Genomic DNA, 246225 nt, shown 5'->3' on the forward strand with positions numbered 1-246225 from the left:
TCTTCTGACTCGGGCCTAAGACAGTAAGGAAAGGGAGCTCTTCTTTAGAAACAGAGCTCTAACCAAAGAACTGGCCCAGATGAAGTTAGTAGTAAACATCTTTGAGATGAGATCTGTGAATATGAAGTTCATAAGTGATGAAGTGTGATGAAGTCCTGGGACTGCTGAATCCCCAATGACCCTCCTCATAGGCATGGTCATCCCTGTCAGCCCTGATGAAACCTAATCACATGAATTTTTCTAGGAAGAAGAACTGTCCTCATATGAACTGGCTGTTGTTCCCAGCACTTGGTCTTCTCCTTGGGCTCTCAAAATAGTAACTGTTTGGCTGTATTCTCAAGCAATAAAAGCAAAATCTTTCATGTTTAAGAGATAACAACAGAGGAGGGAAAACAGAGGGAAAATATTGCATAAGCCCTAAATGTACAGGATCAGCACATGACAAAGGGAGAAGGAAGTGAAGGAGTGCAGTGATGCAGAGGTGCTGTGATGCTGCTGTGGCGTGACACTCACTCCCCGTTCCTGGCAGGGAGATACCCTCCCAGCCTAATGAAACTCGGTGCAGACCCAGGCAGGCCTCCAGTGTGGGAGGCACAGCCTCACACTCTGATCCATGTGACTGACTAGACAGGGCTAGGTCTCTCCTCAAGAAGATGAGACAAAGAGAAATTTTCAAGCAGCTCCAACAAGCTTATCTTGCCAAGCTGAATGTGCCCTTCCTATTTTTCAACTCACTGCAGTAGGCAAATGAACAAGGAATGAGAATTGTGTTGGCAGCTATGAAATGTGGAGAGGATTCCCAGAAAAGCAGAGATGGGACAGTGTGGGGCTGCTGTAGGTCCTTTTGTATTCCAGTTACAGGTCTCTTTCCTCTGCCCTGGGATAGGACCTGCCACCCGTCCCTGACCATCCCAGGACCAGGGCTGCTGGGAAGTAGCCTGGCTGTAATCCAGAGCAGTATTCAGATGCCCTCTCTTCGGAAAGAGGCGTGGAAGCAAGACATGTAGCCATGGCCACTGTCACTAAAGAACAAGGCCGCACACCAGGCCCAGCTTTCCTAAGCAGCCATAGCTGCTGCAGGGCATTAAGCGGAGTGTCAGCAGCAAAGTAAAAATCCAGCTCTTGTTTATTTTTGCTGTACTGCTCAGACACAGCACTGATCATCCTTCTTTTTCGCTTAGGAAGAGGAGAATGGCCCTGGAAAATATTCCAGCCCTCAGGCAACACCTAGCACTTCACATAAGCAAACATGCTCTTTACCTCGCTTCTATCTTAAGTAAATATTTCCCAAGAATGTTGTCAACTCTACTCTGATGCCATTAATCGATTTCCATTAAATGAGAGGACTGTTTATGTTCCAGAGAAAACATTGCAGATTAGCTCCTCAAGCCCTAATCATTATTAATAAATACAACATGGATCAGCGCAGTGCCTCGTCCAACTGGTACAACGTGCGCAGGCCACGTGGGTCTCACAGTAAAGACAGAGAGAAACAGTGCAGGGTGTTTCTTGCTGGTTAATTAGTGTCTCCAAGCAGATCCAGCCAGAAGTGCAGAGCTTAATTTGGTGATGGAAAAATGGGAAGACAGATGTCAGTGATTTGACCATTCTCCAAAGCACTGAAAGGCCATATCATCACTACCAATTCAAGGTGAATATCACATCACTACTCTCTGCACATAGGGCTATGTGGCCAAGTTAGTGCACATGGATGCAGTGTCCCAGCATTTACGTTTCTCATGAAAAAGGCAAGTTAGATGAAAAATTAAGGCCTGGGGCAGCAGCCTGTGTAATCAGCTTAGCCTTTGCACAGGTCAAGAGAGCACACTTCAAAACCAAGCTCCCCACTTGTGTGAAAAGGGCACATTGCAGAATTTGCATGTGTCCTTCTGCTCTACTCACCAGGCTGCCATGGATCTTTTTCTGTTTCCATGACTCGCCGGCCCCTCCTCTGGCTCCAAGCATTTGAAGCTGAGCTCTTTGGCCAAACAGTCCTTGCTGAAATGTCAATATACTACCGGGACACTGGCTCACAGGGTACATCATGGTGTTCAGGCAGTGCGTGGCTTGCTTTCTGCATTCTGCATTCTTCATTCTGCTACTGATTCCTCTTTCTCTGGATGCAGGTATGTCATAGGATATGGCTGTAATTATGTTTGCTGGCAATGGATCTCACTCCTGTTACTCAGAAGTAATTTTCGTTGCAAGTTTTGAGCTCTGTGGCATGTTTGTCCTCCCTCTGGTTGTGCCTGTGAGTTACTCTATGGCTCTTGTTTGTTCTCAGTGATGGCGTCCACACGTTTGTTTTGCCAACTAAGGGAAAGCACCTCTAGACTGCTAAATGAATCTGTTATCTCGCTGCACAGACAGCAGGCAAACCATCAGCTGTCTGCCCAATACGTGAAAGAAAGAACTTGGATTTATTGTTATTTCCCAATGAACTGTGGTGTTTTTCAAAGCGAAGTATCAATAGTCTGTCATTCAGCTAATGAGAAACTGAAGAGGTGAGGATCCACCCTGTGTCAGCAGCAGTAGAAGGCAGCGAGGTGGTAGCACTTTGGTGGCTCCTGTGTCTGAAAATCAGCTCCCAAATTAATAAGGCAGACCCAGTGCTGCCAGATTCCCAGTTAGCCATTGACTGTGCCTCCTGCACTGCAGTGAACAAAGCTGGAAAACTATGTAGCAAAGTCAAAAGCGTTCCAATGTAAATGAGTGGAGAAGGCTGAACTGAAAGAGGGAGGTTATCCCCAGGCACGCTCATTTGTCAGACTGTGCCACTGATTCATGTGCCACAAATCTGCCGAGTAAGGTTAATTAAAAGCCTTTAAAGAAAGCCATATTAAAGGCATGTAGCCTAACTTTGAAATCACAGCAGAGAGACCCAGTTGATATTTCTATAATGAGCAAATTATGTTTATGAGGCACTCTGGGATAAATTCGATGCATACCACAGAACATTTTTTTCTTCAAGTAACTTTGAAATACAGGAGGAAATTGACATTATTTTCATGTAATACAGCAAATGTTCTGATTAGACACAAATGTTTAGTGATACCTCACCAGAGTGGAAAAACCCTCTCAGTGTTTACATTTGTGTGTAGGTTGGTGAGGACACACATGAGTCTTGTCCTTCAGCAACCACTTCAAGGCTTCAGCAGGTAGGAGATAACTCCCACTCTCTCAGGGGACAAGTAGTGGAGAATGTCCTGTGGGGAAAGGCAGGTGATACACATCAGCCTCAATCCCCACATCTACACATAATTCCAGGTGAAACAGCTAAAAGTGATGAAATGTCATTGTCATGAACTTCCAGAATCCCTTACTGACATGGAAGGGGAAAAAAATGCAAAATGACTTATTTCAAGACTTGCTCTGTGGGACTTCTTGTTCCTTTGTCCTGAATTACACTGAGGGGGGCATAGTTGTGTGATATGCCTGTATCTTGAAGCTGAGGAGCAGGTCAGCATGGTGACAACAATATCAGCTTTTTCAATGTGCACTCCTGCCACTTTCAAGTTGACGTAGCTCTATGGAAGCAAGTTCTGCTGACGTCTACTATCAAACCTGTGTAGTCAGTGTCTCTTCAAAGTGCAGCAGAAATGTGCAGGGAGACCTTTGTGGCTGTGGTCTATGATCCTGGCAGCAATTAGGAGCCATGCACAGGCTTCACTAGGAAATGCAAACAGCACGGTGCAGCCTTCCTACATACCATAACATAGCCTTTTTTACAGAAGAAAACTAAAGATAAATATATTAAAGCAGCGGGGTGTAAATTGTGGTCCTACTAGTGGTGGGCTAAGTCCTTCCAAAGATCCAAAGAGTGCAGGGGTGTGAGATAACTTGTCTGTGGGTGAAGGGGTGACTGTCGTCCACCTACTGAATGACTTAGTGTAGCAGGTACAGAAAAATCAGGTGTCACCATATATGTTGTTGCTAGATAAAGTGATACAGGCTTCTCAGCTGATAGAAACTGTGCTGTGCATGTTGAGGCCCACTATGTGACATGTGTTGGTGCCTCAGGATGTACAGTGCTGTGTAATGTGCCATCTTCTCTGAAGCTCTGAGCTCTGTAAAATTAATCATAGAATCGTAGAATGGTAGGGGTTGGAAGGGACCTCCAAAGATCATCTAGTCCAACCCCCCTGCAGAAACAGGTTCACCTAGATCAGGTCACATAGGAACATGTCCAGGCGGGTCTTGAAGACCTCCAAGGAAGGAGACTCCACACCCTCCCTGGGCAGCCTGTGCCAGGGCTCCCTCACCTGAACAGTGAAATAGTTTTTTTTCTTATGTTTAAGTGGAACTTTTTGTGTTCCAGCTTCATTCCATTACCCCTTGTCCTGTTGCTAGCTACTATGTGCTGCCACTTGGGAAGCAAGGCAGAGAAAGGAGGCTGTTTCACATTTGCCCATTTCTTTTCTAAAGTGTCTCAGAAGCAGCTTGGGAAGCAGAAAAGCTTTCAGGGGATATGGTCCCCCCATCCCCTCTGGAGAGCACAGCTGTATGACAAACAGAATGTGCTGCTGTTTTTCAGTCTTTCTAAAGCAGGAAGAGGCAAACAACATTTTGCAAAGGCAAAGACGAGCCAACAGCTTCTTCGAAGAAATAAAACTGGGGTCACTAGAGCGAGAATGTATGGAAGAAACGTGTTCCTTCGAGGAAGCGAGAGAGGTTTACCGTGATGACGAAAGGACAGTAAGTAACATGGGCTTGGGTGAGCACTCACTGCCAGTTGGATTCCTCCTACTCAAGAGCCTGCTTTGACACACTAAACTGTGAGAGAAAAAAAAAAGCAACACTTTATGTCCTGCTGTTTGCATCTTTCCCTTATATTTATAGGGGGACTCACAGCAGCCATGATTTGCAGAAAGATACATTGCGTGGGCCACACCAGACAGTGACGATATAGGGGGAAGTGGATACTCTCTAAGTCATCTACCTGACCCCCCCAGTAATTCCTGGCCTGACAATACCTTCAATTATTGTATTGTGCAACATCTGTTTCAGTCAATCCCATTTCAGCTATACAGAGATTTTTGATGGATAATATATTTGTACATGCTGCACAGTGCTCTCCTCTCTTGGTATATGAAAATAGTGTGGAAAGTAGAAAATAATGTGGAATATTTCATGGACATCAACTGTCATAAATTATAAAGGCAAAAGGGGCAACACTATGTCTGTCTGTAAACTTTTCTGTGCTACAAGGGCCATGGGACTTAACCTGCATTAATTTTCCTTTAATTAAATCTCACATCTTTTTCTTCCAGAGAGAGTTCTGGAACATCTATTCTGGTATGATCGTTTGGGATGTTCGAACAGCTCTGAACACACTTGCACCTCTGCAGCTCTTCATGTGAGCCAGGCTGACACTGCATGTTTTTACAGACCCCAACCAGTGCAACCCTAACCCCTGTCAGAATGGTGGCAGCTGTGACGACCAGTTTCAGGATTATGTTTGCCGCTGTCCCGTTGAATATGAGGGAAAAAGCTGTGAAAAAGGTCAGCGCTGGCATAGCTCAGCGAAACAAAAATGCCATTATTAATTCAAATGCAAGACATTGAGAAAAGCAGTAGCAAACATTATCGTTCTGCATCATTCCAGTCATGACAGCTACTGCTCATACTGACTGCAGTGTTGTGTGATCACAGAATCATAGAATGGTAGGGGTTGGAAAGGAGCCCTGCTAAAGCAGGTTCACCTCAATTAGGTCACACGGGAATGTGTCCAGGTGGGTTTGGACACCTCCAGAGAAGGAGACTCCACAACCTTTCTGGGCAGCCTGTAAGGGGGCTCCCTCACCCTCACAGGAAATAAGTTTCTCCTCATGTTCAAGTGGAAATCCCTGTGTTCCAGCTTGTGCCCATTACCCCTTGTCCTAGTGATGGAACTAACAGCTGGCAGTCAGGCACTGCAAGGCAGCAAGATAATTATTATCAGCTTTTTGATGACAAACTGAGGGAGCTGGGGATCTTTAGCTTGGAAAAGAAGAGACTGAGGGTTGATCTCATTAATGTCTACAAATATGTAAAGGGTGGGTGTCAGGAGGATGGAGCCAGGCTGTTCTCAGTGATGCCCAATGACAGGACAAGAGGCAATGGGTATAACCTGGAACATAACAGGTTCCAAAGAAACATAAGGAAAAACCTCTTCACTATGAGAGTGAAGAAGCACTGGAACAGGCTGCCCAGATGGGTTGTGGAGTCTCCTTTCACCATCTCTCTGGATAACCTGGATTTCTGGACATCCAGGCCTACCTAGCTTTTGCCAAACAGAAGGTACTTTCAATGCAGTCGCTGTAGGCAAATCACAGAACTCTGCTCCTCTGCTTTGCTTCCCTGTCAATATTTCAAGTGGCAATGGACTCATGTTAAGCACCAAAATCCACCACTGGAAAACTAAATAGCCTTTTTCTGGCTTTAGCTGTAGCTGACAAGCTGAAGTGTATCTATGACAATGGCGGCTGTGAGCAGTACTGTCATGACGAGCGGTCTCGGGAACGACTGTGCTTCTGTGCGGACGACTACACTTTGGCGAGTGATGGCGTGTCCTGCATTCCCCAAGGTAAGATACTACCAGTCTGAGCCGAAGTCTAAGCCAGTTCTGGAAGAAAAGTGTGCACACATCATTTTCAATGTGTACACATCAGGAGATGCAAAGTGTAACCCTTAGCCACTAGCTCCCTACCTCTTCTTCAAGGGCAGAGCCTGGAGCAGTACATTTGGGCTTCTAGTGGAAGTTTAGATACCCCAGAAAAGTGAGCAGGGAGCCCTTTGGACCTCTCCTTCCTGGGCCCAGAAGTCTACTCCTTCAGGATGCTGGAAATTGGAGTTTTGGACATTCCATATGCTAGGAGCGAGGAGGGAGATGAGCCCCTGTCTCCTCCTTGAGGAGTGCTCCTGCAGTGGAGACAAGCTCAGGGCCAGATGGCCTAAATAAAGCAGAGCAGCAGGTACCCAGGGATTTGGGGTCAGGCTGATGAGTTTTTGGTGAGTGGAAGAGCTGTGGGCTTCACAAGACCTTTTTGGTTTTAACTTACACCCATGGTGGGAAAATATTTTGGGAGCAGCGTTGTTTTACTGTTAAACCTTCAATGTGAAATTGTGACTATGGATTTTATTACCATGTTTATTTGAGCACAGAAGCTGAGAGGAAGAGGTCTATTTAAACCAAAGAAAAACAGGTTTTATCTCTTTTTTCCTATTTGGTAGGACTAATATACCTTTGATATTCTTCTAGACACTCTGCCTAGATATTTCTCTTGCTCATCTGACGAGGTAAATGTCAATTGGGACTAGGGTAGCACAAGTTAATTGTTTTTCCAACATAATCTGGCACCTGACTCTATTGCAGATGCCTATTCAAATTACTTGCTTAGAGGGGAAAACGAGACCCCTGGGGATATGAACATAACAGACAGAACTGCGGGAAGCATGCAAAATAATTCTGAGGGGTGATGCCCCCTACACACACCTCAATAGAGCACTCATGCAGAGAACTGATAATGACAACCCAGCTCTCAACAACAGCAATTTCATTAGGAAAAGGAAAAAAAAAAGTCCACTAATGTGCTTATCCCTTATTAACAGATTCTGCAATATCACGTGATGGGGAAGCTGCTTTTGTTAAAAGCTGAGAACAAAGAACTCAATATCCCCCACAGGCTTTGCAGCGAGTCTTCCCCTGTGAGGAAGATGCAGTTGTTGCTCTTTGCTTCTTGGGGACCAAAACAGCCGTAGGGATGACCATGTACTGCAAGGGGACAAAACTGTAACTGCCAGACTGATGGTCCCTTCACCCTCCTTCTGTCACCTCTCACCATGGCCCTTTCCAATGCCCAAATTCATGTTGCCCTGCATGCAGTTTTAGAGAGAAGGGGTTTGTGTTCCATCTGCCCTGATCTTTCAGCAGCTGCCACCAAAGAGCCAGTCTCCTTTCACCTTAACTTGCCCATGCCTGTAAAAGCTTGATGCTGTTTTCATATCAGCTGAAGTAACATTCAGGCTATTCCAGATCCATGGAGATATCGGCTTCAACTCAGCATGGACTGTAGGGCCTTGGTTCCCAAAGTGGTAGAAAGAGAGTATTCCTCCTCACAGCATTACCACAGTGTGTCTGCTGGATGGAAAAGACAGTATGTTCAGTTACAGCAAGGCCATGTGGCGCACAAAAGCCCCAAAAGGCAGACCTTCTTCTTCTCTCAAGGAAAACTGTTGGATGAAGAATGTACTGAAAACAACCAAGGCTCAGTCCTCAAGGTTTGATTCAAGTGATTGTCCCCCTGTACTCAACACTGGTGAGGCTGCACCTCGAGTACTATGTTCAGTTTTAGACTCCTCCCTACAAGAAAGAAATAGAGGTGCTCAAGTGTGTCCAGAGATGGGCAACAAAGCTGGTGAAGGGTCTGGAGAACAAGTCTTATAGGGAACAGATGAGGGAACTGGGAGTGTTTAGTCTGTAGAATAGGAGGCTGAGGGGAGATATGATCACTACAACTGCCTGAAAAGAAGTTGAAGTGAGGTGGGGGTTGGGCTCTTCTCCCCAGTAATGAATGATGGGACGAGGGGAAATGGGCTCAAGTTGTGCCAGGAGAAATTTAGATTGGAGATGAGGAAGAACTTTTTCACTGAGAGGGTTGTTAGACATTGGAACAGGCCACTCAGGAAGGTAGTGGAGTCCTCATCCCTAGAAATATTTAAAAGACACGTAGATGAGGTGCTGAGAGAAATGATTTAGTGGTTGACTTGGCACTGTGAGATTAGTGGTTGGACTCAGTGATCTTAAATGTCTTTTCCAACTGAAATGATTCTGATTCTCTTCTTGCCAATCTTCGCATGATTGCTCAGGCTAAAAACACACCTTAGACTGCTCTGGACTCCAGCAAACTAGGCACAGTCTGCCAGGAGGCCTACCAGAAGATATAGCATCTGCTCCTAAGAGATCTTCATGTCCACCCAAACAAGGGATAGCAAGCTGCTCACCCCATGCTTGAGCCTGTGTCATGCCATGGATGCTGTGCACTTGGTGCAACTGAGTTAAAGTCAGCAGAGTTACTGAAAATATGTAGACTACAAAGCTTGACAGAGTCAATTCTGGTCTCCAGCCTGCAGCTTACAGCGTTGTGTTGGTGTGTCTCTTAAGCAGGTATATTGTTTGCAAATTTCTGTGGTAGGTGAATATATGCCAATGACAAGGTACAGGCCTGAACTCTGTTTGTAAAAACATTCTGACTGTTTCCAAACAAAGACTACTTACCCGATGAGCTGTTTCCAGACTAGAAATCAGTTTTCCAGATAACACAGCTTCACTGAAGACCTTACACATTTCACTGTGAATTCAGTGCAATGAAATCACACTTGCTGCATTTTGTTGGGTTTTTTTCTTTTTTTTTTTTTCTTTCTTTTCCTTTTCTTGTTCTTTTTCAGTAAAATACCCATGTGGAAAAATACCAGTGCTGGCCAAAAAAAATGCAACTGCACGAGGGAGAATAGTGGGTGGCTTAATCTGTCCTCCTGGTGAATGTCCATGGCAAGTGAGTCTTCAGAAACCTTTCATTGCCCTTTTGGGTTTTTTCCTTACAAAACCACTATCCTAAACTCTTATGTTAAAAATCCACAATCTCTGATGTTAAAAAAACCCATTAAAAGTGCCGGGTCTGGATAACCAAATTCCCTCTTCGTCCATAGTCATTCACCTGTTTCAGTCATGCATCTCAGCCTTGTTCTGGAATGCCTGCTTTCACAGGCATAGTAATACCACCTGACTTCTATCTTTCTCTGTCTCCTGACTCTTAACCTTACTGCCAGAAAGGATTTTAGTTGCAGCTTGCGGGGATAGCTTCTTAGCCATCATAGGCAGTGTCCATATTACAGGATGGAGACAACATCAGGGGGAAGACTTCTCCTAAAATCTCCACGCAGTTGGCGCAGTGCTCTCAAATCAAGTGACAGAAAGAAACCACATGAACCTGATGCTGCTGAGGTTCAGGCCAAGCACCTTTGACATGAGACATAAATGTTCTTTATGTTGGCAGGCCCTCATAATACAGAACAGGAAAGAAAAGTGTGGTGGGTCCTTGCTCTCCCCAGAATGGGTGGTCACCGCAGCGCACTGCTTGGAGTATACTCATCGGAAAGAGCTTCGGGTGAGACTAGGTAGGTATCTTCCCCTCCTGATGTTACTGAGCTGTGGTTGTGGTGGCAGCTTCTCATCCTGCCAAACCAGAGTGAAAGACAAAATATGTAGGCTTTGGTGCTATAAGGGAGCTGTCCTTGAGAGGTGTCACTCTAGAAACCCTCAGACTTCTGAGGAATCAAGGAGCTGCCTGACATGACCTGTGATTAAAAACTTTTCCAGGGGAACACAGGATACACTACGACGACAAAACTGAGCAGGAAAGTGGAGTTGCCAGGATAATCATCCATGAAGGATACACGAATGGACAAGTCAATAACGACATTGCCCTCCTGTACCTGGAAACACCCGTGAATCTCACTGACTACGTGGTGCCAATATGTTTGCCTGAAAAACGGTTTGCAGTGTATGAACTATCCTCCATCAAGTTCTCCACAGTGAGCGGATGGGGACGCCTGCTAGATGGAGGTGCCACCTCTTCCGTCCTGATGAGAGTTGATTTGCCGCGTGTAAAGACACAAGAATGTGAAAAGGAGACCGATTTAAATATTACGGAAAATATGTTTTGTGCAGGGGATCTGGCCGGCGTTAAAGACTCCTGCAAGGGAGACAGTGGGGGACCTCATGCTACAAAGTACAAGAACACTTGGTTTCTGACCGGGATTGTCAGCTGGGGAAAGCGCTGTGCCACTAAAGGCAGCTATGGGGTTTACACAAGGGTATCCAAATACATCGACTGGTTGAAGAAGCACATGGATTAAGGTCATTGAACCAGAGAGTTTCCAGATTGTGTTATTGCCCCCTTCACCACCACCCCCCCCCACCATCCCTCTATCCTATTTTCCTGTTGAAGCATTCCTTACCTTAGATATGTGATACATGTGATACCCACACCAATACCAATGATTTGAAACGAGCCCAATGCCTATTTGAATACATAAAATAACTTCCCATCCATACTGTTTGTAAACTTGCATGTCTTGTCAAGAGAGCACAGAATGGGCCAGAACAAATTTGACTCCGAGTCCCTCTCGTTCTGCATCTGCTTCTGCTAAGGGGCAGAGCTAGATGCTGAGAGAAAGACTGTCAGCAACACATCAAGCATACCATAATCCTTCTTCCAGCAAACTTCTGGTAATCAGTGATGTACAGACTTCCTGAGCCAGAAGTTGCATTACACTAAATAGTCATGAATGAACCTGTTGTCCATAACTGTGTGCAATCTCTTCTGTACACATTTATGCTTCTGGCTTTCACAACTTCCTATGCTGATGAGACCTATAATATAATGATGCAAGAGCAGAAGAAATAGAAAAAGTGTTTTGTTTGGCTTAAGTTAAAGTAACTTCCTCTAACAGTTGCAGTGGCAGCGAATAGATTTGAGGGGGAGAAACTGTTTAGAGAGTCTCCAGGACAAGAAAGCTGAGAAAAGGTTAATTCCACATTTACAGATCTACTACAAAAAGTTCACATTAGTCTTCTTGCATCAATCATTATTGCAGTAAGGCAATAGCAATATTTAAGTGCAAGATTTAACCCTATATTTATGAGTGGTGAAGGATACCACTGATTTAATCTTATCTTGGCCTTGGTATTATGCTCATTGATACAGAGGAGGGCGAATGAAAGGGAACATTGGTTTCATTTCTTATCTAGTATAATGTAAATTACACTCTCTGTCCTGAGATCTAAAACCAGACTGGGATCATTATCTGTCCATCTGCAAAACACTGGCCAAAGACCATTCTCTAAAGTTTTAATGCATAAATGGTAGAGCCTGAAGCACTCCAAAAACACCATCGACTACACCATTAAAAATTTTACCTTCTAGTCTATGCATGAAAACAGTGAAAAGATGAGGGAGATAAAACTAACCAGATTAGAAAACAGTTTAAGTATCTTATGCAAAGCTTAGACTTTGGATTCATTCAAATCATACTGACCATCAGCTCAATCAGCAAGTAGGACACTTACAATTGACCATAATCTATTATTAGGGGGAAATATTGACATTATATGGTATCTACACCATGCAATACCTGATATCCTATAACCTGCTTTACTGACAGAAGAATGGTACACTGTTCATTTAAGTAGTGACTTGAATTTGGAAAGCAGCAAGTTCCAGAGACCTGAGAAACAAGAGGTATTACAGTATGAAAACATCCCCCAGATGTTCTCATCACTCCTAAAAGGAAAGCACATAGGCCAGTAGAATATATTAGCAGGGAGAGAAGTGACTAGGAGGACCAACCAACAAATAAAGCCTCATTTTCTCGGGGATGAGGCACTCAGCATTGCAAGATCAGACCCCTCAAACTGGAACAGTTTGGGGTTTTCCATGGTCCATAGGATGATTTCTTCTCTGGAATGATTTGGTGTAAACGATGACTTTTACAAACAACTTTGTAAAATGGGTAAAGAAAAAGGGTAAAATGCTCAAATCAAACAGCCAACACAGTGCCCTTCTGAAAACAAAGCTGGGTTTGAAGTATAATTTTAATAGAATGTCCCTTTTAAGCAAGCCAAGAAGATGAAGGAGACATGATGGCAGGCTGTGGATGCCCCAGACATGGCGCACAGAGACCTCAGCAGGCACAACCAAGGAAAACTCCCCAAAAAGGGGAGATGGCGGTGAGCTCCAGGCAGAGGTCACGCAGCCCTGGCCGTCAAAAGGCGGGCAGGAGCTGCCAAGGGTAGTGAGTATTTTGGAGTGGGAACTCAGCTCTGCCCCTGCCCGGTCCGGCACTGAGCCCCACGCACCTGCCAGCCTCAGCTGGTCCTTGGTAGTGATTCGTTTTCCCTCCCCCTCAGATAAAAGGTATAATTAAATGGGGGGAAAAAAAAAAAAGGTCTTCCTTCGGTTTTTAAAATAAACAAATAAAGTAGAGATAAATTAGAAGAGCCTTATAATCAGGCCGTCCCTTCGGCTGAGAAATCCCGCGGCTGCTTTCCCCCTTCCCCGGCGCTTCCGCTATTTCTGGGCAGGGTGAAGCAACGCCGCTTCAGTCTCTTCCCGCCCGGGGGGGTGGTGAAGGTCTCGTCTCTCGTCCTGTCTCGTCCCGTCCGGTCCGTGCCATCCCGTGCGGAGCGGTGCGGTGCGGTGGGCAGCGGCGCAGCCCCTCAGGGCGGGCAGCAGCGGGGACTCCGCGCCACCATGGCCGGCCGCCTGCTCCTCTTCGTGCTCTGCGCGGCGCGGGTCGGCGAGCTCCGCGCTGAACGAGGGGGTAAGGCACCTTCTTTGTTTTGGGAAGGCGGGGGGGGGGGGGGGGTCACTCTCCTCACAGCTTTTGCGGGGCAGGCGGGAAGCGGTGGGGGCTCGCATCCCTCGGGGGTGTGAGGAGAAGAGCCCTCCCGTTCCCGCCGGCGCGGGAGGGGGCAACCGCGGCCGGTGGGAGGTGGCGAGGGACGGCAGCGGCCACCCAGGGGCTCGTCTGCCCCGAGGGACTCGGTTTCCAAAACGGCTGAAGGGCTTTTATGCCCCTGTGCAACCCCCAGCCCCCACCCCGGCGACCGACCGACGGGCGAGCACCGCCTTGGGGCAGGGAGTTGCCGAGGGGCACCTCGGTGTGCCTGAGCCCCTCGTCCCGCTGCCGCCCCACGAGGCTCTTCCCAGGCTGCAGCGCCTTCGCGTTTGCCCCCGATAAAACGGGATCGCTGGCCCTCCCACGCCGTTCGCACCGGGAGGACCTGAGGTGCTCTCGTCTGTGAGGGGAAGCCTAGCTAAGGCTTGATTGGGTGTCCTTAGTCGTGGAGGGGAACACGTCCCACCACCCCCAGTTTGTGTTGCTAGGGTCAATGCCCGAGTTCAGAGCAGCATCGGCAAGTGGCTCTCAAAAGTTAACTCTTCCTTCAGTGAGTCAAACCACTTAAGCTTTAAAACAAGGTCCTCCACACATTTCTGGAATGTCCTACTTCAAGTTGACCAATGCTTGTTGCTCCTTGATGTCTCCGAAGAAGGAAGCATGACAGAAAGCTTGGGAAAGGGAACAACCAGCCTCAGAAGACTAATTGGCTAGTTCAAGTCTGCAAAAACATCCGCTGAGGCCGGTGATGCAGAGGCGAAGCAGTATAGAGGCGATAACCCCACCGGCTGCGTCCTGTCACTTGCCTGTCACAGCAGAGAGGGATTTAAGGGCAAATAAGACAGTGGGTGAATGAACTAACAGTTACTGAGCTACAAGTTACAAGCATTTTCTGTAAGCCTTTCTTGAAAGGAGCCTTTTTTGGAATAAGCAGGGCTTCAAATGATGTGTGGGCTCTATGGGATTGCTCAGTGTAAACAGCACCAGCAGAATTTGGTTCCCTGTGGCTGATCAGTTTCAGTGAAAGCAGAATAAGTGCCTTCTGTTTTTGCTCAGAGGATATTAGGGTATGTTATTAGTATCACCAAGTTTATTTGTTGATGAATTGGGCTTCATCAAGAACGCTCCAAAAGGTACGTGCAGACTGTCTGCTGAGCGTAAGCAATTGGCCTTGAAGTCCTTCCTACCTGCAGCACTGTCTTCCACATTCCAGTCTGTGATTGGAAAGTGTTTTTTCCTTTTTAAATTCTGTGTGTTTAGAATATAATTAAATGCCAGCATGCAAACTGCAAGCCTTCCTAAAATATGTGATTTTTACAGAGTAATTGGCAATTTATTTACCTAATGTTGTTTCTGTTTTTCCTTTCTGGTAATGTGTGCACGAGTCACCGGTGAGTAGCTCTATTGTTCACACAGCCAAGTGGCTGAGCTGGGTTTAATGCCTCTGATCCTTCAGTTTAAATCAACAGCTTGAACTTGAAGGCAGCAAGTCTTATGCTTCTGTGACACCAAGCTTTTAAAAAATACAGTCACTCAGCAAACTGACCTCAGGCTGCAGTTCCCTGCTAAAGCTGACATATGTTTACTTCTGCTCTCTGTTAAATCCTAAAATGCAACTGCCTTAGCTCTACTTGCACACGTATCAGTAAGGCAGGAACATTTCTACAGGCATTCGTAGGTGCTGTTAAGAGGGAAGGAAGACCCTCAGGCAATGTGGTGGGATTCAGGGCGCTGAAGGACAGTAGAACTTGTACATGGGCTTTTCCGAGGTAGGTTACTCAAGTTTACATGACATAGTTTCTGCACCACGAGCCCCTGGAGCAGGCAGTGGTGGTGTCTGGTGATCAGCTTTAAAAAGAAGTCAAGGAATGCAGTCTCCCTGGCCTTCAAGGAAAGACTGGAGTTTTGAGCAGGAGCCACAGAAATATAAGCCCTTAGCTGAAATCTGTATGTCCTTATTTTCAAGATTAAAGATAATAGAGAATTTCAGGGGCCTACAGCTTGTCCTGGGGTTGCTGATTCTCAGAGAGAGACTGAGATGAATCACTCTGTGTGAGAACTAACCTCAGAGGCAATGTTTTTTACGGGTAGAGTGGTGAAAGGGTCTGTTGTGATTTTGTTTCACTTATTTCTAATGACTCTTTTACCACCACTAAATATTACCTGCCCCCTGTGTCATTTTCTCCATTGGCTAGTGTTCATCGAGAAAGAAAGTGCAGACAAGTTCTTGCAAAGAACAAAACGTGCTAACTCTTTTTGGGAGGAAGTCAAGAAAGGGAATATTGAAAGAGAATGCATTGAGGAGCGCTGCTCGAAAGAAGAAGCAAGAGAAGCCTTTGAAGACCGAGAGAAAACTGTAAGAATGAACTAATATGAAACATAGATCTCTATATTTCATGTTTACAAAAGAGTACTAAGGTCTTTTGAGATGGTCATCAAAACTCACAAGTTACTCCCAATCTCTTAACACAAAGAATAATTGGTGGTTTTGACTGTGGCTGGGATTGCTAAGCGACTTGATCTAGGTTGAACTGCTTCTTCAGGGGGGTTGGACCAGGTGATCTCTAAAGGTCCCTTCCAACCCTACCATTCTATGATTCTATGATAAACACACAATAACAGTCTTCATTTAGCTCTTGCAAGGCCAGCCCCTGTTAAAGCCTCCATTCTTTTACCTGTCCTGATCTGTTTAATTGCCATCAAACCCTTAAATGCTTTAATACTGCCTATGTTGGAAATATGTTCACCCTGAGTGGCATAGCTGAGAGTGATACCTTTGGTCAAGAGTTCTTAGGTGGAGAGTCCATGGGAAGGTTGGAAAGGCAAATGCTGACACGAGACTTCATGAGAGAGTCTTGACAAACTTTACCTCAAGCAGCTTTGCAGTGCTTATAATTTTGTGTCTCTCTTTTTCAGTGTCTGAATTGACAGAATATGTACAGGAGACAGTTCTTATATGCCTTAATGTTAAATTGATTGCCCACATTGGAATGAAGCTTGTACATGTGACTCTTGTGTCACCTGCCCTACCCTGATGGCTGCTGAGCTTTAGACAGAAATGAGGTCTGCTCCCAAAATCAAGACAGAGTTAAAGCCATGGAGCAGTTAAATACATGGGGCAGCTATGGGGATTGGGACCACTAGAAAAGGTGATACATGAAGTGACTGGGTGGTGGAGGGGAATCTGGGACATGGGCTATAGCTTTGTGTCACTGAAACTGAAGTTAAGACTGGGTTCATTTCACTTCAGCATTACTGGGCAGCCAGAAAGTTCTTGAAGTGGCCGTGAGATGACCCGAATGAGAAATCACAGGTGCATCGCCAGCGTATTTCAGAGTGTAAAGATTGGTCGGTCATAGCAGAACCAGCACAGCCTGTTCTGCCAGGTGACCAGATGTCACTGAAAAAGGACTGTCCTGTACAGACAGCATACCTGTTGTCCTCAGTGCAAGAGCAAAGAAGGACACAAATGGGACAAAATGTTTTTAAATCTCTGGATTTCTGAGGTCCTGATTGAGGGAGTAGAGGGATGAGGATGGAGACTGAGAATTTGGCATTACAGGAATGTAAATAAATTCAGTCAAAACTGATGGAAAGATAGTTGTGCAAGAAATTAAGTGCCTGGTGCTGAGTCAGTCACACTGGGAGATCTCTAAGGAGTTTTAGATGTTCCTGAAAAAATGCAGGAGACTTGTTTCTGTGGAGCTGGGCCAAATAGATGGATCATATGGTCTTAATCTATTAAATGGTAATAGCTCTAATCTTTTTTTCTGCAGAATTCAGTAATTTTCATCTAACTGTCTCCTTTTATTCCCCTGTTCCCATACCTACCTGCAGGAGGAGTTCTGGAACGTCTACGTAGGTAAGAACCACTCCGTGTTTGTTTAGAGAATTAAGCTTCCTTACTGCAAGGTTAAAAGGATGCACCTCTTAAGTAACCACTTCCTTCTCCTTTGCTTCCTCTCTTCACCGTGGGGCACCCTCAGCTTATGTTTCCTCTGAAGGAGTAATCTGATTTACTGCCTTGCTGTTGCCTGAACCCAGTCACTTCATTCAAAGGCAAGGTTCAGCTGTCTCCAGTTGCTGGGATGACTTTTGTCTTCTTTAAAAAGGGATAGCAGCCCTTTGCATGCAAAGGACAGGGAGAAGCAGAAACTAGGTGTTTGGTTAGGTGTCCTCCAGAGGGACAGCCCCCAAGTAGGGGAATTCAAGATTCAAAGAGTCCTAGATGAGATGAGGGTGTAATTGAAATACCGTAGCCAACACAAAGCTGTTAAACAGTATCGCATGCTTATTTGCCACTTCGTGTCACTTTCCATTTCAGACTGTTGATAAGAGATGTATTACAGAGCATTTTGTGGGGTGTGTTTTCTACAGAACCATTTGGCATTCAAGGGAGACATGCCTGTAGATTAGCAGACACTACCCATCAGTCTTTTCTAGTCTCTCTCTAAAGGTCTGAGTCATATTTATTTGGATTTTAGTGTCCATATGTGGGGGCATATTTGTGATGTATTAGTGCTTGGTAATGTGTTCCTCTGAAAGTACGTGTCCAGCTTGCATGTTAGGAAGAATGCCTCAAAAATGTTGAACAAAGACAGCTCAGCTCTGTCTTTTGAAGTCTGCAGAGAATTGAAGACATGCCACGAAGAAGATGCAGACTTTCACAATCCTCTAAGCAGGGGATGAACTTTGCAAGCTATGGGCTGAAATTTCAAGCAAAAGCCTGTGCCAGTGTTGCAGCAAACAGGAGCGGAAAATTTCAACCCCTTTTCTCATGAGGATACATGCAGCAGAACATCAGTTCCAGTGCTCTTAGTGGAAATGCCAGTTTCATCCCTTTTAAACCACAGTCCATGAATGCTTTATCGATGTTCAGAAGTACTGAAAACCACAGCTTCTCTCAGCCATGTTGCTAGGACAATTTGTTCATGCTTCCTTTTTGAGCAGGGAATTCTGCGATGCTTTTGTGCAATATTGGTATAAAACTCATTACCACAGCGACAACTGTAGTGTAGGGGAAAAACTAAACAAGCACAGTTTCCAGTGGTAGGATGCTGCTCAGCTAAGACCAGTAGAGAATGGAGTACTCTGGCACTGCAGGGGAGGCAGGAACCAGGAGCTGTGCTGCAAAGCCTCGAGTTTGTGTTTTGGAAAAATGGTGATCTTGCCTTCCTTCTGTTGAGGATTGACATCAGTCTTCAACGCTTCTGTGGGTGATCACACAGATGCAGCATTTGGAGTGCTCTTGGTTTTTGCCATGTGCATGTACAGAAGGGATATTGAATTGTAGGGGCAGTACACAAAGCCCAGCAGAAGTTCCCCATGGCAGATAAAGCTGCAGCAGATGAGGTCACAGACCAGAGCCACCATGCAGATGACAAACTGGATCCTTAGGATGAGAAGCTTCTTGTATCTTGTCTCCTCTGTGGGCATTGCTGTTCTTCCAGCTGCTGCAAAAAGGGGCAGAGCAGGTGGTAAAATACAGACATTTGAAGACCATGTCATCTAAAGCAGCAGCTTATTATGCAAGAGTCACTTCTCTGGATATCCTGTTTCTCTTATCAAACAGTGCAGAAGAGCCCAGCAAGGTCACGTGATGGGGATACATTTGTTACAGTGGGTCACTAGTTGGGAGAGATAGTGGCAGTGAGCGTCAGTGCAGGGATGAGACACCTTTGTGGAGGTGGAAGAAAGGGCTGCTACGTGGAACATGTCTCCAAACACAGTGCAGCCTCGCTGACCTATGCGTATCTGAGTTGATGAGATAACTTGTGGCTGGAGCCCTCCAGTCAGGTCAGCCAGTTGTGTCCAGGACACAAAAAGGAAGAAAGACTGCAGAAGTGTAGGAGATCCTGGCATAGGTGTGGAGACTATGAGGTAAGAGCTAATTTTTTGAAGCTCAAACTCATACCTCATTTTGGTACTGTCAGCGGTGCAAACCAGGAATTCGACCTGCACACATGAGTTTATCAAAGCACTGTAAAGCATTTTGGTTTGTTTTTCTTCTGATTAATATGCCACTGTGTGTTTCTTTAAATGAACAGCACTGCAGACAAAAGTCATGCATAGGAGATGACATGGCCTTTAAAGAAGTAAAAGTTTTGTCATCGTTATTATGCAGAAATTGTAAGGAAATGCAAGAGGACAAAATGTTACCATCTTTAGACAGTAGTTGCAGTGTAGAAATGTCCTGTCTGCTTTTACAGCCCACACATAAATGATGACACTCTAACCATGATATACTACTTTATCTTCCTACAAAAAAAAAGCTTTGTGTATGTGATATCATACAGTAGCCATCAAAACCAGATTGCAAAACAGAGGATATGTGTATGAATCATTGCTCATTTGGAAAGATTGCATTTCTACTCTTTGTTCCACCTGGAATGTGGTAACTCACAGGATATGCTTTGAAAAGGAAGGATGAAAGAAAATATTGCTCATTGGCACTAGCACCTCTTCAGAGTTCATTGAAAAGACTTGCACTCTTTCTTACAGCAATTTGGTTTTTGGGTTTGTTTCTGTAGATGGGAACCAGTGCGTCTCAAATCCTTGTCATTATGGTGGACATTGTAAAGATGGAATTGGTTCCTACACTTGCTCATGCTTGGATGGTTATCAAGGCAAGAACTGTGAATTTGGTAAGTTTCTGCTTTAGAGAACTGTGGCAGTGAACTTCCCATGCACTTGAGACATAGAGAGTTAACTCTTTCTGAATCAGCGCTATTTGCCTCCTGGAAAAATGCATGGAATAGGAGATTGAGGGAAGATCTTATTAACATCTATAAATATCTAAAGGGTGGGTGTCAGGAGGTTGGGACATTCCTCTTTTCTCTAGTAGCTAGTAACAGGACAAGGGATAATGGGATGAAGCTGGAACACAAAGAGTTCCACTTAAATGTAAGAAAAAACTATTTCCCTGTTCAGGTGAGGGAGCCCTGGCACAGGCTGCCCAGGGAGAGTGTGGAGTCTCCTTCCTTGGAGGCCTTCAAGACCCACCTGGACATGTTCCTATGTGACCTGATCTAGGTGACCCTGCCTCTACAGGGAGGTTGGACTAGGTGATCTCTAAAGGTCCCTTCCAACCTCTACCATTCTATGATTCTATGAATAGGATGCCAGTCAATAATGAGTTGGAGGATGGTGCCAGAAAGACAAAGCTCTGGTGTCACTATAGTTGGATAGTGTTAGTAAATGCTCCAGAGTTCCATCAGCTAAAAAAAATAAAGCCCTCTTATTTGCCTCTCTACATGAGTTTGAATCCTCAAAATGTGGTGATAAAACTAAAAAGCTTACGATTCTTATCACTGATATCAAAGAGCCTTTATTCCAAGCTCAGAAGTACAGCCTCCCTGGTCAGCTCAGAGCAGTGAAAAACTGAAGAAGGTGAATTTCAGTACACAATGCAGAGAGTTTTCAGCTTTGCCAGGAATCTTTTCTTGCATAGAAATCCTTCCTGGGTTTCACTTCTGTGGCCTATAGCTACTACCCTAATGATGTTAGTGGAGTGATGTATTGATAGCCCAGAGGGAAGCTATGAGGAGCTGAGTTTTCAAAGACAGGAAGGAGGATATTGTGAGGATTTACCAATATCTGGACTTCTCTGTCAGTATTTTATTCATTTGCCCACCGTCATTTTGTCTCTGCTTTTTTTAAGCTCACCAAGACATGGTCACGGGGCTCACTCAGACTTGGCAAGTATGTTCCATGCATAGATGTGATGGCTTTGTAAGGCATTAACTAATGTTAGCCACTCAGGTTGTTACTAAGATGTGCTTCAGCTGTTTTACAGGTGGAGATACAGATCCCGTTTGATTTGGTGAAAGCTGAGATCTTCTCTGAAGCCACTGTTTAGTTACAGTTCTTCTCTAAAATCTCTTTTATAGTCATACCAAAGTACTGCAAAATAAACAATGGTGACTGTGAGCAGTTCTGCAGCATCAAAAAGAGTGCACAGAAGGATGTTGTGTGTTCCTGTGCAAAAGGGTATGTTCTAGCAGAGGATGGCAAACACTGTGTTTCATCAGGTAGGAAACCGCTTAAGAAATGAACAGCAATGGTAGGAAGAGTTGTTTCACTGTTCAAGAATGTCTTTTCAGCTGTCAGTATTCCACTATATATATAGTGGAATTCTACTATATAGTACATTTAACACTGAGGCCAACTGAGCTGTATTTCCAAATCCTTCCATTTGTGAGGTGATGCAATGGGCTTATCAAAATCTAGCTGATTCAAAACCCTTTGCAAGGCACCTCTCACTGAATTACTGGCGCAAACTCTGCTGTTGACAGGAAAAACCTGGTTGCAATTTTATCTGTCTTGTTACTTAAACACTTAGACACCTTCTAAAAGAGCAGCTCACAAAAACTTTTCTGCTTTAGGTTTAAGTGAACCAAACTGATGGCATTAAATAATGATGATTAATGCTATTTACATTTGTGTATTATTGTTGTATTTCAGCGAACTGGAGGGGAGGGATAAGTCAACCACATATTCATAGTGACTGTTTTTATACCCTTTATGACTAATAATGTTGCTGTTGTGATCCACAGTGTTCCTACAACACTTCACTCAGCTTCCTTATTAAGATGGTTTTAGGAAGAGCAAATACATGACACAGATGTAAACAACTGAAGATGATGTTTTAAGTTTTAAGTACTTTGAAAACACTGTCCAGAGTCCAAACTTATGGACATATTTCAGGACTATAAAATGGTTTTCCTTTTTCAAACCATCTAGTCCTCCTCCTTTGTTGGATCTGGCATATTTTTGCTAGTGTTTTGAAAAGAGGATGGCTGCATTAACAGATTTATTGTGAGATGGTGTTGCTGAGGAGTTTCTGTCCGTCTCTAACTGTGCCATTCTCACCTTTGCAGTAAAATATCCTTGTGGAAAAGTTCTTGTGAAAAGAAAAAAAAGGTCTGTTATTTTACCTGCTGATAATGGCAATGTGACTAGTGACCAAGATGTGCCTCCCACAAATGGAACAAGTTTGGAGGAGGACTTTTTGGCTACCACAGAAAGCCCAACCGTCCGTCCTGGCAATGAAACTGGTGGCAAGACTCCATATGTCGATACCAGGATAGTAGGTGGTGATGAGTGTCATCTTGGTGAATGTCCATGGCAGGTAAATCTAGTGTTAGTGCTCTGCATGTGAGCAGAACGTGTTTCTGAGGGCAGATGTGCATTTGTTCAATTTAACCTACTTGTCTTCTGAACATTACCCGTGTATTACACCATGTGTAGCTGGAGGGAGCTGAACTCTGGGAACATGAGCACTTAGAAGTGCTGTTCTGCAAACTGCAGCCTTAAAATGAAAGGCTATGTGCCATTTTTTAACCTGTCACCAGAGAGGGCTGGCCTACTAGTAGCATTTTTGCAGGTTGTGCTCTTCTGTCTGATAGCAGTCTGTTCAGGTGATATACCTGAGAGCCTGTCAGATAAAGTATGCATTTGCTTCAGAAATACACTTTCATATCTAAGTTTTCCTCTTGAGTTTGTACCAGCCAATATGAGTTTCTTTATTTGGAACACTAAGAATAGGAGCAGAAATTGGACAGGGATTCTTTGGGGTGGTATGTGCAAGGGATGGGGTGAGCCAGTCACTGTCTTCTTCCTAAAATACGTTACGAAACACCGTGAGGGAGGTGACATCTACAAACATCTACATCGTGTAAAGATGTTTGAGACTCTCTAGCAGTGCATGCCAGTCTGTGGTATCTGCATGTGTGGATGCAAAGTACCATGTATTGCAGTAATAAGCACATATGTGGTGTGCAGAGAAACCAATTACCTCTCTATAGCTCACTGAAGTTAAACTGCTTTTCATAGTTCTGCACTTTTTACTCTTGCAGGCTGTTCTGCTAAACGAGTTAGGGGAAGAGTTTTGTGGTGGGACCATTCTGAGTGAAAATTTTATACTTACTGCAGCTCACTGCATGAACCAATCTAAAGAAATCAAAGTTGTTGTTGGTAAGTGGTTACTTATTTTACTCCTGTGATGCTTGGGCACATGTTGCAGACTGATCCTCTGTGAGTCTTCTGAGTCTTTTGTGGGAGGTACTTTATTTGTTGTTACTTTTTTTGTTGTTGTTTTGCTCTTTATAGTTTATTGTTAATTGTGGGAATCCTACTTTGTAATAACAGATGGCTGATGTGGAAAGTGATAATGGTGCATCCTTTTCTTCTTTGCCAGCTAGTTGGATGTAAATTAAGTTCCAGAAGTGTTGGTTAGCATTGTGATCATTAGAGTAGCACTTCTTCAAAAAGCTTATAGTTCCTGGCACTTCTGAAACACAGTCTTCTTTCTGCATGAACATTCAGGAAAGCTAGGACACATTGATGAGAGGAAAAGGAGACCAACTCATGACTGCTTCACTTCTGAGGCGTGATACTAGATGAACATAATTTTGTATTTACATTGTTTTAGTCTTGACCCGGAGCAGTTTCTCTTTCCTGATATAAACCGGGTTCAAGCTCCTGCAGGAGCTCCCACTCAAAAGCTGCCTTAGTTTAGGAAAAGTGTTTTCTACCCTTACATAAACAGGTACAAAAATCTCCCCAGACACAAACTCAGAACTGAAGCTGATATGGGTGCTGTTAACACATTGCAACTCATTTTTACAGTTTACTTGTATGGTAACCCACCGACACGGTTGTTAAACACTGGCACAGGCTGCTCAGGGAGATGGTGGAGTAACCATCCCTAGAGTTATTTAAAAGACGTGTAGATGAGTTGCTGAGGGACATGATTTAGTGGTGGGCTTAGCAGTGTGAGGGTAGTGGTTGGACTCGATGATCTTAAAGGTCTTTTCCAACCAAAATGATTCTGTGATTCTCTGATAAAGGCATAGGCAAAGTGTTAGGAATGGGTATGCTACTCTCCTTCTTCATCAAGGTTGTTCCTAGTTTCTCCATCATAATGACCCTTTTAATAATCTTGTACAGGTGAAGTGGACAGAGAACAGGAGGAACAATCTGAAACTATGCATACGGTGGACAAAATACTTGTTCACTCTAAATACATTGCAGAGACTTACGATAATGACATCGCCTTAATCAAGCTGAAGGAACCCATCTCATTTTCCAAGTACGTTATCGCAGCGTGCCTCCCCGAGGCCGACTTTGCCAATGAGGTCTTGATGAACCAAAGGTCTGGGATGGTCAGTGGCTTTGGGCGTGAGTTTGAAGGTGGACGACTATCCAAAAAACTGAAAGTGCTTGAAGTCCCCTATGTTGATAGGACCACTTGCAAACAGTCCACTAACTTTGCGATAACAGAAAACATGTTCTGCGCCGGTTATGAAACGGAGCAAAAAGATGCTTGTCAAGGAGACAGTGGAGGTCCCCATGTAACCAGGTATAAGGAGACTTACTTTGTTACTGGAATTGTCAGCTGGGGAGAAGGATGTGCAAAGAAAGGCAAATACGGTGTCTATACCAAACTGTCCAGGTTCTTACGCTGGGTAAGAGGGGCCATGAGATATAATTTGTAGCGGGGTAGCTCTTGATCTTTCCATTACCTAACAAGGTGCAGTTTCTGCAATGGAAACTTCATTCTCTTTCTTTTAGCCACACTTGTTTTGAGAGCTGGTCCCTTAAAGTTATGGTGCTCCTTCTTATTGTTCTATTCCTGGCTTTCAGCATGTGTATGCCAACTGCTGGTGGTGTTTTGAATTTGTACAATGAGGGGCTTTCCCCTAACAAAATGGCTGTTCAGTGGGGTCCTTTGTTTGCTTGTTTGGTCATTTTTATATTGCCTTTTTGATTCCTGTCTGTTTGCCCAAGTGCTTCCACCAGAACCTCCTGGGACACAGTATGAGTCTGCAGTAATCATGATGAAAGTGGGAGGGACGGGACCTCAGTTAATCCTCATGTTACAGCCAACTGGCTCAGTGGGGAGCTTGTTATTACTAGAGCTGTTCAGCTTCTACCTGCAGATGTATTTAGAGGATTAAGGGAGAAGGGAAGCCTGCTTGGTAAAAGCTGAGACACAAGTAACTATTTGACACGTGATGCTTGGGCCACAGAAGCTAATTAAAGTGAGGTTTTGCTTTGTATGGTTTGCACTTCACTTTAGTTTCGTTTGAACACCTACATTTACATCAGGAAAAATAAAATATGCATGTTCACTGTTTTCTATATCATGTTCTGGAGTGTGTATGGCTGAGGATCGAAAAGCTCCTCGCATCGTATGTACTGGTTGTGGGTGTTTCTCTAGGGGGCAATATTGGTGTACACCAACATTTGAAATAAAACATTATTTCTCTTTTGTTCTTTAAAAAAATAATTATTTATTCCCTCCAGTCAGCTTACAGATAAATAAAGGCAAAATCTCACTTGCCAGTGAAAAAAGAATGAATATCCCTAACTAAACAAATACATGTGATGTATTTCACCTGCCTTGTGACAAGGCTGATAAGGAGGAATCATCAGAATGAAAGGTAGGAATGAAAAGACTTTCACTGGCCTGCAAGTTCATAAATGATAAGATACTAATTTTCTTAGAGGCAGGCAAACTCAACCAGTAAGTTCCCATATTGAGTCTGTTCAGGTACTGTGATCTGATCTATGCTGTAAAGTTTCCAGCTGGAAGCTCCACACTCTGTTGGGCTTTTTGTGTATGAAGTAGTGTTCCTCTGTATATCTTTAAACCTTCTCAGTTTCAGTCCTAGTTACAGAATAATATACAGTGGAAAGGAGAGCTGAAAGTGATCTAGTCCAACCCTGTGCTCAAAGCAGCGGTAACATCAAAGTTAGAGCAGGTTGTACAGGGTCTGGTCTAGTCAAGTTTTGAAAGCCTCAAGAGGCAGAGATTTTGTTACCCTCTGGACAAACTGTTCCTGTGCTCTAGCACTCTCATGGCTGAAGTTTCTCGTGTCCAGTTGGAAATTTCCTTGTTGCAACTTCTGACTGCTGCCTCATCTTCTTTCTGTGGGCACATCTGGGAAATAGTTGGCCATCTTCACTGTTATCCCTATTTAAGGCATTGAAGTCTGCAGTTACATTCCCTAACTTTCTCTGTCTCAACAAATGCAGACCACTCAGCCTGTTACAGTACATCACGTGCTGTAGAACCTCAGCCAGGCCGATGGCCTTTCCAAGGCTCCTCCAATCTGTTACACTCCCTCGTTTGAGATACACTGAATTTCACCAGACACCAGACCTCTTCCAGGGTTTGAAGTGGTACTGGCTAGTTTTTTACAGTGAGTGCTGTTGACAAACCCAAAATATAACTCAGCACAGCCATAAAGTATTTCTGCAGTCAGCAGTAAATGTGGGTAGGAAGGACTGGAGGACAGTTATCTCAGCTTGATGGTCTCCACTTGTATAAACCCTCAGCAGCCTTACTTCAGCATTTGTTCAGCAGCATTTGTTCCCTGAGTGCTCCTGTCTACTGAGTTCCTGTTCAAATCTGTCAGCCCTCTGGCAGCCTGACTTGTGCTCCATCAGGGTGAAAAATCCATTTTCAAAGGGACAACCTCAGATACAGGTACTACTCAAAGCCTATGTAAGTATTCATGCATTCTTCTCCTTCAGTGAGGCTTGAGGAACAAAGTGGGCCTCAGACTACACTGTGTAAGGTATTGAGGCGGCTAAGGGGGGACCTCTCTCTGGCAACAGTCACAGTAACTGGGGTTTGCAAGCAGGTATATGTATTGGTCCTTGTCAAGCCAAATAGCATCTGCAGAGCAGGCACAGAGCTGGTTTAACAGATGGACGTGCAAGAGGGTGATGAAAGTCCATGTTTGTGTATGTACAACATGACCGTGCTTAGAAGTATCATTTTTCTGCCGAGTGTGAGAGACTTTGTCCTTGCACTTTGCAGTCACAGCTTATTTGTCTTTTACAAGTGAAACTGGTTCCTAGACAGCCTTTCATCCTGTGCCATGGTGCTGGTAGTGTCTGAGGTTCAGGGGCTTCATATTCAGTCCTCGTCTTATAATAGCATCTCTGTCACACTGAGAGGACATGAGTGAAACTTGTGGCTTGGCTTTCTTTCAAAACCCATAGCCAGTTCTGCTGCCTACAAAAAAAGAAGGAATTAGAACACGGCTTTTTATGTAGATCAGTTTTTGCATTGCTAAATTTGAATAAATTGTAAAATCCAGGCAAGAAGTACAGCACATAGCTACTGAGTAAACTGGTGGATTTCAAAGTACTGGAACAAAATACCAACAAACACTGCTGGTTTAGGTAACAGCTGACATTTAGCAAGAATGGTGGGAGGAGATGCTCAGGCTTCCTCAGCCTTCAGGGAAAATCCATTGCTGAGAAGAAAGAGAAGAAGGGAAGAATGGTAAGTAAAGAGTGCTGACCTTCCTTGTGGTATTCTACGGTATGTAAGGAAAACACACTTTTGCAGGCACAGTGTCCAATGGGAAGCAATTTCCCAGAAGGTTCCTTCACTAAAGCCTCAGCCAACATGCCAAGAATAACAGAGGTAGACTTGATCCCTTGTCGGCTCAGTAAGCTGGTCTGAGTGATCCTGGAGGTCTTGCTAGCTGCTGTTTTCTGTGCTTCCAGGTGAGCAACACAAGCAAAGACTCACTGTTATGATCACACATTGTTGAGCTACACTGCCACAGTACTAACAAGCAAGGTTTTCCTTCCTCTTACTGCTCCCTGACACGAGTGACCTGCCTGACAGGATTCTTTTCTATAGACAAGGCCCAGGCCACAGGGTCCTGTCAATATCTACCCTTATGGTATAGAGCCAAACAAAACAAGCTAAAAGACCCCCAACCCCAACATCCAGAATAAAGTGAAAATTGATGTACTTGGGAAAGTATGGTCTGGCCTGGTGCCTGTGATGGAGACTGGATTCTGTCTGCTTCATCTATAGAGGATACCTGCTTACCAGCTCCACTGCATTCAAAGGCTTCACCTATGAGCATGACCATCAATTTCATCCTACTCAAAGAACTTCAAACTACAGTCTTTTGGAATAAAAGAGACAAAACCTTGTGCAATACCTTATAGGCCTAACCCAGAAAAAGCCTGACTTTTCCTTCTTATTTTTCGTTCTTGTGATTAGCCCCATGCTTTACTTGCTTCCTAAAGCACTAGCAGAGCTGTGAGACAAGATCTCTGCTATACACTTAACAAGCTCTGAATTTGGTGCCCTGAGCTACTTATTTCTGAGCCACTTTCCTGCTTCTGCCCAGCTTGCAGGAGGCACAAAGCTCTGGCTCTGGTTGTTTTGCCTTTCTTGAGGCATGGGCAACAGCTAGATCACTTTAGCTCCTTGATGCCTTTCTAGTAAAGCTCTTTTAGGGAGGTTTTGTGTGTATTTCCTGAAGATGTAGAATCAACCAAAGCAGAGAGGGAGAAAGGGAACAGCCATAGACCATGGTCCTGCAGAGGAAATCACTGAGTAGCAGCCTGGTATCGGGAGTTTCGGCAGCATAACCAAGTCTAACCATGCAACCGCATTTTATCCTGCTGAGGCAAAACCTGCCCTGGTTTATGGACTCCCCTCTTCCCAAGGAGCCTGATGTAACACAGGTGTCACAGCCTTGGTGGCAAACAGCTCCATGCTGCCCACGCAGGAGAGAGGGTCTTTGCTGACATAAGATGCCCGCAGGCTCTCAGGGTGGCGTCACTTCAGCACAGTGCCTTTTTTCCTCTTTTAACATTGTCTCATGCTGACACTGAGCCCAGGCTTTGCTTTTAGAGGTTTTGCTTTCTCATGCCTTGATGACCTTTGCACTGTAGTGTTTCTTATTTAGCAACTGCCCCAGAGCCCTGCAGAGAAACTGGTGGGAGACACACACTGAGCTCGGAGGGTGGCAGTGGCAGGTCATCACAAGACAATGTGTCTTCTTCTCATTGTTCTCTTTTTCCTTCAGATGGTGCAGACAGGTACAGTCTTTGCTTTAACATGACTTTGTGCTGCTTTGTCTAAACTGCAGAGGTAATTATTTGCCATTATTTGAGCTTTGTGGACCAGAGTGACGTGAGTGAAAACCTGGTAGCTTTGCTTTCTCACCTGCCTTGCTCCCATTTGTCTGCTGCAGTGCTGAGCACTAGGGCAGCTACGTTTTGAACTGAAGCACTTGTGTCAGTATAAAATACGGAGTTAATGTGTCAATATGGAGAGCTTTCAAACTGACAGCACAAACAATGTGCTGCTCTTCACATCCTCAAAGATGTGCTGTTTAAATAAGCCTTACATACTACCCATTCCTATGGATATTGGGTAGCAAAATGAGCCCCACAAGGTTTTAACAGTGCAGAGGGGAACAAGAACGCTACACTGTCACCCACTGTGCTTGTCTAGGTTGTCAAGCATCACATCTCCACCTGTCTCGAAGACTGGACCCTAAGATACTCCTCTACAGTGTGTGAATCATGCTACAGGAATGCTGCACGCCTTGTTGTTTAGTTTGGCTGTACAAATCATTTGGTGATTATAGAGGGCTGTTTGGAAACAAGCAGACAAACACCTGAATCATCCACACTATGAGAGCTGGAAGTTGGAAATTTTGAAATCCCAGAGATGAGGTGAGAAAGGTACTTAGTTGAACACAAGCTGCCCTGTTGGTCTTCAGGATGTCTCAGGGAATATTTTCTCAGGCAAACACACAGAAAGCAACGTTGAGTGCACTCAGCTACATTTGATTTTAATCAACAGACTCGGAGTGACTGAAAAAACAAAGATGGAAGGTGACTTTTACGAAAGTAACTGTAAAATGTCAGAACTCATGAAGGGGTAGTTTAGTCTGGAGAAGAGGAGATTGAGGGGTGATCTTATTAACATTTATAAATATCTAAAGGGTGGGTGTCAGGAGGTTGGGACATCCCTTTTTCTATAGTAGCTAGCAACAGGACAAGGGGTAATGGGATGAAGCTGGAACACAAAAAGTTCCACTTGAACATAAGAAAAAACTATTTCACTGTTGAGGTGAGGGAGCCCTGGCACAGGCTGCCCAGAGGGGTTGTGGAGTCTCCTTCCTTGGAGGTCTTCAAGACCCACCTGGACATGTTCCTATGTGACCTGATCTAGGTGACCCTGCTTCTGCAGGGGGGTTGGACTAGATGATCTCTAAAGGTCCCTTCCAACCCCTACCATTCTATGATTCTAAGGAAAGGAAAAGATAATAAAATTAAGATTTCTTTTAAAAGAGTGAAAGATTGGGCTACTTTCAAAAAAACCCACAACCCCCCCAACTGTTTAAGGCACATATCCAAACTATCCCAGGGTCAAGAAAGGATAGGAGGATTAATTAAAATCAGGAGCTCCTTCCTGAACTGCACTTCGGAAGGAACTGTAGGAAAACCTAGATTTTTATAAAAGAACTGCCAACATCCTGGCATAAATCCAGAAAAGGCAAAGAATAAATACAGGAAGACAAATATGGTGTTAAAAAATCACGAGCTGATCAAAGTATATGAATACTGGAAGAGAGACCAAGAATGATGTTAGTCTGTTCCCCATACAGAAGAAAATCTTTGTTTCTTAAGGTACCAGATTACTGGTGTCTAACAAGGAGAAAAGACACTGTTGAGTTGCACTAGTCAGGAAGAAATCACATCAAGCTCTTCCAAGGCTGGGTGGTTGCTAAAGATGCACTACATGTCAGGTCTCTCTGTTAAGGGAGGCTTCTAACATCACTTGATAGAACGCTTTTATTGTAACAGGGAGAGTAACACTGGTTTGAATGAAACTTCTGTAAGTTTGGTGCACCTCTGTTTGAGAAACTGTGTTTATTGCTTAAAAGATTCTATGGAGTGCAGGGCTCCACACAGGTGAGCCTGAGGACCTCTGATACTTGGTATTTTCCACGGTGACATACAAGACAGTAAAGAATGTTTACTCATGGCATTTGTAGCTCATGCCAGACAGGAAGGGCTACTATAAGTTGAGTGAAAGTTCAAGACAATCTTGTGAAACTGGAACAGTGGTCCAACGTAAATAGGAGGCAATTCAGTAAAAACAAACCCAAAATTTCACCCTCGGTCCCACAGCAAGTGACCAAGGAAGTCTGTAAAATCTGTAAAAAAAAAATAGCCAAAAGTCTTCTCCATTTTCATGAGGATGAACAGGTAGGACAGAAAGTAATGGGATCTCCTCCCTCTGAGGGACACTAAGGCTAGATACTCAGAAAACACATTATAGACAATAGGCTGCCCAGAGGGGTTGTGGAGTCTCCTTCCTTGGAGGTCTTCAAGACCCGCCTGAACACGTTCCTATGCGACTTGATCTAGGTGAACCTGCTTCTGCAGGGGGGTTGGACTCGATGATCTTTGGAGGTCCCTTCCAACCCCTACCATTCTATGATTCTATGATTATAAAGCTGATTATTGAGCAGATTAAGCTGACTGGGTGCGCTGTGGAATTTCTCTGTAAATCTATAGCACCAGGTTAGACAGCATCTCTGAAGACTAATTTGCCTCTTCTTGCTCTGACACTATTGGTGCCAGGAAGAGCTCTCCTATTCTGCCTGTGATCTTCCAATACCAGGGACTGAGCTAAGGTGAGCTGTATGACCTATATACAGATGGAAAAGGAACATTGCAAGGGTCTTCCAAGAGTCCAATACATCATTTATTGCTGATACTTTAGGTGCTGCTAATTTTAGCTTCTTATGCACATCCATGTTCCTCGAATCATAGAATCATAGAATGGTAGGGGTTGGAAGGGACTTTTAGAGATCATCTAGTCCAACCCCCCTGCAGAAGCAGGTTCACCTAGATCAGGTCACATAGGAACATGTTCAGGCAGGTCTTGAAGACCTCCAAGGAAGGAGACTCCACACCCTCCCTGGGCAGCCTGTGCCAGGGCTCCCTCACCTGAACAGTGAAATAGTGTTTTCTTATGTTCAAATGGAACTTTTGTGTTCCAGCTTCATTCCATTACCCCTTGTCCTGTTGCTAGGTACAACAGAAAAAAGGGATGTCCCAACCTCTTGACATCCAGCGTTTAGATATGTGTAAATACAAATCATCTTTGCTTTAGTACGATGACTATTCTGGCAAGTACAGATTGCTCCTCACTTTGCCCTCAAATTGCTGCCAGGTATAGCTGGCAAACACAGCACAAGATAAAATAATAGTGCCTTACCTAATGTTGACAGCTTACCATTTTTATAATACAGATAGTTACAGCTACTGTTATAACTCAGGCCTTTGGCAGGAATTGCAAGGAATTTCCCAAGGTGCTGGAGTGTTTGACTAATGAGGTTTTATGAGCTTCTCATGCTTTTATGAAATGGCCATGAATTTGTAACCTGCCTATACATTTGTCTCCTTTGCAGTTGTACCAAATGCATGCAAGGTTAACAATGGGAACTGTGAGCAGTTCTGCAAAACTGAAGGGGAAGGAGTCGTACGTTCCTGTGCTGCTGGCTAGACCCTGGGCAATGACAACAAAACCTACCTTCCTGTAGGTATGAAGCCACACTTGGAAGTTCATTCTATCGTACACACATCCTATCTTCACCACGTTTGGGACATACTTGTGTGTTTCAGTGCCATTGTAGCATAAAGAATCATGTTAACTGTTCTTGCCTTTCACGGGGCTTGCTTGAGGTGTCACCAAGAAGTACAGTAAGATCTTAGCTAAAGGTCATAATTCAAGCAGCATCAAGTCCTGCAGCTATGAGTGCTGTATAATAGCAAAAATAGCTCAGGGAAGTGTTCCATGCAAGTGCATTCTTAGAGTGGACTGCAAAGCCCATGTCCCAGCAGGTATGAAGCCAAATGAGAAACTGGTGATTGCAAAGGAGATTCCTCTTCTCTCACAGGCTGAAGCAAGCCTTAATACTTCAAGAGATTTTCACTGTTGAAAATTGGTGTCTGTTTTCAAAGGCCTCCAGGGTATGCTGAACACCTAAAGACCCAAAAGAGCAGGAACTCGAGAAACTTTGCTCTTTACCATACAGTTCACAAAGTCTCATTATCAGTTCAGAAGTAGTGACATCATGTAATTGCAGTTTTATTACACCTGTTACATCACCTAATCCATTTAAAAAGGGATGCAACCTGCCTTTCTATTTTCTTTTAAAAGCAAGTTTTCTGCAGTTACCACACAGTGACCTAAATACTTGCATAGCTACTGACATTGAAATGGAATCCATCAGTTTTTCCTGCATCCAAAGTGAACATTAACAATCTTAATTCTTCTGTCAGGCTGATGATATTTGTTAGAATACCCTTTGTAATTTAATACCAAATTGCTGTCATGAACTCATAACTCCTAATACAGAATACATTGCTCTGTTTCATAATTCAGCAAGAAAGGTAGCTTTGTGTTAAGGTGAAGATTGGTACCAGTAGCTGAGCCTTCACAGCCGTTTGCTCAGTGTTATGGACAGGAACACCCTGCTCTCATCATGCTACGTGTGCCTCGAAGTCTCACCATCCAGGCATCAAATATTAGCATTTTTCTTTTTTGCCTTTGCAGACAAGTTCCCATGTGGTAAGCTTCAGAGAGATCAGGGAGCTGGTCAGGAGAAAGTCATGGAAACTGTAACAAGTCCAGATGTTCATCCTGAAAATGAGGAAATGACCAAGGCCCCGAGCAGCCACCCAGAGGTCACCAGGGATACTGACTATCCAGTGCAGCCCCAGGGCAGGTAAGTCCTCCACAAACTGCTCCAGTATGGGCTTCCCACAGGATCACAGCCTCCTTCAGACATCCTCCCTCTCCAGGATGGGATCTTCCCCGGGCTACAGGTGGATCTCTGCTCCACGATGGTCTCCATGGCTGCAGGGCACAGCTGCTTCACCATAGGTTGCACCACAGGCTGCAGCAGAACCTCTCCTCTGGTGCCCAGGTACCCCCCCGCTGCTCCTCCACTGACCTTGGTATCTGTGGAGATGTTGTCTTCACATTCTCACTCCCCTCTGCTGCTGCAGTTTAGCAACTGCATGGCAACTTGTTCCCCTTCTGAACTATGTTCATCACAGAGGAGTTACCTCCATCACTAATTGGCTCGGCCTTGGCCAGTGGTGAGTCCATCCCAGAGCCAACTGGCACTGGCCCAATCAGCTACAGGCGAAGCTTCTGGTGGCTCTTTTTTAAAAAAAGAAGCCATCCCTGTAGCCCCCCACTATTAAATCTGGCCACACACACCCACTGTAATTGTACTTGTCCCTGCTTGCCAAGGGAACCCAAGTTGAGACAGAACTCTCTGGTCTCAACAATTTGGGTGCTCGATCCTACTCTCCTGAGTACCGTGTTTCTCCATGAGTGATGCTGGGTATCTGTTTCACTGACATCAAGCAAATGCTGAGAGGAGGAGGCTAGGAGAGAAGCAGGGCTGTAGATACAAGGCATATTGCTGGGTGAGCCAGAGGGTCTCTTCCCTGCCAGACACCCTATTATTTGGGTTGCAGCATGATTTCAGAAGAATAGCCTGAGTTCCTGTTGTGGCCAAGACTAAAGTGAAACAAAAAAAACCCCCAACCTATTACCACATTAGCAAAATTTTGTTTAAAAAGCATCAGCCAAATGCTGATGGTAAAATAACTGAATGTACAAACTCGGCTTTGAGCCGGGAAAAAGGTCTGTCTTGACAAATTTCCCTCTGTGGTGGCTACACCTCGGTATAACTCTCATCATCTCTGAATGAAAGATGCCTTTGATAGAAAATATATATGAAAATGTCTACTTTGAGAAAACTGGTTGAACCTCAGCTAGCTGTTCATGAATTCTCTGCACATATGTTTTTGTGCTTTATCTTCTTTCTCTCTCCACAGGCTGTTCTGCAAGTAAATGGGTATGACCAAGCTCTTTGTGGGGAGACAATTTTGAATGAGTATTTTATACTTTCTGCAGCTCATTGTGTTGCTAGGCCTGAAGACTTATGGGCTATTGTTGGTAAGTCCTTCTCATTTTGCCCTTTACTACAAAAATAAGAAGCTCTCCTGTGTTCTAGTCTCCGTACGTAAAATGCTGAACTTTGACAAAGGTTTTCTTACCCTCTCGTTATTTCTAACTGCTTCATCTTGTCTCTTGATTAACAGTGAAATACACATTCGACTTTATTGAATGGACAGTTTCTTAAGCTCAGTTTGGCCTAGTGTAGGATGGTTCACAGAGAAACCTAAACAGAGGATTGGTATATGACAGAAGACAAGTATAAACTGGGAAGGTATGCAGGCAAGTATGTAGTTAAATTGATCTACCATTACACCTTTATACAATTTCCTGTCTTGACCAAACATTGCCAAATTCCAGATGCCTTGTTTTCAGACGTTAGCACTAACTCTTTTGATAGCATATCTAGTCTAGTCTAAGGCTGATCCACACTTGAAACATTACATTTGTTATTTATTGCTATCATTTATGAAAAAGAAGTTTATCACAAGTTCTAGGCACCAAAAAAATGGTGTCCTGTGTCATAAAAATAGTACTCAGCTGTAGGCATAAATGTGGTTTGGACCAGCCAGCTTGAATAAAGATGGTATGGACAAGTTAATGCAGCTGGCAAGCTACTTCCAATTATCAGAAACAGGTGCTGCAAGTTAATCAGTTGGGCCCTGGGTGATCACATGGGCAGAAGCAGCATATAAGGAGGTAGCTAGCAAAGGAAGGGTGGCTTTGAGTCAACTCTGTTGGTTGTACTATGTTGCCTGTGTATGTCTCTGCACATGCATTATCTAGATTCTCTGTGTCTTTGAATGAATATTGCTTGCACCACTACAACACATTACAATGGCATTTATTTTATTACTGGTATCGTCAGCTGGGGACAAGGGTGTGCAAGATGAGGGAAATATGGCGCAACATATTTCCAGCAACATATACACCAACTTGTCAGAGTTCCTACCCTGGGTAAAGAGTGTTTTGATAGAAGAATCTTATTAACCAGTTTGACATTTATTTATCCTAACTGTCTTAGCCATTAGATGGTCATCCCTAAGTAATATTTTCTTCTTTCAAATGTACTTGCTAAAATCCTGATTGTGCTTCCCTTCTATTCCTTCATGAGCTAACATCTTGTTTTCAGAAGGTTGTCTCAGACTTCAGACTTACTGGTTTGGAATGATTTTCTTTTTCTTTTCAGTCAGCTGAGGAACTCCTTCTGTTTGTGCTGTGATAACCTACATTTTTCTATTGGAGGCTTTACCTGTGCTGATAATCTCTCTCCCATTGCAACGAAAGTTTGAACTAATTCAATATTTCTGTGGCAGTATGTGCTCTACAGAAACAAACCTGATTAGGATAACATTAAAGACAGCATCAGAGTAGGACAACATTTTAAAAGGCTCTGGAAAAGCTACCTAATTGTCTAGATTTCTGGACATATGCACAGAAAAGGCCAGAACATGCAAAAACCACTCATGCATCCACACAAGTCTAAATATCTGGGCATGTCAATGAACCAAATGAGTTGTTAGATGAGGCTCATTGGATTGGAAAGGCTTACTCATCATAACCAAAATCACTGGTGTTCTGATAGTTTCTTGCTTTCTTTCTGAGATACAGCATTATTGATGTCAGGATTTTGCCTATAACAAAGTGAATGCATTGGATACCCTACAGATTAAAGTATCATCATTTGCCATCATTTATATAAAGCTTTATTTCAATTATTCACATCGAAGAGCTTTTAAATCTACAAATATAAATCATGTTTCAAGACTAAGGAAAAACCCAACTCTAATCAGCTGAACCTGACATCCTTTGTCTGCCTTGTTTCAGTCCAGAGGGGAAAAAATAGATCTGTTTTTCATCCAGCTCAGTGGTACATAAAAATGGTGAACTAGATACTAAGATGTTTTAGTCTCTACAGAAAGATCAAGTACTCAGTGATGTACTTTTAAAACTGTGTCAGTACATATTTTGAAAGAGATTGGAAAAGAGAGATGTTGTAAATTATATTATAGCATAAAGTATGCAATATTTTTCTCATTCCCTGACTTCACAATATCTAGTTTGCAAGTCACTATTTTGGGGTCATTTTTAATGTGGATTGCACTGATCAATTTGAAAGGAAGAGGGATGTTAAATATGTCCTGTGATGACCACTGTCCTGTTCCCCTATGAAAAACTCAGACTAGTCATGCTGGGATCTGTTCCATTTGTATAATTTCCCCATTTCTGTCTGACTCATCTCCTGAACTTGAGGACTGCTTAATGAGCTCAAGCCCAGAGTGACAGCACATCACGGAAAGAAGTTCATATATGACTTCCTGACGTCACTGCTCCGAAGAGTTTATCCCTGCTTGACTTCCAATAGGACCTTTGTTGAAACTTCTGACTATAATTCAGCCCTAAACTGTACATTGAGAGAGCCAAACATGATGTATGGGACTGTGGGCTGTGCTCAGATGTGTCCTGGAGGCTATGTACAGAGCTTATGGGTCCCAGCTACCCAGACCCACATTACCCCTTGCCCTGGCCCTGCAGGGCTCCTAGTTTCTTCATAGCTGATTACTAAAGGCACAGAAACCTTCTGTGGGCTTCCATCACCATCTTTAGCTCAATGTGCATTCAGAGGAATCAGTCATCTGAGCTTCTCCTTTCCTCACCTCCCAGTATGCCTTGCCAAGCGTGAGACACCATCATCCTCCTACTCAGATGTTCAGTACCAGATAATAACAAACTCTATGTGCAGGGACACTTATCCCAGCTGCTTAATTGCACAGAGAATTGCAATTCTCAGTCAGGACACATACCAAGGCACACATCATGTCATCTGTACTCTGCCTAAATGCAATTCGAATCCCCACAGAAAGGGTAGAGTTTTAACTCAAGTCATCCTGGAAGATTCACTTTGAAACCTGAATGCAATTTTTTTCCATCTTTTTTTTCAATATGGACAAGGTTTTTTTTCCCCTGTCATAAATACAGAAGTTTCCTTCCAAAACCTATCAAGCAGAATAGCAGTTGCACAAGTCCATGGAGTCCGTGTTACCCACAACCTGGGAGTCCAATTTATGGCAGGAGCCACTTCCACTATCCAATTACATCTGTCCGGGCTGTGGAGGGGAGCTCTCGAGTGCCAGCTTTGCTCTGGTGATGGCGAGGTCAGCTCAGGGCTTCCCTCCTTCTCAATCTGTTGCAGAGGAAGTGCCTGGATGATCACAGGAATAGCTTCAATCACAACATCTGGGAACAGCTGCAAGGCTGCTGCCCCACAACCTCAGAGGAGAGAATCTGCCAAAAAGACAGAACAAGAAACAGCATTAAAAAAAATCTGAATACCAGGTAAACTCCAAACACTTTCTTGCCCTCTCATTGTTCTAGGAGTCTGCCTGAAAAATCATCTGTTTAGGTTTCTCTGTGAACCATCCTATAAGGAGATGTTATCAGATAAAACTGGAGAAAAAAAAACCTGTAAATCCTCATCCAAATGGCATAGTGATTTTTTCTGTATTTTTCACAGAGGATCAGCATATTAGTTATCTCAGGGCAAAAATAACCACCTTAATAAACTCCCTTATTCACCACTGAAAGTGTATCTAGAAGCTTAAGTGTTACAGTATTTTCTGTGTATGTGCTCTACCATCCCCTGACTGTTTCACACCCAATTCTGTTGGGTGCAATTTTGGTAAGGAAAAGAATATTACTATAAAAGTGGGGGGAGAAATACCTACAGAAGCACAAAGTTGGAAATAAATAATGTATTTTAATACATGAAATATTAACAACAATTGCTCTTTTTAGGAATATGTGCACAGAAATAGAAAATGTCAGAGCTTGCATCTACAGACATCACAGAATCATAGCAGGGTTTGAATTAGAACGGACCTTCAAAGACCATTTTGAACTCCTCTGCCATGGGCAGGGAGACTTTCCACAAGACCAGGTTGCTCAAAGCCCCATTCAGGGCTGTGTGGTTCAGCAGCATTTTGTCTGCTGCCCTGTGTCACAGTGGGGGTGACAAGAGTTACCCAGGACAGCTGCCCTTGACCATCTGTGCTGCAGCAGGTCTGACAGTCAGCCAGGGCCAATAGCACAACTCAGGTGGCACTGACATGTCCCCATCACTGTGCCATGACTGCTCCATCACTGCCACTGCTGTGGCATGGAGGCACTTCCATAGGAACCAGTTGCTAAAGCAAAAGCAACTGACTCAGTGACTCCATCCCAAGGAACTGCAGATGTTATATCTGACACCATGTGCAGCCTTCACTCTGGAAAGAGGAAGCTTTCAAGCAGGAGGCAATCCTTAAGTGGAGCTGCAGGAAATTGGGGGGTGAGACTCCTTAATGAAACTCATCTCCATGTGCTCAATGTGGTAATTAAAGGAAAGGTAAAAAAGAGAATGTGGTAACTCTTCATAAAGAAAGATGTGAGGAAAGAACTGCTCTTTGAAAAGCCTGACTTTATGCAGTAAAGTGAAAATTATAATGTAAAGGCCATTGCATTTATATCAATACAGAAAAAGCAAAGTCAGTGCCACAACATACTGGGTACACTGTGGCCCATTCCCAAGGGCACAGCTGCTTGCTCAAGGAATGCTTTAATTTACAAAGACACATGGTAAGAAAAAACAAAAAGACCAGGTAAACTAAGACCTGGTGAGAATACAGCTTTTGAAGCTCTGTGTTGCTAATTTAACCTAACTGAATAGTTACCTTATCCTTACAAGATTTCTTTAATTGACATAGGTTTGCAAAACTTAAACAGCTTGTTTAAAATTTATATCAATCTGCAGATCCTCATTTTTGTGCTGGCTTCAGCAAAGTCCTGTGCTGACATCAAGTGGTGACATGTTTCCCATGCTGAAGGGGAGCCAGATTTGCCCTGCTGCATGTGCATAGGGTGATGCTCATTACCACGAGAAGGTAAAGGCAGGGAGAAGCAGGGGCACTGCAGCAGCTATCTTACTGGCAGCTGTTCATGTAGGAGTGGTCAGCCAGAGATACGAAAAAGCAACACAGCTGTTGCCATACAAGGTCAGGAGGGTCACATAGGCTCCTAGGCATATGAGGTACTTGCTGAGCCCCACCCCAGCACCCATCAGATGTAACTGCTGGCAAGAGACCCCTGCTTTCTCCAGCCAAGCAACTCCCAAGTTGGAACAGGTATGATGGGGTCTGGTGGCTTCAGGGGACTAGGGAGAGTCCAGAGAGCTCATTTACTAAAGAAAGCCTAATATAGTTAACAGAAGAGGATGGGAGGCTGTATTAATTAGTTCTGCAGAAATACCAAGGGAGGAAAAACAAATGCAGAAGGTTATGAACTGGCTGTGAATAAAAATGAAGATTGATATTAGAAGAGTTTTAAGTGAGTGAACTTTGGGAACAACATCCATGTGGAGCCCACGCAGCAAAACCCTCCCACAATGCACTTTTAATGACAAGGTTAATTATTTGCTGGAGGCATTAAGGTCCATGATCTGGACTGTAAAATCAGCCTTGGGTTGGCAGGGACTGGCCTTGGTGAGATATGTGGTCTTTCACTCATCTGCCTTGGTACTCACTGAAGCTGCTTTTAAAAACTACAGTTGATGGGAAGTGGAGTTTTATTTGAGGTTCTATTCATGAATGCTCAGATCAATTATACTTTGTTAAAAGAACTCCAACTAACAGCTGGGAATTTATTACATGAATACACAGAACCATGTCTATGTCTCTAACTCAGGTTAATAAACACTTTTCCTCTTGTCAGTCATTGCTCTGACTGTAGAAAAGATTTCCTGCTCTTTCCAGGATCCTGCCTATGCTTGGAGCCAAGAACTCTTGGCAGCACCACTGCCATTGCACACCAAGAGGTTTATTCTCCCTCCTGTCCTGTGCCAGGCAGGAGGGCTGCCCTAGCTGCTGGGTGCATGGCACAGCAGCCTGGAGAGGAGGTGCTCAGGTCCTCTGTATCCTTACATCTCCTTTCACAGACACTGTGTGTGACCAGGATCCTGAAATCAGGAAGAGTTTCCCAGTCAGTGCATTGAGAGAAGGGGAACCTTTGCACTGCTAAGCAGGGCTTTTTTGAGGGTTTTTTTCTCATGTGTTGACACTGAGGATAGGCTTTGCCCTTAGAGGTTTTGTTTTCTCAGGAGCAGCTGGACTTTAAACTTCAACATCCCTCATGTTGCCAATTCCCTGAAGAGCTGCAGGAATGCAGGCAGGTGGCCATTAATTTCAGAAGGTAACAATGACAAAGCACTCTTGGACAGTATTATTTCTTCTTTCTGCCCTTCTTCTTCAGACAGAGCAGACAGGTACGGCCTTTGTTTTGTTGCAGCTTTAATTCTAACGTGTGCTCTACTCCTCTAAAAACATGGGTAATTGTGTGCCTCGTGTCATGTTTACTTTGCAGCGCAGGGTGACGTCACTAAACTGTCTGTTCCTTATTTTCCTTACCTTCCTTTCCTTCTCCTGTTAATTCATTTAGCTAGGTAAAAACTGCAGGAAGTTACTGAGGCAGTGTAATTTTGAGGAATCATTTACACCAGGGTAATATTTTGTCTTTTCTTACAATTGTTGAAAAATGCCCCAGATATTAAAGAGAATTTTGGTTTATATTTCTGGTTGCTGCTGAAATAAAAATTAGAGTCATAGAGTCATCTAGAAACAGGACAAGGGGTAATGGGATGAAGTTTTTGAACACAAAAAGTTCCATTTAAACATAAGAAAACACTATTTCACTATGAGAGTGAGGGAGCCCTGGCACAGGCTGCCCAAGGAGAGTGTGGAGTCTCCTTCCTTGGAGGTCTTCAAGACCCACCTGGACGCATTCCTGTGTGACCTGATCTAGGTGACCCTGCTTCTGCAGGGGGTTTGGACTAAGTGATCTCTAAAGGTCCCTTCCAAGAGGCTGATATGCATGCTTGCTATAGCTTGAAGAAAGCTATGTTTCTGTTTTAATCACCTATGGTTTGTTAAAAATAAGGAGGAGCAGGGCAAGGAAGAAACATATTGTGACCACTTCAGAAGGTTGAAATCCCCCTGGCAGCAGCAGGCACACTCTGTCAGTTGCTGGATGCATCAGAAAGAATGCATGGAAGAGAGATGCACTGGGGTATCTGATAACACTTTAAAATGCAAAACACAATCACAAAGCTTTTACCTTTTTTCTTTTTTTTTAATATCAAATATAAAGCTGCTGCTTATCAGATATCCTTTAAAAGCATAACTAAGCATTTGAATGCAGTGTTGGGGAGAAAAAATGTTACTTTTTTACCATGTTACTCTTTCCAGTTCCAGTATTATTGATTTTTGACCTTTGTGCCTGGTGGTTCTGGGCCCTCAAACACTGCATAAAATATTAAAAAGACCCTGTTCCTATCCCAATAGGTTTACTTTCCAAGCATAGAAGAACCGACACACAAACACAACCACACAGTGCTTAATCTCAAAGGCGACGATTTTGCTTCTCAGCAAAACAAAAACCCAACCCCAAATCTCTGCAAACTAAGGCTGAAGCGCATCAGTTTGGATCTGTCATCATACCCTAATCCAGATAATTTTCACTTCTACCAAAGTCTTTCACTTAAAGGCTCTTGCAATGTTACAAAATAACCTCTGCCATTTATGAGAATACTTCTCCTCTTTCCCTGGCCATGCCATAGCAACACTACTCTATGTCTCATAGAGGAAAAAAAATGTGCTAGGAAGGGCTTCAAACTCTTCTTGCTTGGGAGCAAGCCAAGCACTCCCCAAAAGTAAAAGATGACAACTCAGCTGAGTTTGGTCTAAGAACGTAGGACTCTTTGAGTATGTAAGTTTAATGTGGCTGAAGCCCTGAATCAGCCAAAAGGACTGATCTTTTTTAAAAATGAGGTGCAAGTACATGGGAAAAGGAATCAGTTTATGTCAGCATTTTGTCATACAATGTTCTAGTGTTTATATCAGCTGATGATGCAAACAATGTTATCAAGAGACAGAGGCGTGCCAATTCCCTACTTTTTGAGGAGATCCTGCAAGGAAGCTTGGAAAGGGAATGCCTTGAAGAGAGGTGCACACATGAAGAAGCAAGAGAAGTGTTTGAAAATGATGAAATGCTTGTAAGTATTTTGTTTTCCTGTATGCACATGGAAAGTTACTGCCTTGGTCCTTTACTGTAAAATACATCTCCACAGCCTGCTTCGTTTGTTTGGGTTTCTTTCTTTGCACTTTCCACCTCAGTAGGTGTCTTCAGTGGTGAAAATGGAAATGCAGAGGTCAACACTGATGCTTGGGGCCAGTAGAAATACAACTTGAGCCAAGAGGGTATTGGGGTTGGAGGAAATTAATGCACCAACCAGTAGTGAGACCTATAGAAGGAGGCTCGCTTAGTCAGTAGCTGTGAGTCTCCCCCCTGTATGAGAGGCCCTCCTGACACCTCTAGAGGATGCTGTGCTCTTTAAGGGCAATCTGGCCAGAGACTGTAGGGAATGCAGAGGCAACAGCCATCGGGCTGCCTATGAACAGCCCTAGTGCTTCAGGGAAGGTTGACAGAGGGAACGTACATGAAGTGGGTAGAGGTGTCCCTTTGGGGGGAGCAGCGTCAGAGCAGGCTGTGGCACTCAGAAAGCAGAGTGGCACATGGTGCTGGTGACCAGTGTCAGTGACTTTCAGCTCCTCACTGTGTTGTCCCATCTGTCTCCAGCAGCACCTGCTCAGGGCCAAGTGGGATGGGAGGGGATGGGATGGGACGGGGTCACTTCCCAGGCCGCTGCATGCCAGAGAGACAATGGCCTGCCAGGAAGCTGTATTGCTAAAGGATTCAGCTGTTCCACTCTTGCCTGAGCAGTGTTTCTTTTCCTTTAGGACTTCTTAAGAAACAATAACAAAAGCAGGATGCAAACTCCCCTCCCCTTCCCACTTTGCATTTGCAGTGGTGCAGCTGTGTAAACCTTGAACTGCATTATATATTCTATCATAGAATGCTTTTGTTTTATCAAAATGTTTATGGAAAATGATATGCTTTGAGAATTAAAAATCTAACTTCTGATTTTTCTTTATGGGGTTTTATTTTTTCCAGAAGATGTTTTGGGATGCCTACTATGGTAAGTTTGCATCTTGATTTTTCTCTTTCACAGCACTATCACACTAAGAACATCATGATTCAGTCCAGTGTTGGTTTTCAGAGAGTTTTTAGCACTTTATTCCTCAAAGAACATCCAGTTGCTATTTGTCATGTCTGTAGTGAAGCAGGAGGAAAAACGCTGATGTGAAAGGATTAAAAAAGTAATAAACAGGAAAAACCATTTAAGACTGTGAAGTAAATAGAAGTCAGAGGCAAGTGGATGTTATCACAGTAAAGAGATGGTATTTTTTCCTGAACTTAAAGCTGTTCTAAAACCACCTGGGACCTGAGAAAGTCCGCTTTACTGACACAATAGAGCAGCACAGCTCTACCAACAAAGCCTGCCAAAGTACAAACTTAGCATTTAAATCTGAAACAAACAGGTGTTAAAATCTACTGGTCCATCTGCAAACTCTGGATGCTGGAACTGCACCATCCCTGGGCAGCTGTCAAGGCAAGAAATGCATCTTTAAAAGCTGAGGGGTTGGTATAACTAGATGTCTCCTAAGCAAGGAACCTAGGGCACCAGCTTATGGTTACTATTCCCTATTCCCTCCCTCTTTTCTGCTTGATTAAGTTTTTCTCTTGTTTTTAACTTAGCTTTTCTAAATTTCTAATCTTAGGTTTAGACAGTGGATAAGGAGCTGACAAAACCAGCAATTAGTATTTTCTTCAGAAGTCACTAAAACACTGAGTCCAGGGAAATGTTATACAGAAGAATCCTGTCAGTGTTATAAATGTTCTGAAGAATGCTGCTAGATATCTGGCCTTTCATGACTTCTGTGAGGGTGGGATTAACTTCCCCTGTTTTCAGCCATTGGATGTTTGTCCTAAGCACGTCATTAAGGCTTCCTTTCTAGCCTCTAAAGAGAGAATAATCAATCCAAACAAGCTTTTCCACAATTGGATGCATTACTGCCTTTGGCTTCAGGGTGATTTCCTTGCTGTAATTACAAGCCAGTGTCCTGTCTTCTTTCTACAGTGTCTGTTTCCTGCTTAGTGATGTAATTTCTAACATTTTGAAGAGTGTTGCATGCATCTCCCTGGCTTCTTTTCTCCTCACTATAACTCCTGTCTTCCAAAAATCTCATTTTCTAGATGTCTGATATCCTGCTTTCTCCTCCCTATAGTGCAAGGTACAGTGACTAAACCTGCATTGTGGATAAAGGAGGACTGAGGAGAAAGGCTGCTTGCCCACCTAACTGCTGGCTCACCCTTTCTCTGTTTTGTACTGCTCCACCCTGGTCTAATGTCAATGTATACAGCCAGGGCACTTAGCCTGAGGCCACACTTGTCCCCAACATACTTTTATTAACAGTATAAACTTAGCTATTGACAACCTTTCTTTAAACATCATTTTCCAAACAGTTTTGTGCCTGCTTTATGGCAGTCTGTGTTTTCCTAGCTCACTTAACAACAATGTGATCTGAGACCTTTCTGTCCTGCGCTGTTCATTGATTCCCACCACGGTCCCTTATCCTGTAATACAGTTAGGTGTAATTGGTTTGGAATATTTGAGCTTGAAAAATGTGTGTTGGTTGTCATTTATTCCCACCTTATTTTGCTACATGCTTACAAACAATCATTTCAGTAGCTTTCCTGTGACAAGAAATGTGCTGATGTCTCTATAATTCATTGAATCTTCTCTTTCCTGCTTTAATAAAGCTAGGCACTAGGTTTACTTTTTTGCCCAGTCTTACAGAACCTCACCTGACCCCAGACACTTTCGGAGACTTCCTTACTTATATTTGAGCAAGCACTTCAGAGGCTTTAAACAGTCTAACTTGCTTCAGGCTGTAGGTATAGCCCTTCCCTACCTCCAGCTACTTACCACTGCTGCTGGAAATCCTCACTCCTCAACCCTGCCTGCTCAGTTGTGCTGATGAAACACCTCTAACTCACACAAAAATTCTCCCAGGAGACACAAGTTGTGCTGGGGTATGCTGGTGGCATTTGACTGCGAGTGAGATGAAGCTGGTAACCACTTTAAGTCACTAACACTCAAAGATACCTGTGCCTGTAGCCTGAGCAAATGGTTGTTGGTGTTTTTTCCCAGTACCAGGCAGAGTTTTCACCGTTCCATTCCTGTTACCAATTCTGGCAGCCCTATGACTGAAGTTAACCTCTCTAATGAAGTTTTAAACTTTAGAAAAGTTGAGAAGCATGTCCCAGGTTAGACTTTTCTGGCTTGCTCCCCAATTGCTCATCTACAATAAACAGTTGTTATTTGGAGAACTCTTTTGGAATATTTCCAATGGGCAGATTGAAGAGAAATTGGCAGCTCTGCCTGGAGCTTTGCCTCTAATGAGGGCATCATCTGGCTTGCATGTTCAGTTGTCAGAAAGGCTAGCTTCCTAGTGTCTGAGCTGCTGTGTAACAATTACACAGATGTTTAAAAGTCAGATTTCCTCCTATTTTGTTGTTGCTTGCTGTAAAATTTTGATGCCAGCTTTTTTTATACTGTGCATATCAACTTAACACAGGAGACCTAAAACACCAGCTTCATGTTACATGTGCAATAAGCACATGAACTGTAACTCAGTGCTTTTCCCTGAGGCAGAGCATCCATAGTCTAGAAGCAGGCTCTGCCTCTGGGCACCTCCTGGCCTCTCTGCCAGCAGCTGTGGGAGCACCTCTGGAAGCAGAGACTCGGTCTAAAAATACTCCTGAGGACTAGATTGGTGAGACATAGCCCAAGAAGGCTAATGGTATCCTGGCTTGTATCAGAAATAGTGTGACCAGCAGGAGCAGGGAAGAGATTGTCTCCCTGTACTCAGTGCTGGTGAGACTGCATCTTGAATACTGTGTTCAGTTCTGATCCTCCCACTACAAGCAGGACATTGAGGTGCTGGAAAGTGTCCAGAGATGGGCAACGAAGCTGGTGAAGGATCTGGAGAACAAGTCTGATGAGGAACAGCTGAGGGAACTGGGGGTGTTTAGTCTGGAGGAGGCCCTGGGGGGGAATCATGGTCACCCTCTACAACTACCTGACAGGAGGCTGTAGTGAGATGGAGGTCAATCTCTTCTTCCAAGTAACGAGTGACAAGACAAGAGGAAATGGGCTCAAGTTGTGCCAGAGGAGGTTTAGATTGGAGATTTAAAATTTTTTTCACTGAGAGAGTTGTTAGACACTGGCACAAGCTGCCCAGGGAAGTGGTGGAGTCACCATCCCTGGAAGTATTTAGGATGCACAGATAAGGTGCTGAGGGATGTGGTTTAGTGATGGGCTTGGCAGTGTGAGGTTAGTAGTTAGACTTGACGATCTTCAAGGTCTGTTTCAACCAAAATGATTCTATGATATCCTTCCAAATTGCTTTTCCCAATGCTTCTCCATGCTGCTCGTGTGCCAGGAAGGGGACTATGTAATTTGGGTCAGCAGTGTTGGTGACTTGTCCTCTCCTGTGACGTTTCTTCAGGTGGCAGGAGGTGCTCATCAAGTCCCTGCCAGCACAATGGCGTATGTGAGGACAGCATTCGTGGCTACACCTGCACCTGTGCTGAGGGCTATGAGGGAGAGAACTGTGCTTTTGGTAAGGCATCACCCCTCTCTCCTGAGGAGTCCCATCTCCTCCTGTTCTAAGGAGGATCTGGGAAACCATATGCAGCTCTCCCGTTATGGCCAGTTATCATATTTTAGGTTAAAAAACACAGTCCTTGGCAGCACAGGGGTGACTTGTGTGGTCTGTCTACTGAAATGTTGTGGCATGTTGAGGTTATGCAGTCTGCCTGTTCCCCTTGAGCCTCCCTCCCCTGGGGATGTACCAAAAGGGCTGAAGCAAGACTCCCTCATGTGTGGACTCAAAAGGCAGCCCTGCCACTGGCACCTCACATCCTGGTTGTTCATTCTGGCATGGGTCCCAGAAGCAGGTGGCCTAAATTGCCAGGGATTTCCACACACACCCACAAGATGGTACCTCAGAACAGAGGGACTCCAGAAAGCAAGCAGTTGTCAGTGGAAATGCAAAAGGCAGAAAGCAAAACAGACACTTTCTGGCATGTAAAGCACTATGGGCCAGATCCGGCTTTTTTACATCTGTCAGGTTCTGCTTTCCAGCCCTTATATCAACATTTCTGCTGGCTGGGAGATCCCTTGGGGTGGGAGACACCCTGGCTGCCGCAAGGCAGGGCCATTTTCTGTGTAAGGGGTGTGACTGCAACCAGCTTCTGCAGGAGCACAAAAGAGGACACAGCTTAGATCAATGCTGGGAACTGGATCTGCTCAGCTCGAGCCTTAGAGTGTCACATTATGTGAGGTTTTTTGCTACTTTGCCATCTGTGAGCTAGATCCACCATCAAGCAGCTGCTCCTCCTGTTGCTGTGTGCTGAAGCCTGTTTGCTGTGCTTGGCACTATTAGGTTAGTGGCTGGACTTGACGATCTTTAAGGTCTTTTCTAACTGTAAGACTTCTATAATCATACTCACTTTTTTCCTTATCTATGGCAGATGCTAATTTTAAGTTGCTTCACACAAGCGTGAGAAACAAGAGCCCTGCACTTATTTTGCTGAAAACTAGAAAGCTTTAGCCACCTTCTTCCTCAAGCAGTATCTGCCTTCTTAATACATGCAAGTGTTCCACCCCCCACTGCAGATACTTGGTGTTTTGTTTAAGAGAGCACAAGAAAACCCACGGCATCCTTCCATAGATTCACAAGGAAGGCCTAGTCTGATCCTTGGCTAACATTTCCCAAAACTCAGAGATGCAGACAGTCTGGTGCTGGGAGAGCAGAGTTTGCAAAAAGTCTGTGGATGCTGCAGAGACTCAATGTCTCCAATTTCTGCTTAACAAGGGGAAAAAAAACCTATGTGGTGGGAAATATTAGCAAGCCAGAGTCGCAACTCTCCTTCACACAAAGCAAGTAGAAATAAAATGCTTAGTAAAGAGTACTCAATCTATGTAACAGTATTCTGGCTGAACCATTTCCAATGCTTTTCCTCCACTTGTTTTGTTTAGCTAAAAATGAATGTCACCACGAGGCAAAGGAAGGATGTCACCACTTCTGCTACCCGGGAAGTGATTCCTACCGTTGTTCCTGTGCTGATGGCTACGAGCTCGGGAAGGACAAAAAGCAGTGCATTGCGTTAGGTAGGTGTCAGCATGGAAGTGTAGGGGGCACACACTCAGTACTGGGGTGGGCAGGCCACCACCTGATCTCCAGATTCAATTGACCTCCTTGGAGACACAAGTGATGAGAATATTACTGACCTTCCAAACTGGGTAGTAAAAGGAAGAATCAAAAGACCACCACCCAAGATACCAGAGCAGTGGTGAAAGAAGTAATACTTGATCTGAACTTTTAAACGTAGGGCTGCAGAGAGGGTTTGCACCATCCTATACATCACTCACAGGGCCAGGTTTTCTACTCCTATGCTCAGTAAAAAGTAACTCTGCTGAAGACCTGCATGTTTGGGGAAGAGGTTCAGTGGATTCTGATCAGCATCCCATGGTCTGATAAATGAAGGGCAACATTTTCTGTCATGTTTAGTTTGAAACAGTAGCCTTCTTTTCAGTCTCATACTAGGTATCTCATTCAATCTCACCCCTTTAGCTCTTAAGTCTACTAAGAACACGGTACTATAGGCTCTGGTCTAGGATAGCAAGTAGAGCAGCCAAATCAGAGTTGATCTTTAGAGACACATCTGTGATGTCCACACTCTGCCTGTTTCAGGTGGTCTTTACTTCAGACTAGCTATAGGTTTGGTCTTGTGGACTAAGCACCCATTAGCTGTGAGAGTAGGTTATGTCTGTGTGACTGGAGAGTGACTTTTGGTTTAGCTTCACCTGAACAGAATCCAGTTTGTGTGACCTGAGAGCACACCACAAGGTGAACTTAAAGTGTGATAAATGCAGATAATTGTGAGATCCACTTGAAAAGCCATTTGATTCAGAAAAGAAAGGCATGTACAGCCCTAGAATAACAGCTGTAACAAGGAAAACCCAGGATTCACCTTTTTGGGCCACAACTATCAGGTATATAGCACAATTTGGACACAGGATACAAAGATGAGGAAGCAAGCTGTGCTGATGGCTGACTGGAGAAGAAGCCTGACTTCATGAGTTATGGTGAAATCTGGTCACCACATGCTTAACTCCACAGCCCAAAATGTTCAATGCTAAGCTGTTAACAGTTACCAAGCAGATTACTCCAATTTTCACCAACTCCTTCTTTTCCAGAACAAATAAACCCCTCCAAAGTCAAGATGGAAGCAATAAAGTAGCTGCAGATATTGGTTGTCTTGAAATGATACGGCATGAGCTTTTGATTTTTTTTCTCCCAATATATTTGCTAGATCAATGTGCATGTGGCAGACTTCAGGACAGCAATAATCTGCTAAGTGAAACCAGGAAGAAACATGATGAGCAATTTCCTTGGCAGGTATATCTAGTAATTTTTAAAACCCATCACTCAGCCTCCAATGGATAGTGTTAGTCCTCATATTTTTGCATGTTTTTAGGTCCTGCTGCTAAACTCTGAAGGGAAGGGCTTCTGTGGAGGAGTGCTGCTAAGAAGTAACTTTGTGTTGACTACAGCAGAGTGTGCCCTTCTCCACAGTCATTTTGAAATCAGGGTTGGTACGTATCAAACACATTTTCTCTTGCTGCAGCAAATTTTACTTTTTAAAAGAGCTTACTGAAACTTTTGCTGTATGAAAATACTGTTAAAAGAAACAAATTTGCTGTCATGTCATTTAAACATTTAAGTTATCTTGAGCAAGAAACACAGCTCCCTCACACCCCTCTGCAAGCCAAGCAGAGACAATTGCCTCTTGAAAGCATTTCAGAACTCAGCACCTATAGATAAGCTAAACCAGGTGGATTTAGAGGTGGTTTTTGTTCCATGCCAAAATCTTCTCTTGCTATTTGTCCTTCCCTCTGAAATGATGCATAGAATCATAGAATGGTAGGGGTTGCAAGGGACCTTTAGAGATCATCTAGTCCAACCCCACTGCAGAAGCAGGTTCACCTAGATCAGGTCACATAGGAACATGTCCAGGTGGGTCTTGAAGGAGCCTCCACAACCCCTCTGGGCAGCCTGTGCCAGGGCTCCCTCACCTGAACAATGAAATAGTTTTTTCTTATGTTCAAATGGAACTTTTGTGTTCCAGCTTCATCCCATTACCCCTTGTCCTTTTGCTCAATACAACAGAAAAAGAGGGATGTCCCAACCTCCTGACACCCACTCTTTAGATATTTATAAATGTTAATAAGATCTCCCCTCAGTCTCCTCTTCTCCAGACTAAACAGCCCCAGTTCCTGCAGCCTTTCCTCGTATGAAAGATGTTCCAGTCCCCTGATCATCTTGGTGGCCCTGTGCTGGACTCTCTCCCGCACTTCCCTGTCCCTCTTGAGCTGAGGAGCCCAGAACTGGACACAGGACTCCAGATGAGGCCTCAACAGGGCAGAGGAGAGGGGGAGAAGAACTTCCCTTGACCTGCTGGCCACACTCTTCTTGATGCATCCCAGGATGCCATTGGCCAAATACATACTTCTAGATAACATCAAAAAGCTGCCAATGTGTAATTCTCCAGTTAACTCTAGTTGCAGAACTTTACAGAAAGAGCGCCTTTATAGTTTCTCTACTGCATGTACTTCTGAGCAGGACTGACTGGGCAGGTGTCAGTCAGTGTGCAGTTTTCAGGTCCCTCATAAATTATTTCTAAAAGCAGTGTAATGTCATTGCTTCACAGGGCCCAGTGGAACGAGTGGAACCGAGAAGATAATGCAAGTGACTGAGAAACACATCCACATCCGTTATGATGAAGACACTGGCGAGAACAATGTTGCAGTGCTACAACTCCAGGAGCATGTTGAGTGCAACAGCCACCAGCTTCCTGTCTGTACCCCTGAAAGAGACTTTGCAGAACACATTTTAATTCCAAAATTGCCAGGTACAGTCAGCGCCTGGAGAACGAAAGGTGAGGAACTTTTAAGTGAGGAGTTTCAGGTTTCATACCTTCCTGCTGAGGACTGCAAACAAATACTCAACACAAGCCTCACAAACAGACAGTTTTGTGGACACCTCCAGGAGGCTGTGGACAAACGACTGGCTGGAGGAAGTTTTCTAGCTACTGAGTATAAGGGCACTTGGTTTCTCACTGGCATCCTGGGACCTTGGCCACTAGAAGACACAGAGTGGGAAACACTCCTATTCACTAATACTGCGAGGTATATGATTTGGTTTAAACAAAAGATGAAGTAAAACACAAGCACAACCCACTTTCCAGCACCAAACCCCTGCAAGGCACTGCAAGGAAACGTTTGGATGCAGCAGGTTTGACTCTATCAGGATTTGCAGCAATGGAAGTTGCAACAATGACACGTGTATAACTCCAACTCATACAGAAAAGCCTATTTCTTTCCTTCTTCTGTTGACACACAGTACTGTGAGAGTCATGAAGTGGCAAACCTAGTTACTTTACTAAAAACTGACTGAAGTTTCCTAGAACTATTCATCCTAAAATTCAAAAAGCATTGGTTGTTTTTCTGGGATTTCAAATGTTGCTAGAAGGAAATGAGTCTGTAAGTTTGATTCACCAAATTCATATCCTCATTTCAGCATCCATACAGGTCAAAATTATGCAGGGCAGGAGAACTCCAAGCCTTTAAATGCCTATGTTGATGTAGGCCTTGACACTCTCATCACACTGAAAAAAAGACCTTATCTTTGCCCTCATACATGGTACCTGTGTGTTCCCATACCAGTCATGTCCCTGTCAGTTAGTGGGTAAAATAAAACCCAACTGTCAAAGAGGGAGAAAATGTTTATTTCCTTTAAAAATAATTTTTAAAACCCAAACCTGTCATTCCATTACTATGGACACCCCCAAACAAACAAACAAAACCCTTAAGGTAGTAACACTTCAAATAATGGATCCAGTGTCAGCGTTTTCCCCGTGAGCAGAATAAATCAGAGTATGGATAAGTTTAATAGCTTAATAAGATTAAGCTTTAGTTTAATAAGATTAATAGCTAAGCTTTTGTTCATCATAACAAAATTGAAACAAAATATCTCTACAATTAAAAAAAAAAACCAACAAACCCATTTGTGAGCACCTATAGACAAAAATCCCATATTTACTTGAACCTTCAAGTATCAATGGCACAGTAAAGCTTTTGGCATCAAGCACTTCTCTAGTTTTTAGATAAAGCTTGAACATAGTATTTAATATAAGCCAGATTTTTGAAAAGACTTTAAAAAAAGAGAAAAAGGAAACTAAGAAAGAAAACAATTACCATTCTGAAGAATGGATTAACATAAGTAACAAAGTACCTCTCCTCTCTGAAAGATAAATGCACAAATATTAACACAAAGTAACTTGTAAAAGCTTTTAAGTAGTTTGGAAGGAATTTGGAATGCTTTATTTCCTTGTGAAATACTTTGACTGATCTGGAGAGCCTGCAGAAACTATCACATTTCATTCCAACACACTCTGTAGCACTGGCAGCCTTGGTCACTCTGGGGAAGGAGCCACAAACAGTTCTTGTTATTCCAGTCCTGGACATGAACCAGGTCATTTACACCATTCTCAGGGTGTTTAGGAGCAGCTCCACTGGACAAGAGGAGTATCAGAAAAGTACTTGCATGGCTGAGCCACAATACTCAAGACACTGTTGAGAGCAGAGGAAATGGGTTCTGCTTGCTGACCACAAGCTTTTGATGCTGATGAGATATATAGCCTTTAATGTGACCCTGGCAGAAGGAGAAAAAAAGACAGTGTTAGTACTGGAAGCTGGTAACACAGTGCCTATAACTTCAGCAGTCTTCAGACAGCATCAAGCAAAGCTCTGTGTGTATACTCAGTCACCACTGAGCTGCTGAACTAAGGATCAAGTTTATGGGCCAACTCAGAGTAAGCAGAAAGCTGGAATCATAATCCTGTCTGCATGCTAATGGTGCTGTCAAGACTGAGAGCCTGTGGCCAGGGGCCCCTCCTGCTCTGCTTACAGTGCCCTGAAGAGACAGAGCTCTACAAAAGGATGGACCCAGGTTGTTCTCAATGATGTCTAATGGTAGAACACGGGGCAATGGGTACAAGCTGGAACATAACAGGTTCCAAAGAAAGACAAGAAAAAACTTATTCACTGTGAGAGTGACAAAGCACTGTACCAGGCTGCCCAGATGGGCTGTGGAGTCTCCTTCTCTAGAGACATTAAAAACCCACCTGGACAAATTCCTGTGTGACCTACTCTAGGTGGTCCTGCTCTGGCAGGGGGATGGGACTAGATGTTTCAAGGTCCCTTCCAGCCCTTGAGATTCTGTGATTTAAAATCAGGATTTTAATCCATCCTAACAAACTAATAGACATAGTACATCCTTTCCAGACATAGTGTTGTAACACTGAAAGTAATCTTCCAATCACCTGATCCCACCCTCTGTTACTACACCAAAGAACCTGTTTCACAAAACAGAGAAGTGGTTCATTTTCTTGCTGATACTGCAATGGTGCTCCAAAGGCTCTGATTTATCAGAAATCTCCGGATTTCAAGCCTTTATCTGCCTATTCATGAGCAGTCAAGATACATTCTGTCTCTAAGTGTGAAATAAACCCAAAAATATCTGGTTTCAACTTTTTAATGAATGTCCAGTCTCCTACTTCAAATGCAGAAGAACAAATCCTTTTTGATCCCAGATACATTTTTTCTATAGCTGCATAAATACTGACTGAAAAATATGAATGTGAGTACTGGATTTGTAATGTAAAAACTTCAGTTTTAACTGATTGCTGCAAAACAAGCAGGAACTAAAGGAAGCCATCAAGGCAAATGAAAACCTTTCACTTTGGGCAAAAGTCAGTCAACTGCTTTTAACACAAGAAAACTTGGGATTACTGAGATATATATATATATATATATATATATTTTTAAACAAACTTTTATTCTCTACCTAATATTTTTTACTGTCTGAAGTCTGGAAGGAGTGGAGAACAAGTGGTGAGTACATACCATATATATCAGGTTAGCTAAAATGCACTGGACCTCATCAATATCAACATCCTCTACTTGCATGAACTTCAAGGCAAACAGAAAGGCATCCAGAGACAGTTGATGGGTTTTGAGGAGTAAATATCTGAAAGAAACAATGGTGAAAAAAAAACCCCTGTTACTGAAAATAACAGAACCAATCACTTAAAACAATCACTGTAAAAATTCTGCTGCTTTGAAAAATGGCCTTGCTACAATAAATTCACTTTAACAGGAATTCAGCTCTCTGACAGAACTAAGGAGCACATATGTTTCCATTTCAGTCCTAGGTGAAACTATATTAAATCTGCTTTTGCAAAAGTTTGTAATGCTTACACTTTCTTAAAGAGATTTCTGTACGTGATGATTTTCAGCTTCTCAAGGATAAGAAAGATTCCACATCGAATGAAGAAGGTCTCTTGCTTTGTCAGAGCGTCATTCAGCAGGAGAAGATTGCCTTCACTACAAGGATGAAGAAACGAAAACATGAGAAGATCTCACCTAAACAAGAAAAGGAGTTGCCTGAACATCCCTCCCCTGCCTTCCTCAATCATCCCAAATAAATATCTTTTAGTTAACACTTTCTGAAGTAACTCACAAAGCAATGAAACGACCACCATACCTCACAGCTTTTGTTACTTCAGCAAACTGCATCAGGTCGTACTTTTTTAAGAGCTGAATTGTTGGCATATGGCCCTGAAAAATAAATGGTTTCCAAGTTTTCCAGGGTAAAGGTAAAAAAGCATTTTAAATGTCATCTAGCAAGCTATAAAAACATTTGTTAGAGAGAAATGTTTAACCATCTTTTGTGCTAAACAAGAAGAGGTGAATAAAAGTATTTGTAAGTCAACCCCTTTGACCCTGCCAAACGTCCCGGAATTCAACTCACAGTAAGTACCTATTTATCATGGTTTAGGAAGTCTTAATATTTTTTATTGTTGTGGAACAGTTCTCAAACTTGTAAAATCAAGACTCTGTGACATAAGGTCTAGGCAGATCCAAATTTGATGTCATGGCTGTATGATCTAATCTGCCAATGGAAGAATCATGGGAATCCCAAGCATTATTAATAACACAAGCAGTGCTTCAGCTCTGTCAAGTGCTAACTCAGCCTGTAACACAATTTTTTCTTCACTAAGCCTCTGTGTGGAAATAAAAATGCCCTCTCAAAAAAGAATACATAAAAAAAGGAAAGAAACTTTAAATTTAAAGAAACAAAATTAATTTTCATTGCTAGATCAGACTGAAACAACTACACTATCAAAAAGAAACTTTGAGGGTTTTTTTCCCCTCTCTGCACAGCAGAGATCAGATTGCACATAGACTTGGGTCAGACTTTAATTTTAGTTACCATCACGCTATGCTGTTGGTAACTCCTGGTTGGACGATTAGCTGAGAGCAGAGCTCAGCTGTATGTTTACTGAGAGCTGCTAGGAATACAAAAAAACAAAAAGCCAAACATCCAAGCTATTTGAGTACAGTTTAAAGTCAGTGTGAACATTTGAGCTCTGATTCAAAAAAAATAGGAATTGTAGCAACAAGGAACTTTATCTAGTTTCTTCAGTGGATCTTGTACACTTGAGTTGCTCCACTAATTCTAGGCACCACTTTGAGGCAGTTGGGGCTGGGACAAAGTTTTTAGGAAGACTGTTAGTTTTTATCAACCCTACCTTTGATTGATCTGAAAACAACAATAAATAAATGGAAATGAAAACCAGAAGCCAATTATATACCTACTACACTTCCCCTTTAACCACTTGACACTGCAAAGAGCGAGAAAGGCAGCACTAAATACAAAAGGGAAGATGGTCATAAAAAAAGCTGGGGCAAAGGTGGAAAATGGCAGCTCTCAGAAGAAGGTGATGGCAACATTGCCCATGGGTTACTTTGGTAACAGGGCCAGGAACAGAAAACTCTAAAATCTAGTTCTTGTTCTTTCACTCACACTGAACTAAGCATTAGCATAACCCCACTACCACGGGGATACACAAATGCTAGCACAGCACATGGCAAAGGACGGGAACAAAAAGCAGAGATGTGCTTAATTCATTTAACAGAATGATGAAATCATCAAATAGTAATCAGACTTCATTGCTTTGTTCAAAACCAAAATGCTCTACTTCATGACCCTTCTGACATGCCTCTCAGAGGGCAACTGTACAAGGCACAAATTAAAAAGTCAAAGGTAAGAATCTCTTCTCTCCTGTGGCAAATTCCCTCTCAACGATCTTCAGACACCTGTTTGCACAATTCCCTTCCCTTCACCAGGTGAAAGGAGATTTCTGCTAGTGAAACATTCCCTGGTCCATCACCAGACAGGCACTCTGCCACATGACAGAAGTTAAACTGTTGAGTGCTTCTGCAAAGAACTCAAAAATTATCTTTATCACAAGAACACACCTCAGGTTGCACCTTGAAGAGGAGTGGGAAGAAGGCAGTGGGAAAGGAGGGTGGGATTTTTGTTTGGCTTTTTTCCCCCCCTCTTGCCTTTCTCCTTTCCTGTGTTGTTCTAAGTGACAACTCAACATTTTTTGATCTTACATAAAGTGTGTATATGCTTGCTCTTAGGGGTAAGGCCCAGGTAGCCTCTGAATTCCAATCAGGGAAAACCAAGGCCAATACAAGCTTGGTAATCTGTCCCAAAAAAATGTATTTAGAAGAGTAACATCTACTCACCAACAACATTTTTACTGGCAGCAGGTAGATCAAAATCATTCTTTTGTTCTTCTGGCTTGAGCGGTGACAGTGCTCAAAGGCAAACGACAGATACTCTTCAGCTGCAGACACAAATAAAAGTGACAGTAAATGAGTACAAACCAAACAGATTAAAACTGTAACAGATTAAAACTGTAACCCAAATTCTGTGCTCAACGTCCATCTCTACCTTGAACACATGACATTTGAAATGCTACAAAAAAGAACCACACCAATCAAAATGTATTATGAAAAATGCTTTAAGAACTACTGGAGATTCACACAAAATACAAACTATTAGCAGAAAAAGAAGTCCTCCTTCCAGAAACTCAAAGGGAAAGTAAGTCAAAGAAAACCCATCAGTGTTGAGACATCAGAGGTAACAGCTACAATCAATATTGGATTTTTCAGCTCACTTTGTAGTACTCATATTGTAGTACTATTACAGGATATGAGAATCTCAAGAAGTGATGATGAAACACAACTCTATTTTTTAACAGATAAAGTTCCTCTGTGGATGTATATTGCACATGGTGCACACATCTGCTGAGCTGCACAAATGAGCCAGTGACATCACACAGCACAAAAAAATCTCATCAGTTTTCACTGGGAGAGAAAAGCAAGAAGCCTGATAGGCAAAAGACACTGTTCAGAGCAACAAAACGAGCTCCAGAAGAGATCTGGGTCAGGGGCTTCAGTCGGTAATGAAAGTTGTGCACCTCTAGGAGCATGTCTATAGTGAACCTACTAGAAACACGAGAAACGTAGTTTATGCATCTTCCAAAAATCAATATGCTGAGAAAGTAACTCTACAGTACAACTTGTTGAAGACTTCCTACATGGCACAAAGCCACTTGAAGAGTACAAGAGAGTCACAAAGTCTCCTTTGTGAAAAGTTCTGCAAACTGGAGGCTCACACCATTTACTATGCATGCAAGTAATGCATAAGACTACAGTTTCAGAACTTCACTGACATACATATTTTAAGACTGTGCACATACTACAATAAGAAGTGTCATGAATCACAGAATGGTAGGGGTTGGAAGGGACCTTTAGAGATCATCTAGTCCAATCCCCCTGCAGACACAGGGTCACCTAGACCAGGTCACATAGGAACATGTCCAGGTGGGTCTTGAAAACCTCCAAGGAAGGAGACTCCACAACCCCTCTGTTTTTCTTATGTTTAAATGGAACTTTTTGTGTTCCAGCTTCATCCCATTACCCCTTGTCCTGTTGCTAGCTACTATGGAAAAAAGGGATGTCCCAACCTCCTGACACCCATCATTTAGATATTTGTAAATGTTAATAAGATCTCCCCTCAGTCTCCTCCAGACTAAACAGCCCCAGTTCCCACAGCCTTTCCTCATACGAAAGATGTTCCATTCCCCTGATCACCTTGGTGGCCCTGTGCTGAACTATCTCCAGCCCTCTTGAGCTGAGGAGCCCAGAACTGGACACAGGGCTCCAGATGTTCAGTGATAACATTCAGGATGAGTTGTTCCATCACTTTTCCAGGAATGGAGGTGAGGATGACTGGCCTGTAGTTTCCCAGGTCGTCCTTCCTGCCCTTTTTGAAGACTGGCGTGACATTGGCCTTTCTCCAGTCCTCAGGCACCTCACCTGTCCTCCATGATTGTTCAAAAATGATGGAGAGAGGAGGAGAGATCATCCAGTCCAATCCACTGCTAAAGCAGGTTCACACAGGAAGGCATCCAGGTGCGTTTGGAAAACCTCCAGAGGAGGAGACTCCACACCCTCCCTGGGCAGCCTGTGCCAGGGCTCCCTCACCTGAACAGTAAAATAGTTTTTTCTTGTGTTCAAATGGAACTTTTTGTGTTCCAGCTTGTGCCCATTATCTCTTATCCTGTTACTTGAGACAACAGAAAAAAGTGTTGCCCCATCTTCTTGACACACACCTTTCAAATACTTGTGTTAATGTAATCCCCCCCTCAGTCTCCTCTTCTCCAGACTAAACAGCCTCAGTTCCCACAGCCTTTCCTCATCTCTGATCTGACCCAGCCTGTGGACCTCGAGGCTTTTAGCATGATCAACACAGAGACACACTGCACCTTCTAAGCACGTTTTGAGCACACACACACAACAGTCAGATTTCACACCAAGCAGACAGACTTTAAATCTGCCTCATTGACACACAGTACCTTGCTTAAAGTCACTGTCAAACATGGCTTTGCGCCCGACATAGTACTTGTATGTAACCCGCTGTGCCATACTATATTCATCCTTCAGGTTGGAGCTGTCAATTGCTCTAATTAAGGGCTTACACAGATGGAGCTTGTTGATCTGTTAAAAAGAAAATCGAATTGCTTTTTCCTTAGAGTGTACATGAGATAGTATGATACAAGAAAGGGTGGATTTGACTTAGAATATGAAATATAAAGCACAGCTTAGCAGTCTTGAACCTTACCTTAAAATAGATTTTAAACAGCTGATTCACGAGAAACAGCATGCCCCACTTCTTGGAATCTTCAATGCCTGCTCGACTGTCATAAGAAAAGAAAAAAGAAAAAAACTCCCTACTAGTACTGAACACTGTAACAAAATATTGACTTTGTCCTTATGGGAAATTACCTCCACAAACATTTCACAGATTTTAAAGGTAAAAATAGGTGTCTGGGAATAAAAGTCAAGGCCAAACTCCTTGCCTCAATCCATACCAGCAGTATTAAAACAGAACATGTGTCCTCATCTTAGACTTAAACAGTTCTGTTTCTTTTCTTCTCAATGTAATTCAAAGATATATGCAAAATATTACTCATCTGCATCAGGGTCCTCACTCCAGTCCGCAGATAAGGCACTCAATAGCATAGCAGTTGTTTGCAAGGTGAAAAATCAGATGGAAGGAAGTGCATTCTCTCCCCCTTGGAAGTGTTAAAATTGCTAAGAGTGGAAGTGAAAGAGTCACCTCTTTTCTACCTAATCATAATAAAGCAAACTGCACAATGTGGCACAAAAGTGTTACTCTTTCCTGAGAAACAGGGATATCATCAGGACTTCCCAACCACATCTGCTAGCAACGCCAAACCTGAAGGAAAGCCTCTCCAGCTGTACTTAAAGGACAGCAGACTATAACAAGATGAAACAAGGCTCAAAAGTGTTTCTTCTTACCCAGATATGGTCTTGGTAAGCAGGAAAATCTTAGGAAGAGTACATTAAATAATTAACAATTTAATAGTGCAAGTTTTATAGAGGATCCTTCACTTACGTGTCACTGGCACAGACCCGAAAACAGCTCATCAGCAGCTCTGCTGCTTTTTCCAACATGTCGCCAACTTTGCTTTTCCCTTTCTTCACTAGCTGTTGATCTGCCTATCATGACACAGAAAGAAACAATATGTAATTCTGCAAACTGGTTCACTAATTGTGAACAGTTTAATCCCTTAATACAGCATTTTATAAAGTGTTACACTAAAATATTTGTTGTATCTGTGATCTCACAAATCTAGAAGGCAGTCACAGAATCTCAAGGGCTGGAAGGGACCTCAAAAGATCATCCAGTCCAACCCCCCCATGCCAGAGCAGGACCACTTAGAGTGGGTCACACAGGAACTCATCCAAGTGGGTTTTGAATGTCCCCAGTGAAGGAGACCATAACCATCTGGGCAGCCTGTTCCAGTGCTCTGTCACCCTCACAGTGAAGAAATTCTTCCTTGTATTTCTTTGTTTCTCTTTTGCTCCAGCTTGTACCCATTGCCCCTTGTCCTATCATTGAACATCACTGAGAAGAGCCTGGCTCCATCCTCCTGACATCTGCCCTTTATGTATTTGTAAACATTAATGAGATCACTCCTCAGTCTCCTCTTCTCCAAGCGGAAGAGCCCCAGCTCACTCAGCCTTTCATCATAAGGGAGAAGCTCCGCTTCCTTCATCATCTTTGTGGCCCTGCACTAAACTCTCTCCAGCAGCTCCCTGTCCTTCTTGAACTGAGGGGCCCAGAACTGGACATAATATTCCAGATGTGGTCTCACAAGGAAAGAGTAGAGGGAGAGGAGAACCTCTCTGCATCAACTACCCACAGCCCTTGTAATATACCCCAGGATGCCATTGACCTTCTTGGCCACAGACACATTGTTGGCTCATGCTCATCCTGCTGTCCACCAGGACTCGCAGGTCCCTTTCCTCTATACTACCCTCTAGGAGTTCGTTAGTTGGAGAAGCTCCTGAACATGCACCTAATGCACAGGAGGACAGTCTTTTGAAAGTAACCCTAAATGCTGGTTTTTTTTATCACCACTAAGCAGCTCTCAAACTAAATTCAGAGTCATGTGATAGCTGAAATGGAGTATTTACAAGTCAACTCAAGTTTTCAAAGACCAAGGGTGTGGCAAAAACCAAAATCTAACTCAAGAGAGTCTTTTGAACAAAACCAAACTAAAAGGATTCCCCAGTTATGGAGTTTGAGGTTTAGAAATTATACTTAAGTTTCTCTCCACAGCCACAAGGTTAGATTTTATTTCTAAGTCATATTCAACATTTTCTAGTAGTAACACACACTGCTAAAACCTGGGACTTTCAGAAGAAATGAAAGGCATACGTTACAGCAGCAAGATAAAAAACAATGAGTTGCCAAGACATAGGAAAGGTCCACATGAGGGTGACAAAGCAGTGGAACAGGCTGCCCAGAGGGGTTGTGGAGTCTCGTTCCTTGGATGTCTTCAAGACCTACCTGGACATGTCCTTCACAACCTGATCTAGGTTGACCTGCTTCTGCAGGGGGGTTGGACTAGATGATCTCTAAAGGTCCCTTCCAACCCCTACCATTCTATGATTAATGAAGAACTTAAACATTAAAGATGAGGAGGGCGTGGAACTAGCAAGTAGATTATTTGTGCTCCAATTCACTGGCCTTAGAAAAATAACCTAAACTTGGGGGTTTTTTGCTTGTCAGCAGTTCTATGGGCTCAGCAAGAGCTTCAATGAGCATCAAAAGCAGAACACACAGATGGAAGAGGGAAAAGGAGGCAGAAACCAGATCTACTCACATTATTAGCAAAAATTCGAAGATCGAGGGCAACAGCATACATAATAGGTAAGGCCCTGGAAAAGTAAAAGACAGTGTACTTAGCATGTGCAAATTATATAAGTAAGATGTGAGGAGTAAGAGTTAATAATATATGAGTTTGAGGGTTTTTTGCTAGATGGTCATAAAACTAGAAAAGTACACATTAATCTCTAGAAATAAAGAAGGATGAACTTTTTAAAAGGAAAAGTCTCCAAGATCTCAGAATTTCAGAAATCCTACACTGGAGGAAGAATTAATTCTGAAATCCTTTTTTATTGTGGCTTTAATAAAATTCCATCTCACCTTAAATGAGTTCTTCATGTGTTTACTTATGGATCATTCCACATAATTAAGCTCAGATATTTAGTTTTCATACTTTTGGACCTAAAAACTCAAACAGGCAGCAAAAGCAATTAGGCTGCATTTAAGTATCACTGGAGATAAACTATAGGCATAATTTTACCTTGACTACTATGGTATTACATCAGGGAGATAGAAGAGTCTAGTTTCTAGCAGCTCAGTACATAAATATTATGTACTCACCAGTTTTCTTCTTTATGTGCTTGAAATGCTCGCAGGAAAGATGTATTGTATTGAGGAGAATTTAAAACACAGTGACATGAAGTACAGATTTCAAAACCAGCAGTTGAATGGTACCATATATTACTACATGAAAGGGCAGAAACCAGAAAAGCAGCAAGAAGATACAGAGACAGGATGCAAAGATGCACTAGGGAAGAACACAAGCACAGGCACACACTCCTCAGTGTGGCAGAAGTAAGAAACACTGGCCATCCAGAGATCAAACAGCAGCTTTCTTTATCAGTATCTTTCCCTACAGCCCAGTACAAGCTGAGAGGTTTATCAATTATTTGAAGGCCCTCCTGTACTTAGCCTGACATTAGTGTTCTATTTTAGAGCCAAGAAACAGATTCTTTCTTAGTCCTACAGAAAGCTGAAAGGAGGAAAGTGCATCCAGATTTCCTTGCTTAGGAACCTAAACAGCTGAAGTTTACTTGGAAGCAGACCACATTCTATTAGATTTTAAAAGGAGTAAAGACAGCTTACTCTACAAGAAGACAGACAGTTACTCTGAAAAGAATAGAAAAGATTTATGGAAAAGGATATTGCACAATAACTGTTTGACATTTGTATGCTTCTACAAAGTCATGGTTTCCAACAGCATAAGTACACCTGTCAAGGAAAAGGCGCATTAGTGCATCAGAAAATATCATATACCTAGGACAAACATTTCTTTTTGCCACTTAATGGGCAGAGAGCTTTCTAGTTTATTTAAGAGACACAGAAATTTGATTAGAAATGTTCCTAACAAAACAGTGTATTTTAACACAGTACTAAGCTGGATAATTGGCAAAAATTTATCTGAGATGAACAGGGATTTGTTTATATAATATGTATAGTATCAACTGTATGCCAATGCTTATGGAAACTGTCACTAAGATTAGCATAGATTAAAAATATTCCAAGACTGCTGAGAGTGAACTAAAGACTGTCTTAATGCAGAATTTAAAAAAATAAATACTTCATGGAATTACTTAGATCTTAAATTTGTCCTAAAAGTATTTTCATGACTAAAATTCTCTTTAAAAAATATTTATTTCCCTTACTTATTTCACTCTAAATTCTTGTGCAGGTATTAAACACAGAGGAAAGGAAACAGCAAGCACCAAAACCAAAGCTGTGTAAATGGCTATACACACACAACTGCCAGGTACAGAAAGAAAAACTTTATTCGGAAAGAGAATGTATTCCTTCCAACCCTCCCATTCTATGATTCTATGATTTATTTCCTGCAGTTCTAGTATTATTTATAAGGTTAATATTAATACTAAGTCTTCAGATAGTAAATAACTTTAAAATAACTAAGTAAACTTAAGGATATCCTTCCCCACCCCTGCTGGATGCCTCACAATTGACTTGACATTCCTAGTCCATCTTTACCTTAGGTGGGCTGCAAACATTTCATCATATGGTGGTTCCAAAACTTGTTGACACTTCTCCTCTGGAGATGGAAGCTAAGTATAGAATAAATCAATGAAACATTAAAGAAACAATGCATCAGAAACAGAATATCATATTAATATTTTGTCATGGCAGTTTTATGCATGCATGTCTTTGCTAGCTATGAGAACCTTACATTATACTCATAATCACATCCAATGTATTGAATTCCTAGTGTGCAATTCTGTCTCCAGAACCTGATTAGAGATGAAATTAAACAGCCTTAAATAAAAGCATCCAAAATGCACACAGCACAAACACTGGACCCTTGCTACCCACCAGTTTTCTCTTTATAGTCACTTTCACTTTGACATGTTATTAACTAACATAGACCTGGCCAGAAGGGACTTGCAAGACTGTATCTATCCAGAAAACAATTCAAGGTGGTACACAAAAAGTCATTCAGGACAAAAAATGGAAATAGTATCATAGAATGGTAGGGGTTGGAAGAGACCTTTAGAGATCATCTAGTCCAACCCCCCTGTCGAAGCTGGTTCACCTATATATCCTTTCTCCTACTTTCAGCTGGGGAAGGATGAATTTCCTTCCCAGTAGCTGGTACAGGGCTGTGTTTTGGATTTAACGTGAGAACAATGTTGGTAACTCAGCAATGTTTTAGTTGTTGCTAAGTAGTGCTTATCCTAAGTTATGGACTTCTCAGTTTCCCATGCTCTGACAGTAAGGAGGTGCATAAGAAGCTGGGAGGGACATTCCACACTGCAGGACATCACATCCCGTATATAAACTGGGGGGAATTAGTGGGGAGGGGCACATCACTGCTTGGGTATCGGTCAGCGGATGCTGAGCAAGTGCATCACTTGTCTCTTCTTCAGATTTATTTCTCTCTTTTTGTTATATTTTCATTACAATAATAATTATTTTTGTTGTTATCATGATATATTTTATATTAGTTACTAAGCTGTTCTTATCTCAACACACAAATTTCACTTTTGCCCCCACCCTGATGCTTCTCCCCATCACACTGGCTGTGTGATGCTCAGTTGCTGGCTGGGATTAAACCACGACGTCCTTGTAAGAACAAGAGAAACAAAGCTACAAAGGGATCTGGCTCCAGCCTGTGAAACAGATTTCTGAGGTTTATCTCCAGTAGAAATTAATCCACATTGAGAGCTAGGAAAACTGGAAACAAAAAAGGTCAAAATCAGGCTCTCACCTGTAGCCTTGGGTTTGCAACGTGTGGATGTTTAAACGATACCAATTCTGCACAAAATTGTCCATCTCTGCTGTCAATGGCTTCTTGTACCTACTCAAGAAAACAGCCACATTACAGAATGAAATCCAGCCACAGTTACACATTCATACAACTACAGAAGACACTTTCTCATTACCACTGTTTGCCCACATCAATACCAACTAAAATTCAAGTTTTTAAAGGTTTAAACCTGAACTAATCAATGTTGTACTTTCAAAACACCTGTTTTTTCAAAGAGGCGTCAGGGAGAAGCAAGGATGAACGCTATGATGACTTTTTTACTTATTTGTAGGATGCAAGCAAACCAGAGAATCCTCAAACAACCTACGTGGGTTCAGCACTGTAAAACAGCAGTTGTGAGGCAGATATGGCTAAGCTCTTTCAGTTCCACTTGGCATCAAACATATATGTGAAGGCATAAACAATCTCTGAGTAACACTTAAAGATGAAGACAGGTAGATTCAACACGTAGCCATCACTCCAAAGGCTGTTCTGATATTAGAATAGCAGCTGTACAGAATACTTTTGAAAGCTGTCAAGACCATAAATGTTATACTCTGTGGGAAAATAGCTGAATTCAACTTCCTGCTAAAGATAACTCTTTGCAAAAAACAGTCTGAGCAGCTTATTCTAACATCAAGCTGGAAATTTCTTCAGTTGTGCAAGTAGTTTTAGAAATTACTTAAGAGTTTCTTTCTCACTGCTCATGCTTTATTTCTCATATTTCTGTGTCCTAATAGGACAAAAAAATTGAAACATTTTTGCTGTACAGAAAGCTCCCATCAAATGAGAAAAATCACAGACTAAAATAGCAAGGGAAGCGGCAAAATCAACTGCAATCTGTCTTTCAGAGATTGGTGGAAGGTTTTATCAAGTAAAGGAGAGACAATTTTGTGTTTTGGAAGTAGTTTTTCATACTAAATGTTAAATGGACTGTCAGCTGGATAAAATGCTGACTTTTCAAGAGCGGATCACTATCCTAAGAGATCAAGAGCGGATCACTATCCTAAGAGATCTCAGACACTCCACCTTTGAGATTAAAACCCAAACAATTACTCTTTGTGACCTTCACTTAATTGACTTGGCTGAAGGCAGTAAGATGGTAATGATGAAAACACAATGGTTCAGAAAGAAGCAGTAAGATTGGTCAGGCTAAAAGACTGACACTAAGAGTGCAGTCCAGCTGGCATCTGGTCCTTTCTCTCTACCCTCCATGCCGTATATGTTGCATCTCTGCACACTCTGCATCCTTGTACTCCTTGACTTCCCAAGCTGAGCTCATTATTGCATGTACACACAATCTCACCACTTCAATTCTTATGGAAAAACGACTTCACCACCACAACATCAATTAGCAACAGACGTTTCCAGGTGTACATCTTTGGTACACAGACCATACACTTAATACTGGCTTAAGATGTACATTCCTCTATCGCATGGCACATTCTAGGTTGATTTATTCCTTAAACAAGCCAACATATTTACACCGAAGCAAAACACATCTACATACTTTAACCGTGCCCATAAGCAAACCAACTTGCTTACCTGCTGCAAATATTGATTTATGGTGATGTGTGCCATTGAAATATAAACAGGCGAGGCAGGAATCCCGAATAAAACGCAGTTGTCTCACATCCTGCGAAACGGAGCTGATGAGAAAGAATGGTAAAGCGGGAGAGTCTCGCACGGATCCCCTCTACATCCCGAGCAAACGCGGGGGAAACTCTATCGACCCTAAACCGCGGGCAGAGCAACACGGCGGCGGGGAGGGCTGAGCACAGACACATGCTGTTTGCCGGGAGGGTGGGGGGTGGGAAACCTTGGCACAAAGGAAGAGAGGAGGAGGAAAATGAGGATGAGGAGGAGGCCGGAGCGCCCTGGAAGCCCACAGATACTGAAAGCGGAGGGTTGACGCTAGAGGCGGAAGGAGCGGGGTAGCGGGCGGAGAGCGGCATGCCCCAGCCCCGCACCCTCGGCATACCCCTGGCATGCCCCTGGCAGTCCCTACCCCATCCCAAACCCACCCGCAAGTCACAGTGCAGCGCTTCCAGCAGTCGGCGCGGCGCAGCACGGCACGGAACGACGCAGCCCGACCCGATACGGTCCGGTCCGCTACTTCCGGTAACTGGCGCCGCGTATCCGGCCTCAGCAAGGCACGGTTGCCCCACCTCCAAGTGGGCGAGAGGAACGGCGGGGGGGGGGGGGGGGGCGGCACGTGACACGGCCCACCCACTGGCTTACCACGCCTCTTCTCCGCCCGCAGCGGCGCCCGGGGCGGTACGGCTTTGCCCCCCCCCCCCCCCCCCCCACGATAGCCAATGGAAAAGCCCGACGGGCGGGGCCGTGGGCGCGCGTCACCAGGGAACCTCGTGCGCCCGGGTGTGCCGCAAGCTCGCGGGCAGCGGGGGTCGCGCTCCCCGGGGGTGGCGTGGGAGCGGCCGCGCCTGCTCGCACCCGTCAGCTCACCCCATAAAGGAGGCGAGGGGTAGCCCCCGGGAGCCCCGTGTCAGTTTAACTCGGGAGAGCGCTGCGGCTTGGCCCCTTGCCTCCCATCCCTGCTGGCTGTGCTATGGGGAGCCTCGCTGCCTGCCAGGAGCGCTGGGGCTTCTCTCACGCTTTGCGTCCAAAAAGTTGAAATCAAGCATTTAACTCTTGAAGCCATTGCTTTTAATGGCACTAACGGGATGTGTGTAAAACAAGGGTCCTGGCAGGCTGTGGCCGTGAGGTCCAACCCGGGTGTACCCGGGTTGGGCTGGGGCCTGCCGGTGTCAAGGATGTAGGCGAGCTCTCGGGGCTGCTGGCTCTTCTGGGGGACAAACTGAGGTCAGAGGGGAATCGCGGCCGTTCCTTGGCGTGGTTCCGCTTCGCGGCCCGGGGCGCGAACAACAAATAGAACCAGACGAAGTAAGGAGGAACACCCTGGCTATAAGGCGATGGCGCGGAGCTGCTGCTGCCGCCGCCGCCCGCCCGGCCCCGCGGGCTCTGCCCCGACCGCCAGCGGGCGCGGGAGCCATCTTGAGAGCGGGGCTGGCTCTACGGGAGCGCCGGGGCGCGGACGGCGAGCCGGCCGCCACGGCGCCTCGGGGAGGGCGGCGGGAGGCGGGTGGCTGCCAGTGACTCCCGGTCCGGCGGCACTTGGCAGCTACCCGCGGGCAGGGCTGGGAGGCCGGCGCGGTGGGGGAGGGCAGCTGGGTGGCGGAGGAGGAGGGGAGCGGAGGCGGGGACCAACCAGCCCCGGCCCAGCCCAGCGCCTTGCCCCGGCCGGCCGGACACGGCGCCCGGGGCGGAGATGGCGGACGAGCCCCAGAAGAAGCCGCACTTGTCGGCCTTGGTGGGGCACACCAACGGGCTCACTAAGCCCGCCTCGCTGGCCGCCGCCACCCGCGCCGGGGGAGGAGGAGGAGGCGCGACCGCCTCCTCCAAGAAACTCGTGATCAAGAACTTCAGAGGTGGGTGCGGGCCAGGCCAGGCCCTATGCCCCGGCAGGTGCGCCCAGCTCCGCCGCCCGGCTCGCTCCCGAGCTTTGTTTACAGCGGGCCCGGCCGTTCCCCGCCCCTTCTCAGCGGCAGGCAAGCAGCGGGCCGGGCCGGGCCGGCGACAGGGGCGCCCCGCCGCTGTCACCCGCCCCGCCGCCTTATCGAGGCGAGAGGAGGCTGCCGCTGGGCTGATAACTCTCCGCTGCTATCACCCTCCCGCGTTAAGAGCTTACGGGGACACGCGCGGGGCTCCGTGCGTGGGGGCAGCGGGAGGAGCAGCGCGGCGACGACATTGCGCCCTGTAGGAAGCGGGCTGAAAGCCACCTTAGTGTCAAAACTAATTAAAGCAAGGCGAGGGTTACCTTGCTAAAAGTAACGCGGCGGTAAAACACAACCACCCGGTCGTGGGAGCGGCCTCAGGTCGCCGGCGAGGTCGCGGTGCCGGCGCTGCCCGTGCCGGGCAGGGTCCGCGCCTCGGCCCCGGGCGCCCCGGCGTGTGTGAAGGGGTCAAAGGCACCGTGCAAAGGTTTCGTCGCATGAGAGGCGGGGAGGGGTGGGTGGGTTCGTAACCAAACATCTTGTGCCAAACGTAAACGATCGCGCACGGCATGGCCGTGCAGGACATAACGAAGCGGAGTGAGAGGGGTTGGTTAGAGACTCCTCTTGGGCTGCTAGTGTTCGACTACCTGTATCTTCCTTCACAGAAAGACCCAAATTACCGGATAATTATACTCAGGACACATGGCAGAAACTTCATGAAGCAGTGGGAGCAATACAGAGTAGCATTTCTATTAAGTACAACCTTGAAGAGCTCTACCAGGTAAGATGCCTAGGTTTGGGTGTTGGTTTTTTTTTCAGTTTAACAGAAGGAAAATAAACTGCTTTGGGGCTTTCACAGAGCTACATGTCTAACAGAATGCCTTTTGATTTGTTAAAATGTTCTGAACTCTTCACTCCATACTCTATTTCTAGTCAGTGTGCAGTTTTATATATTAATTCCTTGGAGAGCTACCAGGCCTATAAAAAAAGCAGTTTATGCTGGGTGACACAGAAAGCTGTGCCTGGCCAGGACTGAGGTTTAAGTCTCGATATGTTCAATACAGTGCCTACCCAAGATGAAAAAGGGATGTTACACTTGCTGAGTTATGCAAATACTTGTTTCATGATAATTTGTCTTTTGTACATGGTATGGTCTCTTGTGAATAGTGCTGTCGAAATATTCGTTATTATTAGGTACGAACAACTGGACTTCAGCATCAATACCCTTTGGGGAATTAAAAAAGAATCTCGGTTAAGCAGGCAACAAGCTGTTAGTTTACCTGTGTTTTTGAGTACTATTTACATTTTCATAACAATCAGGATCTTAGCTTTTTTATTTAAATGGTGAAAAAGCATTTCTGGAACATCTGAACTACTAGAGCAGGGGCTAGGGATTGTAAAAGAGAGAAATGCTCATTAATCATTTATTCCTTCCTACTTCCACAATTTAAATGATTTTGTATTATTTAAAATGTATGTGCTTTAAGATATATAACTGAATTAATTTTTACAGCGATGATGTTATAAAAATTACTGATGTGCTAAATTGTACATAGCTTAGATTAGTGATGAATTTTCTGTGGATGTAGGTATTTGATCTGCAGATGGGGATCTCGTTGTTGTGTGCTGAATACTTAAGTAATTATTGTGCTCACTTAAAGTTTTCTATATGTTTAGTTGAAGTAGGTTTGATGTTGGCTGCAAAGTGCAGACTGGTGGAAGAGAAAGCCAGCAGTCCATATTGGGTCCACACTTAAAAAAAAAATCAGGATGGTGTTTAGAGCTGACTGTACTTTCTCTGTGATTCATTAGGGTATGTAATATATGGGTGTGAAAGGGCTGATTATGTAAAGGCAGGTGGACTTAATAAAATGTATCCCCTTTAAATAGAGAACTTGACCACGATACATTCATCTGTTAACACTTGCAGGTTTGCAAAGTTTGAGTTACATAATACATTTTTTGCTTTTAAACTCAGCTCTTGATTAAATCATACTTTTTCATGTCTACCTGAAAAAAACCAACAAACCCACGAATGCTTTGTGGTACTTAACTCATTTTTGGAGGCTCAGAAATGAGATTATAATTCTGTGACTGAAAAATCTCTGGGGTACAGACTTAAGTTTTGGCAGAAAAGAGCGAGAGAGATTTCAGATAAACCATAGAGAAAGAACTGTACTTCTTGCTTTTTCCATTTGTCTGCGTATTTGTAAAAACTGCACAAGGCCAGTCCAATATTCTGCAAGGCAGCAGTGCGAATCAGCAAGATTTCTGCACGGTGAGTGGTGGCAGTCAAAGTTGCCTGTGCATAGATGGTACTTATTCTCCTGCCAAAGGAATAAAAGATGAAGCTCAGCATCTATCAGAAACCTGATCTGTACTTACAGGTCATTTTAACTGCCTGTTGGTGTGCACCGAGTTGTCCACAGGGGAAAATTTCTCTATGTGCATCAGTTCTTAATATCAGGGGTGGGTTTTTTTGTGTTTATGTGTGTCTTTATCTGACATTATGGGAGGAAATGAGCAGCCTGATGGAGTTCAGTGTGGTGAGCGGGCTGATATACCAGCCTGCCTTTCAGCTTTCTGATTTATTTATTTATTTTAGCACAGTGGCTGAAGAAAAGCTGAAGATCAATGACAAGGCTTTGTGACAAGCCTGAAGGATACTCCTTTCCAGGCATTAGAGGCAGCATGGGATCAGGCATGAAGGTGCTTGGCAGGGACATAGTCAGTGAGCAGTGGGAAGGGTGGCAGCCAATTTTTTGTGACTAAAATAGAAATAATGTCTGTGATTCGTGGTAGATTGGACAGATTTTGATAGAAGTAGCTTATACTTGATGGGACAGAGAAAGTGGGGCAGGGCAAAGAATTGCTGAGTGAGGAGTGAGTGATTAAAAATAATGGAAAAAAGAAAATTCCATTTGCAGCAAGGTCCTAAATAACCTGAAATGGGGCAGCACCACCATTCTGGAGGACACGGAGGAGGACAGAGTAGTAGCGAAGGAGAAAAACCCAACATGATGAGAGTCTTGACCAGACTTTTATTTGGATGGATGGATGAATAGGAAGAGCTATATTTTAGGAAGCATAATGTGTGAATACCTACCTACAAAATGATTATGTGCGAATACTGTTTGTTGCAGATGTCAGTTTATTTATCTGTTTTAGGACCAGATGAAAAACATAACATAGGCACCTTCTGATAGTTTTGTTTGTTTGCTTTAATATTGTATAAAAATTGAGGAAGCTGTAGTTGATGTGCATTTAACTACAATGGCACCAGCTAGGTTAGAATTACCCCATGGAGAGATCTCTGGGAATAAGATAGCTTTGTGTTTTGGAAGACAAACTCTTCAGGATATTAGATCATATAGAAGAGATAATACAAAAAGTAGCAATAACTTGCATGCAGAGTGTTAAAGGAGAAGACTCTGTTCAAAACAAACTATTAAAAGGCTGATTTGAAACAGAACTTTTACTAGATTTGTGTAGATGAAGAGTCTGAAAGTTATATCCTCGTAGATGTGATAATTACTGTAGCTTTTTTTCCAAGCTAATTATGGGCAAGACAAATAAAAGTCATATTTCTTCAGAAAGGCAGCAAAAACTTGAAAGGTGAAGGAGGAGGAAATTACTGGGTTTCATGCCTCCCTCCATCAAAAAAAGAGAAGAAACAGCTAGTAGATGCTGCTATCAGATGATACAGCTGCTTTTGAAATTATACTTTAACCCAATACTGTTGCCCAGAGAAGCAGCCCCGCTGTCCCCCAACTTCTCTCTTGGCCCATGCATTTCGATAGCCCATGTGTTTGGATTACCTTAAACTGAAAGAGAGTGAACCCTTCATCAAAGGGTTACACGCTGACATTAGGCACCAGAGTGTTTGGCATTGCAAAGAAATAAGACACCAAAAAATGATACAATTTAGGTAAAACTGAGTAAAGGCCAAACAGTGGGAAAATATTGAACATTACCAAAGTTCGTTGATGTTATCAGAAGACTTGTCAACAAAATGATACTATATATCCTCTGGAGCAAAGGAAAACTTTGTTGTGTCAGTTTTAGTTGCCCAGGTGAAATAGTGCTCTAAGTCTTAGGCAGTGTTCTCTGCAGCATAAAAGCATAAGGGCAGTTGACGTGAAGTTAAAGACAGCTGCATTTTCAGTTCTGAAAATCGTATCCAACTACTTTGGATAATTTTCTATGAAGGACCAAACGGCCAAAAGTATTTACTGTAAACTTTACTGTTCTCACAGGACATTTATCTGTCTTCACAGGACGTTTAGCTGTCTTCAGTTGTGATTCATTTCAGATGCTGTGGTCTATTAATAAAATAATTTATTGTAATAGAGCACACAAGTTAAAATAAAGTGTGCCTGGAACAAAGTCTAAATATAGGCAGTGGTATCAAGCAAGGCTATGTTTTCTCTTTGGCATTCTCATTGAGTTTCTTGTGAGGAGAAAACATCAGCGTAGGACACAGTAGCTACTGAATAGCCGACCAGCAGTGTTCTGCAAACAGCCAGAGCTCTCTCAGCGTAGTCTGAGTCAGCTGTGTAACGATTTATGCCAGTGTAGTGACCACAAGAACGTTGGGTTTTGGGTAGAATCAATCTTCTTGGTCAACTACGGATAAATAAACTAAGTCCCGTGAGGTCCCAGTAGATCAATTCAGGTCTTTATTTAACAGTTAATATGAGGGGGATTTGTTTGGGTTTTGTGATATGTGTGAATCAGGGGAAATTATCAGAAAGAAGCAGGTTAATAAAATAACAGGAGGGCGGCTGTATTCATTTAAAGAGGTTGAAATGTCTACCTTAAAGTTATTAAGATATGAAGATATTTGGAATTACGGTGTTTCCATTCCTCCCTCCCCCCCAAAAAAGAGTGCTGGAGGATGCACCAAATGGACCTACAGGAAGAGTTCTGCTGAGAAGTATTCTGGCAGGGAAATTATAGTAATGTTGAACAGCACATCTGAAATCTGACCCAGGTAGTGATGGTAGGCCTTGATTGTACACAGGATCTAGCAGTATAAGAAGGGATAAAAATCAGAAAGGAATCCTGAAGTGTTAATTTTTCTACATAGTTTAGGTAATTTCATTTCAGTGTTTTGTTTTTGTGCACAGCTGGGACAGATAACAGTGATCCTTTTTTTCCCCTTTGTTGTTGGTCTTGATTACACAGGCCTGAAAATTTGAGTTCTTTTTGTTTGTCTCATTCACAATCTTTTTTTTTTTTTAGGCTGTTGAAAATCTCTGCTCTTACAAAGTCTCTGCTACTCTGTACAAACAGCTGCGCCAAGTCTGTGAAGATCATGTGAAAGCACAAATCCTTCAGTTTAGAGAATATCCTTTTGTCATGCAAAGAAATGGTTAGAATTATTAGTTTAAAGCATTATTTTTTTAAAACAACGCTTTGTACAAATTACACCAGAGTTTGCTAATGTGTTCAAGAGCTTCTTTGACCATTTATGTATTTACAAATCAAGCATAAGCAACTTCAGCCATCTAGGAGAATAATTTTTGTGTACCCATAAGGAGCATGCTAATTATGATTTATTCATTATTTTAGTAGGAATGCAGGTTTTACACCTGATCTAAAAAAATGTCAACAGCACTATGAGATTTAATGGCAGATATGGATTTTTATGGCAAGTGAGTAGTGGAGAGGCTTACAGTAGCAGTGGGTTCATTACCATGGTAATTTTCAGCAACAATGCCCCCCATAATATAATTCTCAAACCTAAAGTGCAACTGTTTGGCTAAAGATAACTATGGAGCAACGTATCACAGGGGCATTCAACAAGCCCTTTAGATATCTTCTGTGTACTTTGGCAGGTTCTTGGGAGAAAGCTTTAGGATTAGGAGATCACTTGGCTGTCTTGGGATGCACAGAGAAGTTTCATAGTAAATTTCCCCCTAGTTTTCTGAAGTTACATTGCTGGGCTTTCCTTTTGGATAACTGATCAAAGAAGTACCTGTAGATGTTCTCTGGACACCTGGGTGCAGCCAGCCCTGTTTCCTAAATCCCATCATGCTTTGCATGCTGAGACCGTGTGATAGTTGTGTTTTGTGTAGTAGCCTAGGGGTTGTGCTTGCTCAGGCAGCAGGATAAAGAAAGTCTGTGTCTACCTGGCTGATCCTGGACAGTGCCTTAGCAAGCAGATACTGGAGAGTGCCGTAGTGAACTGATACTATAGTACTTTGAGTGCTAGCAGTGTTTTCCAGGTCTCTCTGTGTATTTTATGAACAGAAAATGATAGGTTAAAATGGAAAGAATCAAGGGACTGAGGCCCAGAAAGAATCTTCTTTCCAGGTGAATGCCTTAAATGTGCTTTGGGTTGTGACTCATTTTCTCAGTTCACTGCATTTTGCAGGTAGGTGTCTACACTCATAAAGAAGACATATTCTTTTCTTTCCTTTTTTTTTTTTTCAACCTATTATTTAGCTAAGTCCCTACATGGGTTTGAGTTGTGTGTTTTGGGTTGGTTTTTTTTTTTTTGAGTCTCAGTCAAGTGACTGATTCCCACATAGTGTATAAGAAACATAGGTACGTATATCAGCGTTATTATTCACCTCTTACATGGCAGCTGATTTTTTTCATTACATTTACTTTGATGCATTTAAAATCATATCTAAATAAAAACTACAGTAGTCTCTTAAATATAGCTCATAGTTTTTTGCATCCTTACCCTTTCAGACCTCAGATGATCTCTCAAGAGATATCTTAAAAATGGTGTTTTAAAGTTTTGCCTTTTTCCCACCCTCTGACAGAAGTGATGATTTGGAGAGTTGAGAGTTTTATATTTTACAGGTATACCACTTTATATCCCAATGAAATGAGGTCAGATTAACCACATTTGGTCAGAGGGAGTTGGAGATGATACTATTCAGGACAGGAAGGTAAAGCCACATTTGGATTTACTCATATGGCACATGAGAATTCCTTTACTTGTAAATAACAGTCGTCTCTGTTGTGTAATGAAGAAAACTCAGTAGCTTACTTGGGGAGACCTGGAGATGTATATGAAAAGAGAGGTATTTGGATTTGTTGAGGATTATTTAGAACTGTAATTGCTTTTAAGAGATTAGGGTCACTCCTGTTGTGCACAGCGTGAACTCATTAAACAAACAAAATAAACCTTTCTATCCCTCTCACCTCGGTTGGTGACGAGGTTGTTTATGACACTGTTGTTGTTAAAATCTATATCGAAGTTATCCAGCGCAGCCACTAGATGGTATTACTGAAGAGCAGTGAGTGTTATTCCTTGAAAACATAGGGAGGCCTTTTGGAGAACTGCCAGCCCCAGTGCTGGACAGAGGCTCTGCAATTAACAATTTATCCCTGGGCTGTCACAGTAACATCAGAATATCCATGGAGCAGCTTTGCTTAATGGCTGACAAAGATCATCTATAGAATCTGGCCTCAAAAGAGACTCAGCAAGCTAGTTTTCCTTAATAGGTTCTGTACAGATTCTCTGGATAGCGTTTTATTTTTAAAGAAGATAAATAAATGCTGGCAAGATCATTGCAGACAAATGGTAAGTTGAATGTTTGTTCAGAATACATATCCTTGAGGTGTGAAATCTGGCCAAAAGGAGTTTGTCATGGTTTTAACTTGGGACTGCTTTGCACCTCCTCCACAAAGCTTCTTCAGCATTGCTTTTCACTTTCTCTAGCTGGGTGCAGTTTTGTTGTTGAAAACTTATGTTCTGTTGTGTTAACTCTGACTTCCATGGGTTTCATAAAAGTTGGAAAAATACAGAGAAATATACTAACATCTGTTTTCTATGGTTGGAAAGAAAAACTAACCAGGCTATGCTGAAATTGTTTGCTGTTTATAATTTTAAGGGATTGGGGAATGCACAATCCTTGTTTTTAGGTGGCTTCAAGAGCAAGGTTAATTTGGGGCCTTTTTTTTTTTTTGCAAAGCAGAATTGATTATCCTGACTGTAGGGCTAAGAAACAGGAAGATGAAAGAACTGAAACTCCTTCTGCCTTTGTCCTCTACCCCTACAATCAGTTATGTTACCAAACAAAATAGTCTCTAAGATGCTGTATTCTCCCTTTAAAGATGAATTACTATAATTATAAACCATCCTTTTACAATGACTTTTCATTACATTGTCACTTAGCTTGTGGTACAGGTACATTGTCACTTGGCTTGTGGTACAAACATTCACTCATGTTTGAATTTCTCTTTTGGTTCCTTGAATCCACCCTTCTCCCCACTCCTGTGGGGGATGGGCAGAGGTGTGTGAATTTTATCTGAAATTAAAATGGAAAGAACTATAAAAACTATTTAAAATAAATTCAACAGCCTTATGAAAACAGAGTTGAAGTTTATTGTCTTGAAAATGTAGTTAATCTGGGCCTCTGTTTTTATAAAAAAGGCTTTTTTTATGAGCTCTGTTCACTTTAATTACTTTTCCTCCTCAAAGCACGAACTTGTAGCAAGTGACTTTCTCGCCTGCGTGCTTAGCTAGCATTTGTGGTATTTAAACAAAAAAGTCAGCCTTGCTGATGTTTTACTGTAATATGCTCGGCCAGAAAGTCTGTCAGCTTGGGAATTGCTTCAGAAGCAGTGAAATCTTTTAGGAGAGGAGTAGGTGGACAGCTAAGGATAGAAATCACTCTATCTGGCCTGGGGGTTAGTTACTGACATCCTGAGTTATGCTAATACTAACTTGGAAGCTGGGCAGCCTTTTAATGAGCAAAGTTAAAGATGGATTTTGAATGTGAAAGTAATAAGCTAAAAAAATCTCCTCCTACTTTAAAAATATCTATATTTTTATACTTTCTTTCCTTTGTTAGAATGAATACATCTCTATTTTTCTTATGAATTTTGGCAGCTAACTTTAAAGCTCTTTTGCAGAGCTTATTATTGCCTCTGCTTAAAGCTTAAAAAAAAGAGAGAAGGCAAAAGCCATGCTATTTTAGCATGCTATTTTAGGATGTTTACTGAATGTCTTGGTGGTAGTGCTTGAATGGCTTATGTATCTCAGTAGCAGTAAAACTCCTAACAGGCTGATAAAACTATCTAGTTAATGGTTATGAATTTGAAAACTGTCTTGGATGTACTTGGCAATAGCACTTAGTATTAACATCAATAAATTACATACCAGTAGCTGTATAAGCCACCATAAAAGTTGAAAATAAATACATCAGTAATTAAAGTGCATGTCTGTGTGATGTAGTTTTTCAGAAGTTGCTTTATAGTTTAAAATGTCACATGATGGTGAAGAGAAAAGCATTTTCTTTACATTTTTTCAGATCATGATCAGAAGCATTTTCTTATTTTTGGATCGTACGTATGTGCTTCAGAATTCAATGCTTCCTTCTATATGGTAGGTATCCATGTAAGTATTCCTCGAATCTTACAGAGTTCGAACATGTTATTATATTTGCAAAGGTTGAAAATGAGTTTTTCATGTTGTATTTCATCATGTGTAATTGGTCTTTAAAATTTAGTGTTAATTTATGAAAATACACACCTCAGCATATGCACATGTCATTTCCTGCTTTCCTTGGAATATTCATTGTAAAGTGAGGGTAAAAGAAGGAAAAGGTCTGTCAACATATGGTAACAGTTGAGGCACCTATACATAGCTGTAGTTGTTACAACCTGGGTGAGGCTGGCTGTATGAGGAACCTCCTTGAGCTGCTGCCTTTGCACCTCATTGCTGGCCTAGCATTACTGTGACTGCTCCTGGTTTTGTCAAAGTTCAGCAGTTCTTGTTCTATTTTTGTTATTTCTTTTAGTTTAATTAAGTCAGATACACTGGCAAGGTGCAGATCATTTTTCAAGCATTGGCCTCTTGAGAGTTGAGACCTTGTGGCTCAGAGCATTGAAGTAATGCTGCTGTACATTCAGCACACAACAGTCATGCCTTTGAGTGTTCTTGTCTTTTAGCATACCTCCTGGTTGGCATTTTACATCGTTGCCCAAGCAAACAAAGCCAGACTTTGCCAAAAATTGATGGTATTGTTACTCTGTCTAAAGCAAAAACATATGTAGGTGAAGTACTGAAGTAAGAGCACACCTTTTCCCTGTTTGGCTGGCTTCTTTGCTCTCAGGAGTTCCTCAGGCTGCCCGAGGAACCTGGCGTCCTTCTCCCACCTGTCACTTGTCCCGTGGACATCTTTCTTCCTGGCTTCTGTAGTAGCTTTCCTCCAACTCTTTGTGTTGGGCTTCCTTATACTAAATGTTGTTCAAGAGATTTGTTCATGCTTTGTGTCTCCTTTTCCCTCATATTTGGAAAAAACCCCTATATTTAAGTCCTGATGTGAAAAATTTGGAGGTTACAAGTTTTATCTAAGATTCCTCAGTTTTCATTGTCCAAGAGAGTGTTTAATAATTGACTGCATCATGACATAGAGGCACCATTCCTCATCCTCTCCAAATGAAACAAGAATCTGATACAAGTGATCAGAAGGTCCTAAACATACAGAGAAGTTGTGCCTTTGAGCAAAACTTATAAATGACACATAGATTGATTCAGGCAATCTAAGGTAATAAGTTACACAAAGATTGACTGATCCAGGGAATCTTCCATTAAGGCATATGTTCAGGTTTTTTTATAGTAATACATTTTTTAATAAACGGAGAGTGTCGTGGTTTAGGCCCATCAGGGAACAAAAGACCACAATTAGCTTCAGGTACCAAAGACCTGAGGATTGCCAAAGAGCAGGGAGAGCTTAACTGCTGCTTAAGGTTCAGGACAGAACAGACCAGGCTCCTCGGCTTGGGGAAGAAAACAAAAAATAATTTAATGCAACATCAACTAAAACATAACCTTAAAACCCCACAACATAACCAAAATAAAACAACACAGAATAGTACAACTATGAAGAGTCTGACCAGCCCTTTAAGAACACCTTCTTCCCACACCTCCCCTCTTCCTGGGCCCAGAGCCCTGATCCTGGTGTTTTTACCTCCTCCCCCCTGAACGGTCCAAGGGGGCAGGCAGTGGGTGTTTCAGTCAGTCTATTCCTGATAGCTTCTGCCGTTTGTCCCTCCTCAGGGCAGGTGGGCTCCACACCCGTCCTCCCTGCAAGTCCCTGGGGTACCTCACACACGGTAGCCCTGCACGGGTTGCTCCAATGTGCATTTGTCCCAAAGGCTGCAGCTCCTCTCTGCCTCTCATGTGGATCTGCTCTGCGGCTCGCAGGCTCTCCAGCACGGCCTGGGCCATGGCCATCTCCCCATACAGTCCCCCGCCCGTCCAGGTGCACTCACACGGAGCTGCTGATGGCTCTCAGTCCTGCCATGGCCCTGCATGGGTTGCAGGGGTACAGCCTGCATTCTCACCACAGCTTGTAGAGGGGTCTCTGGTCTATTGCTTCTCCTTCCTTCCTCCTTCTCTGACTGTGGGGTCCGTGTGGTTGCTTCCGTCTTATATCACTCTTACACCTCCTGCCAGCACTTTAAATTCCCGTCCCTAAATAGTGATGGCAGAGGTGCCAGATTGGCCCAGCTGGGCTGGAGGTGGGTGTGAACCCAGGAGCCGGAGGAGAGTCCAAAAACTTTTTACCGGGTCTTCACTGCAACCCCTTCCCCCTGTTACCAAGCAAAAGCTGCTCCTTGCTATACCATGACAGAGAGTGATATTGTCTATTAATGTTAAATACAGACAGGCTGGTCCCAGTTCTCAGCTGAAGTGGTAACATGTGACCTGGCATTTTTATGATAATTCTTATTATAGTTTTCTTAGAGGACAGTGTCAAAAAGAATATACAGACCATTAATATATTTTCTTTCTGGGTAATCTGTATCCATATATATTTTATATGTGTTTATTTTTCTCAAACCGAGATACAGATTTTGAGAAGAACCAGCAGCGTGACTTAACTGATTTCCAATATTCACACAGGGATATGGGGCTAGAGTTATTTAGAAATCATGTCATTAGTGATAAGCAAGTCCAAAACAAGACTATTGATGGGATCCTCCTGCTGATCGAACGAGAACGAAATGGTGAAGCTGTGGACAGAAGTTTGCTGCGGAGTTTGTTGAGCATGCTGTCTGATCTGCAGGTGAGTACAGCAAACTTTACTGACAACAGCTATTTTGAGAAACAGAGTTTGGACTATTCTGAATTGTGTGATACACACAAATAATTTTACTCTTTTATAAATGTGCTTCAAAATCTTATCTACTAGATTAAGAAGTACCTCTTCTTTACCCCATGTACAAACTTCTATACTTTTTCATTAAATGAGAAATCTGTGTTTGTTTTCCTTAGCAGAACTAGTGGCCTATAGACTCTGGTATTCTCTGACTGAATCACTCATTTTCTAATCCTAGTGCTGTTTAAATGTAGGAACAACAACAACAAAAAAAGCCACCTTTCACTGTAAAACAGGCATCGCTTTTTGGAGGACAAATCTTGGGTCTGTATAACAAAAAATATCACTGTATTGGTAACTTCTTAGCAGAGATGCCAAGGATAGAATGGGATGCAAAGTTAAGGTCAAGGTTTTTTAATAGATAAGGTCAATCTGTAATTTACTGGAACTTTCTGTTAGTGTGAGTGCTAAGTAACCTAATAGACTAAAAAAGTGCTGTGTTTCTGACTTAAGCTTAGATTGTCCTCTAGCTGACATCGCAGCCTTGTGTGATGTGCAGTAAAACTTAGGAGCTACTTTTCATTCTTAAAAACTGTTAAGATTGCTCCATTCTCAAGTGACGTACAGTGTTACAAAACTGGCTGAAGGTTTAGAGAAGAGTTTGAAGGGAAAGACTGCATAAAGTAGGCCTTTTTGATCAGACAGCTTACCTGCTTTTCCTGCTTTTCTGCCTTTCACGTTAACCCTCCTGACTTTTATCCATAACTTTCTCTAGTGTACCAGAAAAATTAATAACTAATTATTCTAGTCAAGAAAGGAGGCAAACTTCTGTCAAGGATTTTTTCAGATCACATAACCTCGAGGTGCAAATCTGATTTGTGTGCTTTTTGTCACCTTTTTTCCCCATTGTTATTTGCCAGGTTTCTCTAACTTCAGTCAGCTTTTCCTAGGTGTTGGCTTTTTACTTTGTTGAAAAAATAATAAATAACTAAAGATAAGTGTTACCCTTTATTGGATCCTTCATCCAGAATTTGATCTAAGTCTGTGTTCCTCTTCATTGTCCTGAAAGTGTAGTTTTCTTTTTTTTCACTAGGGAAACTAACCTAGTCTAATATGTTCTTTTATATCTGATGCTTCACTGAGGTAGAGATCTCAGGATCTCTGCTGCTTCCTTTTTCAACAGAGGTTAGGTTCTGGAGTAAAATTAATTAATGAAGCAAATATTGTATTTCATTTGAAAACACTCTCCTACTCATTCCTGATTTTTAGGCAGTTATTTTTAGGCCATTACAGCCCAGCTGCTGAAAACCGATTCCTCCTTGCATAAATCCTATTCTATATCAGTTTCCTATTGTAGAGTTTTAAATGATTTGTGCAGAAGAGGGTTCCATGTAGTGTTAGGTTAATGCTTTTTCAGTTATCCTGAAAGAAAGGAAGGTAAGAAATGAAATCTAGTGTTTGATTCTGTTGAACATGTGTAAAGAGAAGGCTTAAAACAGTGAGTTGATGTCTGCTTCTGATGCTAAGAGAACTTCTGTGTTAATGTAAAGTTACTCTGACACGTTTCAGAACTGTGTTTTGTTCTTGAGATTTTACTTTCCTCTATGCCCGACAGCCAAAATATGCTACCCTTACTGGCAGCTTAATGTAGGTAACTAAATTAATTTCTTGACCAGGTTTACAAGGAATCATTTGAACAGAGGTTTCTGGAAGAGACAAATTGCTTATATGCTGCAGAAGGCCAGAGATTAATGCAAGAAAGAGAGGTAGGTGCATGCTGTGGATGATTGCTTTCATGTTAGCATTATTTGCTATGGGATTCATGAGAGCTTCTGGTAGTGCTATGGTGTGTTAGTGTTCAATGAAATTCAGTGACACTCAGGTACAGATGCATACGTTCACATGTTTTGGTGTGGACCTCAGTATTGTATCAAAGGGAAGAGCAGATTGCCTTGGTGCTTGAAATACAAAATTAAGGATGGAGAAGCCCAGCAACATTTTATGTAGCTAAAGTCACACTACCAGAAAGTCATTTCTGCAAATATTATTTTTGCCCAAGAGCTGTAAAATATCCCCCTTCATTGTTTTACTATGCAGTTAACACCTAAGTAAACCATTTACTTTTTTACTACTATTCTGTTGCATTTATTTTCTGTTTAATTTCTTTTCCGTATTAGTTAAATAGACTTAAGACTGTTTTGTGTTCAGCCCTCTGAAGATTAAATTATGCTTTGTAGCAGGGAGCAGTTAACTCTTGATAGACACATACTGCACAGGAGAAACTGACATTGAAATAATAGAATATATGGTTCACACAAATTGAAGATCTGCTCTGTGATGTCTTAAGGGCTGTCTTAATTCAGAAGGGTTTTGAGAAGTTCTCAGATTTCTTTTTTCTCTTCTGTCAGGTATGATGGTTATAATACTTTTAATACTTTTAATACAAAGTAACATTTGGTTAATAAAATACAGATTATGTAATACATAACAACATTGACTAGATGATCTCTAAAGGTCCCTTCCAACCCCTACCATTCTATGATTCTATGATTCTGGTGGAATAGTCCTTTCTAATTCGTGTTCTCTTTAAATCTGTATTTTAAAATAATTGTCATGCAATGAGATTATCTCTCTCTCATACCTTTGTAGTTGAGCTTGACATTCTCTTGTCTTGGTAGGTCCCAGAATATCTTCACCACGTTAATAAACGTTTGGAAGAAGAAGGAGACAGGGTAATTACATATTTAGACCACAGCACACAGTGAGTACAAATTTTGTCATTCCCAGCATCAAACGTCCTTCACAAAACAGTGTGATTATCCATGGTTGTAGAGACACAGAGATTATTTCTATGTTATCTTCCAGATATTATCTTGTTGCCAACACTTGTGATACAGCTTGGGTTTTTTAAGACTTTATTTTTATCAAAACTGTTTTCTTTAATATCAAAATAACTTTGAGTACAAGGGAAACATTTGTCCAGGAAGATTTATCAGTGCATACTGAAGTTAACCAAACATTATGTAAGAACTCAAATTTACATTGCCAAAGAAGCAACTGATTTTAGCCAATTTGTGTACTGATAACAACATTAACCACAAATCCCTTGAGGGAAAGAAAGACTCATTAGTAAAAAAAACCCAAAAAGGGTACATTATAGTGTAGGATAGAGGATGTGGAAGTACTGGAAGCATTCAGGAAGAGTCACTGACACACTATAACATCCGTGTGTAATTTGTCCTGCAGTGAGCTAGTGCACTGTTTTAATAAAGAACATAGCAGATAATAAAGAACATTTTATTGCTCCAGGGTGAGCTTCCCATGGAGTTACAGCCTCCTTCAGGCATCCACCCGCTCTGGCGTGGGGTCCTCCACAGGCTGTGAGTGGATCTGTGCTCTCTCAAGGTCCTCCATGGACTGCAGGGGCACAGTTGCCTCACCGTGGGCTGCACCACAGGTCACAGGAGAATCTCTCTTCCAGTACCTGCACGCCTCCTCCCCCTCCTTCTCCATTGACCTTGCTGTTTGCAGAAATGCTTTTACATTCTCACTCCCTGTTGCTGCTGCAGTTTTACGACTTCTCCTTCTCAAATATGTTACTCACAGAGGCGTTACCTCAGTCACTAATTGGCCAGACCTGGGTCAGCTGTGGGATCCATCTTGGAATTGACTGACCCTGGCCCTGTCAGCTACAGGGGAAGCTTCCAGCAACTCTTTGTTTAAAGAAGCCACCCCTGTAGCCCTCCCACTACCAAAGTGTGGCCCAGACAAAACCGCTACAAGTAGGGAAAAATTAAGGACAAATTTGAAATGTTTTGCAAATTTGAGCTGAATTTGTGCTTATGTAGGTACATAACACAGTTAAATGTAAAATTTGAGTTTCAAATGTCACCAGCATGTATTTATGTCACTTTGGAGTTCAAGCCTTTGGATTTTTTGTTTTGTTTTGTTATTTTATTTGTTTGCTTGGTTGTTTCCAAGGAAATGTAAATTGCCTTTTTTCCAGGAATGTTTTTATATCTAAGCTTTTCTCTTCTCCTGTGTAAGAACTTGCTTTTTAGTATTCAAACCTGAGTTTATTTTTAAATTACATTTAAATTATGTTTTCAATTACATAGATGATTTATTATTTTCTTTCTTGACTTATATCACGTGACTTTTTTTGGCCTTAATTTGTAGCCTCTCTTTTTTTTATTAGAATGCAAGTTATTCATAAATATACTGTGACAGGAGGCCATTCTCATATAATCTAATGCTTCTAATGTACTTTTCTTGCCATATTTAGGAAACCATTGATTGCTTGTGTGGAGAAACAGCTACTAGGAGAACATTTATCAGCTATTTTGCAAAAAGGTAAAAAGTTAATGTAGGTAAAAAAATGAAGGTAAAAAGGTAAAAAAAAATGTAATCTCTGATAAGCTGCAGATTCTCATACTCTGCAATAACTGTAAGCTCCACAGCTTTCGTTTAAGGAGATCTATTAGCCATAGAAAAAACTTCTATAAATACATAAATGCAACCCTATGACTTTTACACCTACTGTGACAAGTAAATTGTGTATGTGGGAACAAATACCTGAAGTATAGTTTTGTATTTGTAAAAGTTGCTAAACCCTGTACATCTCCTTTGGTGTGCAGAGGTGACCTTAGGGAATTAAGTCTTTGGAGCTGCTTATTTCTTAGAATTATATAAACTTCTAAATGAAAGCTGCAGTTACTGTCATAGCTTCTTTTATGTGATAATTAATAAACAGTATTTTTCAAATGACCGTTTCTTTGTTTGCCTTAACTTTTAATATCTTATTTTTCACTGAATCACTGGGTTTGGCCAACATTCCTTGATCTTTTAGTACTTTAAATGGTCCTTTCCTTTTCTTGCAGTAGCCATATTGTATGCTTTAAATCTTCTAGCAAATAGTCCTTACGTCTTTGTTCACTTTGCTGCTGCAAAACAAATGTCCCTAGTATTCTGATGTTTTCAAGCTCCATCACATCCATGTTTGTTAATAGTTTTAGGTTGTTACATATACCCCTTTCACTTCTTTCTTCCTCCCCTTTAAAGACAGAAATATACTCACAGCTTTCTCTGAACTACCCTGGGAATAGGTTTTTTTCACTGTTTTCAATACATTTGTAAAATATGTGTGATCATCTTAGCTATTCTTAAGTTTATCATAACCAGAAGGTAAGAATAATTAGGGGTTTCATTCATATATGTCAACTTTGCTTGCTCTTTAATTCAGGTACTGTTTTTAAGTTACTTTTCCAGTGCCACATTTCTTTATCGGTTGGCTCAACCAGAAAGTATGTGATCTGGTTTTAACCTGAATTTTTTCTTAGTTTATAATGCATATGTACCATCCATGTAAATATGGAGAGATTTGCATCTTTTTCTCCTTACTGTGTTTTAGGACTGTAGTATTGTTAGATCAGCTTCTGCATTCTATGTCTGCACTTATAAAAAAATTAAGCCTCATGTCACTTGACCCACAAAACTTTCTGCATTCATTTGATCCGAGGCACATTGTAATTTGTTTCTAACCCCCTGGTATTCTGTGCAAATGGAAGATAACTTTTGTAGGTTTTAGTCTATAGGAGAAAGCATGTGAAATAATCAGTTCGATACCGTGTGTCTTTTTCATTTGTCAAATATGTGACAATAGTTTTTCCAGTCACACAGCTTGTATGTACATCAGTGGAAGAAAAAAGGTTGAGCTTTATTATCTAGTTATAATAAAGCAGTGTATTGGTGTCTTTAAATGAATAGGAGGTGATGCTTGGACGTGATGGAATGGGCATTTCTTAATTCCCTGTTCAGTGCCACCAATCACGTGTATTCAAGACTTTGTAACCTTACATCTTATGCTTAGAGTGATGTCCATTCTTCTGATATCTCAAAAGTTTAGGAGATCTCAAAATACAAGTCAGAAGTTTATCTAACATCATTCTTGAATATTGGTTGCCTTTCTAAACACGTAAGTTACAACATACCACGAAAGGATTTTTCAGGTGAAGAATACTGTAGAAAACAGGATAATTCAGCAGTGCTTGAAAATACTTTGTAATCTAATACCTCTTAAAAATTTGAATTTCTGGAGTATATTTAGTGAAGTAGGATAGTTTTACAGTGTCAGCTACACTGGTGGTGTGAATTGTCAACCTGTTCATTTAATAAAATGTCTTTAATCTTTGGTGCTACCCTCCCATACTACTAAAGTCTGTGATATACCAATGTGTCTCTGATTACACTGGAATTACATTCATCATATTCTCAAATGTATAAATATGTGTGTAGATGTCACGTGCTTCACTTCTCCATTTGTTAATGGAAAGCCGAGTCTCACGTAGGGTAAATCGATAAAGGGGAAAGTTGCTTGAAATGAATTTTTAGTTTTGTGTTATTCCATCAGTATGAGCATGGACAATTCATAGCACATTCTTAATCTAAAAACATGGTTCACCACACTCCAAAGGGAAAAAAAAAACCCTCAGAAAGTATTTGTCTTTACTTTAAATTTGGGACAGTTTACTTAGCTTATTGATTTCTGACATTCTTTAGAGGTTTTTGGTAAAACTGTGCCCTTCAGATCAAGCCCTGTTCATAAACATTGTGCAAAAGGCTTCCAGTCAGCACCTTGTTGGGAAAGTACTTGAGTTGAAATAGTTTTAAAATATTGTACCATAAATCATTTCAGCCAGTTTAAACAAAGGGACCTGTTAACTCTGAATATACCATTTGCTTTCAGAAATTAAGTCTTAAAAGTTCATACTTTTTAAGCACACGGGAGGGTTTTGTCTTTTGATGTGTTTCATCGAGACCTGTCTAATATAGTCCTAACTTTATTTATGCAACTGTATCCAAATTTGCTCCTTCTTCTAATTGAATGTCTTTAGGACTTGATAACCTGCTCGATGAAAACAGAATATCAGATTTGACCCAGACATACCAGCTGTTCAGCCGGGTAAAAGGTGGGCAGCAGATCCTTTTGCAACATTGGAGTGAATACATCAAGGTATTTCAGAGATCTCTTACTAATGGCAAAATGTGTGCTGTTAGCATAGATTTCTTCTGTCGAAACCAAGAATAATATATAGATGTATGTATAAAAATTCCATTTTAAGCAAGTATGGGGAGGGATGTTAGTGCCTTCCCCCCAGTAGCAGTCATGTGATGAGAAACAGCAACACCTAAGTTTTTGTTTTGGATTCCTACTTGGAAATTGCTTTCCTTATAGGTTTGAATGTTACACAAGAGGTTATTTTGTTTTGGTTTGCTTTTAAGTAGAGCCACATGGACATGTGTTTAGAGTATGCTGGACTATACTATGTGTTGTGTTTTGTTACAAATATAGTCAACTGTTTACATATCTGCAAAACTGGTGAAAGATCAGAATGTAGCTCTTCTACTGCTGGTTAGGAGTGCAAAATGTAACCATCATACAGCACTGCTGATGATTGTTCAAGCTGTTTGTAACAGAATACCCCTCTCGAAAGTGATTTGTCATCAAAGTCATATTTAGATGCTTCAGGTTGGTTTTACTAGACATAATATGCATATAGTGTGCTGTCCCAGAGAGCTTGCACTCTGGTGCTTTTGCAAGATGAAAGCAGGAAAGCTTCATGGAAGGTATTTCAGTCTGTAGTTGAGAATTCTTGATGTGGTGGTTCTCCCCTAAAATCACCTGTGTATTCATCAACCTTTGGGACTAAATGCACATTGATTCATTTCAGAGGTGCCTTTCCTGCATGCTCATGTTGAGTTGGGCATAGTCCACCAGGGAACAGCCCATGGGAGTGGGACATAGTGACCCGTCTGCACCCCAGAACCGAGGTGGAGTTTGCTCTGCAGGTTTCATCCAGTTTCAGCTCCTGGATCCATAAGCAGCTGGGCCAGTTGAACAGCCTGCTGTGACTGAGGAGAAACATGTTTCTTTTTCTTTGCTCCCAGATCATTCTCCTGACTTAAGTTGTGCTGCCTGCCAGTCCATAGGCTCCTTTGTAATCTGTTTTAACAAAGGATCTGGGCAAGGTCAGTTTTATGCCAGGTTTAGTGAGCTAAAGAGGCTCACAGAAAAGTCCACGTGCTTACCCAGGGAAAGTATCAGGAATTCGGGAGAGGTAGGAAGATAAAGAGGAGCAGAACCTCTCCTTTTACAGCGGCAAGTTCATTTTGCTTCTCATACCTCAGTGACTCAGAGAATCAGACCTTTTATGGTTTTGTTTTTAAGACTTTTTTTTTCCAGACTCAAAAAAGCTAGAAACCATTTTCTATAGTGTTAGTAAATCTCCTTTCAAGCATTTTATGTGAAAGAATGCATTCAAGTGAGGCTTCAGGAACTTTTACATTTTTCTCTTGTTGAGCCAGTGTAAGAGAAAGCACAAGAGAATGTACAAAGTTACTGGGGCAAAGGTCTGTTTCAAAGGTGCCACTTAACTTTCTGAATCTCAATTTGCCCTTTTGAGAATGTGGATGCTCTGGCAAGGGGATTGGACTAGATTATCTTTTCATGTCCCTTCCAGCCCTTGAGATTCTGTGATTCTGTGGAGGAATGCCCTGCAATTTATGGATGTAACTGACAGAGACTGAGGAAGTCCAAAGGCTGTGTTAATGAAGGGGAAATTGTGCTAAATGTAAGATATGATGGAGCAGATCATCTTCAGAGGTTCTGTCCAACACAAAATGATTCTGTGATTCTATGATATATTGAATCCAAGGACCTTGGGAAGCCTTGTGTTTGGCTTCGTTTTTAAGTTTTGCTTGAGAAAGATCTTGGGTCACAGTAGATAATTAGATATTGAAGAGGAAATTCTGAGATTTGGGAGGGATTTCCCCATCTCTCTTTGCCTGTTGCTATGGCTAACATACTGCAGTAGAAGGAAGTATAACGATTGAGTACTGTTTTGCTTATACTGTGCAGATGTTCCTCTTTCCCACCTTGGAAAACTGATCATTCTTTCCAGGGCATTGATGGTTTTAAATTGTCCAATAGGTTAAAATCCTCTCTTACAGGATATTTTGGTTCACTAGACAACTGGTATTGTGTCTCTAACTAAGATAATAAATGTAGGAACTCCGTGGCTGCTTCTTGTGAATGGGAAAGTGTTGTTTCATTCCAAGTCAGACAGATGTTTTGGCTTTTAAGCCCTTGCTGAAAGAGAAATACAGGAGTGTTGCGCAGTGGTTGAGTTTTTGGCACCTGTTAATCAATTGAGGTTTTAGTGGATTTAAGAAAAATAATGTAAGGTTTTCCCTGACAGTTAACATTTCAGAGGCAGTTTCATTATGACTTCTTTTATATGAGTTATGTAGTTCTGTATCTAACTGTAAACTTGCACATCATGCAGTCATGTATATTGTGTATTTCTTTTCATTATTTTTATTTTAGCTTTTGTCTTCAATGTATATAATCTTTAAATCAAACACTGCTTTGAAATCCATTGATGTGTGTCTGGGTGTTTATTTTAAATTTTAGTGCATCTCATTTTTTTTTTTTTTAAACTTGAAGTCACATAAGTAGCTCTGTTAAATAAATTCTAATGATACATTTTATAAGGGTGAATGTGTCTGTTTTGGGGAAAAAGGTAGCACTCTAAAGTATTTTATCATCAAAAGTGTTTGTTTTACAGAACTTTGGGACAACAATAGTGGTTAATCCTGAAAAAGACAAGGATATGGTGCAAGAGCTACTAGATTTTAAGGATAAAGTGGACCATATCATAGAAGTGTGCTTTCAGAAAAATGAAAAATTTATAAACTTGATGAAGGAGTCCTTTGAAACATTTATCAACAAGAGACCAAATAAGCCTGCAGAATTGATAGGTACACGAATATTTTTCTGTAAAATATTTCTGAGATCTCTTAGAAGGCATGATAAGATAATGCTGCTGAGTGTGCTTAGTGCAATAGTGACGCTTGTGGAGGCTGGGTTTTGGGATCTCAGGCAAGAGGCAAGGTGGGGAGCGTTGGCAGGTGGGAAAAGCTTGGGCTGCTGTTGGGCGTGGGCACGGCATCCTGCCAGAGCATCCCAGCTGCTGCTCGCAGGGGGCCTCCTGCTGACAGCTGCTCAGAGCCTGCTGCTGCTGTAAGTGAGGTCAGTGGTTAGGGGTGCCAAACAAAAAAAAAAAAAGGGAGCTGTTTTTAATCATGGTGCTAGAGGAGTTCTTTGGATGTTAGGGATCTCTCAGAAAGGACTAAGTACAGTCCATTTGTCTGTGTCAAAGGCTGAGGTTTGTAGAACAATTTTAAAGCCTTCAGATACAGGAGTTTTAATAAAGTATTGTATTGCCTTGAAGGGGGAACTAGTGCCCACAAAGGGTAAAAATTATAAAACCATCATCAAAGTATTATTATTAGGTTTATCCTCAATTAGGCAAAAGCTGTTTGGGCTGTTTTGCCTGCAGCAGAACTAGAATATTTTACACCAGGAGGTGATCCCACTGTCCTTGGTCATTTCTCCTCTGTAGTTCTTTGGCCTTTATTCAACTTGTGGCTTCCTTCTAAAACCAGCTTTTTGTAGGACAGATTGCACAGCCTAGTGAGACAAGGTTAAAGCCATGATACAGGCTGCTGTCATTCCTGGATTCTGGTATTCTAGCTCATGCAAAGGCTTCCTTCTTATGCAGGAGGCTGTATAAAGATACTAATGTGTCTTGATAAATATTTAACTAAACTGATGGCTTAACCTTATTTCTGGCTTTCTGAAGCTACTAACCTGAAAGCACTGCTTGTGGTTAAATTTTGGTGTATGCCTACCAGGAAGCATGAGAGACAGAAAGATAGTCTTCTTTGTGTTGTTTGTTTGTTTCTCATAAAATTCATTCATACACATTGTACACTTCCAAAACATTGTCTTTCAACAAGTTAATGTGCTTGCTGTGACTGTAACAGAAAATGTGAGAATTTCTAATGCATTAATTTTAATAATTATACTGTATTCATTTTTTTTAATTGGACCATGCCTTTTTGTGTTATTTTTCTATTATGGCAGCAGTACAGTAGGGCTGTATCATTCCACTGAACATAGGGGTGGGAAAAGAGAAAACAGAAAATTTAACACATCCTGTAATTTAACACATAGTAATATTTAACATACAGAAATATTCCTAGTGAGAGATGCTTAAGTTAGTTGTTTTAGATTTTTGTTTAAAGCTGTTAAACTTTTGTATTTATTTGTAGCAAAATATGTGGATTCCAAGTTAAGAGCTGGTAATAAAGAAGCAACAGATGAAGAGCTGGAAAGAATCCTTGACAAAATCATGATCATATTTAGATTCATTCATGGTAAGAAATGGTGGTTTACCTTTAATGCAATTAAAATTGTTTTCCTCGCTACCAGCAGAACTGCATTCCTCAGTGTAAGACTTTCTGCTGGACTTGGTGTTAAGTTCATGTTGCTTTACACCTGAAGGAGGACAATAAATATATCAGGGAAGACAAACTTGTTCTATGGAGATTGGCAAGTTGCAGACCTACAATTTGTGAGTGGAGACATAAGAGTTAGAGCTGTTGGTGGAAGTTTTTTCACATAAATTAACCGTATCCATAACCACATCCTCTCCTCTAATGACAAAGAACAAAAAGGTTGGTTCAGATTTTCTCTTCCTTGCCTGCCTCAGTATGTCGTAGGTGTAATTACATGAAAACCTGGTAAGTAATGACTTGGCTTTTCTCACCATGGCTGAGAATGAGCACAGATTGCTCAGAATGATAGTAGAAAATGTTACTGTTGCGTTTTACTGCCTTTGAAATGCACTTCCCTGAGGTATGTCCCCATCTGAGCAAAATACTTGAGTATATTAAGAGATTATTTTTTTTGCTAGATTGGCTGTCAGAGGAATAAAAACATGGTTGAGGCCAATAGAGATGCGTGGACACTGCTTGGGGGAAATGAGAGATGTATCCTGGACTGGGGTGGAATAAACAGGAGCTACTCAATGCTGTATCAGTTTGTTTTGAGATCTGTGCAGTTCTTTCCTTATAAAATCCCAAATAAGGGCAATATAATGGGAAAGCAGGCAAGAACACAGAAAGTGTTATAATTTGCATCGTGATTTTGGTAAAGTGCAAAGGATATTGGTTGGAGGTGGTGAATGAAAACAGTATCACTGCCAGCTTGCTAGCCACAGAGTCGTTTCTATGAATCTGAAACTTTGACCAACTCTTCTTCTCTTAATATTTTTGTAGTACTAAGCTAAAATTGCAAATTTCCTTTGAGCTATCTGGTGTGTAAGAGTCCTTTTAAGAGGAAATGATACTTAGTAGCTAGTTTCAGTGCATAGGACTCTGATAGTGGCTTGATGCTGCATCATGAAACAGCACTTCACCAGAAGGCAGGATGGAGAAGGATGAAAAGTATTGTAGGAATCACTACATTGGAAGGTGTTTGCAAGGAACTGTAAGAGGCTACTGCAGGCAGCACAAATAGTGCCTGCCTTGAGTTGTTATGAATTTCTTCCTCTTAAAAGTGAAAAACTTTCTGATATCTTTGCACTATCAATAGAAAAGATTTGTGGAAGCTCTGCTTTAAGGCGTGAAAGTTTGTGGGTGGCTGAACTACTTCTTTATTTGAAAAGGTTATTGGCAAGCCAAGTGAGAAGAGTTCTGATAATTATTCTTCATCTTAGGCTTTTAAAAGATACTTCTTTAATACACAGGAACTCTCTCGTTTTTTAATTCTAATAAATCAGACTGTTGAAGGGAGAGTGTTCTTCTGGACCCTAGAATAATTTCATGTGGTTTGCAGCTGATCTAATGGGAAATACAAGGCAGCTAATGTCCCTGGGGGAGAGAAAAGAAATAAGTAAAAATTTTGCCAAATGTGTTAAGGAAATACTTAAAATAATAAAATAACAAGTTGCCTACATATTTCTCTTCACTGCTGTGTAGTGAATATTGTTCTGCTGATGAACATGTCGTGAGAAGGGCTTTCATCACAAACCTGAAGTGCAACAATACAAGTAGAATGTATGATTTTGGTTGTATTTTGTTTTTGTTTCCATTTCCATACAGGTAAAGATGTGTTTGAGGCATTTTATAAGAAGGACTTGGCCAAAAGGTTGCTGGTTGGAAAAAGTGCATCAGTAGATGCTGAGAAGTCTATGTTATCAAAGCTTAAACATGGTAGGTGTCTTCAGATGTGTTAATTTTTTATTACTTTTCGGTATCTAAATTGGAATCCTTATTTTCTCATGCTTTAATTAAGTACTAGCTGGGCATATCACGTTGTGCTCAGCAGGAACTAGTGGGCTGACCTCTTAGATATGTGACTGTTGACATTTAATATCCCTGCAGAGAAGCAAAATCCTTAAAACGTGTGCCTATTAGCGAGTTCTCTGTAACCTGGCAAATCTGTTTCAGCTGTCTCAGGATAAATCTTTATTGCTCATCCTGTGCTTCTTTGTAATTGTGGGATGTTTGCTTTAATTCCTGTGACAGAATGTGGCGCTGCTTTTACCAGCAAACTGGAGGGCATGTTCAAGGACATGGAACTGTCAAAAGATGTCATGGTTCAGTTCAAACAGGTACATTTAGCTTCTGTTTGTGTACTAAGTTTTCGGTAGTGATGGGGAAGCACTTAATGGTGTTATACCTTGGGTTAAGCTAAAATTAAACAAAACTGCTTTTGAGCAGGTCCTGGTCATAGTAACAGAGTCTGCTCACAGTTCTGTTTATAGAATAGAATTTATTTATTGTACACCAATTCAGACATAGTCTTATTTTAGTTTTGATCCCTTCTTAAGTAAATGACAGTTTAAATACCACATGGTTATTTAGTTGTCTGACATCCTTTAAAGTCCATACCCTTTCATTTTGTAAACTGTTGCTGTTCTGATGAATTCTTTGTGAATTACCTACACCAGAGAAACTCCCTGGAGGTTGCTAAGGGCAAAGAAACCATGTATGTCTCAGCCCCAAAGCTTCCAACCTGTTGGTGGCTGAGGGACTGCTTGGAGGAAATACGGTATGTGCACACCTTGTTGTTGCACATCTCCTGGGTACCTGGTTCAGGGCATCGTTTGAAGACAGGATACTGGGGCAGAAGTATGACCCAGGATACCTGTAATAAAATACTGTAGTGACTTTTCTGTCCCACACTTTGCAACCTGGCTTGAACCTGGCTTCAAATTACATGAAAATGTTTTGTCTAACAGACATGGAAGTCCCAGGAGATCTTTTTGATCTCATAGTTTCTGCCCTGGCTTTTGAACAAAAGCTCTTCTTTTTCTTTATTTGCTCATCATTAGAGTTCCTTTGACCTTAATACCCTGTAAAGACAGTGGTATAGGATACTTCAATGCATGTTATTAATTTCTTTTTACTTCCAGCCACTTGCTGTGTTTTGAAATTAGGGAGTGAGGCATTAAATAGTCATTCAAAATCCTGTTAGAGAATCTCTGACTAAGGGTGTGGCCTGTAGAAATTTTTCATTGTTATACTGATTTTACATTTCTACTTTACATTTCTAGTATCTTTTGTAATTGAGCATGCAGACACTAAAACGATTTTTGTCTCTTGTATTTTAGTATATGCAGAACCAAAGTGACCCAGGAAACATAGACCTGACAGTAAATATATTAACAATGGGATATTGGCCAACTTATACTCCTATGGAAGTTCACTTAAATTCAGAGGTTAGTATTTGAATTCTTCTTTTAAATGCACTTTACAGAGTGAAATGATATTTTTTATCATAGGGTGAACTAGAGCCCTTCACATGATGTTTTTCATGTAGGGATTTATCTAATACTAAAAACCCTTTTTTTTCCCAGATGATTATTTCATTTAATCTGAGGTTTTTACCTTTCTAATAATACTATAAGATTAATATTAAACTAAAACCAGTGTCCCACTTAACATTGCAGTCAAGCACTTAAAAGTTTCAAACAGGACAGTTCACCTTAATGTAGTCAATCTTTAACTATGTTGGTTAGGCATTTTGATCTAGCCAATAGTTATGTTACTGCACTGTCTTTTTTTCTGAAAGATCCTTCCAAGTTGAGAGATTTTTGCAAAGCCCAGATTAGTATCAGTTTAATTTGAAATATGCGTTTGGAGTCCTGATTCCTGCAATACTTTGTTTGATCCGAAATATGAGAAGCGCTTCAGAGGCCAAAGGTGATAGCAGGATTCCCATTCAATTCAGAAGATGTGGAAGCTTTTGTGCTCTTCCTCCTGTGGCATGTTTTCCTTTGTAAAATTACTTCAGAAGGGTCAAACCTTAGTGACATCATCAAAATGGAGGGGTAAAAAGCCCTTCCTTTGGAAGTAAAAGGATACAAAGTACTAGAAGCAGACTAGAATCTGTATAGGACAAACTACATGAAGAACTTGGTAGTTAATGGTAATAGCATATAGGTGTGAGATGTATGCATTTTGTCTGGTGACTTCTTAGTCAGATTCAAAGTCCAGGACAAAAGCAGACTTATTTTTGAGGTTACAAACCCTTTACAGGAGGTTTATTTTACTAGTATTTAAATCAAACAAACAAAACAAAGGGGGGAAAAAATGGGAAATTAAGAGCTGGTTTTGAATAGAGACTTGATTTTGTGCATGCTACTACTAGTGTGCTTGAGAGCAGAATTTTGCTCTTTGGGTTTAGTTTTTAATACAGACTCCCATATTATGAATGGTAGGGTTGGAAGGGACCTTTAGAGATCATCTAGCCCAAGCCCCCTGCAGAAGCAGGTTGAGGTGAATAAAGAAATTATATGTGTGAAATAATCTGGTGTCGCTGCACCTGGTATAATGTTAATAAATGTTTTTTTTCTCTTTGCTTTACAGATGATAAAGCTTCAAGAGGTGTTCAAGTCCTTTTACCTGGGTAAACACAGCGGTCGAAAGCTTCAGTGGCAGACCACTTTAGGGCACGCTGTCCTAAAGGCGGAATTTAAGGATGTAAGTTTGCTTGTTTAATGTTTAGCCTGTTGGGATAAAATTTTTGTCAATTATTTGGAATCTAGTCGTGTATTTTCCTTTTTATAAAGGTAGTAACATTTTTGTGGAAGAACAGTCATAATCTCAATAGTGTCACTTTGTGTACAAAGTAGGCTCTTTATAATTAAGCTGAAACTGGGAAGGAACAACCCCACGCACCAGTGCAGGCTGGGGGTCGAACTGCTGAAGAGCAGCTCTGCAGAGAGAGACCTGGGAGTCCTGATTGATAATAAGCTAAATATGAGCCAGCAATGTGCCCTCATGGCCAAGAAGGCCAATGGCATCCTGGGGTGCATCAAGAAGAGTGTGGCCAGCAGGTCGAGGGAGGTTCTTCTCCCCCTCTCCTCTGCCCTGGTGAGGCCTCAGCTGGAGTCCTGTGTCTGGTTCTGGGCTCCTCAGCTCAAGAGGGACAGAGAACTTCTGGAGAGAGTCCAGCACAGGGCCACCAAGATGATCAGGGGACTGGAACATCTTTCATATGAGGAAAGGCTGTGGGAACTGGGGCTGTTTAGTCTAGAGGAGACTGAGGGGAGATCTTATTAACATCTATAAATATCTAAAGGGTGGGTGTCAAGAGGCTGGGACATCCCTTTTTTCTATAGTAGCTAGCAACAGGACAAGGGGTAATGGGATGAAGCTGGAACACAAAAAGTTCCACTTAAATATAAGAAAAAGCTATTTCACTGTTCAGGTGAGGGAGCCCTGGCACAGGCTGCCCAGGGAGAGTGTGGAGTCTCCTTCCTTGGAGGTCTTCAAGACCCGCCTGGACATGTTCCTATGCGACCTGATCTAGGTGAGCCTGCGTCTGCAGGAGGATTGGACTAGATGATCTCTAAAGGTCCCTTCCAACTCCTACCATTCATAATATGGGAGTCTGTATTAAAAACTAAACCCAAAGAGCAAAATTCTGCTCTCAAGCACACTAGTAGTAGAATGCACAAAATCAAGTCTCTATTCAAAACCATTCCATGAAATATTACCAAAAGGTAATAGAAGACAACAGTGTGATTTTGGTAACATCTGTATTCATTTGATAGAAATTGTTCCTCGTTTGCATAAAGACAGTTGTAATAAAGCAGTAAATTGTGAAAGAAAACTAATGCAGCTTTTTATTTTTTATATGGAATTGTTTTGATCATAGAAATACCGGTATTTCACTGATAGAAGAAGAAACTGAAGGGTATTAGTCATGTAATGACTGTCTGGTTATAATTTAAGTGCTTGTTGAATTATTTAAGTCTTAAATAACCACATTGTTTCTTAATGTGGTTTTGTTTCGTCTCACGGAACATCTTGCCTTGCTAATAACACAGCTTTATTGGACCATAGAAAAGACAAAAACCCCTAGTGTTCTTTTACTAACCTGTTGTGATTATGAAACTCAAGAGGTTTAGGTGTTACATAACAGTGAGATGAATAGATTTGTAGCTGTCTATTGACAGAAGTGTTTACCAGTGTCTGAAGAGTTCATTCCTTTCCATTGCCTCTTTGTACAAATGTGCTACTGATAATGCTTTTACTCTGTCATAGTAAACCAGCATTATCATAGAATCATAGAATGGTAGGGGTTAGAAGGGACCTTTAGAGATCATCTAGTCCACCTGCCCTGCAGAAGCAGGTCTATCTGGATCAGGTCACATAGGAACATGTCCAGGTGGGTCTTGAAGACCTCCAAGGAAGGAGACTCCACAATCCTCCCTGGGCAGCCTGTGTCAGGGCTCCCTCACCTGAACAGTGAAATAGTTTTTTCTTATATTTAAGTGGAACTTTTTTGTGTTCCAGCTTCATCCCATTACCCCTTGTCCTGTTGCTAGATACCATTGAAAAAAGGGATTTCCCAACCCCGTGACACCCATCATTTAGATATTTGTAAGTCCCCCCCTCAGTCTCCTCTTTTCTAGACTAAACAATCCCAGTTCCTGCAGCCTTTCCTCATCTGAAAGATGTTCCGGTCCCCTGATCATCTTTTGTTTCCTTGATATTTGACCGAATGCCATATTTGTTTTGTATTAGTTTGCTCATCTCTATAAAATGAAACTTGGTTAAAGTATGAAGAAGTTTCTATAGGTAATGGCCAAGCCAGAATGTCATATATTGTGATTAAAATGAAGTAAATAGTGTGAAGTAAGTACAAGGCTGTTATAATGAGTTTCTGCTGTGTGCTGTGTTGCTATTGTTAGAGAAGCAAAAAAAAAAGATGTTTGAAAAATATCCTGTTTCCTTGATACTGCATTCAAGCCGATTATTCTGTATGCGAGGCATTCTAAAATGCACACCTCTTCTTCTACAAATAATAAAGACTGTATAGCTTCTGTACTTGTCATATTTGGGGGATACAGTAGAAAAATGCTCTGAATGTTACTTTTGACATTTCTTTTTTAGGGAAAGAAAGAATTTCAAGTATCGCTCTTTCAGACATTAGTGTTGCTTATGTTTAACGAAGGAGATGAATTCAGTTTTGAAGAAATTAAAATGGCCACTGGTGTAGGTAGGAAGAATACTTTTTGATTCTTTAATTTATTCCTTGAGTGATTGCCAGTTATGATTTCATATGTAAAGGCCTAATTTTAAGAAATTTGCCATGGTTGTTGGGACAAACTTTAGGAGCCAATGGTATATAGACACTGAAAGGATGGAGGAAAATTCACTGCTGGTACTTCCTAGTGCAGATAAAAGAGATGCTTCACAAAATCAATTGTAAGAGATGTGTAGCAATGTATCGCTGCAATTCTTAAAATTCAAGTGGTGATAAAGACTGTTTTGTGTACAGATTATTTGTGTTCCTTTACAGATTCAAATATTATATTTTGAAAATGATCTGTTTTAGAATGCTGCCATTTTGGAGTGATTCTCAAGAGAGTATTTTCATTTGAACTGTTCTAAGAGCTTGTGCACCTGTTTTCGGTTACTGTTGCCAGAGTGCCCCATTACAAGAGGTCTGATTTGTTAAGTAAAGCAGTTACTGCAGGGTGTATGCTTTATAGTTATCTCCCTCTGCACTTGAAACACCAAGGCAGAAAGTACAAAGAAAGCTGAGGAAAAGTACTGTTTTCTTTTTAACCATCTGCAGTGTCTGCTTTCTGTGTTCTTATGCTCTTAGGTGACTTGTTTTCAATTTCATTTTTACACTTCTTGGAAATAGTTACAGGCATTGGTGTTCAATAACACTCTACTCTCTGGAACTTCATATATTGAATCTTAAGATCAACCCAATACAGCAACTGCTGAATGAGTACTTGAACCCATAAAACTACTAAAATACTGTAACTATATTTACTAAAATACTGTAAAATTATGATATCAAGAATCCTTGTAGTTCCGAATGATGCCTTGCAGAAGGCAGTACAGTCTTGGTGCTGTAGCTTCTCAGTACAGTCTGGGTGCTGTAGCTTCTCAGCATCAGTGCTTAAGGTTGCTTAGTCATCCACTAATTCTAAAGGAGCTGAAGAAAACACTTGGCAGTGTGAATGAGAAACATCAGGGTAGTCCAGAGAAGCTGGTTAGGTCAGAGTACAATGGTTACAGAACAAACGTAAGTCCACACAAGCCTGATCCAGATCCTGCTTTCTCAGCTTGTATTGCTGTACCTCAGAACTTGCATTCTAGCAAGTAACAGATAAAATTCTCTCACAGCAACAGAAAAAATGTGCTGCATGGAAATGCATTCCATTATGTCACAATAGAAAAGATTTCAATCCGCTCTTTTAAGGCTAGAACTGATAATAGGGAGCTTCTTATGTTATGTCATTGCACTAAGTGCCATGTCTGTGTTTCCCACCTTTGTAGGGAAATGGCATAGGAACGTGGGTAATGAGTTGAGTTCATGGTCCATAGGGTTCCTGCAAGGCCAGGATGGGTGACAGAAAATCTGTCTTCTCAGGTTCAACATCCACGGGGTGTTCAGAGCTGCTTTAAAGAGGTCCCATTCCCACCTAACAAGTCTCCTTACTTCCAAAGAAGGGGCAACTCTTATGGGTAGAAATGATGTCAGAAATAGATTTTATGCTGTGCCCATCCTGCCTTCTGCTGCTTGGATGATCGTTTCGCTCAGTGGTTCCCTGCCAAGGGTGGTGGTGTGGCTAGTCAGAAAAGAACAAGGATTCAGTTATTAGAAAAAGTGGATGAATTTGTGATGCAGCTGCTTGGTGAAATGACCTCTAAGGGCAGAGGTGCTGACAGCCAGAATCTGAAAGACCACTCTGGATGAACTAGAGGTCCTAGCTCATGGGTACAAATTAACAGGATGTGATAGAAATCCTGGAGGGCAAAACTGAAGTATTAGAGTTGCCATAGAAACTGTTTCTAAATGTTCTAAACACCATGTGCAGAGAGAGACAAGAAGAAGTGCTATGTATGCTTGAAAAATTGATGTATGAAAGAGAGTCTAGATTTACTAATAAGCAGGAAAACCTTTTAAACAGGGAGGACCTAACCTGTAGAAGAAGGGTGGTCTCTGTCAAAGAGAGTGAAGTTGCTGGCACATTTTAATGTTTTAGAAAGTGTGTAGGGTTTGTCAGACTTCTCTCTCCACTGTCTAAAAAAATAACACAGTAGGCAGAGGGTAAAACCCCCAAAAGTAGCACATGGTGGTGAAAACAAAACAGTATGTTATAGAAGCTGGAAGTTTACAGAATTCAAGGGGGATGGGTTAAGGGAAAAGCAAAGCACTGAAGGCTTCCTAATGCACGGAAACCACCTCCAGTGTGTTTTAGACTTCATTTTACCTACTTGTCCAAATGCTTGTAGCTTTAAATCTAACTTGATAACATTTCCTTCACCCACTTGTTTCCACGACTTTCCTGTTGTGGGGGAAGTTTGTGACTGTAATAGCTGTCAGTTTTACCTTCTCACAAAGCATCGTCCTATCAATGGAGACTTCTGATTTTTTGATTTCACTATATAATTTCTGGTGTGTATTAAAAATAGTGGTGAAACCATAAAATGAACGGCTTGAGTTTCTCGTCATCAACTGAGGGTTTATTTTTCTTCTAAAGTCCTGTAACTACCAAACAAAAGGAAAGCAATCAAACTAGGCTCGTGTTAATGGGAAATCTTTTCTGAAACTACTTTTGGATGGAAAGCTCACCGAGATGAGCTTGGGTCTATCTTCCTACGCATGTACAATTCTGTGCATGCTCGCAGCACTTACCTGTGAAAGATGGGAGACCCAGCTGGAAGAAGCTTTTTGTTTTTATTTCCAGAGTAAGCACATAAAACTCTTCATGTTAACATTTTGCTCTGCTTTCTCCCATACTTTGAACTTCCTCAGAGGAGAATGAATTAAGAAGAACCTTGCAGTCTTTAGCTTGTGGGAAAGCACGAGTGTTGATTAAAAATCCAAAGGGCAAGGATGTAGAAGATGGAGATAAATTCCTCTTTAATGGTGATTTCAAGCACAAATTGTTTAGAATAAAGATCAACCAAATCCAAATGAAGGAAACGGTACGTGTTGATTTTTTTTGCATTCATTCTGTTTCTGATAACTGTTTATCCACATCCCATGTGGAGAGATGGAATCTCTGCATTTCCTCTCGCAGCTTGTGCGTATGGAGAAGGGAAACACACTCAGTGGTTTTGGTAGTCAGGATGACTCGCAGAGGCAATAGAGATTTTAAAAGTCACTTGATTTAAAAATAAAAAGGGTTCCTTCCTGGGTTTGCAAATGTAAATGCCTGTATATTAAACTAATAGGATCATAGAATCATAGAATGGTAGGGGTTGGAAGGGACCTTTAGAGATCATCTAGTCCAACCCCCCTGCAGAAGCAGGGTCACCTAGATCAGGTCACACAGGAACATGTCCAGGCCGGTCTTGAAGACCTCCAAGGAAGGAGACGCCACACTCTCCCTGGGCAGCCTGTGCCAGGGCTCCCTCACCTGAACAGTGAAATAGTTTTTTCTTATATTTAAGTGGAACTTTTTGTGTTCCAGCTTCATCCCATTACCCCTTGTCCTGTTGCTAGCTACAATAGAAAAAAGGGATGTCCCAACCTCCTGACACCCACCCTTTAGATATTTATAAATGTTAATAAGATCTCCCCTCAATTTCAAATGATCTTGTAGATGTTTCAGACCATCTTAGAAGTTTCCATGGTATGGCTGAAGTGTTGGCACTGTATTAAATTAATGAATCAAATGTCACCATATCACTTCTTTATCTAGAGGGTAAGAGAGTTATTCAAGTCAAGGTTGCCCCTGGTTTTGCAGTGGATGTGTTTGTTGTACTTCAATCTCAGTTCTTGACACAAGGAGACACGTTTTAATCAACATGGACTCGTTTCCTTTTTTTTGCCTTTTCACACTAAAATCCCTAAAAGTCAAATAACATTTTGATACAAAAACTACTGTATTTGGTCTGTCCAAACTTTTATGTGTTCTTTCACAAATCTGAAGTGAATTTTTAAGATTTAGTTTATCAAATGGATTTAAAATAAGATGTATGTTACTTTGTTTCTTTATCTTATCCTTAATTTTCTCTCTGGCTTACTTTAGCAGTACACTTCAGAATCACTTACGTAGCTCTTGGCATGCAATAATGCACACATCTGTCTCCAAGATGAATAAGGATGCATGAGTTTCTTTTTGTTGTAAAGGTTAACTATAGAAATCAATATAGTTGATTAAAAATAGCAATAAAATATTATGAGATTTGTGGTGTTGTATTGTTCTTTAGGTTGAGGAACAAGTCAGCACAACTGAAAGAGTATTTCAAGACAGGCAATATCAGATTGATGCTGCTATTGTACGAATAATGAAGATGAGAAAGACTCTCGGCCATAATCTTCTCGTTTCTGAATTGTATAATCAACTGAAATTCCCTGTAAAGGTAACTGATTTTGGGTTTCAAACAGTCTTAGGATTATCTAAAACTATTTCTTTTTCCATTCATCTTGTCTGTAAGAGTAAGAAGTGTGAAATATGTCTGAATCAAAACCAAAGGTATGAAAATGAGTGCCTGAACAGAAATAAGTCACAGTATGAGTAGGGAATTACATTTGGATATTTACTGTGGTGCATTTTCTTATGTAGCTGTTAGCAGTCCAATTTATGTTTTAAATAAAAATACATTTGCATTTATATTACTAACTGTTACACTGATCTCATCTTTTTTTTTTTGTAGCCTGGAGACTTGAAAAAGAGGATTGAATCTCTTATTGACAGAGACTATATGGAAAGAGACAAAGACAACCCAAATCAGTACCACTATGTTGCATAATGGAGAAGAAATACTTTTATTTAAAAAACAAAAACCAAACCCAAAATATAAACCCCCAAAATCATCCATATGTATCTTCAGGACACCAAATACCTATGCTGTTCCAGACTTTCCTTCTAGCAGGTTTCGGGTTGATGTATATTATTCAACCAGCTGCATGCACTGCTGTGGAAAAGAAGCAAAATGACATGTTAATTGATCATCCTCGTCAAGACTCCTTACTAATTTTAAACGTCATGTTTTCTTTTGAGTTACTCTTTTGTTCTTTTAAGTTCTTCAGAGGTTAGTTTTACAGTTTTGTTTAACAGTGTCATTGAAGTTGGATGGAAAGGTAAAATTACGTGTGTGAGAAATACTTCTGAGATGGATGCAAGTCTGGTTTCTTCATTTATGTGTTCCTAACAGCATCCATAAAGACCCTATATGCTGCATTCTTTAACTACAGTGACAACTTGGGTAACTTTTTAAAAACCCTTAACTGATGAACACTTATTTGCAAGCAGTGTTGTTGAAATACACTGAATTTTTGAAATCGTGCACCATGAAAACCCTTAAACTTGTGTTCAGTTGATTTTCTTTCAAATAACGATAAACTTCAGTCTGGTTTGGATAAATCAGGTTTTGAAGTGAGATCTTTGAAGTGCCAAGAGGACAGCTGCGTTCGTGCGTGTGGTGAGTTGTTGGGTTATTTAGCTAAGATACAGATTGTTGTTTTTATTACTACTTCTGCTGGCTTGGGTGGCAAAGATTAGAGCTGAGTCCAAGAGGCCCTACCTCATTTTAGGGCAACTGGTGTTTTATCACTGTTCATGTAATTGCCGTGACATTTAGTTTTGCCTTGAAAATAACATACAGGGAACCTACTGTACAGTGTGCTCTACTTTAAAACAAAACAAAACACAAACCTGTTTTTCTAAAAAAGAAAAAAGCTTTTACAGTCTCGATATTGTGAAAGCATAGTTTTTTGTCTCGAAAGACTAAGGATTTTGAGGACTTTGTTACATATTGTATATATGTAAGTTGTTTTGAATTAAAAGAACGAAAGACACTGTAGATCTCTTAAATCTCTTAACTATAAGGAAGACACCTTTTTGTCCTAATACTTAACAAGACTCTGTTTCTTTTCTGGATTTGCATACTGGTATGTTTCATTCTGAAAAAGAGCTACCAAAGGAGTTTATTTCAATCGTGGCATAAATGAGAATCTTAACTGAGCAGTATTTTCTGGAGAGATACCTTACTAAGTTTATGGAACATGGGGCTTGTGCACCAATTAAAAAGCCACAGGCTCTTCTTAAAGTAAACATTGCTGAGAGTTGACATCTTCCAGATTTACAAATTGGAGTCCTTATGCTGTCATCTGGTGTCGTTAATTGTATTGCATCCTTCTGAATTGTTTTGTTCCCTTTGTGTTTAGAAACTAAACACGTTTAGTTTATTGTATTTAAAGCATATTTAATATTGTAATTTAATGTAGACTTATTTTAATATTTGAATCTTCAGTTAATGCAAATAAAATCTTTGATGCATATTGAATATGAACTTCTTGACCTTCAGTTTTTCTGTGAGGTTTGTTCTTCAGTGTTAATGATACTGTTCTCCTTGTAATTCACTTTCTATGCCCATCAGATCCATCTTACTAGACTTTGAAACCAAAAAGCAGTGTGTGGCTGATGGGACTGTAGTGGCCAGAGGCTTTGTCCCCCTGGAACACTGGCAGTAGCACGCGGTCATTGACACCAATCAGCACATGGGCACCACCTTCCCTTTCTGAAGCCCAGTTTCCTGGGTCAAGGGTTTTAAACACCAGATTAAGAGCAATGATGTCCTGGAGATGGTTGAAATGGTTCTGCCTTACGTAGCAGTGTGAATTGGTTAAAAGTGCTGAGACGTGCAATTTGTCTGAATTGCCACAGACTAGAACTCTGGCCGGATTACTCTGGTATGGCAATTAAAAATGAGTTGTTTCACAAGCAGTGGAAGTAATGAAGCTTCTCTTTCTGTCATGTGTGCCTTTGGTGCCCCTGTACTGTATTGACCCCCTCAAATAACCTCAAGCAGCAGTACTGCAGAAGGGTTTTCTGCTTAGCCTTTGTGCTTCTGGGAGCTTTGGTTTCGTCCACCTTTATCCAGCTGCTGATCTCTACCCATCCCCTTACCCCAAAAACCTATGGAAAACATAGGTTCCCTAATGATTTTTTCTCTTCCAGTCCAAAAGTGGCTTCAGAGGTTTGAAAGCTATGGGAGAGACTTGACAGGCCAGGTGATGGTGACTCTTTTTCTGAGGTCCTCATTTTTAATGTTCTTTCCTCAAATTATACTTTCTGGGATTTTATATGTGCTGAACCAAACAGGTAAGCAGTTAGTTTATTAGTCAGCATGGTAATCACTTCTGCATAGCAAAACAGCTGTATTTGATTGTTTCTTGATAACTAGTGAGAGAATTTGGCTGAGCACTCAACCTCAACCAGCTGTTGATGACGGTTATTTGGGTTCACACCCACACAACCCATCCAGGTCTATTTGTGCCTACAGAGTAGAAGTTAATAAACATTCCTGCTTGGATGATCATCCAGTGTTGAAGACATCAGGCTGTAGCAAAGTAATAGATCTCCTCTGCAGTGCATCTGTGTTGAGAAGATGTCTTGGAAATTTGCACCTTGGCAATTCAGCATCCTTGGAACAAACTATAGCAGCTTTTATGGAATGACAGAAATAGTGGCAGGAATCCAGGATACAGGCTCTCCAACCTTACCAAAACCTTCCAATTTAACTTGAAACTTAAAAATCTAACTCAGTTTAAATTAAACACTCGGAGGACTCATCCAGACCTATGTGACATGTATTTAAAAAGCAACTTTCCTAAATGTGACACCTTGTCATTTAGCCCAGTGTTTCCTGAGGGAAAATGAGTGCGAGAATGCAGGTTGATGGCCGACATGCAGATGCTTCCTAAATCTGGTAATTGCAGCTTTCTGTATCAACCATCTTCCTGCCTGTGCCTTGTCTCCTGTTCATTAGTTCAGTATTTTAGCCTCCCTTGTACTCCTTTATCGAAACCTATTTAAAATTATAAACCCTTGGTCTGCTTCTTCATTTCTTTGTGCTATGCATCTTTGAAAAAAAATTACACAGCTTCCAAGCAACTTTAGTGCCTCAATTTGTTACGCAGATATAACTATTTGTAGGTTTACGATCAGGTGTGTCAGGGAGAGCGGACTCTGTACTATAACCTTAGTTTATCTATTCATAGCATGTCTCTTCAGAAAGAAAGTAACCCTGTGAAGTCATGCAATACACAGCAAAAGACTAGAGGAAAAACAGAGACGTGTTTCACAAAAATTCCTCCTAGGTAAAAATGCCCAAACTGTGCTCTTCCATTGAATCACAGAATCATTTCCTTTGGAAAAGGCCTTTAAGATCATCGAGTCCAACCACTAACCTCACACTGCCAAACCCATCACTAAACCACGTCCCTCAGCACCTCATCTGTGTGTCTCTTAAATATCTCTAGGGATGGTCACTCCACCACCTCCCTGGGCAACTCATTCCAATGCTTAACAATCCCCCTCAGTGAAAAAGTTCTTCCTAATGTCCAATCTAAACCTCCCCTGGCACAACTTGAGCCCATTTCCTCTTTTGGGGATGAGTGCGGCTGGAAAGCTGTCTGGCAGAATAGGACCTTGGGAGGCTGAACAACAGACAGCTGAACATGAGCCAGCACTGTGCCAGGTGGCCAAGAATGCCAATGGCATCCTGGCCTGTATCAGCAATAATGTGACCAGCAGGACCAGGGAAGTGGTTGTCACTCTGTACTCAGCGCTGGCGAGGCTGCACCTCAGATACTGTTCAGTTCAGGGCCCCTCACTACAAGAAGGACACTGAGGTGCTGGAATGTGTCCAGAGATGGGCAATGAAGCTGGGGAAGGGTCTGGAGAACAAGTGTGATGAGGAGTGGCTGAGGGAGCTGGGGACTTTTAGCCTGGAGGAGGCTGAGAGCAGACATGATCACTCTCCACAACTACCTGAGAGGAAGTTGTAGTTAGGTGGGCATTGATCTCTCTACTGATGAATGATAGGACAAGAGGTAATGGCCTCAAGTTGTGCCAGGGGAGGTTTAGATTGGACATTAGGAAAACCTTTTTCACCAAGAAGGTTGTTAAGCATTGGAACGGGCTGCCCAGGGAGGCAGTGAAGTCACAATCCCTGTAGATATTTAAAAGTCACATAGATGAGTTGCTGAGGGATACGGTTTAGCAATGAGCTTGGCAGCGTGAGGTTAGTGGTTGGACTCGATCTTTAAGATCTCTTCCAACCAAAATGATTGTGTGATTCTCCTCTCATGGAATACACTTTGCTCAGTGACAGCACTAATTTGGATCTCTGAGGTATCTCTACACCAGCTTTTACAGAAGACGTAATTTCATGTCTTACCCTATCAAGTTTGACTGATGTCAGCCAACAAGTTGACAAGCAGTGAGGCTGATGGCCAATGTGGTTGCATAAGACTTATTCCATCAGAAAAAGAGCTTAACAAACCCCTTGGTAATACCTCTCCTGACAATGCCAGGGGAATCAGTTATTGGGCAGTCTCCATTCACACTGCTATAAAAGGCTTAATAAGCTGGGAGCCTTATGTTCTTTATTTACCAATTTCATGACAAAGTATTGTTGTTTGATGCAACATATAGATTAACTGGTAGTAATCCAAGCCTCTCTCATTGTTCACTTCCTAGATGCCTACCAATTTTCTGCCCTAGAGGGGCAAACTACTGCTCAGCAAGTTTAAACCTGCTATCGGGCCTCCCTGTTTTGTTTTGTATCAGGCTTCAAGTAATCTGCAGACCTTCCTCTACTCCCAGCACAGGTTCCAAAAACAGTGATCAAAAAATGAGAACAGCCTCCACTAGCTTCAACTTTTCTGCAGATGAGTCAGCCAAACACTTGACCAGAGCTGTTCCTTATGCCCTTTCTCAACTTCTGCTTTTGGCAATACTTCACAAGAACAAAGATGGCTGCAAGTGCTGCAGGGAAAAGCAAACTAAAATAAACCAAAACATTACTGTCTCTAAAAATGCAGCATTAAGAAATGTCTGTTTATAGCCACAGCACTTAAAAAGGAAAGCAGACCCTTAAGCTACCCTTAAGAGCAAATTGACTTCTCTAGGATGTTTTGGGGAAAAAGGAAGTGTAAGTGAACCAAGACAAACCTCAGGGAAAAATCATCACATTTGTAGTAGCTAGACTCAACTTTAGCAGCTGGTAATAGCTAAATTGCATTTCAGAATGGTTCTAAGTAAAAACCATGTATGAAGGCAGCTTGGGAGCATAAACGATTGTGTCAGTTGATTAATCTGGATTACACTGTAATGAGGAGACAGATTACATAGCAGTCACTTTCAGAACACAAAAGCACCCTGCTTTTAGCAAACTTCGTAATAGTACTAGAAACTGGACTTCAGTAGCAAAATAAGTCATGTTTCAGATGAAGAAAGCACATCCTTAACAACTTAGGTAAAAGCATTGAATTACAAAGTGATCAAATGGCCTGGGCTCCCTATCTCCATTACAATTCTAACCCCTGAGAATGCTTTTAGGCTAACTTCACCTTTTTTAGTTCTCAAAATAACTAAAATTCGTGTTTATAAAGTATCGGAAACAATGTGAAAGTGTAATTAATTTTACTTATGCAACCACAAGTCATTAGTTTTGGCTTGGAAACGTGTATGTGGATTGTCTGTATACACAGGTATACATAGATGCATCAGTTCAGAGGTAATTGACTTTCTGCACCTTGACACAGCTGGGACTGAATTCTTTCCACTCTAGATGACTGCACTCACCGTAGATTGCCTTTAAACTCAGGGGCAAGAAATATTCCGGAGGCAATACAGAACTTCGGTGGGCTAATTGCGTTTCTCACCCTCACCTACTGCATCTCCCTTCATAACACAGCGACAGCCTCTGGTGCACTCCCCCACTGGGAACCACAGCTAACTGCCTAGAGCTCGTATGGCTGACCTGGGCTCTGATGGTCCCTCACAGCTTTCTATCTGACACGAACCACGGGGCTACGGCGTACGGCAGCTGGCTGAAAGACACCAAACCGACGGATGCTCGTTGCCAAACCTCTGTGCAGCATCTGAGGGCTGCGCAGAGCCCAAAGCGAAGCTCTGACGGCGGGCGGCTCGGGCTCTGGGCTGAGCCGCTGCAGCCGCCGCTGTGAACGGGTGCCCGGCCGCCGCGCGCCTGAGGGACACCGGGCGCGATGCGCACCCATAGTGCGGGCCCGCTCCCTCCGGCCCCGCCGCCGTCGCACAGGCCCATTCCCACGCGCAAACCCGCCCGGCCCTCCGCGCGTCCCCGCTCGCACCCGCCCTCCGTGGAGCCCCGCCCCCTGCTCTCGCGAGACCCTCCCCTCGCACGGACGCCGGCGGGTCACATGACGGCGGCCGGGCGGGCCGGGTGACGTCAGGGGTCACATGAGCGGCCGGGGCCATCGCCAGGCTCCCGAGCGCGGTGCGCCCCCGCCCCCCCCGCGCCTTCCTCGCGCTCCCGCTGCCGCCGCCGCCTCACGCCCGCTCCCCTGCCCCCGCCATGGCTCGCGCCCAGGGCGCGCGGGGGCTGCTTGCGGCGGCCGCCCTGCTCGGTAAGGGGAGAGAGGGGGGCGGCGGTGAGGTGGTCGCGGGCGGTCTGCGGCGCCCGGAGGGATTGCGAGGGGCGGAGGGCGCCGCGGCCTGGGACGGTCCCAGGACCCGCGGCGGCGTTGGACGCGGCACCTGCAGGCCGGCGGTAACGGGAAACCCGCCCGCGGGCTCCCACCTGCTGTTGTCATTGTGGGGCGGTACCTCCGACCTGGGGGGGGTCCCAGGCCTCGGCGGCGCGCCGCCCAGCTGGGCCGCGGCCGGGACGGATCGGGGCGGGAGGCGGGGGTAGGTCCGTTCCTAGGGGCGCCCGGCCACAGCTCCTGGCGGGTCCTTTGGGGTGATTCTGTGATCTATTCCCTCGCTGCACCGGGCCTCTGCGGTGGCCGGGACCCTCTGACAGTTGCGGGAGGTGCGAGGGGAAGGGTGGAGGGAGGGGAGTGAAGGCGGCTGCTCCTGCCGCCGCGTTGGAGGAGCGAGAGGGAGAACCGTGCGGCGCCCGGGAACGCTCGTCTGAGTCTGAGCATCTGCGCTGGATCCGAGGACGGCATTCCGGGGAGAACCTGAACGTCCGCCTGCACCTCCCGCGCATGGAGGCATGGAGACGCAGAGAGTGCTGATGGCGTTGCTAGGAAGTGGTTCAGTTGGCCATGTAATGTTCCCATGCTTTAATGACTTTCGTCCTGCCATGTTTGGGGTGAATGTCACTGGAATAGGTTTTAGCGCCGTGGTGGGAAGTGCAGCAGGACTGGTTTGTGAGGAAGTGTGCCGTGCTTGTTTACTGGTAAATACCGTGCTTTAGGTTTCTCGCCTGGAAAGCCACATCACGCGACACTCTCGAGTTTCTGAAATGTGGCTTTGGTGGCAAAGTAAACTTCTCCAGTAGCTAACAGAAATGTTTCAAGGATAACAGCAGTAGTGGAGAACTGTTACCTGCCATCATTTTGGGGGTTATGACAGCCTTTGAAACTCTCTAACTTTTCTTTAGTAGTAAATACCGTTATTGTTGTTGATGGCACTTCAGTTTCCCTGAGCCTGACAGATGTCACTCACAAGGGGCACAGAGCAGGTCAAATATCCAGCTCTTGCCAGACAGAGTAACGACCACAGTGGCTTGCAGAGCTACCAGACTTGCTTTTTAAGATTGTCAGCTTAAGTGATGTTGAAGTGATGTTCTAGGGGGAATTCTTTGTCTAGCTTGTTTAATGGAGTTATGGCTTAAAAGAAGAATTGCTTTTGTTTGCTTTCTAATCAGCCTGTGTAGTTTCTAAGTGGTACCCCAGATAACAGTTTCTGGGACTGTAGTAGGCTTCCCTTGCCATTTAGCAGTTACAAATATGATTCGGTGGGTTAGCTTTGACACTTTCTGGCACTTAAAATGCGTTAGGTTTCTGCAGCTGAGACAACAGATTAGCTTGTGTTGTTACAACAGTGGGACCTTGTACCAGTGTCTAAGTAGATGGATGTTTCTACATAACTTTATCTTGCAGTCTCAGGTGAAAACTTTGTGGTACAAATAGACACTCCTTCTTGGGAGTACAGTTAGCCTTCACCATCTTCTGCCAGAGTGTGAGGCTTGGGGTGAGGAGGAGAAGAATATGAGATAATGAGAAGACACAAGCTGAATTCTTTAGACACTTTTACCTTGTTTGTAGCTGAGTGAGCACAGACGAGGATAAAGTGCAATGATCACAGGAGGCTGAAGGATTAGCATGGGTGGGTCAGATGTGAAAGCTTGTTTGGCAGTGCCTTCTCTTTGGGACAATAGATGTCCAGAATACCTCACCACACCTAACTTACTGTTTCAGTTTTCCATTCACATTGAGCAGGAAGTGCTAAGCTGAGTATTCAATCTGCCAGCCTTAAGTTTTTCGTGTTGAATTTCCTCGCTAATAACAGGCATGTGGAAAGGAAAACAGATTTATGTGGTGCAGTGATAAATACAGGAAAATGGAACTCTGGGAAGTGAAATAGCTCCCCTCAAAATTAGCTGCAACTTTCTGAAATGTGGAGGAAGATGGTGAGATGATCGTTGTTGAGGATGATGGGTCAGCCAAGCCCAGCAGAGCTGCTTGTGCTCTTTGAGTCTTAAAGCACTGTTAGGGGTGGTTTGTTTTTTTTTTTTTTACCTTACTGAAACACAAAATCATTTCTGAAAATCCAGATGTGGATTTAGTGTTAGTGAGCAAATAATGAAGTATCTGAGACTCGGGGAAGGAAAAATGAGTTAGTCCAGGTATCATGATGCCATTTCAGGGTTGTTGACGCATAAGCCATGTGTTTCTGTTGCACAACTCTAGTCCAAAGGGGAATTTCAAGCCTTGCTACCAATGTAGGGGCAGTTGAGAGAAACTTAGATAATGAATTCCAGTCAGTGAGTAATTTGCTGTTGTATTGTTTCCCTGAATTTTGGCATTGTTAACTGTATGAAGCTGAGGCTGAGTGACTGCTTTAATGATGTGTGACTTTGGAAATGTTGTTTTACCAAAGGCTCCCCTTAGCATAGTGTTTGTTTGATAGGTTCTTCAAGTGTGTTGACACAGCCTCTAAGGATCTCAATCTGTATGCTCGTCCCAGGCCTGTCATCGTGTGCTAGGTTACTCAGCTTTGACTTTGGCAGCTTTTCTGACTTGTAGAGTAACTCCAAGCAGTAATTCCACAGGCTCCCTGACACTCCGCTTTTGGGAAATACTCCCAGGGTATTCCTGTTCAGGCTGACTGAGAAGTTTCCTTTTTGGTGTAACCTACTTCTAGATTGTTCTGTAGTGAATAGGTTCGCTTTCTAATCAGTAGCAGACAATAAACTGAAGAACTGCCTCTGGGTACAGAGGAACCCTGATGAAAGAAAAGGTTGACTACTGTTATCTCTGTTAAGATTTTGTATGTCTTAAAGATAACTTATTTCTAGCACTTAAAAAGGCACACCTTGTCTTCACTTGTTGCAGCTTTACAGCTTAGCTGGAACAGTTTTTCTTCTCTCTCAACTGAGACACAATTATTTGGAAATTCCTCGAGAAAGCTTGGTGCCACAATGGATTTTTTAATATATATATATATATTTATTCTCTTAAACTTGGCAGGAGACTCTTGAGTATGTGAGTGGCAGTAGTTACAACAGCTATCTGAACACTTAATTGTATTATTTTAATACTAAATTACATTTTTTTTAATATATCTTGTTTTGGAAAATCAAGCTTCTGTGTTTTTCATGCATCTAGTTTCCAAATGGACTGGTGTCCTCTTCAAACGGTAACAGTTTCTTCACCCTTCCTGTCACTTGACAGCACCACTGACTGCCAGTACTACTTTTTCTATTGTCATTCAAAGTGTGAGGCTGTTAGTTGAACCCTGTCCATAGAGTACAGAGTTTCAGCGTGGTACAGCTCTGTGGTGGGCTCTTTTCTAGCTGTTTCTCCTCCAATGTTCAGGCTTAAGCACTGTAGTCACTGTAGTGTACACTTTTAGTACATTTAGTTTTCTTGTATTAAACTTCAGTGGCTCCTGATTTCTTAACAAGGCAGAATTGAGGGTAATACAGGAAAACCAATATGGTTTTACTTTCCTTGGCAGGAGTGAACATTTACTATCTTCTTGATAGGTCTGGGAGAGTGTTTTTACCCAGGCAGTTGCTTTTGTATCTTTTTTTCCAATATCCTCTCGCCTGGGGAGGCTTTCTCTTTAAATTGTCAGCACAGTGTTCTTTCCTGCAAAGTGTAGTTCGTGGCTGCCAGCTGCCTTGAAGGATGCGTGTTAGTTGTGTGATGTGATGCAGCAGCACTAACCAGAGCACATGCAGAATGGCCTTGTGTGAATGCTGAAAGGGATGTAGCCATGGAAGGTCAGACCTCCTGGTAGACTCATGTAATCAGCTGCTGTGGAGCTACCCCGAGACTTCCTTCCTCTAGATAAGAAACCATAAAGAAGCTTCATGTGACTAATCTTGGTGCAGTTGTGCAATTCTCTGGCCAAATGGCAAGTGTACAGCAGCAAGTGTACATAGCCTTTCCTTTATACTGCTTTTGTACTTTTATGAATTTGTTTATAAAGACAGAGGTAATTCACCTGCAAACTTAAATTGAGAAACAAAATGCTTCCTGCCTCAATGGAAATCAACATCAAAAATGTAATCTGGGACTGCATGAATCTGTTAGTAGGCAAGGATGCGTCTACTGGGGCGGAATCAAGAACTTGATATAACCAGGTGCTACACCTGCACAAGTGCAGCTGATTCTCTTCTCCCCTGAAGTTCTCTCCTCTGTCCTTAAGTTCCATTCCCCCTTTGCACCACTGTGTTTATGTTCAAGCATGTCTAACAGTAGTCGAAGGGAGTCCAGCCTTGTCTTTTCCTGCTGTGCTTTCCAGATAGCCAGTATTCAGTCTTCCGAGTCTGTTGGTAACAGGTGTATGTGATGGTATGAAGAGAATCTTGTGTCTTGCAAAGGGGTTCATACATCAAGTCTGTCAAGGGGTGTCTCTGCTTTCATTTCTGCTCCCCAGGAATGTTAAGGTTAGTCAGTAGTGTGATCTTTCAAAGAAATTATGGGGTTTTAAAATTTCTTTGAGGTTTTTTTTTTTTGCTGTACCATCCCAAAGTGGCATAGATCCTGGATCCTAAGCAAGTGATCTTGACCCTGTCTTCCGAGAAAGGACTTGTAGCAGGTGTCTCTCTGGCAGTGGTGCTTATATTAGAAGACAGGTGATTAGAGGAGAGCATAACTCCCCAGGGATTTTTTCCATCCTCATCTCTGGCACAGATTTAGGAGTCTAAATTGGTGACTAAGGTCACCACTTTGTTCACAAAATGGTGCTGAGAGAACAAGGTCCTTCTGAACCATCAGAATGAGTAAATTATCTGGCACTTCTGATCACATGTACAATGGAAAATAAGCCTTCCATAGAAAATAAACCTTCCACAGAAGATAAACCTTCTTCAGATAAGAACCAGCATTTCTTATCTCCTTGGGTTAATGCCCCACGGATAGTGATGTTCACCATGCCTATGCATCTGGGCAAAGGTGCAGGGCAGCACAGCAGTGCTATAGCTTGGGTACAGAATGATTGTGTAGTGCCTGAGTCAGTCAGGTAGCATCCCTTCCCCTCAAGAGTCCTGCCCTACGGTAATTACAGGCCGAGGAGAGGCTTTGATGTGCCTGAGCAGGCTGTGGGTGTGATACGCTGAGGCAGTGTGACTGGCGCTTGTGGGGAGCGGTTAGCTGCCCCCTACGCCACAGCCGTGGTTTGCCTTCCCGATGCCGTCGGCACTCGGTGAAACTGCAAACAGCCCCATCCATTGGGTATCCATGTCCCTTCAAATAACAATGACGTGGAATATATGCCCAGGTGGATTTGGAGGGCTTGCTGCCCTTTCTTCCCAGAGAGGGGGAAGAAAAGTACAGAAGGCATCATTACTCACGTAGGAACTGTGACTGTAGTAACAAACCCCAAATTATATAAAAGTAGCTTTCGTGTTTGAGGTCCTCATTGTCAATGTTCCATGTTCCTAACAAAAAATAGGAGACAAAGTAAATCATTAACTATAGTGACTGAAGCAAGCAGACAGTGTAAACAACTGGCATTAACATATGCTTGCTTTTTTTAGAGCACGACAACCATTTATCTTTCTCCCTTGGTAGATTTCAGTTATACAGGAGAATGACCCAAGCGTTTCTGTGCTTGGCTAAGGGGATTTCAGTTATCAAAAGGTTGAAACCTAAAACCACATTTGTGTGGTCAAGACGCTGGGAAGATACTTTTTAAGAGCCATATTCAAAAGGGCTCAGATTTAGGTCGTTCAAATGTGCTGGCTTGTTTTGTTAGCTTTGTAGTTTTCAATTTTAAAAAGCCAAACTTTTTTGAGGAGGAGATACATCCACAAGTCTTTGTCTTGTTTAACTCGTTTACTGTATCCCAGAGTGTTAATACATTCTGCTTGTTTTTTTGGTGTAGGTATGTTAGATAAGGAGCCATACTGGATTTGATTCAAGTGACGTTATCTAGCTGTTGCCTGAACAGTTGTATCTTCAATCTTTTCTTGCCTGAGTCTGTAATTTCAGAAATGAGTTCTAAAGGGTGAGATTATCTCATGATTTTTTCAATTGAAAACATGCAGCTAGAATAAATATGTAAGCAGCCCTTTTTTTGAAACCTATTGGAATACAAAGGAAGCATCTGGACTAAGTGAAATTTCTTTCCAAGTACATTTTTGATGATTCCTCTACTAGATACACATAATGTGGTATTTCCAGCCAAGTGAATCATGAACTTCACAAAACTTTTTTTGCTGTTGAAAAAGTCTAGGAGCTTTTCAGCTGTGTACATCTACCCCTGTTGTAGCACAAATAGTTGTCAAACAGGGTGCTATGGTTTATTAAGAAGAGCACTTAAAGTCTGAAGTTAAGAAACTGGAGGTTGTATGTCTGTTAAATAGCATGGAATGATAGTGTTATGAGAAGTACAAGCAGTATTCTTGACTTGTAGGTGTGAGATGATAAAATTGAACTATACTTGATGTAACTTAATTAGAAATACTTCTTGGACAGATTGATTCAACATCAGTTTGTTTTTCTGTATTCCTGACATTTTGACTGTAGGCTCTTACTGTTTGTGGGCTGGTGGTGATTCATGCATTAATCACTAGTCGACACTGAAACTGCCTTCACAAACTCAACAGCTGCTTTCCTGCAAAAAGCCAGCAAGCCGTTCCTCTGCCTTAAACTTGGTTGGAGCGAAGCGTGGGCATAAGCCTACTTTCCTTCAGCGCCTTCATTTGTTCTCCAGCGGGTTTTTTGGTGAATTTTTAGGTGCCCCTATGTCTCTTGCAGGAGCAGATGCAGCTATAGCACAGTGATGGTCATCCTTGCGCACATCATGGGCTTGCTCATAGAGAAATGGCTCTCTGGCCACCTCATTGAGGACAGCTCAGTGCCTCGTGCTGGGCGCAGTCTGTCTCCTCACTGACGCTGCAAATCCAGCAGCTGCTGACACGTTCCTTAAGAAGGAAAGGGGTTTCCGCAGCGTTTGTTCCACACCAATGAAATCGGGATTCATACTGTGGCACGAACTTCACCTTGCAAAGATCTAGCAGTTATGCAGGTGGTAATTTTTACTGTTTGTTCACAGCCCTTATTCTTTATGACTTAAACTTGTGGAGGATAATTTGTCAGCTCTTTATTCCCAGACTCCGTCTTGCATTTAGTGCTTTCTGGTACCTCTTCATTGCCTTTTGTTGTTCTCGGAATCATCTATAATGGGCAGGTCTGTCACATTTTCCTTTAGGTCAGCAACATTTTTCTCAGTTGTTTTCCTGTATTTTCTTTTCCTCTGCATTTCATTTTAAAACTCCTTTCTTTTCATCGTCTTCTGTCATTCTTCTTCTGTCTATTTTTTAGCTCTAAAATTGCCAGTATTTTCAATAGCTATCAAACAAGGACATCAGCATGCACACTGAAAGTTTTCTTCTAGCACATTTCCCATAGGTGGTGTTAGTTCAAGTAGCCACGGACTCTTACTCCCTGCCTCTACACTGTTTTGTGCAATGGGCTAGGAATCTTAAAGTGTAAGCAGCTTGCTCTTGAGAAAACAAGTGCTTAGGTAAAATGTAATCAAGTTGTAGGTGTAAATTCAAGTTGAAGGAGACTTTGCAAATTTAAACTTCCATGTAGTATATTTCTAGTAGTGTTCTGAACTGCACAAATAACATATTCTTTGTGGGAATGTGTTTCTTAATGAACACTGAGCTGGACGTAAAAGCAAAGGTAGGACAGTTTTGCTTTGAAATACTGATGTCCTACAGCATCCACTCTTAAGCAATTTCTCTCTTCTGTCAAGCTCATGTTTCAAGCCTAGGCTCTTTAAACAACAAAGTGATTGAATTCCAGCTTAAGTGCTGGCGCCCATTGGTTCTGAGGGAGGATATGTTGTTGCTAAGGGCAAGGTAGCAAGGGAAAATGCTTGCTGAGAGGCAGGAATTTTCCCACGTGTTCCTACAACTGAAGGGTTTTCTTTTCTGTCTGAAGCTGACAGAAGTCCATTTTTTCCTAGTAAGTATCCTAATACAGTTTTCTGCACCATAGTTTTGTAGTGAAATGTTTTAAAATTGGGATTTGCTTTTTGACAACTTCTTGGGGAAGGAAGGTACCTAATGGATAATCCCTCAGCTGGATCTTTTTGCTATATTAGCAGCTGAATGGATTAACATGTTTGACTCTTTAAAGTTTATTTGCTTGAGATAGGGCTTTATGTCCTGCAACTGCCTTTTTATCAGGTTTTGTGCAAGACTGAAGTTGTCACAAGTGTGAGCTGATAAAGTGCTATCATGAGAACAGTGTGGGCTTTTTGCAGTGAGGTTTGTGCAGCTTTGGGTGTGGGGTGGTGACAAGTTGAGAATCAGGAAAACACAATGCTCTGCCATGAAGAACTCTGAACACCTTGTTATGATTTCAGATGCAGGAGCACTGTGCTCTTCCTACAGATGAAATACAAGATCAGCAGCTTCCCGGCTGTACCCAACCTGCCCCAGCACATCCCCTTGGTTGAGGTTTGGTTGGCAGTGGACCAGCATGGGTCAAAGCCTGTGCTGCTGTCAGAAGGTCCTGTGCTGTCCTCGCTGTGTGTTCTTCCCCTCTTAAAGTCAGTACCAGCATAGTCAGTTATACAAGTGCTCTGAGCACTGGGGCTGGAGCAGGCAGTGAGGTGGGGGGAAGCTGGGCTCTTGTCAGCAGCTCAGTCTGAGCTTAAACCAGTCAGGAAAACTTAACCTCAGGCTGTGGCAAGGTCTTGGCCCCCATCCTCCTCTCAAGCACAGAGAGCCTGATGACATTAAGGAGAAGTTCTCCTGGCAAGGATGGCACGCTCCATCACGCTATTTTTGGCAGTCCCTCCAAAACATCTGCAGTCAACCCAGGCTTTCTAAATGCAGCCTTCAGTGCGTGTGCAGCTGAGCGTCCTGGTACCGCGGGAATGAAGGCTGCGTGCTGTGCTGTGCTGCGGGGGCAAGGCTCTGCACTACAGGCGTGCGGGAGCAAGTGCGACAAGTCAGTTCTGGCTGAAGCTGGCAAAGTAGTTGCTGTGTAGGGTGAACGCTGAGTAGCTGCCTTTAACAGTAGGACTGGTGTTTGTTGCAAGTTTTCCTTACCCTCTGAGGACCCAGCTCATCAACAGTTTCCATCTGAATGGCTTTATGTTTTGTAAATGGGGTGTTAAATTTGTCCTCTGTGCATTAATGCCCAGACTTCAATGACTTTCAACTGCCATTTAGGGCATGCCTCCAAAGTGTACAGTTGTAGATGTTTGTCTGTTTGGGTTCAAAAATAAAAATTGATGTGACACAAAGTTAACCACTTGTAATTCTTCACAGGCTTTTTACAGGCTTCCTCATCATTTGAGGTTAAAGATTCGAGTGGTAAGGTCTGCATAATTGCTAATCTGACAGTCGCCTTCTCAGTGGAATACAAAAGCAATGGTCAGAAAGAGGTAAGGGTGGGGGATATCTCACTGCTTGTCTCTAACTTGTGTTTATAGAATGTGTGATACTACTGTATGTGCGCAGTAATTAAACCTCAAACAAATAGTTATGCATGAAAAACTATTTTTGCAAAGATTTCCTTCCAGTCACGTTGCATCAACTTTTCTTCATTATTAGTGCTTATTCTAATTAAATAATGGAGTTAAGGCTGCCTCAAACCACCACAAACAGGACAGTGTGAAATTGCTTGTGGGACTGAAGTCCCACATCAGCCCTATTGGTAGCTAAAATGGCTTTTACTGGAACTGTAAAGGCAAAAGTGCTAACAGTCATCTTTTGGTGAACTTGATCATACCTATGTGGGCTAAATCTGAACTGAAATGGCTGTTGGTTTGTAGCTTTTAAACTTCCCTGGAATCTGTCATCTTCTCACACTGAAATCTGGAGATTGACTATCTGCAGACCCAGTGCACTGCTTACAAGTTGTTCCATATTGACAGCAAAAGCCTGTTAATGGCAAGTTAAGAATTTTTGGGTTTTTGTTGTCTTCACTACTGAATAGGAATTGTAGATGATTTATAGCCTCCTTACAGTTGCATATTTTGAGACACTTGTTGAAGTTATTTGTTGTTTTACTAGCAGTGTAATGTGGAATTTTTTTAAAGATAAAAAAGTCCTACTGCTTTGCCAGTGTTGCACTTGCTATGTGTGATTTGAGATGAGCTGTATTGTACAGACCACCTTTTCAGCAGTGCTGGTGGTCTGAAATCCTGCTGATGCTGATATTCAGAGGTACCTACTTCTATAACAGGCTTTTGCTGTTCCTTGGTGCAAGCAGTAAGCTCAAAACTCCAGTAAATACTGTGCTGGTCTTTGGGTACCACGTTGCTCCTTAATGTATAATGAAGTATTATAGCCAAACTATGTAGGCTGCACTGTTTGCTTTTGTTCTTGCTCAGTTGTACTGCAAGAAGCAAAGCTTAAATCCTCCCATTTTTCACATCTCCAGAGTTTGTCAGATTTGGTTTGCCTACTATAGAATTACCTGCAAATTCATAGTGCTAATTTAGGGAGGAAAAGAGACCAAGAGGTTCTGTGTCTACTGTTGTCCTCAGATTTCATAGAGCGATAATCTTAGAAATCCAAGTGCCAGTTACATGCTACTTGCTACATGCAGGTATGTAAGTAGACATCTTGTAGTATGTATGACTGTCAACTGTGTGTTTGATAACAGTTTCATAGGCTATTTAAAAGGCAGTAAGGAAAAACTGTTAACATCATCCCACTTACATGTGTTTTGTTTTCTACCCTGCAGTTTGCACACTTTTTTCTTCCACCAAATGCTACAGTAGAGCCACAGAGCACATGTGGTAATGATAACACGTCTCATCCGCTTCTGGTGTTGGGTTTTGGAGCAGGACATTCATTAAGCCTGAATTTCTCAGAAAATGCAGACAAGTACCAAGTTGAAGAGCTAGTTCTCCACTACAACCTGTCAGATGCAACTTTATTCCATAATTCAACCGCAGGTAAAATGAAAACTTCCTTTTGGCATTGTGAAACCCTTCCAGATCTACTCCTGATTGTATTTCTGTAAATACTGTTACATACTAATGCAGTGTAATTCTTTTACAGGAGGAGTGAAGAAAGTATCACATAAAAATATTATTCAGGCATTTATGGGCACAAGGTACAGATGCATCAGCTCCAAGCACATCAATATGAAGAATGTGAATGTTACTTTTAGCAACGTTACTTTGGAAGCCTATCTCACAAATGGCACTTTCAGTTTGAACAGTAGGTATCTTGTAGCAGAAAATGTACTCAATAGGCTAATGTTTTCAGTAACATTATTTAAGTCCTGACTGATCATGTTTAGGCAGGTAGAAACTAGATCTGAAGCTCTTGACAGCAGCATCTTTTGGAATCATAGCATCATAGAATGGTAGGGGTTGGAAGGGACCTTTAGAGATCATCTAGTCCAACCCCCCTGCAGAAGCAGGGTCGCATAGAAACATGTCCAGGCGGGCCTTGAAGACCTCCAAGGAAGGAGACTCCACAACCCCTCTGGGCAGCCTGTGCCAGGGCTGCCTCACCTGAACAGTGAAATAGTTTTTTCTTATGTTTAAGTGGAACTTTTTGTGTTCCAGCTTCATCCCATTACCCCTTGTCCTGTTGCTAGCTACTATAGAAAAAAGGGATGTCCCAGCCTCCTGACACCCACCCTTTAGATATTTATAAATGTTAATAAGTGAATGAATGAATGAACCTGGAATGAATGATTTTCTCTGTAGAGGTGTTGGCATCCATGCTTAGAGGGTATGCTCTCATTGACCCACCATGTCTCTGTGGATCTCCTACAGGGATTAGGGAATGCTCCTTCTGTTAGTGAGTATTTATGGATGTAAACACCTGCTGCAGTAGGTTGACTGTGCACATGGCCAAAATCCTAACCCGCCTGGACATGTTCCTGTGTGACCTGATGTAGGTGAACCTGCTTCTTCAGGGGAGTTGGACTAGGTGATCTCTAGAGGTCCCTTCCAACCCTACCATTCTATGATTCTATGAAGTATCTGATAACTCCCAGATACTATATATCCCAGGTATTATACCTCCACCAAGGTGGTTCAAACTTACTACTGTGTGCCGGAGGGAACACTTAATGATATAATGGCAAATGATAGAGAACTGGTCTGTAGGGAGCAGGTACATTCATCATCCTACAGAAGGGTTCATGTTGGCTGTTAACAGTGAGATTCTTTCTCTGTCAGGCCCAATCACAAGGCAGCTTTTTGTCCTGATTGCTTACATTGAAAAGAGTTTCAGAATCTCACTGCTGTAATGATTAGAGGACAAAACTACTTCATGGTGTGTTTGTGTCTTTTGCTTTTGTGGCAACGCTCTCTAAATGTGAAGGGCCATATAAACCGATCACCCATAATATCTTAAGGAATGAACAATCTTTGCCTTACTTTTGGGGCAAGTAAGAACTCTTCATCTTCTCTGAGAGAAGTAGAACTTAACACTGTTAATCAATTTATGCACCTGTGAAGTTGAAAGGTATCTTAAAAATTAGGGTAGTCAGTGCTGGCATGGGATGGATACATTGCATGAGTGCCTTCTACAAGAGTATCTCTACCTTGTCCATATCTGAAAAATACTGTGTCTGATGCATGACAATACTGGCATTGACTGCTCTGTGGCTCCATCACGTGACTGGCTCAGATTTCAGTGTGTATCATTCTCTTGCTCAGCCTTTTCAGTGAACTATTTTGCAGCAAAGATGTGGACCTACACTTGTCATTTAAAAAAAACCAAACCAAACTGATTTTTATTACTCCAGTCTTTAGAACTGTCTCATTTTTAAATGGTATCTTGATGCAGTTATCCTGCTGGCTAAATATGGTAAGGGATCAGTTACCACCAGGCTTGAACATAAGCCATCAAATTGGGGTTTTTACCGTCTACAAAACTTCAGTATAATGTGCCTGCTGTGCAATGCTTTTCCTTTTAAGATCACCTATTACCAGTTCTTAGATAGTCCTATGATTAAAAAAAAAAATCAATATTGCATTATTTCTGGAGAGTGTTCCTCATGTAACACAACTTTGTCAGTATTTGCTTTATTTTCTCTTCCTATACTTCTTTCTCTTCTTTTTAATATAAATGCTTGAATTTGCTGTGATTGCTTCCCCAAAGTTGCTTTTCTCCATCCTGTGGTGTTGCTTCTCTTGATGAAACTATTGATCCTCAGGAAAAAAATGCATGATTTCCTATACTCCTGGCACAGATGCTGTTCTGAGGTCAAGCTTTTTCTTTTGATGGTTTTGTTTTGTTTGTTTCCACATTCTTGTTATCTGTACTACCATGTGCAGTTTTTTCTTGAAATTACCATTTTTATTACTGTTTTTATTAGTTTTTATTACTGTCTTGTGTCTGTACCCAGATACTTGGTTTCCATTCCTGTGACACAATGAGCTGTTTCTTTCTCTTGTTTGTTTGTTGGGGTTTTTTTTAAATTTGGATGGTTCAAGAAGTCTCACTCAATATTCTTCTTGTTGTTATCTTGACCCTGAAATCACATTGCTTTTACCAGATCAGTTCCTTCTTTTCATTCTTGTATACTTGAGACTTCCCCCATCTGTTTGGCTGCTAGTTATTGATAACCTTTAGATCTAGAATTCTCCCTTCACTCCCCCCCCCGCCCCCGCAACTCTTTCATTAGGTGATATTTCTGCTGCTAGTCCGGGCAAGGCTCACTGAAGGGAAGAAGTCAATATTCAGTGCAGCTGCACATCACTAGTAATGGCAAGTTGTGTTAGGGGACCTAGAAGTTAGTGACTGAGGTTACAGTAGTGTTTACCTGCAGCTCTGAAGAAGAGGAGGCTTTCATTTTACTTGTGTTGGTAGCTTTGTCAGCTGCTTTCCTTTAACTGTCAGGAAAAGGCTTAAGAATTTGTCTCATCTTCAGATCAGTTTTGAAGAATTTCTGGGAGCTCTGCTGTAAATCAGTTCCCTAAAAATACTGTATCATGACACCACCTGAGATAAACTTCCACTTGCAGTGATTTAGTTGTTTCCATCTCTGCCAGCTTGAGTAAGATGCTGTATGTGTCCAGGTCTTGCACATGAAGGGAAATCCTCCTTTGAGGTGCCAAGCAAAGCTCCTATTTGGTTTCTTTGTTAGAAAACTATTGCATTTTGTGACGTTACCAAAAGATACAGTTGCTTCCCCATCCATCCACCCACTCACCCACCCACCTTCCCTCTGCTCTTTGACTCTCCAGAAATGGAGTAGGAATGGAAGAAGAATTAGAAATGGAAGAGTAGGAATAGAGAGAGTGCTATGTTGGACTCCAAGTATGATTAAAATTGTTCTGTCTGAGCCATAATAAAAAGTTAAGTTGCTGTTTAAGTTCAGAGGCTATGTATCTAGATGAATGGAAGATAAATGGTAGGTATCTAGTATCTACCAGATATGTATGGATTAAATGCTAGAAGTAGTCCCTTTGAGTCAGAACTGACTACTGCTGCAGTTGCTGTTGTCCTTACAAAGTTGCAGGCTGATATCCCAGACACGTGGAGATGACCTTGGCTTGGAACATGGCAGCCTCTGCCACAGGAATGTCTTTGCTCTGACCTTTGGTTTTGGCTTAGATGTTCAATCCATGAACCTTCTTGGCTCCCAGCTCAAAGTCTTGCTGCCAGGTGTTCGTAAGTACTCTGGCAAGTAAATCAGAGTCACTGCTCTCTCTTCTTTTGCCTTGGAAGTCAGTGCTGAACTAAATGGAAAAGGCAGGCAGTCTTAGACATCCTCACTCGGCCTTGTGCCCCCGGTGGTGGGAGGCTGCTAATGCAGGACAAAAGGGAGCGTGGACCTGAGCCGATGTAGAACGTTTGCCATCAGCAGCAGTGTCTTAGAATCCCCTTATTAAGGATGAAGGACCCACAGCACTGCAGTGAGGACTTGAGAGGTGCAGTGGTATTTTAATGTCGCTGTAATTATTGCCAAAGTAATGACATAGGGTCCTCATAACCTGGTAATGTAACTGGGGGAAGCAGAACACCACTTCTCCTGAGAGACTGTTTTTAACAGTGGGCAGGAGAACTGTTCCTCTGCCTGTAGCACACGAGTGCCCAGAGTGCCTGAGGGGCTGACATCTCGGCCTTGCCAAGAACACTGGCTCTGTCAACACAGCAGCCTCTGATGGATCCTGAGGTGATGCCAGAGTGCAATGACAGACATGAATGGAAGCAGATGGTGGTCACCATGAGCTCCTGTAAATAACAGCAGAGGTCTCATTTGCACATGCCAGGCTTTAAAAGTGTCTCAGACTTTACATCAAGAGTTTAGATAATGCTTTATCATTGCTTCTCAGCTTTTATTCTATTAGGAAAAGCTACTTGAAATCATGTCCCTCCTTCCTTTGAGGATCAAAAAGGTAGATCATCCCAGAGCTGCATTTTATTTGGTAATGACTGTTTTCCTTTCTCTCCAGAGACAGAATGTGCTGAAGATATGGTCTCTACTACTGCTGTAGTGCCTACAACTCCTAAACAGACTACTAGCCAGGTTCCAACAGCTAGCCCAGCACCAACTGCAACCCCCTCAAATCCTGCAGTTGGTAAATACAACGTGACTGGTCCAAATGGAACCTGTGTACTTGCCTCCATGGGGTTACAGCTTAATATCTCCTATCTAAAAAAAGATGAAAAGGTACTTTTTTTCATTCCTCAAAGCCTTCAGTGTCTTTTTCTGGGGAAGACTTGGTAAATTATTATTGGCTAACTTTTTATTCTTTAAAAATCCTGGTTCTTTGTGGTGTTTGTTGGTGATTGTCCTCTATTTGAGTTGCTTAACTTGGGCTGGACTAGTGATGATTCCAACAGCTCTCATCTTCTGAAAAAGGTCCTTAAAGATTTGTCCATTTGGTCAGAGTACTAAACTTGTCCGTCAAATCCAGCAAGTGTACACAGTCATTCCACAGAAGCAATGAAAACTAACAAGACAGGACATGGGGGAATCTGGTTATCAAAGATACCACCTACATGAGATTTTGGAATTGTTAAATAAGATGCAGGAGTTTGACCTGAGGCACCTGAGTGAAAACAGTGAATGACTATTAGAAGGGAAAATTACAAGTACTGTAAAACCAGACAGGCTTGTGACCTGGTTAACGTCCTGCCAGCACTGAGGAGGCTTGGGTTTGACTTTGATGCTTTGGAGCCTCTTAATGACTGGTTTTAACAGCAAAAAATGCTACGTGGTTGATGGCTAGGAAGCAGTGACCAAGGGACCACAAACCTTTACGTTTAGTAAAGCCTTGTTATAAGGATCTTTGATCACAATCTGCTGTTTCCTATCCTGTGGCTTAGTCTGAGGTAGGGAGGACGAGTGCAGGCCAACAAACTGTGGCTGTGTTGTAGTTTCCACTGGATCTGGGTGAAAAGGTGTGAGGAGGACAGTGTCAGTATGGGGTTTAGCTGCTTAGTGCTCTGGGGAGGGGTGCAAAGGGATCTATGGGCTGCATGCATTGATGGTGTTGCCCAGGAGGTAAGGTCCTGAGCACTGACAGCTGGTGTGTGGCTGTTCTGTAGCTGGTTAGGATGGCAACTGTGTTTGAGCCACCTGAATTGCGTGGCATTCCCTAAGCTGAGTTACGAAGCATCCCCTTCTGCCTGAGCCAGAGCAGCTCATCTCCAGCATCATGACCAGCAAGGAGATGGCAAATAGCTGCTCCAAAGTCACAGTGAGGATCAGCTAAGAGCTACGGGAACATTTCTCTTTGAATGGGCTGCCCAGATGGGTTATGGAGTCTCCTCTAGAGACATTCAAAACCCACCTGGATGAGTTCCTGTGTGACCTACTCTAGGTGGTCCTGCTCTGGCAAGGGGGTTGGACTAGATGATCTTTCAAGGTCCTTTCCAACCCTTGAGATTCTGTGATTGTTTGCCAAATGCACTTAACCCACAGCCTTCTGCAGGTACAGGTCAGTGACAAGTCATGTACTGTGGGCAAAGCTAAAGCATTTTGAACTGAAGTGACTTGCAAGATGATCGTGTTGACAGGCAGTTCCCTCAATTGCTTCTCCCACTGTGTCAAAGCAGTGTGTTATAGCCTGTTGCCCACTGTGTGTAGTGGGTGGCTAGTGGTGTTTTTCCTTGTGCTGTTAGGACCAAAGAACTTAAGTGTGGAGAAAGCAGGAGGTTATTGGCCACAGACAGTCAGGGCTTCGTTAGGCGTGCAAAGACGCCCCTTGTTCTCTGTACCAGCCTGGGAAGGCAGCTCACAGCAGCCTGTAACTTACCCCGTTGTCTGTAACGCTTGGGCACATACAGCACTGTACACATGCGAGGGCGAGTGAGCTGGAGGCTGCCTGAATGGACGGTGATGTTAGTCTCCTCAGTTGTTATAACTGATCCTCTTCTCTCACAGATGGGTTTGGATTTGCTGAATTTCATCCCACTTAATACAACTTCTTCTGGGAAATGCGACGACACGTCTGCCTTCTTGAATTTGAGTTTTGAGAAAACGAGGGTTGTCTTCCACTTTGCACTGGTAAGAATCTGTGGACAAAGCGTGTAGGGTCTGCGGGACTGCTCATGTGGGAAAACTCATCAGGGCAAGTACAAGAGAAAACAAGTGCTACTACAGGAAGGCCGAGTAAATAATTCCTTTGGTTTTAGTACTGGGATTTAGGGGGCTTAATACTTGGTAACTGTTGTGAGGAAAGGATGTGTATGTGTGTGTATATATGGACACACATATATGTATACAGAGAAACTTGTTTTGTTTGGAATGGGAATTTAAGATGGTATTAGGTACTCTCTAAAGCTTCTTGGCAAAACTGGGAATAGCCTGTAACAACTAGGCATCTCATCTAATCAGAGAAGTCTGGAACTGGATGTAAGTTCTTATCAATGTTCTGTTGTCTTGATTTCATCTGGGATAGAGCTAATTTTCTTCCCAGTAGCTGCTACAGGGCTGTATTTTGGGTTTATGTTGAAGACAATGTTGATAACATAGGGATGGTTTGGCTACTGCTGAACAGTGCTTGCAACAGTGTCAAGGTGGCTTCTGCTTCTCCCCCTGCCCTGCCAGTAAATGGGAGGGAGCATGGCCAGATAGCTGACCTGAATTAGCCAAAGGGCTGTTCCATACCATAGGATGTCATGCCCAGTATAGAAACTGGGGGGAGCTGGCCAGGAGGGGTGGATGGCTCCTCAGGCATTGGTCAGTGGGTGCTGAGCAACTGCATGGTGCAGCATTTTTTCTTGGATTTTATTCCTCTTAATTACTATTATTATATTTTATTCTTCTTACTGTTACTACATTTTATTTTAGTTATTAGGCTTGCTCTTATCTTAATCCCCAGCTTCTGATTTTCTTCCCCAATTCCCTTCCCTATCCTGTGGGAGATGCAGGGAGGGCAGTGCAGGAGTGGCTGTGTGGGGCTTCATGTCTGGCTCAGCTGGAGCCACAAGAGCTGTGTCCAGCCCAAGGGCCATTCGTGCTTGTCTTGGGGTCTCCTGTGATGGTTGGGAATCCCACAGAGTGCTGTATTAGAGGTGCATACCCCCGAGGACTGAATCCACTGTGTTTGTCAGAGGGCTTCACGCTCCTTTTTTATACATGTGGGATTGATCAAATGTGATCACCTTGAGCTGAAATGAGTCTCCACACCTCTTTGGGTACCGAGCTGCTTTAAAACTGTATGTGTAGCACAGGTGAGATGGTTGCAGTAGCCTGGTTAAGACATGGGGGGAGGACTATGCCAGTAGCATGGAAGCTAAGTCAGCTGTCTGGGGGCTGCCAGTCCTCTTTTTCTCTGCTGCCCTTCCCTCTCCCAAAGTAATCTTCCCTCAGGTACATGCATCCTGTAGCGTTTCCTCTCCTGAAGTGCAACTAAGCTCTTCCTTCGGATCCCAACTGTGGAGTCTCCTTTGCAAACTTTTCCCAAAATTCATGTGGAATTGAACTTGAATGGTGACAGCTTTTGTACATCATCAGCTCAAATGATAACCACTGGTTTGGTTTGTTGTTTTGTTTCTTTAAAGAATGCAAGTACCGAGAAATTCTTCCTGCAAGGTGTGAATGTAAGCACGACTCTGCCTTCTGAAGCAAAAGGTAGGCACTTGTAGCAAGTCTACTTTCAGCAACTACTTCTAGAAATATTCAGGGTTGCCTGCGTTAAATAACACTGGAGATGAGTGCATAGAGTGCAGCTCTGTGCATTTACAGCTCCTGCTCTTATGGGTCCTGTAACGAGACTTTCTCTTCCCCAGTTCCAAAGTTTGAGGCATGGAACAACAGCATGAGCGAGCTGAGAGCCACAGTTGGGAACTCCTATAAGTGCAGCGCAGAGGAGAATCTCCAGGTCACAGACAAAGCCCTTCTCAATGTATTTAATGTTCAGATCCAGGTTTTCAAGATTGATGGAGACAAATTTGGGGCAGGTAAGAGGTTTACATTTGGGGCAAGGGAGGGGGATTACAGTTTGATGTAAACGTGATGTTCTGTAGCCAAATGTCAGCTTGTGGGTGCTAGGCTTAGTCTCTGCCCGCCCTACCACAGATAAGTGGTGGGGGCTGATAGGATGCCTGTGTTCAGGCTCGTGCCTGAAGTGTGTAAGAAGCTTGGAAGCAAGAGGTCCGAAGAAGAGTTAAGGGAGAATGTTAACTTTCCTTCTGCACCGTGTGGGGACAATTGTATGGAAATGGCAAAGTCGGGGGCAGTTCCTGCCTCTCTTGGGTAACGCTTTAACCTCAGTCTCAAAGGACAGCGAGACTCCTGGGGAGGAGTTGCCTGGGTAGATCTCTGATGGGTCAGGCTCGTGCATGGCTCTGACAGCTCTTGAGAAGGAAACTACTATTCCAACTCTCTATATTGTGCATACAACTAGTGCTGAAAGACCCCTTTCCCTAATGGCCACAGTTGGTGGAATTGGTTTGCCGTGGGCTGCTGGTGAGCTAAGCTACGAGTTGACTAGAGCCAGTTCTACCTGTGTGCTGAGAACAGAAGCCTGAGGTTCTGAATGCAGCAATCTGTCAGTGCACTGGTGCCTAATGTGGATCCTTTTCTTTCTCTCTCTCTCCAGTGGAAGAATGTCAACTGGATGAAAACAACATGCTGATCCCCATAATAGTCGGTGCAGCCCTTGCTGGTCTTGTTCTAATTGTCTTGATCGCTTATTTGATTGGCAGAAAGAGGAGCCATGCTGGATATCAAACAATTTAATGACTTGCACTAAAATCCAGTGTAGATGAAAAGCAATTGCAAGAGGCTGGGGGGAAAAAAAACCAAACCCCACCCACTTCCCCTGAGCTAAGATTGATATTGTAAGGGAACACCTTCTCTTGCAAATTGCTGCTTCTTTCAAGTCTGCTTTATTAAATGTGAAATCATCCTGCAGCATTTAACTATGCACAGAAATAACTTCTGAAAATTCTGGTGTTTAATTTTTGCTAACTAGTTGAAAAATATTTACCCACTTAGAAACAAGCTGAAAGTTTTTAAGGGTGTTTTTTGTGGAATTGGCCTAAGATCACGTCAGCTAAAGATTCCAGAGAGGGATGTTGCTAATTCACACTGACCCAATTTCAGAACTGGTAACAAAGGGAAAAGGTTGGTTCTTCGTACCGCTGCCATCCGGCGGCCGCGTTTAACGACACCGATCGTGCGTTGAGAAAAAACCCCACCCCACCTCCATCGGTAACGACTGACAAAACTGAAATCTCCAACCTAAACTCCACCTCGTGTCTTAGGTGTGTGTGTTTTTTTTACTAAGCTTTAAACCCGCTGCCTGGCGTGCGCAGGGTGTGAAGGACGCAACAGTCAGACCTTACGGGAGCTCTTTATGCCTGGACGGCTGCCCTGGTTGAAGCTCGTGAGGCCGCGCCAGCTCGGCAGGAGCTGGGACTTTTTAAAAATGGGTGTTATTTTTATTTACTTAGGGTTTTTTTTTTGTAAAGTGATTTCAGTCTATTCTGTTGGAAGGTCCAGAGAGATCCTGTTACTGCACACGTGTACAATATAGATCTCACTCTGCTGATTCTCTTGCTTTAAACTTGGCTGGGGGGTTGTACACTTTAAGGATCAGTTCTTATGTATGCATTGCCTGTAACAATGCTAATAAAGACACTTTTTTCTGTATACCTCAGCCTGGTTGATCACTCTTCAAAACACTGGACCATCTGGTGAGTGCTAAAGCCTCTGTTTCACTCTACTTGGGAAAGCTTTAAACGCTCTTTAGTATGAAGCTACATTAACAAGTGTCTAGGGGCTTTTTTCTCAGGCAGAAAGGTGAGGCTTAGCTGTGTAGGTATCTTCATAGCAGTCCCTTGGTTTGGACTTTGTGCTTGGAAACAGGTAAAGCTCCTGCATGTCTGTAACCTGAGAGCTGGAGACCTTAAATCTTCCCTGAGAAACGCCAGTATTTTGGTGTGTCCTGCTAAGCATCGCTTCCTGCCAGTGCTGCTGCGATACTCGGTATAAGGACTGTGAAAATGACATTTCATGTTTTGTTTTGGAGTTGGATTCTCACTCCAGAGTAGGAAACACGTCTACTGAGGTCTGTGTGTGTTGTAAGGTTCTGGAACTGCTCCTTGGTGTTTAAAGCTTCCCTGACCTGCTCCTGCAGTAACATTTTTGGCATTAACATTGCCCCATCCCTGGCAGTGTTCAAGGCCAGGTGGGAGGGGGCTTTCAGCAGCCTGGTGTAGAGAAGGATGTCCCTGCCCCTGGCACAGGGCTTGAACTAGATGATCTTGAAGGTTCCTTCCAACCCAAACTACTCTGATTCTGTGATTGCACACAACACTATTCTTCTGGCAAGCAGAAGTGGATGTGTGGCAGAAAGGCTGCTACGCTTCGGACCATCTGCCCTGCTACCTGGAAGGTACGTGGAAATTATGGGTGTTGCCAGTGCTGAATAAGCTACTATAAACTACTAGAAGTGTGGTACTGCTCATCTCCTTGTATTCCACTACTCAAGGAAAATGGTGTCTGCCTGGTACCAATGAAGGAGAGGGTAGCTTAGAATCATACTCTTGTGTGGCTGCCTTCACTTGTCTAGAGAAGAACTTGTCTACTTCCTATCAACATTTTGTGGGTTTGTTTTTTTGGTTTTCCCCCCTGCTGAGGAATGCAAGAAACTCAGTCTCCAGTGGGCACAAAAAAAGCCTTCCCTGACAAGGAATGAAGATCACTCGAAGCAGCGTCTGAAGAGGAGTGTGGTACTCAAAGGTGAGGCTTTCCCCAGTAACTGTTCAACAAGAACGAGCAGGATGAAGGGTGAGGGGAAGGGTTTGCCCACGAGAGGGCTCTGCGGGGCCGAGGACTTGGCCCTGGCCAGGCAAGTGGCTTTGGAACTGCCCTGGGGCTCACCCTCTCACCTCTGCTTCGGGCTGTATCAAGTGTTTCTCCCGAAGTTTTGAGGAGGACAGCTCTCTGAGGATACAGCAGCTCTGTAGTACAACCTCGGTACAGAAGCACAAAGTGGAAGTACAGAATGTACTTTCAACATTGTTTCCAACCAAGTGAGAAATGCTGCTGCCAGATTTGAGTCAAATTACTACTTAATGGTGCTGGAGCTAGGAAGCCCTGAATAAGTCTATGCAATATTAAGAATTGTTTGAATAAGCCTGTACAATATTACCAGTAGTTACAGAGGAACTTTTGCTGCACCTTTCCCTGTCTTGGACTTGCACGTGTTCCCTGGTGCCTGTACCTAAGAAGTGTGACACACTGCAGACAGTAACTGCAGAGAAAGATGAAGATCGACTTCCTCATTGCTGTTGTGCCCTGTATTTTGCCCTGTTTACCGAGTTTCTGAAGTGGTAGCAGTGAGGGGGAAAAAGGGATATGCTTGCATTCTAACCACACATAATAGCAGTCAGGAAAGAGATCAGATTATTTTACTCTCTTCACACCAAGAAACGGGTTCTGACAAATTAAATTAATTTATTTTGTACAAATGATGGTGCTGTCACAGTTAATACAGGAGGAAGGATATGTCATTTTATACACCTGCTTCAACATTACAAAATGCCCTGAAAAGACAAGGAGGGAAACTGGTATATATGTTTTTTTTAAAAAAAAGGAGTGTCCTGACACTGATCACATTCTACAATCTGAAAACACTTTAATCCAAAAAATACCAACTCCCCAACAAACACCACCCACGGAACCACCAGTTCCAGTTACAAAGTCAGACATACAGTACAAAGTATTAACAACACTTACTTGAAAAGGCAGGAAAAATTGGTCAAGTGTCAGTTAACTCACGGAAAGCTTAAAGTGTGCTTTAGTCAGTGCAAATAGAGGAATGTGTCATGGGCTGGAGTATCTGAACCCCTGCTGCAGGCGCGTGGGTTATCCCTGAGAAAGCACCTTCTCCCTGCAGCTCTCACGGAGTTTGTTGATTGTTGCCATGGACAAGCTTCCAGGGTCTGTGAATATTTTCTAGGGGCAAAAGGAGAAAATCCATAGTTAAAAATCCACAGCTCAAGAGGGACAGGGAAGTGCTGGAGAGAGTCCAGTGCAGGGCCACCAAGATGCTCAGGGGACTGGAACATCTTTCATATGAGGAAAGGCTGCGGGAACTGGGGCTGTTTAGTCTGGAGAAGAGGAGACTGAGAGGAGATCTTATTAACATTTACAAATATCTAAAGGGTGAGTGTCAGGAGGTTGGGACATCCCTTTTTTCTATAGTAGCTAGCAACAGGACAAGGGGTAATGGGATGAAGCTGGAACACAAAAAGTTCCACTTAATCATAAGAAAAAACTATTTCACTGTTCAGGTGAGGGAGCCCTGGCACAGGCTGCCCAGAGGGGCTGTGGAGTCTCCTTCCTTGGAGGTCTTCAAGACCCGCCTGGACATGTTCCTATGCGACCTGATCTAGGTGACCCTGCTTCTGCAGGGGGGTTGGACTAGATGATCTCTAAAGGTCCCTTTGAACCCCTACCATTCTATGATTCTATGATGAGGTGCAAGCTGCTCAGTTGGCTGCAGTTGTAACTAACTCAGAAAGCTGGAGCTGAGACTATAAATGAGGCAGTTCCAAACACCACTCAGGGTCAAGCAGCCTGCATTGCATTTAAACTACTAAATTTTTGTTCAGGGGCAGAGAGGCATAAAATACTCAAGTCCTTACCTCTGTTGGTACTAGTAGCTGTACTGCTGGGAGAAAAAAACCAAACCACACAAACAATCCCAAACAAACAAATCCAAACCCAAAAGTACGTGTTTCAAAGTTAGGTAAGAACCTCACCTCACTTGTTTGCTTAAATGCCTCCAAGGCTCCCTCACTACAGTAGCCCATGCAGTTCAATTTTTGTTCAGAGTAACTGCAAAAAGTAGGGGGGAAGTGTCCTGCGAGGGCAAGTGTTTGGATCAGCCTCCTAACTGGTCTTGTGGCAGTTAACATTTACACAAAACTCCTGCTCTAAGGCCTTTATGGGAAGCGAAAACCCCTCAAACATCTGCCTTCTAAATTAAAGCTGTACCTACGATTTTGTTTTCTTTTGCTGCTTCAATTCAAAGACTCAGAGAGACAAACGAGTTAAGCTTATTCTCCTCCTGTTTGACCAAAAAAGAAACGTAACAGGAGTGACATCCTACAGTGACAGACCTAAGGACAGGAACATGAAGCTCAGGGGAGTGCAAGTCACCTACTGGGATGTAGTTGTGTGCACACTTGGCAAACAGCAATAGGGGAGTTGGCCAAGTGATTTAGGGCAGATGTGTTCTTGGGGGGTTTTTTTTGTGTGTGTGTGTCTGAAGTCTTACATTTTCATTGTCCAAGTTAAGTTCTGAAACTAATGTTCTATACAGATTTGGCTTCCAATCTCTTAATAATTGACAGGAATACTTAGTTTGCAGGTTGTCATAAGACCTGAACGCTCGACTTCATGGGTTTTTATCTGGAAATAAGAACTTGGTGCTACCTTTTGTGTTCCAAACAGAATGCTTTATGTTCTAGCACGATAAAGATTTACCAATGCAAGTTCTGTGTCTATTCCACAATACTATCTTACAGCTCATCTGAACAAAAAGAGCATGGGAACACAATCCACAGTTCAAGAATGCACTGAAGCTATTTTCTCATCAGACTTCCCAGCTTGAACTGATAAAAATGGGAAAAAGAGGTCTTTTTCCTGTACAACAGATAATGTCAATGGATTGCTATATATAGACTTAGATGACATGTAGGAAAATAACAGGTTGGGGTTTATGTAGAAACATTCTTTGTCCTTAGGCAGTTCCCAGAGATACATTTCTCCTAACGGTATCTGTCTTTTCGACCCAACAAAACATTTCTAACGACCAAAAGCTGCAGAGCGGTTACCTGCATGAAGCTGTGACACTCCGTTACAAACGTTCCTTTGGTGATCTGCTTAAATTTGTCACAAATGTCAGGGAAATTCGTGGCTTCCAAAATAAAAGCTTGGTGCTGCTTGATTAAGGTTAAGGCCACGCGGAAGATGATCTTTGACCCTTCGTAGAACAAACAATCCCATATTCGGAGCACAGTCTGCAGGAAAGGAGAGAATTCAGATGACAGCTTCCTGATTTCCAGGAGGTAACAATGGCTCCAACAGCGCAAGTGAAATAACCATTGTGAGCGTGTATTAAGAGAACTTCACATTGCCACTTACCTCTACTGGAAGAATGTCAATGAACAAGCAGATAAACCAGCGAGACACCACGAGGGTCCACATGACTCCGTGTCTTTCCATCAGCTCTGCCACAGCTGGAACTTTCATTTTCACAAGTTCTCCGAGGACTTCTTGATCGGTTTTCAGGCCCAACATTGCAGGGCTGTAATAATCTTGGAGAAAAGAAACAACAGACAGTTCAGGAAGGCGTAGACATAATCTTTCCTTAGAACTACAGCGAGTGTCCCATGCAGCTGAGTATACAAAGGCAGGTGAAGCCTATGAATCCCAAGCTGAGGTAAGTGAAGCCGTGCGAGGAAGATGACTGCAGCGTGGTCATCCAGCACATCTCTTCTGGCCAGGGATGATCCCTCTGCACCAAACCCTTCATTCACGTCCACCAAACTATCTTCTTTCCCTCTCATGGGTTTTGGCAATTAGGTAGTTTTTAACTGCCAGCTTCAACTGCAGAAGCCTTACTAATATTTAAACAGTTCAGTAAAACAACTGCCTCCATCCTGTCTGGGTCTCTGCAGACCTCCCAGCCTACACAATACCCAGACAGGTAACAAAAAACCCCTGTAGCATGTAAGACTAGGTCCAGTCACAAAGTGGCAATGTGAGTTTCTGAGAGGGTCGGCTGTGCAGGGCTGCTGGAAGACAGATCTCACTTCTATCTATCGTGTAACCTAGCCCTTCACAGAAGCACTGAATCTTAAGGGTTGGAAGGGACCTCGAAAGATCATCTAGTCCAACCCAGTCCAGAGCTTTTCTCTGACTTCTCTGAACCAAGAAATCCTATGTTTCAAAGAGCAATTCGAAAAGGAAGTGAAATGACAGAGGCCTCAGGCTACATCTCTTCCTAACTCAATTTATTTGCAAGACAGGGGTTGAAACAAGAGCTCCCTCTTCTGCACTGCTGGTCACTGCACTAAAGCATGAAGTCCAGAACGAAGACCATAACAAAGAACAAGTGGCACTCCACAGGGTCAGTGTTTTCATTACCAATGTGCAGGCTGAATCATAAGCATCCCAGATCTATAAAACAAGCAGTTCTGGGCATACTTAAGGAGAGAAAAAGATTCTCTTCGTTCATGAGAATTCAAATGGCCCAGCAAGGGACAAGAATTACAGAGATATTTTAAGGAATTCTTGTTTTGGATTTAGATGACAGAAATATTTAAGCTGGTCTTGATGGCTCCAGCCCTGGGAAGCAATCCTTGGGGGCTGACTGGTGCTTTGCTGACAAGACCTATGTTAGTAACATTACTTACTGAAAGAAAAAACTGGTAACAAAAGCACCTTTGTATATGTTTTCTTTCCTTCTAGAAAGCTGCAGTTTGGGTTTCTCTGCTGGTTTCTCCTAAGGCTGCCAGACACACAGAGTGACAGTTCACGTGAAGATGAAGGAATTGGAAAGGCAAAGTCCCTTTGTCTGAAATAATTTTAGTAAAACCTCCCCATGCCAGGATTAAGAAGCCATCCAAGTTTGTACATTTATAACTACTTTAATTTCTCTAATGAAAGAGCAGTTTAATATTCCTCCCTTTTCCGTCTCAGTGGTTTTCTTGAGCATACTTTCCCTCAGGAACTATTTGCTCTATGTTTGTGCTGTCCAAACTGCAGAACATCTCCAAGAGTTTTTATGGTACTAAGGAGCTTTGCGTTCAACCATTAGGAATGTAGCTTTTTGCCCTGATCCTTATTTTGTTTCTTCATGCTGAAGAATGATAGGTAAAACCCCTCTACAGACATACGTATCGCAGCCACTATATACACTCCTCCAACAGCTGGCCTTTTAGTTGCTTGTAGGGAAAGCTCCGAGAGTTACAGCACAAGTAATCCCATGAAAAAGCCTACTAAAAACAAACTGAGTCACACTACGACCTCAAAGCCAACACAAAAACCTCTCTATTTTGTGTTAGTGTTGTGCTCATTACAAACATCTAAAGGGTGGGTGTCAGGAGGTTGGGACATCCCTTTTTTCTATAGTAGCTAGCAACAGGACAAAGGGTAATGGGATGAAGCTGGAACACAAAAAGTTCCATTTAAACATAAGAAAAAGCTATTTCAGTGTGAGGGTGAGGGAGCCCTGACACAGGCTGCCCAGAGGGGTTGTGGAGTCTCCTTCCTTGGAGGTCTTCAAGACCCACCTGGACATGCTCCTATGTGACCTGGTCTAGGTGAACCTGCTTCTGCAGGGCGGGTTGGACTAGATGATCTCTAAAGGTCCCTTCCAACCCCTACCATTCTATGATTTGTGAGCAGGAACGAAGGTAAAATCTATCTGAGGATGCTACTTTAAAGTGAGAAACAAACACCATTTCAAGTAACAGAACAGTTTCCCCTTTCTTACCCTTCTTCCTTCTCTCATACATTCACAAATCATTTTTCCTATTTTGTGCTCCTGAGACATGCAAGTACTTAAAAACTTCAATTTACCCCCAGCGAGTGTCCTCAGGAGGAAGGACAGCAGCCCACGTGCTCTCAGCTCTGCTGCAACCATCCAATAGGCTGAAATCAACAGCAGCTGCTATTTTTAATGTGTACAAGCAGAGTAAATGCCAGGATCTTGGTGAGGACGCAACCGGACACCCACCCTGGACACCAACCCGGCTGCTTGAGAGCTGGCAAGTAAAAAGTTAACATCACTCCTTGAGTGACTGAAGGAGTGAGCAGCTGGGGAGCCTGGCTGTCAACGACAGTTTCCGCCAAGCTTCTTGGTAGTGCTGGACAGAAAGGAAAAAGGAACTATTCATCTATCTGGGGCAGACTCCTGCTGTTCCTGGGAGATCCCACATGCCCCGTAGGCAGCTCTAGGAAGAGCTATTAAGGAGTTTATGCAAATGCCACTAAGGGAGTAGCAGGGGGTTTCCAGGATATTAGCTGCCAGTTCACAACAGAAAGAAGTGACATGAATAGCACCTGCATGCAAAGCATTTTAATATGTAATTAGCGTATATTAATTACAGTGACTGGGGGTATTAATTACAGTCATTACACTATTAATATGTAATCACTGTGTAATGTACAATTTTACTACATATGCTCTGAAACATAAATCTATATGACATAAGTCTATATGATCAGCTCTTCACGTGAGGAGAGCTGCATTTCCAGTCCTCCAGGAGTGTTCCTGCAGGGCCCCCCTGTTTGCACAGAACCACTGCACAGGTGCAGCAGCCCCAGGGGAACGGCACAGACCAAATGTCTGGGCCCTCTCCTGCTGGCTCCCCACAGGTGCTAGGCCACGTTGGGGCTGCACAGGGGCTGAGTCACACGAGGCTCCAGCGTCATGCTTGAGCCACCTTTCATGCTCCACATCCTGTCTCAGTAGTGGAAAAGCTTTTGTCACTTGTTTCAGTACATTTAACCCACGTGGCTCTTCTGATTTGCGAGGGACGCCCCATCCCTGAGCCTTCTGGAAATGTCCCCTCAGCAAAACCCTTGCTGCAAACATTTTGCTGTGTGCCCTATTTTCCTCTCTTTGATAACTGGCTGCTCTGCCCAGAATCCCTCCCTAAAGTCAAGATGCCCCTGTTTATCAACAAGTCTATGCAAGCCTAACCCTCCCCCACGCTACAAAGCTGTTTGTCCCCAAGATACTGTGCAGTAGGTTATTTTTACTCATCAAAATACATTGGCTTTATGTTCTTTCCATATCTTACCTCAGAAATTATCTGCAGTTTCTATATTGGCACAGTCCACATTTAATTAGTGTATTAATTATTATCCCTTCCCAATAATCTGGCAAAAATACTGAGCATCTATCTGATGACTCAAAACAGATGTAAGTCAGTAACTGCTCCCAATCTGCCACATACTAATTAAAACAAAATCAAATCAAATGGACACTAATTATACTCTGTATCTATTGATCTAGGTTGGTTTACAGGGATGTCCTCTGACAATACATCATCCTCCTGGAAAAAACACATCGCCAGATTGCTTCCTTTTATGCCTCAAATTGTCAAACAGAAGCGATAAAGTTAACCTGCAGGTGATCACACACTACATTACTTTTCATTGCATCCTCTTCTGGAAGGCAGCAAAAGAAAATACTGTATTATAAGTTATTGTGTTACAAAATTATTATTAAGTTCCATTTAAATGACTAGATGAAAATTAAGTTTCCCAACATGAAACTCCACATTCCCAAGCTCTTTTATAAGCTGCCCCTTGGCTTTCCTTACTTTTTTCTCAGCTTTCCTTTGTCTGTTGCTTACACACATGTACCTGCTTTGCCCGATCTGGCATTCCGGGTGCTGGCCAATGGATTTTGGATGCTTTACTAAGTACTCTGCTTTACTAAGAGTGCCTGAGAGCATAGCAGAGAACAATGCAGGCAGCACCCCACGTGGAATTCACTCCACTGCATGCCCCTTCCTCATCAAAGTCCTGACCCCAAAGCCTGTGCAGCCCCACGGCTCTGCAAGGATCACAGAAACATAGAATTGTTTGTTTGGAAGAGACTTTTAAGATCATAGACTCCAACCACTAACCTGACACTGCCAAACCCATCAACAAACCATGTCCCTCAGCACCTTGTGTATGTGTCTTTTAAATATCTCTAGGGATGGTGACTCCACCACCTCCCTGGGCAGCCTGTGCTAGTGTCTAAAAACCCTCTCAGTGAAAAAGCTCTTCCTAATCTCCTCCCCTGGCACAACGTGAGCCCATTTCCTCTTATCCTATCATTTATTACTTGGGAGAACAGATCGACCTTCACCCTGCCACAGCTCCCTTTCAGGTAGTTGTTGTAGGGAGTGATCACATCTCCCCTCAGCCTCCTCCAGGCTAAACACCCCCAGCTCCCTCAGCCATTCCTCATCAGACTTGTGCTTCAGACCCTTCACTAGCTTTGTTGCCCATATCTGGACACACTCAAGCAGCAAAAAGTTAAAAGCAGCTTCACCAGCAGCTAGGTACTTTATTGCTGCTGTACCACACAGGTGACTAGACAAAGGGACATTTCTCCATGTTTAAAGGGCTTTTTGTTACCACCCCTGCACTGACTGTGGCATGCTGTCACTGAGCTTGAAACCTGTTCCAGCTCAGCATTTGGCAAAGAGATATTCCTTAAACTACATTTCACTGTCTCCCTGTCACAGTAATTAGCACCTCTCTAGATCCTAGCAGGATGTCCAGGGCTAAGACATAACTGTCTGCTTGTGCTCCAGAGCGCTAATAAGATCTGCAGGAAATAAAGGGTAAAGCTTGTAGGGACTGTATGACCTTGTTCTCCTTCACAAATAGATTAAGAGGTTCCAAAAATAAAAGTTTAAGCAGCAGTAGCCTTAAATTACCTCTACAAGTCAGAGCTGCAGAAGTTAAAAAAGAATCCTTTAAGTCAGTTGTGCATATGTCAGGTTAAATATAAATACTCCTACTGGAACTAACATGATTTGAACTCTGAAGTGTTATAGAAATACCCACGAGGAAACCTCAGATTTGCTGCTTCCAGCATTTCTAGCGAGTATTTCAAGAGCCTGTGCACAACCCAGCCTGGCACAAACCAAGTGACTTGTCTTGGCAATCCAATTTATTTAACCAAACAAAAAAATACAAAGTGGCTCCTTTAACATTTTCCCCCTCCCCACACAAACACAACTGTGAGCAATGTAAAGTATTTTATTCACAACAATATGTTTATAACGTTCATGAGGGCCATGGCTGGAGGGAGGGGAATTAACATTCCCTCTCCTCCCCCAAAAAAGCCAAAATGGTTCATTTTTATACCAACATGCAGCACTCCAAAACATCACTTTGCAGTAGATGCACGTTACCATTTGCTAATGGACTTCACTGGAATCCAGAAGAGAAACAGAGCAGTGCTGGCAGGCAAAAGCTGAGGTTACCATCAACAGAACTGGCCAATTTAATGAAAAGCTCTCAGTTCTATTTTCCAAGTCAAAACAGAAACAGATTCTACCATGTCTTTTGGGGGGGGGGAATTGCTTTCCAGTAATGTTTCACTGTAAAACATGTCTGTTTGCATGTTACTGAAGACAAGGTTTCTTTTAAATAACTTGGCAGTGCAAAGCTTTCCTTTCAAAAAAGTTCATGCTACAGAGCTGAGTTTATGAGCTCCATGCAACACACACGGAATGAGTTTCATCAGTTACACAAAAGTCAAACGGTAACGACAGCAGTCTCTTCTCACCTTCAGAGCATCTACATACCACTTATGCTATTCCTATGTGGTTTATTGACTTGCTCCTTCTCCCTGTTGGTGACTCTCAACCTACTTTGTCCAAGAAGGCAGAGCAACATTCTGATGTTTTATTTCCTCCCTGAGACAGCCCAGAAAGGTGCAATAGCTCTTCTAAGAATCTACTTTGTGAGTCTGGCATAAAAAAAATTGGACAACCTATGTTTGGGGGGAAATCAGAAAGTCACAACAGGAAAAGGAAGAAAACCAAGAGTACTGCCAACTCTTTTTGCAGTATCAGGCGAAAGTGAGCCCCTGCAGATGTCCTGGCCAAAGCAGTATCCTGCAGATATGTGGTTACATGGCAAGCTGAACTCTTAACCATGGTATTTTTGTAACAAATTCCAAATCCTCCAGGGAACTAAAACCAAAAACCCCAAATCCAACAAAGCAACCCAAACAGGCTCAAGCTGTATTTCATTTTCCCTTCACTGAACCAAAACTGAACTAGAACTTCTGTTCTGAGGTACTGAACTCACACCAGAACCAGCAGCATCTGTATCACTCCCAATGGAACATTAGCTTTAAAAATCCCACAGCATGCCAAATTCATTTGGAATATCAGAACTTCCTTAAAAAAAACCAAACCAAAACAGAAAACCCACAAAAAATAAAGCCACAAAACAAGAACAAAATAGCATTTTATGGATGTTTAGTGGTTTTGATACTGAGACTACACAAAATTTAGAGTAATAGTATTTTGAGAAATGATTTACTGTTAACTACTTTTCTGCAAGCCCAAAAAGGCAGTGTTTGAGTGTTTCTACATAATCCCATCTGCCTATATTCATCTTTTGCTGCTGATCCTCAGCTTGGAAAATGGATCCTGTGGAGCAGAAAGAGGGCTTTGGTTTCCTATCTGCATTTCACACAGCACAGTGGGATTCTGAGCAGATGTAGTAGCTGTCATTTGGAAAATGAAGAAGGATGGTTGTTAATTATAAAGACAATGGAAAGGCAGGTGAATATGACACCCTTTCAGACATGACAGAAGGCAGAGATGAAATAGAAAAAAATGAAGGCTCCATGTGCCACCTCTCAGATAAACAAACTGAAGTTAGTGGCAAGTTAGAAAGCACGAATGCAACTTTCTGGCATTCTAGTTATGGAGAATGAAACTGGCTGGTTTTTCAGTTTTGTTTCATACTAGCTCTCTGTTATGGGCTGCTCAGTAGAGACATTTGCTTAAAACTGAGCCTAGATTAAATTACTTACAGCCATCAAAGCACTCTCATACAGATTAGACATTACTCTGAGTAAAATGTTACTGGTTAATTCTCCTTTCTTCCCTCTCTCTCCCTTTTACATCCACTACCACTGGAGGATTTTCCATAGTGTGCCTGAGCTGACAGATAACCAGTGGACACAGATTATTCCTCACTCAGCTGTTTCCAAACAGTCTGGCCTCACTCCTCCAGTCATTGCACTATGAAGAGCTGCACCCCTTGGAGTAGGCTGCAGCTTACTGGGTTGACAATGATCCCAGGAGCTAAGGCTTTTAATTCACAAAACACTTGGGCCGACTTTTAACACCAGTTTCCTCAAATGGAAAGAAAAATTCATGAACAAGCATTGAAGATTACAATTGCTTATCATGCCTGCAGAGGAAACAAGCTTTTTTCTTTGAGTTCACAATTGTATAATAAGTCTTAGTGACCGATGACTTCAGCTGAGTAAGGATTCCTGGATCTCTGGCTTTTTAAATGCCTCCATGGGATTAGGAAGAGCAATTTTATCGGTTCACTGCACTGACAAGGTTATTCTCAACACCTCAGCACAAAACACAGCATTTAGACTCACTCACACTTCAGAAAAACCCCAGTCTAACATTTTTTTTCTTCCCTTTACAAGAATGCTACAGTCAGGCCATGGGAAGTACTGAGCACTTTACTTGGAAGACTAGGACAGAAGCAGGAGGCTTAAAATAACTGAGCTGGACAGATACATACGGTTCTAGCATGATATTTAGAGAGATAAACCAATCCAGCCCTTCTGGTCTGAAGGGAAAGGGAATAAAAGCCACAATCCTCTTAACTTCATGCTTAAAGTAGCTAATGAGAGAATTAACCTTGAAGCACCAGGTTTTAAAACTACAAGAGCAACAAACAAGACTCCTCCACCAGCCTTAAACTGAAAGCTTAGCAAAGCACTCAAGTCTTCTGAACATAAAACTCATGAAAGAACCAAGACTGTATTTCCCAAGCACCTTTCACAATAAACAGTCACTCCTTGTACGTTTAGGTAGACCAAAGTCACTGCTGTGCACTGTACCTGATTTTCTTTGTGTAATTTCCTTTACTCCCAAAGCACATCTCCTTCCACTAACTCGTTCTTTATGTAGCTACCTATGCTTCCTATGCATTAGACTGTATTTTGAAACAACTTCAAAGCCTGCTGTCAGTGCCTCTTCATGCTATGTCATATTAAAAAACAACTTGACAATACAACTGAGTAATTTAAAAGAAACAATTTTGCTGTGTCTTAGGTTGCAAATCCAATACATTCAGACAAAGCACGTCTTGGCTCAGGAAAAGCTTGATGTATTCACTGCTGAAGCAAAGAGTGTGTCAACTCTGTATATGATATTAGCAAAACTGAGATCAGAAAACTGTATCCAGCTCTGATATTCATATTTAAGGCAGGAAGCTGAAGAACTAGAGAGGACATAACAGAGTTACACTACTTATATAAAACTGAGCTCAGTAAAAAACTATTCTATTTGTATAAGCTATGCAAGGAAAGTGAAAAGCAAACTTGGCCACAGATTAAAACACTTCAGGCATTACTGGCTTTTCAATATAGCAAGAGGAAGTCTTAAAAGGAAGTGACAGCTACAAGTCAGGACAAGGCAAATTCCAATAAAAAGTACAGCAAATATTTTTAATAGGTGATTTACAGTTTGAATATTCTGCTAGGAGTGGTGGTTGCGTTTCTCAGACCAAGCCTGGGACCTTTCACAAAGACAAGCTGCAGCAGACTTGTTTGGCTAGAGAATTAATGGGAGGAAGTGTTACTGTAATAACATGGATTACTTCAAACACATGAATTATATCTTACAGTGATTTACAAGTTAGAACACAAAATTGTGTATTAGGATCTACATGGAGCACCTATGACAGCATTATACATTTGTCAGCAACTGTACTATGCTGCTTGCTGTTGAAGTCACACATTCAGGAAGGTTGTGTTATTAAAAATGTAACTGAACACATGTTAGGAAGTCAAAACCACCCCTCCACACTATGAGGAATGAAACAAGCTACTCACTTTGGCTCTGTGCCTTATGTGCTGCATAGCTAAAACTCAGCATGTTACCCCACAAACGTGAGGCTGACAACACATGTATTCCTGTCACATACTTCTGTTACACTTCTAAATCTTCTGTTTTAGACAAAACTCTTACGATTTCTATCCTAAAGCACACCTATTAAATATTGAGATTGTTCTTTTATTGATGAGGCTTGTGATTTGGGGAGTGGGGCATGATATATACAAGAAATAAGTTATTCCAAAAGTATACACATAGGCATCCTTTTAAAAAAAGAAAAACATCAGTTAGTCAATTCCTGCTTGATCAAGTCTTCCAAATCCTCTAGCAGTTCAGGTTTGTAAGAAACATTTCAGCTTATCACGATCTCTAAATACATTCCGCCTTCAGCTCAACGGGACACTGCGTGCTGAATTCCTGGGTAAATACAACTAACTTCTAATGTACCAAGATAAATGCTTTCATCATGTTTTGCTGTTAACCAGCAGCCATATTGGAGTCCCATATTTCAGAGCTCCTAATGATTCAGGCTACCAGCCAAGTGTTCCTCTTTCCCAGGGGTAGCTGTGATGTTGGACTCCAGAGATGTGCAGTGCCATGGCTTCACATGTGAGCACAGAGGAAATCTCCGAAGCGTGAGCAAGAACTCTCTCAGCTTACAACCCTGTAGCTGGGTGCTATCAAGCAGCCCATAACTGATCAACCTCCTCCTTTCTGGGTTGATGGAGCTATTAAATAAATGCAGCTTGGTTACCAAAAACTACTTAACAAACCTGAGGCTGTGCAGGTTATGCATAGCTTTGCAATGAGCTTTCCACACCAAAGGCACGTGACAGTGGTGTCCAAATCTTCTCCGTGAAAGGAATACACAACAGTCTCATTCACAGGCTGCAAATTATGGTCAACATTACCACTATTCAGATCCAGAAGTGACTTTTACCTGCACAGCTGAATAAAATGCTTCATGGGGAACAAAGTTCAGCTCCTCTTTGGAGAAGCAAGTCTTACAAGACCCAGTGGTCCATTCAGTTTTGTATTCAGACGCTCCCTGGCAATACTCAATCAGGGTGTTAACATATGTTCAGCCACAAGGACACAATAAATACATGTTTAACTGCAATTAAAAGCAGATAGGAATATTGTAAAGGTAGTATGGCATTCTGCATTTCTCAGGTGGCCCTTCCCTTGAAACCTGTAAGATGGGACTTTAACGAATGTTACAACACGACTCACTGGAAAGAGAAGGATATACAAGAGGATGGATTCAAGAAGGCTACGTACAAGAGATGGATACAGAACTGGGTTGGTATTAACTCAGTTCAAATATTCATGTCACCTACTAATGCCTAATCTCTTAAGCAACAGCACCTGCAAGTCTACTGCTGATACAACTGGTAACCATAGCAAGCTCAAGAGAGAAATGTGTTGTATATGTTATCTCAGCGTGCAGTTATTTGCCTTAACCATCAGTTGCTAAGCCACCCAACAAAGTGGTATCTTGCATTGCACCTTGTGTCCTTGCAGAAAATGCCAGTGAGTTCAGTGCAGTCTACTCCTTTTGCAACTATTTCATCATTCAAAACTCTGATCTTGCTTTTAATTATCAATAAACAATCAGGCAGTACATGTGGGTAAAAAAAATGAACACACAAAAGGCTAAAAAGTACCAGGCTCAAGGAAGGTTATTAGACTGATCCTTAAAGAATGTTTGTAGGCTACACCTAACCCAAGATATTTATTAACAATGTTGATGAAAAAGAAAAAGCTGGGCATTTGTTAACAATCCTAAACTGAGAGATCCTGTCCCAGGTCAATGCACAAGGCACAACAGTGTAACACGGTGAGTGAAAAGGTGTGACCTGATGTGGGTGGTCCTGCTTTAGCAGGGGGGTTGGACTAGGTCTCTAGAGGTCCCCCTCCAACCCCTACCTTTGTATGATTCTATGATATTTAAAACAACAAGGACAAGAACGTGCAAATAAAGTTGAGCAAAAAGGTGTTATGAATTCCTATATGCAGTGGAAAAAACCACTCTGTTGACAATGAGAGGAGCAATAGCACATGCATTATTACTGACACCACAAATCGAAACCAGAGTGCCACAAGGGAAAAAATGGCAACAGAGAGCCTACAGTTTTTCTCTCTGAGATAAAACACCTTCAGCTGTGAAGAGAAAGAAATAATGCCACTGCATAAGACACTAGTAAATTTCTCACTGGGGAAAAAAAGGTGCTATTGTGATCAAGTTAAAAAAGGGAAACAAAACCCCAAACAATGCAAACTGAAACAAGCACACAAAATATTATTAGGCTAAAACAAGAACAGAAGAATGTTGTGAAAAAGAAGATTTTGACTGAAGCAGATTAATATTACTGAAGAACTGTAAAGTCAAATTGCTGTATCCTATAAATACATTAAAAGTAAGGACAAGAGAGAAGTGGACTTTTTTTTACCCCTAAAAGTCAGCACTGGCACAAGAATAAGAGAATATAAAATTGGCCACCAAGAGGCTAGTGCAGACATCATGAAAACCTGTCTTAAACGTTGGTGCATTACTCTTCAACTGGTTTTCAGTAATAGCCCAGTAGACTAATTAGAGTACAGCTTGATGAGCACTGTTCCTTTCAGATCGAGACCCACTGAAGTGAGGGGGAAAAAATTTCCACTAAAAGAAGCATAGCTGTATCGCTAAAGTGAGCCCAAATTGTCAAGTTTTATTTCTCTTGAACTCACCATTTAATCACAAAGATGTAAAAAAATGACAAATATGCTCCTTAAATTACATACTGAAGTATCACAGTTAAAGTTTCCCACCTACTTGATACTTTCTGAAGTAACCTCCCCAACAGAACCAAAAAAGACAAATTCTCAACAAGAATCTGAGCTACGAACAGAACAGAGACACTAGTGCTACGCTGAATACATCCTGCAGATACATCCACTCTGAGCTCCAACTGAACCCATGCTGCATCTTGTGTATAATGCTGTGTGCTCCAGCCATCTTTTTGAACGAACCTGGGAATAGAAGATCTAGGTAACACCCAAACCTTCAGTTAAACAAATAATTCTCTTCCCACTTGCTGTGTTTATATGAGATATGCTCCTAATCCCCCCCCAAATCCCTGTTTGAGCAGCTGACACAACAGGCTTGCCGTCAGCTACAGAAGGAGCTTTCTAGCCTCACCCAGCTGCACTCAACAGTGCAAGATTCAGCCAGACAAATGGCACACACGCAGCTCCCAGAAAACCAAAGTGCCATTTTTACTATCTCTCTTCTAGCTGTGCCAACTCCATTTGGGTCTAACTGAACAATCCAGCCACAAAACCTCTGCTGTTCAGGTCCCACTCCCAAGTTGTTCCCCTCTGTCAGTGGGTGGAGCACAGAATCATTAACAATTGGAAAAAAAGACCTTTAAGATCATCAAGTCCAATCACTAACCTCACACTGCCAAGCCCATCACTGAGATTCCTTGGCACTTCATCTATTTGCAGGGATGGTGACTCCATCACCTCCCTGGGCAGCCTGTGCCAGTGTTTAATAATCCTCCAGTGAAAAAGTTCTTCCTAATGTCCAACCTAAACCTCCCCTGGCACAACTTGAGTCCATTTCCTCTTGTCCTATTGTTCATTACTGGAGAGAAGAGACAGACCCCCCCCTGCGTCACCACAGCCTCCTTTCAGGTAGTTGTAGAGAATGATTATGTCTCCTCTCAGCCTCCTCCAGGCAAAACATCGTCACCTTCCTCAGCAGCTCCTCATCAGACTTGTTCTCCAGACCTTTCAACAGATTCATTGCCTGTGTCTGGACACACTCCAGCACCTCTATGTTCTTCTTGTAGTGAGGGGCCCTGAACTGAACACAGCAATTGAGGTGCAGCCTCACCAGTGTCGAGTAGAGGGGGACAATCCCTGCTCCTGCTGGCCCCACCATTCCTGATACAGGCCAAGATGCCATTGGCCTTCTTGGCCACCTGGGCACAGTGCTGGCTCATGTCCAGCTGGCCGTTGATCAATACCGCCAGGGCCTTTTCCTCCAGACAGTTTTCCAGCCACTCACCCTCAAACCTAGAGCATTGCATGGGGTTGTTGTGGCCCAAGTGCAGCACCTGGCACTTGGCTTTGTTGAACCTCTATCACAGGTCTGTGTGGCGCTGCTTTTTGCTTCATAACAGTGGGATGGGGCTGCAGTGCTCATCCCAGTAAACAGTTCTCAAAACATCCCCTGGCTCTGAGGTGGACCCATTTCCAGCTCAGCCAGGCCAATCTGGTGCCTCTGCCATCACTATTTAAGACGGGAAATCTGCAGTGGAAGAGGGGATGGAGGAGTGGTACAAAATGGAGGCGACCATAGGGACTCCACAGTCAGAGAAGGAGAAAGGGAGGAGGAGTGCCAGACCAGAGACCCTCTCTGCAGTTCATGGTGAGAACACAGGCTGTACTCCTGCAACTCATGGAGGGCAATGGCAGGACTGAGAGCCACCAGCAGCTCTGTGTGAGTGCACCTGGACAGGCAGGAGACTATGTGAGGAGGCAGCCATGGCACAGGCCATGCTGGAGAGCCTGAGGGCCCCAGAGACACACACAGGAGGCGGAGAGGAGCTGCAGCTCTTGGGATGAACAGACGTCGGAGCGGCACATGCTATTGAACACTGTACCACTCTGTTGTTTTTCTGTTTGTTATGTTTTGGTGTTTTATATTTTGGTTGGTGGTGGATTAAATTAATTTCTGTTTTCTTCTCCAAGTTGAGTAGTCTTGTCTGTTTTTCCTGGGACCATAAATGGCAATTAAGCCCTCCGTGTCCTTAGGGCGTTCAAAAGACCCTTGGTACATATGGCTGATTGTGGTCCTTTGCTCCTAAGATGAGCTTAAATCAAGACAACCTCATACAATTGGCCTTGGCCTATCACTCCAGCCTGTCCAGTTCCCTCTGAAGAGCGTGCCTGCCCTCAAGCAGGTCTATGCATCTGCCTAGCTTCATGTCATCTGCAAACTCACTGAGGGTGCACTCAATCCTTTCACCCAGATCATTGATAAAGATGTTGAAAAGAACAGGCCCCAGCACTGAGCACTAGGGAACACCACTGGTGACCAACTGGATTTAACTGCCAACTGGATTTAACTCCATTCACTACAACTCTCTGGGCCCGGCCATCCAGCCAGTTTTCCACCCATCTCAGAGTAGGTCTATGCAAGCCATGGGCAGCCAGATTCTCCAGGAGGATGCTGTGGGAGACTGTGTCAAAGGCCTTACTGGAGCCCAGGAAGACCACATCCACAGCCTTTACCTCATCCACTAAGCAGGTCATCTTGTCACAGAAGGAGATCAGATTGGTCAAACAGGACCTGACTTTCACAAAGCCATGTTGACTGGGCCTGAACCCTTGGTTATCCTCATGATGGCACTCAGGATGATCAGTAACACCTTCAGTGTTTTCCATGCCATATACCTCAAAAAATCATAGAATCATAGAATGATAGGGGTTGGAAGGGACCTTTAGAGATCATCTAGTCCAACCCCCCTGCAGAAGCAGGTTCACCGAGATCAGGTCGCATAGAAACGTGTCCAAGCGAGTCTTGAAGACCTCCAAGGAAGGAGACTCCACAACCCCTCTGGGCAGCCTGTGCCAAGGCTCCCTCACCTCAACAGTGAAATAGTTTTTTCTTATATTTAAGTGGAACTTTTTGTGTTCCAGCTTCATCCCATTACCCCTTGTCCTGTTGCTAGCTACTATAGAAAAATGAGATGTCCCAACCTCCTGACACGCACCATTTAGATATTTGTAAATGTTAATAAGGTCTCCCCTCAGTCTCCTCTTCTCCAGACTAAACAGCCCCAGTTCCTGCAGCCTTTCCTCATATGAAAGATGTTCCATTCCCCTGATCATCTTGGTGGCCCTGCACTGGACTCTCTCCAGCACTTCCCTGTCCCTCTTGAGCTGAGGAGTCCAGAACTGGACACAGGACTCCAGATGAGGTCTCACCAGGGCAGAGTAGAGGGGCAGAAGAACCTCCCTTGACCTGCTCACCATCCTAGCAGAAGTAGGATGGCGAGATACAGCTTTGGGAACCCTTCTGTGTCATTTCCCCATAAAGCTGCCACTAATGCTTCCATCTGTCACATTCTACATTTTTCAGTCAATGACATTGATCTGTGACTGGCCAGGTTCATCTGCCATCAGCATCAAGGTACTGGAGGGGCTTTTTAATGTAATTAAATGCGTGTGGGCAGGGGGAAGGAAGCACTGATAGGGACATTGCAGAGGGCACAGAAAGGATTTCTAAATTATCCTCAATCACCATGATTTAACTGGCAGCAATTGTACACACTTGAAAAGGAGGACATGACCTGGAGGCATATCTGTTGCAACAAAAGGGGAAGATTATAATGCAAGCAGATCAAGAAGACAGCATCAGCAATGAAGGTATAGCAAATATGGTAGTTAATCAAACTCTTAGCATCCAACAAATCAAATGACTGCTAACTTGCCCTTTCAAGATCTGGAGAGCATACAGCATTTCTCTGCTTCCTCAACAAATAATTGTAGGGCTTTAAACTGAAATGCACTGTACCCTGCACTACTCACACAACAGCAGTGATTACCTAAGCAAATTTCCATGCGGATATAGTCTGCCTGTCTGATTCTCTCCCTCACACATACACACACAATATTGCACTGAAATGATGTCAATTATTTTATCTGTCATGCTTTGACTTTTATAAATGTGCAAGTCAAGGATGATATAGGAAGGTGGTGGGAAGAAAAAGCATTTTTTTAAAAAATGGGGGGAAAAACCCCAAACATTAGTGTCCTGGGTTTGGTCAGGACAATTAGCAACAAATTTTTTTGACAGTAAAGCCTTGTATGATTCAATATGAATATTTTTACTACATAAAAGATTCATACAGCCTCACTTGGGCTCTTGTTGAGGCACCAAAGCTAGAAGGGACACCTCAAGCTCTCTTACAAATGACTGTGGAGGGGAAGGGGACACACTTGGATCAGCAGTTCTGATCAGATATCCCCTTCCTCAATATCAGAGAAATGTAAGCACACATTTTTACCTTCAGCACTTCAGATGAATGCCTGTGTTGAATGTGTTGAATCAGGGTCAAAGTCTGCACCAAGAATCTTGTTACAGGGGAGTAAAAACAAATCTATAAATATCACTGAAGGAAAAGCACATCTCCTTAACACACAGTAATTGCCTTTCACGTTGAGTTTCATCTCATCACCAATGCTACTGGCACAAGATAAATTCAACAACTAAGAGGGAAGAGTGAGAGCAACTTTTGTCATTCGAGTATCAGCAAAGTGTAGAAGAAGAATATAGAGGAACAACTAAAGGCTTATGACAAGCTATTTGCCCTAGCAAAAGTAATGAATAAGAAAGTCTCGATCTACTCCCTTGCCCCAAATAAAGCCAGGTAAGACTATCAAAAAGATTAACAGCAAAAGCTGCCATACATCACTTTTCAAGGAACCATGGCTTTTACTGAGGGCCTTATCCCTCACACAGGGATGTCAATGGAAAGACATTCACTGTCAGCCAACAGCAGGTCATGTGGCAGACAGCAGCCCTCACTCAAGTCTCTCCTACCTGTTTGCACAGCTTATAGCTCTCGAGGCTGAACAAAAGCAACGGACAGTTGGTTTCTTCAGACTATTTTTATAACTTGAAAGTAAACTTCCAAGGCCGCAAAACCAAATATTTGCACATTGACTCAACAAGTCCCACAGCTCTCTGCCTGTCTCTACTCTTTCAATCTACAAAGAAAGTCCAACCACCTCGCTCATAAGCAAGAAAAACCTGAGTTCCTACATGGTGCATTCAGTGTAAAAGACACTGTCTTACGGTTCTTCAAAAGTATGAGCCAACTCTCTCAAAACTTTAGTTTCCCTCCCATAAGGAACCAAAAATTATACACTTATTTTTGTTGTTTAATCTTAAAACAAGAACAGAAAGAATCAGAAAATAAAGTATCAACCTTGTTGTCCTTGACCAGCACCTCATTGACATTGTAATACTGAATTCAGCCTACAACCATTTGGGATCAATATCTGTTCAAAAGCAAAACTGGGCCAATAGGCCAAAGAGCCTCCTTACAGAAAAATGACTCTTCCATTTTGAGCATAGCTTTACATTATGGATGTAGCTGTAGTCAGTCCTGTGCAGCACTGAAGGGAATTCATGATGCTCCTTCTATAATTAAATCCTAAGAAAGAATATTGTCAAATATATTTCATAGGAGTATAAAAGATAGCTGTGCTTAATGTTTGCTTCTGATTTTAAACTACTTCACATGTGTGGTGAGATTCAGCTTACACGGGGGACAAAATTAATTGCGTAAACACCTCCTGCAAACTCAAGGACCCAGGCAAGGGAAGAACCTAGAGAGCCAGAAAACTGACCAGATGTAGATATTGTCTATAGCTTGGGATGTCCTGAATTTCCCTCTGGACTCATTGTCCAGCCTGGCTAAATCATCATTGACTATAACACAGCTTTGACAAGAACTTTCCATGCAGACACAGACAAGGATTTTGACATTTGTTTGCTTTGTTGTAAAACCGCAATGCATAAAGTATCCAAGATATCCCTGTTCAGAAGTGAGGGTCACAGCAGAAACTCTGCTGCCTAGCAGAAACCAACACCTTGCCAAACATCTCTGAAGAAAGCCAAAACCCAGACACCTTCACAAGTCCTGTTCCCCAGCATCATACTGATATAGCAAGACACCTATTCAACATGTCTAACTAGTGAGTGAGAACACTGCAAACTAACATACACATAAACCACTGCATCAAGACTAAAATCTGACTGTAAAACAAACAGGTTTTGCCTGTGTGCTGTTGTCTTTTTCCTGTGTTTCTAGGGCCCTGGAAAATCTTCAGTTCGTGCAACTCCATTTTAACATCTAAAAACCTCTAAAAATGGAGAATGGAAAGATAACATAAAAGCCAGGCTTTGATATACAAATACAACCATACATGTCTTTAGCATACCAGGCAATATTCTTCCAATAAGAGCATCTAGCAACCAAAAGGACTCCTCTTCATTCTTTGTAATAAGAATCAGGTATCCAGCTATGAAGTTCATGCCCTGAAACAGAAAGAAAGGTTTTAAGATGCACACATCTACCCAAAGTTTAGTTTCTTTCTTTTGATTAAGGGCTAAACTACTACAATTCCACAAAGTAAACTCTGGTAATAATGGCTACCAGTTGAGTAAGCTGTTAAACCTGCATGACAACAGCTAACAAGAATTATTAACAAAGATCAAGGAGAGGGGAAAATTAAAAGAAAAGCTCAGGAGTCTATAATTCACCTTCAATTATCTTTCTTTTTTTTTTATAAATCCCAAAGCCCTGTCCCAAGGTAACTGAAGACTGCTCTGACCAGAACCAAAACACAGCTGTCAAGATGTGTAGTACAAACACAACAAACCTGTAGGTAGACAGCAGGGCTGCAGGAGAACACCTGACCCTTTTTAGTAACAAGTTGCACCTCCAGTCGCTTTTTCAAGCTGCTGCTGCTTAACTGAAATGTTTGGCTACAAATCATTTGCTCCCTAATAGCTCCAGTACTCCACAGGCAAGCCAAGGACTGGCTTCTACAACTGTCTTTCAAGGTGCAAACAGAAGGTAAATACCAAGGGATGGGGGATGGGAAGAGCTACCAGAAAATTTGTGAAAGGTAGTCAAGTCATGACTACTCAGATTCAAACTTGACCATTTTTGTAACTGACACTCTCTGACTGGACAAGTGGCATACAGAACACACAGGTCATCAGCTGGTATTCCCCATAAAACACGTTGCCTCTGTCTCACACACTGTTTTCTTTTATACTCCATAGCACTGCTAAGTTAGGGGAATATTACTGATTTACACGCTTAAGACTGTGAATTACTTCCATCCTAAGAAAGTTAACAACCATAATAACAGATAACACATCAGAACAGCAATACCCAAAAGCTCCTTCAGAGGTGCAAGCCCCCAAAGTCTTCTGAAGCTTACAGAAAAGTATCTTTAAATATTTACAGGATATGAAGGCTGGTGTTGGTTACATTGCATTCTTTGATTTCATCCCCTTTTTTGGCCTTCTTTCTGTTCTCTCTCCCTCCAAGCTGGACTTCTCTAACACATCTATCACCACAGGCAACATCACCATCTCTAGGTATCCTGCAGTGCTGGCAATCAGCAGACAACAGCTACCAAATAGAATGTTCCTCTCAGCCCTTGGAAGCTACAATTTCCTCTCTGACCTGAGATCCTGTTTCTTCTTTTCAACATATTTGACTCACCTGTCCCACCCCAGAAGGCCTTGCAACACTCCCAGAACACAGAGATACTGGGACTCTGCATCATCTCCAATATTTCACTTTCAGGCTTTGAGACAACACCAATGCGTTGGACAGACCATGCAGTGCCTTACATGGTTCTTGGCCTTCTTAGTTAGGAAGGCAACTATTTGTTTCCCTGCTGACAGTTGGCTTACTAATTGCACCTATGGTGACAAAAAGACTCTGGCATTTAATGTGGCAGGCACAAGAAACTGCTCCAGATCTGTGTTCACAGGACACTGAATTTTGATGGTTATACTAGGGTAGGCAACACTGTACCACCATCCCAGCATGACAATACAAAGCCTATCAGGCTACCAGATGGGAGAATTAAACACAAGTAAGTACTACAAATGTACTACTGTTATGAAAACCCTCCCTCCCCCTCAAAAAGCCTTCAGTCAGTAACAGCTCTGCAAAACACCTGGAAAAAAAGTTTCTACTTTTCACTCTTAAGTTCTCTAATGTTTGTGGGGTCTCTCTTATCATGTTGTGTGTATCACTATTCTGTCTTGATCAAGTCTGCTGCTTCACTAGCAGAAAACGTGACTTCCTGAAGAGCTGCTTGATTTACAACATACCCTGGAGAGGAGACATTGACCTTTGGTATATGATCTAATTATTTAGCCAGAAAGGAGAACACTCAGCTGGTGATGAGACCCAAGGTGAAAAGAAATCACATAAAAGGCTTTTTATGTTGCCTTCTTTCAGCTCCAGTTTTCACAGAATCATAGAATGGTAGGGGTTGGAAGGGACCTTTAGAGATCATCTAGTCCAACTCCCTTGCAGAAGCAGGGTCACGTAGATCAGGTTGCATAGGAACATGTCCAGGTGGGTCTTGAAGACCTCCAAGAAAGGAGACTCCACAACCCCTCTGGGCAGCCTGTGTCAGGGCTCCCTCACCTCAACAGTGAAATAGTTTTTTCTTATGTTTAAATGGAACTTTTTGTGTTCCAGCTTCATCCCAATTACCAGTTGTCCTGTTGCTAGATACAACAGAAAAAAGGGATGTCCCAACCTCCTGACACCCAGCATTTAGATGTTTGCAAATATTAATGAGATCCCCCCTCAGTCTCCTCTTTTCTAGACTAAACAGCCCCAGTTCCTGCAGCCTTTCCTCATACGGAAGATACTCTGGTCTCTTGATCATCTTGGTGGCCCGGCACTGGACTGTCTCCAGAAGTTCTCTGTTGCTCTTGAGCTGAGGAGCCCAGAACTGGACACAGGACTCCAGATGAGGCCTCACCATGGCAGAGCACAGAGGGAGCAGAACCTCCCTTGACCTGCTGGCCACACTCTTCTTGATGCATCCCAGGATACCACTGTCCTTCTTGGCCACGAGGGCACATTGCTGGCTCATGTTTAGTTTATTATCAACCAGGACTCCCAGGTCTCTCTCTGCAGAGCTGCTCTCCAGCAGCTCAATCCCCACTTTTCATAATGCCAAGTTAAAATATAAAGATTTGCACAATAGACAGCTAATGTACTGGAAGCTTTTAGTAACAAGTGGACATCTATTTTGGGTAGAAACTAGCATAGTTTAGAAATTGTGTATGTTTGTGGGTATAACTAACCCCATCTAGGGGCCTCACACTTCCAAAAGAGAGTTCTCTTAATTCTACCCCTTCTATTATTCTGAAAAATATTTAAAATTATATCTTAAATACCTAAAACTGAAAATCCTTAAGATCATCTTTTGCTCTCATTATTCTAATAATTTCTGCACTAAAATTGGTTGGGATACACAAAAAGAATTTTTCCTTGGTGACTTCAGTCTAGATTTAAGTCCCTCTAAGTCTTTTCCTCTCCAGATTTCAATAAATAGAATTCATATTCTTCTAATTTTGGAACAGTTGTACTTAACTGTACTAACTTTCTCAGCTAACCTGAGGCATAGGTTAGCACACATCTTGTTGAGGAAGGGGAAGAGATCAAGGACAGGGAGCTGCTGGAGAGAGCTCAACACAGGGCCACCAAGATGATGGAGTGGAGCATCTCCCTTATGATGAAAGGCTGAGGGAGCTGGGGCTCTTTAGCTTAGGAGACTGAGGGGTGGCCTCATTAATGTTTACAAATATGTAAAGGGCGGATGTCAGGATGATGGAGCTGCTCTGAGTGATGTCCAATGATAGGACAAGGGGCAATGGGCATAAACTGGAACATAAGAGGTTCCAAAGAAACGTAAGGAAAAATTGCTTCACTGTGAGGGTGACAGAGCACTGGAACAGGCTGCACAGTTGGGTTGTGGAGTCTCCTTCTCTGGAGACATTCAAAACCCACCTGGGTGAGTTCCTGTGTGATCTACTCTAGGTGGTCCTGCTCTGGCAGTGGTTTAGACTAGAATCTTTCAAGGTCCCTTCCAACCCTTAAGATTCTTTGATTCTGTGATTTAATAAGCAAAAACCTATTTTGTTCACGACAGTTCCTGCTTCTTTATGATCCTTAAAGGATGGCCACTTTTCTCTTCATTGTCATGAATGAACTTTTATCCTCGTGTTCCCTAGGAAACTTTGCAGCACTCGGCCATGACAACAGGAGCTTTTTTTTGAGCTGCCATCTAAGTAGCATCTGGTTGAATTTTAAACAAATTTTCTTCCCACTTGACTGTCTATACTGGGAGGTGGCACCAAATAAGTGCTACCACCCCACTCAACTATGTGATCTCATGAATGCTGGTCTCCCTGTATTTTAAAAAATGTGACAGTGAAAACAAGGGAAACTCATATCTCATGATGCCTCTTACATACCAAGGACTGTTTTGGGAAAGATGGTGGGAGGGAGGAAGAGGAAAAAGCAAGCTTGTCTTCTCTTTCCTCTCCAAAGCAAATGGATCTTGATATGTGTGTAATAAAACATTTATTTTGCAACCAACAAATGGAAGCAAACATGATCAAGCTAGCTACAAAAAAGGCCACAGAGAAACTCACAGGGACATTTGAACATGCCTGGAGTGATTCATCCCTGCCCTCCCCAGAGCCATTTCAAAAAAAGAAACAGTTTGTGGATCTGCCTCTAAAAAGACACATTCAGATGAGACAAGAACAATTAACGTTGGTGAAACGCAGCATTGTTTAAGAACCAATTATCACATACCTGACAATATCCTACTGCTTTGTTATGATGCCCATATGCTACCAACACATTGTAGAGTGTGTGCTGGAGACAGGGATCAGCGGTTCTGCGGAATTTTACATTATCTGGAAATGTTCTGTTCATGTCTAGACAAAAGGGAAAAAGATGGAAAATTAAGAGCCGTTTCCTCCTCTACTTTCCAAATAAACTTTTACAGCTCTTCCCAAGTACAACTGAAACTTCACTGTGGTTCACTTAAACTGTAGTTCTGATGGGTGAATTTCAAGAAATAACTTTACCTCTATTTTGGCTAAAAGGCCAGATCTGTGTTCAAGGATAATCTGTTACTGGAAAGATTAATCCTATTAGGGTAAAGAAATCAATTTCAAGCAGGACAAAAGACATTCTCCTGCAGATTAGACTTTCTCAACATCAGACTACAAAGGCTTTTAGAGAACAAAAGCAAACCAGACATTCAGACTGAAAGAAACACCACATACCATATTTATCCAGCCAAGTGGCATGAAATGAGCTGCACCTCTAAGAAAGCATATTCGCATAACAAACTTTCACACAGAATCACAGAATCTCAAGGGCTGGAAGGGATCTCAAAAGATCATCTAGTCCAACCCCTCTGCCATAGCAAGCCACCTAGAGTAGGTCATACAGTAACTCATCCAGGTGGGTTCTGAATGTCTCCAGAGAAGGAGACTCCACAACTTATCTGGGCAGCCTGTTCCAGTGCTCTATCCCCCTTTCAATTGACTTATTCACTGAACTTCTACTAAATGGTCTCAAACAGAAAAAAATAAGTCCTGTTCCTGCAACTGGTGACTTTCACTTAAACAAACAAACCAACCAACCCCGAAACAAAACCCCACACCTTTTTAAAGCTTTTTTCAGCTTCTCCATGATGTGACCATGAGACAAGCTGTTTCTTCATCAGTGCAAGATCACTGAGGAGAATGATTTTTGATATCCAAGCAGCAGAGTATATTGCACATGTTTCAAGCTCAATCCAAAACCAAGTAAGGACTATGCAATTACTGACATTTGTTTCTGCTGGACCAAACATGAATAGCAGGACTCATCTCTCCTTACAAAGTCATTAGACATGCAAGTTTGAGCTGGTCACCCAAACCTCCCTTTAGTTGCTGGAAAGAAACAAGCAGAGTTAATTTTTGGCCTGCTCTGCTCTATTAAAAAGAGAACCCAAGGTCACTAGTCCAGACTCACAGAGCTGATTTTTAGAAGCTTAAGTTGGGAAGAAAAAAAAACTATTAAAAAGTAACTTTGAAGATATTCAAAACCCAAGATTTGTTATTAAAATACAAATAGTTCTTTCTTTTGTTGTATTTCACAAGAACAAAAAAAATTGGGTCAAAGTTTAAAAAAAAATTCAGTGACAGCACTACTGTGCAGATATTTCTGTCCTAAGAATTATCACTTCTTATCAGCCTTTTCCTGTATGAAGGAAGAAGTCTGTTACAGCTTTGACACAAAGTTGAGCTGTAAGCAACCAAAATCAAGAGTAGTAATGGAAGTCACAAGCATTAAAAAGTTATAGCACTGATCACTCCTTGTTTGAAAGTGAACAAATCATCTACAGAAATGGGAAGGCAGGAAAATATTTCATTTCACCTCTTGTGTGACTGAAATGAAAAAGAAACAAACAGGGTAACAGATAAATTTTTAAAGGACTTGAACAGCCAGTTATGGAATAAATAAATTTGGCTTGTTTCTTCTTGCTAGGATGAGCAGTATAGTATTTGCACAATCAAAATCTGCTCTTTAGTAAAGTATATGCTGGATGTTACAGAAAAGATTAATGCTGCCATTTCAGTCATAGTTCTTGCCCTCAGTTATGCAGAAGGGTGAGGGAGGACTATGAAAAGTCCATCATGTACAGAGCAGATACTACTCAAACTGAACTCACCTTTGATTTCACAGCTTGAGGAAGGAAGGCCTGCAGTTGAGAGAATCAGGTCTAGTTTGCTTTCTGATTGCAGTGCATATTTTTCTCACAAGAACTGAGGGAAGTCTTCCTCCATTATATGAAGGGTTTAACACTTTCTTTATATTTAGTAACAGCACTTTAGTTTTAGGGGATGGGGACAGAAAGAAGATAAAAGAGCTAAAAGTCTCCACCTTTAACAGAAGATGGGGGGCATTGTCCCGCAGGACTTCTTGTGCCAGATTATTCTAAAGGTCCCTTCCAACTCCCACCATTCTATGAGTCTATGATTATCTTGAGCACACCAAGAGCAGTGAGTTCCACTTTCTCTCCATCCTCCCTTTTCTGCTCTCACTTCCACCAGCTCTGAGGTTCCTCTAACTGCAAGGTGAAGGGAGTCAACCCGTTCCCCAAGCACACACAAACTGATATGTTTTATCACACTACAAGATGACTGCCAGAGATGACTTGAGGCAAACTACTGCAGCAGCCTAGCTCTGTTTGTTTGACTTGAGCACTTACTCTCACTTTACATCTGTCCCAGAGGAGACATCCAAGCACCTCTTTCTAGCGCTCTGTGCAGCCCACCCTCTGACCTGCTATCTATGAACCTACTTCATTCTTGACAGACATTAGCATCCAAAGGAGCGTAGCCTCAAACTAGTCCAGATGAAAAAAAAACCCACAACTGTTTTCAAGCAGGGAAATAAGCATCAGATTTTATACTGCTAGATAAACCTCAAAACCTTGAGCATCTTGTGCTTGTGTGCAGATCTGCTGGCTATAACCAAACCTGGGTATAGGAGCATGAGGCCAAGAAGGTGGTCACAAAGAAAAGATTTAGCTACTACACTTTTGCAGTAAATTCAGATTAAATCCCAATAGCATTTTTTAAAGATGATCTTTCAGTTCTGTGAGGTGCCAGTGTTATGCTGCTGTGAAACAAAAACAAGAGTTTTCCTTTCCTGTTGATTTATCTCTGCAGCAACCATGAGAAAGCTGTTGGCTCGTTTCTTCCTTTTAACGGGTCTGCAGTATTTCTACCTCTCATTCAGTAATGTCAACACAGCCAGAAAGCCACATTAGCCTCAGTTTATAAAACAGACATCTATTTTGGTACCTGAAATCATGACTGTTGATGCCATCCCTAGAGCAAAAAATTTAAATGTGCAGTCCAGAAAACAAATGCTTTCATATGAGTCTGGTGCTTTTTGTATTTAGAGTACTTTGAAAGTCAAGCATGTACAAGTCAACCTTCTTCATCTTGCTATCTCATCCTTTCTGGTTTTACCTTTATATCCAGGTGCTTTCCACTCCCAGAGTGCCCAGTAAATTACATGTGTTTCTATAACTAACATCTTCTGTGCCAGGTATGGTCTGATATTACTACAACTGTAACTTGCATCTGCTCTGAAGAGCTTCCAAGCAGGTTATTTATTTCTTTTACTTAGTAAAAAGCAGGAACAAAAATTCACCTCAACTGCCAACTACAAGCACTTAAAAACACCACTGAAAACCTGCAGAATAATGGGGTTAGGTCATCAATTATGACTTGTAAAAATAATACGTTTAAAGGGCACTTAAAAATTGTTATAACTGGATATTTAGGACTTATCTTCACATTTTCCCCTGCAACACTTGGCACTAGAAAACTGTTTTGGAGGTTTGGGGGTTCTTTGTTTTGGGTTTTTTTTTTCATTTTTAAAGTTAAGTTTGCCATCAACTGAAACCAGAGAAACCGAGCCTGATACCCACCACCACCAAACAGCTCGATAGCTTGATGAAAGCAAGCTGGGTTAGGATTTCCTACAAAAGAACAATACTACTACTGTATTAATCTCAGAAGCACCTGCATACATTCCAGTCACCTTCACCTCCAAAAGGTGATATCAGAATTTCAGGAAGAAGAAAATTGCAACACAGAAGACCACAGGTATGAAATGGCTACCAGATAAGAGTATAACACAAGGTGGATTAGAGCTCCGTAGTTTGAAGAGAGATCCTTAAGCAAGACAGCACAAATCTGCAAAATCATGAGCAAGGTAAACAACATGCAAAAGGAGCAACCAGTGTCTTCTTGTGATTTTTTTTTTCCCCACCCAGTGTTGTTAAGTACAAACATGTGGCATATGACTCGGGAACTTCCCAAAGCACAGATAACCGGAGACTAGGAAAAACATTCTGAGGAAGTATCACTATACACTTTACTCCTCCAGTTCTTCCTTTAGCTGTTGCGGGAGACAGAAGAGCAGATGAGGTAGCCATTTGGATGTGACCTGACACAGCTTCTCTCACAGAGAGCCAGAACATCTGACTCTGCTGTTCCCTTTGCTCTCAGTTAAATGCCCTAAACTCATGTGAAAATTCCCAGCCTTTACTAATAGTTTAACCCCATTCAGAGAATGCTTTGCTAGTAAAATTTTCACTGTCTCCAGTGAAGTGGCAATAGCTGTTGTTTGAACTACTTTTCTGAAGCCATCCTAAACTAAACTAAGATCCTGCAACTACTATCCAATCCAAACTGTCAGATCCTTAAGCCAGCAGGCATGCAGTGCAGGCTCAGGGAACTGCCTGATAAATATCAGACCCAGGGTTTCACAGCACTTAACAACTCCTCCTCACAACATCATAGAATCATAGAATAGTAGGGGTTGAAAGGGACCTTTAGAGATAATGTAGAGTGGAAATGTGGGCATTAGCTATATGTGCATACAAGAGGACTTGCAGACAGACCTACTTACTCTGAAACTCAGTAGGCTGGCCTAAAAGGGACTTAGCACAAGGAAACTGTGCCAACTTACACTTCAGCCTTTTTGCAATCAGCACATAACCTCTGCATTAGGAGGACAGTCATATTTCATCCTGCCAACATCATTTGTCTAACTAAACCTTACTACAATAGGGTATGAACAACAAAGCTCAACAGGAATGCGTGCCCTTTTAAACGTGTATGTACACTAAGCCATGAAAATTTCCATCAAGAGTTACAAACTTGCAGTCTTTAGGCTCTTATTTTTTCTGTTTAGAGTAAGAAGCTTGCTCTCTGCTACATTTCTCTTTTAAAAAACCTATGTTAAACAGCAAATAGCATATAAAACAAAATAATCAATAAAGCATATCAGTTAAGAATCAGCAAGTTAAACAGCAAAAAATGGTGAAAGGACAGTTAAGACTTATTTAGTTGGGGGATTTTTATTGCTGTTACTAATCAGATTTTTCTTTAAAGATTAGACTATGCCTCTACACAGTCTACCTTGCACTTTTTAATCTTATTATATCCCATTAAAGACATTCCCAAATTGAAAGTAAGTTCCAAACATACATGAAAATTGAAGCTTCCAGGCATATACAAGAAACAAGACACACTGGCTTCTACACATGTTTTAAACTGAATTTGAAAGAAACTCTTTGGTTGGCCTTGTATTCCTGTCCCTCCCCCTAAAACAAAACAGAGTATGGATGCTGTTCTCTTGACCACAGCATTGTCCTGGGCTATAACTTTACAGCAAGACCACAGATTTTTTTACAGCACAGTTCCCTGAAAATTCTGCAAACTACAGGCATGGAAAGTGAACACCATCAAGATTCCACATCTTAGTTTGCTGTAAAAATAGCTAGAGTGATGGGAAACACCACAGGCAGAAATAAACTGAATATCAGACAAAAATTCACCCTGAAACAGTCCTCATCCAAATTCCACTATGAAATCTGCACAGCCAACAGCAGCACTAACTTTATTAAACACCAAGTTTCCGTTCACCTTAAGTACTTTGCTGCTTCCATGCCCCATATGTTCACATTGTTTCTTCCTTTCTGAAGGGAAATATATCACTCTTGAGTCTGAGGTCCTCTTATTTATTTTTTTCTCCCAATAAAACCCTCCAACCCATTTTTCTTTACCCCTTTCCCTCTCTTGCTCGTCCTTAGTTTTCTCTTCAGCAGTTTTTCCAGTCGATGCAGTAGGTCTTCCAAAACTTTACTTCCTCCACCACTCACAAATATATCCCTTTACCTTCTTCCACTATGTTTTCTCTCCCACAGAAATATTTTTATTTTGTGGTATAACCTGTGTGAAAAGTCACCTACTGTCACAGTATGACCTTTCATGTCATTGTCTAGTACTGGAAAAGAAGTTGTCTGCAACCTCCTCTTGCAGCAGTTGTACCCCAACTAAATACAGTTCGGTTCTTCTCCAGGCCTTTACCAAGGCTGACTTGGGAAATCATCTTAGTAGCTTCTTCTGTATTCATAGCTAGAGCTCTACAGTCTCTACTTCTGAGCAGAATATGAGACTAAAGATTTCTGGCTAGTCTTCATATTCATAGGAACATGAAAGTTTATGCTCCAAAATACCTTCCTAAGGCGTGTATTCCCAAAAGGCCACACTGCTGCTGCTGTTTGTGGGGAGAGGCAGAGGAGAAACTCCGCATAAATCAAGAAGAGCTCAGACAGTTACCCAACTCAAATATAAATACATAAAGCCCCAACTTTAACTACCTGGCTTTTTCAAGAAGAAAAATACGAGAACTGCTTCTGCCCTTCTAACAAAATAATCTCAGCATTCTGCTTGTCCAGAGCATAGTCCAACCTCTTAACTCATTAATTGAGCAATTTCTCCAGTATCATCTTCTCTACAAAAGATTTGTGGCAGCAGGTTGAAAGGTTTCAGGAGAAATACCAGTTATATCAGTTACATACTTCTGTAAAGGAAAAGAAGGTTATTAGGAGGAGTCAACATGGATTCACCAAGGGGAAATCCTGTTTGATCAATCTGATAGCCTTCTACGATGGCATGGCTGGCTTAGCAGACAAGGGGAGAGCAGCAGATGTTATCTACCTTGACTTTAGCAAGCACTTTGACACTGTCTCCTGTAACATCCTCATCAGAAAGCTCAGGCAATGTGGCTTGGATGAGTGGACAGTGAGGTGGATCATGAGCTGGCTGAATGACAGAGCCAAGAGGGTGGTCATCAACAGAGCCAAGTTGGAGGCCTGTGGCCAGTGGGATCCACAGGGATCGGTTCTGAGACCAGTCTTGTTCAACATCTTCATCCAAGACCTGGATGAGGGGACAGAGTGTACCCTCAGCAAGTTGGCTGATGACACCAAACTGGGAGGACTGGCCGATTTCCCAGAAGGCTGTGCTGCCATTCAGCGGGATCTTGACTGGCTTGAGAATTGGGCAAAGAGGAACCTCATGAGGTTCAACAAGGACAAATGAAGAGTCCTGCACCTGGGGTGGAACAACCCCATGCACCAGTACAGGCTGGGGATTGACCTGCTGGAGAGCAGCTCTGCAGAGAGAGACCTGGTAGTCCTGGTTGATAATAGACTGAACGTGAGCCAGCAATGTGCCGTCGTGGCCAAGAAGGCCAATGGCATCCTGGGATGCATTAAGAAGAGTGTGGCCAGCAGGTCAAGGGAGGTTCTCCTCTCCCCTCTCTTCTGCCCTGGTGAGGCCTCACCAGTGGAAGACTACCAAGATGATCAAGAGACTAGAGCATCTTTTTTATGAGGAAAGGCTGCAAGACCTGGGGCTGTTTAGACTGGAGAAGACTGAGAAGGGCCCTTATCAATTGGTATAAATACCTAAAGGGCAGATGTTGAGAGGATGGGAGTCTTTTTCCTGTAATGGCCAGTGACAGGACAAGGGGTAACAGGCACAAGCTGGAACACAGAAAAGTTCCACTTGAACATGAGGAGAAGCCTTCTTCTTGTGAGCGTGAGGAAGCCCTGGCACAGGCTATCCAGGGAGGGTGGGGAGTCTCCTTCTCTGGAGGTTTCCAAACCTGCCTGGATGTGTTCCTACGTGACCTGATTGAGGTGAACCTGCTTTAGCAGGAGGCTGGAGTAGATGATACCTAGAGGTCCCTTCTAACACCTGCCACTCTGTGATTCTACTTTCTTGTTCTCCCTTACTGCCTCTGAAACATGCCAGTCTAAGGTCTGGTTGCCCTGATACTCTGTGATCAATATCAGCCGCTGATCATGTTCACAGACAGCACATATGAAACTGGATTAATAGAGGAGAAGTGTTTTTTTCCTCCTACACTTCCTTTCTCTCATGGATTTACATTTAGTGTTTAGGATTTCATGCATTAGGTTATTTCCCACCCTTCAGTTTGTTTAATCCAGTTCCTACTTCCAGACTCAGCAGCACTACCTAGTGACAAGTGCCACAATTCAGTGATATGCCCTTCTAAACCTGCAGCTTGGCAAATTTCATTCAGTGTCTTTGGTTCTTATGTCACAAGAAATAACAATTGCTCCCCATTCACCCTCTGTATGCCATTTATTATTCATATAGCTCTATCAGCAGCTTGTTCTCAGCAGTATTTTCCCTCAAGATGAAATCCTAGCATACTTCACCTGCCTCATCTAGACACCACACTGCATTTTCACCCATTCCTGCTGCTCTTCCAGTGTCTTACTGGGACAGAAGTATCCTTCCCACGTAATTTCTAATCTCCCTTAATGCTGTTGACCACATAATGAACCCAGAGATACCTGTGCTATTAAAGAGCTTATGGCTAATCTAATTTACATGTTAATTCAGCACTTAAACCGCTACTACAGAAATGTAACTTTTCCATGACACAACTCTCTAACATTTAAGGACACAGGATGGATAAACACGGATAACCAATGTTATCAAGACAATAACCTGTTTTGATTGCTTCAACCAGCTTGTCATTCTTCTCTCCTTCAAGCAGTCTATGGTAATATCCAGGATTTTGTTCCATGTTGGTTTGAGCCCCACTCACAATCATCCAGATCAGTGCTCGGTGTTCATTTGGGATGCCTTTCCTTATATATCTCTTCACTGCAAAACAAGAAGTTTAGTGGTGGGTTTGGTTTGTTTTAAAAAGTAAAAAAAAAAAAAATCAAGGTGTATTTTCTTCTGGAATTATACAACAGAAAGTTGAGAAGTCATAGGAAAACTCCTGACTGGAGATTATTGTGCTTTCTCTCCTATGCTATCATTTAGGATAAGCATTTCCTTTTCAGCTCCATAATATATTTGAGATTCACTCCTAAGTTCTTGCCACTCAGACTCCTCACACACATCTCCAGACCCAGGCTTTCCTCCCTCCTCCATTCCACTGTCAGGATTTTCAATCTTTTCCGCCCCTTCCTGACAGAGATATTAACAGCAAAGTTTCCCCTTGATCTTTATCCTTTTTCATTCAGACATGCACTTTTTATTTCTCTACATCACTGGTGGACCCTGACATGGTAACACTTTCCATTTGCTCAGTAATATAACCCTAGGATTTCAGCTTAGCATCTAACCATGGAAATCATAGCAGGAGCTGAGGAATAAGAAATAGGTGACTACTGTCTAAATAGGCCTCTGAAAGGACTGGAGATGTGAGTGAGTACCAGATGATTTTTCCTAGAATAACTTGGGAAGTATTTTCAAATCTAAAGTAGCTCTTATCTCCTGCAGCATATTCATTGGCAGGGTGTGCTCTGGGGTTTATTTAAGCAGCTGATTCAGTGTAAATAACTAGGATGCAAGATTGCAGGAAGAAGCATCAGGCTAATGACAGCTAAAGAAGCTTCCTCCTGGGAATGGCATGAAAAATACTAATAAGGAGCCAATGTTGCTCACTGCTACATAATCCTAAGTCAGCATTACTCCCTAACAAAGCTGAATGTTTGAGACTCTTCTGTTTTTTCCAGGGAGAAGAAACAGACAAAGGAACCAGAAGTTTCTTACTAAATGAATGAGACTGTATCAATTAGAGTATAAACATCTCCCTAAATTCTATGGGACTCAGAAGAAAGTAGGGACTTTGATTCTGCTCATACACAAAGTATTACTACCTAATCTGTTTTTATGCTGTCACAAAGATCTGTGACTCAAGATAAAAACTGTCTGAATTAAAGGCCTTAAAAGCAGCAGAGTGAAACAAGGTATTACAACAACTCAGCCTGTCACCTTCTAAATACATTTCACCTAATTGCAGCTGCCCAGCCTTTAGGAGATAAAGCTGATTTCCCAGTGTCAACACTGGGAAGATCTGTGTATTTCTAGTGGGCACTTCACTTACCTAAAATCTGGTACTTTCTCTCAAATAAACACTCCTGCCCTTAACATTTGCCACAAACACCTTGTGTTCAGGGTACAGCTTTGGTTTAGCTTTTCAATGAGGACTGATACTATGGATTACAGTCTCTGCTGTTCTAGCTGTAAAGTAACTTTAACTCCAACCTTTTTTTAGACAGGCTGGAAAGAATTTGTTTCCATGGTTATTTAATATTCCCACTTGATCTTTTTTAAAAGATTTTGAACTCTAATGCTCAAGGAATCCTATAGGCAGAGCAAACGCAGGAATGGGTATGAGGAACCAGTCCCATTTAGGTCAACACGAAGAGATATTCAGATGAGCCTGCAAATGGCTATAGGAGCAAACTTATTGGCTAAATTATTGAATGATCACATTCCAACATACAATTACAACAGTATTTTTGTGCTGGAACAGCTGTCAATTCTGAAAGCATAGCCGACGTCCACATCCAACAATAGATGTTTAAATCAAGAGAAGCAGGGACAAGTCTTTGACACTGGCACAAGGGGAAAGCAGCCCTGAAGCACATCATACACTCATTATTTCTCAGTGTCATCGTCCTCATGGTAGTAGATGGCCAGCGGCTTGTATCACCCCAAGTGACACTTAGCCCAGCTCCCCTTCTCCCAGAGGAATAAAAAAGCCCTTTACACAGTGCTTTTCTTCCTCACAGCATCATCATAGTTGCTAGGACCTGCAAACTGGCACACAGAAGCTGTAAGGTAGTTTTGAAAATAAGGCCAGTTGCAATTTAATATGTTTTATCTATATATATAGATAGATAACTTATATAATATATATTTTGTATTTTATACACAGAAACCTGTATTTTTTATGCAAATATGGGGTTTTTTTTGTTTTCCGTAGGCCCTCTTCCACATTATCCTCAGGAACTAGAAAGCCCACAACATTCCACACCACAGAATATCCTCCCACTGTAACATTTAAGAAGCTTTTTCATAGATGAAGCCGGATCGTTCATGTGTCTGCAATCACACATCTGACCCCAATCATAAACCAAGGGGTGATGTCAAAAGCATCACTGCTGAATACCACCAAGCCCCGAGAACCTGTACACAGAATCACTACTCCCAGGACAACACTGTGTATAATGCACAGTTTAAGCTTTAAAACCTGTGTAATAATAAATACCTTTGTGTGAAATTTTTGTCTCTGTTCACTGACAAAATATGAAACGTCAACTTTAAGCAAACAAAAGCAGTCTTAATATTTACCTTTGACACTGACAATTTCTGTAGCTTTAGAGTCACAGATTATTAATGTTTACTTTGTTAAAACCCCCCCAACCAGCTACATGATAGGGCAGCAGTCTAGAAGCATTGATAAATGTCCAAAGCAACTTCAAGAGAAAAATATGCAGAAAATACCATTTTCCAGTACTGTGCACGACTTTTAGCAACAAGATTTAAAAATAAGTAAGTCACTTTAAACCTACCAGTCTCTGTTTAATCGTAGTATATGAGAACTTTGGAGGTGTTTGCTTCTCAGTAAAGTTGTACTTACCTTTTCTCCTCATTAAAATCCTTTCGCTCTACAACATAGACTAAAGTTTATGTAGGAGAACTCCACTTAAAACCCAAAATTATCTCATCTAAAATATTAGAAGGGTGTGATTTTCAGGAGTGTCTTTACTTTCCAGTTATTTTTTTCAGTTACTAACAATTACTACTGAATGCTGAGGAAACTAACTTGAACTCCAGAGGAAAAACTCTACAAAAGAGCTGAAGACGGCATACAACAAGGAATCAAAAGTTTCATCTTAGGAATAAATCATAAAGAAACAAAGCAGATCTGTACTGTAAATGTTCAAGTTACACTCAAACATGAGAATCGACCTTCTAAGATGTTTCTTCCTCCAACCCCTGGGCAGGAACAGAAGTGCTCCTGTTATAACACCACCGTTCACTACCATCACTTTCATCTTTCCCTGTATTTTATCATCCTCAAAGGCTAAAAAGCATCTTCTGCTAATGATCAGTTTTGACTGATCCACTTACAGCCAAATTCTTTTACATAGCACACTTTTGGTCAGAATTAAGCTGCTTTGGGCAAATTATGTTGGTTTGTTGCCCACCTGTAAACAAGCCAGAGCAGAAAGTTGTCTTTCAGTCCCATAAAGCTGGCAGCTGAATGGACAAGAGCAAAAAATAAGAGGATCTCAGTAGTGGCAGAAACAGAGAGGAGCCAAGTGACTGAACACTGACTGAAAATTCACACATGCAGAGGGGATTGTGAAGGTACCAAGGGTTGAGGGGGAAATAAAATACCCAAAATATAACAAAAAGGAAGAGATCGGCAAACGAGCAAAAGGAGCTAGCAGCCAAAATCTCTATGACCTGCTCTGCCGGAAGGGTGCAACCCAGAACAACAGGATATACTGCTTAATTATCATTGTTAAAATGTAGTCTAATTATTTTTCTTTACAGTAGGACAGAGTTCTATGCATATATATCACCCTGGATGCAAGGCATACACAGCAGCACGAGAAAGCACCCCAATTCCAAACTGGAAAATTAAAACAAGTCATCACTTCTTCCTGTTCACCTGGCCAGGAATTATGAGCATTTCTATGTGTAAAGACAAATGGGTGTAGAGCTACTGAGATACCACATGTACAATCCCTCTCTCACATCTACTCATAGCAGGACACATTTTAAAAAGGCCCCAGTAGAACTCAAAAATAAGGATGTTGGTTCACGGATACAACTATTGTATTTGGGGAGTGGGCAAGGTTGAAGGAGCAAATCAAATATTCTTCTCAGTTGTAGCTCATGGCCAACTTCCAGCAAAGGGGAAGCTAATCAGAACTAGCAGCTCCTGAGCAAAGATACAGAGAAATGATGCCAGGTCCTGGAGGAGGGAAATTCAGTGCATCACCAGGGATCACCTTCTGCTTTCTGCCTGCCTGCAAAGAAATTACTGCATAATTGCTTTGCAGGATAAATCACACACCTAAACAACTGCCTACATAATTCTAAGTGCATATGCCACTGACTTCAATCTTTATACTGATATGAGAAGGGAAGTACTTAAAAATCAGTAAAAGTTCACCTGCTGCTCTCCTCTTCTGAAATATCAATTGAGAATAATGCAAGATGATTATTTGTGAGAACCTGGAATTTACCCTCAGACTACATTTGACAGAATCACAGGATGGTAGGGGTTGGAATGGACCTCTAAAGATCATCTGGTCTAAGCCTCCTGCTCAAGTACATTCACCTAGATTGGGTCACACAGAAACGTGTCCAGGTGGGTTTTCAAAACCTCCAGAGAAGACTCCACACCCTCCCTGGGCAGCCTGTGCCAGGGCTCCCTCACCCTCACAGTGAAATAGTTTTTTCTTATGTATAAATGGAACTTTTTGTGTTCCACCTTCTTCCCATTACCACTTGTCCTGTCACTAGATACAACAAAAAAAAAGGGGTTCCCCAAACTCCTGACACCCACCATTTAGATATTTGTAAATACTAATAAGATCCCCCCTCAGTTTCCTCTTCTCCAAACTAAACAGCCACAGTTCCCATAGCCTTTCCTCATAAGGAAGATGCTCCAGTCCCCTGCACTGGTGGCCGTGCACTGGACTCTCTCTAGAAGTTTCCTCTTAAGACAAGGAAGTGAATCAAACCCTGGAACTGTTGTTCTACAATTAGAAGACTAAATTCTGAATTAGTGAGGATGTTGAGATCCTGCAAAATACCACACAGTTATCATTATATTCAAATATGATGCTCTTAAAAGCATTTGGCAGAAAAAGAAAAGAGCAGAAGCAGCTGCTTTCTGGTTAGGAGCACAAGATCTAGCAGCTGTAGCTCAAATCTACATTTTCTGGGTTTCCTCAGCCTTAAGATATCCATACACTTATACTTAAGACCTCTCACTAGTTATCATCCCATTCTTGGTGCCAAGAAAAAAATTGACCCCAAAACAGTAAAATCACTAGAATTACTAGTAAAATCACAGTAAAATCACTAGAGGGACAGGGAAGTGCTGGAGAGAGTCCAGAGCAGGGCCGCCAAGATGATCAGGGGACTGGAAGATCTTTCATACGAGGAAAGGCTGTGGGAACTGGGGCTGTTTAGTCTGGAGGAGACTGAGGGGTGATCTTATTAACATTTGCAAATATCTAAAGGGTGAGTGTCAGGAGGTTGGGACATCCCTTTTTTCTATAGTAGCTAGCAACAGGACAAGGGGTAATGGGATGAAGCTGGAACACAAAAAGTTCCACTTAAACATAAGAAAAAACTATTTCACTGTTGAGGTGAGGGAGCCCTGGCACAGGCTGCCCAGAGGAGTTGTGAAATCTCCTTCCTTGGAGGTCTTCAAGATCCGCCTGAACATGTTCCTATGTGACCTGATCTAGGTGACCCTGCTTCTGCAGGGGAGTTGACTAGATGATCTCTAAAGGTCCCTTCCAACCTCTACCATTCTATGATTCTATGAATTACCAGACAAAGTCTGCACCTGAAGCACAGCTTTAAATATTCATCTGCATTGGAGCCCAAGTTTAACTCACTTTTTAACATACCTCTAGAGAACTCTGCCCAACTCCATAAGACCAAGAGAAAGCAAGCTGAATTGCATCATTAAGAGCACAGAGGAGAACTGAGGCTCTTATACAAAAAGATAACCCAAAGAAAGAAGAACCTCACCCCTTTAGTTTCACGGGATTCCCTGCCACCTTCCGACTCCCCTCCATTTCTTTCTCCCTGTCTCTCTTGCAAGATAAAACATTACTAAAGGTCTTCTTGCTTTTTGAAGCATACATTAACAGTTTCGTCAGCTTTTTATCCAACGTTACATTAGCTCCTGCATTTATTTTACTTTCTTCACTCCATAAGGCATTTAGCATCAGTTTTTAGCACACAGCTTTTTAGCCATGAGGTGAATATCATTTTACAAAAGGAGGATAAGGAAAGCTAGAAAATCTCAGCAACAAAAAAAACTGTCAGAGAGACAGCAACCAAGATGCCCTAGCATCCTTATGCCTGGAGTTCAAGACACTGTCTTCTACATAGCATCATGTCTTTTTAAAGAGAGCACACAGCACAATGTAACAAACAGCTGTAAAATGGCATCTTGAAGTGCCAGTGGCCATAACCTCTGTGTTACAGATGCAATAAGATATTGTGGCATACGTCAAAGAAGGATTACTCCTTTTTAAGTTTCAAGTCAAATCAAAGATTCCCCCCCAACAACAACATGCTTGCTTATGTACTATTACTGCTTATACTGCTGGTTTTCATTTGAAGATAAAAATAGTATCTAACATTCAAAATCACAAACCAATTTAATATGGTTTATATTAGTTCCAACATAATGCACTTGTACCTATAAAGAGACATACAGCTCACCTTTTAAACTCTTCTGTACATTGTTTTTCCCCTTTAGGAGCTTGGACCATTTTATTGCTCTTCTAGTGAGTACCACTAGATATCTGGAAAAGAATGCTTCATAGGATGCATAGTCAAAGTCTTCTGGCCTTTCAAACCCATACGGATCAACCCTACAAAAGAAAACAGAACTCTTGTACAAATGTTTCTACTTACCTACAGCTGAAAAGAAAAAAAAAAAAACTATGCAAGTATGGTTTAAATAACTTCCAGCTGCTATTTCTAAAAGCAGCTCAAAACTCCTTCCTCCCAACAAAAACCTACTTTATACTAACTTTTTTACACTCCAGTTACCATATCAAAGCTGTTTAAGCAAATGAATTCAAACAGGCACTGCTCAGTCAGTTTTACAGATTTCCTTGCTTTTAGAAGGAGTTTCTAGAGCAAAGGATCCATTCCATGCAAAACTGACCCAAATTATGACCAGACAGAAGTCTACAAGGTATTTTTTCTCCACAAGACTGAGAAACACTTGAAAAGTAGGAAGGTACAACACAGAAGCTCAAACGTGGCTTGAACTCACTTTCCACGCAGAAAAGCACAGAAAGCACAGGAAAGATGACAAAAAAATACAAGTGTAACAAGTTACAGAGATTATTTTTTAAAGGGGCAATTTCTCAAATTATCTTCATGAAAGTATATGGCTTGGGAAAAAAACCACATCACAAATCCTTGTGTCGGGCTACCTTCTTCATTTGTAGTACCAAAACCGCTTATTTTATTATCTTTAACAATTTTTCAATGTTAGAGCACATTATCTCAAGTAGAATGACACTGATGGAGTTTCAGAACTGCAAGCCTCATTCTGTTTTAGCTTGATATATCAAGTCATGTTGCTAAACTAGATTTATGGTAACTTCCCAGGATGCTTTATAGCTGCCAATTATCACCCAAGTACAGAATGCTCATAGGCTTCATATTAGTTAAACAGGCAGAGATGTCTCTCCACGCAGAAAAGTTTGCAAGACAGACATTGGGGCATAACTTCCAAAATCACTGCCTGTTTCATTCATGGAGAAGGAATTTGCCCACGGAGTGATACCAGCACAGCCTTAGGTAAACTCCGGCTCACAAGATCGTCATGGGTAATAAAGCATGAATCAGAAGAGGAACACTTTAATATGCAGACCTCAGATTGGTATTACCTAATGGGCAGTTAGTCACCTTTGTATTCATGTACTCATCAAATTTGATACAGACATCACAGGTGTAAAAAAAAAGACAAACCAAAATAACAAACCCCACCAAAACCCCCAACACAGGTTTCTTCAAAGACACAGAAGATGAAGACGCTCAAAAAAATTTCTTCTAACACCTCCATGAACACATATCTCGTATTTATGACTGCGGCTGTCCAAGCAGCAAGTACAGATTAATTTCACGCTCAGTTTCATTCCTGAGGCAGAAAGGGAAAATAGAGTTGGGAAGGACGGTTTTAAGGAAGTCAGCTTCCCCAACCTTGCCTTCAGGCAGCGAAGGTTATCGTTACTCCCAGGTACCCTTCTGTGAACAGCCGCGCCGTTTGCCGGGTGGTGCCGGGGCTCTCCCCGGGGGAGAAGGCTTCCATACCCCGGAGCCCCTCGGCCACTGTCCGCCGATCCCATCCGTCACCTGCAGCCACCCGCTCACAACCCCAAGCGCCCTGGGAAAGAATACCTCCCTCTCCTCGGATTAACTGGGTCCAAATTCACCCTCCACCGCAGCTCCCCTCCGCTCTCGCCCTTCGTGTCTCTCGGAGAGGCAGCAGAAGGGGAAAAGGCTATTTTAAGGAGCTATCAAAAAAACACCCGTTCCGAACTCCTCGCAAGGCGCTGAGAGTCACCCTTCTCTGCTCCCTCCTTCAGTCAGAGCGCTACGGATTCACTACAAAGTTGTAAAAGCGGTGCTTGTAAGCGTGACGCCCTCACCCCAGGTGGGAGCGGGCCGGAGGCCACGGCCGGTCCCGGGATGGCGGGGGGCGGGCATGCCCAAGCCTCCCGGGGCCGCTGCCAGGCACCCGCCAGTTGGGCCCGGCACTGCCCAACTGCAGCACCGCCGCCTGCAGCCCTACCTGTACGCCCAGTCCCTCCCGTCCTCTTGCCTCTCCATCGGCCGTCCGCTCCCGTCCTCCTCCCCCCGGCGAAGAGCGCGGCGCCTTGAGGCCGCGTGATGGGCTCTCGTCAGGCCGCCCGGCGCCGCGGCCGAGGCCCCATACGGAGCGGCTCCCAAGTTCAACTCTCCTGCCGCCCTCCGAGGGGCGGGGGCGGCCGGCGGGTCCCGCCTCCCATGCCAGGGGCCGGGCGCCGAGCCGGGCAGCTCCGTGCCCTCGAGGCCGGGCGGTGGCGAGGCGGACCCGGCTCCGGCCCCGCCTCACCTGCCGGGCTCCCACTCCGCTCAGCGCCGCGCCGGCGGGCGGGGGTCTGCGGCGGGGCCCGGGCGCCTCGGTAGCCGGGAGATGTTGATCTGCTTCTGATACAGTTTGAGATCTGTGTATTTCACATTTGTGTCACGTCTTGGGAAAACTGGAATTGTTTTAGGGCGAGGAAAACGTCTCGCTGATACACTGTGAGAGTGGCTGAAAAAGGATTTCCTCATAACCAACGAAAAGAAGTGATGGTATTAGTATTTAAGTTCACTAGGTTGGTTTGAGCTTTTTATTTCTTCTCAAATCCTCACAGTCTTCCATTAATTTCTCCAAAATTTTTTCATTTTTACTCTGAAATGCCACAGAATTTATCTTCTGCTGACTTAATTTCTGCCAAAAACTGTCAGTCGTTTAAATATGTTTTAAATAACAAATGGCACGTTGTCAAAAACATGGAGTAACAATGTTCAAAATTACACCCAGAAAGGCTTCCCTTTTGCAGAAACCGCCTCTAACATTTCGGTACTCCATCTTCGGAGGTGGTGAGCAAACCCCAAAACCCACACGGACTCTGCCCTACCTGAGTGCCAGCAGCTTAATTTGTAACACAGTGCGTAACAGGGGAGAGAGAGAAATTACATCCCTGCTTGTCCTTTTTGAATCAAGTCCTGACTTTGCAAAGCACTTGGAAAATTACAGCTACTGCCGGAGAAACATTATCTCGTTCAGCCAGCGAGTAAGAGTTGCTGAAGACAACAGATGGGATTTCACAAGGGAGATCAACAGTTGTTCCCTCCCAGCACACTGCTCGAGAAAGCTACCTCCTTTCTATGGGATCAAAGGCAATCACCCACGCAGAAATGTGGAAGTAGTTTGGCTCCAACGGCAGGGGAAAAACAAATTAGGGGTTTGTATTTGGTTTAACTGCTATCACAGGGCTGTAAAAGCTCGAGATTGTTCAGCAAAATATAATTTAAAATATTTGGGGGGCGGGAGAGGGGGAGGGAATTCTGTGCTTTAGCAGGCAAAGGGCTTCTCCTGCAGGAAGGTGGTCCCACTCAAATTACTGTGCGGCGTCACGAACACGCTTGTGTACTGGCAGGACTGGAACCTGATTACAAGGCAGCCCAGAGAGAGCCAGCCGGTGCCTGTGCCAAGCCTGTGTTTTGACATCCCGCCAGCGTTGCCTTGGCGGAGTGTAGGCAGAGGCACGCTCTGCAAACAGCTCTGCCCCACTGACTTGGTCAAAGTCGCACAGAAAATCCCTGGCAGAGCTGTGGGTAGGAGGCAATGCCGCCTCACAGAAGAAAACTCAGTTAGGTGGATATACCCCCCTTCTCCCCCGAATCCTGAAGCTGCAAGCTTGTTAGGTCACAGTTATACTTCACCTGACAAGGTCAGGCTCTTTGGTGCTTGTTCCTTTTAAAATGGATCCATCAAAAGTACCCTGCAAACAGCAGATTGTTGCTGTGATTAATTAAGGATACATCTGCTGTGAATCAAGGGTAGCCTTGTGTATACCACAGTGCAAGCCCTAAATGTTACATACAGTTTCTGTTGCTTGAACACAGGCATATCAACTGTGTGCTTCACTCAGATTTATGCTTGTTTCACATAAAGGCTCCTATTAAGAAACTTCACGTAATTCCTGTTAAGGAAGCTACTTACAACATTAATCAATCACTAGAAATAGTCCCTAAATTTCAGTGCAATAATTGAATCCTCACATTGCAGCTGATAATATGAACCAGCCTACTGTCTGGCAATAGATAATACCTTGGTTGTCCTTCCCAGGGTATCAATGCTACTCTCTTCTGGGCGGATTATATCATGCTGCTTTTAAAGGCATTCAAAGAAACTAAGGCATAAACGCTCTAATCTGAAAACTGCATGTGCTTAGTGTTGTGATCAGCAGAAAAGGATACTATTTACTTGTGATCCTTTGCTTCTGAAGGAGTTGGTAGCTGTGGCAAAGTGCAGGAGGGCGGATTTGTGTGACCTTCAGACCAGTGAAGCTCACAGCCTTCCTACCTACCACCTGGCACAAAGGAAACGTACCTTATGTAGCCTTTTTTCCCCCCTCTTTTGCATCTCAACCTTATCTCTGAAGTGTTTGGTAGAAATTCCCATCCCTGCTGCTGCTAAGTCCTTAAAATAGTGACTTCCCTTTAAGGGTAGGTATTTAGCTGTGCTCCCTGCAAAGGCAGATGAAGACAGCAGACAAATGTTTCACAGGCTGAGGCATTCAAAGCTTTGCATATCTTGTACCCTGTATTTTTGTGAGCAAGATTTCCTCATTTGTGTTTGCAGAGCAGTTATTGTTAAATAACAATACCAGCAGAAGAATGTTCAGCCTTATCAGGAATTAATCTGGGTGGCTTCCCAAAGCTGTGAAGTGTGTGCCACGCCATGTACACTTGATTTATCAGCAGTGCCAAAATGTGGTCCAGCTCCTCATGTGCCACCCAAGGCTGTTGTTACTTTTAGGAAAGGAGCAGCAGTGTAAGGCCTTTGATACTATTTGTGCCTGAAAGTATTCCCTTGGCTGCCTGTGGGGGCTGTAAGGATTCTTTATGCATGCAAGAATGGAAGAAATATCTTTATTATTTTGTGCATCGTGATTGCACCAGTTTCTTGCCCCAGGTTCTTCGCACTGGCTGCAGGGAAGTCCAGGAAAAGAAATTTTTTGGGAGGAAGCAGAGCACAATAGGACCAAAAAAGGAATGTGTGTGGATACAGTGTGCTTACTGTTTTCAAAGCAGCATGGGTAAGTCTGTTCATTGAGAAGTAACAGGGAGAAAGAGCATTCCCAGCAAAGCTGCCAGCTTTGCTTCTTGCAGCTCCAAACAGTAAGTTTTTCCAAACCCTTAACCTCTCAGAAAATGCTCAACAGCTATTTTCCAATTCATCTCCAGAAGAGATAAAAAGATACTTCTTGCTCCTGACTGGGTGTTGTAGTATCCCATGCAAATGATTAGATTCCCACCACATGTGTGGCTTCCTTAGCTTGTGTGGTTTGTCATACAGCCACCCATCTTTGTGTCTGTACTTAGTAAACCATGCCAAACAAACGTACCCTGCTTTGTTGGCGTTCTACTCTGCATCCATTTGGCTTGAGTTACTTTCCCATGACCTGAAAAAAAATCTGCTACTCCATACTTGGGGAAAACAGTTTAGATGAAGCAGATTTAGCAGTATAGAAATATCCAGTAAGAAGTAAACACATGTGTGTGTATGGATATATAGAAATGTTTTGATCACTGCAAGGTCTATATTCTAACCTAGGAACGATGTGCTCCAAGACTAGACAATTCACCCAGCTAACAAGATTAAAGAATACCACCATCACTTCCAGACACCTTTGGTTCTTGTTACAACCAGCTACCTACCAAGTTTAGTCAACCTTCGCCTACGTATGGGTTGAGGCTCTGGAGAGGTAATGAAATGCTGAACTTGCTCCATATTTTTGTCCTAGAAAATTGCGTCATACTTACATAATTGTAGTCTGCAGGCCTGATTAAACCTGTTCATGTGAATTCTTCCAACATCAGTCACTATAGCAAGGACAAGAAATGTATTTTAAAATGTTAATTTCCTCTATTCCCTGAAGGCTTCACAGCTTCAGGTCTCTGAGGGTTACTAGCTGGTAGGACAAGTTGCAAATCCATGTGTAGTCTGGGAAGTGCCAGTATTTTGATTAGTCTCAATGTGACTGTGGCCCCAGGAGTCAAAGCATACTGATATGAGCAACTATTAAAAGGAGCTCTAAAGTGTGCTGCATAGCACCACAGCTGCCTGGAGAATCAATGTTACCCATGGAAATCTCTGCAGAAGGGGTTTTGTACTCAGATGCCATCCTCCAACTGCGTCAGAAAAGAAAGCTCAAGGCTGTAAGTGACAATGCTGGAAAGAGCAGGGAAAGAGAAATTACATGGTAGTGCCTTCAATGTGAAAAACACGCAAAATATGTCAAAAGTGATATGGAAATATTACTCAAATGTTATTTGCAGGAAAGGTTCCTAAGACAGGGATGAGTTTGCCCTTAGAGAAAGGTCAGTAACTATCACAGACCAGTAACTCAATGGTGTGGAACTGAGTAAACCCAAAGTGAGGTTCACAGTGACTAATTACTCGATGAATCTAGCTCTGGTCAGGCTGCAACTCTGCAAAATGTGTTTGTTATTTCAATTGACACAATGAAGTATTTTCTAGATGGCTTTGTTCTGTTTATTTTGGTTTCCTTATCTACTTGAATGATCATGAGGGGTATGATGAAAGCACTTTAAATTCATGCTGATGTTTACTTTCCTGGTTGCATGAGTACAAAGCTTATAACTGTACTTTGAAACTTCCAAGGGAGAGATGACAGACAAGATGGGAGATTATTAACTCCTTCTTACTTCTGCCATCTCCTTTTTCTTTCTTGTCCCTATTTGTGAAGGTATCATGCCTAGCAAATCCATCAGCTCCAAAATCTAGTGATTAGGGATGGGGTTTAATCTAGATGTTCTCTGCCTGTCTACTGTGATTTTTACCTTTGGCTCTAATTGGGAAACATGTCGGTGAACCCTCTCCTGGCCTTCAGTTGCCTCTGTATTAGGATTACTGCAAGGACTCTCAAGCACTATTCTATTCTCTAAGGAGCAGGCAGAGTTATCATTACAGGTATTTAAATGCCATCATTGCATGTAAATACATAGTGTTAGCTGTGAAGAACATTATCCATTTCACTTAATTGTCTCTATGCGTTTTCTCTTGAAATTTCTCTAAAAATCATGCATTAAGGGAAAAAAAAAAAGACCTTAAAGAAATGACACAGTTTGGTGTAAAAAGAAGAAAGTAGAGCTACCTATTCAGGAAGAGACGTCCATTTCTCACGTGGAAGAAGGCAGGAGATTTCCAGGACCACAGATAATCTTAAGTTTCTGTGATTAAATACTATTTTGTAATGCATATAGGTACAAGGGTACTGAGTTTAGGTCAGCTTAACAAATTCCCTCTAAGTTCCCAGCTTTGGAGTGCTGAACTTTGCAAAGGTAATGTGCTCCCTAGGAGGTTGTTTTTCACTGTAGCTTTTTGAGTGCTTATTCTTTTCTAACTCTCAGGCTGAAAGAAAAATAGGAAGCTTTGTGAAAACCCAAACTTAGGTTTAACAACAAGAGCAGCTGAAGCTTCTTTGAACTGCAATGTTACAGCAACAGCCATCTGGTACAGATATGCCGTAGTATGTACATGTGATCAAGATATTGGCTGAAGTATCATGTTTTTAAACTCCTTTGAAAGGTAAGAAACTTTGATTGCAACCTCTAGGATCAAATTATGACTTCTCGTTGTCTTACTTTGTCAGGTGGCAGATATAACACATAGATGACACTGGAGGAAAAATTCAGTTCTCACTTTGTGTTGATTTGCAGATAAATATCTCCCCAAACACTAGTGTTATCGCTAGCTAATGCATTGTCCAAACTGAAATGATTTAGTTTGAATTACCTTTTATTTTTTTAAATTTCAGGTATTGCTGACACTGTTTTTCCCTCTCTTAAAGTAATCAAATTGAGGAGGGAAGTGTGGCATTGAAAACTATCAGCAACATTTTGGTATTTCCATGACGCATAAGTGGTTACAAAAATAATATGTACTCAGACATCTGTTTGATTCTTTTTTTCTATTGAAAGCATTTCTCATGTCAACAACACACCAGATTTTTTTCTAAACCGAGACATTTTATTTTAGCTACATGTGAACTCATGAAAACTATAGAACTGAATTTGCTCTTATTATCCAGTGAGACACAGCAATTGCTGTGTATGAAAGTGTTGCTTATTTGTATTGCTTCTGCAACAGGTACCTTCTCTTTATGTATTTTCATATTTCTCAACAACATATTTCCAAGAATTTTCTTCTCAGAAACTTTTATAGTATTATTTTACGATAATTCCCTTTCACATGACATCTCACCACTACCAGTCCTCCCTGAGCAACTGATAAACTTCTGAACCTAGTCAAGTAAACTTTATGATAATTCTTATCTTTACTGATCTATGCAAAGTCGGGTTTTTTTCATATGGTTGCAAAACTGCAAACATCTTCTTATCAGATGCTGATGGAAAACTGACCATAGTCATAATTTGCATGTAAATGCAAATCAACGCACTGAAATGCATATATAATACTTACAATTGACTGTAGACCATTACAGTTTTGCCTGCTCTGGATGTGCCTTGTAGGAGCCCTGATGTTCTCCCCCACTCAGTTACAATTTAGCCTATGGTATCTACATGTAATGAAACCATTTATCATTCCAAAGAATGAGTCTGTAAGTAATTCCAGATGCAATTCTTTTAACTATGCTGTTCTGGAGATATCCCTCAGAAGTAGCTTTTTGCATTTTGATGGCAGCATAAATGGCCTATGTAAAATTTTCTGAGAATTAGAGACTTTGAGTATTTGATGGTTCTTCATATATTTGCAACAGGTTAGTCTGTGTAAATGACTTTCAGCAAAGAAAGCTCAGATTCAATCCCCTAGAAGGTACTGGGATGGAAGGGGGAAGGGGCTGAGTGTTCATCATGACTGTCTTAATCATTTTCAGTTCTTTCTTTCAGCTCTGTCCCAGTCCCAGAGTTTCAGACAGCTGTGGCAGAGCAGGACCAGAGAGTGTACAAATCACTCAAGGAGAGGAGATGATTCTCCCTGTGGTGGTTTGACCCTGGCTGGATGCCAGGTGCCCACCATGCTGCTTTATCACCCTCCTCCTCAGCAAGCCAGGGAGGGGACAAAACAAGGTGGAAGCCTCATGGGTTGAGATCAAAACAGTTTAATAAAGAAATAGCAAAGTCACACATGTGAGAAACAAAACAAAGCAAATAAATATATTACTCTACTTCCCATCAGCAGCAATGTCTGGCCACTTCCCAAGAAGCTGGGCTTTGGTATGGGTAACGGTTGCTTTGGAAGGCAAAATGCCTCCCCCTTCCTGCTCCTCTCCTCGAGTTTATATTGCTGAGCTGATGTCATATGGTGTGGAATATCTCCTTGGTCAGCCTGGATCAGCTGTCCTGGCCATGGCCCCTCCCAAGATCCTGCCCACCCACAGCTACTAGTGAAGGTGGGAGAAGGAATGCTGGAAGGACAACCTTGATATTGCACGAGCAGTAGCCAAAACACTGGTTTGCTATCAATACACGTTTTTAGCTACCAACAGAAAGCACAGCACTACAGGGTCTGCTATGGAAAATCACCACCACCTCAGACCAAATACACTCCCTCAGTGTGAAAAACTACCACTCAGGCCTTCACCAAAAAAAAAAAAAGGTGATTTCTCTCTCCAGCTCCAGTGCCTAGCTCTGAAGCCCATTCAAGGCTTGGGGCCCGGCAAGGCTCAATGTGGGGTTGCTGAGGTGGGAGAAACACTACTGGGAAGCTCTAGTGCTCCTTCTATCCAGAAATATCCAGCCTCTGCCTAGAGGAATCAGCTGGGTCTCATAAAATATATTACACGTGGCTGTTCTGTCCTTCACATGTCATTTCTTTGCTCATGTTACAAAAACACAGAGGCTGGGAACTAGACGTTAAAGCAGGCCAGGTCTTAAAAGTGAAAGGTACAGCCACAGTTATCTTTCATATTTAAGTTGTCAGGGAAAGCAAACATGAGGCAGATGAGAGAGAAAGCACATTCAGCCTTGCATCCAGCAGAGAAAATGCTGGTGCACTGAGTATTGTGCAGAACACCACGGAGTTTTCCCCCTGCACACAACAGGATCAAATAAAGCTCACAGCAACGTTGCAGATCCAGCACCTATACGCAAGCTGAGAGTCTGATGGCTGGGTACCAGGGAGACAGACTCTTAGAACTTCCTCGGTGCTTCAGAAAAGAAACAAAATAAGAGTTTCCACAAAAGGGGCTCTCAGAAGTCCCAGGGAGGCCTCAACCTTTCAAAGTGCGCCTCCAGGATTTGTCAGTGCAACTGGGAGTTATTCTGTGTGAGAATACTCTGGTGGCTCTTTGGATTGCAGTGGCTGCATTTGAGAGTCCTGATTACTTCAAGAGGTGGTTAGCATTTGCAGTTTAGTGTCTGGTAGGAAACAAATGCCAGATTAGCAAGGTGTTGTGTTTCCCACAGCAATGATAGCGTGTCCCTTTCAGATACCCAGGGGAGAAAGCTAACACTGGTCCTTGCAGTCAAGCTTGTGTGGTGATAATAAGCAGTACTTAAAAACCTCACAGTTGCCGTCAAGGGTCCTCACAAAGGGTACATTTGTAATGAAATAAGAGACAACTCTGATGGTCTGTTTTCTGGGAAGAAATAACAACTAGGTAACACTTAACATAAAAATAAACAGCTAGTTTTAGCTTCTCCGTGGTCTGATTCTCTGCTCCAGCAGCCTTCAGTATCTTTTGTAAATACATCCTCTTGTCCCAACTGGCTTTTGAAACTTGCACTTTGCTGACCCACAGAGCTCTTTTCAGATATTTGGGTCCAGATAGTGTTTAATGTTTCCTTCTAAACACTTGTGAAAACCGATGGAGGAACATCAAGTAACATTTCAGAAATTTGCTGCAGATGATTGCAAAGAATAAAGCTGTGAATGCTGAAATATTGATAATGGAGGACATACGAGATGCATATCTTGCCACTCCTGTTTTAGCTCTTACCTTTAATTGAATTCAAAACCTATGTTGACCAAAGGCATTTTGTGATCTCCTCCCTGAATGTTATGTGCTTCAATACAGTAATTGTATTCATGTAGGTTAGAGAAAGGTGAAGCAAAATCTATCTTTGATGAGTGTGAGAAGAGATGAGGCAGGACAACACAGAGAGTCACTGCATCAGGGTTTTTGCAGCTCTAATTTGAACATGGCTATTTTTGGAGGACCTATTGTACATACCAACACCTCCGATGACTGGTGTGGCTGTTTAGTCTAGAAAAGACAAGGCTGAGGGGAGATCTTATTAACATTTACAAATATCTAAAGGGTGGGTGTCAGGATCTTGGGACATCTCTTTTTACTATAGTAGGTAGCAACAGGACAAGGGGTAATGGGATGAAGCTGGAACACAAAAAGTTCCACTTAAATATAAGAAAAAACTATTTCACTGTTGAGGTGAGGGAGCCCTGGCACAGGCTGCCCAGAGGGGTTGTGGAGTCTCCTTCCTTGGAGGTCTTCAAGACCCACCTGGACATGTTCCTATGCAATGTGATGTAGGTGAACCTGTTTCTGCAGGGGAGTTGGACTAGATGATCTCTAAAGGTCCCTTCCACCCCCTACCATTCTATGATTCTATGATTCTATGACTGCCAGCAGAGGCAACAACGTTTCTAGAGCCAGTAGCTCTAGGTGTGAAGCACTCAGGATTTAGGTAAAGTACGTTTTTGCCAAGTAGGTATTAAATAATTAATTCTTTCTATTTCCATCGAATTAAATTATGCTTTTATTTTACCTCTCTTCCTCTTGAGTTGACATTTTTTAATGTGTGGAAAAAAAGGACTTACAAATTAGGGCCTCGGAACTTTTCACAGGCAAAATTAGGCTGAGATAAATGAGTGATGTGAAGCTAACCCAAGAGCAAACACGTGGCATGCAAAGGGAAGGGTGGTTCAGGGAGCATTAGGCTTGACCACTTCAACTGGGTATGGGATCTGACTGCCCAGTATGGGTAGAATTACAACTATTAATGTTTAAATTTAATAGAGAAGAGTAAGAAGGTACAGCACAAAGACACCTATCAGAGCACCGCTTCCTCCTGAGTATTCCCTACTGGAATATTCAAAGGCAATCCCAGGAGGTGAGTTTGTGCTTTATAAAGTGTGACTTGAAAGCAATTTAATTACCTGAACTCTGTTTTGCTATCTTCTACCTCCAGAGAGTAATTTTACAGAACTTGGTTCTCACTGTTTACTGGAGTGAATGGCTTTTCTAAAAAACTGATTGGTTTTGTGTTATAGGTGGTAACTGTGATTTCACATTGCCTTCTTTTTATTGCTGTTCTGTGGTGCTTCTAAAATTTTGGGAAGTGAGGAAATCCCTACCAAAAAAATTGTCTCCCTTGTTACTTAATCCTGAGAACAGCAGACAGCAAGGCTCCTGTAATGTCTAGAGGGAGACATACATAGAATCATAGGATGGTAGAGTTGGAAGGGACCTTTAGAGATCATCTAGTCCAACCCCCCTGCAGAAGCAGAGTCACCTAGATCAGGTCGCATAGGAACATGTCTAGGTGGGCCTTGAAGACCTCCAAGGAAGGAGACTCCACAACTCCTCTGGGCAGCCTGTGCCAGGGCTCCCTCACCTGAACAGTAAAATAGTTTTTTCTTATGTTTAAATGGAACTTTTTGTGTTCCAGCTTCATCTCGTTACTCCTTGTCCTGTTGCTAGCTACTATAGAAAAAGGGATGTCCCAACCTCCTGACACCCACCATTTAGATATTTATAAATGTCAATAAGATCACCCCTCAGTCTCCTCTTCTCCAGACTAAACAGCCCCAGTTCCCGCAGCCTTTCCTCATATGAAAGATGCTCCAGTCCCCTGATCATGTTGGTGGCCCTGCACTGGACTCTCTCCAGAAGTTCTCTGTTGCTCTTGAGCTGAGGAGCCCAGAACTGGACACAGTACTCCAGATGAGGCCTCACCAGGGCAGAGTAGAGGTGAAGAACGTCCCTTGACCAGCTGGCCACAGTCTTCTTGATGCATCCCAGGATGCCATACAAACACATTTGGATGCCATACAAACACATTTACCATATAACCTCACATTCAGCTTGCAGAGGGGCAACCTGAGCTGGCCCATAAGGGAACTGGCACAGGGCAATATTCCTTCTGCCTTTGCCAAGGGCAGCTTTCTTATTGCCATTTACTGTCAGTAAGCTGTTTGCTCACAGATCTACCCACAATGCCCAATGATAATATTCATAAGTGATAAAGCAGCCTCGTTAAAAAAAGCTTCTGACTCTCTGTGGTGTTGAATGGCAAGCAGTGGGGAGGCAGAGAGAGCACTTTGATCTATGCCTGCAGCAGAAAAATATCCAAAGAAATCACTGTGCAAGTGATATTGGGTAATGTCGAAAGGACGTTGAAGCAAATTGTGGAGGATTTGATTATTAATCTCAGCAAAATACCTTCCAGACCTTTTCAAGTCTGGAAACTGGAAATATATGACCAGATCCTACAAAATGTAGGGACTCCAGCTAGGCAGAGCCACTTTGCTGTTGGTTTGTGCTCAAAGCAGCTACTGAGCCCACTGCAAACATGACATCAAAACCCTTTGCCCTGATGTGCTGGAACTTTGGAGAAATATAGGGGAAGGGGCCTCCAAAATTAGTTATGTAGGGTGGAGAGAGCCAGTGCTCTTGCTGTAGAGAGATTGCCAGAGGTGCAAGCTTTTCTCTCCAGCTTGCACCAAAATAGCATCTAAGTGACAGCAGGCCCTGGGATTATTTTTGTCAGTAGTAACCTAAGGCAGCAATTGAATGATTTTCATCATTGAGGTACTCTGTCAAGGGGTAATAGGGTTTTAAGACCCCAGCACTAAGCTTCACTCTCAGCTTCACTCTCAGCTGAGCCTAAAGGCCCAGTGTGCATTGGGAAAGGAAGAGGTAAGGGGACAGAAAGTCTTGCAGTAAGAAAAGGAGGTTTAGTCAGTCAAAAATTTAGTATTCTTATCAGACAAAAAATGCTATGCATGCCAAGAGAATGTCCCCAGGTTAGTGAACTATGCTAGTGAGGTATTGCCTCTGCTTCCCTTAGCTCTGCCCACATGGCCCACAAACTGCTGTGTGGTCAAAGACAAGCTATTAAGACCTAGAAATGTGGGTTGCTGGAGGGATGAGGTTCCAAGTGCTGCTCTTTGCCAGCAACATGTTCTTCTGAGCATAAATTAAGAAGTTTTCATTACCACTCAGCCTTTGCTGTGATTTCTGCTTCCCTGGTACTGTAGGAAACCACCATCTTCGGTGCTCCACAGCCACGTTCTGTCTCACAGAGCATCCTTGCAGCAGCACCCAAGCAGCTTCATTCACAGCAGCAGCCTTGCAGCACTGGATGTTGGACTTGCAGAGGGAAAAACACAGGCAAATACACTCCCATATGTGTCCAGGCTCTTGCAAAACCCACCCATCCCCTGTGGGTGAGTGGGGGACAGTGTCAGAGGAAGGAGAGGCTGATGTTTATATGAGGTTTCAAATCAGTGCTGCATTACAGCATGCAGCTCATCTGGAGATCAGCTTCTGGAGATTAACACAATGGCAGAGCTCAGCCCTGGTGCAAATATTGCAGGCCTGGCTTGTTGGCTGTGCATTTATGGTTAGATATCTGAGATGGCTCCTCTTGCAACGTTGGAAATGTCAGAAGAGATGCTGCTGCTTTGTAGCAATACTAGAACTAGGGGTAATGGACATAAACTGAAACACAAGAAGTTCCACTTACATTTAAGAGGAAACCTCTTTACTGGGAGTGTGATGGAGCACTGGAATAGGTTGCCCAGGGAGGGTGTGGAGTGTCCTTCTCCATAGGTTTTCAAAACCCATCTGGATGTGTTCTTGTGACCTGATCTAGGTGGACCTGCTTGAGCATGGGGGTTGGACCAAATAATCTTTAGAGGTCCCTTCCAACCCCTACCATTTAGTGATTCTGTGATTCTGTCAATACTGGTAGCAGTAGCAGCTGCCTGTCCCTTGTGCTGTCCAGAGCTCCAAGATGCAGAGGACTCTGCCATCTTCCTCTCCCCAAGATTCCTGCTGCTGGGGTGGTGGCAGAGATAAATCCCAAGCCATCCAGGGCAAAGTGGGTACCACACTGGAGAGAAGGAAGGGTGAAAAAGTCCCAGGTGTCATCCTTAACCCCCCCTCAATATTTGAGTTATTTAGGCACCAAATTGTCAACCAAATTTGAGATTTGCAGACAGAGTGCAGTATATGTGTGTGCTTTTGTATATCTCATCAAAATAGCACACTGAGTATGTTTTTGGGTTTTATTTTTTTTTAAGGGCTGGAGAGCTTTCATTAAGAAAATAACTGTGAAGCTTCAGAATGGAAACATTACTACATTACTAAAAACTCTGCTTGTTTTAAAGATTTTCCCAGGGAATAAAAAGCAGCTGCATTTTGGAAACACGTTCCTACTCATGCTGCTCTTGGGCAGGCTCAAAAATCTTCATTGGAAAATAAATGGAAAATTTGACCCACAGAGCAAGTTCTGAATATTTCTTGGAAATACATGATTCACATTCCAGCCTCGTTTTGTAGCCCTTGGACAGGACAGAAATGTAAGGGGAAAGGTGGGAAAGTGGAAAGGAAGAGAGGGAAGCCAGCAATAGGAAATGTGTGAGTCACAGGATGAGCTTAGTGGAGTTTCCATGTGGGCAATCAGGGCAAAACACGTATTTGCTTGTGCATTAAAAGTACTCTTTTCAACATCATAGTTTTACTTGTGTGAATTGGTGAAGCAGTCCAGATGAATTTAAACCACAGGCGTGGATTTTGAAAAACAGATATAGAAACCATATTTTCCTAAAAGTATGTGGTGATTCAGTGGGGCCCACACTCAAAATTTTTAACCTCCTGGGGGAATTTGACTCATGGTTGCGCAGAGATCAGTAATGCTGGAAGTCATTGCTTGAGTCCTGGACGTTGCTGTGGGACCTTTGGAGTCAGTCAGTCAATACAGCCATCTCTTAAATCTTGTCAGTGTATAGCAATACACTATAGACCATAGGGAGGATGAGAAAATGATAGCATGATCATCATATACCTTTATTTCACCTTCTGGAAGAGTAGTCTTAATGATTTTGTGCTGTGGACTGTGGCTGCCGCTGAAGTGGGTGCTGAAGTGGGTACTGAATTTGCTTGTTTCCATTGCAAATAATATTTCATCATCAGCCAGAGTACTGACATTATCATCTTCAGGGCAATATAGTCGAGTGCACAAATTAAGCATTAGGGGAGATCCCTCAGGGAGGATGAAGAGTTAACTCTTAGCTATCATGTGCAGACTATTAGTTTTTCAGATTTCCTTTAAGGATGTAGGGCTCTTCCCCATCTTCTCAGCAAACAGCCTCATCTCTGCATGTCAAACTCGCCATCTGCAGGCCAGCAAGGCAGCTCGCAGGGACCAGGGAGCAAAGCAGGCCCACAAGCTTAGGGACACCTTGCTTATTGTGGTCTTCGCATTTCCTCTTCTTTTATGCACCCTGCCGAGCCCATCACTAAACCATGTCCCTCAGCGCCTCATCTATGTGTCTTTTAAATACCTCCAGGGACACTGATTGTACCATCTGCCTGGGCAGCCTGAGCCAGTGTCTAACAACCCTCTCAGTGAAAAAGTTCTTCCTAATCTCCGATCTAAACCTCTCCTGGTGCAACTTGAGCTCACTTTCTGTTGTCCTTCATCACTGGAGATAAGACATTGACCCCCACCTACAGGTAGCTGTAGAAAGTGATCATGGCTCCTCTCAGCCTCCTCCAGGCTAAACACCCCAGCTCCCTGAGATGCTTCTCATCATATTGTTCTCCAGACCCTTCACCAGCTTCATTGCCTGTCTCTGGACATGCTCCAGCACCTCAAAGTCCTTGTAGTGAGGGACCCAGAACTGAACACAGCACTCAAGGTGTGGCCTCACCAGGGCTGAGTACAGGGATACAATCACTTTCCCGGTCCTGCTGGCTCCACCACTCCTGGTACAAGCCAGGATGCCGTTGGCCTTCTTGGCCACCTAAGCACACCACTGGCTGTTGATTCACCATACATTTGGCCCCACTGGCCCTGGAAACTGTGAGAAAGAAGCAAGTCTGCCTGCCATGGCCTCTTCTGGTTCTTATCTGAAGTTTTGTGGTAGTCTTGTCCCACCTGGAGCTTCTGGTGGCCTGCTCTGGCAGGGAGGTTGGACTAGATCATCTCTTGAGGTCCCCTCCAACCCTTAAGATTTGTATGATTCTGTGATTCTGCTGTTGAGGGAGCTGCTCTGCTGCTGCAGGGTTACAAGGAGGACAGCCACCAGGTGAGGGACTGCACAGCAAACCCGTCAAAGCTTTGAGCTCCTGTTGCTGATGGTTGACTTAATATGCTCTTACAATCCTTCAAGATTCACAAGGCACTCAGGAATTTTAACAGTCTTCACAGGAATGTTGTGATCAAAAGAGAAGATGAGCTATTCTTCATCCCCTTGAAATCAGACCATTATCGTAGTTTAGCCTCAGACATTTCAAAGATACAATTTTTCATTTAAACTTGGGTTTCTAAAGGAGAAAGCATAAAGATCTGATTTTGCATTTTCATTTGCTTAGAGCTGGGAATTAGTATTGTACACTGGAGAGCAGTGGCTACTTAGATATTTAAAAAAGTGAACCAATTTTTTAACAGAAAGCTAAGCCTCAGTTCTAGCTTATTTGATAGGGAGCACCCAGAGGTTGTACCTGCACCACAGGTCTGCTTCCAGATGGCTTCTAGAAAAGCGGGACAGAAGTCAATAGAAAATACTAAATGTAACCTACAGTCTGAGTTTTCACATTGCCTGGAAACTTCAAGTGAGCTCTTGGTTGCAGTCAGATGGGTGGTACATCCACATATGTACAGTTGTGGCAGACTGCAGTGACACAAAGGACTTTTCTGCCATGTATATAGAGACAGGCACCTAGGAGAGAGGAAATGCCATTAATTCCCATTACACAGATGGAGAAGCAAGGTATAGAAAGAAGCTGATTCTTTTGATGTCAGAAAGACTGATGGTATTGTGGGGAGGAAATCAAGACTTACCTGTATTTTCATTGTATTTTCTTAGAGCAGCTTGTGCTTAAATGCTTGCTTCAATGTGGTATTTGTCCAAGTCTGTTTCTTCTAATTCTTAGTGACATTCAGCTTCATACTCACTCCTGCTGGGAATCACATTACCACACACTTTATATGCTCCCTTTGTGCCTTTTTCAAACACAACCTGTGTAAGACAGTAAGGAGTAACGCCAGAGAAACTTCAGAAGTCCCCAAGCAGCTGCTAGCATTGGTTTGGGTAATAACAGGGGAGTTGCAACTTGGCTAAATGTATAGATGAAAAGGTGTTGCCTGTGTATGGGATTGCTCTGATAGCCTGTGTGATTTCCACCACAGCTCTTCCCACTCTCCACCACACTTCTCCCACTCAGTATCCAACTCACCTATACCTGCAGCCTGGAGAATTAACGCTGAAAGAGCCAAAGGGGAGGTGAGAATCAGTGCTGGTGGTTTGTGGAGTCACATATACAAGACAACAGCTAATGTGAGTAGGCAGCCTTTGTCCTGGTTCCCTGTGCTTGCCCACATCCAGTCAGTGGGTCCAGGCTGTATGCTTGCCAGACCGTAGCCACAGCTGGCACCTGCCCTCCCCACTGCTTATAAAGTATGTGCTCTGTTTTGCAGGGGGGATGTGCAGACAGATGAAGTGCTGACAACTGCACAGACAGTTTGTAACAAAAAGGAACAGAACTGTGTTTGCCTCCTCCAAAACATCTTCAGATGGGGCAAGGTGAACCCTGTCTTCCCTTCACTAGCATTTGTGTGATCAGAAGAAAGGTTGAACTTGAGCAAGGACCAGGGGTCTTCTCACATACAGCCCCCCTCCAACAGACAGGGCTGGAGCATTTGCAGGACACCCTGTGGGTAAGTGTATTTTCACATTCAAAGGTTATGTTTTTCCCAAGTTTCATGTTCTGAAGGGGAAGCATCCAGCAATCTCAGCAGTAAATGCTGTTTTCCTTAAAGTTTATACATGAAGACGTAGCTGCCCAAGGTCTTTTTGCATCTTTAATACAATAATGTGGCTTCTCCAGCCAGCCTTGAATCACAGAAAACCAAACCTGATCCAGCACTGCCATGGCACCAAGTTTGTTTCGGGTGGGCATTGAAACACTCCCATCACCAAGGAAAAAGAAGATAGGCGGTCACGTCAGGTCATGCAGCCCTGGCTGGCCACCCCATTCTATGGGCAGCATAGGAGGATGTTGAGTCCTTGGCCCATCACTGATCCTATTTCGGTGGCTGGTGTTAGCTCCTCAGCATTCAGCCTGCTTTTTGCTGAGGCCTGAGGAGCTGGCAAGGACATGGCAGCCAGGAGTGAGCTGTAGAAAATGCAGCTTGTCGTTCTCTTTTCAATGCCACAACATTTGCATAATTAATGCTCTGCATTTTCTACCTATTCCCAGCTGTCCCATGAAACTCAGCGTGTGTCAGCTCTCTCAGGCGTAACGAAAACAGTTTGCATACTGATGAGATACTTTACAGCCTCTGTTTGTCTTTGTTTCTCATGCTCCTTCCTTGATAATGACAGAATGATTACAAGATCATTATTTTGTATGCTTTTATTATTTTCATCTTCTCGACATAGAAGTAAGACTCAGTGGTACAAATAGGCAACCCATCCAAGAAAGAAAGCAGTTTTATTAAGAAATCTGTATGGTATGACAATGGTACAGACTTTCTTGTTACATGATGGGTGTAGTCTAAGTGAGTTAATAAAGAAAATGTCTTTGAGGGATTTCTGTTCTTCTGTGATAAGTTCACGGTGCCTGGAGATAGTTAGAGCTGAGATACATTTGGTGGGCCCTTGTTTGGATGCTTGAATCACCACTGCCCATACTGTTCCCATTCTTCAGGAGAACGAAAGATCTCAGTAACTGAGGCTAGCAATCCAGAGCTACCTTTGAGTAGTGCACTGTATTGGTATGAATCCCAAGGGACACAAACACTTAACCCTAATGGTGGAACTCAACTCGGTTTTTCCTAATAAGGATGGACTTCAAATGTTTTTTGCAGGGGCTTTGGTTGCATAACATGAGGCATCTTATGAATGTTGATTTTCATACAGCGAGTGCTGAGCACTTCCCCAAAAAATCATATCCTTTCATAAGGTATCTGATGTTGGATACTCACAGCTATTTCTTAAAATATAAGCCCTGACAGCTATTTGTTAGCTTTTTGAGGATAACCAGTTAAGTGCATTATAGATTTCTATGGCTTTGTTATCTCACCAAATTTTCCCTCTGGTGGTGCATTTCTGCTGTTGCCTGACACGCAGCACTGAAAGCCTGCTGTAGCTCTTGCTTACCAAGTGAAAATCCCACCATATTGTCAAGTTGTTATTGCACCTGCAGCTCAGTGGAATACCAGGACATGGTATTAAGGACAAACCAAGTACAGTAACAGGAGGTGTCTGACAATACCAAAAACCGTTTCAAGTCCTTCAGGTTATAAGAGGTGAAATACTGACCTTCTGCTTCTTTAGCTATTCTATATACAACAAGTCTTGGCAGGAAAGCAGATGTTAAGCAAGATGTTTTTCCTGTGTAGAAAGTTCTCATCGAGGAGTAAAAAATGTTTCATTCTACAAAAAGAGATGTTCATGCAAATGAAAAAGAGAAATAATGCTTCGAGGACATGAAGCATTTTGGAACCCACATCATGAGTAGAGTAGTTAAAATTGTGTCTGCTAATAGCTGATAATACCCCTGTGGTTATTTCTCTGTTAACAGACATTTCCTTTACTCTTCCAGAGCAACTTCCCTACTCCTAAAGGATCCTCAAGTTGTTACTTGTCTGCTTTCTCTGGTCACACAGACAAGTTCCTTTAGGATGAGCTGCAGTCCTTGCCAGCACAAGAATAAGAGAAGAAATATCTCCCTACTAGTGTCACCACTATTCTCACTTCTACTCTGTGTTCATCACTGCTTTCTTGCATCTTGCTTTACAAATTCAGCCATTAGATGGAGCATTTCTACTGTTAGCAGCCCAGAGATTTCATCTGAGGCCTCTCCAGGTTGCAAGGGATATTTTATCGAAGAGTTGAATAACCCTTTTGTGCTGGGGTCTACTGGTTGCAGGTGGAAATGAAAAAGCTAAAATTGGAGGGGGAGAGAGAGGGTGGGGAAGTTGCATTTTAATATGAAGTCTTTTCTATTATCTTTAGTGCTTTCTTCTGTTACCAGCTCCATTGACATACAAAAAAGTGCAACAGGGAAGACCTAAGACAAATCATACAATTTAAAATGGTTTTATTTTTGTCATGCACAATATGCTATTCTATAACATCTTTATCATATTGATAAATTACTAAGTTATTTCACAGTTCAAAGCCAGAAGTGTGCATTCATTCATTCATTTTTTCATTCATTGGAACTATTTGGAATCAGACAGCACTGTAGGGATAGCCTTTTCTTCCCTGTCTTAAAGTCAGACAAATAACTTTGGTGTGGGCTGGTTGTGCCTCATGGTGTAGCCACTGGCCTGAGTTCTTCCACTGGCTAAACATTCTTGGGGCTTGGGCTATTTTTACTGAGAGCAGTCATGCTTTATATGCCCTCTTTCAATTTTAAAAATAATAAGAAATCAAGAAGAGAGAGCTTTTAGTTACAGTTTCATGGAGACAATGCTCATCCAGCATGGTTTAGCAGCCCTTTCTGAGCTGGAAATGACAGGGAGCTTTCAGTCCTTCCCATGGGTTCTCTGAGCATCATCATCATCTGAAGCTCCAGAAATACAGGCATCATTTCACTTCATGAAACTTTTGGAGAAAGTGTTGGTCTCTTTCTAAAACTGGGGCTCTGAGGCCTGAGTTTGACCCACTGAGCCCCAGGCACCTCGGTCAAGGGCTGCATTGCTGTAGAAGAGGGAGGGAGAGAGAGACATGTCGAGAGGACAGTTGACCTACTGCTGAGGTTGGGGACCAAAGAGAGAGGTTTGTCATTCAGTCAAAAACATGTGAGGATGAATAGGGATTCTGGAGATGGTGAGCACATGTTCAAGAGTAAGAAGAAGACTGTACTACCACACTGGTGTGCAGATTTTTTCAGGTCCATGCTTGGCTACCCTAATCACCCCAAACCAACCCTTTTGTGAATCCCATATTACTAGGCCTACCTGAGAGGTATCTTTCTTATATGAAGTGCTAGGGGAGCTTTTTCCTATAGCTTAATTAGAGAAGACATAAAAAATCCGACAGACTTTACTGATGGCTGCCACTGGAAGTCTGCCTGATATCTCTGCTTGTCCTGACCTCTACCCCAGCACTTACCACCGAACACTCCTCAGATCTGCTGCTTCAGTTGGGACCATTCAGGTTCCCCAGGTCCAGATTGTAGTAAACACCTTCTTTATTCAGTCTTTCAAAAACTCCTGGAAAGCTATGCTTTGGAGAATACAAAGCACTGGACTATGTCTGGGGAAATACCATTGTCATTAATTTAGCCCAAACCCCTGAAAAATATCTCTATGAGAAGCTAATTCCATGAGAAACTGAAATTTCAAACTATGTCACCACAGAGGGATAACTTTTTCTACTTAGGCTTTGGGTTTTCTTTTTTCTTCCCCATATGCCTGGCCTGGTTTTGTTTATCTGTCTGTAGCTAAACCAGGGCTTCTAGGGAAGCATTACTAAAACTGGAAAGAAAATCCTGCTACGTTTGGTGAGGGCTAAGGAACTAATTCCTTCATTGACCTTGAAAAATGCTTGCCTTGAAAGATGTGTTTTAGCAAAGCACAGGGCTGTAGCATGACAGAGGGGCAGAACTGGACAAAATTATGCCCTCCATGCAAACCAAGAGATGTGCCAGCAGATGCATCAAAAATATCTGTTACCTGGTAAGATAAAGGAAAATAGCAGCCTGAAAGGGCTCCTTTCACTGTTTCTCCTGTGACAGGGTGAGAAAGATGCTTAAAGGAGAGCAGAAGTGCGTGACCTGTCCTCCCAGGGCAAAGGAGACTGGAAAGGAGCAGGGTCACCTAGATCAGGTCGCATAGGAACATGTCCAGGTGGGTCTTGAAGACCTCCAAGGAAGGAGACTCCACACCCTCCCTGGGCAGCCTGTGCCAGGGCTCCCTCACCTGAACAGTGAAATAGTTTTTTCTTATGTTTAAGTGGAACTTTTTGTGTTCCAGCTTCATCCCAATTACTCCTTGTGCTGTTGCTAGCTACTATAGAAAAAAGGGATGTCCCAAGCTCCTGACACACGTCATTTAGATACTTGTAAATATTAGTGAGAACTCCTCTACTCCAGGCTGAACAGCCCCAGTTCCTGCAGCCTTTCTTCATATGAAAGATCTTCCAGTCTCCTGATCATCTTGGTGGCTCTGTGCTGGACTCTCTCCAGAAGTTCTCTGTCCCTCTTGAGCTGAGGAGCCCAGAACTAGACACAGGACTCCATATGAGGCCTCACCAGGGCAGAGTAGAGGGGGAGAAGAACCTCCCTTGACCTGCTGGCCACACTCTTCTTGATGCATCCCAGGATGCTATTGGCCTTCTTGGCCACGAGGGCACTTTTCTTTGGTTATCATTGGTGCTAAACTTCCTTTCAGCATAGTCTGGAAAGTCTTATTTTGGTTTATTGACTCCAAGACACACCAGTTTCCTGCTGCTCTTCTAGCCGTCCCCACTGGAATTTGGATGGCCTTGCTCTCTCGGTTCTTGGAGAAATTAATTGTGTCAGCTTCTGAATCAAAACTCAGTGATTTGTGTAAGTGATGCATTATCCTTAAGAATGCTTTTAGTGCAAAACTCTGTCATGTTTTAAGTGCACTTAAAAGAGGGATGGTCAATTGACTTGGATAGATGATTTATGTTTTACCAGCAGAGATTAAGGCATGCAGCAGTTAACCCCCACAAGATGACTTTGACTTGTTCTACCTGACATAGAGTGCTGTGTCTGAGTTTCTTCGTGCCGTATCTCTGTGGAGTAGAACAGACATTGTAGGTGTAAATTGTAAGAGCTGAGGACCTCCTGGTATGCACTGATTGACTGTCCTCAGGGGTGCTTGCTTTATATCTGGCAGACAGAAGCCCTTCAATTTGCGAGAGGATAATGATCTTTCCAGTTGTGAGTAAGGGGCAAAAAGCCACCCTTCAAATTCCTTTTGAAATATTAAAAGAAAAGTAATTAAAACAGTCTCTCCTGAGCTGGCAGGAAAAAACAGCTAATAGAGAATTTATTATTCAAGTCTGGTGCAAAAGCTTTATGTTGTAAGGACTTTTCTCAAATGGGAAATGAAATCATGGACAGTAAAAAGTAAATTATGGTTTAGGTTTAGTACAAAGTGGCCTTTATGGTTGCCAGCTCATAAAAGCTCTGTGGGTGAAACACACGTCTGCTCAGAAGGGCAGTCTTGTACCTTCAATGAATTCTATTTTGAAGACTGGTGTGATATAAATATGTGGTTTTCATTTTATGAGCCTTTGGATGCCAGAAAGACTAATCCTTGATATGTTGTAAAGGAAAAGAAATCAAAGTCTAAGCCTCTTCAGCAGTCAGGGGACACAATGTTCACGTCCCTTCTTCCCGGCAACCTTGCTGTCTGGGCCAGCCCAGTTGTCATGTATGTGATTCATGTGCATTGTGCTGGCAGATGAGTTTGATCTCAACTTGCTGCCAGCTTGCTCTTGTCCTCTTTCCCTTGCTGGCACTGGTTTGGGCACTCTGCCAACCTGGGCTGGAGGAACAGACAGCCTTCAGACACAGAGAGTGAGATCGTCTTAAAAATTGAAGGGGAGTTGTTGTCACTGGGGAGCAGGATCTCACTTGTGTAAGTTCTCTCTCTTTTGGGATAGCTCTGCAATTTTCTGAAGGTGAGTCCTTAGGATATGCCGTTAGGGTTTTTCCATAGTAAGTTTTAACCTGAATGTGTAGTTACAACACTAAGCTAAACTGTTGTATGGGAAAGTGATACCATAAGATTTCATAGAATCATAAAATGGTAAAGGTTGAAAGGGACCTTTAGAAATCAAGTCCGAACATCCCCCTCCCTCCCCCCAACTGAAAAAAGGTCCACCTAGATCAGGCCACACAGCAACATGTCCAGGCAAGTCTGGAAAACCTTCAAGGAAGGAGACTCCACACCCTCCCTGGGCAGCCTGTGCCAGGGCTCCCTCACCATGAAATAGTTTTTCTTATGTTTAAATGGAACTTTTTATGTTCCAGTTTTTGTCCATTGCCTCTTGTCCTGTCACTAGATACCATAGAAAACAGGGATGTCCCAACCTCCTGACACCCATCTTTTAGATACTTATAAATATTAGTGAGAAGTCCTCTACTCCAGGCTGAACAGCCCCAGTTCCCACAGCCTTTCCTCATAAGGAAGATGCTCCAGTCTCCTGATCATCTAGGTAGCCCTGTGCTGGACTCTGTCCAGAAGTTCTCTGTCCCTCTTGAGCTGAGGAGCCCAGAACTGGACACAGGACTCCAGATGAGGCCTCACCAAGGCAGAGTAGAGGGGGAGCAGAACATCCCTTGACCTGCTGGCCACACTCTTCTTGATGCGTCCCAGGATACCACTGTCCTTCTTGGCCACGAGGGCACATTGCTGGCTCATGTTTAGTTTATTATCAACCAGGACTCCCAGGTCTCTCTGCAGAGCTCCTCTCCAGCAGGTCAATCCCCAGCCTGTACTGGTGCATGAGGCTGTTCCACCCCAGGTGTAGTACTCTGTACTTGTCCTTGTTGAACCCCATGAGGCTCCTCTACACCCAATGATATTTCTCTGTCTGTCACAGCTTCACTATGACATCCAAGGCAGCAGTCCTGCCCTCACTTCTCCAAAACAATGTTTGTCATGTGAAAACATTGCTTGGAAACTGCTGTTACTGTAAGCACAAAAGTTAATAAGATTCTGTGAGGATTGACTGTGAGGATGATGAGGCACTGGAACAGGTTTCCCAGAGATATTATGGATTCCCCATGCCTGGAAGTGTTCAAGACCAGGCTGTATGGAGCTTTGAGCAGCCTAATCTAGTGGAAGGTGTGCCTGTCCATGGCAGAGATTTGGAACTCGACGATCATCAAGCTCCCTTCCAACCCAAACCTTTCTATGATTCAGTGACACTGGCTGCTTCTCATTGTTCTATTTCACATTGTATTGTAAAATAAACATTTCCTAAGACTTTTAGTGTAACCGTGGCACTTGCAGTGGGACAGATGTCCCAGGAAGAGCTGAATTGCTCCGGCAAGATGATGAGTTTCTCTTGCTTCATTGTCCTCAAGAGAAGTCCTCAGGGCCTTTCAGTGTTGAGCTCATCTGGGCTCTTACACTTGGTGCATGTTCATCCACAGTAATTAAGAACTCCTTGAAACAATGTATCTTTATGACAATAATGCATACAGTGTATGGCTGAAGTGCAAATAGCTTCAGAGAAGGTTAAATCACTGTTTTTCTAGTATTAATATTAATGAGGCAGAATATTTGCATTTGGGGTAAACCCTCTTGCAACATCAATGTCCTTTGAGGATTTTCTGCAGAAAAATGAAGCATTCCCCTCCTTCCCTCACTACTTCTGCTAAAAGTGTCACTCATTACAGCAATAGATCAGCAACTCCTGTTAACCTGTGAAAAGGCAGAGCTTAGAACAAGTACTTTTGGACACAATTAAAGCTGGCACTGCCTACCACCATTCCTGAAAGAAGTACTAGTGGAGTTTCATTAGAATAAGTAAATACAAATAGAGTTCACCCTGAACAGTCATCTCTGTTGCAAATAAACCCCGTCACTTAGCAAGTAGAGTGTGGAGCAGCATGAGTTCGTGCTCATCTCAAAGGCCTTCTCATATGTAATTTATAAACTGATGATTAATTCAGTGATTAGCTAATTCACTTGCAGTGATTAATTTAATTTATGTCTTCAGGCTAATGTTTAAGAATGAAAAAAAATCCAGCTCAGATAGATGCACATCAATGTCCTTGTGATTAAAAAATGATAACGTAATGCCCTGGAGTGTGAAGGAAAAAAGAAAGAACCGGTGGCATGATCAGTTGTAAGTTCTTGCCTAAGCTGTAGCCATGTTTTTTTAGCTGTGATGTTTAAATGTGTCAGTTACTCTGATGATCAGTGGTTTAAAAGATGAATCTAAGGGTCTTTCACTGTAGCTTTCCACTGTGTATTTTGAGAATGACGCTGCTTTAGAGCAGTCCTCCAGTTCTGCTTTTTCCTCACTTGTTTTGCCAGCTGCCTGCCAGCTCCCCTCCCTTTCAGCAACATCTTTCTCATGCCTCACCAAACTCTTTGATGAGAGCACTTGGTACTTTTTAAACCCAGTCTGTTTTTTTCTATTTCCAGCAGGATCTTCCTCATCTTTTGATGAAACATGAAATGAGGATGATTTGGGGTACTGTTCTGTATTAGACAAACTGTTCTCTTTTGGGACAGTGTTGCTCTTTATGCCATCACTTGCCGGTGGAATTTGATAGCTTTTGAAGTCACCCTCAGGGCCTTGCTTTCCTGAGCCATCACTGCTGTGCTTCTCTGACTGAGCTGAAGAGCTTAGTTGGTATTTCTCTCTGCTCTCAGATCCACTCTTCTTTTCTGGACTACCAGCTTTACATGTTGTTTCTTCATCAGGTGGTGGTGGCAACTGCTTCTTTTTGTCTGTGACCTTCTTTTCTTGAGGCTTCACTAGTGAATTCAAAGATGAGGACTTGCACATCCTAGAACCTGGACCTTTGTTTTTATCTTTTACAGCACTTGCATCAGGCTTTGTAAACTTTTCAGATATAGTTTGCTGGTTTTCTCCTTTTGGAGTATTTTTCTCAGGTTTTGATGGTTTACCTGAAGGACATAACTGATGGTTCCCAGAATACTGGTGTTTGTCATCGTCTTTTACAGCTTTTGCTTCGAGTGATCGGATGCCCTCTGCTGCTGGTGTCTTTTGCTTTCTATCTCCTGGAGTATTTTTTTCTTGAGACTTCACCATTTTCTCTGAAGAGAGTGGTGCCTCAGAATTTGCATCTCCATCTCTTTCTTTTAAAGAGTTAGTACCAGGCTTCTTAAAATCTGCAGAAGCTGATGTTTGTGGCTTTTGTTCGGGACTGCTTTTTTCTTGAGGCTTAACCAACGTTTCTGATGACCCTGATCGGTACTTTTTGACACTTGGAAATTTGTTTTTCTCTTTTGCAGCATTTATATGAGGTGTCATAAAATCTTCACATTTTGTTTGCTGCTTGTCTTCTTCTGGAGCATTTTCCTCATGCTTTGCTGATTTTCTTGAAGGAGGTAGCTGGTACTTCCCAAAACGCTGGTCATCATTGTCCTCTTTTACAGCCTTTGCTTTAGGTGACCTGGAGTCCTCTGCTGCTGGTGTCTTTTCCTTTCTGTTTCCTGGAGTACTTTCTTCTTGGGACTTCACCAAATCCTCTGAAGAGAGTGACTTCTCAGAATTTGGATCTCCATCTTTTTCTTTTACAGTGTTAGTACCAGGCTTTTTAAAACCCACAGAAGCTGATGTTTGTGGGTTTTGTTCTGGAGTATTTTTTTCTTGAGGCTTAGCTAATGTTTCTGATGATACTGATCGGTACTTCTTGAAACCTGGAAATTTGTTCTTCTCTTTTGCAGCATTCATATCTGGTGTCATAAAATCTTCACATCTCGTTTGCTGCTTGTCTCCTTCTGGAATGTTTTCCTCTTGCTTTGATGATTTTCTTGAAGAAGGTACCTGGTACTTCCCAGAATGCTGGTGGCTGTTGTCCTCTTTTACAGCCTTTGTTTCAGGTGACCTGGAGTCCTCTGCTGCTGGTGCATTTTGCTTCCTCTCTGTTGAAGGGCTTCTTTCTTGAGGCTTCAGCACGTTGTTTGAAGAAGACGACTGGAGCTTATTTGAGATATATTTAGTCTTTTTTTCATTTGACTTAGCTTCAGGCTTTACAGAATCACCTAGTGACATCTGTTTCTCTGTCTCTAGAGGGGATGATTTCTTGTCTTGCTTCACTGATGGATTTGATGGTGGTATTTGATTTTTAAGGTCACACAAAGTATTCCTTTCTCCTTCACAACTCTTTTTATGCTGCACAGGTTCATTTTTCAAATTATGAGGGGTATTTTCCTCATCAGTGGTCTCATTGTCCTGGCTTGATGTATTTCTTGGTGACACTGAATAATTCTTCATGTTTGACTTGATGATTTTTTTCCCTGCACTGTCATTTGCACGTTTCATTGGTTCATTTGACGAGGACAGACAGTGTTTCTCATTACTGCAGCAGACATTTTCATCTACTACCATATCATGTTCATGTTCCACAAAATCTCTTGAAGGTATTAGACTCTTCAAATTCTGCTCAGTATTCTTCGCTCCTTGAATGCTTGTATCATGCTCTGCTGAAGGTAACTGGGACCTTAGTGGTCTATGAGCATTCTTCTCATTTGAAGAGTTATTATCACCATCTACTGTATCGTGTGGTGTGAATACTTGATCCTCCTTAGATTTATGCAAGACATTTCTCTCTTCTCCCTCCTCTGTCTCCATCATATCACTATCGTGCTTCTTGTCATCATCTGATGACAAGAACTTATCCTTTGTAAGTATGGAGACTTTATTTCTGTCTTTCTCATGCTTCTTTTGGTCTGAGACCTGTTCATTTGATGAAGGAAATAGGTTATCTTCCAGTATATCACTTCCCTGCTTCATGGTATCATCTGAATTTGGTGTTTGGTTCTCCTCTATGAGTAATATGGGCTTTCTTGTTAGAGCAGTTTTATTTTCGTGTTTTCCTGGTTTCTGGGTTGAAAGTGAAAGACATTTTTCAAATCTCTGGCATGTATTTGTCTCTTCAGCTGTAGAGTTTTCATTTTCTGTTACTTGATTTGGGGAGAGCACTTTGTTCTTAAAATCACATGCGTTTTTCTTCTCCACTGTTGTATCACTCCCACAATTTGTCAACTTGTCTGAAGTGGGTGGTGGATGCTTCTCACAGTCATGGCTGTCATGCTCATCTCCCACACCACCAGCTCCTGGTGTCACCAGATCGATAGGTGGAAAGGCTGGGGGATTTTCAAGAGTGTGATGGATTCTTTGTCCTGCAATCCCACTCATTGGCGCTGATAAAGGGTTTGAAGAGAATGACTGACATGCCTCAGAGTCAGGCCAGGGCATCTCATCTGCAGTGGCCTCTTCACGTTCAATGAACAATTTGATTGGCTTATGACAGGTCTCCAAGTCAGTCAAGGTACTCCTGTGCAAGGCTTGATTGTTTACATGATTTGTCGTTTCATTTAACGAAGATAATTTGTCCTTCCCAAAATCTTCTTCTGCAATATGGGAACGGTGCTTCACATGGTCACCTGGCAAAGGACTGTGTGTCTGTTCCGAATGAGAAGAGATGTGCTCCTCTTCAGCAGTACTGGGCTTCTGCTCCTGGCTTTCCTTTGAAGAGAGCATGTGTTTGATCTGATTTGCTTCTGAATTTGTTATGTCTGCATTGGAATTAAGAAAGTTATTTTCTGGGCTGGGCATTTGAGGAAGCTGTGGCTGCTTCGTTTTGGATTCATTTTGCATTTGGCTATTGGGTGTTTTATTCTCCTCTTCCCTTTGAGTTGGGACATTGCTATTATTTTTGCTAGAAGTAGAGGTTATTTTGTCATCTCTGTGATATTTTGCTTGTTCTTTGGCTTCCTCAGAACATCTGCCTTTTAAGCTTGATGCCTCTTTTTGGACTGTTGGCCTTTTGCCAAAGGCTGGTGTTAGGACAGTTAGCTGTTGATCCTCTGTTGGAGGCTCAGCTTCACAAGATGCTTGAACTTCTGGAGATTGAAATGGCAGAATATTTTCCAGTGCTTTCTGCTCTGGAAAATATTTTTGGCCTGCAAATAAAGGATCCTTTTCTGGCTCTGTAAGCTCTGTGTCATCTTCTTCTGAACTGCATACGTAAATGGTTATTTCAGGAATCTCATCTGGTTTAGTATCTTGAGGACTTTGTTCATGGGATCCTTCAGCTGTGCTAGAGTAAGGTGAATTAGGAGATCGGTTGTCTTCTTCAACATATTGCACAGCATTGGTAATCTCCAGTAGTGAAGACGTGTCAGGCCCAGCTGGCCTATTATTCCTGTCAGAGTCTAGACTACATTTGGACAAGGGAGGAATGCAGTCTGCAAGAGCTGTGTTTTTACAGGTCATAGAAGAGCTATCTAGATCAGGATTAAAGTTGAGTCCTTGCTTTGTGGAATCTGTTTCAGCCTCAGCACGGCCCTTTGAATCAGACATGGCCTTGGATGCCACTGGTAACTCTTCTTTGTCTTCCCTGTCCTGTGCTGCATTTGCTTGTGTTTTGTTCTCACCAGGCTCCCTGTCAGGCACCCCATTTCCCTTCAGTGGTATTTCATGACCGAAATGCTGCTTTGAGGCGTTATTTTTTGACCAGCTCCAAGGATGGTTAATTTCAGTAGCAATACTGAGTCTGGGCGCTGGGACCGTGGAGCACACTAAATACTGAGACTCTGGACTGTTTATGCCTGTGGCTGTCATTGCTGCCATGCGCATCACCCTGACCTCTGGCTTACGAATAGCTTTTCTGCTTGGGAAGTTTTTAGTCTTTTTCTCACCTTTGTGCAAGAGCGATGCTTTCACCTCTGCAGCTGAGCAGAGAGTGTTTTGTTCAAACTTCTCCTTCAGTTTGGATAGCACTGAACTCTTATTGACTATTTTTGGCCCCTTCTTTTTCCAGCTGGGAGACTTTTCCTTGGCTTCTTTTTCTTCGGCAGCTAAAAATTTCTTCAGGATGTTCTTCACTGTGTTTTTCCCACTGGCGCAACTCCACCTGGCCCTCTCGCTGGGCCCTGTGTCTGCATCCTCCTCTGCTCCTTTTCCATCACCTTTCCTGTCTCTGCTTCTGTCCAGCTTGTTACCAGACCTGCTCACCCACAGCTTCTCTTTAATGACCAGTTTGCCGACTTCTCTTCTTTTCTTGGTGTATGGTTCACGATTGTTGTTTAGAAACCTGGACCGCAAGAGCTGAAATCTGGTTGGATAGGGGCCCCTGTTTGGATCTGGACATGCCTGGTTATTACTCACCTTGTTTTCTGTACCTTCTGCCCATTTTGTCCTCTTGCTTCTGAGTTGTGGATCGCTGGCTGCAAGCTCAGTAACATAGAGCAGCAGGCTGCTGAGAACAGCAAAGGCCCCTTGCTCTGTTGCCATCCTATTGAGTTTCTTCTTCAACACCAAAGGGTCTATCAGCATCTTATCATCTCCACAAAAGCCCATGCTTTTGGTGCTGTGCAAAAGAAAACACGAGTGTTCTTTTCAAGTCATTCAACATTGCCACTACCTCCTTATTTTACTTAAATGGCATGCTGCTGCTGCACATAAAATGGGAAAAACTACTTTCATTTAGAACTTCGAGAGAGAGTTCGCATTAGCGGCCTGTTAAAAAGCATGCAAAGTGCTTTACAAGTTTCCTGAGGCATGGTGTAGTGGAAATGTGCAGGGCTTCACACAGTCCCACACAACACCATTGACTCTCTCTGTGTTCTGCAGGCAGTGAAAGCCCTTAGGGGAGCAGGAGGTTCTGGTTGGGGTGACCCCGTCTCCTCTGTGCCACTCCTACTCATTTATTATTACATGTCCTAATTCGAGGGCAACATTCAAGATGTTTTCCTCTTCTGCTAGGTAAAGTGTAGGCAAAGGTACAGGTTAGAAATCGGTAGATAACTTTCCAGAAGCAAAAGCACTACAGGATTTGCATTACTGGCTTTTCAATAGCATGAAAACGCCATATCAAGACTATGCTCTTGAATACACTTTGTGAAGGGTAGCACCACAACAGCCACCCTGTCAACATCCCTTGACTACAACCCCCTTTAATCTGGAGGTAGAACGCTGGTATGTTGGCCCTACACTTGAGTTTGAAGATTCAGGCCTTTGGACAGCTGGGGATTTAGTCAATGCTTTAATTGGTGTGGATCTGTTACTAAATAAAATACTGAACTCAGCACAAAAGCTGGAGCGTGAAGTCAATAACAATAGATGGGGCTAGGAGGGAAAAAAGCAAGAGGTGTCAGCTTTCTAACACCACAAAAAGCTGGAAGGTTACTTCACCATGCAGTGAAATAGCTTCATGCCCAGAATGCAGCCTGCATACCGGGAGGGGATTAGTTTTTATGAGCAGAAGTGGAATAAAAAATTCTTTAAATTAAACCCACATGTAGGAAATGGAGAAAGGCTCCAAAGAGGCTCATCCTCTAAGGTGTTTCAGCCTCAAAAAGTTGAGGAAGTCCCAGCTGTGTCCCAGCAGCTGGTACCCCATGGACTCTGAGAGAAATGGACATGGCCCCCCACTGCACTATTATGGAGATTGGTTGCAAATTGAGGGGCTGGTCCTCATCCAGTTGGGTCATGACATTTGGATTCCACTTGGCTACATTTCAAGTGCACATATTGAAAATGACATCCCTCAGCAGTGGGATGGAGTTGCCATCTTGAATGGAAGAAGGTCTATTTATAATGACTTTGTAGATATTTTTGAAGGCCAAAAAAAGAAAAAAGTGTGACAACTGGCCCACGTCTAATGTGACAAACAATACTTCATGCGTTTTGATTGGGAATAACCATGTTTCAGCATAGCACAGGTGCACGCTCCCACGTGAATAATGTGGTAACATCTACCCTTTCCCTTCCTGAATTGCCCACAGCTGACAAGTCAGGCTCCCATGTTACCCAAGATTCCTGTTTGTCACAATTTGCAGAATATGGAAAAAAATCCCAGAATTCAGGGTATAATTGGCTAACCTTCCCTCCCATAATCACTCTGCACAGATGTGCAGACTGCACACTGTAGTGTTCAGTGGTAGGACAAGGGGTAGTGGATAAAAACTGGAACAGAAAAAGTTCCATTTAAACATAAGAAAAAACTATTTTCCTGTTCAGGTGAGGGAGCCCTGGCACAGGCTGCCCAGGGAGGGTGTGGAATCTCCTTCTCGGGAGGTTTTCCAAGCCTGCCTGGATGTGTTCCTGTGTGGCCTGATCTAGGTGGACCTGCTTCTGCAGAGTGTTGGACTAGATGATCTCTAAAGGTCCTTTCCAACCCCTACCAGTCTGTCATTTTGTGATTCTGTGATTTTTGACTGAAAGTTTGCCATGACAGAAGACCACTCCTCTCCTCCCTAATAAATGCCTGATGTATTCAGAAACACGAGCCATCAACTTGAGTGATTTAGGGCCATTTAGGGCAGAACTAGATGCCCTGTTTACTCTTCCCTTCTGGGCTACTTTGGGTACAATAAATGGACACAGTAAAATATGAACTAGTCCTGCTTTCAATGAGGTTAGCATAGCCAAACTACTACTGATTATGAAGAGAAGATCAGATCCTCCCTGCAATGAATATTCACAGTAATTAATCACCGAGGAGCTATAAAATTCAAACAATTTCATTAAAATATATCACTAGTGAGCTCTTTTATGGATTTTTCTTTTCCATGTTAGGCCACTCTTATAGGATGCCATGTGAAGTGTAGTATTTGTGGGAATACTGTATTGCCTTAAATACCAAGGTATGTTACATGGGTTAAGTGTTTGATCCCCGTATCCTCCAGCAAGCAGCACAAAATGGGGAAACAGCTTTGGCATTAATTTAGGGCATCTGCAGTTCTTCCAAGATGGCCTCACCTGCAAACCAGCATCATGACTCTGTAAATCTAAAATGCTGTGGTACAATGTCACTAAATTCTGATAACATCACAAAAAATGTGCTTAGTGATGAGTCTGCATTGTCCCAGTGTTTGGAAAACGTCATGCTTACCCCTTGGGGAAGGAGAGCAAGTCAGAGAGTTTCTCCAGTTTGGGAGCATGACCGTCGTTTTCAACAGGCCAAGACACCATCCCTAATATTTCTTCACTACCTTTCCCTAAGTTGCATCCTGCTGTTATTAAACTATGTGACCCATCAATGAAATATAGTCATGTCTATATCAACTACAGGTAGTTAACTCTAGTCTCATCTGTGGCCAGGAGGAACTGGACAGGTACTGTGTTTGCACAGGGGAACCTCACATCAGCAGAAGTCCCTTTCCAGCAGTGTGAGCTACACCAGATGATGAGGCAGATATTTGGGCTCTTTCCTGATGCCAAGAAATGGCCTAATATGGACTTCAGCGTCCTCACTCCTCTCCTCACCTCCCCAAGAGACGCTTTTTTTCACTGTTTTTAACATGTGTGGTGCTGACTCAATACATTGCTGGGTTCTGGAAGTGCTGCTACGTGGTTTTCAGTGTCCGGAGCACTGACTGCTTGAATCTCCAGAAGTGGCAAGGCCTCCTTCAAAAGCTTCCTGTCCTCTTGGTCCACGAGTAATTAAAGTGCATAAGACAGGCAGCTGAGTTATTTATTTATAAGCTCTTTGGTGACACTTATCATGGCAGCATCAGAGTGGCAACAGCCTGATATGCTAACGGGCTGCAGTGCAACCCTATCCCACCGGCTGGCCCAGCCCAGGGAAACCTCTGCAGCGGATACCACAGTGTCATAGAGCAGAGGAAAGCCGACGTGCCACGGCAGAAGGAGAGGAGCCAGCACTGTCCCCCAGCCCTGCCCACACCCTCCTGTACCAACTCACTCCCACCTTTCCACTCTTTTAGGGGTCTGGAGACTGCTGAGTAATGGGGGTGGTGGCATCCCATGGTGTTTGCTAAAAGCATATGGCTGCAAAGTTTATGTTTCACTGTCTGTGGTGTGGAGAAGATCCTGTCTTTTGACCCAAAATAATATGTTAAAGATATGACCACCATTTTGCACACTGATAGCCCAAGGGACTAGATGCTGTGAGGGCAGCATTCAGGGCAGGGACATGGGCAAGAGCAGGCAGCACTATGGAGACTTCATCCAAAAAGATTGGAGAGCACTATCTAACTTGCAGAAGCTGCCAGAGAACAATGGATTGCTCTGACTTGCTATTGAATGGCTCTGGGGAAATGGTCATGAGCTGGAATGTATGAGGTGCTGCATTCTGTGGACATCCTTGTCCCTGGGAATCTCATTGCTATGGGGCTCTACATGGTCCTTGGTCAATCTGTCCCTCGATAAGGACGGCAACTGGGAGCAGCTCTACCTGCTCAGACTAATGCACAAGCCTTTATAGTGTTTTCAGTGAAATGATGGCCAACACACCACTTGTTTCAACAACTGCAGAAATGGTGCTTTATAGGTTCAGTCATTGGGAACTACTTTTAAAAGGATTTCATTTGTCCCTGAAACAAAACTTGGTCCTCCCTAGCCTAGATAGAAGGTAACATAGGAACAGTTATGAATGCTCTTCATTTTTTTTAATCATTTTTTTTCCCTAAAGGAAGAGGAAAACCCAAAGTGTCAGAGAAAATCCTACCTTATGCAGGATATGTTCTTCTCCCTTCTCTATAGCTGAATTTATTACAGGTATGCTAAAGGCATCCTAAGCTAGAAGGAATGTTTTTAGGAAGTCTTGGTATTCTCTTAAATCAAAGCTACTGACACAAATGCTACTTTTAGTTTAATGTAACTCCAAAGCAAACAAGAAGCACCTTGCAAAGCTGCCAAGAGAAAACATGCTAAAACAGCAGTGTGTGAAGTAGCTCATAGTACGGAAAACCTTTTCATATGGATATTGTCATGCAGGCTGCTATTCATAATGTCAGGGATCACTTGCTCCTCTTTCTGACACATAACATGCCAGTGACGATTCCAGCAAATGCTTAGATGGAAAAAAGGGTAGGAGAGTACTTAGGTATTTTTAGCTATCTTTTTAAAACACAGTTCAGCAGCTGGAGAAAGACAGAAGAAACCAACACCATGTCGGCAATCACTTGCGGTGGAGTTTAGATAGGTCTATGTAGACCTCAGTTTCTGAACTTCTGAGGTAAAACATAAACACCAGGGTCAAATTCTGTGCTCACTTCTTCTGTGTGATTTCACTGAGGATTCCAGATTTGTCCCTATGCTCCCGCAGAGGCATCAGAATCTCTCTTACTGGAGTCTACTGCTTCTTTGTCTGCTGTATGCAACTTTTAACCGAGTCATTTGTAGGTTTATTTAAAAATTAATTTTAAAATAGAAAAAAAAAACCCTATAAAAACTAAAATGAAAAAGCAAACTGAGAAAGAGAAGGTAAATGAAAAGAAGGAAAAAGAAAAAGAAAAGGAGGAGGAAAAAAAGAAAAAGAAAAAGAAAAAGAAAAAGAAAAAGAAAAAGAAAAAGAAAAAGAAAAAGAAAAAGAAAAAGAAAAAGAAAAAGAAAAAGAAAAAGAAAAAGAAAAAGAAAAAGAAAAAGAAAAAGAAAAAGAAAAAGAAAAAAGTAGGAAGAAATAGAAGGAAAAAGCAAAAGAAGGAAAAAGTTGAAGTTGAGAGGGAGAGGAGAGGAGAGGAGAGGAGAGGAGAGGAGAGGAGAAAGGAAAAAGGAATAAAAGGGGAAAAAATGAAATAAGAAAAAGGTAAAACAGTTGTAACTTTTCTTTCTGGGGTTTTTGTGGTGCTCGGACTTGTGAAATGTATCATAGCCTAACTGCTGACCTATTACAACTGCTTGAAAACCTCAGCCAAAAATTCTGATACTGATACAGCAACACATAATCTGCTCGGTCTAAAAATAATGATGCTTAGAAAATAGTGTAAGATTAATTTATTTACAAATATTTCATCCAGTTATATTTTCAAAAAAAACTTTTGTTCTGGAAACTGAAGAAGAATAAAAGCATAATTCAGAAATTTTAGACACACTGATGCTTTGCTGTTCCTTGAGGGTATTTTTAGTGTTAGCTTTTCCTTTTCTGGAAGCTTCTAATGTAACAATACCTTGCACCACAGTGCTGATGCGAAGATCAGTGGTTCATTAAAAGCTAATCCGTGAGACATTAGGTTTACAAGTGTCACAGACACATTAGATTTGAGAACAAGGAGGAGCACAGTGGTGAAAGGATTGTAAAATATACAGAGAATATCCCAGTAAGTGAGTGCTACCATTAGTTTTGCAGGAAAGCATTAGTTCTGAGAATTAATTTTGTACGTGTAATTACTGGTCACAGCTGTTTAAGAAGTGGTATTATAGCAAGTTAGGCTGACATCAATCAAAAGAGGTTTTATATATATTGTTTTCATTCCAGATTACCTCAGTGGTTTAAGCAGCACTCTTTATATTCAGAAATCCCTACATCTGTAAAAAAAAACCCACAAAGGGCAGAAATACCTGAATATACAACTCGGCTATCTTCACTTGCACACAATCTACATACAGCCTTTCAGAGCAGCTTTCAGCTAGTTCCTGTGCTACGAACCTCAGTCAGTTATCTACAGGGTGTGATATAGTCTTTATAGAAAGAGAAAATGGTGGAAAACGCTTTACTTTTCCTCCATGGATAGTCGGTACAGATTCTCGCCCAAGTATTCGAGCCTCTCCCGTTGTTCCAGGTCCTGGTACAAGCCTTTGGGGACCTTGCTTAGGCCGTAAACCAAGCCGTACAGGCAGCCAGCGATGGACCCGGTAGCCGCACTCTCTCCTGCAAGTTGAAACACAGTTGCAATGGTTTCTTACTGCTACCTTCACACACTCTGCACAGAGGGAGACATACGAAGCCATTGATGGAGGGAGTGGGGGCATGTTGGGTCTGTCCCAAAGGCTTACACCACTCTGTGTCCTGCCTCTGGCAATGCAGCTTAGGATGCCTAGAGAGGAGAGTAATGCCAAGGCAAGCACACGGTAATGCCTCTGTGGCATATACATCTGGGCTAGAAGCCTATTTGGCTTGGGGAAAATATGCTTCAACACAACAACTCTTGCAAGTGGCTAGCTGTTGGTAGGAAAAAAGGAGAGAAGGGTAGTTGCAGAGGTCCCTGCAACATGACAGATGTCCTGGGCTAGAGAGTGTTCTTTCCTGCTCACAGCACAGCATGGCACTGAATCAAAGAATCATTTTGGTTGGAAAACACCTTTAAGATCATCTTGTTCAACCACTAACCAAACACTGCCCAGCCTACCACTAAACCATGTCTCTCAGCACCTCATCTAGGCATCTTTTAAATATCTCCAGCGATGGTGACTCCACCACCTCCCCAGGCAGCCCATTCCAATGCTTATCAACCCTCTCAGTGAAAAAGTTCTTCCTACTCTCCAACCTATACCTCCCCTGGCACAACTTGAGCCAGTTTCCACTTGTTCTATGCATGTATTTTAAATCATCTGGCCATGGTGAGTAGCACTGATGCTCTGGGCAGTGCCTGCAGGTTCGTGCCTACCGGGCTCTGCAGCGAGGAGCTGTGAGCTCTCAGCACTCTGCCAGAGTGAGTGAGGGACCCAGAGCCTCAGCGAAGGGCCTACGTCACACAGGGAGGAAGAAGGTGATTTGGGGCTGCAGCCCTTTCCCCCTAGTTACATTGGCCCTCTAAAGCGCAGCAGGATGTGGCTACCAGCAAGAGAGTTACCTCTTGCAAAGCTGTATAAAACAATTAATTGGATGCATCTAAGTGCTAGAGTTTATCTGCCTGGCTCTTGATTGAGCACTTTATTATTTTTCTCCCTTCCTTAGTTGCACAGTGATTGATTGTTTTGCCAAATGCGCTAGTGCTTTGGTGGGGAATGATGCCAGCCCTTTACAAAGCCACACTGGAGTTACTCCTTTTGCATCTCTGCTGAAAGCATGAGATTTAGATGGAGTGATGTTTGAAAAGCACTGTAAATGGCTTGTCTGGCAGCTGCTGCTGCAAGAAGGAGGTTGAGGGGATAAAACCAGGGGCTCAGATATAACAGGCGACATGGCAGACGAGTGAATGCTGGCAACTGACAATCAAAAGGTTTCTCTCCCGGCCCCAGCGAGGGAGCAGGGTGCTGGGAGGTGCAGGGGGAACCTCACCTCCGTGGAACATGGAGCGGTTGCAGAGCTCTGTCCAGTCCCCACCACAGCCCAGCAAGGCATCGTAGGCGATCATGGGGGCGTCATGGCCTCGTCTCCCTCCGCGGCCTTCGGAGCTCCACCTCCGGTATGTCTGTGGGAGAGACAGTGGCATCATGGTAGGGCACTGGACATGGGGATGTGGGGCATGTGGCTTTTCTCCTGTTAGGTGGGATGAGCCAGCAAAGCAGAGCTACCACAGCTGAGGTGATGCCTGGGGTGCAGACCAAGAGCTTGACTTGATATAAGCATGACAAGAGTGCCAAAAAGTAGGTCAATTCCAAGTTCACACCCTCGAAATTCCTTTTTATTTTAAAAAATCGGGGTTAACAAGGACTGACTTTGTCACTCCTCTTCCTGGCTCTTGTAAATATGCTCAACTCCACTTGTCACACATTTGCAAATGTTTAAATTAGCCAAGTTTTACGTAGGGGGGTGAAAAAGTTCTGATTCGGTAATAATTTTAGGGACTCTATTTCCAGCCATATTAATTCAAGCCTCCTTCTTTGACTTTTTTGTGCCACGCCTTTTCTTTCCTCTTCTACAAGCATTTATTGAACAAGAGGGAAAATAAGTTGCAAACGTGAGGAAAAAAATCTTAACTCCAGGAAGAGAAAGAAGAAAACAGTCTCCAAAACCCACAATGAGTTTTACACAGGAAAATCAGATTTTCTCTAGAGGAGATAGCTCCAGAGCTTACTTTTTCCTGCCCCAAATCCTCTCATTTTGGGTAGAACTCAATGCTGAAAAATTTATAGTAAAGAAATGCCTTCCTTTAAAGAAAATGGGCAGCTTTATTTATTGAAGTTTAAGTTACGTTATGGTAAGTTTCATTGCTGTTGCTTGGTAGGATCTTGGCTTCTGCAACATGTATGAAGGGTTCACGTTTCTATCTATTCATTTTCACCTCAACTATTACATACTTGGTTGTCGTTTAAGTGCATATACATTAAACAGGGCAGAGTTGGACTACAGCTTTCCTTTCCTTTCCTTTCCTTTCCTTTCCTTTCCTTTCCTTTCCTTTCCTTTCCTTTCCTTTCCTTTCCTTTCCTTTCCTTTCCTTTCCTTTCCTTTCCTTTCCTTTCCTTTCCTTTCCTAAACTTTCCTTTCCTAAACTTTCCTTTCCTAAACTTTCCTAAACTTTCCTTTCCTTTCCTAAACTTTCCTTTCCTAAACTTTCCTAAACTTTCCTAAACTTTCCTTTCCTTTCCTAAACTTTCCTAAACTTTCCTTTCCTAAACTTTCCTTTCCTAAACTTTCCTTTCCTAAACTTTCCTTTCCTTTCCTAAACTTTCCTTTCCTAAACTTTCCTAAACTTTCCTAAACTTTCCTTTCCTAAACTTTCCTAAACTTTCCTAAACTTTCTTTTCCTAAACTTTCCTTTCCTAAACTTTCCTAAACTTTCCTAAACTCTCCTTTCCTAAACTTTCCTTTCCTAAACTTTCCTTTCCTAAACTTTCCTAAACTTTCCTTTCCTTTCCTAAACTTTCCTTTCCTTTCCTAAACTTTCCTTTCCTAAACTTTCCTAAACTTTCCTAAACTTTCTTTTCCTAAACTTTCCTTTCCTAAACTTTCCTAAACTTTCCTAAACTCTCCTTTCCTAAACTTTCCTTTCCTAAACTTTCCTTTCCTAAACTTTCCTAAACTTTCCTTTCCTTTCCTAAACTTTCCTGCTTTATCACTTCAGTTTGGATGCTGCTGGAGCAGGACTGACAGACGTGTAATGCTACCAAAGGCAAGAGAACTAAGCATGGAGGTGCTATTCTTGGTGCAGGCAGCTCAAGTGTCACTCCATTTAGCCCTTAAGACGGCTGATGCTCTGCACGCACCTGATGTCATCTCGCCTTGCTGAAACAACTTTGCATTAGGGATCACTGTCCTGGGGACTGAGCCTGGGAGGACTTAACTGCCCCAAGGCAGCATTTCTCAAACTTTTCAGAAGTGCAGCTTCTTAGAGTCTTTCACCTTCATGCAACCCTGTGATGTGGCACAGGCTCAGAGTGGGCTGGCAAGGACTAGCAGTGTGGTTGGGGGTGTCAACAAGCCCTCCCTCCTGCTGAAGGCACTGAGCTGCTGACCAAATTTGGAGGTAATTCACACATCAGATCCTCAGAGTCTAATTATCCTGAACAACTTTGATTTGCTTCCTCTCTTGTTTTGCTACACAGCAAAGCGAGCAGGGTGAGTGACCCGTTTGTAGAAGCAAGGCTGACCCTGAGGTCAGAGCAATGCCTGCCTATTCACTGTGTGTCTAACGTTCCAAACACCTATCACTGCAAAATGATGCTGAGCCATCTTGTATTTATACATTCAAGAAGAGATAATTTCAACTTTATTCCCATTTTTCTAATTATCTCCAAGTTTAAGCTGTATGCCTGCTTTTGCAGAATGTGGTCTATGTTGCTCAGCATTTCAAGGTATCACTCATTTTGGAGAGGAAAATTGTCTTTGCAATGCACTCAGATCACTCTGAGCCACATTTGAGGGCTTTACTTCCACATCTCCAGCAGCTGGTATGTGCCTGCAGAAAGGTGCACCTGCTCGAGCAGGAGCATGCATACAACGACCTGTTGGCAAGAGTGATGTCAGATGTTGGTGCTTTATTAATTGCCTGTGGAAAGGCAGTCAGCTATACTTGCAGACACAAGTGGCCATCTAGTCTGGAGGGAGTGCAAAGGAAAGCACTCCTGGGAAAAATGCAGGATGGATGGTTTCCTTCTCCTCATTTATTCTTTCCATGGCTGTTAACACACTCAGCTTACAAACAAATTACATCTCTTGACTTCTGTCAGGCCATGATCTCTGACTGGCAGTGAAGTTTGAAGGTCAAGCAGCATTTTCCTTTCTCGTGCATCAAAATAAACAGGTCAATAGGCCAAACTCGTTGGGCTAGGGTAATGAAAGTGAGTTTTGTTTCTGTGTTGGGAGTTCATACAGTTCTCTCTTGAAATGATCATGAGGAAATACTATTGAGTTTAATCTTTCCAAATGGTCTGCTAAGTCTCCAGTAGAACTGGTAGGAACAAAACTAGTAGTAGATTCATAGCACTGAATTAATAAAATAAAACTGGAAAGAGATCTATTCTTTATGCTTAGAGAGAGCAATTTCTTATTATCCACAGTCAATCTATCTTCCACTGGCACCTTTCGCTGTGTAGATAAGCACCTAAAAATATACAAAGCAACTTCTCAGAATAGAACTGTGCTTTAATAGTCTGGAAAAAAGGATTGATTTATGGGAAAAGGTGACAAGAGCCACATACTTATTGCTTAGCTGCTAAGTGGAGAGCTTTGAGAGGTGCCAGCACGTACCAGAAAGCTGTAAACACCAGGGAAGAAGACACGTTAGTTCTCTTGAGTTAAGAAGATATAACCAGAAATCATAAGGCAAAGGAAAGATCATGTATGCTATAAAATAATACTCATGGGATGTGGTGAAACACCATCAAGACTTAATGCTAGCCTGGGCACAGCCTGCATTGGCAAAGAACTGGTTAGGGAGGTTGCCTTCTGCTCAAAGGACCATGAACAAGTCCAGTTAATAGTACCAGTGAGGATTTCTGTGGGACCCAGGCTACAGCTCCATTAGGTTTCAAGGCGAACTCCTGGCTGGATGTTTGCCTTTTCCATCCTCAAATAGCTGTGGCTTATATTTTGTATCTGCTCTGGGCATCAAAAACATCCAACCATTAAGTCTGTCTCTGGATTGTTTCCTCCCATTGCAGGAACCCCAAGACCAGTGGCAGTTGCTTTTTTATGTTAACATATTTCCGAGCCAAGGATGAGAGCTGTATTTTTTTTTCTTGAAGTTTTAGAAGACAATAAACACTTCCTGACTACTACTGCTGGATCTGGAAACGTTTGCAAAATATTGTTGCCTATTTGAAAATACCCCTCTCTGTTCAGAGCCTTTCTGAGCACCTTCTACAATTACAGTTACCTTTTCTCTCTCCTCCGCGTCATAGTTGTCTGGAAAGACAGGTTTATTCTGATTTTCCTCGTTGATTTCTCTCTCCTCCAAATAAAACTGCCACTTGGCTTCGAAGTAAAACCAATGCTCCTGATATTCTGAATGCAAAAGAAATTAGTGATAGAGTATTTCACCTCAGCAACATTTTCAGTTCTACTTGTTACATTTTAAAGACAATGACAGTATTGCCTGACACCAAAAAAAATAGGTTTTTTACAGTAATGTACATTAAACATATGTATGTACTAAGTATGCATTTTAATATGGAGTGGGACATCTAACTAGAAACAAAAGATATGAAAGAAGAAAATAGTTTCAGAATCTTGTGCTATTTTTATGGTATATTAACATTATATCAAGACACATCAAAATGAGATTTTTTAGAGAACTGACTGAGGAACATTTTGAGGAAAATATAAAAGACAACAAAAAGAGAAAAAATACCCAATTCTATGCTGAATTTTACATTCCCTTACTATGATTTAAAAATATCTAAAAATGCTTATGTGTCCTAAATACAATTTGCCTCCTACCTTAGTTATCAGCTTTTGATGACATAATTTCTCCAGTATTTCTGCACTTTTTTCACGCTATTTATGTGTAATCTTTCAGAATAAGGCAGATAGGAAAGGCCAAAATGTCAATTTGCATATATTATAATGTGTACTGAATGTAGTAAAAGGGACAAATAACACACATAATCTTCTATCTGTGCTTGTAGAAATAAGACTTTTAAAATAATCATAGGTCTTTCTCCCTTTTCTTTCACTTCAGGGAGATCATCTCTAACCATGCTTAGCACCGTGTGTGTACATAATCTTATTAAATGCAGTTTACTTTCAAGGCAATGTTCATATTCCAACTTTTTAGGAAGGTTTAAGAAGAATTGTCAGTCACGCTGATCAGTTAAGTACCTACACACACCCCCATCCTGAGAGCGAACTCAGGCCTGGGTGAAACCCTGCCTGGGAAGCTGATAGGGGTGAGGAATTAGAGATCAGTGAGACGTACCAGACAGCTAAGGGTGTCAAGGCAAGCTATCGATTCAGTGTGGGACTATTGGCATACAGTTTAAACCAAAATTGAGCAGTATGTCTTTTTCCCTGTTTCTGTCCTGCTTGGTCACTCAGTTGTGTGCTGCAAGCAGTCGAGAAGCTTGCACAGAACCAAACTACATCTCTGAAGGATGTAAGTGGATTTGGCTTTTTTCCCTAAAGTGCCATACAGAATCAATGAATGGCAGGTGTTGGAAGGGATCTCATCCAGTCCAAGACCCTGCTAAAGCAGGTTCACCTAAATCAGGTCACACAGGAACATGTCCGGGTGGGTTTGGAAAACTCCAAAGAAGGAGATTCCACACCCTCCCTGGGCAGCCTGGGCAAGGGCTCCCTCACCCTCACAGAAAATAAGTTTCTTCTCATATTCAAATGGAACTCTCTGTGTTCCAGATTTTGTCCGTTACCCCTTGTCCTGTCACTGGAAACTAGAGAAAAATTTGAAACACTAGTAAGTATTAATGAGGACTCCCCTCAGTCTCCTCTTCTCCAGACTAAACAGCCCAAATTCCTGCAGGTTTTCCTCATAAGAAAAAAGCTCCAGTCCCCTGATCATCTTGGTGGCCCTGTGCTGGACTCCCTCCAGCAGTTCCCTGTCCCTCTTGAGCTGGGGAGCCCAGAACTGGACACAGGACTCCAGATGAGGTCTCACCAGGGCAGAGTAGAGAGGGAGAAGAACCTCCCTCGACCTGCTGTCCACATTCTTCTTGATGCATCCCAGGATGCCATTGGCCTTCTTGGCTACAAGGGCACATTGCTGACTTGTGGTTAGTTTATTGTCAACCAGGACTCCCAGGTCTCTCTGCAGAGCTGCTCTCCCTCTGCAGAGCTGCTCTCCAGCAAGTCAATCCCCAGCCTGTACTGGTGCATGGGGTTGTTCCTCCCCAGATGCAGGACTCTGCACTTGTCCTTGTTGAATCTCATGAGGTTTCTCTCTGCCCAGCTGGTTAAGATCCCACTGAATGGCAGCACAGCCTTCTGGGGAATCAGCCAGTCCTCCCAGTTTGGTGTCATCAGTGAACTTGCTGAGGGTACACTCTGTCCCTTCTTCCAGGTTGTTGAAGATGTTGAACAAGACTGGCCCCAGAATCGACCCCTGAGGAACTCCACTGACCACAGGCCTCCAACTCGACTCTGTGCCATTGATCAGCACCCTCTGGGCTCTGTCATTCAGCCAGCTCTCGATCCACCTCACTGTCCACTCATCCAAGCCACACTGCTTGAGCTTTCTGATGAGGATGTTATGGGAGACAGTGTCAAAAGCCTTTCTGAAGTCAAGATAGATTACAACTGCTGCTCCCCCCTCATCTAGCCAACCAGTAATACTCACACAGAGTGCTATCAGGCTGGTCAAGCAGGATTTCCCTTGGTGAATCCATGTTGAGTTTCTGATTGTGTCCAGTTTGGGGCCCCTCTTGTGTCCAGTTTGGGCTCCTCTCTACAAGAAGGACATTGAGGAGCTGGAGAGGATACAGAGGCAGGCTACCAAGCTAGTAAAGGTTTGGGGCATGTCATATGAGGAATGGCTAAGAGATCTGGGGCTGTTTAGCCTGAAGAAAAGAAGGCTCAGGGGAGACCTTATCACTCTCTACAACTACCTGAAAGGAAGTTGTAGCAAGGCAGGGATTGGTCTGTTCTCCCTAATAAGAAGCAATAGAACAAGAGGAAATGGCCTCAAGTTGCGCCAGGGGAGGTTCAGGCTGGATATGAGGAGGAATTTCTTTACTGAAAGGGCTGTCAGGCATTGGAACGGGCTGCCCAGGGGAGGTAGGGGAGTCACCATTCCTGGAGGTGTTTGAAAGACAGTTGGATGTTGTACTTGTGGAAATGGTCTAGTGGTTGATAGGGTTAGGACAAAAGCTGGACTTGATCTTAAAGGTCTCTTCCAGACAAAACAATTCTATGACTCTACGACTCTATGATAGCACCGTCCTTATCTCAACTCAAAAGCCGTTTGTTATATTTCTCTCTCTCTCCTGTCCAGTTTAGGAGGGAGAGTGATTTTATGACTGGGTGGACATCAGGCTAAACCACCACACCGTATTTTCCTTCATGTGTTTTGAGATGGCAACCAGGATGAGTTGTTCCAACACCTTTCCAGGGACGGGGGGTGAGGCTGACCAACCTGTAGTTTCCCAGGTCCTTCCCCTTGCCCTTTTTGAAGACTGGGGTGACATTGGCCTTCCTCCAGTCCTCAGGCACATGGATTCTCCATGATCCTCCATGATCGTTCAAAAATGATGGAGAGTGGCTTAGCAATAATGTTAGCCAGCTCCCTCAGAACTTGTAGGTACATCCCATCAGGTCCAATAGATTTATGGGTGTTAACCTCGCCCAACAGGTCTCTAACCTCACCCTCGTCCACCAAGGGTTAGTCTTTTGTTCTGCATACTACTCTACTGCTCTCCAGGGACTGGGTTCCTGAGGGCTGGCCTTGGCAGTGAAGACAGAAGCAAAGGTGGCATTCAGTTGTTCAGCCTTCTCTGCATCCTCTGTCACCAGGACATCCTCTTTGTTCATCAGTGGGTTCACATTCTCCCTGATTTTCCTTCTGTTGCTGATGTGTTTCAAGGTATACAGGTGACTCTCTTTAGCAATTAAGATCTTCAAAGCTGTTCATATCCATGTAAAAAAAGAACCCAAGCTGCTTTGTAGGACCTGATATTTCACAAGGTTGCTGGTTGCCAGACAGAGAAGACCCTTCAACCACGTGGCTCCATATGCCTGGAAATGCCCAGCTGCCCTAGTCCTAAGTCTATGCTCCAGTTTTCCCTGACTACAAGGAAGCCACTCATTACAAGCCTAAACAAAAGGGAATGTTTAGAAAAAACAGAGTGGAAGTGCACCTACAGCTATCAGGCCAAGGAGAGCATCCTGAGGAAAGAAAAGTCACGCAAAGAAAATGTCGTTCATCGAAGTAAACTACCAACATTCACCCTAGCAGCTGGTTACAAGACTACTTTTAGAAGTGCAAGTAACCTGATAGATTTATTTCTTTGGGTTTTTTTTCCTCTTTCTCTCAGAACCATAAACTATGAATGTCTGAAAAATGAATATTTTCTATAAGGCACGTCAACAAGAAAGAAAGAGTGATTATTCCAATGCACAGGCTCAAATTTAAGGATCATGAAGTTGATTTCAGTTGCATGGATGATCTGTAGCATGGTCAGAAACCCCACATCACCAGCCTCAGCAAGGCTTTGCCCCATCCCTCATGCCCAGTCGGAGATGATGGTCACATTCAGGTTCGTTGGACTGTCTGGCAAGTGATTGCAACTGAATGTCAGAGAAGGGTGTTGAGTCAAGCCCTCTGTGACTGAACACTCTGTTATCCACAGGGAATAACACAGCTAAAAAAGAGTTTTCTAAAACTGGAGGACACTTTTTGGTAGGATTTCTTTGCAGTATATCTCACCAGCCAAGGAGCTTAACTTTAATGCAGGAAGCTTTCCCCACTACCAAAATAGGATGAAACTCAACAATACAGGCAGTAGCCAGAGAGTGTGCCTCAGGAATCCAACATGCATACCTCCAAGCCGAGGGGTCCCTCTCGGGTGGAGTGACAGGGACCTACTGCAAAGCCACTCAGAGCTCACTCACACTAATCCTGCACCTGCTCCTCATAGGTCTCAGCTAAAAAAATCCTGGTGCACGATGAGGCGCAGATGAAAATGTGGGGTCTTTCAGAAAGGCTCCCTGGTGTTCCTTTCAGATTTTAAAGTGGCAGCTTTGCTTCTCAGGTAAGTCTTTAGTTCTGAGTTCTCTTGAGTAAAGATTTCTATTGAATTCAATCTTTCTCAACAGCTGGCCCTTGAGATTAATAGAAAAAAAACCCCCTCATCTTTCCTCAAAGTTTCAATGTCATGATACTCGTCTGTCCGTAGCAGGTCTCACTGTTACAAACACATCACCCCCTTACAAGAGGGGACTACTGAAATACCTTTGCCTTGAAGATCACTTACATTAGTAGAGTTGTAATACTAAGTTTAGTAGCTGTGTTATGCTCAGTTGTTTTAAAACAAAGATACGACAGTTTGTATCTTAAATATCTTAAATACTTGTTCAGAAAGATAACAAGTCAAATCTGAATTTGTGGACAAAAGCTACTTTTGATCAGGAGGCAGCTGCAGGTGAACTTTACCTGGCCAAATGAGGTGTGACAGTGGGGTTTCTTATGGAGAATACTGGGCTGTGGGAACTGGCAGAAGGGATCTGAGTAATTCTTACCTCAGTGTCAGTTTGGCTAATAGTTTGCTGAATATAATTTCCTCCCTCTCCTCTGCTCAGCAATCTTTGAAGCCTTCCTAAAAATAAAACTCTGCAGTAGGGCATGACCACTGCTATTTCTTTTTGTGTTTTTGCCACCAATCTGCCAGGCAACTAACAGATGGCAGAAGAAGGTGGTACCACCTGCAAAAAGCTGACGGTCGTCTGAGCAGAGAAAGCAGGAGGACAGCTTGTGGAGATGGGAAAGTGGGGGAAAGCAGCAAAATTGAGAGGCTGGGGAATGAAGTTTCTTTGGTGTCTTTCTATCTGAACATAGTTTTGAGAAAATAATTCTTTTGATTCAAACACGTTACCTGCCATGTGGCGAATGGTCTTCTTGCAGTATTCTTCAGCCATCGGCACAATCTTCATCATCTCTCTTCCCCACTGCACAAGGGGTTTCCCTTGTATTGCGTATGCCACAAAGAGAGCTGTGCATAAGGACCCTAGAAAACCTTGAATTCACAGGGAACAGTGATTACCAACAGGTGGTCTGTGCTTGTATCATCCTCATCATGTCTCTCGTGAAATCACTAGTGGAACACCTAGTGGCTGTTAGGTAGATTAACAGATGTGCATGACCTATCCCCGTCTGTCTGCAGCCTGGCTCGTGGCACGTTGAGATTCTTGGCTAATGCAGGGTGTGCCTGTTGGTTTGGGACTTATTTTACGTAGAAGGGAGCTTCTGTTCTCAGTGGTGTAACGTGACGGAGGTAAGGGTCAAAAATAAACATAATCCACTAATGTGATACTGAAAATCTTCTAATCGAAGTCACATGAAATAATTGACTTGTGCAAAGTGATTCAGTTACAAGATGTATCACCTTGCTTGCAGAGACATCCAGCCCAAGGGCTGTTGTTAAATCTAACACTATTTCTGGCTCATTTTACTCTAGGGTACAACTCCACTTGGACAATTTCTTCTTTCCTCTGAGGGGGCAAGCCCACATCCCCTTACAAGAAGAGGTACTTTTCCAAGCAAGATATTCTGCCTACCTGCCTGTCTAGGTCTTCCACTTTGGATAGCAATGTGCTTGAGTTTTCTGTTAAGAGAAATGCCTCTGTGGCATCAGAAACAGAGAGGCTCATTTCTCATATTTGCTTGTGCTCTTGACATTCTGTCAAAGGCAACAAAACCAACCCAGTGTAACATGCAGAGTAAGGTTAAGAAAACAACTCAGCCCCAGGTGTGCAAAGTATTGATGCGTGTGCTTCTCTCGGTGCATGAGTCCAAAAGCGTTTGCTCATGCATAGAGGTAAGCATGAGCTTTGTGCATTTTGCTGAAGGTAAAACCAAAGTATTTTAGGAAGTTACAAGTCCAGATGAGACAATGACTCATTGTTTCTGCCATAAGACCTGCAATACTGGGTCAGGCCAGAGGTGCCTCTAACCCAGGATCCAACAGATGCTTTCAGAAAGAATAAAAAACCGGGCAGAGCCGGCTCCAAGGGTCTCACTCAGATATACAGCATCTAACCCAACTGCCATAGAGACCCTTTAGTGTCAAATCAGTGTGAGGTTGGCAGCAGGTGGTTTGGAGGGTGAAGCAAAGGGCTAGCAGGGGGCAGTGGGTAGTGATTTGCAGAAGTTTTAGGGGGACTGGTGTTCTCTTCCTGCCTGCCCCCTCCCCCTGCTGCTATTGTCCTGCTCCCCCTACTCCCAGTAGCCCTCACATAGCCTCCTGCCTCTCTCCAGGGAAGAAAGCGAGCCTCAGCGTGAAATTTCTGGTTCTGCAAATAATGCCAGTAACGGAGTGAGCACAATTGATTTGGCTTCTCTGCTTCCCAGAGCTTCTGGTCTAGCTTAGGGGCAATTTTAATTACTCAGCTTGATTGCTTTCAACAGTGACAGAGCCCTTCTGGTCCTCTTGCCTGATCCCTTTTGAACCCAGGGCTACCCGTGGCCTTGGCAGCTGCCTGTAGCAGCGAGGGCTGTGGCTTCACTATGCATGAGACAGGGAAATATTACCTTTGTTTGTTGCAGTCCCGACTGACACATTAGCTGGGTTTTACCCATCTTTGAGTTATGAGAATGCAAACTGATACTTCCCTGGCACCTTTCAGGATGGTAGTGAGGTCCATGGTGGCCCTTCCAACCCTCTCCTCCTCACCGTGCCACTTGTCTCTTCTCCCAGCTGAAAACTCTTCCTGGATGTAAATTCTCCTTGTGTGAAAGATGTTTGACAACTTGGATGCTCCTTGGTGCCACTTTCTGGCTCTAGTAGGGCATTTTTGAGGTGGGAGACCCAGAACTGCAAGTGATCTTATTGCTGCTTCTGGATCAGGGACTTCATCTATTGGCTTCATTATATTTTTTCTTTGCTTGGAATTATTTTCCTCTAATTTTATGCCACCATGATGGCTTTTCTGACTGCTTCAGAGCACTGTGTTGAACATGCCACCATTCATTATGTCTTTATTTATTATTGTTTAAAGCACCCAGAATGAATACATGCTGAATGGGCATAAAATTATCAGCATGACAGACCTGAATATTAAAAGCAACATTAAATCTACTTATTTATGTTTTGCTTAGAGAACGTTTCAGATTGTGTCCTAAAAATTTTGGAGGCAGGTTTTTTGTTTGGCTTTCTACTTTTACCTACATTGATTGGACATGACAAAACCTGTCAAGAGAAAAATGTTTTTATCCTCTGAACCATAAGCTTGCACGAAAACAATGAGTCATCTGGATGTGCATGAATCCTAAAATGTGATCAGGGCAAGTGACGTGAGTGAATGTGCTTTGGACATGTTGTGTAGACGTGTAGGTTGTGTTCAGTTGTGATGGTAGGAGGGAAAACTCCCAGCCTGAGGTTGCTGTCTGCATAACACGCAGGTGAATCTGTAAGCATACATAAGTAATATATACATGTATGTACTATCCAAGCAAAATTCAGACCAAAGCCTTGGAGGATGCAGAGCAGTAGTTTAAGAGGAGCCATGCTAGCCCTGGCAGTGGGGGGTGAGGAGCACATGGAAGCGCCAGCAGACGTTACCTGTGGGATGATTGTGAGTCATTCGCCCGCATTCAATGCTCACTTCAATGAGCGACTCCAGCCTCTCTGGCTTCCAGTATCGCATCCCTAAACACATGGCCTTGGTGGATGCTCCAAAGCCGGAACCTAAAGGAGAAAGGTAATGCCAAGGTGACTAATGAAACACAATCACATTGAGAAAATGGGAATCAGGCACAGAATCACAGAATCTTAAAGGTTGGAAGGGACCTCAAAAGATCATCTAGTTCCGTCCCCCTGCCAGAGCAGGACCACCTAGAGTAGGTCACATAGGAACTCAACCAGGTGGGTTTTGAATGTCCTCACAGAAGGAGAGTCAACAAACCATCTGTTCCAGTGCTCTGTTCCAGTGCTCCATCACCCTCACAGTGAAGAAATTCTTCCTTGTATTTCTTTGGGACCTCTTACGTTCCAGCTTGTACCCATTGCCCCTCGTCCTATCATTGGACAACAGAATCAAGCACCTTTTTATTAATTCAACTCACACGTTGGGACTCCTCAGGGAATGGGGAATCAGCATGCAAAGACAGTTACAAGTTTTGAAAGTTTCTTGTGAGGAATTTTGCTTCGACAGAGCCATTCTGATGGGGTTTTTATTCCAATATTCTCAAATGCTACAAAAAGCACAGCAGGTTCAGAAAGCAGTGTGCTCTCTTGTTCACAGTACTTGTTTGATTCAACCTCTCATGCCATCTTTACTCCTCCTTGGCTGACACTGTTGTTTGGCTTGCTTCAAATGCCAGCACTAGAAACAGAAGTTGGAGAAACAGATGCATTTTTACTACGCTCTTATTTTAGTAGTCTTCATACTGAAAGCACACTATTAAACCACTTTATATGAGTAGCCTGGCTGATCTTACAGTTGTAGTGCATGTTTCATCCTAAAGAGCCCTGGAGGTAATTCCCAAAATAGTTTCTGCTGCAAAGTAGCGAAAGGCTATGGAGCCAAATCCTCCAGAGTTAGGCAATGTCAGAACTGAGGTTTCCCGTGCGACCTGAAATTAGTTCTTGGACCCTCATTCGTTATAGTACAGCCTGCACTCACTGAGCTTGGTCTTGGCAATTTCTGCCTCGTTCACCACAGAGTTTATTTATTGAACAGCAATTCAGAATTTCTTTCAGTCCTCAGCACTGAATGCATGATCCCAGGTGTTCAACTTTTAAACACTTTGTTGAATGGAGAGCTGAATTTACTAATGAGTTTCTCTGCAGAACTTGTCACAGAAATATCAGGACCCCACAGAAGTTTTAATGAGCTTATCTTCACGAGGCTCCAGTGAGGTGATTATCTCCTCCTTGCAGCTGGTGAACCCATGCCCAAAAATGCATTAACTCATTGCAGGCACCCACTCCTGAGATGGACAGGCTTCGATTTTTCAAAGTACCTTGTATTTTTCAGCACTGTCTTTGCTCAGTCACACTTCCCAGTGACCTTGGCTATAGCTGAGAGCAATCAGCATTTCTCTACTCGGTCCCTGGAAGATAAGGGGCATATTTATGCCACCTAATTTTAGCCTCTGTGGAACCTACATTAGGAGTCTTTCCCAGATAGGTAGTGTGGAGAAAGGCTTTATCTCCACTAGCTGGGATGATGGCATAGTAGGAGTAATTCATTGGCCAGAGTGAATTGAAGTAGCAGATGCCAAGAAGCCAGAGTCAGGGTGTTTAGACACCTGTCTTGAACATTCAGCTGCTCTCTGGGCTGTGTCTACTGTGTGTGCAGAGCACCAAGGGCTCGCTCAGGGAGCACTGCTTGCTGTTTAGTGTCATCCTGTGCAACTCCAGCTCAGATGGCCTGAGATCATCAGCGTGGTCAAAGTATGGTAGTGGGGGTGGCAGGAAGATTTGCTTCAAGTCAAACTGAAGCCTGAGCCAAACTAGCATATGCCACCCCTTGCCATCTCCAGGTGTAACACAGACCAACGAGCACTTACATTCCTCTTTCTTGAGGTAAGAGCCTTCTCCCCAGAGAGGACCTATCTTGGCTGAGCACCCTAGTTAGGTGATCTAATTAGGTTAGCTGAAGATATTTCTTCCCTTCTTTCTCAGAGTCTAACTTGCCAATTTTATGCTCAATAACTCTTCCAAAAAAGGACAAATACCTGATAATTGTGACATGAAAGGCTCAGAGCTTGCTTCCTCATCCTTTGCCAGCCTTCCTGATGACAGTGAAAGGTGCCCTCTCCAGAACACTTTTTGCCCCTGCTCCTGATGAAAAGGCTGGATACTTGTCCTGCAAATGATGCATTTGCTCCTGTTCCTGCAGCTGTAGTGCCTGGCTATTAAGGAACCAGGAGCAGATAAAACTGTCTGTCTATCCTACAAATCACACAGAAATCACAAGGGAGAGTCAGGAAAGAAATCCAGTCTTTGAGAGCACCAGTCACCTTAACTGTAAGAACATATCCTCTCCTGCTTTCAGGATTTAACTCTTCATTAAACCATCTGTTGCCCCAGAGCAGCAGACGAGTGTCTTCTTCACTATGCAGTCCTGTTTCCTCCAAAGGATACAATCTATGCTGGTTATCTAAGAGGGGAGGGTGTAGTGCTATACAGAGCTGCTAATAAAATAACATCTCTCAGTATATCCAAAGAGGAGGATGCACTACAGTCATCTGGCTGCTGGTCAGAAGGAGCTTGTCTTTGAAACTTCTTTGTGTTCCTCCAGTCTAGGAAGTTATGGTAAAATCCTGTGCAGAATTAGACAAGCAAATTAGTAACAACAATAACAACAAAAAAATCCATCACATGGAGTAACAAACTGGTGATTTAACCCCAGCTGGCAACTAAGCACCACACAGCTGCTTGCTCGTTCCCACTCACCAGGTAGGGTGGGGAACAGAATTGGAAACCAGGACATCAATACTAAGCCTAGTCAGGACTCTGGGAGGACAGCAGCTGTCCTGCTGGTCTCAGTATCTACCATCTGAATCAATGAAGTAAGGGACGGGGAGACTAGTCCAAGCAAGGGGACAAAAATCCAACATGAGGACTGTCCTCCACTGTCACACCAAAGGTGTACCTGACTTACCATGTCTGACAATGGCCAATGCAGAGGATGCTTAAGAAAGAGTAAAAGAAAAGTACGATGACACTACCCCTTTGTACTCTCTAAGCTGCTGCTAATTTGCCTCCCTGATCCAGGAAGCAGCTGGCTATTTATCTTTCCATTTATTAACCCTTGAAGGATTTCCCTTTCGTGAACTTGCCCAGATCTTTTTTGAACTCATGAACTGTAGCATCTGCAAATTGACACTGGAAACAGAGATGTGCAGCTTAACTAGATGTTGCATGAAGAAATCTTTCCTTTTACTTGCTTTGAACTCATGGGCTGCTGTTTTCATTTGAAGCCCCTAGTTCCTGTACTGGGGGAGACGGTGGATTTTTCCCTGTCTCTGTTCAAGTTCTTCAAGTTATCTATGACTTTACATCTCTCTATCACGCTGTCTCAGACATTACAGCCTATGTAAGCAGTTTTTTACTAATCTGACCATCCTTCCTCACAGTCTTTCTAGTTCTCTTTTCATTCTTTGGCAGGGAGGGAGGGACTGGATCATATAAACAAGAAATAGCAGCTATGGATTTATACACTGATGCAAATGTCTCTTGTGTTTGGTGTCTGTACCTTTCCCAGTAATTTCTAATAGTCTGTTTGCTTCCTAGCTCTTACTGAGCACTGAACTGATGGTCTTGTAGAACTACCATAGCTTCACAATCCCTTCCCTGAAGGGTAACTGAATCAGCAATTGCAACTATGGAAATAAAATCGGAATTTTTCTCTATCTGTGTACGATGATTCTTCATTTATCTGCATTGCATTTGGTTCTGCTACTGTGCCACACAGTTATTCATCATTGTGAGCATCTTCCACTACTCTGCACAATGTTATCTTTGCCTTTGCTGACCCGTTAAGCACTTGGATTTCCAGCCAGTTTGTGGCCATGTTGAACAACAGAGGTCCAACACAGATACCTCATTCTCCATGGAAAAGACATGCTGCAGTCTCCTGCTTTTGAATTACAGTCTTTTAACCAGTTGTATATTCTCAGGAGAATCTTTCTGCCATCCTGCAGCAACTTTGGTGAGGGGCTTTGTTGACAGTCTTTTGGAAATCTTAACAGTCCATCTTCACAGTGTCTCTTTTTTCTCTTCTTTCTTGGATGCTTCAGGAGCTTTCTAAGATTTCTGAGGTATGACTTTTCACAAAAGCTGTATTGACACTTTCTTAATACACCATTTTCACTGAGATCTCGACCAGCTTGGCAGTTGAGCAGGGAGAAACCTCATGAAGTTCAACAAGGACAAGTGTAGAGTCCTGCATCTGGGGAGGAACAACCCCATGCACCAGTACAGGCTGGGGATTGAGCTGCTGGAGAGCAGCTCTGCAGAGATGGGCCTGGGAGTCCTGGTTGACAATAAACTGAACATGAGCCAGCAATGTGCCCTCATGGCCAAGAAGGCCAATGGCAATCTGGGATGCATCAAGACGACTGTGGACAGCAGGTTGAGAGAGGTTCTGGTCCCTCTCTACTCTGCCCTGGTGAGGCATCATCTGGAGTCCTGTGTCCAGTTCTGGGCTCCTCAGCTCAAGAGGGACAGGGAAGAGGAGACTTCAGAGGGATCTTATTAATATTTACAAGTATCTAAATGATAGGTGTCAGGAGATTGGGACATGCCTTTTTCTATGGTATCTAGTAACAGGACAAGGGGTAATGGGATGAAGCTGGAACACAAAAAGTTCCACTTAAATATAAGGAAAAGCACAGGCTGCCCAGGGAGGGTGTGGAGTTTCCCTCTCTCCAGATTTTCAAGAACTGCCTGGATGTGTTCCTGTGTAACCTGATCTAGGTGGACCTGCAAGGTGTTGGACTAGATGATCCCTAAAGGTCTCTTCCAGCCCCTACCATTCTGTGATCCTGTGAGTTTCAATCACAGACAACATTCTTCTCTTTTAGTATATGATATCTCAGTGTGCTTTTCTTCACTCTACATCTGTAGAATAATAAAGATCAGATTAACAGCTGCTAAGCCCTGAAGTCTTTTGTGACTACAGACTGTTCTGCATGAAAACTTGGAGCCTGGTACCGTTTATCTCCTGTCTGTGGCTTCTCCTTCGTTTCTGCTTCCCAACTTTCTCCATTTAACTCACACTTTTTTCCTAATGCTCCTCTACCAATGCCCCCACCAAAAAGGCACTGTTCTCAAGTGGTACTAGGAAGCCCAGCAACTGCTACAGTAGCTGCAAAGATAGACCTGCTTGGATGTTGCAGCCTAGGCCTGAAAGATACTCATTTCAGGTAGAGCCAAGCTGTAATTTGGCCTCTTGCGGTGACTCCAAAGGCACATCTCTGGCTCAGTGGATACCACCTTACTCAAATTTCAGTTCCAGCTCTCAAACATCAGCAATTCTATGAATCTATGATTCTCTTCTGAACAAACTGAAGCTTTGGCAATGGAACAAAACACTTTTACCATGTCTCAGAAACAGTGCATTCATCTGCACCACGACTTTAAACAAATGCTGACAAACACACAAGACTGAAAATTTTATCCTGAAGCTTATCAACATCACAAATGGAAAACAAGCTCCTAAAATGGAAGGTACTAATCAGCCCTGAGTAGATCTTCTGGTGGTGACAGAAATCTCACCAGCCTTTGACAAAAGGGATTTTGACTTAGTGTGCTAAGTACACCCACAGGAATTTGAGCAGAGGAGCATCTTACAAGCAATGTAAAATTACCTAAGCTAAGATTTCACTGGTCCATGAAGGCTGGCACATGAATTCTTGCTTGAGGTGAGATGAGATAGAATGAACACAAGAAAACAGTATCTTAGTTCCAGCCCATCCAAGATACCATCTGACTGCCAGGCATTCAATGCTCATGGAATGTTTTTGCCTCAAGAAGAAACTCATGAAAATTCATTATGTCCGTAACAGTGTCAGATGCAATGGCTGACTGAGCATGTCCAACTCAGGTCACTGCTTCTTTTGCTCTTGGGGTGAAAAAATGGTTTCTTGAGAAGTTCAGGATTGTACTGGTCAGATCAGATGGAGAAGGAAGATTTTAGCTGCCAGTTCTCAAGGCAGGAATTCCTTTTAGATCATTCGAGCCCAGAATATCTCAAAAGCAAACAATTCATCATGGAAAATTATGGAGGAGGATGGCTAAGAGAAGAGATGTGGCTCCGACACAGCAATGCACTGGGGAACAGCTGTGTCCCACTGCTAGAGATATTGAGAGATGCACAGGATTACTATCAGCTCCCACAACTATTTTGACCAAATTTTACTCCCTGACAATCAGGAAACATATAACAGCTGCCAAAGGGAGACTGTCTCAGACTTGCCTGGCTAATAGCAGGGTGAGCAGAATAAATAAGGGGATCCTTCTCCCCCCCAGCAGCTGTTGTGAGGAGCAGGGGGCCGTGTGAAGGATGTACCTGGTGTCAGAGAAAACTGACTACTGAGCCCCAGAGTGAGCCATGGCATTGTGCCACAGGGTCTTTGCCACGATGTTGCATCAATATGCAATGCTGTATCACGGTGCCCATAGGTACTGCAGTGGGAGAGTGTCACACTGACAAAAGCGCAGCATCTGAGTGAGCTGCTGTTGTCTTGTGGCTGCTTAGATCTACTTCCTCTGAGGATGTGGTGTCTCTATAGGCTTTCCAGATGAATCGCACTGTATGGGTTATGCTTATATGCGTGCACATAGCTACATGTGTATTATTTAACTTGATGGGGCTGTTTAGTCTAGAAAGGAGGAGACTGTGGGGGGATCTTATTAATATTTACAAATATCTAAAGGGTGGATGTCAGAAGGTTGGGACATACATGTTGTATCTAGCAACAGGACAACAGGTAATGGGATGAAGCTGGAACACAAAAAGTTCCATTTAAATATAATAAGCTATTTTCCTGTTCAGGTGAGGGAGCCCTGGCACAGGCTGCCCAGGGAGGGTGTAGAGTCTCCTTCCTTAGAGGTCTTCAAGACCTGTCTGGACATGTTCCTGTGTGACCTGATCTAGGTGGACCTGCTTCTGCAGAGGGGTTGAACTAGATGATCTCTAAAGGTCCCTTCCAACCCCTACCATTCTATGATTCTATGTACAAATTCCATTCATCATAAAATGAAATGTTCATAGAGAGACAGAGAGGGGTATGGGTAGGGAAACAGGGCTATGAATATTAGGGATTACCAGCAAAACAGTCATAGTTGTTACAGCAGGACATCCACCTGAAGAAAAGTCTCTGATTTCCTTCCAGGGAACCTATCAGAGCTTAGAAAGATTTACAGGCTCGGCTTTTTGTTTCAAAGCTGCCATCTATGCAAAGATTCAAGACTAGAAACATTTAAGCAACAAATGACAGAAAATATTTCTTAAAATAACCATTAAACTCTAGGACAAAGATCTGGACCCCGAGGCACAGAGCCAAGAACAAAGTCTCTTTAAATAGATCTTAAAGAGGGAAGGGTTCATTTACGAGAGGACATAGTGCCCTACAGAAGGAATTCCTGGCAGATCTCTTGTCATCCTCAGGCAAACATGGAAACGTTTCAGGAGTAGTAGTCTTTGATGACAGGGGGGAAAAAGGAAACAATTTCCATGTAGCCACAAACACCAGAAACATGCATTATTCAAGCCAGGATCTATAAATGGAGAGCAGTACCCTACCCTTTTCATTGAATGGTGTGTGCCATGCAAGAAGGTAGTTGTCTGGCTTTAACTCTTTGCAGCCTTCGATAGTAGCAGGGTCTGGCCGCCTCCCTGAGAGCTTGTCGATAGCATCCACGTAGCGTTTTACCAGCTCCCGGTACAGGTCTTCTAAACACCAGTAGTCTGTTCAAAGGAGGGAAGAAAAGGTTGCTATGTGAAAGTGGGAGAGCAAGAGAACACTGAAAACAAGCAAACTCGCTGTGCATTTAAGAAATGTTCCTATCTCCACTTCTAGTACACTCAGTTGTTTTTTTGGTGCCACTGCCAACACATTTTTACACACTATGAGAGTGGACTGGAGGGAGAACTGTCTTGTCTCTCTGCTCTCCTCTTTTCCTGCATTCCTTCCCACTTCTAATTCCTTTAATTGGAAAGATGAAGACATTCTGCTCATCAACAGTAGCTGCTCAGTATTTAGGCTCAGTGGTGTGAAGTATTTCCAGACATGTCTGACTGCAAGCTGAGGACGTGGTCGCGGCGGGGACTTGGTGTGAGTGTGAAGCCAGCTGTGCCTGGCTCAGCTCCTGCCTCTGCCATCATTTGCAGACATTAATCCAATTTATAAATGAAAGCCTGTTTTTAAAAGATTATTACTGAATTATTTTAAAGAGGTAAGTATGATGATTAAATATAAAAGCAAATGAATGACTTCATGTTTTAACCTGTACTTATTTTGCCTAAAATTTGCAGGAAACTCAACATCTTATGTCAGTACAGTAACTAGAACAACAAGCTTTTATAAAAATTATTATAAAGATCAGTAAAAGTAGTACATCTCTACAGTTAGTAGCATTTCCAGCAGATAAATCTATTTCTGGAACAAGTTTGCTAACAATATCTGTTTATTGACTGTTTTTACCAAGGCCTACAGTCTTGCCTAAAGAGGAACATTCCCTCTTTTAAACATACACTGTTTCTTTGGAATAGCTCCTGCTCTCAGGTGCTGCTGCATGTCATTGGTCTCAAGGAGCTCTGCCCTCAGCTCTTGCTGAGGAAAAGCTTATACCCGCATCTGTTACAGTTGTGTAATCAGTGGGAACTGAGGAGGCCTTTGGAATGTGCCCATTTATATCTTTTTCATGTACTTACAGAAATCGCTTTTAATAGTTTGATGCACAGATTGAATGACACAGCAAGGGAAAAATCATGTAAAAATACCTTAATTTTCTCAAAGATGGTGATTTCCTGAAATCCTCAGAAGAGATTTCATTTAAGAGAAAGTCTGGACTCCCATAAGCCAGAAACACTCAAAAGTACCAATTATGCAGCCAGACAAATAAAGAAATGCAGAGTGAAACTGAGATTCCCCTCCTTTCACATAAAAAAATACCCTATCAGTTACGTTGACCATCCCACATACAATCCTAAAGGAACAAGATACTTTCAAGCTGCCGACTCTTTCCAGATTTAGGAATCAGGTGTCAGTTTATCTGGATGGGAGCCAGGAGCAGGATTTACTGCCCAGAGCTTCTGCAGGAGCCGTTTCCCTAAAGTCAGAGTCCCTGTGGTCCAGCACACCACAGTGGCCTGAGCCCACCATGAGTCCCATACCTGGAGCCAGGCTGCTGCCTCAGCCATCAGGTCAGTAGGACAAGTTTTTCTTTAGAAATAGTTTTTTAAAAACCTGTGTTTAAGTCAGAGAGGAAAAGGTGGGGTTGAACTGTGGCATTGAGTTCCCCTGTTTTTGACGATGCTGTTCTCATTTCTCCCTTATGGGAGAGACTCCTGCTGGAAGCAGCCGTTTTGTTTATCTTTCGCTGTTGGATTGACCATTCAGTCTGTTCACGTGGTGGATTTGGGGACCACCAGCTCAGTCTGCAGCAGTGCCCACAGCCCCTGCTGCTTCTGGCCATGGCTCTTCTGGAGTTTTCTCCCCTCAGCCAGTAAAGTGCTGGCAAAAATTGCCTCCACACCTAAGAAACTGCCTTCATTCTTAAACCTCCACTTCACACTTTGCTGCTGCTGCAGGCTCAGGCTGGGAGCTACCTAGTGTACCCAGGGAATGGGCCTTCATGATGAGCCTAAGCGCTGGGCATGTCCATCCCAGCCTGTGCATCCTACACACACCTGCAGGTATGCACCCAAGGGGATGCTGCATGGATCAGCGGGCAGCAAGCCAGGTGAACGTGAGGTGCAGGGAGCAGGGCAGTGAGGCATGGGAATATTCTATTGCTTATTCTGCTGCCTTTTCCTCCTTTATTTGGCAGGTAATATTCCAGGTGCCCAAAATACTCTTTAAAATCTCGGTCTTTGCAGCAGTGAGGTCTCCTCACTCACTACATGAGGAAGGCAGGTTCCCGGGGCTAGTGGCAGCTGCCTTCAGCCTCACAGACCTACATTCACCTTCTTTAGTTTCACTCTGTTAACTTGGGTGATTCGGTGTGCAGGCTAGGCCACGAGCAAGCCCAGGGGCATTTTTGCATTCCCTTTGCCAGGAGGAGACACTGCTGCAGGCAGTTCTGTTTCTCTTGTGGGAAGCAGCGAGAAGGACACGCTTTTCCCCGTTCACCAGTGTTACAATGAAATGAAGATCTCTTCATAAAATTTCCCACTCCAGTTTGTTCCTTTTTCACCAGCTCAGAAAAGCACCTTATTTGAAAGCTTGTCTGATCATGCCAAAGAAGTGAGAGTGTAGGATCAACACGGCCGGTGGGAATTATAGCTGAGACTGTTTTCTTTTAGAGCTACAGTGCTCCTGCTATATTTAAGAATTAAGCTGTATTAGTTTAGTGTTAGTCTAACTGGCTTGATTACCCAGAAGTTGTAGTTTTAGAGGGCCCAATAAGCAAGAAACATATGATACGTATTTAATCATAGCCTATATTCAGAAATATGTTAGTCATCTTTTTTCTTGATAGGCTGACATCTTGCCCTTATCTTTAGTGTATTAGCTACCCCTTAAACCATTGGTTAGCTAATAGCCAAGTATGAAGTGTCCAACACACTCTTCAACTGATCTCCACGCACTAAATTTAGAGCAGATTGGAAGCAGGCAGATAAAGCAGTGAAACAGAAGCACAAGGAAATTTCATTGACGTGAAGGATACTCAGCTATGTTGTGAGCTTCTATTACTCTTTGTTATTCGGTGCTACATGCTTTAAGAAAAATCAGCAATATCTTTACAGAGATTAAGAAAAATTATTCATTCTGAAGAGGCAAAATGTTGCTGTCACTGTCTTCTGGCCACTGTCTTCTGGTGTACTTTTGATGATGATCTTGGCAGTCTCAGAAAGCTGAAAAAGCTCAGAAAGGTGGATAGGGTGTTGATACAAATGTCATTGTATCTCACAGAGGACTATTCCTACCTTAAGAAAATATAAATGTTCTCTCTCAAATGATTTGGAATTTAGAAGACGTGTATTAGTATCTTCCCCTATTCTAACAGACTTTATCACAACATACTATGTTAGAATACTTTTTTTGACTAAAGACACAACACTCACCTTACAAAGCAAATTGTTCCTTTCCTGGCTTTGCAGGTAAAACCCTTTGCCCGAGGGGCAGCAAAGAGGAGATGGTGCCAATGATTTTACCCTAAAAGAGTTATTAAGCTGTCTCTACTCCAGCCTGGAGTTCAGGACAGAAAACATGTTCAAAATGCATTTAGAAGAGCTCTTATCTTTTACCAAGGAATCTCTAGTGGCTATATGATTCCCTGATGTATTTCAGCATACAGATAATTCATTTAGCAATTGGTTTTGTCGTGCTGGACATGAGCAATTTCAGTCTTTAAGCTTTGACCAACTGTATAAACCTAGGGAGGACCTATAGAAAGAACCCTTCCACACTCCAGAAGGCAAAACTCTCGGGTTTGTGTAGTGGTTGCAGGATTATGCTCATGGAGGAGACAAGCACATAAGCAGCATTTCTGACACGCTTTCTCATGACTTCCCCAGCACTCAAGCTTATTCTAAGAAGCACAGCAGCTCAACAGTTTTGCTACTTTCCACACTGTGTTTGCTAGTCCCGTCGTACCTACCTGTGATGACAGCCTCTGCTGTAGCCATGTGCATGAGCGTGTTGTCACTTACTGGCCACTTGTCAGGAGACAGCACCAGGTTCTCAAGCCCTCCGATTTCCTTCAGCTCCTGCTGGATTTTTGCACCTAAGGCATTGTTTTCTCGGGAGAAATTGCGATAACCGAGAGCATCCCCTACCCCAGCCAGCACAAGCGCAGCCTTAAATTTATCCATCCCCGACACACTTTCCTCTTCTTTTGTCCAAGAAAGCCACCAAATCTTGATCTTCCTTTGTTCCTTTGCCTTCTGCTCAGCTTCCCCGACACTTTATATCAGCCATTGTGTCACACCGAGAGCGCTCTCTATAAGGCAAGGACTTCCTTTTCTGGCTCTGCAGATGCCATCTCTTGTCTGGGACCTGACAGAAAGGAAATATTTCATAACCCAGGGATTTTGCAGTGGCTTTGTTCAATGAAACCACAGGAGTGGTCCTGCAAAGCAAAGCGCAAAAGCCTCGTTTCTGCAACCCAGCGTAAAGCAAGCCAGGAAATCTGCCCTACCCAGCGTAAGTAACTCTACACCCAGAAAAACAGATGCCTCCCCAAGGGTGCTTATTTATTTAATAACTTGTAAATTAATTTCTTTTCCTGCCTTTTCCGATAAGCAGAAGTCAGTCCCTTTTTCAGGGATCAGTCAGAGAGCAAGCCAGTGATTAACGGACTTTCTGTAAGCTCAGCAAACACTAGAATGAGGTGTTAGGCATTAAGAAATCTAGTCATCCTGTTTCTAATTATGCCCTGTGGCAATATTTTATCAACAGCTTTCTTGCTCGGTTCCATCTATTATAAGAATGTTTTGCTAATTTACTCCTTCCACCTATTGTAAGAATGGTTTGCTACTTCACTGCACCCCCAGTTAAACACTGAGCAAAACATCAACTTCAATCCCACACCTCTTGCTCTCTGGCAAAGAGTGATTTTTCCCTAAGGCTCAACTGAAGCAGAGCCCACATTTGGACTCTGGAAGGAAACTATTTCATGTACAAAGAAATCTCATGTCGTTAGAACCAAACTTTATGAATACTATCCTTTCAAACTTGATACTTGTGCAATTACAGGCTTCATTTGGTCACTGCAGTTTTTTTCTGTGCTTCTCCCATGCAGTGCAAGAAGGCGCTCTGTAGTCTTGCAGATTTTTAAGCATGTTTTGCCCACAACCATGTCTATGCAGGCTCAACATCTTCTTTCAATGAGTCTGCTCAAACTGACTCAGATTATGATTTCAAGCCCCCTACCATATTGTCCTAAAGACTCTCAATTACTACTGCTTTACAGATACAAATATAAGCTTTGGTAGATAAACAGAAAGCTTTGATTGGCTTGATTGTAATTTTGATAAAGGATACCTGGAGAAAGGTTTTTGTTCTCCTTTGATCCTTTCAGAGAGCAATACTGACTGCTATTTTTAAGGAAAACACCAGCCTTGTAAAGGGTACACTCTCCTATCATGTACAATGATCAGTAGTTAGTTATGAACTGAGTTATCAGCATGTGTAGAAACGTCACTTAACAAAGTTTCAGAACACAGATAAGCATCACCATCTGCGTTCTACATTACAAGAGATAAGGTGCAAAAGTGGTGAAAGTAGCCTCTTGTTTTAAAGATTAGGACTTGGGTAAAAAACATTAAGAAGAGGATGCTGAGAGTGCATCTTCATTGCTAGGAACAACTCTGTGCTGAAAAGGTGAGGGACATGACGTATGAGCCAGAGGAGAAGCAGGGCCAAGTGTTCTCTAACAGTGAGGCCACAGCCAGTGTGCTTTAGAGATGGCTTGCAATGAGCAGAGAGGATAGCAGCCCCTCTGCCCTGTGAGGTTGTGGAAACAGGCATCACCTCCTACAACCAGGGCATTTAAGCAACATAGGAGTAATCTTAGCATCACCCCTGCAGTCAGTTACCTCAGGCTCTTTATGTCCGAAAATGAACGCTCAAAATGGTAAACTAAGGCCAAGGTAGGTTACAAAATCCACACTGGGCAGAAGCACTGATGTCTCTGTTACAAGTCCACATACACTTCTGCTGCACCCACTCCTCTTTTCATAGAATCACATAATTGTTTTGGTTGGGAAAAACCTTTAATATCATTAAGCCCACTTATTAACCCAGCACTACCATGACCACCACTAAACCATGTCCCTAAGCAACTCACCTTTTAAGGTGTGATCTTTTAAGTATCTCCAGGAACGGTGACTCCTTGAGTAGCCCGTTCCAGTGTTTAACAACCCTTTCAGTGAAAAAGTTCTTCCTAATCTCCAATCTAAGCCTCCACTGGTGCAACTTGAGGCCATTTCCTCTTGTCCTATCACTTGTAACTTGGGAGGTCGACCCCTAGCTCACTACAAGCTCCTTTCAGGTAGTTGTAGAGACCAGTAAGGTCTTCTCAGTCTCCTCCAGACTAAACAACCCCAGTTCCCTCAGCTACTCTTCATCAGACCTCTGCCCCAGACCCTTCACCAGCTTTGTTGCCTGTCTCTGGACATTCTCCAGCACCAAAATGTCCTTCTTGTAGTGAGGGGCCCAGAACCAAACACAGCACTCAAGGTGTGGCCTCAGCTGTGCCCAATATAGGGAGAAGATCTCTTCCTTAGCCTTGCTGGCCACAGTATTTCTGATACAAGCCAGGATGCTTTTAGCCTTCTTGGCCAGCCAGGAACCCACAGAGAACTGGAAACACGGAAGAATTTGAAGTTTCAAAAGCAAGGATGAGAGAAACCACTGCCGAGGCACCGTGGAGAGCTAGTAAGGGCCTCATCAGAAGGAGGGTTCCTTCCTGAAAATGGGCAAAGCTATTTTTGGTTTTCCATTTATCTCTTCCTCTGAATGTGGCTGGCAGTTGTGCTGCTCTCTTGCCTGCTGTGGACTTTACCCTGTCGCACGCACACTTGGCTGCTTGTAACACAGCCCAAATTAGGAACAAGATCTTTGGCTTTAGAAATAAGGCTATAATGAAAACCCAGAGAAAATTTCAGAGAAGGTCTATTTTTAAACACTGCAGAACAGAACATGCAACAACAAATTCAGTTTCCATTTCATTTGCTAATTGCACATGGTGTCCTTTTGCACAGTACTTCCAGCCACTACAAGCTTTGCGGGCAGGGGTAGGTTAGGCTCACTGATATCTACCACTGCTCCTCTGAAAAGAGACAGTTACTTAGAAAATATCATACTTGCATGTCCTAAACACAGAGAAAATATAGTAACTCTTAAGATGGAAAAATGTCACTTATACATATTCACAGCAGGAAAAAAGACTATAGAGAGGTGGTAAAAATGCTTGGTAAATGTCGTATCAGATAAAACACAGCTTTGGTGTCTTGTTAGTGTACACGTTTCTGCTTTCAGAGGGGGAAGAATACAGAAAGAAAACAGGAAGGCACGACAGAGAAAAGACTTATTCATGTTGGTGGCAACAACATGGTGTTGTTTCAGCTCAACTGCATTTGAAACACTGTCAGAAGATGAAAGCACACCTTCAGCAAACTGAGTGCCATCTGAGGGGCTGTGAATCAATGATCTCCCCTGACCAGGAAAGGACTCTTGGACTATGCAGGCACTGCTGTCTTTTATGAATAAACAGATCAGTAAACAGTGCAGTGATGGAGACTGCTCTGCCAACAGAAGCCTTTCAGCATTTTGAGTTAAAAGAAGAAAACAACACCCCCAAGTACTCGACCCATGAGTGAATGATGCTTCTGTCATTCAAAGGCACACAGGAGAGAAGTGCTCTGGATTCCAACTTCACATACCCAATGAATGCAGAGCTGTATCCTGGAAAAGCAGAGTTGATAGCAGGGGGGTGTCAGACTTCTGTCAGAGGTACATATTTGCCACTGCTGAAGCCAAGGGTTTCACTTTGGCAACATGATCATTCTCTTTAAGATCAATACTAACTATAGAACATATTAATTGAGATGCAGGGAAAAAACCCAGTCTGCTTTTACTAAATTCTTTAATAGTAAGGATGAGTAATTTTCACACTGTTTTACATCATTGCCTTAAGGGAAAAATACTGGTCAGCAGGAACCAATGTTAACCACAGCACAGACTTCTTTCTTCTTTACCCTTTTGATGGAAGGCCTTTGTCATGACATGAAGCCTCAGAAGTTGCTTAATGGAATAAAAATACAAGTGAATCCGTCAAGTATACACACTAACACGAGGAAGTGTCCAAACAATTAAACTCAATCAGACCTTGAATGTCCTTAAGCTTCCCCAGGCTTTTCTCATTGAGAGGTGAACTTAGTACCTACTTGTCTGAAATAAGGAATTCTCCTCCTGTTTTTGTAGCAGTAGCTGCAGACTCCTCTGTCAATAGTCTATAACAAAAAAGCCCGTTTAAAAGGCGAGTCACCCTCACCTAACTCTACCCAGCAAATGTCAGAAAACATGTTTTCTTGGGTATTCTTTTTAAAAGTTGTCATGATTGTGAGACATTTCAGTTTTTCCCTTTCAGAAGGGCTGTGCCTTTCGGTGTGCCTGATGCTGGTTGGCAACAGCTGAAGGAAACTACTGCTGCTGAAGCTTGAAAGGAAGCGAGCTTGCAGTGGTTCCAGTACCACCATCAGCAGATTGGCTGTTGGAGGAGAAAGAAAACAGACCCGTATGATACCAAAGCAGCCACTGGCTGTTGAAGCCACTGGAGGGGGACACCAGCTGGGAGACTACAGAGGACAACTTAATTATTTTGATTTAAACTTTCAGAAGAGAATCCAGGACAGCTGAATACATACCTCTGAAGGACTCCTGAACATGCTGCTTCTCCTACAGAACTCAGGACTGAGCAACTTTCCCTGTAATTACACCTCTCATTGCCAGTGCGAACCAATGAAACAAATTGCAGAGAGTTAGGTCGCCTGCAGGTACATTAGCAGATGTAGCACTGCAGCTACTAACAGCGAGCTCCATAAAAGCTTAAAGGTGGCACAGACTAGCAAAACAGACATTTATTGTAAGTGCTCAAAAAATAATTACATCCTGGCCCTGACTGATGGAATAATAGTGCAAGATGCTAATAAATTAAGCAGACAGCAAAAAACCCCACAGGCCTTTGCAAGGCCTCCAAATTGAGAGCTGACAAAAACCATACAGACATCTCACGACCGACTTCAATCTTTTCTGTTGACAGTCCATTTATTCCTTTTTCCATTGCCACAAAATTTACACACGTACAGCTTGCTCAGCAGCAAATGAGTGCACCCAGGTGCACTGAATGAGCAGATGCCCGCAGGTTTGCTCTCCTTGGCTTGACATACACGATATGTTACATTTAAATTTAGAATTGGCAAGTACAAACCTTATGGCTCAGTTTCAAACACTCTAAGATGAAAAAACAACTTGGCACCGAGTTTAAAAATACATACAGCATATCTAGGAACTAATACTGTATGCCTTGAACAACTTGAAGACCTCTGTGCCATTTATCAATCAATCAGCTGAAGCGTCACCACAGTACCTGCTTACCTAAAATGCAAGTCATCGTGCCCTCTAAAGTGGAACTGGGGACAGCAGTAAATTATTCAAATAGGTAAGAACTCATCATGTGAAAGCGTTATTTGCATTTGTTTTTATGAGTGTTCAAGTGTGAAGGCGTTACTCCCTGCTATTATTTATGGGAAAGTAAAACGCATAATGTGATTACAAACAGGTAGAAGACTAGGAAAAGAACAGAAAGTGTGTACTATGCCTAGGAGACTGACTCATAAGGAGCAACTCCCATCTTGAGAGTATTTTGCCCAGCATTCCTCTGTTGAAAGGTGTCTTTGATGAAGGGTCCTCATAGGAATGAGGCTTAAGAGTAAGTGAATAAGTGTGTATATATAGAAACTCAATACTGTGCTAGGCACCTTCCTTCTTCAGATTTACAAGGCAAAAAACCTCAACCCACATGCATTTTTTTTTAATGCTCTATTTATTTTAAAAGGTAGAAGGTTCATCAGATTAAGTTCTTGGCATGAACAAGCGTTTCACAAGCTCTAGCTCTATGAAACTATTAAGTTACATCACATACCAATAGATTAAGCTACTTCTGGTCAATTATATCATAGCTATATGTTTTAAGTTGCAATTGTGTGAATAACAAGCATTCCACCACTTTTGGTTGGATAAATGCACTTGATGCTATGAGACATTAAGCATTCTCTAAAGTCTACAGGACAAGTAGAGAAATGGCTTGTTTTGGGAAGGAAGAGTAGGTAAATCAAAAGCATTAAATAGTGCAGAATACTGTTTTAAACCTCAGTTGACTTACATAGAATACTTGGATTCCTGTGCAAACACAGCCTTCTAAAAAAGTGTAGTCAGAAAGCAAACAATTTGGCTTACTCTTACTCCCTGACCCAGAAAACAGGCAACTGGAGGCTGAGGCACCAACCTCAGGTAGCTGCCACATGGAAGCTGAGGCTTACAGACACTCCTAGGAATAGAAAGACTACTATCAACAAATGGGGTACTTGAAGCTTGTTCACTCTATTCTTATTAACATAAAAAGTTTGCTAATTTTTTGCTCAAGTTTGTCCTGATCTTGCTTTAAGAACATCATGCAGAGCTGAAACTCACTCAAGCAGAAGAATGAAGGTGATCTTCCTGTATGCAGCATGTACATACAAGAACAATCTTGTAGGCTGC

At 42.7% G+C, this 246225-nt stretch overlaps 8 protein-coding genes across 17 annotated transcripts; 5 read left to right on the forward strand and 3 right to left on the reverse strand.

Moving 5' to 3' along the window:
- Positions 1 to 2044: 2044 nt before the first annotated feature.
- LOC104557028 (coagulation factor VII) lies at positions 2045 to 10896 on the forward strand. The gene is made up of 8 exons (XM_010201111.1): positions 2045 to 2126; positions 4535 to 4695; positions 5271 to 5295; positions 5389 to 5502; positions 6425 to 6565; positions 9427 to 9533; positions 10035 to 10155; positions 10358 to 10896. Exons 1-8 carry the CDS (start codon positions 2045 to 2047, stop codon positions 10894 to 10896), a joined length of 1290 nt encoding a protein of 429 aa, XP_010199413.1.
- A 2211-nt stretch (positions 10897 to 13107) lies between these two features.
- LOC104552440 (coagulation factor X) lies at positions 13108 to 25584 on the forward strand. Its single transcript, XM_061996947.1, has 8 exons — positions 13108 to 13362; positions 15636 to 15796; positions 17278 to 17302; positions 19971 to 20084; positions 21330 to 21470; positions 22320 to 22570; positions 23298 to 23415; positions 24391 to 25584. Exons 1-8 carry the CDS (start codon positions 13293 to 13295, stop codon positions 24936 to 24938), a joined length of 1428 nt encoding a protein of 475 aa, XP_061852931.1. The 5' UTR covers positions 13108 to 13292; the 3' UTR covers positions 24939 to 25584.
- A 4315-nt stretch (positions 25585 to 29899) lies between these two features.
- On the forward strand, positions 29900 to 52575 carry PROZ (protein Z, vitamin K dependent plasma glycoprotein). The gene is made up of 13 exons (XM_061996973.1): positions 29900 to 29949; positions 32703 to 32834; positions 33851 to 34022; positions 35149 to 35269; positions 38463 to 38605; positions 41400 to 41564; positions 43186 to 43349; positions 44309 to 44333; positions 47770 to 47883; positions 49305 to 49436; positions 50642 to 50727; positions 50807 to 50924; positions 52040 to 52575. Exons 6-13 carry the CDS (start codon positions 41498 to 41500, stop codon positions 52549 to 52551), a joined length of 1218 nt encoding a protein of 405 aa, XP_061852957.1. The 5' UTR covers positions 29900 to 29949; positions 32703 to 32834; positions 33851 to 34022; positions 35149 to 35269; positions 38463 to 38605; positions 41400 to 41497; the 3' UTR covers positions 52552 to 52575.
- A 518-nt stretch (positions 52576 to 53093) lies between these two features.
- Positions 53094 to 68418, reverse strand: PCID2 (PCI domain containing 2). 2 transcript variants are annotated; one of them, XM_061996963.1, is made up of 15 exons: positions 68287 to 68418; positions 67808 to 67898; positions 66224 to 66313; positions 64990 to 65063; positions 64154 to 64221; positions 63571 to 63610; positions 63008 to 63062; positions 61231 to 61334; positions 60433 to 60508; positions 60167 to 60308; positions 57990 to 58090; positions 55936 to 56009; positions 55650 to 55775; positions 55296 to 55419; positions 53094 to 54042 (listed from the first exon to the last, which is right to left on the reverse strand). In XM_061996963.1, exons 2-15 carry the CDS (start codon positions 67841 to 67843, stop codon positions 53953 to 53955), a joined length of 1200 nt encoding a protein of 399 aa, XP_061852947.1. In that variant the 5' UTR covers positions 67844 to 67898; positions 68287 to 68418; the 3' UTR covers positions 53094 to 53952. The 2 variants fall into 2 exon arrangements, with proteins under 2 accessions (XP_061852947.1, XP_061852942.1); XM_061996958.1 differs by having other exon boundaries at positions 67808 to 67911.
- A 1057-nt stretch (positions 68419 to 69475) lies between these two features.
- CUL4A (cullin 4A) lies at positions 69476 to 106538 on the forward strand. 8 transcript variants are annotated; one of them, XM_061996986.1, is made up of 20 exons: positions 69479 to 69711; positions 70443 to 70558; positions 75022 to 75125; positions 77251 to 77320; positions 79053 to 79126; positions 81653 to 81815; positions 83525 to 83614; positions 84527 to 84609; positions 86134 to 86201; positions 88742 to 88860; positions 91475 to 91667; positions 93024 to 93128; positions 94857 to 94967; positions 95283 to 95368; positions 96371 to 96478; positions 97629 to 97742; positions 100164 to 100269; positions 103051 to 103223; positions 104454 to 104606; positions 104901 to 106538. In XM_061996986.1, the coding sequence occupies exons 1-20, from the start codon at positions 69552 to 69554 to the stop codon at positions 104994 to 104996; spliced, it is 2292 nt and encodes a 763-aa protein (XP_061852970.1). In that variant the 5' UTR covers positions 69479 to 69551; the 3' UTR covers positions 104997 to 106538. The 8 variants fall into 8 exon arrangements, with proteins under 8 accessions (XP_061853010.1, XP_061853018.1, XP_061853027.1 ...); XM_061997018.1 differs by lacking the exon at positions 69479 to 69711 and adding an exon at positions 70144 to 70264; XM_061996992.1 differs by lacking the exons at positions 88742 to 88860; positions 91475 to 91667 and having other exon boundaries at positions 69478 to 69711.
- A 4918-nt stretch (positions 106539 to 111456) lies between these two features.
- LAMP1 (lysosomal associated membrane protein 1) lies at positions 111457 to 132756 on the forward strand. 2 transcript variants are annotated; one of them, XM_061997069.1, is made up of 10 exons: positions 111457 to 111645; positions 120083 to 120228; positions 120996 to 121111; positions 122419 to 122632; positions 122739 to 122900; positions 127103 to 127320; positions 129040 to 129162; positions 130662 to 130731; positions 130890 to 131060; positions 131702 to 132756. In XM_061997069.1, exons 1-10 carry the CDS (start codon positions 111479 to 111481, stop codon positions 131839 to 131841), a joined length of 1527 nt encoding a protein of 508 aa, XP_061853053.1. In that variant the 5' UTR covers positions 111457 to 111478; the 3' UTR covers positions 131842 to 132756. The 2 variants fall into 2 exon arrangements, with proteins under 2 accessions (XP_061853053.1, XP_061853062.1); XM_061997078.1 differs by lacking the exon at positions 120083 to 120228 and having other exon boundaries at positions 111519 to 111645.
- Positions 132757 to 134532: 1776 nt separating this feature from the next.
- Positions 134533 to 177835, reverse strand: GRTP1 (growth hormone regulated TBC protein 1). Its single transcript, XM_062020563.1, has 8 exons — positions 177647 to 177835; positions 175558 to 175709; positions 168775 to 168933; positions 160178 to 160302; positions 155748 to 155844; positions 137263 to 137435; positions 136953 to 137138; positions 134533 to 135066 (listed from the first exon to the last, which is right to left on the reverse strand). Exons 1-8 carry the CDS (start codon positions 177682 to 177684, stop codon positions 134977 to 134979), a joined length of 1020 nt encoding a protein of 339 aa, XP_061876547.1. The 5' UTR covers positions 177685 to 177835; the 3' UTR covers positions 134533 to 134976.
- A 35573-nt stretch (positions 177836 to 213408) lies between these two features.
- Positions 213409 to 239826, reverse strand: ADPRHL1 (ADP-ribosylhydrolase like 1). Its single transcript, XM_062020564.1, has 7 exons — positions 239561 to 239826; positions 235539 to 235703; positions 227843 to 227968; positions 225158 to 225298; positions 219493 to 219620; positions 215514 to 215646; positions 213409 to 214163 (listed from the first exon to the last, which is right to left on the reverse strand). The coding sequence occupies exons 1-7, from the start codon at positions 239772 to 239774 to the stop codon at positions 214006 to 214008; spliced, it is 1065 nt and encodes a 354-aa protein (XP_061876548.1). The 5' UTR covers positions 239775 to 239826; the 3' UTR covers positions 213409 to 214005.
- Between the last annotated feature and the right edge of the window lie 6399 nt (positions 239827 to 246225).

The sequence above is a fragment of the Colius striatus genome, chromosome 1 (genome assembly GCF_028858725.1).
Source record: "Colius striatus isolate bColStr4 chromosome 1, bColStr4.1.hap1, whole genome shotgun sequence".
NCBI lineage: Eukaryota > Metazoa > Chordata > Aves > Coliiformes > Coliidae > Colius > Colius striatus.

Excerpts from the sequence above, each read along its gene's own strand:
- LOC104557028 (XM_010201111.1), top strand. The coding sequence starts at position 2,045 with ATGGTGTTCAGGCAGTGCGTGGCTTGCTTTCTGCATTCTGCATTCTTC. Across the intron at positions 4,696-5,270 it reads ACCGTGATGACGAAAGGACA|AGAGAGTTCTGGAACATCTA; the intron begins GTAAGTAACATG and ends TTTTTCTTCCAG. Across the intron at positions 9,534-10,034 it reads CTGGTGAATGTCCATGGCAA|GCCCTCATAATACAGAACAG; the intron begins GTGAGTCTTCAG and ends TTATGTTGGCAG.
- LOC104552440 (XM_061996947.1), top strand. The coding sequence starts at position 13,293 with ATGGCCGGCCGCCTGCTCCTCTTCGTGCTCTGCGCGGCGCGGGTCGGC. Across the intron at positions 13,363-15,635 it reads GCTCCGCGCTGAACGAGGGG|TGTTCATCGAGAAAGAAAGT; the intron begins GTAAGGCACCTT and ends TCCATTGGCTAG. Across the intron at positions 23,416-24,390 it reads AGAAATCAAAGTTGTTGTTG|GTGAAGTGGACAGAGAACAG; the intron begins GTAAGTGGTTAC and ends AATCTTGTACAG.
- PROZ (XM_061996973.1), top strand. The coding sequence starts at position 41,498 with ATGACAAAGCACTCTTGGACAGTATTATTTCTTCTTTCTGCCCTTCTT. Across the intron at positions 43,350-44,308 it reads TTGAAAATGATGAAATGCTT|AAGATGTTTTGGGATGCCTA; the intron begins GTAAGTATTTTG and ends TATTTTTTCCAG. Across the intron at positions 50,925-52,039 it reads TCATTTTGAAATCAGGGTTG|GGCCCAGTGGAACGAGTGGA; the intron begins GTACGTATCAAA and ends ATTGCTTCACAG.
- PCID2 (XM_061996963.1), bottom strand. The coding sequence starts at position 67,843 with ATGGCACACATCACCATAAATCAATATTTGCAGCAG. Across the intron at positions 61,335-63,007 it reads TTCGAATTTTTGCTAATAAT|GCAGATCAACAGCTAGTGAA; the intron begins GTGAGTAGATCT and ends GTGTCATGATAG. Across the intron at positions 60,309-60,432 it reads TGTTTAAAATCTATTTTAAG|ATCAACAAGCTCCATCTGTG; the intron begins GTAAGGTTCAAG and ends TCTTTTTAACAG.
- CUL4A (XM_061996986.1), top strand. The coding sequence starts at position 69,552 with ATGGCGGACGAGCCCCAGAAGAAGCCGCACTTGTCGGCCTTGGTGGGG. Across the intron at positions 77,321-79,052 it reads AAGATCATTGCAGACAAATG|ATCATGATCAGAAGCATTTT; the intron begins GTAAGTTGAATG and ends ACATTTTTTCAG. Across the intron at positions 84,610-86,133 it reads TATTTAGACCACAGCACACA|GAAACCATTGATTGCTTGTG; the intron begins GTGAGTACAAAT and ends TGCCATATTTAG.
- LAMP1 (XM_061997069.1), top strand. The coding sequence starts at position 111,479 with ATGAGCGGCCGGGGCCATCGCCAGGCTCCCGAGCGCGGTGCGCCCCCG. Across the intron at positions 111,646-120,082 it reads TGCGGCGGCCGCCCTGCTCG|ATGCAGGAGCACTGTGCTCT; the intron begins GTAAGGGGAGAG and ends TTATGATTTCAG. Across the intron at positions 121,112-122,418 it reads AAAGCAATGGTCAGAAAGAG|TTTGCACACTTTTTTCTTCC; the intron begins GTAAGGGTGGGG and ends TCTACCCTGCAG.
- GRTP1 (XM_062020563.1), bottom strand. The coding sequence starts at position 177,684 with ATGGAGAGGCAAGAGGACGGGAGGGACTGGGCGTACAG. Across the intron at positions 160,303-168,774 it reads GGTTGAAGCAATCAAAACAG|ACATGAACAGAACATTTCCA; the intron begins GTTATTGTCTTG and ends CCTTTTGTCTAG. Across the intron at positions 137,139-137,262 it reads TTGACATTCTTCCAGTAGAG|ACTGTGCTCCGAATATGGGA; the intron begins GTAAGTGGCAAT and ends CCTTTCCTGCAG.
- ADPRHL1 (XM_062020564.1), bottom strand. The coding sequence starts at position 239,774 with ATGGATAAATTTAAGGCTGCGCTTGTGCTGGCTGGGGTAGGGGATGCT. Across the intron at positions 227,969-235,538 it reads CACACCATTCAATGAAAAGG|GTTCCGGCTTTGGAGCATCC; the intron begins GTAGGGTACTGC and ends TTTCTCCTTTAG. Across the intron at positions 214,164-215,513 it reads CCGCTCCATGTTCCACGGAG|GAGAGAGTGCGGCTACCGGG; the intron begins GTGAGGTTCCCC and ends TTCAACTTGCAG.